This window comes from Lepisma saccharinum, chromosome 25 (genome assembly GCF_977018435.1).
Source record: "Lepisma saccharinum chromosome 25, izLepSacc3.1, whole genome shotgun sequence".
NCBI lineage: Eukaryota > Metazoa > Arthropoda > Insecta > Zygentoma > Lepismatidae > Lepisma > Lepisma saccharinum.
The window spans coordinates 21805727-22094084 of NC_139253.1; the positions used below are offsets into that span (position 1 = coordinate 21805727).

The following is a 288358-nucleotide window of genomic DNA, read 5'->3' on the forward strand; positions in this document are numbered from 1 at the left end:
CAGGGGAAAGAATGACTTACATATGGAATTACACAATACCACATTCTACCAAAAAGGGGTAACATATAATGGTATACGCTTATTTAACATGCTACCAAATGCATTCAAAAATATAAAGTCATTGCCAGTATACAAGTTACATCTAAAAAGATTCCTAAAGGAACATTGTTTTTACACAGTGCAAGAGTACATTGATACCGTAAGTGACAGGAATAGCAACAATAATATAACAAAGTAGGACTGCCCTATCATCATTATTTTTTTTATTTTTCCTTTGCTGTTCGATTTAATTTATCTAGAAGTAAGTATAGGTGACTATTTAATGCTCAATTTATGGTTGTGTGTATGTATATATATATACATGTGTGTACATAATGTCATAGCAAATTAAGCAAGCATTGAATATAGAAAACATATTTTTAGGCAATATGTCTCAAGAAAATAACATTGAGCATGCATTTATTCTCTTTATACGATATCTTGTATCTCATGCTATCTATTGTATTTTATATTATATTATGCCTATAATTTTATAAATGTATTCCAAATGTACATGTACAATGTGACAATTCCAAACTTTTGTAAAGTTGAATGGATGCTAATAAATCAATCAATCAATCAATTATTATTTTTTTAACTTTCATGGTTGGTTGGTGGAGTTGAGGTTTTAAGTCCACTTTATGCACAGTAAGGCTAATTGGGACTGGACCTACACTTTAAAGTGGGATCCGAACCTCTATGTGCCTCCACCGAGTATCGAACCCGATACCCCTTGATTACAAGGCCATCGGAGAGGCCCTTTAGCTTTCATGCATACGAGTTTTCTTCCTGAAAAGACAATTTTAGAGAGAAAATGCTCGTCTTAATATTTAGATAATTTAGATAGAATCAAGAAAAGATAAACCATACATTCGATGTTATGCATCAATTAAAAAATTTTTGGGGCCAATATCCAAGTATCTTAAGTAAAACCACAGAGAAATCGGAATGTTCTTTGGTGAAACCAGTGAGGGTGCAAAAAAGAAAAAAAAAGAAACAGTGAAAGGGTGAGAACGACTGAAACATTTTCTGAGGAGCAGTCGCATTTAATATTAAATTAAATACCATACAAAAATGCATATTTTGGATAAAAGAGCCTTCATTTACCAACTCGACTGGGGGGAGTGCAAGGGGCAATCAGTAGACCTGGGACAGACACAGGGGCGCCGGCTTGTCAAAATTATTGGGGGGGCTCTCATCACTGAAATAAATTAATGAATGACTCACTCCCTCCCTTTTTTAAGTTTTGGCCTCAGTGTTTTTACATTTTTACTAAAAAGAGTTTCAAAATAAGATGTGCATGAACTAGGAGAGTGGATGGGATGTTCGGGCTACAAATGGCTCTCACATGACATTCAGAACGAGATCATTGATATATTAGGGAGATCTGTTTTGCGCTCCGTGGTAGCAGATATTAAAAGTCGGGAATATTTTGCTATTATGGTTGACGAAACTTGTGACATATCCATCCGTGAACAATTGACATTTTGCATTCGAACTGTAAATGAAAATTTTAATATTTTTGAGGAATTCGTGGGCTTTTACGAGATTCTGAACACTGAGACCAAAACTTAAAAAAGGGAGGGAGGGAGTCATTTATTAATTTATTTCAGTGATCAGAGCCCCCCCCCCAATAATTTTGACAAGTCGGCGCCCCTGTTGTAATGGTAATGTTGTCACCTTGCAATCAACGAGTTCCGGTGGAGTCATGTAGTGGTTTGGATACCACTTTGAACTGTGTCCAGTCCCAATTAGCCTTTCTGTGCATAAGCAACCCGTGGCACAACAGCTCGACAGCCAGGGCCTACCTACCGACTATAGGCCACCTGCTAAGTTGGGAGATCACCCAACCAGTTACGGGGTAACATGTGGTCAGCATGACGAACCCCCAGTTGTTGTTGTAGGTTTCCATGGTCAGGTTACGCTACTCATTCCTAGCTCCCCAATTTCCTCAAGAAGGTGGGAAATGCACGACACCTTAAATCACACGGCCACGGTGCGTAAAGTGGACTTAAAACAAAGAACACCCATGCCTAGGTCAGGATTCGAACCCGGAACACCTGTTGTTGTAGTGCACTGTGCTAAGCACTCTGCCATGAAGGGTGGTGGAAATTTAACTGACGACACATGTATCATAACTGTTCTCTGTAGTCCAATTATCTCAGTTTAACTTTACATGCAAATATTTAAAACAACCCAATAAAGCATGTTTCATCCTGGTAAATAAATCCCCCCGTTCTGAATTTATCAACCACAAAGTACCCTATGATTACACATGTAATTTTGGAAATGTTACTAACACAAGTATCAAAAAGTAACATGTTATTAACTTCAGCTCTGAAAAATTAACATGTTACTTACATTATGTCCCTCTACAACTTTGGAAAGATATAATGCCCAGTGGAGGCGACTGGGTTCCAAAACTGGGGGGTGGCAAGGGCAGTTTACTTTCCCTTGGTACATAAGGTTTGGAATAGTGTAGGGCCCAAGTGGCAGGGCAACTGACCCCCACTCCCAATCGCCACCACTGATAATGCCTATTATTTCCATTCAACTCCTCCCCTAAGTTATACTTATATGCATTTCACAAATATTTGAGATAGTATTTTGGTATTTCAAATACACATGTAAAATAACTAAAACTAACTAATTTATGACAATAATGAAACCATGTGCAGATATGCATACATACCTCTAAAGGTAATTAAAAATCAGTCTTAATAAATTCCATGGCACATTTCTTGCTAAAATATAAATGTCAATGTTACTCTTGAAACTCGTCCATTTCAATCTGACACCCCAGATGATCATTGATGTATAGTCACAGTTTCATAATTCAAATCACCACACTATCATTCATACTAAATAATACATTTACTAATGAAATGTTAAATACAGAATGGGACATCTACAAACCCTGAAATATTGTGGTGTTAATTTTAATTACAAAAGTATATTGTATTGTATCATAGACCACTGTCATTTTCCCATAGTAATAAATATAACCAATTTAATCAACCCCCCCCCTGCAAGAACCTACCTTTATGCTTCCAAACAATGAAGTACTTCTACTGTAGATTCTATGGCTTGAGGGCGGGCCTCCCCGATGGTGCAGTGGTAGCGTCGTTGCCTTGTAATCAAGTGGTCCCGGGTTCGATACCCGGTGGAGGCACATAGTGGTTCGGATCCCACTTTAAACTGTAGGTCCAGTCCCGATTAGCCTTACTGTGCATAAAGTGGACTTAAAACACCAAATCAAACCAAACCAAACTATAGCTTGAGGTACACAAATAATAGCTTAACTAGAACAAATGGAGGAAAGTTGTAAAAATGTACTAATTTTATGTAGGCTATTAAATATAATTATGTGGAATTGTCCTGTCTTACACAAAAGACAGTACATGCACTGCCACTAATATCCAAACAATTTATGCAATCAAAGAAGATTTACTACCCACGAAGACAATGCATTGCATTATAACATTCACAATAAACAAAAGAAAACACTACGATTTTAGTCACCCCATTCCAAATATATGGCCTCTCTTTCATGGGACTATATGATAATAGACATTTCAATTTCTTGGATATGGTCAGTTATGAGTTTCAACCACTGTATCAATGAAATGAAATGTTAAAAATTGCTATTGAACAACGTTGTTCAATCTACAAATCACAGATATCCATTATATCTCAATCATATATCAGAAATTACTGATAACTTAATGATCAACAAATAGTGATCAAGAATTTTCCTACATTTATACCAGATACAAATTGGAAACTTTCAACTATAAATTTTGCAGTGAATGGAAGACATTTTCTAAAGCAGAACAATTAGGTACATACACAGTGCTCGAAAAATCTTCTTCAGAGCTAGGCGCCAGCTCTGAAAATCAGGCGCCAGGAAACCACCTACTAGCAATTGTGCATACCACAATACCGGCCACTGTGGCGGAGTGGCTAGCACATCGTGCTACAATGCCAGGGGTCCCAGGTTCGAATCCCAGCCTGGGCATGGATGTTTGTGAGTGTTCATTCATCATATCATCACTCATCCCCAACTTCGCAAATTAGCCAAAAGTGGCAAAAAAAAGTGAAGTAAAATACAGCAAATCATTCAAAAATCAATCAATCTATAAGAAGCTGAGCATCACTGTATTAAAAACATCACTAAATCATGTGAGAAAGGGGGAAATGGGGGGGGGGGGGTTCGGGGACAAGGAGTAAGAAATTGTTACTGATTCTATGGAATGTTCACAACGTTGATAAAAAAATAATTTGTTAACTTATGCTGTACTGCAATTTGAACTTAGAATTTTCAAAATTTCGTACATGCAAACTTAAAAAATGGCAATATTACAGCAAAAGACCACAGTCGCCAGACTCATATTTTTAGTCGCCATGGCGACCAGGATTTTTCGAGCCCTGTACATACATTTTATTTTCAAGTGAATTGATTCACAAACGTTGTCAAAAAATTGTTATCGCATAAAAATGCAAAAAAATGTCAATTCAGGCCTATATCTAGTCCCAAAAGCAAAAGGGTACACCACATAGCCTTATAAGGAAAAGGTCTATAATACTTGAATTAATGAAATCAGAATGCAATTTGAAGACAGGCACATTGATCCGATCAGTAGGGTGTCAGACATCCAGGTGGGATTTTTTCTTTAGTGGCCCTTCACTCTCATCAGTGGATAACTGGCAGGTTGGGGTAACGGTTGTTGGAGCATGGTGTTGTTTATATCACCTACAGTATGGCCAAGATAGAGTGCAGTGGAACCCCTACTTCCACACCCTCCACATGCTTTTGTGTCACAGAGCAATGAACTAGAAAGATTATTGATTTGTTGTTTTAAGTCCACTTTATGCACAGTAAGGCTAATCAGGACTGGACCTACAGTTTAAAGTGGGTTCTGAACCACGTGTGCCTCCACCAGGTATTGAACCCAGGACCCCTTTGAACTAGATATTGCTTTACCAATTTTCATGCAATTTAAATTCTTGGGAACAGTTTGTGAATCTTTCAAAGGTGAGAGTGACATGTCTCTATGCTGATCTATTTATAAAGCAGACATAAAATCATTACAATGAACTGTTTCATACAATGAAACTGTACTTTCCTTGTGCCAGTGTTCTTATTCTGGTTGAACAGCAGGTTCTTCACTTCCTTCTGTCAGTAATTTAGATGTAATAATACTATACCACATGATGCAATGTGGAATAAATCCATATTCATAGTGTCATTGCTAAGGGCATGGGATAGTTTTGCAAAAGGTGCACATTTATTGCAGTTCTGTTGAAATGCACACAACTGAAGAAAGCTTCAGATGGCTATTAAAAATAATATGAACAAATGTTTAGGCTGCTCTGCACTTCTTATGGAGAATGACGACACACTCTCAAGTTACCATTTTCACTAATCGGATCATTGTTTTGGGTTTCTTGTGCTTTCTGTAGTTATATATAGTGACATGTTCCTACAATACTGAAAAAGTAATACTTCCATAAACTCATATAAACAGACCACATGGATCTCAGTCTTGTTTGGCTTTTTGTACTTTGTGAAGCAAACTAAACCCCTCTATGTAAAGCCATTTCATTCTTTCTGATACTCCTGTTGGATCTTTTTTTCCTGTTTATAACCAGTTGACTTTTTCAGATAAAGAAATTATGCATGGAGTAGAGATTCATATATATCAAGTGTGCCACTTTATCTAAACAGGGGAACATAATTGAGCCTTTATTTTCGGAATAACATTAATATTACAAGATTTGTACATTACACTAAATTATATACTCTTATCAAAACAAATACAAAATTATGAACAAATATGTGGTTGTGGACAGAATATCAATTCAGTGTCATCCCTATAACATACCCAGTGGAGGCACATTGCACAGTGGTTGAGATCCCAATTTAAACTGTAGGTCCAGTCAGGGGTGGTTTCATGACTAGCCTGCGTCATGGGAATTTCTTGGGGGGACAAATTTTTATACCAATTCATTATATCTTCACACAAAAATGGGGGGATTGTATCCTTTGATTGACTTATTGATTTTTAGTTATTATGTACGAGGGTCACTATTTATATTTTGAGCCTTGGCAACACTGATTGAAGTTAGGCGCGATTTGACGTTTGCACGGAATCGTCTGGCATTATTGACCACAACGTACTTCAAATGTTTTGTCAATAGCTTCATTTGTGTTGTTTATGTTGCCTTGGAGATTGTGCGACAACAATAAAATGGAATTAACTCGTGAACATTTTCGTGCGATGATTTTTTACGATTTTCGACGTGGATTATCAAGGCAAGAGTGCATTGATCAACTTACTTCCACATTTGGAGATGAAGCCCCATCCTTTGCCACTGTGAAACGCTGGTATAACGAATTTAATCGTGGCCGCCATTCGCTCACCGACGAGATTCGCGAAGGTTGTCCAAAATCAGTTGTTGTTCAAGAAAACATTGATGCTGTGCAAAACCTAATACTGCAAGATCGTCATGTGACATACTGTGAGATTGAGGCAACAATAGGCATTAGTTCCACCAGCATATATAAAATATTACATGATCATTTAGCTGTGAGAAAGGTATGTTCTCGTTGGATCCCACACAATTTGACAAAAACTCAAAAAGACACTCGCGTCAATTGGTGCAAATGCTCAATAAATACAATCGTGGTGCTTCAAAAGACGTATATAAGATTGTAACATGTGATGAATCATGGATATATGCATATGAGCCGGAATGTAAACAGCAGTCGACTGTATGGGTGTTTCAAGATGAACCCAATCCAACAAAAGTTGTTCGTGCTCGAAGCACATCGAAACAAATGGTCGCCTGTATTTTTCGGGAAAACTGGTCATGTGGCAACTGTGCCTTTAGAGGAACGTAGAACGGTCAATTCTGAATGGTACACAACAATTTGTTTGCCAGAGGTCTTCGGTCAAATACGGAAAACAAACAAACTCCGTCGGATCATTCTTCATCAAGACAATGCCAGCTGTCACACATCTCGTCTAACAACCGACTTTATGAACAGTCAAAAAATCGAATTGATGGGTCATCCGCCGTACAGTCCTGATTTGGCACCCAATGACTTCTTGTTCCCGAATGTCAAGAATAAATTTGCGTGGACAACGATTTTCGTCGGCGGAAGACGCCGTTGATGCGTTCAAAAACCATATTATGGAGGTGTCTCAAGAAGATTGGAAAAACTGCTTTGACAAATGGTTCGAATGAATGCAAAAGTGTATTGACCATAAAGGAGAATACTTCGAAAAACAATAAAGCAGTTTTCAATGCCAAATTCCTGTTTTTTCAGTTAGGCTCAAAATATAAATAGTGACCCTCGTATAGTTTTTCTACCTACCTGTGGGTGATCACGGCGGTAGGGCTGAAGTGAAACACCACCTCTTAGGCTTTAGAATCGGTTTGGATGGAGAAGGGGGGGCATGGTATTCAAATTAATACAAGGTTAGTCGAGCAGACAAACTGTGCAGAATAAGGTTGACTAACAATGGCAGTGAGCCTAAAGTATCTAAAGTAAATATATATTGCTTAAATATGTCTGTATTATAGTGATGCAACCATGGGGGGGGGGGGGGTCATTGCCCCCGCAACCTTCGACAGAAGTCAATTCTAGGGTAGCAAGGGAGGACAAAGATTGACGGCCAAGGGCACCTGCAAGGGGGGGGGGGCACAGAGGAGCAATTACCCCTTCAATTTCAAATTTTATGCAAATAAAAATAAAAAATAATTTTGTAAAATTTTCTTGCTTGCTTCTCTCGCATTATCTGCTTTACTTGTTCAGAGCTGTAGCTAGGGACGGCGGGAGTCTGCCATGGGCACCAAATGATCTAAAAAAAAAAAGTTATAAAAGAGAATGCCATGGCGTCCAGTGAAGTTATTTGCACCCTATTAAATCAATATTGTTTTCAGTTGCAAAAATTCAAGCTAAAAATTTTCTTGCTAGCTTCTACTTGTTTTCTGTAATGTAATGTATTTAAATAATATGCGTTGTATATTTGTAATGAATAAGCTTTGAATACATACACAATTTAGTGTTAGCTTGTTGCATATGTATTTTCTATTTTATGTCGCTCCATGTTACACATGTATATTCGGAATGCATTTATCATTCATTTTCTGCCGTTCAAAGATACAGTTTGTGTGCTTGATTTCTATTATTAGCTAATGTGAAATTGACGGTGTTGAAAAAATATTTCAAATCATTTGTTCCCAACAAATGCTTTAGCACAGACTCCTACCCCCTTTTTACGTAATTTATGAGGATAATAACGGCTTTGATACTGCTACTACAGAGCATTCCCTTGACATTCGCTATGAGACTCGGCAGCAAGTGGCTTGGCGTCAGCGATTGTCTTTCCCGGTGAACGGGGTCCACGACAGTCGCACGCTACAGTCTGTTTTTTTCGCTCTCTTTCCCTTTCTGCAGACTGACGCCAGTATAATCCTCCCTCAGAAATTGTGTTGTGTCGTGTCCGTGTGTTGAAGATTGTGACTTAATATGGCACCACAAAAGTTTACATTACAACAAAGGATTTATCTCGTCGAGTGTTACTTCGGAAAGAGGAATAGTGGAGAAGTGTGACGACGTTTTGCAATGAAATTCCCTGGTGTTCCCGTTCCACATAGGACCACTATATTAAACCTCATAAAAAGTTTAGAGTAACAGGGTCAGTTCTGAATAAAGGTGGAAAGAAAAACCCACGTGTACTTACTGAGGAAAAACTCTGAGAGAGGACAAAGGTTAGAACAGTCTCCTTGGAAATCTATCCGCCGCCTCTCACAAGAAACAGTTGTTTCAAAAACCACAGCATTTAGAGCCGCTAAAATTCTTAAATTTAAGCCCTACAGAGTGAGAATAGTGCATGAATTACAGCCTAGAGATAATGCGAGTCGTGTGAATTTTTGTTACTGGGTTTAAAGAGAGTATTGTACGAGAAATCGGGAGAATTACAATAGACGAACTTGCATGTGATGCCAGGAATGTGTTGCAGCAGAGGGACATCATTTTCAACACCTTCAAGGTTAGTACACAATATGAAAAGTGTAATTTAACACAAGACTCTAGCGACTGTCGAGGACCCAGTTCACCAGGAAAGACAAGCGCTGATGCCGGGCCGCTTGCCGCCGAGTCTCATAGCGAATGTCAGGGAATGCTCTGTACTACTGGTGGTAGTAGTAGTAATAATAATAATAAAGCCATTAATATTATTATTATTGGTATGTTTATCCTGGTACTTGGCCCCCCAGACAAAAATTTGTGGTTGCACCTCTGGTTTTGTATTTTCCCGCAAATTTTGTCTGACAAAAATAATTTGAGTAATTAATTCTGCATAAACGTGGGGGGGAGCGCATCATGGGCCTTGGGGGGGGATGGGCACCCCTGGGTCCAGTCCCTATTAGCATATGTGTGCATAAAGTGAACACAGCTTTTTTTTTTACCTAACACATTATCTTTATATTAATATTGCAACACATAGTTAATTTAAGACTTCATTTTTTTGGGGGTGGGGGTTTGTAGAAGAGAACCCAGCTTATTTTTGGATAAATAAACCAAAAGAAAATTTATGAAACTGTTTTATTTCACCTTAGTATACACATTTAAAAAATGACAAATATTTACATGCTATAAAATGTACAAAGAAAAAGTTCTAGGGGCAAATTAACATCAATGAATATGCTAAAAATTAGCATTAAACATACTAAAACATTACATCAAAAGGTTGAAAAATTCTAGTGCTGTATCTTTATCTTGAAGGAAAGGAAGAGAGGTGGGCAGTGAGGAAACAGAGAGAGAGAGTAAAGATATCAACATTACTCAAAACAATGGATTTCTTCCTTGAAAAATGACTGCTGCGAACATGCTATGATTTTTGAAATGCAAATGCCTTAAGTTTTGATACTGAAGAAGAGGAGGAGAGAGAGATTTTTGGCTTCTTTTCATCAGTCTTGGTTACAGAATCTTCAGTTTTTCTTTTCTTTGTGCTTTCTTCTGTGTTTTCTGCTTCCTTTTTGTCTGCTGGGGGTCCATTCTTCTTTACATAATAATAAAAACAATAACATGTGAACATGAAATTTGAATTGTAATTCATAATGGAATAGGATATTACATTAAAGGTGCACTATTTCAAAATAAATATTACACACATTTGCTAGAAGTACAGGTCCATGAACAAACTAATTGGAAGAAATATGTACAATGTAGATATAACTTGGTCGTAAAATATCACTTTTTCATGTGTGGTGGACGTACCCTATTCACTTAATTTTCTTTTTCACTATGCCTTCTGACCCCCTTTTTTTAGGTTTGTCAAAAGAGTTATCAAATTCAAAATAAACATCTCGGAGTCAGCAGGGGAAGAAGCGGAAGCAGTTGTTGACTCTTTTTGGAGCCCATAACACCTTAAGAAACTACAACTATTACCACCAGATATGCCAATACCCTTCATAAATACCTGAAGCTGACCATCAAGAACATTATATTTACAAGGTGTAGAGAAACTACCAACAAGATGGCATGTGTCTTCAAAGAAGTGATAATTAGAAAAGTGGTGCAAATTTATAACAAATAAAAGTTAAGGAAGTAAATAGTTTTAATTTGATTCTCTCTTATAATTAAATTTTGTCTTCCAAAACTATTTCTTAGTTGAGATAAGCTAATTATCGAGGTAGCATACACAAAAATAATTATTACAATTAGAAAGATCTAGGGCTGTAAGAAGGCACCTGACCCGTTATCCTGTAAGATTTCAGACCAAACCGACAAGGGACATGAGCCCTTTCAGTATATGAGCAAGCCTTTACCATGTATGCCCTATCAACAGACCAAGGTGGCATGATGCATGGTACTGAAAGAGTCCAGTCCAAGCGACACATGCAGCTTGTCATGCTGCTTCAGTTTGGAAGGTTGCATTTATTACCGAGAGTTCACTTTCAAGTGACACATGGTACTTGTCGCATTGGTCTGAAAGCTTCCTAATGGAGGAAGCATGCCTAAATCCTTCACATTTCAGAAAGGTCTCAGTGTTTAGATCTTCTTTCTGGAATTTCTGTAAAATGAAGCATACACCCACCACCAGATCATCATATCTAACCTTGATTGTACCACCCTCGGCCCAACCCTGGAGGTTGAGAAGAGATTTGAAAGTGATGTTTATCTCACCATGGTTGTAACATTGAAAATAGCAGGCCATAAACCAAACTAAAGATTAGGTTAGAAAAGACTTACTTCTGGTTTACCAAGGTAGTGGTTCTTCAAAATTAATTGGATAACAAAAACATGGAAATATTGAACTTCACTGACACAATAAGCATTTATATACTGAACAAAAAACACATATGCAATGTTAAACATACCTCTTCCTTTTTGGCAAATAGTTCCTTGTATCTACGCATTGCTTTCTTAGTCAGTTCAGCAGCATCTAATTCTGGGAACTCCTCCTGTAATGATGGTTTTTCCTCTTCAAACCATTGCATAAAGTTTTTCTTACCAGACGGTTTCTGGTTTTCGTTTTGTGGTTTTGACACTTTCTTCTGCCTTGCCTAAAATGGTACAAAAATTGACAGATAGGAAATTCAAACACTGTGTGTGCTTTGACTGTAAATGGTACATTAACACTAGAAAGATGGACCCGTCATTTTGATGAGTGACCACTATATTATAATTTTGACAATGTTCAGTTTACTCCACAGCTTCCACGTTCTGACTTCTAATAAATATTAGTGTTCTACACTTCTAGAAAAAAGTTAAACTTTTATCTCACATCTGAAGGAAACTACAATGGACTACTACTATAAGTACAAGCATCCGCCACTTTGACGGGTACAGTTTATAGGTAGATATGTCTGTAAGCAATAGCGGAATCAAAGGGCAAGTGAACCTTTGTTCATCCTTGCTCATTGTTGTTTGTCTAACAGACATATTTTCAAGTTGAATGTTAGTTCAGATTGGTTAATGAATTATCTAGAGTAAACACTAGTAACCTCTATTCGCTTTCTGTATTTGACTCAGTTCAGTGTCCCAATATGTTGCCCAAACATGGCTTACCAGATTGTGATGTAGATACCTCATTATCTCAGTGATTCGTCAGATGTTGAATCTGAGGGAGGACAATATTTATGAAGATGATGAGTTCAGAGTAGATAATGACAATGCCGGAATAGATGTTGATTTACACCACCTAAGAACTTGTGAACATATTATTCTTCAGATGAAGGTCTGCAAGATGATGACAATATATGCGAGTGTCGGCAGATTGATGTTTCCTCCTTTACAAGTGAGTGTTCGTGTATTTCAAATTCTTGTGATAGAATAAGGAAATTATATTTTTCAAAAGTTCCCACCAATGAAAAAAGCATAAGTAATATAAATGGTCAGGAGAAATGGTTCTACAAACACAAAAACTCAAAAAATAAATAAAAAATACACTATACATAAATAAATAAAATACACCTCTAAATAAACTATTTGTTCCTTATGTGCCCCTCTATTAGCCACTATAGGAAGCAGAATTTGTAACGAATTGAAGTGAAAATAAAAGAAATAAAGAAACACAGGAGTTGTTTCATGCTCATAATAAAAGCAGTGAAAAATATTGCAAGAAAAAAAATGTACCCGTCAAAATGACGGGTTACTCCTAATTGGTAGCTAAGAAATCGCCACCCTCCTAGTGTTAAACAAGTAGAATGATATTTTACAGATTATGGATATTAGTAATGACATCATTGTTCCATGGTGTTAAGCTCTCTGGACAAATATTAGGCACTTCTAATAAGAAAATGCACATAATGGCATGTGGCACCTCTGAGAGAGAGAGTAGAAAAATTCAGTTTGGCATTGACTCTACTACATGTTCCTTAACACACATCAATATTCATTCACTTATTAACTAAGTAATCCCACAGTGAAGCTAGATTTCATGGATGGTGTCTCTGGTGTAAGTCTTGAAGTTTCCTGGCATCGAATTATGAATAAATTCTCTTGTGCTATTAACAGGTCAGTTTCTAAGCTTTTGAGAGCTAACGTTACTCTCATCTTCAGGGTAGAAGTCTAATGGTGTCTCTGGTGTTTTACATGTTGTTCCACCAGGTTCTAAAGATTTAAATCTGGTGACTAGAAAGTCCTTAAACCAACCACACAGTTTGAACAGTTTCAACATGCAAATTGGCACCCTGGTACACTGGTAACAATAGTTTGTTTCGTCCTGTAGATGAAGCATTGAAAGAAACTTATGGTTATACAACAGCTCACGATGTAACCTTCAAGTCCATTGTCACCTCAACCTAAGGAACTATTTCTGAATAATTTAAACACCCCAGAACAAAACAGAGCAGACTCCAGCTTCAACACAAAGGACATCTTCCAAGGTGTCTGCCTCCCAATGCACAGCAGTTTAGTCACAATGCATAACACTTGGTGGTCCAAATTCGTGTCTACTACTGTTGGTAGACTTGTATGCCAGTATGTTTTGACACTGGCAAATTCTTATATTCTATATCCTTTAGCAAGACAAACACAATTACACTAATTTTCTTTGCTACCCAGTGATGCCGCTGTGTTGGCCCAGTTTCCAGGAGGAACTAACAAACCCTTGTACACCACTGCTCATCAAACTATGAACTTTATAGCCACAGCACAGCTATTCATTGGCCAAAGTTCTTTAGCAAAGGTTTTATTTTATGTTGGTTTAGTGAATACCTATCCATTGTATTGACTTTTGCTCTTTATATCTAAAGGACCATTTAATTATTTTCTGATTTGTACAAGAGATTGTATTTGTATTTATCTTATTTAGTGTTGTTTTTCTGCCAGTTTCGGCTAATTCCAATGCTGAGAATGGGGGATGATTTGATAAAACTGATGAAGAACACACTAAGAACACTCAGGTCCATGCTGGGATTTGAACCTGGCAACTTCCTTGGTGAGAACAAAAGTCTAGCACTTCATGTGTTCAGCCACCATTTCACCCCCTTCCCCTTATTTCATATTAGTTATAACATATTAATTTTTGAGGACAATAGAGGCAACATGTGAATACATTCACAAATTTGTTTTGAAATCTGCGTAAAAAAATGGTACATTAAAAGTTTGCCATAATTGCTGAAATATGGAAATCATGAATAATTGAAATACATATTTTAGATAATAAATGCATTGTAACACTTTTGTTTACACAATATTTCAACTTTTTTCAGATAGGTGTTTGACATTAAATAAATATTGTCACGTTTTAGAAATACCAATAAAACAAAGTGTTACGATGCAATTATTATTTAAAATAAACCACATTGTCACAAGACATAAATCAAGATTTACTTCAGGTAATAATACTTTTCCAAACCTTTGGTTGTGTTTCAATAACAGCTGGTTTGATGTTCTTCACAGGTGCAGGCCCCTTGTTGAAACTTGCCAGCCCCTTTTCAGATGAGCTTTCCTGATGGGCTTTCTTGAAAGGGTTGAACTTCTTTTGACTTGGAGTTAAAGCTGGTTTTATTTCCATGGATAACTTCCTTTTCTCTAAAGCCAGAAGCGTATTAGCTAAATAAAAAGCAAAAATATGCTAGTATTAAAATCAGCTATTCTGCGATATGCAAAAATACAGAACTTACAAATTAGTGCCTACATATAGGAGGAATATGTTAGACAAAATTTGTGCCCAAAATATAACACTATTCCTGGTAAGTCAGGAAAATGGATGACCATGTTGGGTAGATGACTCACAATCTCTCCACTGAAAGTTTTGGGGTTCTTGCTCTGGCCTAGGAAATATGTACAATGTAGATATAACTTGGTCGTAAAATATAATGTTTTTTCATGTTGTGTGTGACCTTCATAGGCCTTTATGAGGGTCTTTTCATCAATTTCATGTCTTTTTTCATCCTCCTTGTTGTGAGGGAGAAAAGCAACACAAAATACGAAAATGACTAATATATAATAACACGTGGTGTAACAGCCCTTACGGGCCAAGGGCTACCTACCCTGTCGGCGTCATTCATCCCGGAGGTGGGAGATATCCAACCAGTTACAGGGTGACTTGTGGTCAGCATGACAAACCCCCAGTAGTTGTTGTAGGTTTTCTATGATCGGCTTACGCTACTCATTCGTAGCTCCCCAAATTCCTCACGATTGTCGGTGGCCACCAGTCCCATACAGAGGCTGAAATCTCAGTTGTTATGCTTCCTCCAGGAAACTCGACCTGTAGCCGTAGCAAAAAGCATGACACCTTAGACCGCACAGCCACGGTGTGGGACAAATTACTAATAAGAAAAACACTGAGGACATGGCCTTAACCCCTTCTCTGAGTAATTTTCTGGCAAAATGCTTTCCGTTCTGTGTATTTTTTTCCAAGTTTGCATAGTAATATTTTTAAGTAGCTACTGCCGATACTATGGTCTATACGTAATGCGTCCACCAAGTTTCATTGCAATATCTTCAATAGGTATGAGGGATGAGGAAAAAAATATTTTGCAATCCTCTTTGACAATACTATTAGATACTACAGTGCTTATATTCAGGGTTTGTGATCATTTTATTGTACTAGATACATGGAATCATATTCAAGAGTACAGGGGAGACATACAAACAGAAAGAAAACAGTGCAGCCATGTAGAAGAAACAAAATCACACCAGAAGCACAAGATTGAAAATGTGGGATGCGAAACACAAAAGAAAGGCAGTGCAATACAGTGTACCTACGGCTCGCAGGCATGCTTGGGATCGACAGATGGGAGTTCAGTACCGTGTATAGCCACCTCAAGCCTGAAGGCATGCTAAGGATAAGAACATTCAACTTCTGAGGAAGACTGTCCCACTCTTCAATGGTAGCCTCCCGCAATTGCACCTTGTTCACAGGAGGATTTTCGCAGCTGACAATTTCTTGCTTCAAGTGCATGTTCCACACAGTTCATGTCTGGAGAATACGCCGGCCACACCATGCGTCCAATGCCATGCACATCAAGGAACTCTTGAACCACTCTGGCTCGATGTGGTCGAGCATTATCATCCACCAGCGTGAAGCCATCCCCCACAGTTGTAGAGAAACCTGCTACCACTGGTTCGAGAATAGAGTTTTTGTACATCAGACCAGTCATGAGACCCTGGAGAGGAATTAGCCCCCTGCTGCTGGTGACGTTCCTGGATGAAGGGCTTGTTCAATCTCTCATCTGATCATCTCCAAACCCTTATGCTTTTGCTTAACGGGTGCAAACTGATGGTGACCTCGTCTGTAAAAAGCATGTGCTCTCACTGTTCCTGACTCCATTCGCTGTGCATTGTTGCCCACCTTACACAGTCTCCCTTATGGTGTGGTTTCAGCGGAACCTTCGGTATGGGTCTTTTTGACGTCAATCCTTCCTCATGAAATTGATTCCGCACTGTCTGATTGAAAACATTCGCTCCTGAGGCCCTCTGCAGATCCTGGCACAAACTAGTAGCAGTTGCAGTGGGTCTATGACGTGCCGAAATCACCACGTACCGATCTTCTCTGCTTGTTGTTTTGCGTGGCCGCTTGTTTTTTGGCGATATCCCTCTTGCAGCAGCGTTACAATTCGAATGTGGTCCGTAGCAGAGAAATGGATGCTCGAGGCATGTTGCCCTGTTTTACACCTGCTCTCTGTGCAGTTTCCAACTCACAAGTGCAGATAAGACACGGACAATGCCTCCCATCAGGCTGCTTTCAAATCTGCTCAGGGATCATGTGGCAAGTACTGCCCTCTATCTGCTGAATATCGAACTCACTTGGGGCATTATGTCGGTTTCTGTCTAGGGCATTGCTCACATAATAAACATTGTATACCTTTTGGGGATACCGCATGCACTCATAATATGTAAAACTTTTTTTGAGCACTGTATTAGAAACTCACAAACTCAAAAACCAACAATAAATCACCAACAGTGAAAATAATGCAACACCAAAAAAAAAAATGTACATAAAACAACTGACTAAATGCAGCACACAAACAAACTCACGTTTGCACTTTGTCAGCATAATGCAAAAACAGTTTACTTTCCTCTGAACTACTACTTCTTCTTTGTCGGCACTGAAAATCGTGACTAAATAAAAGGTCATTGTTTCTTCAATACAAAACATATGCTTCACCAACAAAAAACTTATTATTCCGTTCAACAGATGTTACTTCAGTCAGAGATGTTCATGGGCATAATGTTACATTGAACACAGGGAAGGGGTTAACAAGAAAAGAAAATAATTAAGAACTTCCAAAATCAATTGCTAAAACTTTACACTATATGGGTCCAGGTGCCAGAGCCTCATTGGCCTGTAAGAAGCAGTACTACAAGGGAGTGAAGTTGATTTTGGGTGACTTCTCAGAAGGTCACCCCTTACACCCTACTTACCGGTATTAGTTTACCAGTGAGCTGCACTGATATGTTTAATCTTAGAACTAAGTAACATCTTGTGTCACTAAATTTTTAAGATCTAATTCAAACATAAGCTTCACACACATTACATCATGGATAAAAGTTGTGGCAACATTTTTATTGTTTCTTTAAACACTGAAATACAATTTTAATTTTGCATTAGGACCGCCTCCACCCAAAACTAATATATGAGTTATTAATAATAAACCACTAAAATCAAAAGAACAAATTCTATCAGTAATTACAATTTTCATATACATTTCTGGATTTATTCTAGTCCAATCAAATACATAATCATAATCATGCACACACGTAAAATTAAAGTGTGACTCACAATTTTCATTACTGACTTCATCTTGATTTGAGCTTGTACATTCCACATCTGTTTCTTCATCCACGTCAAATGTATTTTCCCTTCCATAATGCTGGTATGTAATCTTGGGATATTCTGCTTGACATCTGAAAGAGGCAGTTATAATACAAACATTAGCCACTTTTTACACAATATATAACAATTCTGTACAACTTGTGACATGAGCCACCAAAATTGTTATGTGAAGAAATTAAGCTTTTCACAAGTATTACATGAAAAAAAATATACATTTGTGCAAGAAGGGAATTTCAGACATGTTAGTAATATGAATTTAAATAAAAGTTATAGCTTCTCCACATAATTAGTAATAATTGTAATCAATAATAATCTTATACAGTGGAACTTTGATAACTCGAACTTGAGGGGGAAAAGAAAAAAATCGAGGTATCAAGGATTTCGACTTACCAAGGTTCGAGTTATTTAGGGCCAAAATCGCTGACTTCGAGTTATAGAGATCTGAAGTTTACTGACCCTTCTGAACGTCGGCACTACGTATGCTTATAACGTATGTATATTATTGTTGATCACCCAACATTGTAGACACGTACCCTACACTTCGACTTATTGAGGTCCATCCGACTAAAACGTTGAGTTATAGAGGTGATTAGAATTTAACTTCGACTCATAGGGGTTTTTCATACTCTACCTTCGAGTTATTGAGCTCCAACGGCATCCCATAAAGTGTTCAAAAATTCGTCTTATCAAGGTTTTATTCAAGTTGCTGAGGTAAATTTAGTACTGAGTGTTATGGACAATTCAACGGGATTACAAAAAATTAGACTTATCAAGGAATTCTAGATGTTGAGGTTTGAGATATCAAGGTTCCACTGTACCACAGCAGGAAAGCTGCTGGTATGCAAGTAATAGATTAGTTCTTATTACAATTACATCAACATATTTATGGTGAATGAAATATCAAGGTTTTGGAACAAAAACTGGACACATTTCAGGATCAAAACCAGTTTATAAAATGGCATTTTGGTGTTAAAATTCCTGTGTAAAGGAGTTCATTTTTTGTTTCTCAAATATTTACAGCAGAATTAATCAATTTTCCATGATTTGTATAACACACAGGATAATGTCCTGTTGGTAAATAAACTCTAAATTTCGTGTTGAAGAGTTCATTTTGTGACAAAAATGGTCATAAAATGCACCTAACACCTTTCAAAACAAGAAAAATTAACATTAGAAACATCAAAAACAAAATATGCATGCTTCTAATTATAGTGTTGAAAATGATTGGGATCACTAAAGAAGGATCTGGTAACTGGACCAAAACATTGGACTGTACAGGAAGTTAAAGTACAACCACTTGTAAGAAAAAAATAGCTTTTTTATATTTTTTAACTTATATTCAGTGGTTACGTGAACACTGAAGTATAAATATATTTTTGATGAAACTAATCATTCATTGTCAGTCTGAAATCCGAAGTAAATTTGCTATTCCACAACTTATGGGGCAGAAAGAACCCCATTGTGAGAAACGTGTAAATTGAGATAACAATGAACTAAAACTAGCAGTACTAGTACAGAAAGGTGATTAAATATAATACATATTAAAAATAAAATAAATAGGTGCATTTAAATTATGTTTGAAAAAGTTACTACCAATTTTGTAGAGTCACTTATGAACTTATTTGTACAAATACATTTACATAAACTTATACATACAAGTAATCTGATAATTCTTCTTCTTTATCCTGTTCCTCCATCTTCTTAGTAGCAACATCTGACAACTTTTCAGCCAAATGTATTTTACCTAACTTTGATGCATACTTCATGGCTAGCTGAACAACATGATAACTAGGCATCATTTCACACAACTCCACAGCCCGATATTCACAACTGCTCTTACAAGCTAGCTAGAAAGAAGCAAAACCAATACATGTTACATTAAGATAAGAATACTGTATCAAAATATGCCTACAAATCAGTCTCTTCTATCTATACATGAAAGTAACACAAGGAAGACAATATTGCTTTAGGAATAAAAATTACAGACCTAGAATATTCTTTATACCTTTACTCAGTTCTCCACAGTATCTAAGCACACCTTCAGTTTTACAGTGCATCAAGAAAGCTTTGCAATTTATTCCTCATGCCAGGGTATGAAGACCTTTGTCTCCCCCTCTTCCATGAGAAATCCCAGTCATAAATCTTGAGGTGTAGTACACAGACAAAGATTAACCAATATGCCACTTTCCTTTATGACAAGAGATCGCCATAATACCTTTTGTCAAATCAAACAACAATGTTTATATAAATCGAATGTATTATGTCAATGTGGCGTAAATATTTCACGAGCTTTCATGTCCAAGTAGTCTACATGATCATCGATAGATGTCCTCAGCATACAGACTACTATCGTTAAGGAAGTTTCGCGTAAACAACACGAGATGTCTCCCGAGCGAATCAGCTGATTGAGCGAGAACAAAGAACGTGGGACCGTAGTGGGAATTAGGTCAATGGATGCCTGATGTGGCATTGAAAGTGTAGACGCTAATTTTGCACGTTTGCTGGAACTTTTGCATTGCCCGAAGAATAAATGATTATTCAGCTTGACAGGTACTTGAAGTGTTAACTATCGGCTACAAAGAATCGAGGAAGCAGGTCGCCACAGAGTTCTCAAGTGAAAAAGGTGAACCGATTCTGGTTGTCATGCAAAGTAACTGGCCAGGAAGGTAAGAGTTTTCCTTCTGGAATATTGGTGCCGAATTGCACCCTGAAGAAACACAGTAAGTTGAAATTTCATTACCACTATTTGATACGGAATTTCGAGTGAACTTAGTGCAATTTAGTTGTTGCTTGCAGACGTAGCGCTGCAGAAAGAATAATAGAAAAGAACAAAATGGGCGATGCTGCCATATTTAATAAAAGGTGATTTTCGAGTGTTCTTACCAAAATAACAAAAACTCCCATGTGTTACGAAGGTGCACATTGCTCAAAATGAGTTATGAGATACATATGGGTTTTAGTGAAGAAATAATTGACATTTTTGAATAAAGGTTGCTTCTGCGCGTTTGAATGTTCGCGTGACGCAGATTGAAAATCTAACAGTTTTCCTTGGGATTCATAAAGTAAATAGGACTGGATATGTAAATAACCTCTGGAGGTATTTATTAATGTATATTTGAACATAAAAATGATCTGGGGTTTGCCTAAGCATTTGTGAATTGTTTTGCATGCATGATCTCAATAGCATTGAGAGATAAATTTTACACTAACTATCGTGTTCTATATAGCACAAATCTGAGTGCTGTTGTAATAGCTGAGTTAGCGTTGAATTAAATTTAAAGTAAGAAATTCAGTGGTGGACCATAACATTATTTTTAATGTAAATAAATGCAATTGCTTTTCAATTAATTTCTTAAATCAAGTTCTCTCAATTTGAAATAAAATAACATTTGGATATAATGTCATGTGAGTGGTGGTACAATGTACACTCAAGAGCATAATATTCTGGGGGTACATGTCAGGGTAACAAACCGGTTATTTTGCTTTATTCTGAGTATGCCAGTGTACATATTTAAGCATAATATTTTCACTTCTTCCTTTTTCTTTAAGTTGGATAATAATAAACAACAGTATTCTGTACACTCGAGTGCATAATTCACTTGTTACAACCTGTGGTGTTTTCCAGTTGATGATTTATATGTACTTAAAAGGCAGGAAAGCTTCACCATTTGCATAACCTACAAGGGGCAGTTTCACTAAATTTGTAAAAATTACAGTTTTGGGAATTTCTCTGGATTACTTTTGAATATCCTAACTTTAAGAAGTGGGAGAAAGGTGCTTGCCCCATTCAATCGCATCTTTGGGATAAACAGGGTGTTCTCAAAATTGTGGGTCATCTTTGAAATTAAAAACTCCACCTAAAATATTTTTTTTAGCTATCCGAGGGAGAATATAGTCTAATGAAAGTTAGCATGTCCCTTTAGAACTGTAACCCTCCAGCTTGTGCTCCTAGAGCTACTGAGGAAGACGTTCAAGAAACAAAGAGAGAGAGAGGAAAACTTGATGTTTGTTTGGTTTGGGAAGGAAGGAGTTTGGATCGGGGGGTTTCTTGTAACTTTTGGGGGCGTTGAGGTTTATCTCGCCTCCGGGGTGTCGTTGTACCTTTCATTAAACAGGAAGGGAGAAGATGGGGTGAATGGATGTTCTCTCCTTGTTCCCATGAACAATGCAAGGGTTGCAAAAAATAGTTCAGCAATATTTTTAATTATTCTCTTTTAACCTAACCACATAGACATGATGATGGATATAGCAGTGATAGTATCCAGACAAAGGCATACTGCTTAAGCTAAGAGGGGCAAGATGTAGCAATGCTCTCAGATGTCAACTATGACATGCACTGTGGTTTCTGCAGGAAACAAAGACAGATATTTCATACTCTGACACAGAGAATAACCCTTCTTAAGAAAGCTAAATGCAGTAAAAAGGGAAGAAAATACTTACTGCAAACAATTTTAATACGGCTTCTTTTAGAATTTTCTCAGCTTCATCCTTGTCAAAGCTATACGTTGGTTTCTGTTTACACACTACTTCCATTGTGTTGTATTTAATATGCGAACGCCACAACTGATCCTCCAGTTGAGTCTTTTCTGTGCCACTTTCACACAGAGGAAGCTAGAAAAAAATTACAACATATATATTACATAGGCAATACTAATGAAGGTGAAGAAGTGAGAACAGAGGATTAGTAGAAGTTGTTTTGAAGTTGGTGACTGACTTGCTTAACTTAGTAATACTGGTTAAAAGCTACAAGTTTAGTGAACGAAGTTTACCATGGATGTAAACTTGACATCTTTCTTTCAAGTGAATGTACCACTTTACAAAATGTTCTTTTATTTAACTGTTTTTATATGGTTGCAGATGTTTTGAAATGAGCACTTTTTTTTCTATGAGTGCACAAAATAGCCCCATGTATTTCTGCCTGCAAATTCGAAAATACAAGGGAGAATCAAATTAAAAATTAATTTGTTTTTGTTTCTTATCTAATAGATTTCTGTATGTGGTGCTGCATTATTGCTGAACTACATATACTTTCAACTATGAATTAGTGCCTGTATACCTTCAGAAGAATAAGTCTTTGGAATCCACATGCAGTGATTATGAGCCACTGCAAAACCCTTTCACTCATCTGCCTGCAAACTGAGGCCATTGTCGAACTTTCTCCTCCATTAGTAAACTTTCTGGTGTAGTAAGCATGCACATAAATACCGAATTTTCATTTGCCGAAAAATTTCTGTAAGTTTTAGGCTGACAGAGGGAAAGAAAACCACCCCTCTTCACTGGTGCAAGTGTATATAGAAGGTGCATCTTAAAAAACAACAAAAAAGGCATTTTGAAGCTCACTTGATTAGTGTTGCAACCTTGAGGTCGTTTTGTAAACAGTTGACACCTCATGTAAATTTGAGCTGTATGCAGTCTCCCCTACAATTATTGTTGTACTTTTAAGGGTTTTATTTGACTCGGGTAATAACTCTTATTTAGAGCTATCCATTAGAAGTTTCACTGTATTGAGAAATCCAAAAACATTTACAGAATTCTATATGGCTATGCAACATGTTCATTTTTTAAAATTAAAATCCTACCTGTAATGGTATTTCCACCACTGTTGGTCTTGGCATTACGTGAGGGTAATATGACCCTTTACACAACACGCAACGGACATTCTGCTGAGTTTCACTCATCCCAAGAACAAAGTAATGGTCAGATTTTCCTTTTACCTGAAATAATGTCAGATTATTAGATTAAAAATATATCAATTCAAACATGCATTGTGCATTGATTTTCATTGAGTGAGAGAGTGAGGGGTGGGGAAGAACAATAGAATCTTAGTATATATAACCACCTAAAGAGAGTGTACCTGGAAATACATTCCTTTCTCTCTTGAGCCAATCCTCAAACCAAAGAATCTGATGATGCCATGAACCCTGAATATACCACTGACCTTGCCTAGCTGCAATGGTGGAGTTTCACCATTGTATCAATCATATGTTTGGAAAATCGCTTCTCTCTTACTTAACATGTTGCATTCTGCATCAAATCAATCCAACAACCTTGCCCTATATCTCTCTTCGTCTTCTGCAAAGTTAGGATCACATTGCAAAAAGGTAACCAAAATTGTTCAAGACTTCTGCGAGAGTAAAAGCAAGAAATGCATTTGCATTTTGGACACTGCCATGAACGAAAGTCTGGCCCTTACCTAAGGTTGAACCTTGATGAATGTACCCTGCACATGGGTCACAGACAGAAATAGCACACCGATTGTCCCCAGAATTTGCACATTTTCTTACTAGGATATTTGCCACAAATTACACATGGCTTATGAGATTGACTCGTTTGCCTACTTCAAATCCCATGTGAAGCCTAGTTCAATTTGCTTCTTCACATGGAAGCATTATCACTCTAATGACATCTATATTCTTTGGCTGTACCTAAATGTCACAGCAGGCAATTTACATTGGAATTTATTATTACTATGTAAAAATCCATATGCACTTACATGTGTGGAAGTATCACACACAGGAAACCAGCAACCTTGCCGTGACAAATTCCTTACGACTCCAGCAGAATCAACAATGCATGGGCTACCTTCATCACTGAATCCTGCCCATGTTAATGTGGACTGCGGTGACAGGGGTAGAGGCTGAGGAGAACTTGATCGAATTTTACTCACACCAACAGTAATTAGACAGAAACCCATATTCTGGTCGCCAGGCAAACCTATGGTAAAAACACAATAAATATATTAAATGGTTTCTTTCATTCATTACATGGTTAACAAGATATCAGTATTGAAGAGGAATGGTTCAAATTTAATTGCTGACGGACAACAGTTGATATTTTCTTCACATACTGCAAATTATCAAAATGTGCAATTGATATTCATTCTGCTGCAATTACGGTAAATGCCAGTTGATTGTCCCATAAATAAAAATATAGTATGTTAAAGCAAAACTGATTCACATGTGATGGCTGCAATTAGAGACATGATGCAGATGATTTCCAGTGGCCACTACTGGCATATCTGAACAGATTACAAAATGAGTAAAAACTATAACTAAACTGATTCTCATACTTAATATTTTATCTTTGAAGGTATAATAGAAAAGGACACATTAAATGAAGCATTTTGTACTAGTGACATGACAAGTTATACATGTTGCTTAGTTTGTATGTCACTCAAACTGGGCCATTTTCTTTATAGTGTGACTGCAATTTAATTCTGAATATAGCATGAAAATATGTTATTGCACACTTAAAATCTTTTCAGATAAGCAAGTTTCTAGTGTAATTAATAAAACAATTGCAATTGCTTTGTAAATAAGTAACAAAATATAATTCAATCAGTACTAACACTGAATTAGCTATTAAAAATAGCATGCTTGCACAGACTTCTCACTTATGTCTCAGTGAGTTACAAAATCCTCTCTGTTTCTTAATCTTTTTCCAGTTTCAATTAATTGCCCCAATTGGGAGAATGATGGTACTAGTTGTCACATTTCTAGGTGGTAAATGGCAGCAGTAAGTTGCAGTATATCACATACAGAGATCTCTAGAGGCTGACTTGCTGGTTCAGTGGTAGAACACCTGCAAGGAATTCTAGACTCAAGTTTGATCCAACATTAAGCAGTAATTACATCAGTTACTGTAAATTAGGGATGTCCCGCACCGTGGCTGTGGCACTATGCTTTGGGCTCCGACTATGCGACGTGCATAGGTTTGAGTCTCCCGGGGTAAGCGTAACAACTTTTCTCTCTAGATTTTGATTTTGGCCTGTGTCTGGCACCGATGGCCACCCATCATTGTGAGGAAATTGAGTAGCGTAACCCAGTCATGATGAAATCCTACCTCGGAAGGTGGTAGTGAGGCCAGCAGTCGGTAGTTAGGCCCCAGCCCATGGGCTGGTTACCATAGTTATATACAAGGGTTATTTTTTAAGTAAGGTCCGTTTTGCAATAAAAACGAAGTAAATAAATGTTGTTTTTTTTTAAAAAAAACATTTATTTTCTGAATTTACATACACTTCTCTATTTTTCTACATAATTTCCTTGCCGGTTTAAACATTTATTGTAATGAACTACGAGTTTTTGGATACCCTCCTCATAGAACTCTGCCGCCTGTAAGATAGCCAGTTACATACGGTCGTTTACACTTCTTCATCAGTGTATAAACGCTTGCCGCCCAGGAAGGTCTTCAGATGGCGAAAGAGGTGGTAGTTGCTAGGCGCAAGGTCTGAACTGTACACGGATGATCGAATACCTCCCAGTCAAAAGAAGTGGAGCCTGGGCCACTCATAACTCTCCCTGGCAACTTCATGTACAAGAGGTCCTTGTAACCGACAGACGAGTTGGAGCCTTGGCCACCGAGAATAATCCTACAAGGCAACAATTTATTCTCTATATAGGCACCATCCCCAAACACATCACGTGTCCAGCAATTGCAATGTGATTTAGTAGATTACACACTACCCTGAAGACTGAGGCAGAATCAACCTCCGAAATGTTGGTAATTTAAAAAATAACACAGTGGTTAAAAGTCCTAAACTAAGAATGAATGAATCACCACTGATCAGCTACAAAGAAGAAAAGAAGTTATGTATTTAGACATTTCCTATTTTAAAAAGCAGGGCATGGATATTATCCTTAAAAATTAACAAAATAGCAAAATATTGCACTTAATTATAATATATTTTTAGATATATTGGATCGGTAAAATAATCGGTAATTTTACCAATACTAAGTTATTTCTCATTTGTGAATTGACTAAATATTTTAAATTGTGATATTTTAGTCTGATAAAGAGTTACTTAGGAAACAGAAAAGCTAACAGGAATAAAAGCTCCCGCTTACCTCTTGCCATATGAAAAATTAACAACAGTTTCTCTTCTTGGCCTGCTAGACAAACCACTGGGCCTGGAACAGATACAATCTCTCGTTGAGTGCCTCCAATGGTCAACAGCCTCAAATTCCTTGTATCAGTGCCAACAGCAATCCATCCTCTTCCTGTTGTGATTGCTAGGACCTCTTCAGTGTCAGGAAGCTCCATGCTCCACTCTTTACTGCTATCCCATGATGATAGCTGCACGCATACAATTTTACTGTAAGAGATTAAAAGAACATCAACTGGGATTACTACAGAACATTTCATACAATTTAAATACTATTGGGGATTTCAATGTAGCCTTTGGTGCAAGTGGTCTCTTCGATATCCAAAATTTCTCTGTTGAGTTTGAATTTTTGTTTTAAGTCCACTTTATGCACAGATAGGCAAATCGAGATTGGACCTACAGTTTAAGGTGGGATCTGAACCACCTTGTACTGAACCAAAAACACCTCGATTACAAGGCAATGGCATTATCACTACACCATCGGGAAGGCCCGCAATTTCTCTGTTGACCCAGCATCATGATGACAATTGGTCCAGAGAGCATACAGTTACATTAGGGACTCTCATGTACTGCCAATGCACCTAATAGCAAACAGTTAATTGGCAAGTCTAGGTCCTCAAAGAACCGTTGTGTCACAGGGTTTCTATGTTCTTAAAAGTTTACAAAAACACCCGCATTTATTACAAAATAATACAATAAATCTTGCTTTTACATTTATCTTTATTCTTGTAGAGGTGTTTCTTTCTGGTTCCCCAGAACTTCCACTGTGTGCAGTAACTAGTCATGTAGGATTATGTGTGTATACATTGATTGTGTAAGTTTGAAGAAGTTGTGGGTAATGGAACGAAATATCACTACAAGCATAAAAACAGGAGTTGTGCTGATAGCAATGTATTATCTCACGTGAAATTATGACAATTTAATAACAAAACCCCCGTAAATTGGTATAGTACGTACAAATGGAAAAACAATATATAAAAATTTGTAGTTATACTGAAATGCCTTGAATAGTTATAATTTTCAAGTACTGGTATCGATGAGAATCAGTAAAAATATTGGCATTCATATGACAGTTCAGCCCTAATAAAAACCACTTTAAAAGCAAAATTTATTGCATTATTTTGTAACAACAGAGTATAGTTTACTTTAAAAGTATTAAATTACCAAACAGCTTCTGTCATTAATAAAGAAAGTTGCAGAATCATTAAAATATATGATAATGAAGTTGAAAATCTTATATTTTTCTTGGTGCAAATAATCAAAAGTTCTCTCTCCATTGATAAATGCACCTATAAACTTCTAGTGTACACATAACACAACATTTCATGTTATCCCAGTCGAAATCTGAACTTCGGCTGCAAGTTGCTTCACCCTTCCAACTATGACTTGAGAACAGACCATCTGTCAACCTCTAATTTTTTGAGGCAGGAAGTAACGTGCCCTTTGGTTAGATAGTTTGATTGCTCACTGCCACTGTTGCATACCCAGTTGAAACCCAAACGAAATGTCATCTACTTTTCCTTCTGCTGATGCCATATTAGACACTGCCAGATTGAGCAACACACATGTGCTGGAGACAGTTTTCACATTTTCAAGTGGCAAATGGCTAAGATTACAACTAGTCAATCAAGAAAAAACTTTAAAATAAATTTACCTGGGACTGTCATCCTGGTGCTCACATGCCAAAACCAGAACTTCTGAAGACAGAGTAGCCATGGTGTGATTTAAGTAATTATTCATATGTATTGTATGATGCACTGATGTATCATGGAACTCCACATCAATTGAATTTTCATCTTCGGTATTAAAACAGCGAACCACACCAACAGAATTCCACACCTGGAATAACAAATGAAAGAAATACACGTATTAGCAAAGGGCGAATACCATATAGATAAATTTGTAAAAGCACATGCTGTGACATCATGGCAAGATCTTATACGCAGTCAAGAGATGTTTGCGTTGTCTGAAATAATAACACGATGGAATTTAAGAATGCATATTCATCTCATTGAGGAAAAACATTTGTAGTTTAAACTCTTTAGATGAAACTGTAAAACAAACATCAGTGCACATGCAGTGACTCCAACTCAGTATCTTTTATCAAGGAATTTAGCAAGCACACCCACAGAGGTACCAAATTACATATTAATTCTAGAAGATAAATTTGGATAAATTCTGATTACAGTAGACTTCCATTATATCTAATGCTGCTTGAGGTAAATCATAGATCATAATTAGTACATATTGTATGAAAAATGACATTATCTAGGGTTAATACACAAATTTCAATTAGCAGATAGTGTTAATTTTAATAGGTTTAAAAATTCTAAATATATGGGTTTGTTAAACAGATAAACACAAGGACCTCACTGACGGTTTAGTGGTAGCATCGCCACCTTGTAATTAACGTATCCGAGGTTTGATACCCAGTGGAGGCACATAGTGATTAGGATCACACTTTACACTGTAGGTCCAGTTCCAATTAGCCTTTCTGTGCATAGTGTAAAATGCAAGACAATTTTATAATAATGCTTTCATGGGGCCATGAAGATTGAATTATAAAGTGGGGAAAATACAAAATCTGGGAACATAAAATAGAGTTTCCACTGCATATGTTTTATTGCAATAAGCAGTTTATATTAAGGATAAGACCAATTAATTAACAGGTATAAATTATAGGCTGATGTTTGTTATTAGACAGGATTTTTCCAATTCATACAGCTGGAGGTTAAGATCTTCCACTAGACTCTGTTTAAGAAATTTGATGTTCAGGTTTTCTTTCTTCTCCACAACTGAGCAGTTTTCAATACAGCCTATACCCCCGAGAAACGAAGAGATTGTAATGTGACAATGAACAAACCATTACCCCAAACTCTCAAACACATTTCAGTCCACAAAACACCTAAATAACAAGCTGAAACAATTTAAAAATATGCCCAAGCTTATAACAATCTCACCTCCCATTGACACAGCAAGTAGTTGGAGTTGTTGCTTCTTCTCGCTCTTGGTCTCTCGACCAGCTCTGATGAGGATTCCAAGATGGAAACAAAAGCTTGGGCATATATTTAAAGTGTGTTTTATGGACTAAAAAATAGTAAAACTATACTTGTTATCTATCAGTACAAGTAAAGTCACTACAGTACACATCTTTTGATTACTCATAACAGTAAATAAATCTTTCCTTTTTATGCACAAACAAATAAGTATGTAAGGAACACTTACCATAAGATATTGCTGCAGATGTGCTGGAGTTGAACTAGGTTGAAAAGGAGCCTGCAGAGAAATGGCTGGCTCAACTTCATTCACAACGCTTGCCTTGGCATCATCATCATCCTCTGCACCTACATGCATCATGAGAGAATTTAATTATTGGGCACTGATTGAAGCCATATTCATTCATATGTGGGAACAGGGGTAGAAAAATATATGGTGCCTGAAAATTTTCACCTAGTGCTTGAATTTTCAAATTCAGTTCTAAAAAAAACCACATTTTTAATATTTCAGTCACTTGTGGAAATTCCCATTCCTCTTTTTTTTTAAATAATGAGTTCAGTATGTGTTTTTTTAAGGTTTGTGTGTTTTCTGTATCATGTGTATCATTAAATGGGAATAATAAACATGCAATCATAAATTTTCGCACTGTTGCTAATTGAATTTCAAAATCTGTGGCAATATGGTAGAGTCTGTCATGTATTAGGATGTATTGTACATTTATTCACACTGTTACTGGTACAGCTTTTGGGAAGGTCACTCCAGAGCAGGAAGTAATTTCTTTTAAAACAATCTTGTAATTAATTAAATAAATTAAATGTTTTAAGGTCATATTTATGTTAGTTGATTCATGGCTTTCTTAGACCGTATTTGAAAGAGGGGGGGGGGGGGGGAAGCTGGTTCCCAAGAAAAAGGAGCTGACATCTGAATTATATTAAGTTTCTTCAACCCCTGTGTGGGAATATCACAGCAAATACTAAAATAGAGAATACGTTCACAAATACATTAATTTTAATCAGAGCTGAGTCAACATCCATACCTATGTATTGGTATCGGTATCAGAAAGTGCGTCGGTTGGAATATATTTACCGATACCAGTTGGTACTTTTCTGGCATTTTGGTCTTTCACAGAGTCAGGTTCAGCCCTAGTAATAATGTAACAAATTACATAAAAATTTACTGTACAACTACAAGTAAATCCTTCACCAACTTGATGCTATATTATAAAATGCCCCTTCTACACTCTCATCTCTGGAATATGTGGAGCAAGGCCATGCATAACAGAAGAGAAAAGGATAAAGCAAGTTGGCAGAGCAAAGGAGTACACGCTGCTTTAAACAGCTGGTAGCGCACTCACTTCCCTTCTCACAAGTTCATTGGTCAAGCCTTCTCGAGTAACTACTTGTGCAGACTTAGTTTTCATTCGCTCACTCCAGAGATTTCCAGGACAGAGTGTAGAAAACTTTGCATACAATACTGCATGTTCTAAACATCTGAAGCACTGCAGTAGGCTGGACATACATTGTACTTGAATACTAAACCAGCATCTACAAATGTATATAATGTGTATACATACCAGCTAAACTTTGTTTCTCTGTCCCATCATCTAAAATTTTGTCCAATTCAAAATCATCAGAAGCATGAAATCCAACTTCAGCTTTAATTTTCTCCAAAGAAATAGCATTTTCATCATCATCGTCATCTCCAACTCCTGCTGCTGAATTTGGGTATTCAAGCGGTGAAATCTGTTTTAAAAATAGTTGAAAAAAATTACAATTGCTCACATATAAATTAGTGTAGAAACTAACAAAGAAAATTCAAAATCCAAGTTAAATATATGTAACTTCTTTACATCAAATGGAATTACAGAGCATTTCAAATTTTGCATTTTTTCCCAATATTTGTGAAATTACAGAAAAAAAGGGCTGTACAAAATACAGAAAATGACACATGAATTACATGAATAATCTAATTTAACAAATTGATAAGAGTTACGAGAAAAGAGAAAGCGACTCCTACCTCGTTGATATTTTGCACAGAAGAACCAGTTTTCTCTTGAGGAATGCAACCATCAATTGTTCCAAGCTGCCCCATCACATCACAGAAAGCTATTTCTCCCTTTCCATTTGGATTCCATGCTACAGAACAGATGGCAAACCCTCGTTCGTGCTTCATTCTGTGAACACACTTCTGGTGGTTAATGTCCCACACAATGATTCTACCATTGCATGAAGCAGCTGCCAAGTAGTTTCCACATGGAGAAAATTCTGTAACTATATATCCCTGTAAAGAAAAATTGCACAAAAACAAATACAGTATTTATTTGCAACCTTAGTCTGGTTCAGAATTAACATCTTCTGTCAAGCACATCTGCATGGTAGCAGTGTTGGCAGTTGCTTAGAAACGATTCCCACTGGACCTGCCTGTCCTTAATCTGAATAGAGTACACTGCTGTTCTTCCAAAATTTTCCATAACAAGTAAATTATTAACATATTGCACTGAAATGTACAACCTACACATTGAATTGGAACAGGAGAAATATTGAATGATCGAAAATGAGAAGTTTGAGAATCTAAAATCACGGTTCTGATCTGTTATAAGATTTGGTACCAAATAATTAAAAATCTCGGCCATAGCAAGCAGTCAATGGTGGCAGTAGAATATTTCATAGTGGATGGTCAGAGTACTGAATTAATGAAGTGGAAATTGCGAGGGTATCTGCACTTACGCTATTTGCACCCATCACACCGGTCAGAGCCTCTTACCATATACAGTCAACTCTTGATTCTACGACCCTGGGTATAACGACCCTTTTCCCGGGAACCGGGAAAAATTTAGAAAAATTTGGGAAAAAAAGTTGAAAAATTGAAGGAAATCGGCCGAAAAATGTGTTGTTCTTTCCTCCACTCATTCCCTTTACGAGCGCTCTACTGCTCACAATTGGGTCTGAACTAAAAATAGACACCACCACACCATGCTTGAGTGATATCCAATAGCACTTGACCTCTGCCCTCCCATTCCTCAAGCGCACCAATGTTACCCCGCACCCGAAGGCCGCTACCCAACGTGCCAGGCTTGCTCTTGGATATGCGAGAAAAGAAGATCGAATGTGCTTGGATATTATTCTAAATCGACTTGACTTGTTTCCTTGTCCTAAGAGCTGCTTAAAACTTGCAGAGGAGGGGGAGGGGGAGCAGCCTGAAATGACTGCTGGACTTGCGGACTTTGCCAATATGTATGGCAGGTCAAGCTCTTTCATCGATAAATACACCACCTTGAGAGATAAGATCGAAGGAATGTTCGAAAATAAAGATGCGTGGCGCTTGGAAGTCTGGCCCATCTGTCCAGCTCTGACCTAGAATTCAGCAGGTTCCCGTGAGTGAGCAACTCTCGGCCTTGTAGACGACAACTTCCGGTAACAGCTTTCATTCAAAAAGTGTTCTTTGTTCCCTGCAACACTTCATAAAAAAGCGAAACTTTTAGAGATAATCAAAACCACATTGATGAACTAAAGATCGTCAACCCGCTTAATGCGCTGTCATCCAGGTTTCCACAAAAGTTTACTTTGATCTTACGTGGATCATAACTCCCGTTTCCCACTTCATACGTTTTCCTAATTGTGTCGTAATATCTGCCAAAAAAGTGTTCCGTTGGCTGACTGACTTCTCCCTCTTTTCCTGTCAGCAAACGTAGGGGGGGGGGGTGCGATGCAGATTGCTTCAGCCCCGATTTTCTTGCTGATACGGGCTGATTACAGGTGAGGGTGGAAAAGGACCCCCCCCCCCTCTTCCTTTCTTTTGACGTCTAAAATGGGGCAACCAGTTCTCGATATATTCTTGAAACGAACAAAAACCATAGAACAAGTAAAAAAAAGTGACCCAACTCCCTTTCCCCAGCTCATTCTCCGCCACTGGTGTGCACGGCAATGTTGATAATTGCAGAATTCCATTTTTTTTTTAATGCTGTTGTCTGCATAGGAAATATTGCCTGTATTATTGTCTGTTGCATGGTAAAATGTAAAGCAAGGGTCATTTCTTTCTTCTTTACAGTGCTGTTAAAAGTTCCGTCTTCGACAGTTGCGTTATCTTTAAAATGCTGGGATTTTTCTCTTCCACCACCTGTTGCTCGAACTTCCAGCCGGTCTCCTTGTTTTTACGATGCAGCTGGCGCCAGTGTTTTGTCTAGCGTCTGCAAAGCTCTTGCTTGCCGATAACAGCGATGACTCATCCAGCGCGAAGGCAAAAGTTATTGTTTTGAATCTCGCAAAGCTGTTTTGATTTGATGATAACGAAAATCGATCTCCAGAAAGGAAAACAAGAGTTAAAATAACTTCATGTTCAGCACCTTCTGATAAGCAAATCTGTAAATTTAATTTGCATCCGCTTTTTCTCAGAACCATTCATGTGGAGGAAAAAAAAAAAGAAGAGAGTTCAATGTAGGAATGGTCGCTGAGACCGATTAAAAAGACATTATTCAAGGCGAAAACGTTTGGAGGGGTGGGTGTTTGACATCGAGAATACTCCTAAATCCAACATTAAATCGTCGATTAATGTGAGAGTAAATATTTTGATATGTGAAAATGCGCAGTTTCATAAAGCTTGTTTTCGGTTCATTTTATGCTGATGGGCTAATCGGGACTAATTATACAGTTTCAAGTGAAATTCAATTCCAAACCCGAATGATTATTGACTGCCACGCTGTTTAATGACGTGTCCTAGAATACGCATTGGGTGAAAACAGATCGCAGGTTGCACGTTTCCTTTTTCACGCTGGATTACAATGCAAGTCAAGGAAGGAGTTTCGACTTCTCCCTTGAATGGGGTAGGAGGGTGAATGAAGTTGGTTGAAGCAAAGAAAAGTGACTTTTTTTACGATGTATTTTACACAGACGAACCAGAACGAAAATTACAGCCCTGCCTTCATTTTTTTGTCTGGTACCTAGAGAGGTTGTGTTGTTTCTCCTGAGAGATCTAATCTTACCAGTTAATCTTGTAACAGACAATGCTCCAGTAAACCTGTATAAAATCCAACATTCATTCTGCCCGATTATCTCCAGACTTTTTCTGGCACCAGTCTGACTGGTGTCAAGATTCTTCGAGTTTCGCTTGCAATAAGCGAGACACTGTTTTCCTTTCCATTGGTCTCAGTGCAAACGGGTTTCTCATGAACTAGAATTGAAAGAATTTCCTGGAAAAGCAACGACTGTGCACAATTGAAACAAAGTAACATTATTTTAAATGCTCGTTTGTGAAAACTTTTTCAAGTTCTATTTTCCTTCTGAGAACACGCATCCTGTGCATAACAGGTTGTATAACTACCAGGATAAATGGTGTTACCATCTCCTAGGCATCTTTGTGTCCGTTTGAGCTCCCTTTAAGCTGAAAATTGGTGCAAATTCCAATAACGACCCTTTTCCCGAGAACTGTGAAAGGTCGTTGAATCGAGAGTTGACTGTAATTAACATATCTCTCTGAGGACTAAAGTATCCTTACCCAAGTTAAAAGCTGGAGTTGTAAAGGAGCACTCAGCACAAATAAGAACAAAACACAGAACGCACAGTGCTACAGAGGATTATTCTGACTGTATGTGCAGATGCCAGGGTCTCACTGAATTGCAGAAATAAAGTGAGGTTGACATTTCAGAGCTCACAGGAAAGTCATCCCTCATACCGGGGGGGGGGGGGGGGGGGTGTCAGAGTAGCAGGTGAGCGAAGGTGCAAATTCTTTAGCAATATATTCAATAACATTTCTATTTTTTCTCATAATAAAATGGTGCATTCTGTATTATACACCCCCACCCCAACCCCATACAGTGAAACCCAAACTTTGCATTTTCCTGTTTTATACATACATTCAATCTTCATGGTCCCAGTATGCGTTACCCCCACACCCCCTATACGCCTTCATGGCGTGGTGCTATGCACAGGGGAACACTTTACCTTTTTTTTTTTTTACCTTTTGGTCCCAGTATGGCAAAATGATATACAATTTTCTTCAATTTTACATTTTCCTGCATTGCAAATTTTTCCCAGCTTCATCCCCTCAAAAACGTAAAATCGAGGTTCCACTGTAATTAGTTGTGTGCCATCACACATTATTTATTTCACAGACTGATTGACCAAATGTGGTTACTTGCTCTTCATTATTTTCCCACTTACCTGTTTCACTTCATCATCTGAAAAGGATAACACTTTTGCCCATGTGGTTTTCTGCAACACTTGCACTTCCTTTTCTGAAGGAATAGCAAAGTATCTTCCATTCGGCTGCCAAGAACATCTTCCAAGCAATTTGGCTAAAAAGAAATCACTGCATTTTGGCAAATGATTCCAGGTCTTAATGCAGGAGCCATCTTTTACACTCCACACTCGCACCGAACCATCACAACTTGACGATATCTGAATATAAATATAAGAACAATTAACACTGAACAACTTAACTATTTTTCATAGATTCTGCACGATTGTAAATAATTCTTGTCTATTTTTACTTAAAAGACATTAAATTGCATGCATAAATTGCAATGACTGGTAGAAAAAATTGAAATATCACCTAGGAAAAAAGTAAATATAAGGCATGCTAAATTGAAACCAGTTATAGACATTGCTATCTGTGTATTCATGCAAGTTTACAGATGCAAAATAAGACAGATGATGCTGGATCCAAGAGTTTAATTGTTGTCCCAATCAGTGAAATTGTACCCTCCATGGGAATCAAACCTGCAACTCGCTGATAGCATGCCAACAACCATAAACGTTAGACTACTTCAGCTCATTTGCATTATCATTTAAGCGCTCGTCGCTATGTCAGAATAAATTTCAGAAAAAATGCAAGTATCAAGGTGAAAACATTCCTACCTCTTAAGATGTCCAGACTGCTAAGAAAATACAAAATACATGAATCAATCAAGTTTGTTTCTATGCACATAAAAAATACTAATTCCATGTAACTTGTGAAAAAAATGTCATTATTCTATTAACCTCAACCATTCACAATTGGGTGTTTATTTTGGTCCTGGATTAGCTCACATAAAAGTAAAATCAGATGTAGTGAACAGCCAGTGTAGATGAACAATGTTAATTCTTTTTAAGACACTGTGTAATATTTACATAGATGATTTCCACTCATGCATTAGCGATAGTTATAGGACATTTGAAGGATTCACTGCAAGACACACCTACACCTAGCTTTAGTGTCCTAAATTTTGGTAACTTACCACAAACTCTTCCTTTGGATCAAGTGCTACACCTAGTACTGCTGCTGAATGGCCTGTCAGAATTTTGTCCTCATAGGTTTCCACATTGGTAACATGTATATTCATATCACTGTTGAAAAAGAAAAATTTAAGCATTCTTCATCAAAAATATTGATGGATTTAGTTTATTTTACTTCGCGTTTTGTGCCTCTTGGCTAATTTGTGAAGATGGGGATGAGTGATGTGATGAATGGACATTAACAAACAACCAAGCCCAAGCGGGATTTGAACCTGGGACCCTTGGCGTTGCAGCACAATGTGCTAACCACTCGGCCACAGGGTCCGGCATTAATCCAAAATAAAAGCATACATGGCTATGACATGCAATATGGGGGAGGAGTAAACATATATTGCAAAACAATATTAAAAGTTACATAATAAAAGCTAAGAGTAGACTTGTTTTGGTTTATTTTACATCCCATTTCTGCCACTTAGGGCTAATAGGGAAGATGAGGATGAATTGTGATAAAATGAGATGGATGAGGGGACAATCACAAATACATATGGACAGTACACAAGTCCCATGGAGGATTACACTGGCCATGAGTCCAGATGCCAGAGCCTAGCAAGTCTGCAAAATGCAGTCCAGGGTGCACTATGTGGAAGGTAGGTTGACATTTGAGTGTCCTCAGCTAAGAGTGGAATTCAATATTTAATGGGCATGGCTGTTTGTGAGTGTCCATTCATCAATTTCGACATATCATCACTCATCCCCATCTTCACAATTAGCCAAAAGTGGCACAAAAGAAAAGTAAAATAAAGCAAATCAATAAATCAATATTTAATGAGAAAAAGTAACTTAGTTCAAACTTGTTAATACGTACAAGGGTTATCTTCTGAGTCATGGGAACTTCTTTTAACTCTCTCTCTCTCTCTACTAAAAACAGCAACACTGAAACTGGAAAGCAGGTGGTGTGAACTTCAAAATGGCCCTACCTGATGATATATATGTACAGTTTTCCAGAATTCTTTGAAGGTGGACATATGTAAAGTTGAGCAGTGTTTCTTCTATGTGAAGACAGCAGATCTCTGCTTCAGAAATGCATGGGGCTACCAGGTCAAGCTAGAGGAATTATCAAATGTTTGTGTTTCGTCATACCAAACGGCAATAAGGTAGGATGGGGTCTTGAAATATGGATGGGAATCATTTACCTATATCTTAATCCAAGCAGATGTTGCATGCTCATTCACACAAACATATTGGTGGATGTAACAGAGCAGTTTACAGGACAATATCAGAAATTGTATCCTGTGTGTTATTTACATTTTGTATTCGAACTCTGGTGGTGGTATTCCCCATTTCTGCATTTGTTCTATGTGCATTATAATTAAATCACAATTTCAATGTGTTTTTGCTTCAATTCTGCCAGTACTGCACCCACATCCCATCTAGTGGTGGATTTAAGAAGTACATACCACTGGCTTTCAAATGTAAGAACTAGATTTCCAGTGTTGCAGTATTTTAGTAGGAAACAAAGATAGGTACCAATACTTATAGAACAACCCACATATAAACTTGTAGAATTTATTTTTGTGTTAAAAAAGAGATTCTAATTTCATGAAATGTACATCAATATCTTTACAATATTTTACTATTTCACTTTAATTACATGATAATGCTCGTTTTGAATACTTTACATCTTGATAATTCCCTTTAATATAAATTTGCACAATACACATGTAGAATTTCTCACCTCTGTGCACTTACCAGGAAGCTGATACCACGATCTGTCCACTTTTCCCCACACAAATGTCAGTAACCGGAGCTGTAAACCTTGTTATAATGCCATCCTGCTCTGCACCAGGGAAAGTATAAGCTTGAACATTATTGTTGTCTGTGCCCACAAAAAACCTTTTCTTCTAAAACAGAAAAAAGTTTGTGTTACACATGTTTATGTCATAAAATGTCACAAGTGTAAACTGGATACTTATTAATACCCAAATGAATAAAATACTATGTTTAATAATTTAAATAGCAGTAAATTGTAGTTAAATTATTTGAGTTTAGCCTGCTTCTTAAATATTGTTCAAATTTATATGTCGAAAATAAAGGATGAGACATAAATGGGCTCTTTTAAATGCAACAAAACTAATACAATGTTTCATAAAAAAAACATAAAAAACGGCAACTACATCCTTCAACATTGTCATTTGCAAAATATGCAGTCACGTTCATATTTTGGAAAATTTCGTCCTACAGGTGACCACCATTTCGTCATTCACACTTAGACAATCTGCGATGGAAATCATCCATGACACGTTCCAAAATCTGCAACATGTCGGTTTCTGTTTTAATGCACTTCCCGTAACTTCAAAGTTATTCACCCACATCCTGATTTCATTGGGCGATGGAATAAGAAATAAGATCATGTCTACCGAGATTAAAATAATGTCAATATTCTTGTCTCAGAGGCAACAGTCACCATTTTTATTAAACGCCCTCACGGCTACGGCATGTTGAGCTCCGCTTGAGCAATCCATGTCTGTAAATGGCATACATTGCTGACCCAAATGACAATCAATAAGTGTTACCAACAGCATTACAGAAACTCTCCCAACAAAAACAAAAAGACCCATTTTTATGCCACACCCTGTCCTGTACGTTTTGGACTTACATGAAAAGCTATAGCTATAGCTTTTTCACCAACACACTGTGACACAGGATCATCATCTTCTAATCCCTCCCATATTCGAATATCACCATCAGAACCACAAGTCAAAATATGCCTGAAAAAAAAAAAATCAAAATGAATTTCGTAAGTAAACAAACAAATTAATCTTGATTTACAGGAACACACTCACACTAAAAGATGTCCCTTTGTTCGTAAAAAAAATTAAAAAAAAGTCTGGTATCAGATTCTCAGAACACAAAACCAGAGATCTTCAATTAACATATTTGAAAACATTTTATGTACAGAGTTTCTCAATATTACTAACTTTGAGAAGTTTAAATACAATCTCAGGTAACATGTAAATCCTATTCCTAATTTCATGGACTTTCGACAATTACCACATTTAGCAGCACATTTGAACATTTAAATTCTTTTGACCGTGTGTCTACAGCTTACAAGCATCTACGGAAGAGATGGAAAGGGGTTATGTCTATGCTAAAATTGTTGAAAATATATATAGTTCTCACACTATCTTTACACAATGATCCCAGCTTTCTCTTCTTCTTTTTTGAGTGCATACAACTGTTTTTTATGAACAACAAATTGTGAAAGTAGATAGAGATAGGAGGTTTCTTAGATGATGTAGACTATACTTTTGGATGGATCAAATATCTCACCTATTTGTGGTTTCCATGCCCTGAAACAAATTTATGTTACATAAAACTTCAAAATAGATTCAGCGTAATTTTGAAGGAGATATAGTTTGGCAAAGGACCCCATTTTTTTTTCTTTGCAATAAAAAAGCCTATCTCTGCATGAGGTGGACTTAAAAAAACAGCTCATCCCATACTAACTCCATGTGGGGAATTCCACGAAAAGTGGTCCTACTCCATGTAAATAACAAAACGAATCAATCTGAAAATTATTATTGCTTTTAATTGGATTGAGGTTTAATGTTGTGAATGCATATAATATGCATATTTCACCAACAAAAATTACTAACATCTGTAACCTATATGCTTCACAGGCAAACAAAGACTAACTTTGCTACATTTTTAAACCATCACACACATAACACATTTTAGTTATGGCTTTTCATGGATTCAGGCTATGTCATCATATTCAGGGTTTTTCATTTGTTAGCAGACACCACAAAGCATTTTATAATTATATGATATCAGTTCATTATGAATATTTTAACGCAATTTTATAAAATATTATCATCAAATTATGTGTAAAATGTCACACACATAACGCTGGAATGTTCCGATTATGTTTTGCAATCTTCAAGTGTTCTCTATAAAATGTCACTGCTATTGCAGTTCATGATTTACGAAAGAATTGAAAAGTAAGCTGTATATGATCTACTTCAATTCTTATTGTATCTGGTGGAGACAGCAGATGCTGTGGCGTTCGAGACCATGCTGTAGGGTCAATTCTGTATTATCATTTAAGGAGGTGAATTTTATATGAGTGGGTACTACTTTACTATAGGGGTGACACATATAAATAATTAATTTTGCACTTTTTTACATTGCTAACATACTATTCTGGAATGCGGAATATTTCTTTACGTGAATTAATGAATTTCTAACGAAAATAATGTCTATTTCTTACATTTACGAGTACTTACTGTTACTCGTTATTTCGATTCTGTAACACACATTATGGCGATAGTGTACTGGTTCATCGCACGTTGAGTGCTTTTTGTCGATTTATGCAGTGTTGCAAGCTTGTTTACCTGATAATACCTACTTTCGTGCCCAGATTTGAAATTATGCTAATACCTCGCAAACCATTGACGTTAGCCTCATAAACCATTGACGTTAGCCTCATAAACCATTGACGTTAGCCCCAAAAACCATTCACGTTAGCCCCAAAAACAATTTTCCGTAAGGTTACGTTAGGTAAGGTTAGGCAAGCATAGTTAAAAAAAAAGTACAAAAACAAATAAAAATACTCGACACGTCATGTTATAGTGAAAACACGGCAAGTTTGAAACACTGACTACGGGGTTCACGTCATCTAACACACGGAACATTGTGCTCTCGTGCAGAAAGCAAATGGCGGCAGCAGAAACAGCATGTCGGACAGAGATTTTCGCAGAAAACAACATGCATTTGCATTAAAATGGATCAAAACTACATTCACGAACTTCCACAATGCTACAGAAAATGATTTGCGTAAGTACTTTCTCCTGTAAAAAGTAAGAAATTCGTCACCCCTATAGTAAAGTGTTACCAAAATTTGGTGTCGTGGTAATATCAGGAATATATTTATTTCCTTGTGAAACATTTCCATTCCGAAAACTAACGCCTTATTTTCGCTTATTTTGCAATTTCTAGATTGCAATTCTACAACTTTTAACTTCAGATTCTTGAAAATCGGAGAGGGGTCCGGTCATCTTAAGTCGTTCCTATTTCACATATAATTTAATTTCAGTCACAGTAATTTATGTTAATTATTATAAGGGCGTTGAAATAACATGATAATTTCAGATTTAAGCAGTATGTTTTGAAGGGGTATCAATATTATGGGAAAAAAAATAAGATTTCTTTGTTCCCTCCCTGGAAAAAATTCTGCGGACGCCCATGCTAAATCATCAACCACTTAAATACATTTCCGCGTCAAAATTCGAAGGTGGACATTTACATATCGCACCCGGAATATATCAATTCTACCCAACTTACCTTCCATCATCTGTGTAACATAAATCCGTATGGCCTTCGGAATGAGCATATCGTAGAGGTTTATGGTCCCCAGACATTTTCAGAACGTAAAAATCAATAAATAATGTGATTAATGACAGAAATAAGTGTACACCTTTAAATGTAACGCAGCATTTTTTTAAAAAAAAATCTAGCAAATTAGTGATTACAAGAATTCTGTGATTTTCTATGTGCACTAATGTTAAAGACTGTACGTCAAAAACTAATTTCGTAACTGTTCTTCAAAAATATATATCATAATTTCAAGTAACGCACAATATGGGATACCACCACCACCTTTAATAGAAGATTGTTATTTTCCCGCCTTATTAATTTGCTGCATCTGTAGCAGCCAACAGCTATTTAAATTTTGTGTGAAGTAAAACTCAAGTGATGTATCACACAGTTTCTCTCTCTTTGATGTCATTAGATGCCCCACACTTCGGGTTCAGTGTTCATACAGAAAATATTCAGACCTCTTGTGCCAACCATAAATTACATGACAATGCAATGGAAAAGATTTTTTGTTCTGATTTGACATTGCATTTAATACTTTTCTACACTACACGATTCTACATTCAACTGTTATTGGTCATCGCTGTTTCTGAACGACGTTGCTGACTTCAACTGTCTCTCAACATTTCACCATATACAGAGGACGATAGCACCGGCATTGAGTTAAGTTATACTGGACACAGCATATTTGTCGTAGTTGGAAACAAAAATAATTGAATATGTCATGTTTCTTGTTTTAATTTGAATTAATGTTTGCCGTTTCAATTTTTGTGCTCGTGTGGTCCCCTGTGCTTAGAGTCGACGAGCGATATGACAGCGGCTGACCTTAACAAGTCCGCGCAGAGAGAGAGGGAGATACATTTCCGCTGTTGCCACCTACTCACTGTTCGAGGTTCTCGCCAGCTCTTTCAAAATAAAAAACAATGGCTTACATTCGAACAATTGTAAATTGCCACTGCACGGCTATTATTGCAACAATCGATACCAATCCTGCACGAGTATTACCAGAAAGCTTTAGACAATCGTATTATGCTGTAAATTAAACGTGTAGAATTTTGAAAGTAAGTGAAAGAAATTAAATATTTTATTGACCATTATTGTATAGAGAAAAAGTTCTCTTGTGAGCCGATTTTTATTAAATTAGATTTGAAATAACTTCCAGTGAGAAAGTTACAAAGAAAACTCCAAATTTTAAGTTCGTATAATATTTACAGCGATATGTTATTTGGTTACTGAGAAAACGAGAGAAGAACTTGATTCATTCTTTCGCGGCGCGGCAAAAGCAACTTCGTTTGCCGCAGATACCATGCGTCGGTCTTGTGGCACTCGTAATAACAAAACAACTGTCTGGCATGCATAACATGAACTGAAAAGAAAAATTAAAATGCAATTTACTTACATAACGCTCATTCCGTACTGCTGTCAACCTCGTCACTTGATTCAAGTTCTTCGGAATCCGTGTCTTGCAAATTTATAATGACCTTCTCGATGATATCGTCTCTGACTATTTCACGCTGGAAGTCATCTTCTTGTATTTTCTCTGCGTGAGCCACACAATCTGCCCACTCGGAAACACCTATTCTGTCTATTGCTTCGTGAGTCAGTTTCTGTACGTTGGCAATTTTGAAAGTCTTGTTCTTGTCAGCTACGTACCCCTTCACCTGGGCCCAAATCATTTCAATCGGGTTGTACTGACAATGATAAGGTGGGAGACGAACAACTCTGTGACCATATTGCTTGTGACTTGCTATTATATCGATTTCGTAACTTTTGTGAATTGGTGTATGATGTTTCACCAACTGCAACAATTCTGCTCGGGTTTGCGTGCTTGTGTGGGGAATGTTCTTGTTACAGAGCCATGCCATAATATGCGCCTTCCTTGTGTTCGAACAAGGCGTTTTATCCACTTGCAAGGAATGTATGCTCGCGTTGTCCATTACAATCACGGATTCGGGGGCGAGAAATGGCAAGAACTGCTCGCAAAACCACTTTCGAAACACGGCAGACGTCATTTCTGAATGATAGTCAGTACTGTTTGTTTTGGAGCGGAAAACCAATTTACTTTGGGGCACAAAGCCTGTAGCAGCTGAACCCGCATGACACACTATAAGACGAGCACCTTTTCCTAATGGCACCTTTAACCCACCAGAACCATCACTCATTCTCCAGCAGCTCGTCTTCGTGTGATTCTGGTTGACCCAGGTTTCATCTAAACAGTATATATTTGCAGTACCAGCTTTCCTGATTTCGTGCATGGTTCTGAGGAAGATCACTCTCGCAGCTACAACATCACCCCTCTCCATTAAAAATTTCCTCCCGTCGTTGCCTTTCCTATATCTGAACCCCATGTTTTTCAAAATTTTTAACACTGACCACGTACTGCCTGCAAACCCGATAGCTTCCTTCAATTTAGCCCTAAGTTTCACTGCAGTAGGAAATTCGCCATTTGCGTACATATCAAATATAATATTACGCAATACCCCCTTATCAAAATCGTCCAAGTGCGTAACATTCTTTCGTCGATTACGACGTTTGCCAGGCGAGCGAAAAGAAACCGACCCTGTATCACCAATCGACGACCTGGCTTCCTTCGCAATCGTCTGAACTGTACGCAGACCTATCCCACATGCAGCCGCTGTACGCCCCTGACATTTGGCAACACTGCTCCCTGACGAACACGAGGCACTGTCTGCACTGCGAGATTCACTTTGGAAGAACTGATAAACTTTGTACACCATATCTCGCGCTTGTTTGTGTAGAACACGACGCTTAGGTGTTTCTGTAGCCATCTTGCACACGTATATTGACAAATTTTTGTGATCACACTGAAGAAACACGAACAGTCACAACGAAAACCAAACCGATTCTTGCCGCTCGAAAAACAAAAGAACGACATCGCGCGTTTTCCACGGCAGTCTCCACCGCCTCCTTTTGCTACTGCGCATCGAGGCTTGTTCAAGGTCAGCCGCTTTCATATAGCTCTGCGACTCTAGCACCAGGCCATAAAGGCGTATAGGGGGTGTGGGGGTAACGCCGCACACTTTCTTGGGCCGTGTCCGGATTGGCAAACGCTCCGTACCGTTCTCTCCCGTTGTTCTCGCGTGCCGTCGAAGTCACGACCAAGTCGTCCGAATCTGCATGTCCCCTTGTAGTATGGTTGTCACTTTTCCCGCCAGGTGTCAGCCCGAACTTCACCCACCGCGCTCTGGAGCGCAGGCACACCGCACGGAATCAGAAGGCAGACGCCAAACAAACATCACAATGATTTCCACCTATTTACTACTCATATTAAAAATGTAACATCCTATTTCATCATTTATAATTCTTCTACATTCAGTATTATCGGTAAAATGTTAAAGTATCACTGAGTTTTACATCGCCTAATCAGTAAATGTTGTCTGTACAAAGTGAAAGTTAGAATATGGCTGCCAAGCGCAGGGTCACAGCGAGTTCAAGCGTGCATGGCCGCGTCCGAATCGGCAGCAGATGTCACCTAGAGCACCGTTCCATCCGGGGACTGAGGCAACCTCCGTTGTCCGAATTCGCGGCAGACGTGGAGTCGGAGGGGAGAGCTGAGATGAGCGACAGATGCACGCTTGAACTCGCTGTGACCCTGCGCTTGGCAGCCATATTCTAACTTTCACTTTGTGCAGACAGCATTTACTGATTAGACGATGTAAAACTCAGTGATACTTTAACATTTTATCGATAATACTGAATGTAGAAAAATTGTAAATGATGAAATAGCATGTTACATTTTTAAAATGAGTAGTAAATAGGTGGAAATCATTGAGATGTTTGTTTGGCGTCTGCCTTCTGCTTCCGTGCGGTGCGCCTGCGCCCCAGAGCGCGGTGGGTGAAGTTCGGGCTGACACCTGGCGGGAAAAGTCATAACCGTACTACAAGGGGACATGTAGATTCGGACGACTTGGACGTAACTTCGACGGCACGCGAGAGCAACGGGAGAGAACGGGACGGAGCGCTTGCCAATCCGGACACGGCCCATCTGTCGCGCCTCTATGCTCTCCCCTCCGACTCCAGGTCTGAAGCGAATTCGGACAACGGAGGTTGGCTGAGTCCCCGGATGGAACGGTACTCTAGGTGCCATCTGCTGCCGATTCGGACGCGGCCTTGATCTGGTCGTGAGTGGGGTTTTCCCCAGGTACCCATGTCATTCGACGCTGGGTGGGCGCCGAAGCCGCTTCCAATGTTATAGAAATTCTCGGATTCGCAGCTCATGTGCTGTGATCAATTATATTTATTGCTCGTACATTTTTCATATTCGGTATGAACGTGTGTCAAACAATTGCTGATCCAAGTGTTCTGTACCGGAGGCTTGAAATATATAATCTTTAACCAAGTCTTATATATGGCACTAAATCTTACGTATAATTTACAAAATTTTAACTTAAAATAAACAACAAGATCCTCCTCAATCAAAGGTATTTATTTCCTACCTAACACTCGAAAACTAACTATTACTCTGGTGGTGGACAACGCGGGCGAATAAAGTCTTGACTGCTGTGGAATGGTATAGAACGGAGTGTCTGAATTGGTGTTGAATTAATTAATTTTATTAGTGATGACGATGATTTCCAAAACGGTTCTTGGTGTTGCTGCTGGTATTTGTGGAACAATTTTCATTGGATATTGCTTCTACTTTGACAGAAAACGAAGAAGTGATCCAAACTTCAAGAAGAAGTTGCGAGAGAGTGAGTTGTTCCCTATCCCCAGCCTCAATTATTTGGATCGTGGTTGTCATAAAATTGTTAGATATTAGTTTGTGTATTTGTAGACATATTTTACTTGCAGCAATTATAGTAAGTTATTTTGGTCATTACACCTACTATATGTAATGTATTGAGGTTTTCTCCTTAAACCTTTAAAACCATTTTGTAGAAATTCCGAATTTGCTGTTTTGGCCTCATTCGAATACTTTACATCCCACAGAATTTGCAACTTTGTGATTTGCTAGAAAGCTTTTAGATTTCTACTCACATTTCGCAAGTGTGCCACTGGGACTGGGATTTTTTTTTGTCATTCATACTTCCTGTTTGTAAAGTAAATCAAAAGAAAAAGCAAAGTGCTCCCCTGTGCATAGCACCACGCCATGAAGGGGTGTGGGGTTAATGCCCCACACTTTCTTGATCCGGTCGTGAGTGGGGGTGATGTGATCAGCATCACGCCCCTGACCGCCTTTACCCCCCCCCCCCAGGTACCCATGTTATTCGACGCTGGGTGGGTGCCAGGGCCGCTACCAACGTTAGAAAAGTTCCTGGATTTGAACCGGTCAAGAGATCTTTAGCATGGTAGTCAGACGCGTTGCCGACTGAGCCACCGTGGCCACTTCCTGTTTGTATTCTAGCAATTTTGATTTTCTCTTTATTTATAATTTTGTTATTGAAAGTCAGTTCTTTACCTCGTGGGTTAATCACAACAATAAGGATGAAATTGATAATTGGATAAACTTCATGATAACCAAAACTCCTCCAGAGCACGACAGCTCTGATGTTTTGGATTCTGCTTGGCCCCAATTTTCTCAAAGACCCTGAAACTACAAGCTTCTGAACAAGGCAATACCTACATGGATTCACTCAGTTCTCAGTACTATTATCGTATGAGGGAAACACCTACGAATCATATATTTCGGACTTCTTTACATTGCTAACATGTTATTTTCGAATGTGGAACATTTCTTAAGGTGAAATAATGCATTTCTAACTAAAATAATGTCTATTTCTTCTATTTACAAGTACTTACTGTTACTTGTTGTTTCGAATCTGTAACACATTATGGCCGTGATAGCGTACTGGTTTAGGTGGCGTTCTGAGAGTGTTTTGTCGATTTATGTAGTGTTGCAACCTCGTTCACCAGGAAAATATCTACTTTCGTGCCCAGATTTGAAATTATGCTAATACGTCGCAAACCATTGACGTTAGCCCCAAAAACCATTTCCGTAAGGTTAGGTTAGGTTAAGTTAGGTTAGGCAAGCATAGTTAAAAAAAAAAAAAAAAAATTAAAAATACTCAACACGTCATGTTCTAGTGAAAACACGGCAAGGCTGAAACACTGGCTACGGGGTTGCATCATCTTAACACACGGAACATTGCACTCTCATGCAGAAAGCAAATGGCGGGAGCAGAAACAGCGTGTTGGACAGAGATTTTCGCAGAAAACAACACGCATTCACATTAAAATGGATCAAATCTACATTCAGGAACTTCCACAACGCTAAAGAAAATTATTTCCGTAAGTACTTTCTCCTGTACATTTGAAGGAATCCGTTTCCCTCATACGATAATGTTACCCAGTTCTCTTAAGAGAAGTATAGCAGACTACTCCGTGGTCACATCCTACACTCTCAATTTCAGCCACATTTCAAATATTTTCGTCAAAATATAAGTTTCTTCTGTAAATTTCTTATATCCGCAAGACGGCTGAAATTTGCTAGTTCATTTAATTTGAATATTCGTACTTACGTATTCTGCATTGAGAAACATTGTTGAAGGTGGCATTTCACTTATTTCACAGAAATAAGCTCTATTTGCAACATATCGAGTAAGTTTTCTTCGTTTCTTTTTGCCTTCGGTAACATGCAAAATAACGGTCACAGTTTCACTACCGTACTCGGCATGCAGTGTTTCCACCCCACTGCACCAAAAATATCTACTTAGCCCCACAAACCATTGATGCATAACCCCATGAACCATTTCCTGTAAGGTTAGGTTAGGTTGGGTCACATTTAGGTTACAATAGTTAAAAATTGGTTTAGAAAAAAATGCGTAGCCCCACACACCATTCTCGCATAGCCCCACGAACCATTGACACATAGCCATTTGCGGAAACGTACCTTCTTCAGTTACAAAAACACGTGTTTGGAAACACTGACCGGCATTGACCGTGATTATGTCATCACACACAGGCAGCATCCAGCTGGAAGGAAATGGATGCAACAGCTTTCGTGCATCGGTGACACATTTATATCGAAAATAGATGATGGATGGATGGTATTCAGGGAACAACTTCTCCCACAATTCATTTCGTGAAGGCATGCCCACTGCCTTGATTCCGGCAAATGTTTTGGAGCGTTTACGTCTCATAAGTATTGCGCTCACAGCTTTTGTTGCAGTGATTCAAGGTACAAATATAATGATTATATGCTGATTATATGCTTTCACATTTTGTTAAGACCCGTAACAATGACCAGAGTATCTAAAAAGATGCTATTTGTCACAAAACAACATTGTATAGAGCTATGTAACACAAAAAAAAAAAAAATACAGGACTATGGAGCCTGTTTCTCATGGAATCAATCGTGCCTATCCGATAGTACAGTGGCTAATGCCCTTGTAATCAAAGGATCCAAAGTGCGATTCCTGGTGGAGAGAATTTAAAAAATTATATTTTTTAAAGAAGTGATTTAGAAAACAACTGTCTTGTAAAAATTATGGTAAGATTTTACAATACTGGACGCATCCGTAATTTCTTAGGATACCGTTCAACAATATGTTGAATGATATTCCTCATCGCGTCTCATCTCTGTTTTCCATGCCTGTCAAACCACATATAATTAATCCATATACTCCACCAAAAAAATGTCGCAAAATGTCCCATTGCAAAAGCCAATCATAAGAAGAAAAAGAAAATGTTTAGAAGTGCACCTGTGACATGAATCCAATATGGAATCCCTGAAAAGCCGTATAGACGTAAGGAACTTCAAAATAAAAGAAAGGTAAGTTTCGTAGCCGTAGATGTAAAGAAAATACCTTCCGGGCTATTTAGAAACACCCTTCGTTCCAAGAAACTTATTTATTTGACGAAAACATTTGAAATGTTCGTGAAATCCAGGGTGTAAGATTTCGGCACCGAGCCACTTACGCACTTACTTGTTCTGTGTGGTGTGAGGAAGAATGCGTCTTTGAAGGTATGAAATAAATAAAGTCCTTTCTTTCATAAATTTTGCTTTGAAAAAAGCTATTTTTTAGTCACTTTCAGTTGGGTACATATTAATAATATGGAGTATTCTTTCATATTTCGCATACTCAATAATTTAGGACACTTGATCACAATTGCGTAGTTAAAATTTGTCGCTCAAGTACTACGAAACTGACATTTTTTGATGGTGCCTGGTTGCAATTAGCTTTAAACACCTAGAACGATGCACCGGTAGCCCACAAACCATGAACACGTAGCTCCACAAACCATTCACGGTAAGGTTAGGTTAGTTAAAATTTGGGGTCGTAGTAATATCAGGAATATATATTTCGTTTCTTAAGTATTGGAAGTGCAAAATCTTGCAGTAAATAATGAGCTATCGTGTATTGTCAGTTGCGATCACGGGCAAATTCGACACTGTAGATTTGTGATTAGGAGCCCTAAATTATTAAGTATACGAAATATGAACGAAATTGGGGAAGTGTCCGGTATTGTAAAATTATAATTTATAGAAATTTTCCGAAATACAAAATTGTGTACTATATTTTTTAAAGCCATATCACTGTCACAGACAGGCATAGAAGATATTGTGAAAAGTGTATACAAATGTACACATTTTGCGAATGCATCTGCTGATTGATAAGCAGTATTTCAAATTTTCTGTGAACATTATTAAGAGATCGTACAGCAACCACAAGTGTTGCAAAGCATTCGGATCTAAAGAGTAACACAAAAATCATATAACGCTAGCCATAAGCACAGTACTTGCCTTTAAAATGTCATGTCATCCCATAAGTAATGTCGTATTTTTGCACCATGAGAAAAAGAATGATAACTTTCGTGGAACACTACTGTCAGTCAGGACAATAGTCTCCATCGGAGTCCACAACGCTCTGCCACCTGCCAATCAGTTGTTGGAACCCCCGCTGAAAAAAGTCACCAGTTTTGGAGGCAAAAACCTGGGTCACGGAGGAAAAAAACTGGGTCACTGTTCATCTTCATCTTGCAGTGTTTTCCTGGACAGGTGGTAGTGCAGGCTGCAAAAAAGACAGTAGTCTGTTGGTGAAAACTCTGTGTGGGGGAGTTTCTCCCAGCCACATTCCTCCACCTTTGCACAGGTCCTTCTTTCCCTGTGTGGGCGCACGTTATCACCGTGGATGAGCACACCCTTGCGATGAACCAGAGCAGAACATTGTTCCAACAATGCAGTCCGTAAGCGTTCCAGCCTCTGACAGTCTACATCTGCATTAATAGTCTGGTTACGTGACAAGAACTCAAAATGGATTATCCCACGGACATCTCACCAAACACTCAACTTTACTTTGCGAGGGTGGAGGTCCTGTTTTGGCACAGTCCCCCCCTTTAGGTACCCACTGCTGTTTGCATTATGGTAGAGGATCCACTTTTTATCCCCTGTCAACATTCTGTCCAGAAATGACTCGTGTGTCTGATGGGTGAGCAGCAAACTGCAGATGTCCACTCGATTCTGCTTCTGGTGAAGCATTAACCCTTAGAGGACCGCTTGTCACCTATAGGTGACAGCTGGTATTTACGTCAAGGACCGCTTGTCACCTATAGGTGACTAGATACTTTTGCATGTAGTAGCTGACTTTCTGGACACCCTGTGACTCTGGTTATGTTTGGATATACATGTTTTGAGTACTGCATGAGTGAGGTATGTGATGAACAATGAACAAGGTTTAATATCATTTTGGTTATGTGGGGAGGTGGTCAGCCCCCGAATATCATGTTCTTGTTTGTTTTTTTTCGCTATTTTCTCATTTCTGGGATATGCATAGGCTCTTCCAGCAAGGAAGTGAACCCACGAAAATTATTTTTTGGCTTTCCTTTTTACATGTCAGTGGTAATGAGCTGCCATCCAAGTCGCACACGGGGGAGAGGGTTCAAGGTCGCTGAGAGGAGTCACAATGCAGGCACAAATTATTTCGCAATACCTTTGTTCATTCCCAAGCAGGGCTCAGCTTGTCGAATAAGTGTTTTCGTCTCCCCTCAGCCAAGCTGTGCTATGCTATTTTTGGCTTCAGCTATGTCTTTGTCCAGGCCAGGGAGCAGAAATGGGGCAGGGGATGGTGGTGGCTGTTTTTTCAGGAAGGCATTTGGAAGGGCGAATTCATTGTTACAACTGGGTTTAGAAGTGGTCGGTTGTTTGATTTTTTGTACAATAATGCCAAACATATCAGGCAATGTGCAGGTACAATTTTACACATTTACGTCAGCGCTGCCGAATGGATGGCTCACAATTTGAAATTTGGTAAAAAAAAAAAAGATTTTTTCTTTCTTCTTCTTCTAACCGATATCGGAAAATTCTGTTTTTATGTCATAGGCTTATAGCCCTGTGTACTGAACAAAACGAGCTATCGCTTGTAACTCCAGTGTTCTTAGTTCCTAAGCTAAAAAGAAAATTAATGTACGTGCGCCGAATTTCAAATTTCCCGCTGGAAAAAACTCAGGTGCTTCGCATTGGAAAATATTTTTTTCTTGGAAACTACCGTGAATATTTGCGTATTTTTTTGTACGATAATGCCAAACATATCAGGCAATGTGCAGGTACAATTTTACACATTTACGTTGCCAAATGGGGAACTCACGATATTAAAATTTGGTAAAAAAAAGTGTCATTTTTTTCTTTATTCTTTTAACCGATAACTGAAAATTCTGTTTTTATGCCATACTCTTATAGCCCAATGTTTACTGAACAAAATGAGCTATAATTTGTAACTCTAGCGTTCTTAGTTCCAGAGGTATAAAAATTTACGTAAAAGCATGCGGAAATTTAAAATTCCCGCTGAAAACGCCTCGGTCCTTAAGGCATTTACTGGCAAAACACGGTCGAGGGTTAATGCATGGGGTACCAATTTCCCAAGTTTCGACACGTACCCAAGGTCCTGCAGATGATGAACGGTCGAATAGGTGACATGGAGTTCGCTGGCCAGTTCTTCAACAGTGTGCATTGGATTTGCCTCCACCACTGCTCGCAGGGCATCATTGTCCAGCTCAACAGGTCTCCCTTCTCGTGGTTTGTCGGTGAGGCTGGTGTCTCCAGAATGAAACCTCTGGCACTTCCGCACATCCATAGCACCCTGCCCATATACGACATTGATGTTTCGTGCCGCTGCGCTGGCTGAATGTCCATGGTGAAATTCATACAGCATAACATGCCGTATGTGTTCCTCCGACACTGCCATGATCAAACACAAGCTACTGTTCCAAAACGTGGAGTAGACCGTTCTCCCTCTACGCACTCATGCACAATGACGTGTCCTATATCACACAGCTATGGCACTTGCCATGTACTTCACAATTCACTTGTCAGATGACGTCATTCCAGTGGTGGTTGAAAAACTACATTACTTATGGGATGACCTGATATTTCACCCCAAATTGAAAAAATCACGCCATCTTAACCACCGACGAAACTGGATGAAGCGATGTTCTCACAATTAATACATAAACAGTAGTATAAACACACACACACACAACTCATCAATTCACCAAAGGAAAACTTCATTTGAAAATCTACAATAATACAATTATAAAAGTTAAACATTGGGTCATTTTCATGCATGCTGCAAATGCTTCGTTTCATGCTTGCTATGGCATGCCGGACCACTTGAGTTTTGGCCAGATTTCCCATCATGCTCTGCGCTGCTGACGTCACATCGAATATCATCCATTACTTTTAATCCAATCTTGTATTAATTAATTAACAAATTAAATGTTATCTTTATGTTAGTTGGATTCGTCATTTTGTTGGACCGTATTTAAAATAGAAAAAAAAGGGCTTTTTTTAATAAAAGGGACCTATGCCTGAATTATTTTTAGTTTTTGTATCCCTGCATAACATTATCGTCATGCTCACCACTGCCCTGCCTATTGAGACTCTCTGTTTAGCTTGCATTTATGTCACCACTCACTAGTTCATCTGAAACTGTTAGGCTAATACCGAATTTTATTCAGTGTGCCACCACTTTTCAACTTACATCCCACCCTCGTTGTTTTGCTTGTGACGGTTTTGTCTCTTGTGGGAATTAGCAACAGGTTGGCATGCTGTGTCAGGTGATTGAGGCGAAAGGTTGGAGCTCTTGAAATTAGAGACTTTTAATAGTGGGTTAAAAATTGGATGGTGGAGCACCATCTCATACTGTTATCAAAATGCTGAATGAAATGCTTCAACTTCAAACAGACATCACAGAAGAATTATATGGTTAATTTATAATTGGGATAGAGAGACACGATAGGATATAAATATGGAGAAACTAGTACTCACTTTATCCCCGAAACTGTTTTTTTTCCTTGTTCGATTAATGTCGGTGGCCACTGCCACCATCTTTGTTGGAACTTGCTGTACTGTTGCTTGGCGAGCGTCTTTTGTTTGTAGTTCTCCGGCTGCCGTTAGGTGCACTGTTGTTAACTGTATGTCTGTGACCATGTTGTCTGCTGCTATTTCCCAGTGTTAACTGTTGTAGTAGGGGAATCCAGGTGTGGTGTGCCTGTTAGCTATTGATGTTCAGCTCGTGCAGGAAGTGCATTATGACTACGAGAAGAGATAGCCACCATCACTGAAATAACCCTGAAACATGGACACAGAAGCACAACTTTCCACTTGGTGCAGTAAAGCGGAAATACAGGTCAGGCACCTAATCAGTCACAATCAACCTCCAACAACCAATATAAATGGTTTCCTTCCCCTACCATCCCACCACATCCAACCGCATATCCAAAGCCCTTCTCCCATATGGCATCAAAGTAGCGCATAAACCATAGCCAAAATAGCTGATAAACTAAAGAAACGCAAACTGTACTTCCTCTCCCCCCTTGATAACCCAGGTGTATACGATGCAGAGTGCGGGTGCAAGGCACATTACATTGGCAGATCTGTCAATGAAAGAATCCAACAGCACCTAATGGATGCAAAAATCCCAACCCACTACTGGTCTTGCCAAACACATCAAATACCATAGCCATAAAATTCAAAAGGTACAAGTCAAACACTCTGCCCACATACTCGTAGACACCAAAATCAAGGAAACGCATGCCATAATGCACTTCCTGCACGAGCTGAACATCGATAGCGGACAGGCACACCACACCTGGATTCCCCTACTACAACAGATAACACCGGGAAATAGCAGCAGACAACACGGGCACAGACGTACAGTTAACAACAACGCACCTAGCAGCAGCCAGAGAGCGACAAACAAAAGGCGCACGCCAAGCAACAGTCCAGCGAGTTCCAACGAGGATGGTAGCAGTGGCCACTGAAATTAATAGAACAAAGAAGAAAAAGCAGTTTCACGGATAAAGTGAGTACTAGTTTCTCCATATTTATATGGTTAAGTTGACCATAATTACTGATCCATTAATGTCGGTTAAGCTTCATCTTTTCTTTCCTACTCATAGTTAAAAAGTACATCTGAAGTTTTGAGACTTTCAATACTTACAATCAAGTGTGCATCTGTGGTGGAATTATTGTAATGTTCACTCAAGGTAAATGAAATATGAATTTTACAAATTAACCTATAGTTATAGCATTTTTCATACAGGGAGGAAAGCCAGAAAAGCAGCAGCAGCTAGCAGGACTACAACTAAGCTGCCAGATTTGAAGGACCATGAAGCTGTGCAGAAATTTTTCTTGCAAGAAGTAAGTATTTTTCTCTTTTATTTTACAAATAGTCTTTGATACCATGAACGTTACAAGTTTTTTTTTTCCAGATTACTATCATTACACAAATTGTGTGCATGTGGCTCTTTTGGTATCAGTACAAGAAATTTTAATATAATATAATGAATAACATTTATGTGCGAGTTTTTATTTTTGGGTTCTTATGTAAAATGCTATTGACATATGTTTAATTTTGATTTAGATGAAACTTCCATGTTTGAGTTATATCTCAAACTTATTGCCCAGTGTTTTCTCTTGTTTTCAAGGATTTGTTTCTGCACAAGCTGTACTTTTGACAGTGTGCAACAACATGCTGTTTGAGAATCTTTCTCATTGCCTTCCCTTTTCATTTGTGTCAACAAAAGAAGTTGATATGATCCATATTTTTATGTGACATCATATCTTTAAAATATGTCACTAATATATTTATTTTGAGCAAAGAAAGCGTAATTTCCATGTTATTATATGTAATATTGCACCTTGTTTGTAATTTATATCTTTTGTTTAATATTTATTATATTTTACGCTCTATTATGAGTAGTTCAATGTATCTTTAGATTTGCGAGAGTGCACTATGCAAATTTGTATTTCTAAAAATGTATAGATGTCAGTTTTGTTGATAGCATCCTTTTGTAGATAGTGAGTGATTCATACTTGAATCTGTGTTCTCGAAAATAGTATAAAAGCGAGGATATCGCGTAAGAAATAACACACATTTGCCACGGATTGTTGAGGATTTTAAACTTAAAAAGAACTCCTCGGTGATGTGTATACATGTTGGTATGGTAGTTTGGGGTGCAAGCTAAGCCTATGTGACCATAGGTATGCCAATGGCCATGCATTGATGCTATGCACAATGCTGCAACCATTCTACTTTAAGAAATAAAGCTAGCCTAAGGATTAATTTGTGATAAAAGTCTAAAGAGCATATCTCTTGGTGTGGTAGTTCGGGGCGCAAGCTAGGTCTATGTGATCATAGGAATGCCGATAGCCACGCATTGAGTTTATGCATTTTAGTTGAGTCAAGTCATCGTCAAAGTGAAATCCTCATCCTCACCTTCGTACTAAGCCTGTTCGCATTATCATAAAACCTTTCATTATATCTACTGCAATAATGTGGTTTTATTTCTCTGTGCTGTGAAGCATTGTCTTTGCCTAACACTATCCCTGTACCTGAGAGAAGTCTGTGTACTTTGCCGAGCTCATCGTTCACCGCTGAGTATTACCGAGTTATTAATAATAAGAATAATACAATGACATAGTAACAAATCTAATAATAATATGTTTTAATAATAGAAGCTTGAACGTATCAAAGTTATATGCCGGAAAGTATGATTATGTAGGAATGTACCACTCCATTTTTACTTTGAATGATTATCATTTGTGTCACCATAGCAAACTGACTTATGAAGAATGTCAGTACTTTTTTTTTAAGCAAAAAAGCACTATATAAATATATTGTAACTAGGGCTGAGTCGATACCGATGTATCGGTAGCAGTAGTATCGGTTGTATCAGTTTCGCGGAGTCTTAATAATCCTGGAAATTATGCAAAATTCGAAGTTTATTTTTATTTTACACCAGTTTGGTACTGAATACTGAATTCTGTAATAACATGTAATCCGATGTAATTCTTGAATAATTTCAAGAAGAAAAAGTGTTGGTAAATTGATGCATAATATTAGAGTGGAATATGTACAGATCAATATTAACTAATATTTTGAATAACTTTCAATTAATTTACCTGGCACCTGACAAAGCCACTAGACGGGTGGCGGAATCGATCGCGAATAAAAATTTGTGCGGAAAAAATGAAAAGTAAGCTTATCAGAGTAAACTACCTATATCCACGTAACCGCCAAACAGATATGTTTAGATACAACTTTCAATTATTTCAATTTTAAAGTATTGGTTCAAAGTAGTATCTACTCAGCCCTAGTTGTGACAATTGTTATACTTCCGGAGTAAGCGGAATATTGAATTACATATTTTCGTTCCCTTTTTCAGGTACAGCTTGGTGAAGAGCTGTTGGCTCAGGGTGACTTGGAAGCTGGCGTAGAACATCTTGGAAATGCTGTTGCAGTTTGTGGGCAGCCGCAGCAGTTGTTGCAAGTTCTCCAGCAGACATTGCCTCCACAGGTTTTCCACCTGCTCCTCCAGAGACTTCCAACTCTTGGTCAGGTATGTACATTTTATATTTCCAGCTTGCCTTTCCCCAACCTGTGTGGTGAAGTGTTTAGCACAGCATGATATAACTCCAGGGATCCTAGGATCGAATCCCAGTGTGACCGTGGGTGTTCTTTGTGAGTCCCTTCATCAGTTCCATCATGTCGCCACTCATCCCCAACTTCGCAATTAGTCAAAAGTGGCTTTGCAAGAAAGAAAGCAAATTGGATCTTTGGAAGAGTTTTTTTTAACTCTGAGAAAGCATTGCACATTTATAATTCAAATACAGTGAAACCTTGATAACTCGAACTTGAGGGGAAAAAAGAAAAAATCGAGGTATCAAGGATTTCGACTTACCATAGTTCGAGTTATTGAGGGCCAAAATTGCGGACTTTGAGTTATAGAGGTCTCCCTTCTAAACGTCGGCACTATGTATGGGGAGTTCAAGTCCCGACACGATTGTTGATCACCTGACATTGTATGTACGTATGCACCCTAGACTTCAACTTATTAAGGTCCGTGCGACTCAAACTTCGAGTTATAGAGGTGATTAGAATTTAACTTCGACTCAGAGGTTTTTCATACTCTACCTTCAAGTTATTGAGCTTGAACGGCATCCCAGAAACTGTACAAAAATTCATCTTATCAAGGTTTTATTCCAGTTGTTGAGGTAAAATTAGTATTGAGTGTTATGGACAATTCAAGGGGATTACAAAAAAAATTGACTTATCAAGGAATTAGAGATGTTGAGGTTCGAGTTATCAAGTTTCCACTGTATATGGATGGTCTAGGTCAGGGGTTCACAAACGTTTTCATTTCTTGGTGCCCTTATTGTTTCAAGATTTTTTCTGTGGTGCCCAAGTCAGAATGTAGGCCTATCTAACACTTGCAACACTAAGTTAGTGTGGTTAGGTTGCTTGCCTTAAGTTTAAAAAAATAAACGTTTATTTCAAATTCATAAACATTTTACATGTAGAATGTACTAAATAAGTACATATTTGGATTGATGCCATGGTCCGATTCTAAAACCATGTGTAGAGTAAGTGTCATTTTATTGAAATTATTAGAACATTTCGCGGTGCTCCAGGGTGCCATGGTGCACACTTTGGGAACCACTGGTCTAGGTCTTTCCAGAGCACCTGACAGATGTTCCACATGATTCATTCTTCTTGTTAAAGTGCAATAATATTATATGCTCCTCACCAAGCAAATTGAGTGGCTGACTCAACAATTTCACCATGAAAGATTTCAGATTCGAGTCAAACCAGTGGTGATCATAATGTGATACAATGCCAGAGGTTCCAGGTTTGAAACCTGATCAAGGCATGGACATTTTCATTATGTTGATCTCCTTATTGTTGCTTTTAAATCAAGAAGTACAAAAGTGAATTAATATAACCATAGTAGCATAGAATAGATTTGCGTCCAGCTTGGGCATCGGGCTTTGTGAGAGCCCTGGGCCATTTCCCCTGAAATCATACAGGTAAGTACGAGGCGTATTTTTTAAGTAAGTACCGTTTTGATATGTACAAAAAACAAGTAAACTTTTTGTAACAATTTTATTGTTACATGAAAGACCACACTTTTATATACTTTTCCACATAATTGCCACCAATATTAAGGCACTTATCATATCGAACAACGAGCTTTTGTATTCCGTCGTCATAGAAGTTTGCCGCCTGAGTTGACAGTCACTGCAACACGGCCGTTTTGAGGCTATCGTCGTCATCGTGGCGCTGACCTCCGAGATGCTTCTTCAGTTGCAAAAACATGTGGTAGTCACTGGGCACTAGATCGGGGCTGTATGGAGGATGATCAAATTGTTCCCAGCCAAATGATGCGATGAGATCTTGACAAGAAAAGTCAAGGCGCTACCTAAACGTTTGCTTTTGTGCACCTCAGTTAACATTTTTGGTACCCATTGTGAGCACAATTTTTGATAGTTTAAGCGTTCGGTAACAATTTCGTAGATAACACTTCTTGAAACTTCAGGGAACTCCTCTGATAACGAAGAAATCTTGAACCGTCTGTTCTCTTTCACTTTTTCGTCGACAGTGATCACTGAGGGTCGTCCACTCCGTTCCTTGTCATGAACATTCTTTCGGCCATCTTTGAAAGCTCTTACCTATTTGCGTACCATTCCATCAATCATAATGTTTTGTCCATACACTTCACAAATCTGACGGTGAATTTCAACTGCTTTCACGCCTTTAGCACTAAGAAAACGAATAACAGCACGTATTACACAGTCGGCGGGATTCTCAATCAACGGAGGCATTTTAAATATGCAAAAGCAAATGTATACATGATCAATTGTTGCTGCAATGGCGTCTGTGGCTTGCCAACAGATGTAGGTACACAGTGCGCATGCACGGGACACCGACCGCAGCGCTGCAGCAGCGGAATTTCAAAATGGTACTTACTTTAAAAATACGCCTAGTAATAAATGTGTCACCTTTGAATTTCAGTTGAAAAAAATATATGTTAAAGGATCACATGATAGATGTCCAAAAATAAAATACTTTTCTTTTCTGTTGATTTGTTACAGTGTTACAAGCTCATGAAGAAAGACACTATTTGATAAAAAAAAAATATGCAATGAAAATTATGCAATATTCAAACCACTATAAATCAAAAACAAAAAATGGTAGATACGTAAGGTTACCTTTATTTGAAAGTTTGTTCAAAGTACTTCCAAAACTTATTAAATATCATATTTATGAAACCCTTTTCAACTCTAGAATTAATAATCAAAATACGAAAATTTGATTTTTTTTAAAAAAAAAAGTGAACAACAACAGGACATGAGTTTTGCTGGGATAACAGACTATGGGAACTGGACTAACTATTTGCAATGCCGTTTGTGCACTAACTTCTAAGTTCATGTAAATTGTTCGTAAAAAATGAAAAAATCCATTTTGACCTTTTTTTCCAGACTTCATTTTCTCAAAAAGACCCATCTCAAATTTTCTGAAAATTGTAAAATATAGTCTCTGGTTACTGTGCTGCAGGAGCTGCAATCAGACCGGGTAATATTTTTGTGTGTAACCAGGGAGAATTTTTAAAAAAATGTCCTCTATGTTCCATAATTTTTTGGGATTTTACTGTAAAAATATTAATAATTTAATAACTTATTTCTATATCCTTCAAATCAAAAATGGCGGACAGATCTTCATGCAAGCCTGAAATGTCGATTTTAAACGCTTGGGAGGATATAGAAATAAGTTATTAAATTATTATTTTTACAGTAAAATCCCAAAAAATTATGGTACAAGGAGTACCTTTTTTAAAAATTCTCCCCGGTAATACACAAAAATATTGCCCGGTCTGATTGCAGCTCCTGCAAGTACAGTAACCAGAGACTATATTGTACAATTTTCAGAAAATTTGAGATGGGTGTTTTTGAGAAAGTGATTTCTGAAAAAGGTCACAAAATGTATTTTTTCATTTTTTACAAACAATATTCTACATAAGGTTAGAAGTTAGTACAGAAATAGCATTGCAAATAGTTAGTCCAGTTCCCATATTCTATTATCCCAGCAAAACTCATGTTGTTCTTCACTTTTTTTAAAAAAAAATTGAACTTTGAAAGAAAATTTCAAATTTTTCGTATTTTGATCCTTAATTTTAGGGTTGAAGAGGTTTTCATAAAGATGTTCCTTAATAAGGTTTTGGAAGTAATTTGAACAAACTTTCAAATAAAGGAAACCTTAAGTCTCAACCAATTTTGTTTTTGATTTATAGTGGTTTGAATATTGCATTATTTTCCTTGCGTAAATTTTTTTAGCAAAGTGTCTTTCTTCGTGAGCGTGTAACAATGTAATAAATCAACAGAAAAGAAAAAAATTGAACATGTATCATGTGGTCCTTTAACACATTTTTTTTTTCAGTAGAATCCAAGATGGCGAGTTGACAGCACCTGTATGATCTGAGATGAAATCCCCCTAATCAACATTCATTGTGATCACATTAGCCAAAAGTGACTGAAAAGGAACGTAAAACTAGAAAAAATATTGACCTCTTTCTCGGAAAGGCATTATCAGGGAGTCAGTAAAGATCCATTCTCATGGTTATAATTCCACCCTTGACAATTGTATAATAAACATCAGCAGTGCTTTTCTTGTGGATCATGTAGCAGAATTCCAGAGTTAGTTAAATGTGCTTGAAAGAGTTATAGTCTGTGTCGTTAAAAGTGCATGAGAGGTTTATATGTGTGAAAAGTTAATGTGAGAAAGTGAATAGCATCATTGCAACTGCATGCTGGAGTTTGTGTTGGGAAATATAGTGTCAAGTGTAGTCCTCTTTCATGTGTGGTGTAATATTTAAGTGGTTAATACAGAAACTAAAATAATTACTTGTTGTAATGTCATTTCTACTACTAGCTACCACTGATTATATTACTATTGTGTTGTGGTGTTGGGGAAATAGGAAGTGCACTAGAAGGAAAGAGGTGATTCAAACATATGCAAGGTGTGGTCAAAAAGTAATGAGACTATACTGTTTGACCAGAGAATGGAGTGGTAACACTGTTGATATGTCTGAAACACAAGATGATGTGTATAAAACTTGATCGACTATCATCGTAACTTTGAACTCATGAGTATTACTAGTTGCCTGTTTACAATGATTTTTATCAGTGCATGTACTAGTGGTGGTTACAGAAATGGAATAATGAAATCATGATCAAGTTTTATATGAAATGTGGTGAAAACGTATCAGAAATTGACACAGGAATATAGAAAACATGCCTTATCAAGAGCACATAATTCATATTACTGGGACAGTGTGCATGACTGACTGCACACAGATGACTTTCAGCAGCAAAGAACAGAGAAAAATGTTGAAAAGAGAACTTCATGCTATTATCTTGTCAGCACAATTAACCCTTCACTGGTATATATGTGAGTGCGAAGCTCACCCTATGATATAATCATAAGTTTTTCAGGCGAGATAATTGTATCACTGTCTACACAAGCTGTCATTTATAATGTCTGTGGCCAAATGATGTCAGTCCATGTTTTGTGAGCACAAAGCTCTCACGTATACCACCCACCAACCACATAACCATTTCCTTCTAAATATTTTATTTCTGTGCATATTTATTTTGTGTTGTTTCACTATATTCTGATTTGATTGTTCAGTAATTATTTTGTTATTTGTCTCCATTCACTAATCAGCAATATTTCTCGCTAAATGAACTTTGGAATCTGATATTCGACACAAATGAAGAACAGCATGGCTTGTTGAACCAAGTTATATAATAACATGAAATTCAGTCATTTCTCTGCATGGAAAAGATGTGAAGTAATCCACTTCCCTTTAACTTGCAGCGACTTACACAGACAACTTCCGCTTTTATTGCCATGGCAGACGAAGATACTTGCACAGGATAATAATAAATAAATAAATAAAAATCATGTGTAGAATGTTTGATTCTCAGGATCCAGAAGATAATGTTGTTGAGGAGGCATTGAACAGTGATAATGATAGCAACACCGATCAATTGCCAAATGAGGATGAACCTAATTTACTTGTCCTTTCTCGTCAATATATTGGTTGTGATGAAACTAGAAGGTGGAATGTACGTCACCCTCGTGAATAAGTAAGACATTACAGAATTTATTACTATTGTTATGCAAATTAGTTAACAACGAAAGTAAATTCCAAATAAAAGTATAAAAATTATGTTTTTCTTGATAATTTGTTTCTCATAATATGTAATTAGACCAATTGAAATACAAGAATATCATTTTAGTATTATATAATAAATAAGATACATTTGAAATTGTAAGCGATATATATTTCTCAATAAATATTTTTGATCTATTTTTAATAAGATGAATGTAAATAAATATTTGAAAAAGTGACAAGAAAACAGAGAGACTTGTATGTGAGTGCCACGCTCATGGATGTACCACCTGCATTAGTCTGGAACATGTATACCAACGAAGGGAGTCAAGATGATGGATAGTGAATTGAATTTGAACTCTTTCGTTATTTATGATATTTTGACTGATGCGGAAAGTGTGTACAAAGATGATTGAAAAACCTTCAGCATGAAGCGAAAGGACAATAAATTGAATGTGTACCAGGAATTTGTGTAATTGTTTGAAAAACTGGAAACGGGGAAGGAATTATAGAGTTTTGGAATGTGACCCTGAAATCAAATACCAGGATGCAGAGTGCACAACAACAAAATAACCATTTGATGGTCCAGTTGAGGACAACAAAAGAGCGGGACCTACGTCTCCGGCATTTTGTAGCCTCCCTCAAGGGAACTACTTTGAAGGTGATATGGATTTGTAAGTCTAGTTCAGATTAAGAGTTTTATAGCAACAGTCTTATTTCTTTTCTGCCTCATCTTGTAAATGTTCAGTGCTTCGATTTTATTAATCAGTGTGCTTGTCTTTCATGCCAGGAATTCAAGGATAAAATTGTAATTATGTCAGTGGAGAGCATATGTGGGTTCTTTTATGTATTTTTATTTGTGCAAGAGTTCCTTTTTTCTTTTACTTGTCTATGTGTAATACAGATGAATACTTGTGTGAGCATGTCAGTACAAATGCATGTTATGACATGTTAGCATGTTCTTCAAAGTGCTTTATTACATAATAACATGAAATTCAGTCATTTCTCTTCATGGAAAAGATGTGAAGTAATCCACTTCCCTTTAACTTGCAGCGACTTACACAGACAACTTCCGCTGGTATTGTCATGGCAGACGAAGATGTCGAGTGAAGAGCTCTAGCCACAATACCACCCAAAGGACTGCCAGACGTATCTTGACAAAAAAAAGAGGGAAAGTTTTTGCTTCCAAACTTCCTTCTGGGGCAGTAGTGCAGTGTACAAATTGTTAGTGAAAAATTATTTTAAAAGAGTTAAATATGTTGAAAAGAAATTATAAAAAGAAAAAAAGAAAGTGTTCAAATTAGTTTTGTAAGTGTACATATTTGAAAGTGTGGAATGATTCATGTAAATGCCGTTATATTTGTTGTATTTCCTGTCTGTGAGAGATTGAGTTTTGATGTCACCCTATGAACACGATGTCCAATGTCCTAAATTGTGAAAAAAGAATAATCTGGCAGCGTCTTGGAAGCAGTGGTTTAACAAAGTAGTGTGAACTTTCTTTTTCATAAGTTTATAAAAGTTATGATTAATTCAGTTTGAGTTAATGTGTGTGATTTTTTTTAAAAAAAAATATATATAGGATAAAATTCAACATTTCCATCACGTTTCACGTTATACAATAAAATCATGGTTACTGTAAGCTGTGACGACTTGAAGACATCCACAATCATGATTCTTATGCTTTTCATATAATTCAATTAAATTTTATATTTTATTTTGAAGGAAAAGGATGGAAAATGGTTTTTGCAAGATTCTTGTAATGTATCACATATTTATGTTTAAATGCACCATTGTTCACCAGCTTCAACATAAGTTTGTTTCACTTTCCCACACTTTAATGTTTTCCCTGTGTTTTGATTGTTACTTTGCTTTTGAAACGGGAGGCTTAGGCAAATTCTGGTAATCAGTCACACTTTGTATATACACCACAATGGTAACTTGCGTGTCTTGAAACAAAGAGTTGCAAGATTGCTTTCATCTAGTAATAGCTTTTAATTCCACTTGTATGACTTAAAATTAGATAGATACCAAGTATTTCAAGTTCCAAACATGAACCCACTTCCTGTGATAAAAATATTAAAATGGAGGATTGTTTCTTGTGTGAGATGTTATTTTCAACAATTGGATAAGAAGAAAACCCTCAAGGAAGGACTTTTTTTTAAATAATAATTTTATAAAAATATGTGCACAATGTTCCAAAATTTCCTTTAATTTGTAAGTGCAATCAGAAATATAGTGCAGAATATATTGATATTTTAAATTATTATTTTCAATTACTCTTTGATGTTAGTGAAGGATAGAGTTTTTGCGGAAGTGTCGTATTTATGAAATATTCACTAGAAGCAGTCTTCAGTCAATTTATTGCAGGCCTTTCAGAGTATAGGGGTGGGCAGTATTTAAGTAACTATTAGTTTAAATGTGTGGGTAGTGGAAAAACACTGAGAATGTAGATATAGTATAGTTGTGAAAATGTTATAATCACTTACAGCAGCATGGGTGCTAACTTGTGAGAGTAAGTGATATGCATGTCAAATTTTGCATTAAACATTATTGGGATACGCCAACTCATTGTCTGGAGTCATTTGTTGCAAATGTGCATGAAAAATGCATTTTCAGCAAATTCCATCATAGTACAATTCCCATTTCGACACATGGACCATCTGAAATTCCAGTGCACAAATTTTCACTGGTGGAGAATTGTGCAGTTGAGAATTGCAAACATTTGTTGATTTGTGACTTTCATTAGTTTCGTATTACTATTTTTTTAAGAAAATAGATCACAAAAAGTACTGTGAGTATTTTTTTGCAGAGTTAATGGGAACATCTATGCCAAGTATTGATGAGGTAAAAAGGAACTGGAGTTGTGACTAAAATTACAGTTTGGTGCATAAATAGGAAGAGGAATTCACTAGAAATCTTCTGGTTATAAACGTTTTTCAATTGTAATGTGGTTTTCTCTGATGGTGTAAATCCTATTGTTTATCGAGCTCGGTTCATCATAGTAATTTGTGTAGAAAATAATAGTAAAATTTCATATCACAAGTTTTTCTTCGCAGTTATTTATCAATAGACTATTTACATGTGTGTCTACATGTAATACTTAATGTTTGACAATTTAAAGTGTACTTTCTGTAATTATCACATGTAATAATAATTTTATCCTTACTGTTGAAAGATTTTTGTTTGTATTAATAAAATACTTGCATATTTTACTTCCCCAGGTAAATCATATAACGTATTATTTTTCACTCACACTTTCCTATAATTGTCAGTCATTATACTGATTGAAATAAAGCTTAATTTAGTTAAATCATTTGTTATTTTTACTACTCTTTTATGTATCTTTAACATAAGGCTCTCAATTTATGTCAGCTATAGCAAAGTGTAGATGCAGTAAGTGGGTTTCATACAGGGAATTACACACCAAACTATTTTAATTTCTCAAGAATCTGAAACATTACTATGATGACATTTAATAGAAATGCAATGCAGATAAGATATTTTTAATATTTTTGTACAGATTTTGTCAAAGTATGGGAAAAAATTTAGGTAATGGAATTCTGAAAAAACAAACAAAAAAAACAACAACTTATTTCTAACATTGTTGGAGTGTCCATTCTGGACATGAATGAAGTTTGAAACAACACTATTGTATAACATTCTGATTACGTATAATTATTTTAGACTGTTCTTCACGTTCAACATGTCCCTAAATCGCTTTGCTTACCCTGAACAGAATGATCAATCAACTTTTCTATAGCTACAGTATGTAACATTCTTATTCATACACACGGATTTTCAAAGAAAATGCTTTAATATCAGAAAGGAAATACACTCTTTTGAAATTGTTTCTTTACAATTCAATAACTAATATCATTAGGAACATAAAATCTTACCCAAATTCTGTATAACCAATGACAATAATAAATTAGCTGAAACTGAAAGAGAAACATGCCATTTTTTGTACAACTTTTCTATTCGTACACTTAATAATATAAAAGAAAAAGTATATTCATAGCAAATTGACAGACAGTTCTAATACTTTGATGCATATCCTTTGGCTTTAATTACTGCTTGACACCTGTTCTTCATAGAATTAACCAGTTTCCGACATGTTTCAGAGCTTATTTTGTTCCACTCGGCTTGCACAGCAGTTTTCAACTCTTGTTTGGACTTGATGTCTGATTTATGGACTCGCCTCTTCGAAATTGCCCATAAATGCTCAATGGGATTTAAGTCTGAACTTTGAGCTGGTGTTTGTAATAGTTTGGGCACATTCCATATTAGCCAATTCATGTTAACTCGTGCCTTATGCTTACTGTCATTGTCTTGGAATCTGTAGATAGGCGGTATGTGCATTTTTTGGCACTCTGCTTTACATTGTTCTTCAATATGTCCAAATAGACATATGCATCCATGATACCATCAATAAACTGGATGGTACCAACACCTTTGGACGACATACAGCCCCAAATCATTAATGACCCACCACCGTGTTTAACTGTTGGAACTGTGTTAATGTGATCATTGTCTTGATTTGATTTTCTCCAGACTCTATTTATCCCATCTGACCCGTATATATTAATCTTGGACTCGTCTGACCATATGACACTATCCCAAAGTTCCTGGTCCTTGTGGATGTGCTCTTTCGCACGTGAAAGTCTATTCCTGCGATTCACCTTATTTACATACGGCCTCTTTCGTGGTATTCTGCCATGATATCCATGCTTCCACAAGGCATGTCGGACAGTTTGACAATTTTTCTTAATAACCTCTAAGGGCCACATTTATAATACATCCTTCAGATCGGAACTAAGTTCCTTCACCTTGCCCATTTCAAACATGCTGATAGATAAACGATAGGCCTGCAACAATACCTACGCCAGCATTCCGCTCGACGGGGAGCGTGCCTGCATCTTCTCTCCACGTGCCATCTTCATAAAAAGGATAGGTCTCAACCTTTGTAGGTATGTTGCATTTTAAATTTTACCTTTTGTATATAGTACTATAGTTCGACCACAAGGAGAAAAAAAACTTCCGTCAAAAGCTTCGCGCATCTTCTTCGCGCATCTTCCCTGCCGTTGTTGGTGCTCGGGGCAGTGTTTGCCAGGTCAGACTTGAAAAAATCAGGAGATTGTTCCTTGAGAAGATCTGCTACAAAATCTAATGATCTAGTAGTAGCTAATAAACGACTGGTTTTTTTTGGGGAGGGGTGGCATAGGCGTGCGCACTTGCGGGCAAGGGAATGTCCGCAGATTTTTCCAGCAAGGGGGAAACTATGTTTTTTTGTTTTTTTTTATCAGGCACGTAAACTAGGCATATTAACCCATAATAGTGTTGCCCTCTCAGAAAACACCACTTGAGTTTGAAATTACCACATTCCTATTATAATAATGGACGTAAATTACTGTGACTGAAAGGTCTGAAATAATAGGTACTTTTATGTCAACATTCATTTTCAAGAAGGGAAGGGAACGAGATAGGTTGTGAATAACTTAGTCGCCAAGCAAAGGGTCACAATAAAAGCCCCCTGCTGCAGTAGCGCACGTTGTTTACGGTGTAAACGTCACAGATACTTTTGTAACAATGGTGCTAAACCCAGCACCCTGTGTTTGGCGAAAAGAAACCGAACATCTCCATTTCAGGAGTGGATGTGTTTCAAACAAAAAAAAAGTAAACCGTCCGAGGGACCCGGCCATTGTCTTTTATCTGTTCCGCATCTTCTGGTGGTAAAATCTAAGAGGGTGCACGGAAAACACCCCCAAGTTTGCCCTTTCTCAGCACCGACACAAGGGGTCTGCCATGCCTCTATTTTCGGACAGTAAATCGTAGAAAGTTGTGTTCACAAATGAAGCTAACGTGCCGTCCTTCGTTGTTGGGGATTTTCCACAATCTTTCAAGTCGAATGCTAACAATAACAAATTAATTTGCCTTCTGCTGGTGTACGGTGTACAGGTATTGTTAGGGGTTGGCACGCGTCCTGCACCATAATGAGAAAATGAATTACGTATGTGAAATATATTGGTGAATTATACAGTATGTCTTCTTCAATAATTAAAGATAACAACGCTTATGCTAGGGTTCACCTATCCTCCCCATCTGCTAGAAATGAACACACATATATATATATATATATATGTGTGTGTGTGTGTGTGTGTAAAATAATTTGCCCACACTACGAAGTCAGAGGTACTACCTAGCAAGGCATGGACGTTTCACTGTGTTTGTGTCACTTCATCCATGTCATCACTTCTTCATTCATCCTTGTTGTTGTACTTACCCGTAGAGGCACAAAAGCGACGTAAAATAACTAACATAGAAATAGAGTTTGGGGTGGGATAAAATACAGCCATCTAAAAATAGTAATGTAGTAAAAGTAATAAAATAATGTCCTAGCACAATTGAGTAGCATTTGACATAATTTCACAGTTCAAAAAGCACTTTCATGGCTGAGTTGAGTTCCACTCCACCTCTCCCCTCCATGTTCAAGTAAGATGAGCAGGAAACGTGTTTTTAAGCTGGCCGTTGGAGGTTCCATAGCAATAGTTTATTAAGAAATTCTTCCGAGAAATCAATAGGCCTCGCAACGCTTACGTGAGCCGCGATGAATGTTCCTTCCCTCCTGCCCTTTCCTGCACCCGCTGGCGCTATGTGCTTCTGCGCAGGTTTTTTTGCTTGTGGTTCCACTATACAGATGCTTTAACTTTCCTTTACTCTTACCACTGGAGTCTTCAGTATGCCATACACCTTGCCATATTCCATGATGAAGCCAACTGGGAAAATTTAGTACAAATTTTTAATAACATCCCAAGGCGAGTGCATTTTTTATTGTCCTGGTTGTAATGTTTCCTGCAAGTAATGTACAAACTGCTATTTAGGGTTGGATTGTGGGTGTACTTGTGATCCTTCTGGCATTACCATACTTCTTGGATGGGTAACATGTATGAATGCTAAGACTAAGGGCATCAAAATTGCTGTATCATTTTGTTCTTGCATCATATTATTATTATTATTATTATTATTGTATTCACCTACCAGCGATTTGGAGTAAACATACAAGTGATATGCTCCTGAAACTGGCCATGATAGAAACTCAGGAGTAGCCACACTTCCATGTACTTTTGCACAAAAATACAAACTCAAAATTTTCGAGAACAGAAAATAAGATGTTTGTATTTTCCTGGCCATGTAAATACACTGAACTTCTCAACAGAGCTCAGAATTGAAAAGAGAAAGGGTAAAAAAAAAACGAAACTTATCCCCTGTGCCTTCACGGCACAAGATGTGTGTGTTGGGGGACAAGTTTCCATATTTTCAATCTCAACCACAGTGGTGTGATCAGCACTATGTTCTGGCTGCCTTTAACTTCCAGGTAGGCTACTTATTGAATAGAAGCTATGCTGGGGATATTGCTAGAATCTGGGTCTCGTGTCTGACAGTCCACCGACTGGACCACATTCGGATACTGTACATCTGAGGAGTATTTAGTGGCTGTCAATAAGCGGGAGAGAATAAAAATAATACATTATTGAAACTGAAAGAAGAAACTATGCCATATCACAGATGGTGGAAAAATGTTGATGCATGTAAACTATTTAGATCTGATAAATTATTCCTACGAATAGAGAGTGTTCCAAGAATGTATCAAATCGACAATTCCTTCACGGAAAAGAACTGTGAAAAGGGTGGCATTTTTACATTGGCTAAGGGATGGGAAGCTTCATTTTAAACCCTGCCCTGTATACAATGTGTCCGGCACCAACACTACCAATAAGAAAGTTTTATAACTAAGCATCAAACAGGTTTCCTGACTTGCGGTTTTTTTAAAAGACTGAGAAACTTCGAAAGTTGTTTTATAGTGGCAGTGGCAACAATGCAATTCCATTGAACGCGATAACGTTCCTATTCATTTCGTAGCCTGTTGCGTATTCGCTTGGTCGGAATTTTCTTGTGTTTGTTTTGTGTGGAAATGGTGTTTACAGTGCAGCAAAAAGTCGAATGCTGCTATTGGTGAGCAGAATTTAAGTTTCCGAAAATTGTTCAGGGTAAGTTTCGGCAAAAGTACCAGCAGGAAACACCAGAAAGACATTGAATAACAACCTGGCATAGAACTCTCCTTGAAACTGTGTCACTGTTGAAGAAAAAAAATCGTGTGGCAAGAAGGTGTCCCTGATTGATGTCGATAGAATTCACGAAACATTCCAACGAAGTCCCACCAAGTCCATTCGCCGTGCAAGTAGGGAACTCTATGCCTAGATCAACTGTTCATGATGTTGTCCACAAAAGACTCCGTCTTCATGCGTATAAGATATAGTTGGTTCAGAAGTTGAAGCCTAATGGCTTACCTACCAGATACACTTTCACTGCCAGCATCCTAACCAAAATTGATAGTGACAGTGAATTTCTTCGTCATATGGTGTTCTCCGATGAGTGCACATTACTCAGAAAATTAATGTCTGGTGTGGTCTCACAGTGCAAAAGGTCATCGGTCCATTATTGTTTATTTGGACATATGCCTGATAATTTTGCCTTACCACAGATACCGGAAGGATACATGTTCCAACAAGATGGGGCCTCCCCGCATTATGCCACTCACGTGAGGGATTGCTTAAATGAAGTCCATGTCGTTGGGTCGGACGTGGTGGTCCCATCGCATGGCCTCCTAGATCCCCTGATCTTACCCCTTTGGACTTCTTTCTTTGGGGCTACATAAAGGACAATGTGTACAGAACCCCAATACTTGATGTGGATGATTTGCGTCTAAGGATTGTTGGTGCTTGTGACACAGTCACCCTGCAGATGCTGGAAAACACCTGGCAGGAGATAGAATTTTGTTTGGACTTCTGTCGCGAAACACATGGATATCTACTGATTACCATAAAAACTTGGCGAGTTTCTCTTGTCTTTTCGCATGTCAATAAACCTGTTTGTTGCTTAGTTATACAACTTACTTATTGGTAGTGTTGGTGCCGGACACCCTGTATATCTATAACTTGGGCGAAGTTAATTTCTACCAACATATCAGAATATCTCACCACCAGAGAAGCCGGGTTCTAGTCATAGCCTGACTGTTCCTTTGCACGGGCCGCCTGCGTCATCAAATCAATCTTAACACTCTGGGCCTCCCCGGTGGCGCAGTGGTAGCGTCGTCGCCTTGTGGTCAAGGGGTCCCGGGTTCTACACCCGCAGGAGGCACATAGTGATTCAGATTCCACTTTAAATTGTAGGTCCAGTCCCAATTACAGGGTGGCTACAAACAAGCAGAAATGAAATTCCCTGACTCTTCCAGGTTTTCCAGGGCAAAATTTACATTTTCCCCTGACAATTACAAACTAAACTAAATCGATGTTTTTGTAAATGGAAATAATAAACTCATACACATCCAGGTATGGATTTGTTAAGTACCAATATTATCTGCTGTGAAATTGACTTAATTTCTCTATTCTCTATGATTTGAATTCAAATTGCAAAATAGTGAATTTGGAAAATTATTACAATTCACAAGCTAGGGAAGGATTGTGTAATTTTATCATATGCAGTAAGTTTAAAATAAAATACTTGATTATTTTTAAAGTTACGACTAAATGAGATTAGAGTGAAGAGTGATTGACTAAGAAATACATTTTGTAATTTATCAGTCTCCTTATCCATTCTCGTTATTATATGTTGATATTTCCACTGAGGTTTGGAACCCTCTGCTTGCAAGAACCATGAGTGCGGAATCATTTTTCGATGCATAAACCTACTTCTCTCTTCTCTGTAAAGCAAACAACTTAACTCTTGCATATAAGTGAAACAATTGAATTGTACAAAATAAAGTGTCATATTTCCTTACATTATAAATGGGATTTCTGCTTCAGTACAGTATATCCAAGTGAAGTACTGTGAAACTGACAACATGCAGTTATACCATTATTGCTGACAAAAAGTGTATGTAGGTATTAGAAATTTAACGCAAGCAATTTATAGAATTGCATTGTATAGGTACCTGATTTAACTAACCAAACATTAAAACAGGAACACACTGTAAATAACAGCTTCTGAAAGTTTATATACGAGGGACATCCTGAAAAAGCTCCAATGGTGCCTGTACGCAGAACTAGTGGCCAGAGAGCACACAGACATGCGGGCAGGAAGAAGTGGCATGTAGCTATAATCTGGTACAGTTGCAATACAGCCGTTTTAGGACAGTTCTAGGTTAAAGATTGCAGCTCTCATACAGTCTCCCACTGACTACGATGTAGCCTACGTGTAGTAATCAGATTTATGCATGCTCAGAATTTGGCACAGAGCCACCAGCAATCGTGTGAGGTGTGCAGACCGGACGTCGTGAGTGATAGTATGGTCAGACGATGGTGCAGACAACTCACAGAAGGCCAATTGAATGTGCACAACCTCATACAGCTGAGTACACGCGGGCCCTTTGCATCACTTCAGGTGAGAGATCTTGGACCACTCCCTGTACAGCCCTGGCCTTGCATGTACCGACTTTCATCTCTTTGTTCAACTGAAGAGGTTCCTGGCAGGACAAGGATTTGACAGCTACACTGCGGTAGAGATAGTTCTTCTGCTGTCACACACATATGCCATGGGCATACAAAATTTAGTGCCATGCTACGACAAATGCCAGAACAAGGGTGGTGATTAGGTTGCACTGTTACTTATGTCATAAATTACTTCTGATATTCTACCTTTACCCCCCCCCCCCCAAAGTTTCCTACAGGGTACCCGCTTGATACGAAGCTAGGAGGGTGCTGGAGCAGTTTGAACAGGTCTAAAAGATCTCGGTTCTTCTCTGCAAGGAATCGACCCCGGGTCTCTCGCATGGTAGTCAGAGCCCTAACGATTGAGCTCCATTATTTCTCGCTCGACAAATACCGATGGTGAACACTTAGCTTGGTAATTCAAAACACATCTCACGCGACAAATACTGAAGATGCGGCTCCTGTGTGACGGTAGATACACACTGAATCTCCTGTTAGAACCCTGCCACTTTGCTCTGTGATGCAAATTGTTGTGATAGAAGTTGAAAAAATCGTGGGAAATACATGATTTAATGTGGCTGTCGGAATTATTCCATGTATAACAAGCATTATAGTTTACTCTTGAATAAAATGTTGGAAAACTTGCACGTTCTATGTACACAAATATGGAAAATTTGGTTCTTTAAGCCTAGAAAGGACAAGAATGTTGGATTTCACGGAATTTTTCGTTGTTTTATAACATTAAAAAAAAACAACGAAAAACTCCAACAATTCTCATTTTATACCAAATTCGCGTTATTTCGATATTTCGAACGGACGAAAAATGTGTCCAGACATCACTGCACATTCTTCAACACAACTTCGCAGCAATTATAATTTTTCACGGTTATCGCGTTTGCGAAAAATCAAGGTCCCTACTAATTGAAAATTACTTTCTGTTCACCCCTCGTATAAATCGGTAGATGAAAAGTGAAATTTTAGCAGGCCTGGCAGACAAAAGTAAATTCTTGAAGAAAGTTATATGCTTTTATGATTGAATGATTCGGGTAAATATGATATTAAAATATTTACGTATTTATTATTAGTATTTTATTTCATAATATTGGACATTAACTTCACTCAGTGAGAGATGAATGACAATCTCTCACGAGTTTAAACAGACAGGACAGAGAGTGGCGTTAATTTCATTGCAATACTAGTGTTGCAGAAAATTTGAGGTTGGGAGCATGCACTTGCCAATTTTTTATAACATTCACCAATGCACGTTTATGTTTCACTTTTTCGTGATAGTATTCAATATACAGGGTGCCGCAAAACTCTTTCAACAACGCTTGGTTGCTGGTAGATATCATTAAAACTTTGCTATACTTTGCTTTCCCTATAAAGTTTACCTCGAAAGCGTTTAGTTTCTGCGCCATAAGCGCTTAAAATCTATCCTGTACGTATGCAACCCAACACAGCAAACGCATGCTGTGACATAACTACCAGGGGGGCGTGGCAGGGTTTCCACTAGCGTTCCTCGTTAAGAGAGAGGACTTGAAAACAACAACTTGAGAGTCTTGCCTGAGCAAAATCCAAAACATTAATGGTACTTGCGATGTTGTAAGAAGCATTGACAGTATTTATAAACTGACCAAGGCAAATGATGGACAGACTGAAATAAATTCAAGATTATTCATTCTAAAATATCTCCATAATCGATTGATTGATTTTGCTTATTTTAATTCGTTTTTCTGCCACCTTTGGCTAATCGCGAAGATGAGGATGATATGATGAAATAAAAAATGACACCAATGTCTAGGCCAGGATTGAAACGCACGGAAGCACTTATGGGACAACCAGTTACCATAACTCGTTTAACGCGTTAAACTCGTGCGACTTTCGGAAAGGGCACCCTGCTACGCGCCCCTGGTAGTTATGTCACAGCAAGCAAGCGTTTGCTGTGTTGGGTTGCATACGTACAGGATAGATTTTAAGCGCTTTTGTGGTAAACTCCATAGGCAAAAGTTACTTGTTTTTATGATATCTACCAGCACCCAAGCGTTGTTGACTCCCTGTATATCCCGTTTTGTTGGATTCTTCTCGATAACTAAGAATAGTGCGCAATGTCATTGTAAACGTATGTTAACTTGTGCGAAACCAGTAATACGTCAAGATAATGAAAGAAAACCTTCGTAAGCACTTCTACATTAAATAAGGTGAAGAGTAATAAAATTCCAGCAGCATATTTGCAGTCTAGAGCTCTTCTTGTTTATGCATGCAATTTTTGTTGGATGTTGCAGTCCGAAGACATCCAACAAAAATCAATTCCAGAAGAGTGACATTATTGCAATTTCTGTCGCATGTTGTAGTGAGATACTTTGTCGGGTGGCGATATTCGACAAAAATCGTATGTATCAATGAAGCCTATTTGTTTCCATGTTCCTTCAGTTTGTCCAACAAAATGCCTTGCTACTTGCCTTACTACGACGTCCGACAACTATCGGACGGCGCCACCCGCTCCCATCCCCTCCATCTGTTGACAGTTCTGTCCCCTTACTACTATCATACGGACAAGAAAAAAAATGATAATTCAATGCATTTTCCACGCAATACTTAGAGGCTTAACACATTTTTCTGCCCCTCCAGAAATTTCTCTCTCTCTCCTCCAGTCATCATTGGTTTCTGGCGTCGTGGTTGTGTTGTGCATAAAAGGGGCCTAAAAGTCAGGGACGTAGCTAGGTTGATCAGTTTGGGGGGGGGGCCCAAAGCTTAAGATTTTTTCTACCAAACCTTTAAAAACTAACAAACTATTAATATACCATATAGGCCTACAAATAAGTACAGTATGTGTGTTTGCTTTATATATATATATATATATATATATATATATATATATATATATATATATATATATATATATATATAATCTATTTGGAAGAGAACATTATTTTCTCCTGTAGCCCCCCAAAATTTACGAATATAGACTCGCGAAATCCACGGCCATTATTCGGGAATTTAAATGCAGATTGAACTCATTAACTTAATGGCATCTAGACAGTCTTTAAAAATCCATGTATTTACTCTTATGTCAGATTTGAGACACCAAGAACAATGTAATTAGTCCTTACTCCTTAGAATTATAAATTTGCTGAAGAGAAAATTGAGAAGTAGAGAAAACTCTCTTCCATGGGTTTAGATATGAAAGGGTGCTGGAAACAGGTGTACTAGTATGACAACGGTGCGAAAATGAAATGTTTGTATAATGAGTTCAAGACAAGCGTCCCATGTATATGGTTTATACCCAGAATTGAATCCGGCGTCCTTTAGTGCAAGGCGACACCGTTAACCACTATTCTATGGGACATGCCCGAGTGTTTTGTGGCGTCGTACTGTACACATTGGAGAATGATGACGATATATAAGAAATTTTATGCACACATCTAATTTCTTAAAGGTAATCTTCTTTTTCTCTGAATATATGATGGCAATAGAAATAACAAAATTCCCGCGTTCTAAAGTTATTGCGCTCTCGTCTTTGGTAAGACAGGTTCAAGGTCCGATCCCTGGTAGGAACTCCAAAATTTCTGTGATGGCCAAACATCGTAAGGACAATTGGGAAGCTACTTGAAAGTAGCGGCTCGTGCCTAAAATAACAGGTGAAGAAGTATATTTATAGGCAATGAAAACAAATAGTAAGTGCCAGTGCCCCCCCCCCCCCCATTTAAAACGTATTTTTTGTCTTCATCCGTCCATCTGGAAAATGGTGTCTGCAACAAATTACACATTAAGTCATTTACTGGGTTCATTGTAGAAACCACAGCTCAACACATGAACACAACACACGATAGGAAACGCGAAACACACACGCGGAACAAGATCTCGCGAGAACGCGAAGATTTTGCCACAAGCACTGGATGCGATGTTTTCTCCGACGAGAGAACTGCTTCATCTAGAAGGCGACACCCGTTCAATCCCAACGCTAGGTGACGTCACCGTTGCCATGACAACCGGCTAAGTTTTCCGCAACCTAGCGGTGTTTGCTCTTGGATTGGGACGAACTCAATACGTGCGTAGCGCCGAGCGGCGTGTTATTTGAGTATTATCGTGTGCGTTCTGCTGGGAAATAGTTTAATTTAACAAGCAAATGAAAAATGTCAATATTAATTTGAAAATTAGGTGAAAACATCTGCACTTGTTGCACTTGGCCAGCCGCCACTGCTGAAATCAACATGTAAGCGAATTCCACTCTCAAAACTAGATGGGACTCGATGTGATGACCACGCGTCACCGAATGGAAAAACACTTCGCAGGTTTTGTCCTTCAAAATTAATTTTACTGAATAATTGTAGTTTTCTTTAGAGGACCTAAACATGGCTTTTTTGCACAGTACAATGTTGTTTTCTTTCACCCTACTTTTATAGTTATACATTCAAAGGATTCCACTCCCGAAGCATGAGCATGACGCGCTACGAAACCAGAGGTCCAAGGTTCGGACCTTGGACAGGTGCGGTTGCAACATGTCTCTCGCATCGCTATTCCTTCGCATCATCATTCAATCTCATCGTCGCATTTAACCCAAGAGGTAGAAAAGCGGCGTAAAATAACGAAATAGAAATGATTGATTCACTTGGTTCATTTTACTTCACTTTTCTGACACTTTTTGGCTATTCGTGAAGATGAGAATGAGTTAAGATTAAATTGATGAAAGGACCATCACAAAGAAGACACATGCCCAGGCCGGGACTCGAACCCGGGACACACTGCTTCATAGCGTAATCTGCTAACCACTCCACCACGGAGTTGTCGGCCCAAATAGAAATGAAAATTAGAAAATGCCGTCTTCAATTTGCAGGAACCGAGTTCACCACCAAGGGCAAAAGATTTTCACCCCCACTAGAGATAAATAACAGGAAATGCTTGATAAGTATTTTGGCTCTCCATATTTCATGATATTATTATGTAAGTAACAATTATTTGTTATATAACTTCGGATTAATTCTATTTGTATGTCTAGTCAACTTTCCCGCCTAAGCAGCAGCCACAGCGTCTGCATTTGCGGGTGCAGGAATATTTTTCCGGATCAATTTGAATACGATCCAGTAACCTTTTCTTAATGAAACAATACACTATTTGGACGGAATTTATATTGTGCGAGACAAACGCTTCCGGTCCTGCAACGGAACCCAATAAAACCCATTAGAACTTATGGGTTCCTCGACCTTTGACAACTGTGGTGGAGGCTAAATGAAGGAAAAATCACAAAAAGTCATAAAAATATGCAAAATTTTGAAACGTAATATTTCTAGATCATGCACACTACTATAAAAAGTTTACTTCATACCTCGTTTCCTTCCATAAATGAAACGTGACTTATTCTTCATCACATGTGAGATCAACCCTGGGAGTGAAACCCGGGCTCCTGTGTGGTAGTCGGACACCAATTTAGAACGTAAATATGTTGGACATTTGGTGGATCATTTTTTTCGGGAGGACGACAAGCTGGTAGCTTCACACTCGAGATTTCACTTCGCCGGCCCCCGTGGTGGAGTGGTTAGCACATCGTGCTACGATGCTATGTGTCCCGGGTTCGAATCCCGGACCGGACATGGGTGTTTGTGATTGTCCATTGATCAATTTCATCATATCGTCACTAATCCCCATCTTCGCAATGAGCCAAATGTGGCAGAAAAGCGAAGTAAAATGAACCAAATCAATCGAAATTTCACTCGCAATGCATGAAAACGAGATCACAAGAACTCCGTGATCCTACCGGAATCCCGCGTTTACAGAAGCTAACTATGAAACCACTTCTCGGATCAAACTGTACTTCGAACTATCTGACAATCATCAATTGTCTACCAATCAACACAGTAGGGCAAAAAGAAGCAGATGTTTTTTTTTTTTTTTTAAATGAGTGTATTGGTTGAGTGTGGGAACCTGTGGGAACCGCGTCATCTTTGTCATTGATCTCCCTCCAGAAAAGGGACAAACAGTAGAATTTTGTCTCTTGCAAATTGAAACGCCTATGTCCATCCTGAACCATAAAGTAATTAACCCAGAAAGTCCTAGCTACCTGCAGCTAAATCTTCTTGTTTGTGTGCGGCCGATAAACAGAGCCAGATGAAGAAAGAATTTTGTGGGAGGGGGTGACCTGGCTTAGGCCCCTGGTGTGCATGAAGGGAAAGTATGTTTTCAAAAGGTCCCCGACTTCCCAGAAACGGAGGGCCCATAAAATCACTGCATTTCCTACCATCACATCTGTTTGTGTTCAACCAAAGTGTATGTCACAGTAGGATACGAGCGCTTCGAGTTCTGTCGGTTGCGGGACTTCTTGAGTCTGTTGTCAACATGGTGCATATCGCAAAGGTCGTTTCACCTATGAATCGGCTCTTCAGTGTGAGTGGCAAAATACATGTTGTACGGAGGAAATTTGCACCTGAAAATTACCTTCTTACATACGATGAAACCTGTAAAACATCCAAAGATATTTATTCGGCTGTGGTCCCTCTGACAAAACATCAATGTTCTCAAAATTCTTCGAACGGACTGTGTAAAACATTGCAATACTACAAAAACTGAACCTGCCCTGCAACACAAGGAAAATGTCTCATTAAGCAATCAATGTGCCTTTGCTAAGTTGGTAAGTTTAGTATGGCACTTTCTTTTAAATAATGCTGATGGAATAAATCAATAAAGTTTGTTAAATGACTACGACTCCTTACCACAAGAATATAATTATTCTTTATGATTATCCCCTATAACGGTTGGGGGTTCGACGTGCTGACCCCACGTCACGCCATTACTGGTTAAAGACCTCCGCACCTCTAGGTAGGATTGTGAGAGGGAGACTGGCAGTTGGGAGATAGGCCAAGGCCCTTCCAGGGCTGTTGAACCACGGGTAATTATTTATTTATAGATGCTTAAATATATGTGCAACCACACATGTTTTTCCAGTGACTTATTGCAAGGGTTTGGGTATTGTACTTGACTCAATGAAATAAACTTACTGTGCGAGGCAGATTCATACGAACCAAAAGTAGCCACAATAATAATAATAATTGACTTCAAAATGACAAAAATGTATTTACTTGTTCTTGTTTAAATTTTCGATTCTTCGAAACGTTTGTTAAGGAGTTGAGTTGAGTTGGTGTTTTAAGTCCACTTTATGCACAGTAAGGCTAATCGTGACTGGACCTACAGTTTGAAGTAAGATCCGGACCACTATGTGCCTCCACCCATGTATCGAACCCGGGACCCCTCGATTACAAGGAAATGACGCAATCACTGAGCCATCGGGGAGGCATCGTTTGTTAAGGAGGATTCTCAAAATCGGTCTTCACGAAATCGAGAAAAATATGCTTTTAACACGTTGTGTGTTTTAGACTGTCCCAATAGCAGAATAGTTATTTAATGCAAATAATACTACTTACCCGAAGATATGATAATCTACATAGGCATCCTGCCACCATTATGGTACTTATTTTAGTATTGCGCTCTGATTCTGGACCACTTGTAACTGTTTGCATATATGTGGTTTATTTTTTCTACCGCTGCCAAGCGGTTGTTTTTCAATCTGGTCACAAACTACTCAAGCTCGAAACATTGTTTGGACGCAACGGCAACATCCAACGCCCAACCCTGCCTGTTGCTGAGGGGTTGAAAGACCGCTCCCTAAAAATTCCGAGAAACATCGAAGTACTAGGTTCTTACACTGACATCCACTATAGCTAGAACCAGGAAAACGAGAAAGAAATGTATTGTTTGGGGTTCGAGCCACTCAAATTCAAGAACAGTGTTTCAAACTGAAAGCAAAATGTACTAAAACACTATTTTTAAATATTTGTCAGGAAAGTAAATTTTTTAGCAAATATTGAACAATTTGCCGGGGCCACGTGAACGTTTCGGGGGGCCGGTGCCCCCCCGTGCCCCTCCCTAACGACGTCCCTGATAAAAGTTGAAGCCGAAACTTAGCAACAACATTTCCTGTTCCCGTGCAGAGTTCCATAATGATATCATAAAAAAAGAAATAAAAAGTAAAGACAAAATCCCCTGACTTTTTTTGAAACCTCAAATTCCCTGACCCGGTTTTCCAGGTCTGTCGCCACCCTGCGATTAGCCTTACTGTGCATAAATTGGACTTAAAACACCAAATCAACCAACCTTATCATTCTCTCTCGTTTTCGCGTGAAGAAAAAATAAATATTATTGTTTAATACATGAAAAAAAATAGATACTTCGAGCGTTCACGGTCAAATAATGGGATTGTGTCAAAAGATAAGATTAAAGTAGTTTATATTGCGAAGATAAAATTATGTAATGGGAGTCCCTTTAACAGATATTTTTTAAATATATATATATCAGCGGCGTGCATTCGGGATACGCAAGGTACGCTCTGCGTACCCACAACGAAATAAGAACAAATGAACATTTTTTCGTCTTCCCCGAACATGAAAATTCAACAGTAATCGCTCCGAAAGCAGTTCCACTGCAAGAAATTCCGATTTCCGCACGAACACGCTGCTGCCTTCCTGAAGGCAGTCCCGAATGATCCCGATTGTGACTTCGGCACCCACCCGATCCGCGATGCCGATTTCCGCAGAAAAACGCTGTTTCTTCTGCTTGGTACCCTAGAAATTCGGAAGGTAGCCCCATTGGCTCATATCAGCCCCGACCACGTGTTTGGGTCTGCCCGCGCTTGCCCTCTCTCCCACTTTTTTTCCGGTTCTAAGCGGCGAGGGTACCCAAGATTTTGACAGCGTATGCAGGGTTGACAGTAGTCAACATATATTTTTTTTCTGGAATGCTTAGCTTACTAGCATTTAGCAGCCACGCGTAGATAATCACTGTGTTGGGTTGCAATAAAAACACATTATAAAAAGTGATACAGGAATCAGAGAGGAGGGCAAGAATATGTAGTGGTGGAAGATCATATTTAATATACGCGTAAACTATCACATATAAAATATTTATGTGAGGGTAAAGTTACACTAGCAAGGTTTTTTTTTCGTATAGGGAGGTGAGGACCAGACTGGACTGTCACTGTGTCGAGGGGAAAATATGTGAACAATTTTCAAGTTTCGCACAATTCTCAGTGTATGAAAGTATCTGTTTATCTCCTTTCGGGATCAACATTTCCTTTGAGTTCCATAGCATGGGTGTTGATTGGTGACCCGACGATATGAATGAATGATAAAAGAAAAACATAATAAAACACAACACTTACAATGGGATTTGAATGAGCCCCCGCCCCTCCCGCCAGACATTGCAAAGTGATGTACGGTAGTTTAGCTTTTGAAGTGTTCTGGGATCTATGCTGACGTATTTTCTACTTGTCCTTAATTATCTCCCTTCTACAAAATACTTTGTCGACTGGCAACTCCGATTCATTCGTCCACAAGAACGCGTGGTTTTCGGTTTTCGGGCATAGCGGGACCGGACACAATGTACCGTGGGAGGTTGACTTTTGCTTTCTTCTGTCGTGTGAAATTTGCAGCGAGTGTTTCGTTCATATTATTTACATTACAGGATCTCTATTGTTTGTCGGTGCTGTGAAGTGATAAAATAGGGGGACCGGGAGTTATTGATGACGTTCTGGAGAAGGTATTTTCGGAATTTACGAAAAAAGTGTAAACAATCCGAAATGGAAGGTCTGTTCCTGAGTTGGAAGAATTGTTTCAGGCAGGAGTTGTGAAGGATGGTAAGTAGTATATTAGGCATTTTGATTTTTGAGAAGAAGAAAAAAATATCTCTACAGAGTGATTGACTGTAGAAAAACAGTGAAACTTTATTGTTGGCCTTATTCGTTGGATTCCTCTGCGAAAGGTGTGAAATAGTAGAGGATACTGAGATTTGTCAAATTTATTACATGAAATTTGAAAGGACGGAAAATGATTGTGCCATTTCTTTCCGTTCAATGTTCATCGCACTGCATGCAGGAAATAATCGAAGTTGAATTGTTGGACTCTACGTAGCTACTATCAGAATATATTTGCGAATATAAAATATCATACATACATTTTACCTCGTTACATTTGGATATTGATACAAGGACGATAAATTTTCCATTATAAAATTGTAGAAAGAAGTTATTTTCTGAATAACATGATGGCCAGGGGGGGGGGTTCTGGCCCCCGTTATCCATTTCGGATGGCCCATGTTGCGTACCCTAGTTTAAATGTCACCGCACGCCACTGATATATATATATATATATATATATATATATATATATATATATATATATATATATGTTTTTGTTTTCATTCACTGTACAAATCGCGATTAATAGTCTAAACCTTAATTTAACTACTTAACAAAATTAAAAAAAAAAGAAAAGAAAAGTAGAGCACATGAACGTAGGTACAAATTCCGCTGAACAATCATGTTTTTATTGATTCCGACCTTTTATCATCGGAGATAACTCAAAGTAGATAATCAAGATTTGCAATATTATATTTAACAAGTGAAAGGAATTTAAAATAAGAGTGTGAATTACAACTTGGAAAGCTTTTTACGGCTCAGTTTATAACTTTCACGAGCGCTAACTACGGATTTCCTTTCGATACTTTCTCCTGTCACGCAACAATTGAAGAATTTAACACCAGAGTGCTCTCCAATACACCGTATTGCAGAAAGCAGAAGAGCATATTGGAAGATTTATACAAGATTATCTATTAGTAGGGGAAAAAAATGTTCCATTAATTGTATTCAGCTACTTAGAATTGAATCTGGAATATTAATTCACAGTGAGTAATTGTCTTTGTTATTTGTGTATACGAATGTCATAGCTGTCAGAAAGTGTACCACTATGTACTTGCTGTTGTGACGTTGAAAACGTATGTCTGGTAGTAACAGATTTTTATATTTTACCACGTAGTGTGACATTTTCGTGTGATGTTATGGCATACAATATTGTTTAGTTGATATGCATCTTTAAGATGCAATACTTACTTGAAAGTATATTCTTACGATTAGCTTGATTGATTTTTCTTGAAATATGCGAGTTATTTAAAAGTTAAATTTCGAATTTTAAGATAAAATAATTCGCATTAATTCATATGCTAATTATTATACATCAGAGCTTAAAGCTGTTTTTCTCGTCAGCTGGTGAGTCAGACAATGACGGAGACACTGCAATATTTTGTTTTTAGATTAGGAAATGACGTGATATGTAGACATAGATTTTAACACAGGATACATGGTTAAAGATCATGGAACACACATTATATCATCAACGGGAAACATTGCTCATCTTTATCAAATATTAACGCACAACACTAGCAGACATGCCGTCTACGGGAAACAACATCTGTGTCATCTATAGACTAGTCGAATCTTTATGATTAGGAGACAGACAAGCACGTACATGCAAATTTGTCAACAATCATTCGTGTCACATTGTCATAAAGGATAAGACAGGTTTGCGCAGAATATTAGTTCTATCACATAGAAGAATTTTTCGTGTGCGAGATATTTTTTTGTGGCTCTAAATTAAAATTAATATGATTTTACTTGTGGGCTCAATGTTACCGTGTAATTTTAACTAGAAAGGATAATCACAGCATACAATTTAATTGATTTTTCAGAAAATTAAATAAATAAATACTTGTTTCATTATTTGCCCTATTTTTTATATCTGGTTGCACATATTTAGTTATATAAAGGTATGGAAAAGTACTTTTTTTTGTAGATTATGGCATTAAAATGATATATATATGCATTACAATTTTACAGGGTTGTTTGAGCAATTGGATTCCTTTACAAAGTAACTGATGGTATCTGTACTAGACTTCTTAGAAAAATATGCAGCCCAAAACTCTCAGAAGCCTTCCAGTGGTTCATGTCAATATTACCGATACAAGAAACCAAATGCCACAATTATTTTTACATCTACCTACGAAGGAATACCAGAGAACCTGTTGCTTAACTTTTTGGGATGGCTGGTAAGTTTAGATTTAAAAAGGGAGACACGGAAATTTATATCTATGTACAATGAACATTTTAATTACATTTTTTTGGTAATTCGAACAGAAGTTTATTAACCTTGAAATTCCTATTGAAGCCAATGTTACAAATTCACATGTAATTACAATTTTCTAACCTTTTATTTGGATAATTTGAAGTTATCCAAACACAGCCCTAGGGATGAGAAAGTTTGTTTGTTGGTATGCAGCCTCCACTCTCACCTCAATAACCTGGGATTGCCCACCTCTTTTGTGTTCAGGTGTCTTTTGTGAAAGTATTCTTCTTGTCATTAGTCAGGGTACATTATTCAGTGTCAAGAATGGCATGTAACATAGCTTAACAGTAGAAAAATGTAGAAGTTCCATTTACTGGCAGTAGCTTAGTTACCATTGTGATAGGAATGCTGATTGCCCATTATGGTTTGATTGCACTATAGGATCACACACAAAATATTGCAATTTTTATTGTAATGTCTGTTGCATGTTCCCGGGACTTTATTTCCTAAAACGGTAAAGAAATTGAAAAATATATCACAAAAATTAAAAAATAAAACATGTCGGAGAAATGCAGAAATACTCCCAGTACAGTCAAATAACACACAACAATACTTTACCCCTCATACGGGAAGTCAGTATCTTCCAGATAAGATCGAGTAGGGTGGGGTTGGGTATTAAATGAAGTCAGAATCCCTTTAACCGAAGAATGTAGTGGGAAAATGTTGTAAGGTTCACAATTATCCTAAGTTTTATTTACTACTAGCTGATTGCCTGGCATTGCCCAGGTATTTATTTATCCCTATCTTCCATTAGACAGGTGAATTCTAACTATAGTGTAAAATGAACTTGGAGTTGAATGGCTTTGGGAGTATCACTATTCCATCTTGGCGACCCCGAAAACTATGGATTCCACACTAATTTTGGTCATTTTACATGTCACCCCCATCCCAAGTTGAATGGCATTTGGAGAGTCACTATTCATCTTAGCAACCCCGACAACTATGGATTCCACACAAATATCGGTCCTTTTCGATTATTTTTACATGTCACCCCCTTTCTACCCCCACCCCTAGAGGTGTCAGGGGTGTCTTACCCCCATAGTATTTTTTCCAGATTGCAAGTGATACGTGTACCAAGTTTGGTTGAAATCACTCCAGGCTTTCGATAGTTATGCCGGAACAAACACACACACATCCATTTTTATATATATATAGAAGATAGATTGTCAACTTTCTGTAAACTCCGTTGTGGATCCGTCTTGCATCACTATTTGCGCAGAGACTTGTTTTCGTTTGTCTGCTCCAAAGATAAACAGGACAGAGTATACACACTGACGTGTGTGGCTCAAATAACAAGTAGTCTTGAAATTTCCGTACTTGATTGCAATTAGAGCATAATATACTGAATGTTATTTTTACTTTTTCCTGATTGTTGTGAGAAGCAAAGAAACTAAAAGAAGTGAGAACAATTGAAACTTGTTTACGGTGATCCTCGTGCTGGCACAACAATGCCAGAGAATATTATTTTTCCTCAATAATGTTCGAATGGCTATCAGTTGAAGGGCTCGGGTGTAAAACATGGTAAGTGACATTTTGGTAATTTCTGAGTTTATTAAGAAAAAAGGTTATTAGAGGCAATACTGTAGATAAATTGTTTTCGTGTTGTGTTTACCAATTTCAGAAGGCTTCACTGATTCCAATGCAAATTGTATGACATGGTAATTTCACTCGAAAATTGAAGAAGGGCACATTTAACTTTGTAACTCAGAAATGAGCAAAATGTCACTTACCATGTTGTACACCCAAGCCCTTCAATTGTCGGTGGGATAAAAAGAAAGGGGGAGGGGCTCTTATTGTTCTGTACTAGTTTGTAAGAAAAGACGTCATCCACTTTTAATTTCTTTATCTGTAATTTCCTTATGCTGCCACTGATAATATAAACTATCCATTGCGCTAATGGTATGAAGAATAAGTTTTGAAACAACCTATTATATGTGAGACAATTATGAAATTATACAGAAATATGTATTATTATGAGAAAACTGAAGAAATATGTCAAAATATGACTTGTCAAGTTCGACTATTTTGGCTGATTTTCTTTACATATGTAAGGATCTCACCCCAGTATTCAATCTCCTACCAAATAAAAAATGTTACAACGAAGTCACTATTCAAACATTGGATCCTGTTCAAGGCATAGTGAGAATACTGTATTTACGCATGTATAATGCGCACCCTGGTTTTTGATGTGGAAAAGTGACAAACAGTTATATCACGTATATAATGCACACTACAATACAGGTTCAAGAAATGGCTTTCTTAGTTGTAGGTCATAAAGCTGTTGCTATGCTGATTAAGAGTGAATGACACCACACTTATTCATTGAGTCACCTGTTGTTATGTGAACAATAAGTCACCAACCAATGCCACCTCTCTCTCCACTGCATTTAGCATCCTAAAGCACTTTTTCACTACCTTATTTATTCTGTAATAGTAGAATATGGACACTCACAAACATCCATGTCCAAGCTGAGATTTGAACCCGGGACCAACATTATTATTATTATTAGTAGTAGTAGTACTATCAAGGACGTTATTACCCTCGTAAATTATGCAAAAAAGGGGGTAGAAGTTGGTGCTAAAGCATTTGTGTTCGAACAAACAATTTGAATTATTTTTTCAACACGTTCAATTTCACATTAATAATGGAAAACAAGCACATGAACTATTTTTGAAAGAAAGAAAATTCTTGATAAATGTATTCAAGATGTAATTCTTTTTTTACATTATATATGTATAACTTTTATGCGCGATATATGTTTCACATATATGCAACATGGAGTACGTTGTGTACTTATTCAAAGTTTATTTAATACGTATTATATACAACATATATTATTTAGATACATTACACATACAGTTCATCCATGTCACAATATACCAACAGCAGAAAATACATAACTTGTCTCTGAAATGTGCATGTTCTCTTTCCTAAAAACAATTGTTCATGCATTTAAAACAGAATAAATTAAGACAAGCCTTATTTCCCTGTCTGGAAATACACAATTCATTACAGGGAACAATGATAAATTGCGAGCAAGAAAATTTTGGGATCCAATTTCTACAACTTTTGTGCCTCCCCGATGGTGATGAAGGAGTCCCGGTTTGATACTCTGTGGAGGCACGGTGGTTCGGATTTCACTTTAAACTGTAGGCCCAGTCCCGATTAGCCTTTCTGTGCGTAAAGTGGACTTAAAACCAAAAATCAATCAATCCATCTTACAACTTATTTTCATTTAGATCGTTCGGCGCCCAGGGCTGACTCCCGCCACCCCAAGCTACGGTTCTGAAGTTGATAAGACTAAGGAAAACAGTCAATGCGAGCGAAGCGGGCAAGAAAATTTACAAAAAGTACTTTTATTTGCATGCGGTACTTGCCTCCTGCAGGTACACTTGGCCGTCAATGTTCGCCCCCCTGGAGCTCATTTCAGTCCAATGTTGGCGGGGGGGGGGGGGGATTGCACCACTGATTATTTGGCCAGTAATACATTTTAAATATTATTTTATCTTCTCTTTCATCGAAAGTACCATAAAAAATCAGAACGTTCCTTCATTTTGTGATGAGCTTATTTCAACTGCATTGCACATTAGTGTCAATATCTTGATGGAATACTCTTGCCATATCCAGAAACGGCAGAATTTAAGCTTTACAGCCGGCCCTGTGGCAGAGTGGTTAGCACATCGTGCTACGATGCCAGGGGTCCCGGGTTTCTAATCCTGGCCTGGGCATGGATGTTTGTGAGTGTCCATTCATCAATTTCATCATTCATCCTCATCTTCGCAAATTAGCCAAAAGTGGCACAAGAAGCAAAGTAAAATAAAGCAATTCAATCAATTAAACTTTACAATGATATATAACATGATAGGGTTCCATAAGCATTAAATGTCAATTCAAGTGCCACAAATTCATGTAATGACCCCTGTATGGTTTCATGTTGGCTGTCTGAATTATTCCGTGTATAATACGCACCACAGTTTTTGGGTGCAAAGATTTTGGAAAAAGTGTGCATTATGCATGAGTAATTATGGTAACTTCGTTTATTATTATTTTTTAATAATTGTAATCACATTTACTTGGTCATGCCTTCAGATTGTTGCTTCTGTGATTTATTTGGAAAACATTTTTTTGCAGGTCTATTTCCAAAATACATTTTTACAGACCTTTTTTTTTATGTGTAATTAAGTGATACAGCAGCCAGAGGTTGAACTTCATTGATGAATAGATAATGATTTCTTACTCTAGAATTGAAAGTAATTTATTTCTGATGTTTTGGTTCAAATTATTTTAACTTGTAAGTAGAGGAATGATTTTTCATAATTTCTTTTTTGAAAGTTGTTGCTACTGCTGTTTGCTGTACTCAGGAAAAGAGCTTGGAATTACGGAAGAATTGCCCTTGTACAGAAGACAGATGAAAAGTAAGTGTAATTGTTAGAAAATGGTGCACGAAAATCTTGATAGGATTGTATCTTGTAAACAACCTATTTACTAGAATGAAATAGATGTTTCCAGGTGGTGTACACATAAATTTTGTATGTGAAAACTCTTTTATATTTTAATTAGGATTGTCATAACTCTAATTTTGTTTCTGGTTGAGGAATAATATTTTTTTCCTCTCGTGGTTGGAAAATACGATTGGACTGATAATCTGCCATAGTTATCTTGGGGCTGGTGACTGATCGTACCCCCGTGAAAATTCCAACTTTTTTATTTCCTATCTGCACATTTCGATGTCTGAATGTGCCTGAAAGTGATTTTAACATGCAGAAACCACCAATAAGTGTGATATTTATCCTCAAAATGTGACCACGGCATGTCAAATTCTTCACATCCCAGACCACTTTCGCCACTTATTTGAAGAAATTTTCATCATACATGCAAGAAATCAATGGCAGATATCGAAGGATAACGTGTAATTACTAACACCATGAAAAAGTAAAGTAAGTTTTTAAAAATAAATTCTGCTACACTTCACACATTTCTTGTTCTTGGCAACTCACGAATATACATGCAGGCTCTCTATTGGAGAAATCGATCATAAATTTGAAATATCGTAGAACCACGTGACAACATGTTTGGTAGCACACTTTCCACTCATGACATTCACTTCAATGATATTTATGCTATGAGAACCAAGCCTAACAGGCCTAACCTAACAACATAGGCATTCCTTGTGTGCATAAATCATACCTCATAAAATCGCTAATTATTCGCTGACAATGCATCTTTGAGTCCTTAAAACAACGAGAAACATTCATATGAATGACAATCAATGATATTTATGCTAAGAGAACCAAACAGACCTAAGCTAACAACGTAGGCATTCCTTGTGTGCATGACGTCATAAATCATACCACATAATATCGCCAATTACTCGCTTATTATACATTTCCATGCACTAAAATCCATATGAATAAGAAATTTTCCAACCCACTAAAAATTTTCAAGTTTCTCGCCAGGGTACGGGAGTGTCACCATCACTATTATATTTGAAAAAGTAAAAAACCTACTCTCTTTATAATGTGGGACAAGTTGTCAAATAGCACTTATCTTATACAGAGATCAGGAAATGTTTCAGTTTTTTCTTACGGATTCATGTCCCCCATGTATTTAAGTGCCTTTTTCCTCATCATTTTTGGAGCCTATTGCCTCTTTTCATTTTCATAGTACAGCCGGCAGCCGATGAGAAGATCGCTAAATGAAGGGAGACGGGGCACAGAGGGAAAGGGAGGGTCAGGTTCATTTGCAGAATTTAGGGGTGCTTGGGGGTGCTCGGGGAGAAGGAAGTCTTGTTTTCTTCTAGGCGGGTCATTGTCAAGCTGACGAGAAGAGTTCTGGAGGAAGAGCACCTCCCCCACGCGAAAGAGTGGAGTCGCCTGGCAGTACATCACACCTCTTCTGCCAGCGCTCTTCTCATCGGCTGCCAGCTGTACCTATCAATTTCTTTACATTTTCATTTGATCATGTGTTGTAAATGAAATTTGTGAAGAAAAAAAATGTTGCTGGTTTTGCATACTGATGTTTCATATGGCATCGTAGAATGATGCGGCAACTTGTTTGTGAGCTGACTTGGAAACAAAGAGTAGGAAAGCGAGTAGGCATGCATTACGTTTGCAGAGGTTTGCTGTAGTGCAAATGGAACAGTTGTTTTAGTAATGTGCGCCATGTTGAGAAAATTGAGTGCATCAAAAACAATATTGTTCCATCTGGAAGTAACACCACTTCATTTGTACAAACTCTTGGTCAAGGTGGATTGATATAAATCAGGTTGATTTAAATAACTTTAAATAAATAATTTATAGAATAATGTACATAAGGATTTTGTAGATAACAGAATCACTTTTGGTGAAAGTATATTAATCTCATAATGATTTAATGGTGTTAATTAGGCTCTAAGAAAGGAAACAAAATATAATGTACTAGAGTGTGCGTCAAATCTCCTGCATATGGCCTTGAACGGCTGAACAGCACCAGTGAATCACAGCCGGGAAGGAATAACCTGGCAGTGACGTCACTCCCTGCTAAGTCAGTGTTGCCGACTTCTATGAAAGGAACCATGGTACGAGTAAGGGTACGAGCAGTAAAGATTGCGGTGCAAACTACCAACCTTCAATTTAATGTTAGCACTGCTAGAAGTTTATTTTATGTTTGTTTATTTTAATTATTTCATATAATTCGGATTTCAGCAAACCTTCTGCATGCAGAATATTGTGAGATGACAGCCACAACTTCATTTCATCCTTCCTGCTGTTTGATGTTGGGATTTTTTCCACTAACTTGTTGTGGTACGGAGCATTGTCACGCAATAACAGAGTTATGCCTTTCATGTATAAATCATGGATTGTACGGCGCACGACTGCTTCATCAAAAGAATCCAGATTTGTCACATGTTGCTGGGCGTTCGGTCGGTTTTTGCCCGCCGTTGAAAAAGTTTTCCCGCTCGCACTCGCAACACTTTTGTCTTTCTGCTTCAAATTCTCCACACATATCTTTCACTGACACCTGTCGCCATGGACGTTCTGTGAACAGCTGTGGTTTTGTTTTCATCGCAATCAAAGTACTTATACACATTGTAAACTATTTCTCGTGCATCGCTGTGCAAGGGCTTACCTTTCTTTACGCCACTGCTCATTGTACAACAATGACAAAACCAGCAAAAAGAAACAAAAAAACTACCTAACAAACAAAATAGCCTGCAATCTCTCGCTCGTAGCTGCGGTTTGTTAGACTAATGTAGCAGTGTGGGGGTTTGCACACCTGCATCACCCTTCTCGGAATGATTTTGATTGGTTTGCAAATCACCTTGTCGTCCGCTCTAGTGAATGAGCCTTCGCTTCTGGAAGGAGAGGTGAAGGTGGCAGATGACGTCACTGCCAAGTTATTCCTTCTACGCTGTAGTTCAGAACCTGTTTCACCTGGCGCTCGGATATAAATAGATTATTTCAAGTGTCAGTAGTTCAACAGATGGAAAGATAATGAATTTGCGAAATGTACGAAAAACAAGCGTGATTGTAGCTTATACCGTTCCCTCTGTAGAAGCAATGTTGTTATAAACGTATTTGCATTGTATCCTTTTTGCTCTCCCTTTGTTCCTGTTTTTAAAATAATGTTCGAGTGAAGAATAGAGAAGTAAAATTGACTTTAAGAAGTGCCAACAGGAAAACCAACGACGGTCGTAAATTTCTGATGGAGAGAAGTGACATTGTTACGTCAAGGGTAAAATTCCTCTGTACAATGCACGAAATGTGAGTGTCTGGTGATTCGAGACCAATCTTTAACCTTGACGAGACATGGGTAAAACAGAACCACACATAAAAATGTGTTGTTAACTTGTTAACGAAGAACTTGACAATGTAACACAAGAACAATGGGCCACTTGTGTTAAACATGCACAACAATTACAGGAAAACGATTTTGTAAGGGAGATAGATGGGGACGAAATTTTGGACCCAATTATAATAAATTTGAAGGACCACACAGAGGGCGAAAGTAGTGCGGTCAGTACGATGAGGACAACGATGGCGGTTGTTGGAGTGACGAGGATCCTCTGGCATTATCAAGTATGATCTTTTCTCTCATTAAGTTTAATATATGTTATATTATCTAATGTTCCGTGTTCTCCGTGACAAGGCGTTTCGCTCAACCACGCTGTCTCTTTTCCGTGTGAGATTTTGACATGACACCGCTGCAGTGCGCTGCTATTGGCTATCGCCATATGCAGGAGATTTGACGCGCACTCTAATGGGGTGAAGCTCATATGAAGGGAAATGTAATAGTTAAACTGTAAACACACACAAATTTTTCTTGATTTAAAGTTCATTAAATGTTATATGCAAAAATAGCAAACATTTTGGGTAGAAAAATATACAAAATACTAATCATGTTAAACTGTAAATAGTGGCATTACCAATTAAGTTGTAAATATATATAGCAGCTGATATTTTGCAAACTATCATTTAAAAAATTGCTGCAATTCAGCTACAAAGACTGTAAAAAATATTTTATGTTACAATTATAGAGTACATCCAGAATGTTTTATTTTTACTGGAAAAAAGTTACTGAAATTATTATAGTTTCATTAACACATTCAACAAACATTTCCATAGTAGTATTTGGTTTAGGAATTAATTCGTGCGGTTGTTACGCACACATTGAAGCTGTAGTTCAAACACAAAATACATAAATACCTTAAGAAAAATATTGTCCATCGCGAGCCACCACTTTCGCCCATCTGTCAGGCAAGTTACGGATTCCGTGGCGAAAGAAGTCCTCATCCTTTGAAGCGATCTAGTCAGAAACCCATTTTTCGATATCTTCTGAAGAAGTGAACTGCTGTCCAATCAAATCGTTATTCATGCAATCGAACAAGTAGTAGTCCAAAGGAGCAACGCCTGGTGAATACGGCGGGTGGGGTAAAACTTCCCATCCGACATTTTCTAAATAGGTTTTGACCGGTTTTGCGACATGTGGGCGAGCGTTATCATGTTGAAAAATAAGTTTATCATGTCTGTTCTCCCATTCTGGTCGTTTCATGGCCAGAGCTTGCTTCAAACGCATTAATTGTCGTCGATAACGTTCTCCATTAATAGTTTCACCCGGTTGCAGCAGCTCATAGTACACCACACCTTTCATATCCCACCATATGCACAGCGTAACCTTTGCACAGTGAATATCTCGTTTTGGTTGTGATGGACCTGGTTCACCTGGCTTCACCCAGGCCTTTTTTCGTTTCGGGTTCTTGTAATGGATCCACTTCTCATCGCCAGTAACAATGCGATGCAAAAACCCCTTTCTTTTCTGTCTTTGAAGCAGCAATTCGCAAATGGTTTTTCGTCTTTCAACGTCTCTGTCTTTCAATTCATGTGGAACCCAATGTGACATCTTTTGAATCATTCCCATGGCTTTGAGGTGTTTGGAAACTGTTGTTTGATCAACGCCTAATGCTTCTGCAAGTTCTTCCTGCGTTTGACATGAATCCTGATCGAGCAATGCTCTCAATTCTTCGTCTTCAAATTTTTTTGACTGTCCAGGTTGCTCTTGGTCTTCCAGGCCGAAATCACCACTTCTAAACCATGCAAACCACTTCTGACATGTTCGCTCAGCTAGCGCATGGTCACCATAAACTTCCACCAAAATATGATGACTTTCGGTAACACTTTTCTGCATGTTAAAGTAATGAAGCAGAACACCCCGCAAAAACACTTTATCTGGCACGTACTTCGCCATGTTCAGTTGACTACAATATGCTGCTGTTGACGCGTCAATCAACTGCCCTATACTACGAACGATGCATGCTGACAGGAGTTTTCAACGCATGTGTGGCTACACGGAACTGTGGGACGATACGCTCGTTACGCCATCTCTTGTCCAGGCGCACGAATTAATTCCTAGACCAAATAGTATATGCAGTATCAGAAACAGAAATATGTACATTTACATATATTTTTTTTATTTGCTTTAATCAAGCTGTTCATATACTTTACAGGGCCCTTTACTAGTAAAGCCTTTCTATAAAAAAAACAAACATATATCTATATGTATGGTGCCAGAAACCATACAAGCATTTTTAAGCATGTTTATAAATAAAAACAAAATAAAAATCTGTGCCCGCGGTGGCTCAGTCGGTAACGCGGCTGACTACCAAGCTAAAGGTCCCGGGTTCGATCCCCGGCCGGTTCAAATCAGGGAACTTTTCTAACGATGGAAGCGGCCCCGGCGCCCACCCAGCGTCGAATAACATGGGTACCTGGGGGAAACCCTGGGGGGTAAAGGCGGTCAGGGGCATGATGCTGATCACATCACCCCCACTCACGACCGGATCAAGAAAGTGTGGGGCGTTACCCCGACACCCCCTATACGCCTTCATGGCGTGGTGCTAAGCACAGGGGAACACTTTCTTCTTTTTACTTTATTTTAAATGGAGAAAATCAGATTTAAATAAAAAAATATCAGTGATTTTTTAAAATAACGTCATGATTGTTATCCAGACTGCCCTTGATGCAATTGACAGAGATATGGCGAAAATGTGAAGTTGTGTTGTGATGTTGATCTGTAATGTCACCGAGCTATTGAGAGTGTGCGTTTATAAATTTTCGTGAAATCAGGTGTGATGGAAAGTCCTTGCATACCATAATATGTACTTTGATAACATGTATCAAACTCGCCTAAAGACAGATGTTTTTATTTATTTATTATCATTTCAGAATTGCTAATTGTGGCTGTTTGCTGCAGGTTTCAGTTTCCTAATTAGTTTTTCTTTACTGTAGATGGACACAATTGTTTTATGGAACAATGGATGAAGTTGCTAATGTCTCATCTGATGTAGACTCACTTGCATCATTGGAGCCAAATATTCACATAGACAAAGGATTTTGTTCGTGGCTTACAGCAGTATTTAGAATTAAGTAAGTACAAATTCTGTTTACTGTCTAAAATACAATGGTATATAACTGATGTTCAGTGTCAATGTTACAGTATGATATTTTCAGTTTAAGATGTGCTGCGATGATGGAAGAAGAAAGAAGAGGTTAGTTAGATGGGAATGAATAGCATTTTCTAGGTTTGCATTTCATTTGTGCTTATGTTAGTAAATTAATTGTTATACAGAGACTGACAGTGAATCGGGCAATTTGGCAACAGTGTTTTCTATTTTTTGCATGAGCGGGGAAGGGGAATGATACTGCCAGGAAGTGTGGCCTTGAATAGCATTCACTTGCATTTGCCGTAAAAGCATTTTATGAGAACATACACCACCCAACGTGAATTTTGCAAGAATTTCAGAATTCATCTTCGAAACAGTAAAGTGCCGTCAGCTCATGCCATAAAAATGTGGGTAAACAACTTTGAAGAGACTGGCTCAACTGGTAATATTTAAGTGATATTTTCAGTGGAATGATGTGTTATAATTTTGTATCTGCAAATGCTAAGGCACGTACTTCCTAATAAATATAACTGCATCATGATATCCAATATTTTTAATTTTGTGTTAACACTTCAAAATTGCCCGATTCACTGGCAACCCTGTATAATGGTGCTTGACATAATATTTGTCTTACTTATTTGAAAAAAATGTGAGAATGTATCTGCAAGTATTATATTCATAAGGTCACAGAATCAAATCCTGACAGGTTTTTGTGTAGTTTTGCGTATTCACTCCCACAGTAGTACAAGTGAATGCAAAACCTGGTCAAAATCCCAAAATTGAAAATTGTGAAAATAGGTTTTGTACCCTTATAATTCGAGAGTAAAAGGTCCATTCTATTGAAAACTACCTGATGTTACACAATATGTGTCACATTCAGTTGGCTAGCAACCCTTGAAGTGTGGGTATGATGTGATCTTTGTTAGTTTGTTGTATTAAGGACTTTTCCACATAGTTTTGTGTCTTTATAAACATTTAACGGATGCCAGTTGTAGTTTGAAACTTATTTTGTGTTATTCTTAAGCTTTAATTATAAGGAGATACTTTTGTCATCTGGTATAATCAAGTATTGAATTGTCAATGTGCCGGAATTCAAGTTAGTGCTAAACACCACAGATTTTTTCCTTTTCAATACTTCTCATTGAGTAACAAAATGACTCAAACAAGCTCAAGTTAAGATTAAACCATCTTATATAAAAAGTCATAACACATAATTGGATACGTGAGATCTTCATTCTTCGTAAATTTGGTTGGGATGGACATCTGGGCAATTTCAATGTAAGCAGAGGGCCAAGGAAGAGGGGATTTCAAGACACAGACATTTTCTTCACATCTCTTGTGCACCTTAAGGTACACTATGAATTTAAGAAACTAGGAAATGTTGCTATTTGACAAAATCTTTGACCTTCAATGAAATTTTGCTGGCCGATCAGGCTTCAATTAAAAGAGGAAACCACGGCTCTCACAGAAAGCTGTGCTATGCACTTACTTAGCCCAGATCTACACAATAGTGGTGTGTGTGTGGCACGACTCCCAAAAATATGAAGGTAATAGATTTTAGCTGGAACGAAAATCCGGATACATTCCAGTTTGGATGATAGACTTAATCCTTCGACTCTTTGAACCCAGCAGCCATCTCCACAAAGCAGTCTGAGATAGACACTTCAAAACGATGTATTAGACTTCCTTAAACGTCCATCCAGCCACTAACTGATGTTGAAACCAATTCAAATAGAAATTGTAAGTACGTTGAACAACACATAAGTTGTAATGTATTGTGAGTGCAATTGGCATAAAAATATCATTATACTGTCCAATATTATATTTTTTTCCTAAATTGATAGAATATGTGGAAAAAAATCTGCATTCTGACTTCACAGACCAAAAAATGAATTTTGACCAGGTTTTCCATGCATCTGGATGCAGATGAATGCAGGGATAACATCTTCAATAAAGACCACATATGCTTGCTTCAACTTATCACAATCCTGCTATTCTCTCACCTTCCTGTTACTCTAATGATATAAACAAATGATGCTAATTATATCAGTGAATCAACCAATTGCTACAAATATTAGCTATTACTATTTTTCAGAGATGAGAACATACTTCAGAAGAGTGGGCCTGATGCAATACAGTATCTGTCCTTTCAACGTCATATTATATTCTACCTGTCTGTAGTGATGGTTATATCACTCTCAATAGTTTTGCCCATAAATTTCCAAGGACAGCTAGAAGGAGATGAAAAGAGTTTTGGACATACAACTCTGAGTAACCTAGATCCCAAGTAAGTACTAGGTAGTATTTCATATAAATGTTTATTAAGATATATAGTATTTTTAATCAAAATGGAACATGTTAATCCTTAGACCACATTGTTATTCATCGTGAGAACTTTTTTTTTTTGTATATCTGAAGCAATTCATAGTAGAATTGTGATTAATGCCTTGTTTTGTTCCATATAGATCTCGCTATAAAATCAAGCTTTTCAGAATTGCATGTGTTTTACTAGTTAAAGATAATAGAAGAAAAGGACGTTTTGTAAAATAAAATAGAAAATGTTTTATTCACATTAGGAAACTTTGACCTTGCCCTGTTGCCACTACTTGGACTTAAGCCTCGACTGGATGTTGAAAGAAATCCAAATTTCGAGGGTGTTGTTAGTTCCGTTCTAACAACAGTACCAAGAGAACATGAGGGAGGCGCTGACGTCGCTTTCAAGAAATTCTCCTTTTACCCAGACACAAACTCCCATATTCTTACCATCGTTACCCAGTTTCAGCAACCCGACCTCGCTGCTTTTATGATCTGGCAGTGAGGGGGAGAATGGTATGGTCGTGCCCACTGACCATTGACAGATGTGCTGGAACCCTGAAGAATAATTGTTTTCCTCTCCTTAGTTGAAAGAAAGCTTACACATCGTCCTTTGAGATCACCAGTTATGGACTGTGAAGCTGCATGTTTCTTTTTGTTTCCGTTGGTACATTCATTTCGTTATGGCCAACTAACATAGATTATGTAGTAAAATACCTAAAATATAAATTCTCCGATTTGGAATCAAGATTCTGTTGTTACTGTTCTTGTGCAAGAAGCTACACACTTTGTGTTATCAGGGCCTCTCCAATGGCGTAGTGGTGACTTCGTCGCCTTGTAATCAAGGGACCCCGGATTCAATACCCGGTGGAGGCACGTAGTGGCTCCAGTGGCATAGCAGCGGCCCCCACAACCCCCGCAATGGGGGTGGGGGGAGGTATAGGGGCCCCACAATGTGCTCTTGAAATTTTTATATAATTGCAGAAATTCCACAGATAATGTCGCTTATAAAAAAAAAAAAAGATTTACGAAACAGAAATCTGGTTCCCAGTAACATCATATACGACGTCTGCGATAACAAGCAGTGACGTATTATCTCAGACAGATGGGCCCCGGGAACTTGTCATATGGGTCCCCCTCCGAAATGCAGAATTAACTTACTTGCTCGCAGATGTCCATCGATAGGAAAATATCCCTCATCTCATACCTTTGTATCTACGCAGTTTGTCGTAAATGTAGTGTAGCGTGTCAATTGTCTACAGTTATGAATCCAGTAGAAATATTCAGTTGCGCAACCAATCATTATTTTACAGTAAACATCAAAATTGTTAATTTGTAACCTTTTAGTTTTACAAGTGATATTTAAAATGTAACTTCCCACCAAATATTTTCAAGGGGCCCCCCAATTCTTTTCATATTTGGAATAAGAGCTGAAATGAATTTCCCACATTGTCTACACTTGTTACGTTTTACTTCAAAGGGGTCGAAAACCTCAGTTAAAGGTGGGACCCATAGTAAATTATTCCTTTGCTGTAAAGACCATTATCCCATCCTCTGCCATGCAGGGTATACAACGCATGAGTTGAATGTGATCATTATTTTGTGTAATTTTGTAAGTTCATTTTTCTTACAATTTGGCATTTTGTGGACATTTCTGTCGAACTATATTTTCCAATGTGTTACGATTTTTTGATGTGCAGTGTTCGAAGCGAAAATTCCTAGCTGCTAATTTCCTTGTTCGCGTTGGGGATAGAAGGAAGGATCCTTGTGTGGAACAACTTGAAGATAGGTGAAGGAGAATGATCATGCAAATTCGAGCACTGATGGTCTATTAATAAAAAGGTTCTTGTTTCATGAAAAAGTTTTTAAAAAGTATGATCACTGGTCTATCGAAAAAATAATGGCAGCATTAAAATTATGAATAATGATGTTGAGGTCTACTAACCTGTGGCAACCTTCTTTTATTTTGGGAGGGCTCAGTCCTTCCAAGCTGCATTTCATTGAGTGACAAATTTTCAGTGAATAGAGTTCCTTCGCAGCTTTATTATCTATCACTTAAGACTAGAGTCCGCAGTTATTTCTTCGTAGCAGATTGAAATCTTTGGAGGGATCCAGGCCAACAACTACCTGCTTCGATGCACTCAAATTATAGCATACCTCCAACAAACCCTGTAGAATCGGCTCATGTGGAGTCTTCACATTCTCCCCATCCTCCTCTTATCTTCTCATCCTCCTCCTCTGTCCTATATTCTTCCTCTTCCATTTGCTTCTGAAATGCCTTCCTCTTCAATTGCTTTGCATGCTTCCCATCTTCCTGATGATGCTTTACTCCATCTTTCTTTGCAACAACTTTTCCAGATGCAGAATCCATAACTAAATTCCAAACACAACTGCCAATACAACACAACCAACTCCTACTAATACTTGGAAAAAACTAATCCTCTTTTCCTTTGCACACCGCAACACCCAAATGGAAATATCTATGTCACACAACTTGTACAGACTTGCATCGGAACTATCAGACAACCTGATAACAAGAGAAACATTACAGAGCAATGAGCCAATCACAACTTGTTCCCAATTCAGAAAAGAAAACAAAATGGCCACGGAAACATCCCCATATTGCGAAGAATATAAAAATCACATCACCATTCTGACATCATAACGTCCCATCAAGCTGGAACATGCCTCATCTACAGTGGCAGACACACCCTTACCAACACATCACCCCATGTGACGTCACAAAAAACAACCTATCACACATTGTTCCGAATACAGAGAAAAAACAAAATGGTGGATCATCATTATTCATATCCTACAACATTAAAAACTTCCATCCACGGACTTGTAAACAACTCATGCTCAACCCACGTCTATTCCAAACTCCCCATTTTCCATTATCAGCTACGTCACAGTCCAAACAAAACTTGCTACAACCTGCATCAAAACTCCCAGACAGCTTGACGTCACTACAAAAGTTCATCCACACCGTGACCTCCAAACCTCTCATCAATATAGCAAAATTTACTTAACACGTGAAACATTACTCCAATTTTACCGCTATTCACCAGTAAGGTTTACTTAGGCCATGAAAGGCTACTCTAATCTTATCACTGATTTCGTCATACCTAGGTTCCAACATGCCCTACAAGAGTACACCGCTCTTATCTTATCTCGCTTGATAAGATAACTTGTTCCGAAGAACCTCCTTACTACTGCCGGTAAAGGCACGCCGCTCCCGAAGGAGTGGTTTGGATCCCACTTGAAACTAAATATTAAGATTTCACCAGTTTTCTGACTGTGATGCACCGCAAAGTCATAAGTCCTATAGGCTCGAATGTCAGTTAATGAATGAATGCTGCCTTCAGAGGCATATATTCGGGGCTATCTGCGAAGCCCAGACTTGGGGAATAAAATACAGAAAGAAATATCTATCAAAAAATGTGCATAAAATTTTTCATTTCAATAAGATGGACCTATTTCTTAGAAGTTGGAAACATTGCCCGCTTTCTTTGAATTCGCAAGACGGCTGGATCAGCTGGCGGGCAACTGCACGGGGGTGATGGGTAAGCTTGACAGGGCTCCGATCAATGTTGCAAACCAATTTTTCCCACCATGTAATTTTCTCAGGAATGGGGAATTTTGAAGCCAAATTATCGTGGGAAAGGGGATAGTGTCATGTGGCAGGGACAAGAACATAATTGAACGCTTGCAGGGGAGTTGAAAAAGAGGTCGTTGACCAAACAACTAGAGATACAGTGGGGAGTAGAAAATTGTTGGCTGAGCGGGAATGGTTTACCGAAATGACAAGGACCAGTTGTAGTCTAGATCGCGTCGAGTGGTCTTGGTGCCTTGGTGCGTGTTATTTATTTAGAGGCAGCATGTGAATACAGTAGTGAGTTGATTGTATTTTTATGAACGATATGTGCTGTGTGTTGTGTAGTGAACTAAAAAGAGGGACATAATCAACAAGCTGTCTTTTCAGCTTACGAATTATGATAAGCTCCAAATCGTTGTGGATTTTTCTTGTATGTCCACTTTATGACCAGATAAGCTAATGGGGATCGGACCTACAGTTAAAGTGGTATCTAAACCACCATGCATCGAACCCGGGACCCCTTAGTTTCAAGGCAACGACGTTATTACTGCGCCAACAAGGAGTACCCGAAATTATAAACGTGAAAATAGGTAGGTGGAAATTTTATTTTAATTCTCCTATTTAGGCCTACATAATATTTCACAATATGGGCCTCTCATTTATGCAAATAAGAATGAAATTCTTGAAATCCTTTCCTTACTGACAGTGTATATTTCCATGTTTTATTTATGAGGTATATATTTTTAATCACAGAGTCACATCACTTCAATCTGCCACCCCAAATGAGTTAAAAAAAAAAAAAAACTCCCCCACCAGCAAATTTTTGTCCATTCGAACACTATGATATGGTGCGATAGCCCAGGTTCTTAACCCAGTATACGCCACTGGCTGCCTTAGTTAATGTTACCAATGTCAAGTCACTGTTCAAATTGAAGGGATTCCAGGAAAGTGTCTCCTGTCTCATTTTCCCCAGCCTCTACATCTTCCAACCAGTAACATAAATTTTCCCCTTTGTAAATTTTCTGTTAATTTTTGTATAATTTGTCTTTTAATTTCTAGGTTCATTTAATGCCGACACGTCAGTCAAAATTGTCAATTTTTACATAATCTTACATTAATTTTTGTATTAAGTCCTATGTTATGCACAGATAGGCAAATTGGGATTGGACCTATAGTTTAAAGTGGGACCCTAACCTGGGAACCCTTGATTACAAGGTGATGACATTACCACTATGCGATCGGGGAGATCATAAATTTCAGATGAAATTCATGGTTTGGAAATAAGTTTATTTAAATTTTGTTACTCCACACCAAACTCACACAGAGCATTGTCGTCCTATTAAATTTTGTGCTTTATAAGTTTCATAATAATAATAATATGCATGATGATCATAACAATAATTATATGATTAATTTAAATTTAAATTTTTATTTTATTATTTACTTTGAGCCTCTATAAATTAAAATAAATCAGTTCTTGGGTCTCACCGTGACGCAAAAGATTTAGTATAAGAATTATAATTGTATTAGGTAAAAAAAAAGTCAAAATGCAAAAATTCGAATCTCTGAACCACCCTCTTCCATCCTACATTTTCTTCAATTCCCATTATGATGCATAACCTAGATATGTAAAAAAATCGGAGAACATCACAGAGTAAGTCAACGAAGTAACTGGCTTTCTTGTTTCTGATCAGACTTGTAAACCGACGTAATTTGTGTAAACTAAGTGATGGCGATTCACTTCCTTGACTTGCAAGACTGTCTGTCTTGTATTTTGAAAGTAGCCACCCACTGAAGGAATGAATGCATTTCCCTGAGTTTCCAACGTCTTTGCATGGACAAAACATAAACCAGATGTCAAAGCAAGATAAGTTTACAAATTGCGGTGTGAAACCCTCCCCACCCCTCCCCCCTCATATGCTCCGAGCGGCACATGACCGGTGCCACAGATGAGAGAATACACATTCAGAGGGTTGCTTGCCCAGAAACGACAGCAGCGTCATAAGCGGAAAATCCTCGAACTTTCAGAAGGCGTGGGAACTAAATACTTGTCTTTTTTGTAATAAAATTATGTAATTTCTGTTGTAAGATATCGTGCAAAAGCTTGGAATTATCTATAGAAATTCAAGACACTAAGATGCAAAACTTGAACCTGAATAGTATAATGTTTTAAAACTCTTCAAATGCCCCATTTAAAGCTGCTTTCACATCCAATTAATGCTGTATTTCCAACTTTTTGTATGCCAAACTAGAATCCCAAATTGATTTTTTATGCGTTACATCACTTCGTGTATCCTTCTAGAAAAGCTTTGCAGAGTATCACCGAAATTGGAAGCATATGTTAGGAGATTTTGTCAATAGAAGGAGAAGCAGTTTTCAGGCTTAAGGATTAAATATTGTACCCAAATATTAGGTAGTAGATGTTCACTCTTGCACAAATATTCATGCACTTGTCAGTTTTACGTTCTAAGAACAATACTTCCTTATTTAGAATTTTAATTTCACATTGAAAGTAGTCACTGTGCTTGCTCCACCTCTTCTACACAAATTGTTTGCTATTTTTGCCCGTAAAAATAATTGAATTTTAAATCATGAGAAATTAAGTGTTTTTACAGGTTACATATTACATTTCCTTTCGTATGAGCTTCACCCCATTAGTACATACATTTATTTTATTTTCCTTTCTTAGAGCCTAATAAACACCACTATATGATTACATGATTAATGTACTTTCACCAAATGTGATTCTGGTAGCTACAAAATCCTTATGTACGTTATTCTATAATTTATTTCTTTGAAATGATTTAAATTGGTGACTTTTTTTTAAAAAAAAACATCCAATTTAAATCTTGATTTAAATCAATCCACCTTGCCTTGTAATAAACGGGTTCTGGATTTGAGGTAAAGGCACATTGCACAGTGGTTTGAATTCCACTTTAAACTGTAGGATCAATCCCGATTAGCGTTTCAGAGCATAGAGTGAACTTAAAACAACAAATTATTCATTCACGACACACGTATGCAACAATGCTAACATTAGTTAACATTATCAAAATGAGCTACAGTTTGTTCCTTCAGTAACATGAAGCCAGCATTTAAAATATGTTAATGCTATGATGATAAACAATATACACATTGATGTCCTATAGGGCACACTGAAGTAAGAGGTCATGTTTAGGCTGTCTGACCCATTTCAAATCATTGCCACAATTTGTTAAACAACGATAGTGCTTACTGGATACAGCGTGTCTTGGTCATTGGTTTAATGAGGTTGACCAATTCCCCTCCTGATTCCTAGATAATACGACATTACACCCTTGAACTTTTCCTTCTGGGGCTACTCAAAGTTAGGTCTTATGCTGACACTAAAATCAGCGAGTCCTAAGAATTTTGTGGGAGCAAGAAGGATGCTGTTGCTTCTGCCATATCCTAAATGTTGGAGAACACATGGAATGATATTTGTTACCGACTAGCAGTGCTGTGTCCAGAATTTTCGAAAGGGAGAGGTTACGTACACTTTTTCTGGTAGTCAGCCCTTATCTTGTCAGCTTTTCCTACCTTTGATGTTCATGTTTTTAGGAATACTGGGCCAAATGGGGGGGGTTATGACCCCCAGCAACCCCCCCCCCCCCTTGGGCACACCACTGCCGACTAGCATTACTCTGTGCACACAAATGGGATATATGTGAAAGCATACTCTTCATGAAGAACTTATCAATAAAACTTCAAATTGTGTGCTATAGTTTCATTGTATTTATTATTTTATTACTTATGGTCTTTCAGAATGTGACAGTCTCATTGTAGACACTCTGCATTTAATGTTCTTTAATGGTGTTGCTTTGTCGAGTAACAACTAATGTAAAATTTTTGTTATCTTACATAAAAGAAACTCCATTTTCAAACTTTTCTTACATTTTGCACTATTATCCACTGAGCTGATACTTGAATAGAATCCCTATAAATCAAAATCCATGATACATATTGTTGAACAAACAAATAACTGTCTGGCACTGTTTAGAAATATTTCAACAGTAAGTATGATTCGTCAGTTATAACCAAGTGAAAAATGCATCTTTTGATTTCAGCTCTTCATTTTTATGGACACATGTAGTCCTGGCTGTGCTATATTTGCCACTAGGAATTATTATTATGAGGAAGTTCTCTGTGTCATTAAAGTTTGAAGATAAGGATGCCAATGCATCACGTACACTGATGGTGACAAATATTCCTAAGCACATGTGTGATAAGAATGATTTACAGCATCACTTCCGGTATGTACAAGCTATTAGAATATCTTGTTGCAACTAATTTCTATGTGACTAGTTTTAATGAAAGTACAACTTGAGAGGGAGAATAAGCTTACCCAGTAATAGACTCAATTATTTTTTCACTGATGATCTGAAGAAATAATTCAAAAATAAGTTACTCAAACTGTGTTTAATAACTTTTTTTTTTAAGTATTTGTTTTGTTGAGATTGACTCAGGATAATTACCCTGGTAAGATTCTCGCTGACCCAACCTGGAAAGTAATGAATATTAACATGTAACTAAAATAATGTTTAAAAACCTGGAACAGCGTGAATCTGGATATTTACACATATTGATTAACCCTAATATGATACAACAGGTGTTCATAAGTAAAAATAAATTCAAAATATGGTTTTTCTCGTAATTGTAGCTATAGCATTTATGTTTCCACTTAAAAATATATTGTAGGTGATGTTAAATTAATAAAAACATTAAAGAAGGGCTTGGATTTTTTTTTAAAACACCTGGAAAATTTGCTTGTTTGTTTTTGGCAATGTTCAGTCTTACTCTGAGTAGTGAACGAATTGGTGTTTATTATTAAGCTTTTGGCATCTTTTAAATTAAAATGTATAAAGCTAAGTTGTCCACTTGTAATGGGACAAAGATTCATTTTGTGCTTGTTTCATTCTGCGGATGCTCTTACTTTAAAGTAACATGGAAACAAAAATAATAATTAAAACTTTTTTTTCTATTATTTCAGTGAAGCATATGCAGATGTTGAAATACAGGAAGTGCAGTTTGCATATAACATCAGCAAGGTGAATTCTCTTGACAAAGAAAGGTTAGTATTATTTTTTATAAAATTACATAAAAAATAGTGAAAATACTGTTCCTATACAATGAGTCAAGTAAAATGAAGACTGCAATCACTGATCAAGACTGTAGCCATGTATAATCAAATTTGAACTGGATTCAATCACTGGAAAATGATTATAGACGAAGAGGATGTGATGAAATGACTTAACTACAGGTAGTAAACTAAGAAAATGCTGTGAAAATTGTTTATTTTTGTGTAAATCTTGTGCTGTGCAATCTGCTTATTATAAGCTATTATACAGGGTGTCTCACTTGCTCTCGGCCCCAGATTTTCGCATACAGAAATCAAAGTAATGGTTGTAATGTAATAAAATTTGCTACGGACAACCTTGGTGTGTGTGAAGCGTGGTGACATCAAATAAAATGTTGGATGTGATCGCCATGAGCATCAAGACATGCCTGCACACGTCTCTCCATGTTACGGAAGACTGCCACCAACATATCTGGAGACTCAGCATCAAGTTCCTGCCAAATGTTATCTTTCAGTTGCATAAGAGTTCGTGGCTTGTTGCAATACACTTTCCCTTTCATCATGCCCCATAAGAAGAAGTCCAGTGGGGTAAGATCAGGCAATTTTGGTGGCCAAAGTCCCTTTGAAATGACGGGATTTCCAAAGAAAGACTCAATTTCGTTCATGCTGATGGAAGTGTGACAGTCTCTGCAATGACTTACTTGGTGAGTCCATGAATCTGTTTTTCACATCCCAGTGGCAGTGTTGGACGTCCGCCTCGATGGGCATCCAACAATGTTCCCGTTGTTTCAAGTTTCTTCACCAAGTATTGAATTGAAAACTTTGCAGGCAGTTTCTGGACTCCAACAGTAAATTGCCGCTGACACTGCTTTATGGACTCAGTTTTCCAGTACGTGCAGATGATAAACACATGCTGTTCCACTGTATACTGAAACATACTCTTATGTACTGTACTACAAACACAAACCACACTGTACTCTGTATTAGGCGCTTCACAACAAGAACACACGCCCACAATCTCACAAATGTAACACAGCAACAAGCATTCGTCCGTAAGACCGCATCAAATGGCAGACTCGCCCACAATCTCACAACTGTAACACAGCAACAAGCATGTGTCCGTAAGACCGCATCAAATGGCAGACTCGAGCATGCTCACGCCTGGAATGACTGTGGTGCTCATTTTCATGATATCACCCCACTTTTCACACACCAAGGTATGTCCTTAGCAAATGTTATTAAATTACAACAATTACTTTGATTTATATAAGTGAAAATCTGGGGCTGAGAGCGAATGAGACACCCCGTAGAACCAGCATTATAGAGAAGTCAAATGATTATTACTTGAAACTAACTAATACCTGAATATTTTAGCCATTTAAACCACCAATTATCACAGGATTCCATTTCATTTTTGGTACAGCCTAAATGAAAAATAGAAAGGGATGTTAAGGAAGGTGTACAAATGATCAAAAAGGCAAATAATCTCAATGACAATTTGTGTGGAAATATTTATTTATCATGACACAACACAGTTAAACTTAAAAACTTCAGCCATCAATCTCAAACAAGAACTTATCAACACTGCAAGACCGCAACGACATCTTCTGGAAGACACTGCAAGTAGCGCCAGCGGAACTTTAAACGCGTCCCTTCGTCATATCTCAACCAACCCTGGTGATGATTCCGAGATAGGATCGAAAGCTTGGATAAACTCTTAGTGTTTTTTATTGTGCTGTTTGTGTGTTTTGTGTTGTTTTTTACAAAAGAGCAGTTATACTTGGTAGGATATAACATCACATATTAGTCTTCCAGAGTCTTGCTAGAGAGTATTCATGAATTGACTAATGAAGGACCTCCGTAATGCAGAAGTAATGAATGTTGTGAGTTTTGTGTATTTCCAAGGTTCTTTGGACTCTATACAGTATTGACAACTAAATTTATTGTGAACTAGCCTAAGATGACACCAGTGACAGCCATAAATAAACATGCAATTCAGGGGGTAAGGGTCATAACCTCTTTGTAAAGCAATCATTTCGCTAGCCATCTTGTAACAGGTGACAACTTAGATTCCTTCTGTTTGAATCCATTATGATGCATTATGCAATGTGACTTAGTACTTATTTTTTTATTTATAGGGAGATTGCTTATCAAGCAAAGCAGTACTGTGAGAATTATTTAAAAAATACAGGGATACGTCTAGAGATGAGGCCTTATGCATGTGGTAATGTCTGTGGCTGCTGTGATATATTTGGTTGCCCTACAGTAAGTACATAATGAACAATTGACATACTTGAAAAAAAATATTTAGTTGCATAAATAATATTGCCTTTCAAGTTGCGCTTCTTGGGAAATATAGTTTTGAAGGTGTAATAAGTTATGAATATATCTGATGTAAATGCTACATTTTAATAGAAAGCATTGTAATATATTTGTTCTGTTCTGGTAGCATTGTATATAAATGCTAAATGAGGAGAAGATCAGAATTTCAACCAGGAACTCCACCATTGCTACTCACTTATGTGGATCAGTTGAGTAGAAATTTATTGTGATTCATTGATTTCAAAACCTCAGCCACAAAGGAGGCCTGAACATTTTCAAGCCCTGTTTGTCATACAGTTTTATTTAAGTAAAAGTTGCCAATTATGATATTCTGAAAGTGAATACATTTGTTGTCTGTGTTACAAACTTTGATTTATTTACATACCAAAAATATATTCCTTTGTGGTATACTTAACATATAACTCAATGTTTTGATTCTTCAAATGTGCAACTTTTTCAAGATCTCTTGCAGGTGCACATTTGAAGCACTGAAGCATTGGAAGGAAACACATATGCATAAATAAATCGAAGTTCATAACATGAACATGGCCAATTAAAAAGAATTTTAATTTATTGTCTAGTTTTAAATTTTTTGTTACACTATTTTTTATGTTAAACTTCTTCCAGGTTGATGCAATTGAATATTACACTGAAGAAGAGAATCGCTTAAGTAACGATGTTGACACAGAGAAGAATATTGCACTTCAGAGACCATTAGGAATTGTTTTTGTGACGTTTTTCTCTCATGAAGCTGCTAGGAGGGTGTACGAAGATCACAGGCACACTTGCAAGTGCTCCACAAATCCTCCCTCGTCCAGTTTAAGTCGACAGCTTGAACCCCACAACTGGAAAGTGGTGTTTGCACCTACACCTGAGGATATTTATTGGTAAGACAATTGTGTAGTATTGTTTTTAGCAAAAATACCATCATGATACTAATGAAATTTGTTATTAGTCCCTGCCATGCAATTGGATATACAGTGTTATACAATGCCGATAAATTTCATAAGAGGTAGGGTATATTTTCTGATTTTTTCTTTTCCCCTGTGTATCTTGTAACCTTTTTCGACTTTTTATCCTACTGTGATCAAGCAATGAATAAAGTATTGTTATTGTTTGAGAGCATCCACAGAAATTTTTTGAAGGAAGGGCAAGACTTGCTTTTATCATAGGAAGTTGAATTGCTTTTCCTGTTAGGCGAGAGATTTTTGAAGATGATGTTGTAAGTATAAAATTGATTGTGTAGTAGTAATAATAATATATTATTGTTATTTATTAACAGTAATAAACTATTATTATATACTTTTTCTTTTTGTCATTTTTGCATCTTCTGTTGCATTTTCAGCATTTTATAAACTCTTCTTAACTGCATTTTATTTCTTCATGGTGCATTTTAGTTGTATTTGCTTCTCCCAAAATTGTACAATTCATAATCCATCTTTTAATTTGGCTCAAGTTCAAAAAGACCGAGCACAAAACCTTAAGTTGTATGTAATGTTTAAGCAAAATAATAATAAAAATAAAAATACAATTTTTATGTATGCATTAACTGCATTAACTTCACCAAATCTCCAATTGTGTCGCATGCAGTATTGTGGCTCTTTTGTCAATTACGAAACATTCAAGCTTATATTTTAATATCTAAAGTAACTTTATAGGTCATTTTTGCCATTTTTAAAATAATCTTAAGGTCAGTTTTGGCAACTTGTAGATTATTAATTTTGGAATGAAGGAAGGGGCAATGGCCTTGTTTTCCCCTCCTTGTGCCCTCATCATTGTTGTTGTTATAAACTATGGCCATGGAACCAGTTTTACGTTATTTATTAAAATAAATGCCACATTGTTATTCCTTTGTTTTCTTTTTCAGGGAGAATTTGTCTATCAACACAAACCATTGGTATCTGAAGGCATTCTTGATTAACTTTGTCCTTTTTGTTGTGGTGTTTTTTCTCACAACACCTGCAATTGTTGTGAATAGTTTGGATGCTCTGAAATTTGCAGATAAGTTGGAGAAAATGGTAAGTAAGGAAGTTTTAAATAAAAGTAATCTTGAAAAGGTGCGAGCAGTCCTGGGTTCAGTCCTGGTGGTAACTTTTGATATTTCAGTGTTGACCCAGCATTGTGAGGACAATTGGGTAGTTACCTGAAAGCAATAGCAGCAGATTTCACTCGTCAAAGCTAGAAAATGTGGGATCTGCTTATCATGTTTTGACTTTCAAATGTCTGGTTTTTGTTTTTGTCGTACCACAGTAATACAGATGTTCCTCAAGTAAATGTTACAGTTGCTGTTATCATTGAAAAAGCGTGCATATTATCAAGGTTTCCTGTCCTTTCTACAATTCCTAGGTCGTGGAAATAAAATGGATCAATTTTAGAGGCCATAGTTGTTTTCTCAATGTATTTTTTATTGCAGAGTCCGATCCTGTCAGAATTTCTACCAACCCTCCTCCTGTGGACGATGGCAGCTCTTCTGCCTGTCCTTGTGTCTTATTCCGACCAGTGGTTGTCTCATTGGACACGGTCAGAGCAGAATCACTCTATTATGAGGAAGACTTTCATCTTTCTTCTATTCATGGTCCTTATCCTGCCATCATTGGGACTGACAAGGTTTGTATGAAGTTCTGAAAAATGGATTGTTGCATTCACATCCATTGTTTCAATTGAAGTGGTTTTTCAGCTCGAAAGTCACAGAAGGGGAAAATATTACCATTTAATAAAGGGTCTGCTTATGGCAGGTGGATTAGGATAATCATGCCACTTAAAATTTGTGTACATTCCTTGTTGAATCACACTTGTCTTTTTAAAAAACTTATGAACAATATGTGCATTATCCTTTATAAGGTAGTTTCAAAAATTTCCAATCTAACATGGAAGAAATGCAGGAAAGTCTAAAAGCTATTTTATTCAATGTGGTCCGTCCCCTTGAAGGCAAGTGCACCTCTTACAACAATCCTGCAACAGATGTAATCCCTGGGAAAAAATAAGCATTTTCCCCTGGAACCATATGCCCAATTTGTTATCCGCAGCAAGTGCATTATCAATTTTGGCAACATGAATATTCTGATAGAGAAAGCTAGATCAGGTGAATAAGATGGATGATGAAATGCTTCATAGTCATAGTCTTCCCTACATCAAATTGCAATGGGTGAAGGATTACGTACTCCAAGCTCATCATATTTGTTGCATTCTGGTGCACTCGTATGTGCCTGAAAAGATATCCATCCCTTCCATCTTAGACTGGAACTTCTCATCCTCCCCCCCATTGTTCTTATAAGATTTTATTACTCTTGACAAGATACACTTTCTTTGCAAAACAGATTTTTTATTAGATTAATTTTGGGTGGTCACTATTACGATCCACGTGAGAACATGTAGCATTTTTACATTCCTCAAAACATGAAGATTTTATTAATAAACCAGTGTAATTATATATATTATTATATATTATATATTATTGGCTATTTACTTGTGATGCATCTTTTCTAACAGTTCACCATACGTGGTGAGTTTGGTTTAATGAATTAAGTTATATGCTCTGCTATGAAGCAAGTTATGCTCCGCTATGAAGCTAGCGTGTAGAATGTCAGGCAGTATTAACAACCAGTAGATAAGAATTTTAATGAAATTTGCATTGTTAATCATAGTGTATGTTTTAGTAATATATTTTTTTTATATTCCAGTGCTCAAGCATTTGTTGACTGGGCACTTCATCCTAAAAATCAAACCTACCGGTGGGAGTGTTTGTTCTTACCAGACAAAGGTGCCTTCTTTGTAAATTATGTTACGACGTCAGCATTCATTGGGACAGGCCTAGAGTTGATTCGGTTCCCAGAGTTATTTATGTATGCTATACGATTATGTTTAGCAAGGTAAGTTGAATGAAATAATTTCTTAATTTTTTTCCCAAACCATGTGTCTTTTTTTTGGTGTGTGTGTGTGGGGGGGGGGGGTTATTCTCGTGTAGAAAGGCAGATGAAATTGATGACATCACAGTACTTGGCAAGAGAATTGACTCTAAAAGTCTGTTATACAAGGTGGCCCAAAAGTGTGGAGGCACCCGAATAAAAGTTGAATGACATGTTCCGCAAAACTAACATTGTACATTTCTAATAGGGGTGGGGAAAAATGTTATAGGGCATGTGGCGAATCATCCTATGAGGCCAGGAGGCCGGGCCTACCCACGCCATTACTCTTTTAAAGGTGTATTTACTTATTTCGTCAAAACAGATGTAATGCAATGGAAAAGTTTGGAATTTTCATTTATGATAATTACAAAAAAATTCTAACCCTGTCCAGTATACGAACTTTCCACGGAGTGAGGCACATTTGCTGGGGCCTCTTCTCTTTACATTCCGTCGTATGGAAGCCTAATCTTACGAGTACTGTACGTATGCTTATATCATGCTCCTGAGGCCGGTCTCGCGGTGTTACCCACTAGGACGAACAGAATATCTGCAACACCGCATTTCTGCCAGGGTTGAAAATTTGTGGTGTACCAGCATTTTTTGTAAACATTAGCCTGTGTTCGTGCAGAGATATTTCTATTCCATTGTACATTCTCCATATTTTGTACGAAACTTAGGTTTTCCTTCCTTTCATCGACAAGTGTAAGTGAAATTACGGAGTACTGTAGTTCTGACTTCGTTTTCTGGTCAGAGTGCTGATGGTCTTGTCGAGTCACCCAACACTGTAGCGTAAACAGAAAGTCTAAAGAACTTATATGTGTAAAGTAAGTCTTCATACTAAATTATGTAAATTAAAATGCTAGCTACGCCTTATATTTACAAAGTAGTTTTACTTTCACTGGAAATAGAATAATTTTTTTTTATCCACACCTCGCTCGTTCCCTCTCTGTGAAAACTTGCCTCCTGCTCAGGATGCTACAAGGGAGTGTGGCTCGGAGCGTGAGGTTCGTGGTGGTAGAACTTTGTTTGTGATTCGTGTCTTGTGCAGCGGTCACATTTATGCAAGAAGTGCCGGACTGAAATGCAAGAACAACAACAATTGAGTTCTTAATTGAGTGAAGATGTAATCATCGGTAAGGTAGGACCCACTTTTCGTCTTTCATGTTTCCTTCTTATAACAGTCATTTCTAAAATGTTTTCAACTATATTTTCCTTTGCAAGTAGCAGTTGCAAGTGACAGCAAAATATTAAAAAAGAAAATATTAAAAGTTGTTGAAACGTTATTTAATGCGTTAACACTGTCGTCGAATAGATATTACAAGCAGACATTTTTTTATGCAGCCGACACAAGCAAAGAGGTAGGCAGTTTCGTTTACCCTGAAGGCCTGAAGGGATAACAAGAGAAGAGGGCGGTCAATGAGAGTACAATGCAAGGGAAGACTTTTTTTGGGTTTAGGACAAAGAGTGTTTTGTTATGGGGTTATTGCGTGGCCATGTCTGTTTCAGGTCTGGCGGAACAGGCCAGTGTTGTCACATTGGATTGGCAGAAAAGCGTGGCTCGGAGCGTGAGGTTCGTGGCGGTAGAACTTTGTTTGTGATTCGTGTCTTGTGCAGCGGTCACATTTATGCAAGAAGTGCCGGACTGAAATGCAAGAACAACAACAATTGAGTTCTTAATTGAGTGAAGATGTAAAAGAGCTAAATTGTGCCTAAAAATTGGGATTCTATTCTCTCAAGCAACTAGATTTATTATAACCTGTTTATATGTTCCATGTCGTGTTGCCGGGTTCCAAACAAGGATCCTATGTTCTATTATCACGTAAAGGTGTATACTAACACAAGGGGTAGAACAAACTAGGATGCGAAGTATACACACTGAATGAGAGAGGTCACCTTTACTTATGTTTTTCCTTGAATGCCCCGTGGTGGTCATCCTAACACGTTACGAAGCCAGGTGGTCATGTCAATGTTTCCTGATCATCTTTAATTTATTCTCCATACATTCTCATCGTCACGATTAGCATAGAGCAGAACAAATGAGACGAAAAATATTCAAAATTTAAATTATGTTTATTTGCACATACAGGTGTCAGAAATTAATTTATCTAGAAAGCCAAGACTGGAATTAACTACAACCATTCCTTTAGTTAGACAACAGATAACAATGGTGTTTTCCTCGGTGCGAGGAAGTCTTGCTAAAAAAACTAAGTTGGCGGCAGTAGAACGTACCAAACAGTCGCTGAAAGTGCGGAATTCTGTCGTCTGCTCATGGCACAGACGTCAGACTGACCTAAAAATTATGGGGGGGGGGGGGGGTTTCTAGCCCTTTTCACCTCAATTGCAAAATAAATTTAGAAAAAAAGTGATGAAGAATTGACAACAGGGCTCGAGCACTATTCGTTGGATTTTCGCGATGTTCCTTGATTGGTAGTTCTTTCTGGAGGTGTGTGCATAAATCAGGGGTTGAAAAAATACAAACAAATAAAAAAAAACAAAATCTAGATGGATGACATCTGGTGGGCGGGAGGAGAACGTCTAAGACATAATTATCGTATTGATGGCTGGTAACAAAACTTTTGAAAACGACACGCCACTGGCAAGTAAAGAAGCGGCCTGGAGAGACATTGAACCACTCTCCATGACATAGCCCCCCTCCCTTTTTACATATTTAAGCAACTAATGGAAATTATCCCACTTTTGTGCCTACCCTGGTAGGAAATCTACGCTTCGCCACTGCATATGAAGATGATGGCTGCCATCTTGAATTCAACTTCAAAATTTTAAATGGGAAGGGGGTGATATATCAAATCAGGCTAGAATTTCACAAAGAAATGCAATGGTGAATGTTTTTTTGATGTATCTTTAACCAGTTACAAGATATGAATGAATTCTTGTACCAATTTGCTCCTCGAGGTATCTGGAAAAATCATTAAAATGTCTTGAGCATGTCAGTAATGCATCAAGATCAAAGTGAGGTTTAGGGAGAGAAGTTTGCATGCCATTGCAGATGATTTTAATTGGATACATCCACAAAGAGCTGCACATTACGAATGGTTGTCTCGAACAATTACAGTGTCCTCTTCCATTGAATGAAAAGTCCTTCACAGTGACAAGGTTAATGTTTATGTTCATTATCTCTTGTCATCTGATAACTAACTTTGGACAGAAACTGTCTCACAATGTTCCCATAGTTACTGACAAAAACTCTGTAAAAAGTTACTTCTTCTGTAAGCAAGGATGAAAAAACCTGTTCATTTGACAAATTCAAGTAGCCCTAAGAATTTAAGGTTCCGAAAATGGACGAACCAATGGTGTTCCACACTGCATGCCACACCATTAACTTACCAGCACTAACCATTCGGCTGTGATCTCTCCAAAATGGGTTACCAGATAAAAAGCATCGAACGTTCTGTTTATGAACTTCCTTCTGAACATGAAAATTACCCTCGTCACTGTGAAGGACCTTTAATTCCAGTGGAAACGTCACATTGCAATTGTTCGAAACAATAAATAAAAAATTCAAACTTTGGAAATATCCATGATTAAAATGATATACAATGGCATGCAAACTTCTCTCCCTAGATGTCACTTTGATCTGGATGCATTACTGACGCATTAAATACATTTTAATGCTTTTTTCTGATACCTCGAAAAGGAGCAAATTGGAACAAGAATTCATTCATATCTTCTTACTGGTTAAATATACGTCGAAAAAACCTTCGCCATTGCATTTCTCGTGAAATTCTAGCCTGATTTGATATATCACCCCCCTCCCATTCAAAATTTTGAAGTTTTGGTGGTTTTCAAGATGACTGCCATCATCGTCATATGCCCTATAATATTTCCCCCCATTCCTATTACAAACCTGCAATGTTAGTTTTGCGGAACAGTATGTCATTCAACTTCTATTCTGGTGTCGCCACACTTTGGACCACCTTGTACTGTGCAGCAGTTTTTTCTTTCTTTTTTAAAGTTTACAAAAAAGGACTTGGTTCAGTGGTATTTTGTGACAATGCTCTACCAATCATTTATCAAATCAATCTATGACCTTTCTACATGTTCCACAAGTTGGATATCTGCGTTCATTTTTTGCCAGTTTTTATTTTCAAGATATTTCAGAATTTAAAGTGTAGAGTGTGGATCATATACTGCAAAGCTAAAGGTTCCATGGATTGAAAATTAAAAGTTTTTCATAGGTTAAATGTGACCCTAGTCAAACAACTTTGATTCTAATTCTAAAGTAAATTTTAAATTTGTTTCACTTCTTATACACTCTAGAGCTTTGGATTTTTCATTTATTTTAAACATGATTTGTGTATATTTTTGTACCATAAACCTTAAGAGCTCGCATGTACAATAGAGATGAGGTGATATTAAATTTTTGTTGGTACGTATAACTAATTTTCAGCTTATCCAAAAAACAGTTGTAAGTGATCTTTGAAGAGCATGAATGCTTCATTCACCTTTTTAATTAATTAATGTAAAAAGTGACTGCAATGAGTGTTGCCTTAGAAAAATTAACTGCATTTTAAGACATTTACTTTATAAAACCAGAACATGTCAATTATATGGTTTTTATATAAATAACGACAAAATGGTAGAATTTTGGACTAAATTACATGCTATTTATAGATATATTGGATCAGTAAAAATATCAGTAATTTTACGTATAAAACCAATATGCCTATTATCAGTCAATATCAATAGAGTACCAATTCATCTAACCAACACTAATATATATGTAATATTTAAATAATATATACAATAATTTGTACACGTTTTCAGCATGTGGTAGATCATAAATCATAAACTTGCTCTTGATTGTAAACATGCTAAATGAGTTTTTGTTTTCAGATCTCAAGCTGAAACAGCTAGTGTGAGAAGAGCTATTTTGTGGGAATTCCCATTTGGGGTACAGTACGCATGGATGTTGCTGATATTTGCAATGACAGTGATGTACAGCCTCTCGTGTCCTCTCATTACACCATTTGGTAATTTTGTCATATGTTATTGTAGTAAGCTTAGTAATAGTTATAGTAATGTTATATGAATATGACACGAAGTGCAATGCTTAGGAAACAGTTCAAAGAATATATGTATGGAATTTTCCACCTGAAAGGAAAGAAAAATATAAGTGAGTTAATATTTTGGTTATGGTTAATAATAGGAGTTATGGGATCTCCTGGTGCCCGTCAGTAGCATGTTTATTATTTATGTACATTATTTGATAAATGAGATCAACAGCAAAAACAAATGACTATAGGAATGAAACTTTTGACAGAGATCCAGTAGTTAATAGTAATTTGATTGCTATGCACAAGACCTTAGTTTGATTTCCAGAGTGGCTGATCTGGGGTCAGATGTTTCAATAATAACATTACCCTACCAGCCTCTCATTGGTGGGAAAGGGGGGGGGGGGGCTGTGATGACCACACCATCTCAAATATGCCTAAGATTGAGAATGTGTGGAGCCCTACGTAGCACTATCTGTCAGCATGAAATACACTTTGCAGAATATAATTTTATGATTTGTAGTATGTGTCGATTTTAATTTCAAATTTTGCTATTCTTTCCATGCCTCATAAGAATGAAAGGCAAATGTATAGAAGTATGAAGAGAATATGTACTATATTTTTGGCCAGTCCATGTCAAATCAACCAATAAAGAGGCACTTTTCAACCTCACATAGTTTGATTAATTTGAAATTTTGCATAATGAAAGAGCCACCAGAGGTAGAAAAATATGCAAAGTTTCAGATCCATACCTTTTGTATTTACGAAATTACAGTGTTGCAAACTGTGCGATTTTAACCATATTTTCCATCTTGTTAACTTTAAATTGCAATATTTCAGCAACCAGGGCACCTACAGAAGTGATTCGGGCAGCGTTAGAAATGTATTGAAAAAATCTTTCACACGATATGTAGCATGCCTATGTCAGGGTAAAGAAACATTGAAGGCGGTGTAAAGAAAACTTTCAATTCTTTTAAAAAAAAATATGTGTCATACATACACTATTACTAAATAACGGCAAATAACAAAATTTAAAAGTGGGACACCAATGGGATCCATAGTTATGTTAGATTTAGATTAGGTTAGGGTGGAGTAGGTTAGGTAATGCATTGTAACAGATTTTGACAGACAAATTCCTATAATTCAAAGGGCCTCTCCGATGGCGCAGTGGTAGCGTCATCGCCTTGTAATCAAGGGGTCCCAGGTTCGATACCCGGTGGAGGCACACAGTGGTTTGAATCCCACTTTAAACTGTATGACCAGTCCCGATTAGCCTTACTGTGCATAAAGTGGACTTAAAACACCAAATCAATCAATAATATAATTCAAAAGTAAAAGTCAAACGGAATTCAAAGACGGTACTGTTTGAATTAACACATATGAATATGATGTATGAATTACCAGTTATTTTAAATACAGGGTCCAGTCTCATAGGCAACTTCGTTATTAATGCACATTGCAAAAAATGGAAATAGTGGAAAGTTGTTGGAAATGGGTCGGTTTCAATTTAAAATGCTTGAATTTTCAACGTATTGTGCACCATTGAGGCTGTACACTGGTACGAGCCTCATTAGTAACCGAAAATGCCACATGGTTCTCCCGAAATACTGTGTGTCATCGCAATACCATACAGTGCAAGATAAATCAAGAATTGATGATTATAATTTTAGGCATGGTAAACAAGTATAAAAAACATGAACATGTGATGTGCATGCTAATATCACCAAATGAGAATCAGGCTGCAATATATGAGTACTTCACACTGTTCCACTGGGCATGTCACACATTCACATTTTTTACTTTGCCTGTAATTATCGTCATCAATTCTTAATTTACCCAGTACTGTATGATATTGGGACAGCACACAGTATTTCGGGAGAGCCATGTGGCATTTTCGGCTACCAATGGGGCTCGTACTAGTGTACAGCCTGAACGGTGCACGATACGTAGAAAATTCAAGCACTTCAGATTGAAACTCACCCATTTCGAACAACTTTCCCCTCTTTCCATTTTTTGCTGTGTGCACTAATAACGGAGTTGCCTTTGGGACCGGACTTGGAATCACCCTGAATTTAAATTCCTTTGTAATTTACACATCATATTCATGTGTTAATTCAAACAGTATAGTCTTTGAATTCTGTTCGACTTTTACTTTTCAATTATAGGAATTTGTTTCAAAATCTGGTATAATGCATTACCTAACTTACTCCACCCTACCCTAACAATCTGGTATAATGCATTACCTAACTTACTCCACCCTACCCTAACCTAACCTAAATCTAACATAACTACGGATCCCGCTGGTGTCCCATTTTAAAATTTTGTACAGTTATTTAGTAATAGTGTATGTATGACACACAATTTTTGGAAAAAATTAAGACTCATTTTTGAGAAAATGGCTACCAAAGTTTTCTTTACATAGCTTTCAATTGTTTTTTACCCTGATATAGGCATGCTACATATCATGTGAAAGATCCTTTCAAGACATTTCTAACGCCACCCGAATCACTTCTATAGGTGCCTGGTTGCCGAAATATTGCAATTTAAATTTAACAAGATAATGGAAAAAATGGACAAGATCTCACAGTTTGCAACACTAATTTCGTAAATACAAAAGATATGGGTCTGCAACTTTGCATATTTTCCTACCTCAGGTAGCCCTTTCAGTATGCCAGATTGCAAATTAATCAAAAAATGTAGTGTTGAGGATCTTGTTTATTTAACATAGAATGACCCAATTAGAAGACAGCCTAAAGTTTTCTCACACTTATCTTATTTAGAATGAACATAATTTTTACTGAGAATGTAAATCACTATATGCATTTGTATATACAGTATATTAATTTCATGTCTGTAAAATTGAAGAGTAGTTTTTGAACATAAAATCTTAATAATCACAGCATAGAAATTGATTTGTTTCCATTGGTTCACAAACTTCTTGTTTCGTCACCATCATGACGGTGTGAAAACCATGATTTAATTGATGTGCTGTGTTCATTAACCCATTCGGTGCGGAGAACGCTTTTGCACTCGAATCATGGATAACGTATATATACGTTCTTCATTTTTGAGTGCTTATGAAAATTCTTGCTTGTTTCTGTGTGCCTCGGCGATTGTTTCGCTGCAAAGCCTGGATATTTTAGTACATAACTTGACCGGTAGGTGCAACACTAGTGTGGTTTCTTTGTTTTTCTTATTTGTTTACGAGTGATGCCTGTTCGGTGCTTTTGGTTGAGTTTGCACAATGGCCGACAATGCTGTCCCAGGTTGTTCCCAATGGATATATGTGTAAAAAATGTAATTTGATTGATAAAAAGCAAAGGTATTCTGCAAAAAAGACATCTAGCGTGATTTTCATTAAAAAATACAGCTGAAACTAATCAGCCGTAAGTGTATGCCACCTAATGATACCCAACGAGGGCTAAACCCATTCACATGTACACCACCTGACAATATACATCAAACATCTAGACACTTACATTAGACATCAGAAACTTCATACACTATGGTACCACTATTTACCAACATAATATTTTGACAATTTACACTATTTACATCTCTTCTGAAATTTCACAAATCATTTACCTAGGTACTAGTTACTTTGTGCCTCATAGGATGCTTTGAAGACTATCACACGAAAGTAAACTTCTTTTGATTTCACGTTATCAAGACTCCAAAAACTATAAAGTTACTATGGCTGCCATAGTAAACTGAACTCTTCATTTCTTTATACCACATATTTGTTTTTATGATGAGCTGATTTTTACATTTCTTACTCATATTGTAATTGTTTTTGGTTTGCAACACTGACGAAATTATAAAATTATACCACATAGAAATATAAAAAAATTACCTTATTTGGATGAATATGTATCATTGGTTGAATATTTTTTAAAAATAAATGATAATGAAAATTTTTAGAAATTTTTATTATTATGAGGTGGCAACACTGGTGCTTGAAGAAAATTTCATACTCTTTTGTAAATTATTTTGTAAACTTTAGTATTTTGTATTCAAACACAAAATTGAGGGTCTGAAAATATATTTGTATGCCAATGTCAACTTTATATCATGTATGCTTCATGCCATCTTTCTTTTCCCAGATGAATGGTAAATTTACTATTTCTTGTGATGTTAAAACTGCTTAACGTGTCCGATGTCAATGTAATCGTACTTAATAATAAATAGTAATTGATAAATAATAAATAAAAATGTTACCTTACTGTAATGAATATCCATAATCCACTGGATACTTGGAAAAATAAAGAGAGATGTAGGAAAAAAAAAATATTTTTTTGAGAATTTGAAATATGTTTTGGGATGCCAACACTGATGTTTGAGGAAATTACATAACGTTTCTGTAAGATAACTTCTATTCCTTAGTATTTTGAATCGGTGTACAAAATTTCATGTCGATATAGCAGATACTAACAGAGCAATTCATTTTCACAAAAGGGTCAAAAATCATACGTAGGCTGTGAACTTTCCAATTATATCCATACGCGCCGAAAGGGTTAATATATATAAATGTTACATTCAACACGGGGTATCACAGTGAATTTGAAATTATGAAAAGAAATTATTGTTTATGTGTTGCCTTGCTAAAATAAAGCAATGCTAATCAAAATATATTTTATTCTTCTTCCAGGGTTGCTGTACATGATTCTGAAGCACCTAGTAGATCGATACAACATTTACTTTGCATATGGCCCATCGAAAATTAGTAAAAACATACATGCCACTGCAATTAACTGTGTTATAGTGTCCATTGTCCTGCTTCAAATGAGTTTTACTTCATTGTCATTCCTTAGGAAGGGATTAAATGACATAACAATTTTCTCCTTAGTTGGATTTTGTCTGACTATGGTGTTTTTCCTGGCTCACATTTTTTTGAATTGGTGCAAAGGCTTCAGTCCTATTTCCTATCAGGTAAGTGTCATGTTTACAATCATTTTTGCATGCTATCTACTAACATAGCTTGACTATACCTGGTGATCAAGACACTAGAAAGCACTTGTAACGTTTTACCTATGCTCTGTCCTGGGAATATCTAGAGTGAGCAAACAAAAGCAAGTCTGTACACAAGTAGTGACTTGACCAAGGAACACTTGTGAGAGAATGGGATTGCATAGAGGGGAAGAGCAACTGCAGCTACCAGCTGCTTGCAATCAGCATGTACCGCTTCACTCCACTCACTCACTTTTCCCTTCTCTACTGTTCTGTGGGGCCTTGCCCCTGAGATTCCCAGGGTAGAGTATATATTTATCCATTGATTCAATCAATTTTTCATATCTACTAAACGTTCTTAAAAATGTTAAAAACTTGTCACCATGGTCAACAGCTTGACCCATCAGGTAGCATTTTCTTCTTCCTCTTATTTTCCGGAAGCGCCTATATTTGATGTCATTTTGATGTTGTTTCCTTTCAGGTCAAAGATGTTTTTTTTGTAATATTAACCAGCAATGTTGCATTTGAATATCATTATTATTATTATTCATATACATTATTACAACATTTCCCATTTCGGGAATAATAATATTAGTAACTTGCATTGTGTGACTTAACATTGCGGTTTCTTTTATTTTCAAATAAAGAAAGCAGGTGATGAATCGCAACCATCCACTCCACCGAGAAATCCACCACGGCAGTTTGTACCAGCAGTGTTGCAGGACCGATCGGCAGGTGTGGTGTCAATCCAAAGTGATGGAATCACCGCATTACAGCGAACATACGGTACCAATAGTGATGACATACTTTCTCCCGATAGTATTCTCTCTATAGTTCCGGATCCATCTGGTATAAACGATACAGCACTTCTCTATCAAGACTATGATGGAACCAACACACAAGTATAATTTGATTATTTTTGCTGGGAATTTTTTTTAAAATTTTTTCCCGAACTGAATGGTTGTGTAGTATTATGTTATTTATGATGTATTTTATATTTTGTAATTTGTACAGTAAAATGTATATGACTATAACACTTTTGCTAGTCATGTAACTTTTTTTGGAAACAATGTATTATGTGTATGTTTGTGTTGTTTGTTTCATGCAGTCATGTAAGGAGAAGGGAGAGGGGTGTTGGAATGGGGTACAAGAATTTCATAGTGAGAAATTCAAGCTTCAAGAAGAAAAACACTTAAGATTTTCCTGTCTTTTGCAAGATGTGTTGAATTGTAATGTTATAATTAATTAAACAAGTCATTGTAAAACCAAAGCTGAACTGTAAAAAAGTTGCATTCAGACTTTATTTTGAATAAATAATAAACTAACAATAAGTGTGTCTAGTGTGAAGTGTTGTATGCTTAAGAACCAGGACTATGTTGATCTGACAGTTACCAGGAGTTACTAGTCAGCATGTTGTAAAGTGAGAAAATATCCAAGTAGCTTGGTTGTTATGCTTATATCTGTTGCTTTCTACTATCAGTTGTATATTAACTTTAAATCTTTATTCAATTACCGTAGGTCTTGATTAAGAAAATTGTATTATTTTAATACCATTTATAGCTTATAACAATAGTGTGGAAACTTTGGTTGTGCTCTAAATAGTACCTCCTCCAACATTAGAATTTTGTGTGTGCAGAGTATATTATAAAATATCTATTGAAAGCTGAGCATGTTTACATGTCTAATAAATTCTTATTTCAAGCATGTGTGTAGTAAAACTACCCCTGTGCAGATATTAATCTTAGATAAATATGAGAAAATAAGCTTACGAACCAATTTGCATTTAAAATGTCTTGTTTCCCCCCACCCCCATGAAATTGTAACAAGCTTTTCTGATGAACGAACTCTGAACATAACTGTTGATTTCTCTGTATATAATATAGAAATGCACAGCATAGAAATTGACCCACTTTCAGTTTTACCAACTTCTCGTTTGAATTACCACAGGCCGTGCGAGATCCATCAGTCCCTAATAGTGCAAACAAGTGCTTTGCGAAACACTTTAAATGCAGTGTTTCAATTCCTAAGCTGTGTACATCAAGCTTATAAATATTTTTTTTTCCAGCACATTGTGTTGAACTTATAATTGTTCAAATTGATGAAACTAATCTTATGAACTATATGGAAATGGCAAATTATTAGAAATACTTTCTTAATCTATGTCTTAAAATACTAAATCAATTACACTATATTGATATATACATACTATAAATGGCAAACCATGGTGATTGAATTGGATTTGAACCTGAAATGTTTTCATTCTAAGATATTGATGTGCTAATATTTGTCCGTTTTGAAGTGAGAAATACTAATGCATTTTTACATGTAGTAATTTAAACAAACTAAAAGAACATTGATTTTACAATTATCATTATTACATAATAATGTATTATAGGATTTTCTTCCAACTCATTGGGTGTGATGATGCAAACAAATTTGTAAATGTTACCTGTTATAAATTAAAACATTCAATGTACTGTTTATAATTATATAGCATATTTTCCAGCACAAGGTGTAAGACAGCTTCTTGTGCCAAACTAAAATAACATAAATACTACATAAAAATCATATTTATACATAAATGAATTTATGTATGCATTTGACTGTGATTAATAGAAAAGGGGTTTGTAGAAATGGAACATCATACTTCATTTTAACGATCATATATGGCTGGGTCCAGAAAAATATATGAACGATTCTTTATTAAAAAGTGTCGGAAGAATGTGCTGCATGGAAAAGTAGTAATATAAATAGATAACATATTTTTACAAGCCAGCTTATTTTCTGTTATACTTGAGAATATATACCTTAAAACAGTAAAATCCAATATTATTTTTTACATGCTAAACTGTTTATCCAACTATTGTGTCTAGTAAGGTCCAGTGTATTTGATGTACTATCTATTTCTTATCATTGATTTGTGTGCTTTTGAAGGTAATATGTGAATGTGAACTATCTTCTAAATTGAAATTAGAAGTTATTATGTTAGGTAGTCATTTTTTTAAAGAAGTGCAATAGTATAGAACAAATTTCTTAGAAATATTTAGGTATGTATGTTTTCTTAACACATTTCTATTCATAATTCTATGTCTGTGAACACTACAAGCACAATATTGTATTATTCTTGATCTAGAAAATGAAAATTATTTCTTACTAGCTAACTTTACTTGATTCAATGTTTTCTGTAATACTTTTTCATTACAATTGAGAGGAAAGGAAGTAATGTGAGATTTGAACCTGATGCTCTGGTAACACTAGCTGTTTGGCTCTAATAAATTTTCCCATTACATTACATATTCAAATTGGCTTGGTCTTCTGTTGAGTTAGGGCAAGAATATTGCAAGTCTTGGAAAAGTGTGGATGCATTAAAATCTTGACTGGAACTCACGAGTAAGGATTTTTTGGCAGACAATTTGCTCATTGGTTGATCCAATACCACATTTCACTTCACCTCGTTTCTGATTACTAACCCTTTATTTATATTTGCGATATAATAGTATTTTACAGGGAATGAATAATGCTTTAAGAATATCCTCCCAAAGAAATTTTTCAGCCTAGTCAAAACGGTATATCTTAAAATGACCACTTGTACATTAGCACATTGCTGTTCTCTTCACATGTGGACATTTTCTATAATGATAGTGTACATAATTTGTTGAAAGCAGATAGTAAAATCCTTGTATATTTTGAAATGTAAACTAAACTATTAGTTCCTCACATAATCAAACAGAAAAATAGATTGTTTATGTAGTTCAATGTTGTTATTTTTTCTGATTTAGTATGTGGCAAGAATCAATTGGAAAATTATTTCTGATTTATATCTTATAATTTTTATAACTTTAAAGAAAGTTGCTGGAGCTGAATACATCAGTATGGTATGAAATACAACGAAAAGCAGCCCAAAGATACAGATAACTCTAACATAATATGCAGGAGCATCTTTGTGTATTTACATGGCTAATTGGATGTTGTGAAATACATGTTATTTTATAACCTATGATTTACTACATATTTTTCTTTGCCTTTTGTGATTATTTTTATCTGTATATTGTAAACGTTTTTCTTTGTAAAACTTTGTGTTGAGCAAGACTGCAAGTGATAATGAAAAAGAAATGCTACTGATATGTGTAAAATGTATATACTATATTATATAGTTACACACTACATTGATTTAGCATTGTGGATCCGTGTAATATTCTTGCTGTGATGTTTTCTTATAAATGAGATATTTAAGGAATTAAAATAATAATACATATTGTCAGTTTTCTTTCTTGTTAAATTTGATTTATGCTAGGCCTTAGGGTTCGATAATTTCACAATTGACAGTAGACAATAATACATTGTATTATGTTAAAAGTGAAACTGAACCAATAGCGATGTATCACTATCGGCTGATACCAGTGGTATTACCGGAAAGTATCAATTGGATTTTATTTATTTGTACTGGCAGATGTCTGTCCAGCGCAGGATTACAAAAATGCTTCATAATATTTTTGCAATCTGATTATGCAAAATTCCAAGTTCCAATTGATTTTATACAAATATTATGTGACAAAAACTGTATTTTGTGATTACATAAGTTATTTTAACCCTAGCTTACCCATGCCATATGAGAAACTTTCTTACCTGAGGGGGCTCACAGGCCCACACTTCTTTTTATTATTAAAATTCAAGAAACCATTTTGTTATTGAGTCACTGCTTCCTTTGTTGATTACAAATATGCAGTTATTTATTAATTATAATAATTACAGAAATTACCATCATTAATAAGAAATAATAACCAGTTATTACAAGAGTGTCACACACACATTTTACCATTCACTAAAACTCAAAAACATATTTTTTCATTAATGCTTTTTTGTTTAAAGAGGTGCAGTTGATTATTAATTATAATAATTACAAAAATTACCAACATTACACTGTCACTGGCATGAGTTCTCGAATAACAAGCATTCAAAGGTGGCGCCTGATAGGCCCACGTAGTGCATTTTGCCTCCTAATTACAATACATTTCTGTTGTGAACAAAAGTAATACAGAAATATTGGTAACACCATAGGTAAGAATGTAATTTATTTTCAATTTTATAAAAATTTTCAGTTTATACCTGTACCCCTCCCCCCTCAAGCTAAGTAAGCTATGGTTACTATTGTGATTAAAGCAAAACTTGATTAAACTGATGCTTTTAATTGGAGTGTAACACCGCCTACTAATAATAATCAATATTTTGAACAGCTTTTAAGTGTTACAGTTTTCAAACATCGGTATCAGTGTAAATCAGTAAGAGTATCCATATCGGTTCAACCCTAGTTGAAATTATTATACAGGGTAACTACAGTGAGGATGCGCTTACATCCGGCGCGAAGACCGCCTTTATGGCAGTGACCCTCTGTTGCAGCATCTACCTATGAAGGAACTTGCAGTCAAACAACCAATTAGGCCTACCGCTGCCCCCCCCCCCCCCGTCCCTTTGTGCAACAAATGGCAACCTTTGAAACTCTCATCCCCAAAGCAGCCAACAGGGAAAGAGGATTTTGTCAAAATAACCATTCTGCGCTGTGATTGCACACCAGTTTCTGGCTTGACTCGACTGTAGTGTTATCACAATTTCTACACTACTTACACAACAATTTGATTCATTGATTTAGTTTATTTTTTTTTGCTTTTCTGCAACTTTTCGCTAATCCTGAAGGATGTGAGACGAGATCATGAAATTTATGAAGTGACACTCTCAAACACACATGCTGGAATTTGAACCCGGGACCCCTGCCTTCGTAGCACACTGTGCTAACCACTCTGCCACGGAGGCCAGTGTAAGAATATGTTGAATCTACTACAGAATTTGCATTTTGCCTGGTTTTTTTAAAAAAAAATCTGTGAATTTTTTCAGATACAACTTGAAAAAAAAACAGGCAAAACTGGGTTTTTCAGGCGATGTTTAAAAATATATATTTTAAAAATTAAATACATTATTCCGCTGGTAGTAATATATTGTAACATTTTATTTGTATTGTTTTAGTTGACTGAATCAGAAACTATTTAATATTTCTGATAACATATTCTGTTTGAAAATATTTGTCCAACAGTTCAATTCTACTCTACCTGGATGGTGTAATAGTTTATGCTGTTGCTTTGTGATCAGTTTTCAGGGTTGCATTCCCTTAGGAGGCACATGCTTTGGTGTATCCAACAATCACACTTCGGAGGGGGAGTGGTACAAAATGTATTATTATAACCAGTGCTTTTTTTTTCTGGTAGTACACAACGGTACTCTATATTAGCACCTTATTATAGGTGAGGACTAATAACATTTTATTTTAAGAGAAATTCCTACGATGCCAGAGATCCCGGGTTCCAATCCCAGCCTGGGCATAGGTATTCTCTTATCTCCCTTCATCAATTTCATCACTCATTCTCATCTTTGTGATTAACCAAAAGTGGCAGAAAAGCAAAATAAAATAAACCAAATCGATCAATCAATCAATCAAACAAGAGAGGGTGTGTGGGGGGTGTACACACACACACACACACACACTCTCTCTCTCTCTCTCTCTCACTCTTACTCACTCACTCACTCACTCACTCTTGGATACATAATTGTTTATGAACATAACACAGTTTTGAGTACTTGTTATGATGAACACATTAACAAACAACACAGTAACATAACAAATCAACTTGAATAGTGCCGAAACCTTTCTTCCCAGAAGAAAAAGCAATATATTTTTTATCTAATTTTTCCATTTCCTTATAAGCTTCCATAGACCATTAAATAATCCAAAAATACTACCTAGTCTGGCCATAAATACTGTTACAAACTTTCAGCTAGGACTGTTCATCCGATACTTGTGAACCATGCTTGTGCTAAAGCTCACTCCTGACCATTGTATATTCAACTGTGAAAGAGTAAGCATTTATCTTCTACCGGACATTTCCTGATGCCATAAGTGAAGAAGCAGAGGGAACTGAAATCGAGAAGGCTCCTGCAGCAGTACGACGCCAATGGGCATCACAGGATCCTCTTCACTGAGGAGAAAGTGTTAACCACTGAAGAAAGTTTTAACCCCCAAAATGAAAGTGTATGCTTCAAGCTCTCGAGAAGTTCATGAGAGAGTTCCCAAAGATCAGAGATGCCACCAGTCCCGCTGTAATGGTTCGGTGGAGAGTGAGCTATGAGGAACAACAAGCTTCATTTTTGTGAAAAGGACTTAAAAACTAGTGCAAAAGTGTCCTGGACCTTCTCGTGATGCTGTTGAACCAAACAATGTTTCACAGTGAACCCTGGAGCTTCCAGAAAGATTCTGTACCAGCTCATAAAGGGAGGATGATGCAATGGTGGCTGGAGGCCAACATACCTACCTGGTAGGTCATCTGCTAGCCCTGATCAAAATCACAATGACTACAAACTGTGGTAGGTTCTAGAGGGGACTGTTTGCAAGAAGAGGCACCCTATAATTGAAACTTTAAAGCACTCCTTCATGGCAGCAGGGGTGGACTTTCCCATCGAGAACATCCGTGCTGCAAAATACAAAGGTCGTTCAAGGTTGACCGGGACTTCTATTTCTGCAGAGGAAATAGGTAGCAGAAGAAACACCAAACTATGTCAGTTTTTCAAAGTATTCTCCGTGCGCGCCGAGGCACCGTTGCCATCGTTCTGGCAGCTCCCGAATTCCTTTGGCGTAGAAAGAACTTGGTTGTTGTCGTAGCCACTGGAGGACATCGCTCCGCAGTGCTTCGTCTGTCGTGAATTTCTTCCCTCCCAGATGGTCTTTAAGGGGTGCAAACAAATGATAATCACTGGGGGCTAAATCCAGACTGTAGGGGGGATGGGGCAGAACTTCCCAGCGCATGTCGGCCAGAGTTGTTGTCACATTGGCCGTGTGAGGGCGGGCATTGTCATGGAGAAGAATGACATTTCTAGACAACATCCCAGGTCTTTTCTTGTGAATGGACTTTTGTACAGCACCACTCAACAATGTGGAGTAATACTGGGCATTAATCGTGCTCCCTTTGTCCAGAAAATCCACATGGATAACGCCCTTCATGTCCCAGAAGACACTTGCCATGATCTTTCCAGTGGACGGCTGCGTTTTGCTTTTCTTGGGGGGCGGGGAACCTTTATGCCGCCACTCCATGCTGTGTCTTTTGGTCTCTGGGGTTGAATTGTGCAACCATGTTTCATCACACGTGATGATGGATTGCAACAATTCATCACCTTCTGCTCGAAACCGATTCAGAAGCTGTTCAAAGACCGTCCTGCATGTCCACTTCTGATCGAATGTCAGCTGGCGGGGAACCCACCTTGCACAGATTTTGCGGAAGCGTAAGTGGTCGTGAATGATTGTCTCAACACTCCCGACACTGATATTCACCTCGGCAGCAATATCCCGCACTGTTACTCGCCGGTTCTCAAGAATCATTTGCTCAACACGTGTGATATTCACTGGTGTGACTGCAGTCGGGTGAATGTGTCCATGCGCTTCATTTGTCACCAGCTCCCGTCCTTCGCGAAACTGCTCACACCATTCGTACACTCTTGTCCGCGACATCGTTTGTTCACCATACTGTGCTTGCAATCGTCTGAAAATCTCAGCTGGTTTCACTTTCTCCTTCACGAGAAATTTGATTACATACCGCTTCTCCACAGCCACAGACAAACTGCTTGCTGCCATGTTCGCTGCAACTGCTGCGCATGCACGAAATACGTCATGCCGGGCGCTAGTTACTCGCGAAGGAATACATTACGTCACATGCACGTTTCATCATGATCCGGCTATTCATCGATTTTTTACGTACGAAAATCCCGGTCAACCTTGAACGACCCTTGTAGATGCCTGGCCAGAGAGAGAGAGAGACTTCGAGCCTATGTGACAGCAAAAAATGGGCATTTTGAAAACTGATAGGTGCTATTTGTGTGCAATATATGTAAGTCTAACATACTAAGAGAAAATGTAAAAATCTGAAACTATATTCAACTTATTCACAAAATAGCATGTAACAGTATTTATGGCTAGACTAGGTATACAAAAGGTTTTAAATCTGCTTCAATACAGTTTGTTCACAGTTGTGTTTTTGCATTATTATTCTGGACGTTTCAAGCATAAATACCTCCTCCGTGTATTAACCATGCCAAATTATAAGTTTGCCATATTTAATTGTCTGGCTTATTTCGTCTAAATGGAATTCCTTATCAGTCCTCCAAAATATCTGGCTGCTATGGAAATGGCAATTCTCATGAACATTAGTGACCCCCAATTTGGTCCCCAACGCTCCCCAAATATGCACAATATTTCAAAACATTTATTGTCAAACTATAGCTTAAGCGATGTCCTAAAATTCTCAAAAGAATTTTATTTTCTTAATCTCCAAAAATGTTTAGGCAGAGATTTGAATTGAAAGTGTCATCAGAATTTGGAATCTACCTCAGTATATGAAAAGTCCAGTTTTCATCCACAATCTTGAAATGCTTTGAACAAATGCAAAACAAAATCATTCCTGAGGTGTATTTAGTTGTGATTAATTTCAGCTAAAAACCTCTAAATTTGCTGCAGTTATCATGGTTTCAAATATGGTATAACACAACACACCTTATTACAGAGTTTTTATTAAAAACGTAAAACTAAAGTGATGACATAACATTGCTGAGACTTGTGTTTCTTAATCTTCGAAAATGCAACCTAGTCAAATAGCATAATTTAAAGCTTTCGCAAGACATGTTAAATTGGTCTGTTGCTCACTATCTTTAAACATGGTGACCAATTCTTCTCAAATCAAATACAATGTGAGATCAATCGTTCAAGTTATGTTGCAACTCAAAAGTTTTACATTTATGGCAGTTATCATAAATACAACGTGTGTGATTTTACCACCATTCCTCTCCTAAGCTATGAAATATTAATTTAAAAGTTTTACTGCAAAATTGCGGAGCAATGAAATCTCTAAAATGACTGTACTTATACTACGAAAATGTATTCTAGACAGTTTTGAAAAACAAACAAACAATGTGGAGCACAGCATAGAGCCCACAACATGGGAAAAATCAGTTTTTCATCCACCATCTTGAAACACATTGTCCAATTTTGCTCACGTTTTCTAGCTGCAGAAGTAATTGTACCTAAGTGATTCAAAATTTACAGCAGTTATCATGGTCACTAAATAGATGACTTATCCCTCTCTGCCCATCCACCCTAACTTGTGCTCCTCCTAAATCATGCACCATATTTTGATAATTTTATTGTCAAATTATAGTGCAAGACTGCAAGTACATAATGCTCCTGTAAGTTTCATACACAAAGCTGAAATTGTGGTAGGATTATGAAGCTGCATGACTTAAGTGGGTATAGAGCTCTTAACAAGACATAAAATGACATTTATCCTGCATAGGCATGCAATCAATTATGATGAGAAATAAGAAAATCACGTGAAGAGTGTTCCAATTTAATTATGCCACAATTAACATTTTAATAAAATGTACTCAATTCTCCTTTCCAATGCTTTAAACATGCAACAATTTATTGTATCAATTGATTGTCACAGGTAAAACTACAGTAGGATGTGCCACTATGGTTTACCCCACATAAGGAAGCGACCGATAATCAAAGTGCTACCACATTTTAAAATTATAAGCTTTGTTCAACTATGCTGCATCAATCAATAACTAACTAACTAACTCTCTAGCCTTGTTAAACCCGAAGGTTCATGGCTGCAGCAACACAGGCCTTCCATCTGTCCCTATCCTGAGCAAGATCTATATACTCTTTTCCATTCCTACCAATTTCCTGTAGGCTCATCTTAACGTTATCCCTCTATCTTCATCTTGGCCTTCCTACAGGTCTCTTGCCATCAGGTTTCCCAACAACAATCCTGTAAACTCTTCTTTCCTCTACCATTCGTGCCACATGGCCTGCCCACCTAAGTCTTCTTGATTTAATTATTCTAATAATATCTGGACATGAATACAAATTATGTACAGTATGTAACATTCTTATTCGTACACACAGATTTTCAAAGAAAATGCTTTAATATCTGAAAGGAAATTGTTTCTTTACAATTCAATAACTAATATCATTAGGAACATAAAATCTTACCCAAATTCTGTATAACCAATGACAATAATTTCATATTTTCAAATACTCTCAATTTATGTTCCTTTTTCAATGTAAGGGACCAAGTTTCACATCCATATAATACTACAGGCAATATTACTGTTTTACATATTTTAACTTTTAGTTTCTTAAATATTAAACGAGAAGACAAAAGTTTATGAAAAGAAAAGTAACATGCTGCCTCCTTCTTCAGGTTGATGCATAGCCTTAGACACCTAACATGGTGTCACGTTAAGAAAGTGTTAGATGAGGATACAGGTAAAAGGTTATGGTAAAAAACACTTATGGAAAAGAACCTGCTTTGTAGCTGTAAAAACCTTCACACTAATTAAACTCATATCTAAAACTACGTATTTCCGAATCTAAAAACACTTAAAAGGAAACGTCCTAAGCGGCTGCTAGAAGCCACCTGGCCAGAGCTTGGGAGAAGCGAATGTGCAGCGTATGCTCAACACAGAGATCAACATTTTGTACTGACACACGTAAGTAATTGTTCTTTGATCTTTTTAACAATTTCTTTTTATTTAGCAGTGAGTAATACGTACATCACATTATGTTATTAAGTAACATGCATTTCTCGAATTAGCCTACTTTTTATTTCTTCTTTAATATCATTTTCATTTGTTAGTGTTACTCCTAAGTATTTGAATTTGGAAACTGGTTCAAACGAGTTGTTATCAATAATTTGAGTTTGATTATTACCTAACACTTGTCAGCCTGTAAGCATATATTTAGTTTTATCTTTGCTAACTCCCAAACCTATCTCTGTTAGCTGTTTTGAAAAATATTTTAGCATTATCCTTAATTGTATTTATATCATCCCCTAATAAGTCTACATCATCTGCATATGCTAACAACTGAGTCACACTGTTTAATTGTAGTCCTTCGTTAGTTTCTTTTACCTTCCTAACAACATATTCTAAGGCAAAATTAACGAGCAATGGAGATAATTCATCGCCTTGTTTTAACCCATCATGAATTGTAAATTTGTCGGACATATTAATACCCACACGAATTTTACTTTCGGTTTCACTAGTGCATACTTTTATCATATTAACAAGCTTCTTAGCTATTCCAAACTCATATAATTTATCTCTTTTGACCGAATCATATGCTTTTTTGAAATCAATGAATAGCTGATGGGCATTTTGATTATATTCCCACTTTTTCTCAAGTGTCTGTCTGATGTGTAAAATTAGATCTGTAGTTGATCTGTTATGTTTAAATCCACATTGATAATCACCTATAGTTTCATTAGCATACAGGGTTAGTCTTGTTAAAAGAATGTTAGATAGTATTTTATATGTTGTTGAGAGGAAATTCCACGGTAATTATTGCAGTTCATTTTATCACCTTTTTTAAATACAGGAACAATTATGGATTCTTTCCACTGTTGAGGGATTTCTTCTTTATTCCATATTAAACAAATTAATTTGACATATTAACTTATTCCCACCATATTTAATTAACTCAGCTGGTATTAAATCAATGCCAGATGCTTTGTTATTCTTTAGCCTTTTAATAGCATCTTTAACTTCAGTCAAGTTAGGTTCTGGAACTAAAGGTTCTGCTGTGTGTACTTCATTTACTTCTAATTTATCTCCTGCATGAACATTTAAAAGGTCATTAAAGTAGTTCTTCCATCTATTTAAAATATTGCTTGGGTCAGTCCAAAAATTGCCATTTTTATCTTTTATCAAGTTTACTTTAGGTTGCCACCCCTTTCTAAATTAATTTATACCTCTATATAAATCTCTGATATTTTTATTTTTGCTGTTTGTTTCAATTTCGTTAATTTTACTTTTCAAGTAATCTCTTTCTCTGCTTCTAAATGTGAGGTTAACTTCTCACTTTATTCTATTATAATTGCTTAGATTTGTATCATCAGAGTTACTTAACCACCTAAGTCTAGCCTGATTTCTTATTTCTATTCGATTATGACATTTACTTAACTTTTTTTTGGTTTATGTTACCCTATACTTTCTTTAGCTGCGGATTCTATTGCATTACGTACACAGTCCATCCAGTGGGAAAGGTGACTAATGAGGAATGAAAGATAAGACGTTGTGGACTTGAAGTTTACAATAACGTTTATTCAAAACAGACACCTTTTGAAAAACTAAATATGCTGACCAAGGCAGTAATTTATTTTATTAAAAAACATAAACTAACGTAACGTTTCAACCTTCTAGCAAGGTCTTCTTCAGACTCTGTATCAAGTACAAAAGTAACCAGATACAACAAGAAGGGTAATATATATACACAAACATTACTCCCTCCAGACTATTTAGAAAGTTGTTTGGAACTTTCTAGCAGATGACTTTCACTTTCCAACTTTACTTTCACCTAAAAGGCTAAACACTTCCATATAGAATGTGGTTGGACTTTTTAATCTCACGCTCTTTTCCCTTCATTTTTCTTCCTTCTCCTCTCCTCTTTTTCTCTTGTCCTTTCCACTCTTTCCAACATCTTCTTCCATTCGTTGTTTAACTTCAGTCCCCCATTCCAGTTCATTGTGTCTTCTTCGCCTTTCTTCTCTATTTCCTTGGCTTCCTTCCATTTTCTCACTAGCATTCTCTTCTCCCTTCCTATCTGCTTAGCCTCATCCCACTCTATGTCATGTCCTGTTTCTCTCGTGTGTTTAAATATTGCATTCCTCTCTCTCTTAAGTCGTACATCATCCCTATGTTGTTTCAACCTGTCTTTCAGCCTTTTTTTCGTTTCTCCTATGTACACACTCTGACATTCTTTACATTTTACTTCGTAGATAATCCCTTCTTCTTCCTCTTCTCTGTTTTCCTTTTTCTTGTTAGCATTCCTCGCTATTCCTAAGATGCTTCTTCCTCCCTTCCTGTAAGTTTTAATTCCTGCTTTCCTAAGCACTTTGCATATCTTTTCTGTGGTCTTCCCCATACTCCTTATTCCAAACCTCCTCTCCTCTTTTTCTTTCTCTTCCAATTCTCCCCTGCCCGTTTTCTTACTTCTTCTGTTTATGTCCAGTCTATCCTGCTTCTCATAGCCATTCTTTTCCAGCTGTTTCCATAGGCTATTTATTTTGCCTTCTTTTTCACATTCTTTCATGCATATTTTCTTGATTCTGTCCTCCATATTCTTTATAAAATTTATTTTTGTCACCTCACTTACATCACTTCTTTTGTGGCAGAATACCCCTGCTGCACACTTCTTCTGATGCCAAGCGGTTTCAATTTCTTGTCCTCTTTTCCTTTTCATCAATATATCTAGATAGCTTAACTTGTCTTTTTCTTCTATTTCAAGTTCCAATAATATCCCTCTTTCTTCATCTTGAATTTCTTTGGCAAAAATGTCAAGCTGCCTCTTCGTTCCCTTCCATATGCCAAAACAGTCGTCCACATATCTGCAAAACAGAATCATTTTGTCACCTCCCTTTTCTATCACTTTCTTTTCCCATTCATTCATAACCAATTCAGCCAATGCTGGGCTTAGACTGGAACCTATATTTAGTCCTTCACTCATTAACATTATTTTATCTCCCATTATACTGTAACCGTTATTCCAAATGGTTTCCAGCGCCTTCACTACCCTTTCACTATCCCATTCTCCTATAATTTCTTGTCCCATTCTCTTTTTAATAATGTCCAAAACGTGTCCCCTCTTGATGCTCGGGAACATACTTTTCACGTCTAAGCTAAACATTGTCGTCTTCATCTCATTTAACTTAAGTCCTTTTATGAGGTCTACTACTTGTTCACTGTTCTTAACTGCTCTGCTTTCTTGCTGTGTTACTAACACGTCAATAACTTTCTTTAATTTCTTTTCTAAGGGTTCCAAAATATTGTTTCTGCAGTTCATTACTGGTCTTAACTTTATCTCCTCTTTGTGTATCTTTGGAAAGCCTTTCAAACTTGGTAGTCTTCCTGTCTCCTTTATGCATTTCTTTAATCCACTCCTCCTACAGTCTTTAATGATTCTTTCTTTTATAGTTTGTTCTTCACCTGTTCCACAAATCTCCTCATATCCATTTTCTTTTAGGTCTTCAAACTTCCTCTCGTACCATTCTCTTTCCATCACCACAATTGCTCCACCTTTATCTGCCTGCTCTATCACCACATCATTTCTTGTTTTGATTTTCTTCATCCCTTCCCTTTCTTTTTGACTCAAATTATCTACTTTTCCTTGTTTTCCCATTTCTTTCTTCAGTATGGCTGCTGTTCTTCTTCTAATCTTGTCTCTTTCTGGTTCTTCTTTTATATGGAGCACTGCTTCTTCAATGTCATATATAACTTCCTCATAATCTACATTTCTTTCTTTAACTTTGAAACCTCTGCCTAGTTTTAAAAAAGCTTCCTCTTCTTTTGTTAGATCTACATTCCCTATTACCACAACTCTTCTTCTGGTATCCTCTTCTTCTTCCTCTTCTCCTCTTTCTTCTTTCCATCCTAGTCCCTCTCCTTTCTTCTTCAATTTTATTTTCATTCTCTCTCTAAATTTCTCCTGCCAGATTTTCATTTCATGAAATGTATATTCTCTCGTAAAAATGGTGAGACCATCTTCAATAGCTTTTTCAATTCTTGTCAGGTTCTCCTTTATTATTTTTATCTCCTTTCTTCTTGCCCTTATTTCATTCCATATCAGTTCTTTTTCCATTTTCTGAACCAATATCCTCCATCTCCTGGTGTTGCAAACCACTCCCTTCTTACTTATTTTTAATCCTTTAGGCGCTGTGCCTCTCTCCAAACATTTTCTCAGAAACTTCTCTTGTTCGTCTTTGTGTATTTCTTTCCTCTTCAAGTCTTTCCAGTTGTTAATTTTCCTCATCAGCCTTGGAAAATGTCCAATTATAACTCCATTAAGCCTTGTTTCCATGATTATGAAAAACTAAATATGCTGACCAAGGCAGTAATTTATTTTATTAAAAAACATAAACTAACGTAACGTTTCAACCTTCTAGCAAGGTCTTCTTCAGACTCTGTATCAAGTACAAAAGTAACCAGATACAACAAGAAGGGTAATATATATACACAAACATTACTCCCTCCAGACTATTTAGAAAGTTGTTTGGAACTTTCTAGCAGATGACTTTCACTTTCCAACTTTACTTTCACCTAAAAGGCTAAACACTTCCATATAGAATGTGGTTGGACTTTTTAATCTCAAGCTCTTTTCCCTTCATTTTTCTTCCTTCTCCTCTCCTCTTTTTCTCTTGTCCTTTCCACTCTTTCCAACATCTTCTTCCATTCGTTGTTTAACTTCAGTCCCCCATTCCAGTTCATTGTGTCTTCTTCGCCTTTCTTCTCTATTTCCTTGGCTTCCTTCCATTTTCTCACTAGCATTCTCTTCTCCCTTCCTATCTGCTTAGCCTCATCCCACTCTATGTGATAGAAAAGGGAGGTGACAAAATGATTCTGTTTTGCAGATATGTGGACGACTGTTTTGGCATATGGAAGGGAACGAAGAGGCAGCTTGACATTTTTGCCAAAGAAATTCAAGATGAAGAAAGAGGGATATTATTGGAACTTGAAATAGAAGAAAAAGACAAGTTAAGCTATCTAGATATATTGATGAAAAGGAAAAGAGGACAAGAAATTGAAACCGCTTGGCATCAGAAGAAGTGTGCAGCAGGGGTATTCTGCCACAAAAGAAGTGATGTAAGTGAGGTGACAAAAATAAATTTTATAAAGAATATGGAGGACAGAATCAAGAAAATATGCATGAAAGAATGTGAAAAAGAAGGCAAAATAAATAGCCTATGGAAACAGCTGGAAAAGAATGGCTATGAGAAGCAGGATAGACTGGACATAAACAGAAGAAGTAAGAAAACGGGCAGGGGAGAATTGGAAGAGAAAGAAAAAGAGGAGAGGAGGTTTGGAATAAGGAGTATGGGGAAGACCACAGAAAAGATATGCAAAGTGCTTAGGAAAGCAGGAATTAAAACTTACAGGAAGGGAGGAAGAAGCATCTTAGGAATAGCGAGGAATGCTAACAAGAAAAAGGAAAACAGAGAAGAGGAAGAAGAAGGGATTATCTACGAAGTAAAATGTAAAGAATGTCAGAGTGTGTACATAGGAGAAACGAAAAAAAGGCTGAAAGACAGGTTGAAACAACATAGGGATGATGTACGACTTAAGAGAGAGAGGAATGCAATATTTAAACACACGAGAGAAACAGGACATGACATAGAGTGGGATGAGGCTAAGCAGATAGGAAGGGAGAAGAGAATGCTAGTGAGAAAATGGAAGGAAGCCAAGGAAATAGAGAAGAAAGGCGAAGAAGACACAATGAACTGGAATGGGGGACTGAAGTTAAACAACGAATGGAAGAAGATGTTGGAAAGAGTGGAAAGGACAAGAGAAAAAGAGGAGAGGAGAAGGAAGAAAAATGAAGGGAAAAGAGCGTGAGATTAAAAAGTCCAACCACATTCTATATGGAAGTGTTTAGCCTTTTAGGTGAAAGTAAAGTTGGAAAGTGAAAGTCATCTGCTAGAAAGTTCCAAACAACTTTCTAAATAGTCTGGAGGGAGTAATGTTTGTGTATATATATTACCCTTCTTGTTGTATCTGGTTACTTTTGTACTTGATACAGAGTCTGAAGAAGACCTTGCTAGAAGGTTGAAACGTTACGTTAGTTTATGTTTTTTAATAAAATAAATTACTGCCTTGGTCAGCATATTTAGTTTTTCATAATCATGGAAACAAGGCTTAATGGAGTTATAATTAGACACCTTTTGAGTCAATACATGCACTGAAGCGGGTGTAGAACTTTGTGAAACAGTCTTGGTACTCCTGTTTCGGAATTGCCTCCAAAATCGTGGTCAAAACCTTTTTAATGTCTGGAATGGTTTCGAAACGCCTTCCTTTCAACGCCAATTTCAGTTTTGGAAATAGCCAGAAGTCGCATGGAGCTAAATCTGGAGAATATGGGGGTGATTGAGCTCCACTATCCCTATTTTGGCCAAAAACTGGCGTACCAATCTGCTCTTGTGCACGGGTGCATTGTCGTGCAACAGAGACCATGAACCCTGTTCCCGATATTCAGGCCGAACTCTACGAATCCTGGCCAATAGACAATGCAAAATACCCACGTAATACTCAGTGTTCACAGTGTGACCATCTGGAGTGAATTACTTGTGGATGATGCCTTTGGAATCGAAGAAAACCGTGAGCAGGGTTTTGATTCAGCTCTTCTGCATGCACACTTTCTTCGGTTTTGGAGATCCTGGACCCTGGACCATCACAAAATCTTGCATACCACTTAAACACGTTCTTACAACTGAATGCCTCACTACCGTAAAGAGTTTGAATCATTTGAAACATCTCTGTTGCACTTCTACACAATGTGAAACAGAATTTAATGTTGGCACATTGCTCCGTTTCCGACAGACGTTCAGCAGGTACTGTCTGTCATGACCGTCGACGTTAGTGCTTTGGAACTTTGCCAGAAGAAAGTTGAAATTTGTTGCTACATAGTACATATACTTTTCTATAGATGGCACTGGTGGTTCCGTGGCAAAAAAATCAGTCACCTTTCCTACTGGACGGACTGTGTATGTGCTCCCAATTCTTATTTATGTTCCATTTATATTTTCATCATCATTTAAATCCTGCAAAACATCAAATCTATTTGACAGTTTAATTTGTTAATCTTTCTTATTTCTTTCATCAGCAAATTTTCCTGTATTAAATTTTAGAACTTTTAGATTTTGTTGCTTATGATTTATCACTGAGTCTTTCTCTTAATTTAGCAATTACTAAATAATGGTCACTGGCACAGTCAGCACCTCTATGTGAACGAATGTCAATTATACTAGATGCCTTCTCTTATCAATGAGAATATGATCTATCTGATTATGAGATTTACCATCTGAGAAGACCAGGTATATTTATGGATATCTTTATGTTTAAAAGTGGTACTTTTCACAATTAAATTCTTTGAGGTTGCAAAAGTAATCAATCTTATACCATTATCATTACTTAATTCATGAAGACTTTCTTTACCAATTGTGGGTTTAAATGTGTCATCTTTACCAATCTGTGCATTACAGTCACCTAACAGAATTTTCATATCATACTGGGAAACTTTATCAAAGACCTGTTCTAATTCTGCATAAAAATCATCTTTATCTTCAGTTGGTGCATGTATGTTTATTAAAATAATTTTACACCACCTACCCTGTAAAACTGCATATGATATCCTATCTTTAATAATTTATACTGTTTTAAGAGCCGAGATAATTCTATTATTTATGAAGCAGCCTGTTCCAAAATTATGATTTTCAGTACCACCAAAGAAAAAAGTATAATCTTTAGTTTTACATTTACCTTCTCCTGGCCACTAACTTCCTGGACAGCTACTACATCTAATTTATACTTAACTATTTCATTAACTGTACACTGAAATACCCGAGGCCGGTAAAGGCTCAGAACATTCCAGGTGCCTAATTTAATATCCTTATTCCTAATATAGACCTTATCCTTAGTCCAGGGACCTCCCAAAAGTAGTCCCCGCCCGGAGTTCCGAATGGGAGACTATTTTACCTCCGGAATATTTTACCTTTGGAAGATCCATGGCCTCATATTGCTGATTCTTGACAATCAATCAATGCAAATGTTTTATCTAAAAATGTCTGATACTTTTTCTTTTTTTGTTTCTTGGATGTATATTTTTTTTATTTCTGTTAAAAATTCATTTCCAGCATGGTTTGAGGAAAATAGCCCGAAAAAATCCCACATTCATTATTTTTAGTATTATAAGATCTGCTAAGTTTTCTTCACAAGTTTTCCAAATATTTTTAACAATCGTAGAACCTCAAGTATTTAAAGCAATAATTTTACAACATTTTCCAGAAAACCCCACTTTCTGACCATGTGGGGAAAACTGGGCTGGGCCAACCCTATAAGTCAAAGGTTGGGTGCCAGGTTCAAATCCAAGCTCAAATTTTCCACAAATAATTTATTTCAATTTCTATGTCAAAAGTTATTGTCAGCACAAATATGATTAAATTTCGAACACTACCAAAGTATTGTGTTAAATGCCTGAAGTTTAGTTAGTGAGAATTCTCTGGGAATATTGAATATAAATGTTGTACATGGATGAGGTACCTTGTCCTGTAGCAGCCAAAGTTATGCCTCCTCTACCTCTAATTACAAGTCAGAATAAATTTAGACTATTGTATTATTTGTCAAGGCTCAGTCGGTAACGCGTCTGACTACCATGCTCAAGTCCCGGGTTCGATCCCTGGCCGGTTCAAATCCGGGAACTTTTCTAACGTTGGAAGCGGCCCCAGCGCCTACCCAGCGTCGAACGACATGGGTACCTGGGGAAAACCCTGGGGGGTAAAGGCGGTCAGGGGTGTGATGCTGATCACATCACCCCCACTCATGACCGGATCAAGAAAGTGTGGGGCGTTACCCCCACACCCCCTATATGCCTTCATGGCATGGTGCTAAGCACAGGGGAGCACTTTACCTTTATTGTATTATTTGTAAATGTAAATTGATAACCTTCGAAAGAAATTTTACACAGTTTGTAAAAATTATTGCATGAAAGTTGCAAATTGTTTTTTACGACCCCATTATCTCTTTTGAACTTTTGACTAACATCTGGGTTCTGAACTTACTGAAAAGTTATGTGAAACTACTGATTCAACCAAGGATCAAACCTAGGTAATTGGCAACCAGTTATCACTGAAGGCTACTAATCCAACCTCTTGTCTGCCTTCAATTTCCACAAATTAGATCTTTGTGCAAGTTTGAGACATTTAAATGGAATGCCAAAGACCCAGGTTCAACACTTGTTTGGGCCATAATTTCCACACAAATTATTTCATGTAGCTAGTTAAGTTATATTTTGCAGACGTGTAGCTAAGATAAGACTGCTTGATACACAGTGAAGTTCATTGTGACTGGCTACAGTTTAAAATACATTCCGAAACCCTGAAATGTGCCCTACAGGGTATCTTTATTATCATGTGCTTATTATTCATGATTGTTGCGGTAAACAGTGTTTAAAATTACTTATGTGAAATTTAGAAAATTTCGCACTTCCACATTGCAGAGTTTAATGGTTAAATCCTATTAATTTCGAAGATCCACTGTCTTCATTCACAAAAGGGTATGGCGTTTGAAGCGGAGATGGTACAAACAATGCAGTGATGCGGTACCATCTCCGCTTCAAACGCCATACCCTTTTGTGAATGAAGACAGTGGATCTTCGAAATTAATAGGATTTAACCATTAAACTGTGCAATGTGGAAGTGCGAAAATTTTCTAAATTTCACGTAAGTACTGTGCTTATTAGCTATGTGCATATCATAGGCCATGTCCAAAAGGTGCAAAACCGTACTTGAAGCGAGCATCCTCAGAGTATGGTCTTACAGTGCAGTTTTGAAGTCGTGGATTGTAAGTGAAAATAGAAATCACATAGAATTCTCAAATGTTCTTCTACATACATGTCCACACATTAGAAGAACTTCAACCAACAACTTGCTGGCCTAAACCCATGTTGCTGGCTTTCTACCTCCTTGATTTCAAATGAACACTGTCGAACCGCACTAGGTGACGTCACTTCAAGTCTGTACTTCGTATCTTTTGGACACAGCCACAGTATTGTCCATTTGTATTATTATTATTAGCCATGATAAGTTTGAAATAATCTCTTATGCTAAATATTAAGAAAGCATTTTATTTGATAATCATACAATTTTTGTTCCTGTTGTGTAGTTGCTGAGAAGTATATTCTTACATTTACTTTCGGATAAAAAAAATACACAAAGTATTTACAAGGTAGAACCGTGTCTGCACAATTAATAACAAATTTAGTGCACAGTAGTTTGCCTGTGCTGACAGTAAGTTATAAATACATATCCGGATCATACACTTCAATTACATACACATCAAATTATTGCAACAATTATCACAAGCACTATGCCTGATCACAAGCACTATGCCACTTCGCTTTGCAACTTGTCCATCAACTGTCTTCTCTCTTCCATAAGTTCTTCACATCTCTTGATGTTACATGCTTGCCTTTGTTCCAGTGCCTTAACCAAAGGCCCACTTACAACTTCAGTAATGTGGCAAAGATTTTTTGTAAAAACTGGAAGTAAACAACAATAAATTTGAAATTACCTAAATTTAAACAAAAATTACATCTTAAATTATTATTATTTAATTAGTGTGTAACTTAGCAATTGTAATACTGTTATTCTCGAAGGAGTGGGCAGAATTTCTGAAAAAGATTTTTAAAATTTCAATTACATGTGGGTTGGAAATTTAATACTGGCAACACTGCTGTATATATGCCATGAAACGGAACCGGTGCTTCTCACTTACACCACATGTTAGTTTGACACCTAAGCTACCTCCCAGTAAATGGACCCTTCCTTCCAACACTAGGTGCATGCACAGTGACGAGGGGAATAGAGTTGTTGGTTTAAAGTTGTGTAGTCAGAACCCTACTAATGTGAAAGTTCTGGTGATTCTCGCCGTACCTCCAGGACAGACCGTCAATTCGCAGTATTACTGTTCATTTTTTTTAACATAACCTGCACCTGTGTTGCGAAAGAAGAGGAGATACTTGCAGCTGAATCCTCTCATCATTTTGTAGGACAATGCTTGGGTTCATGTAGTGCAACCTGTGGCTGATATGTTAGCTCGATGGGACTGGCAGATGCTCTACCAGCCCCTGTTACTTTTATTTGATCCCTAAGATGAAGCTTCCGAACTGTTCCTGAGATTCTTCACACAATAGACCACTCCATTCAAACCATCAACAGAAGAGACACTGCTACAGAAATACTACGACTTCCACATTGCTGGCAATGGTTCTACACAATGCTGGTGACTACATCGAAGGGCTGTAAAAGTTTCACAGAGGTATCTCTCTTGTATCTTTCGAGAATAAATCGTTGCCACTATTAAATTTAAAACCCACGTATATACACACTGGGTGTATCATGTAAAAGTGGACCCATGCATGGAATAAGAAGGAATGTAATATCATCAAATAATTATTATATATTATATTATTTTATTAGACATAAGTTGATCCATTATGGATGACACAGTCACAATCAGTGTATATTTAGCAAATCTTGACATCCTTCATGGAACAGCTAACTGCATGAGAAAAATTGTGCTTCCAGCAAGATAGCACTTCTGCTCATACTGCAAGGCAAGCAATGGCATTTCCAGATTGGCTCATATCTAAAGGATTATGGCCCCCGAGGTAATCTGATCTGAGTGAGAGTGAGTGAGAGAGAGAGAGGGGGGGGGGAACCTACACTGTTGGCGCCCCTAGCAGGAAATGTGGTACTTAACGTCAGATCACAAGGACACCCATCTGCCCTTCAGGGTATGCAACCTATGACAGTTCATTTTTTTCATTTTTACGTCATGGTGCCCTTCGCTCATTTCTTTGTTTTTTGGTGCCATTCAACACATGCCAATTTTCGTCGATACCAGCTCATGCAGAACGCACACCCACCCCACTCCCGTCAACATCTTCGTTCGCGTCCTTTGGGGAATCCCTTGCGCCGACATTGCAGAACATTGCCATGCGATTTTTTGACAAGAGCGTACCCAATTTCTTAATGGACCACCCAACACCGACAACTTCTCTCCACCTGTTTTGCCATTATTCACTTCGGAAAATCATTATCCCACATTTTCAAACGTCAATAACTCGGCAACAAAGCCGTTTCCGGAATTTCATTACATGAACTTTCCACTTTATTTTCACTCGTACAATCACCTCCCAAGCGTTGTAAACGAACTTACGAAACACCCTGTATATATATATATATCCAGGAACACTCCAAGACTTAAATGAATGTGAAATAAGGAACACCTCTGCAAACAAGCTTTAATACATGTTATGGTTGTCACTTTTAACACCTCTTGTAAACCAAAGTGAGTAGACCAGTGTACTTGTTCGGGTCACTTTTAAATAATACATCCTTTATATATTTTTTTAGAACAAATTCATAAACATGTTTGTAGTACTATTCAACTTATTCACATAAGAGCAGGATTTATAGAGAATAAATACCTGGTTCTGTAAAATACCAATGGGTCTCTTTGTTTTAGATACAAAACAAGGTAAACTGGTGCAGTGACATATTTGCATTACCAGTTTCGAAATGACAGAAACAGTATATGCTAACACACATGATCCTGCCAAAGTTCAGCATTTTTAAAAATAGTGGAACATGCCTCAAATAAATTTGAATTTTCTTCCACTTACCTGCACTATTATGAAGTTGTGCCAAGATGTTCAGATCTCTTAAGTTGGTGGTAAGATTGTAGCTATCCTGTTCTTCGTGAAACAAAATTTCTGGCAAGTGAACTATTGCCTGTTAAAAACAAAAAATAAAAATAATTGTAATTCTTTTTCAGTTTACAAAACAAAAAATAAAATAAAAAAGTAAGTAAAGTAAGATTTCTGGGAAAGGGAAGAAGAGAAAAGTTTGCTGAAGTGAATCATATATGAAGAAAAAAGATATATGAACATATTGGATGGGAGCTGAGGATAAGTAATAAAGAGGTGTGTGCTGAACAAACTAAAACAAGTGAGCCTCATTAACAGGATTTCCAGAAATGAGCAAATCAATGTTGATGAAAACACAATTGCACCAATATCTAATAAGACACAAACAAAATATCACAAAGAAGATGTTTAGAAGGTTCACAGTGCAGTGCATGCAATGAAGGACATGAGAACAAAAATAAGTTAAAACCATGAGATGTAGCGAACTCTTTTAAAAAGCAAATGTCACCTTTCTTATTGTTAAAGTATTAAAGGAAGTGGCCATACCTGTAGACAAGGCCTGGACAAACATGGAGAAGGTTTGATGTGTAATGGAACATCTAGCCGAATGTACTGTGGAGCTTCTCCTTCTGGGCTTTGGTTAATAGACTGGAAACAAGTGACCTGTACTTGCTGTTCCTGAGAAAAAGGAAGAAAAAAAAGAGTAATAAAGGAAACCAAATAATTTTAGAGAACTGGCTGATATGGTTATTTCTCTTAAAAGGATGTTCTGTGGCAGAGTGACAGCATGCCATGGCACCAAGGGTCCCCAGCCTGTGCATGGGTATTCTTTATGAATGTCCTTTCATCATATCATCACTCATCCTCATTGTAGTGATTAGCCAAAAAAGACTTAAAAATAACCTAAATCAACCAAGGATGTTCTGGACTTGTTTCCTTGTGGGTGGGTGTGTGGGGAAGAGGGGGACATTTTGGTGTTCGAAATCCTATTATGATTAGCCTGTCTTGGCATAAAATGGACTTGGCTAAGGCAAAACACATCATATTCCCAAATTGTTGTGTGCAAACATTAAAAATTTATAGCATTCAGACTCTGAACTACATTTGACATTTTGCATTAGATCAAATGCAAATTGCTGTTAGTGACTTTGGTGTTAGAACTCTATCAGCATAACATGTAATCTTTCTATTTGACACACACAGGAGTACCTGCCATTTCTTTACCATCTGAGCAACCTAGGCAGCCTGTCTGTAACTGTCTAGCTGTCAGCGCTATTGCCAAGGGTTGCAAATTATCTTACTGTTTATCACACACAGATGTACTACGTAGAAATTTCAGTAAAAAATGCCAGGACTCAAACCTGGCTCTTGGGTATATCATGTTCTTGCTCAGTTGGTATAGCAATGCCAGAGACCTGGGTTGGAGTCCTGGTCGAGCCTGAATTTTTTGCTGAAATTTCTACTTAGTATTACAAAAATTTTTACATCAATACACAGTTACAAACTCTGTGAATGCCAAATATTTAGAATACTTTCCATGTATTCTTTCAAAGTATACCACTACATTGAACAACAACAAATGTACAATACTTAAACATGGTATTTTATTTATCTAAAATGAAGGCTCACCCTAGTTCCCTTATCTTCTGAAAAAACAGAAAATATTATTCCAACAAATCCTTCATCCATCATTTGGTACATGGCCTGAGTTCGGACATCTAAAGAAAAGAAAAAAAGTGTTGATTTAGTAAGCGTACGGTGTAATGATGATGCCAACAAACAATAACAAATATTAAAAACAGTGTTATGAACACTATCATCTCACCAGTAGCCACAACGCAATGCTTAACAATTTACTGCAATGTCACTGTCAACTAGGAACGCATTTTGTGGAGAGTTTCCTGTGGAAAAGCATGCCCACACACACACACACATAAAACTTAATATTTAGGAGAAACATATAGTGATTGAGTGTAAAAATAAGCACTGAATAGTATTTATACCTACATACAGAATTGTGAAAACGGTGCAAACAAAATGTATCACCTATAGTGATGGGTCGTTCGTGAACGAGTCGTTCAAAAGTAACGACTCTCTCTTGTGAGCGGTGAACGACTCGTTCACCAGAATTGAACGACACGTTCAAAGAGTCGTATGTGTGCCACGACTCCTCCGCCCGCCAAGCAACTATTATTCCATTATTCCCTCTCCTTTCCACGAATTTTGCGAGGAAGGCGCATGCGCAAGTGTATACTCGCCTGGCGGCCGGAATTTTTGAAAGAAAGCAAGTCGATTCTGCGGGCAGCAAATGGGGACTGGAGAGGAGAGGGAGGGGGGGGGTCCTCTCTGTTCCTTTTCCCGTAAAGCTGGCTGAAACGTGCCGTGTACGATGAGAGGGGAAGGAGCATGCTCGCGAGTCGACTCTTTCCTTCGTTCAAAGAGTCGTGGCACACCTTAGCGACTCTTTGAACGAAGGAAAGAGTCGACTCGCGAGCTCGCGACTCGCGAGTGTTGTTTGCAGAGAGAGAGCGCGCAACCTCAGCCCATGACGGGCAGCGAAGAACAGCCAACAAATTTGTCCTGTAGTTTCAAGTTCGGCCAAACCATTAGCGCTAAAATTACAAGAAATTAAATGTTAGTAAAAAATATTAGGGGAGTCTTGTAAAAATTTTGAGAAGGTGTTAGGCACAGACCTCTTGATTACAATATTCCGATTAGCCTTTATGTGCAGATAGGATAGTCGGGACTGGACCTACAGTTTAAAGGAGGATCCGAACCTCCACTTTGTATTGAACACGGTACCCCTTGATTACCAGCGACGTTATCACTACGCCATCGGGGAGACCCGATTAGCCTATTGGAGCATAAAAGTGGACTTTAAACATTGTCTGACAAAATCGTTTTCATATGACGTGAAATATTTCATTAACATTAACGTGTAAATATTTTACTAATGAAAACAGCATTAAAGAATAAATATAGAAGTTTAATCATAAATCTCATCGTACATGATACTGCAAAAAAGCTTTTATTGAATGACTGCAGAATTAGGAACAACTACGTAAGATGGACATGGGTCATGTTCACGAGTGATATAAACAGCTGTTGGCCATCTGCGGTGAGCCTACGTGTTAAGGTGTTTTACTAGTAGAAGGCAACATTAAAAAAAAATACATACGTATAATTTGGCCCGCTTTATAGAAATTCGATCATACATTATGATATTGGCAGAAACTTATATTGAATGACTGTAGAACAACAAAAAGCTATGGATATGGGATGGACATGGATAATGTTCAAGAGCGATATATATTTCTTAAACACAGCTGTTAGCCATCCGCGGAGAGCGAGCGGGTGGATCCTACTTTAAACTGTAGATCCAGTCTGCTGGCGAGACTGCCGCCGCCGCGCCTTGTGTAAGAGAGCTCGCGACTCGCGAGCGAACGATGAGTGAGCAGAAGAGTCGCTAAGGCGAGCGAGTCGTTAAGGTGCTCCACGACTCTTCGTGCCGTTTCGAGAGTCGTGAACGATGAGTGAGCAGAAGAGTCGCTAAGGCGAGCGAGTCGTTAAGGTGCTTAATGACTCTTCGTGCCGTCTCGAGAGTCGTGAACGAATGATGGGGAAAGAGTCGTGGGACTGTGCTGTGACTCTTCGTGCTGTTTCAAGAGTCGTGAACGAGCGATGATGTGTCGCAGCGCAGATCTGGAGTGCATTTTGTTGACTCGCTTTCTCACATTTGTTGCGATATTAAAACCAGTGATCGAATGAAAAAAAGGAAGAATATGTAAATGCACGTTATTACTAATAAAAGGTTGATATAATTATATAGCATTTCTGTGTATGCTATCGTACTGCATAATTTGCATTATCCGCAGCATGAAATGTAAACTGAAACAAGATACAAATATAGAAAATCTCACTCATGAGGCAGAGTAATGAAAAGAAGTATGTGCAATAAATTTTGTTTGTGTGTGTGTGTGTTTACTGTTTACACATATATGTATATCCATACACATACAGAATCGTATTTGTATTTTTCTTATTTTATGCCGCTTTTCTTCAAATTTTAAGTAATCGCGACGATAAGGATGATGCTTGATGATACAGATGAAGGGACACTCGTAAAGAATATCCTTGACCAGACCGGGACTAGAACCCGGGAACTTCTGTGGCAAGATCAAATGTCGATTACTTCAGAATCTTGGCCATCTAGTCGGCTACACGCACACACATATACACAAAAATGCAATACAATTTATTAATCTTGAAGGACGTACGTTGTGTTCGTTTACTTAAATACAATCATCTGCTTCAACACCTCCTACCCCCTCTTCAGGCATGTGTTTCGAGAAAAAGAAGCTTGGCGACTCTTTTGAACGACTCATTTGAACGACTCTTCTCAGTGAGCGAGCGCTCATGAGTCGACTCGCACAAATGAACGGCTTGAACCCATCACTAATCACCTACCTACATGTGATGGCCAAACAGTTATATGTGGATGTGAATGGTACCATCCTAACACTCTCATTGGTTGGCCCAACTCCTGTGTCAACTTCTCAGCTTGTATTGTAGCATCTGTTAACTGTTCAGGTGATATTTCTACTCTATCTTTCTGTTTATCAGAACGACGCAGCATTACAACTGCTGATATGTGAGCTATCTTCTTCACATCGATCTGGAAAGGAAGCATTATACAGTTTATTATATTGAACTAAACTGCAATTAGAAATAGTCTCACGAAATTTTCCTCCTACATAAGGATTCTCACATACCTCTCATTATATATAACAAATCCCCCCCTCAAATACCACTTATTACAACAGAATATGAAATATAACAAGGGGGAATATTTTATGAACATCGAAATCTGTACTTTCATTAAAAGTTTTGTTTAAAGGCCACTTTTATTCACAGATAGGCTAGTTGGGACTGGACCTACAATTTAAAGTGGGATCCGAACGACTATGTGCCTCCACCGGGTATTAACCCCAGGGTCCTTGATTACACGGTGACGACATTACCGCTATGTCATTTGGGAGGCTTGCAAGATTTCATGTGAGAAAGGAAATCATTCATTTCATGAATACACTGCAAGCCACATGAAGATCTCATATTGATACTTATTTATTTACAAACTGATTGTCATCAGCAACTTCCTCTTGGACAAGCATTTTTGATTCTTTTTGGCAGTGTTTGTGATATCATCTAAATATAGCAACATTAGACATGAGCTAAGTACAAAAAACAAAAAAAAGTAAGTGGCAGAAAGTTTGATATTTCAATTTCAGTTTTCCTTTATTGAAGAGGCGAGGTTCAGCCTGCGGCTATTCTGCCACCTAACCTACATATTACTGGGTATCACAAAAAGTCACTCATCTATGTGAAAAGAAAACAGGATTCATAAGAAGTAACTTTGCAAGTAACAATAATATATTTTAAAACCACTTTAACATATACTTTTTAGCACCTGAACTTCTAAATATTTTAATTTAAATCACCTGTTTCAGAATGGAAATTATACTGTGAGCCAAAATATCACTAACCTCTCCAATCAGAAGCCCCATTACTTCCTCTTTTTCAGTAGACAATGCATGCTGCAGGCATACCATGTATACATCTGAAGTCATGTATACACAAGTCAAAGCCATGTTAGATTAATCTTCTGTAAATGGAAATGTAAGATTATTAGTGTTGAAAATTATATAAATAACTTTGATAGTAAGCTATATAGAAACTAAATTAAATTAAAACTAACAATTCTTACATAGAATGCATCTCTAAACTAGAAATGAAATAGAAATCAAACACTCTGCAATTAACATTATTTTATAGGGTTTATAAGGGTAGATACCCATTTAATAATGGGCAAAAAGTGTAATACTGCTTCATCCTCTCTGGGTTGAAGAACATTTTTTTTTCAATTACAATTGCATTTTATTATGAGCTTCTCATTACACTTACAAACAAGGACAGACACTTCCGAGTTGTGTTCACCCTACTGAAAGGTGTTTGTGGCTATACAAGGACAATATGCAGAATGATTAAAATTACATTTTGTTCAATAAATATTAGACCCTAGTTAAGGTTTGTAATGATGTTTGCAAGTTCTACAGGCCTGTGAATAATGCGTTTAGAATAGTAGACATGGGTGTGAAACTAAGTTTGAAATTTAGAGACAATGATGTGCACATTTTTAAGATGCAGGAAGTATTAATATGTTCGCAATTATGTAGTGTAAAGTAGGTCATGCAAGTGACTGAGCTCATAAATTACCAGTGTCCGAAGCATTCCTTTTTGCATGGAAATTGTTGCATACACATGGAAGGTGTATTATAGTGAAGTAAACGGCGATTTTTATGTGATAGTATTGATTATGTTATTGCCAACTCCATCTGATATCTGCCTCTCGATGGTGCAGTGGTAGCGTCGTTACCTTGAACCAAAAGGTCTCAGGTGGAGGCACAAAGTGGTTAGGATCTCACTTTAAATTGTAGGTCCACAGTCCTGATTAGCCTTGCTGTGCATAAAGTGGACTTAAAAAACCAATTCAATCAATAAACCAATCTGATATCTACATGTGGGAACTTACGTAGTTTGCATTTGGTTTGTGCATCATAGCTTAAGGGAGATAGTAAAGGTGTTGGAAAGCAAGTTGCATGTGGTTACATTATGTTTCAGTGTACATTGTAAAGGAATAATAAAATATATCTTATGCTAACAGAAGGCTGTACTTCCCCGGTGTCAGTGACCTTGTTAAGGCACAAATTCTGTTGGGTGGGGAGTGGATTCATGCAAGTGAATTTTTGTACATTGTGTGATTGCAATGCTGATATTAATTTTATGAATTTGGGGGGTTAGAAGTGTTGTTTAATTCTGATAGAATTTATTTCTTCTATTACTATTTTTTTTTTGCTCACTCTGTGTGCACAAGATAGGCCTATTTTGTTGAAAAGAAACCATGAAAGGAAATAAATCTGTGATACAACTATGTTTGTTGTCATCATTAGTGTCTCACTTGACACCTTTCAACCAGGTATGTATGTGCATTTCTTGGTATAAGTTGGTTTTATTGCGATTTCATCATATTACGAATGCAATTTTAATCGATTTCGATTGTTAACACATACTGCGGAGGTTTAGCGATTAAGATTTTGTTCAATACATGCTTTCGTAGTTAGGTTAGGCAGGCCAGGTTTGGTTCTCTTAGCATGAAAATAAAGTCCCTAAATGCATTCTACTAAGGTTCCGATTTACTTCTTCATTAATTCCCACTAGTCTACGATACTTACAGTCGCTTGTCAATGGAAAATACATTATCAATGGGAAGCAGCACATGCTTGTGTAAGGTAATTTTTAAGTTGTTTTTTTTCAAAGTAAATAACTATCTTTAGAAATCCAAAATTCTACGATAATTAGTCTTCCTGCTAGGAGAATTTGAAAAAAATCATAAAACAATTAGAACCGTTACCCATTTGTTGACTGGTTTCTTTGTAGATACAATCAGTTTCGTGAGAGTGACATTAGCTCTCCAAAGCTCGAAAGCCTTTCCGGAAATCACTTGGCTGATTGCCCGAGAAAACCTCTTCAATATTCGCCGCCAGGAAAGCTTTAAGAATTATTTATGATCAGTTTTATTTGATAAGGTTAGGTTTGATTTTTTTTTTAATTATGTTAAGTTTGGTGGCACTAGCTTTTGCAAGCTTTTTCCTCTACTTTTTGAGTGTTCATACAACTGGCTATTACAAATAAAAAACATTGTGTAAAGTGTACACACACACACATACGAGTGGGATGGAAAAAGTCGTTCTGCGCAAAATGAAACACACAAACAATGAAATGAGAAATTCAAAACCCTGTTCTGTACATATTTATAGACTTGTACAGAATTTGATTCATGTACGAAATACACGTGTATCATAATACCAGAATTACAAAATCCAAACAATGACCAAATATTATATTAGGCCCAAGTTCATTTGTTTTATTGCGATTTCATCATGCTATGAATGCAATTTAACATGGTTTGATTTCGATTTACTTCTGTTAACACATACTGCGGAGTTTTAGTGAACGAGTTTACAATACCGGACCACTCTAAAATTTCTATGAAATTTCACCTACTCACTAACTGTGAACTCCTAATCACGAATCTGCATGTAATAATTGGCGGTCAAGTATGGAAATCAAGAAAAAAATGAAATGGTAAAATTTTTGTATCCCCAAAACGTATTTATTCAATTTTACAGGAGAAAGTACTTACCGAAATGGCTTTATTTATACTTTAGGAAGGTTTTGGAAGTTTTTTTTCACCTCGTTGAATTTTTTTTGCCGGTAAATCATGTAATTTTCGACATTAATGTCATTCCGATGCACGAAAGCTGTTTTCTTGATGTCCGTCTACTACGTGAACCAAATATTTGTGAGCGTTTCATGACGTAACAACCGGTCAGTGTTTCCAAATACGCGGTTTTGTAACTGTGTAACAGTTCTAGAACGTAAATAAACGTGAGTTACTGTTCATCATTTCTGATTACGAACTTGCGACATGACGTGCACAGGATCAGTGGCGTGCTCAATGTGAGGTTGATGGGAGTTATAACCCCCCCCTTTCGCCCAGTATCTCTAAGGCTATTTATGAATGGTTCGTGGGGCTATCCGTGAATGGTTCGTGGGCTATTTATGAATGGTTCGTGGGGCTATCTGTGAATGGTTCGTGGGGCTATTTATGAATGGTTCGTGGGGCTATTTATGAATGGTTCGTGGAGCTATCCGTGAATGGTTCGTGGGGCTATCCGTGAATGGTTCGTGGGGCTATTTATGAATGGATCGTAGGGCTATCCGTGAATGGTTCGTGGGGCTATTTATGAATGGTTCGTGGGGCTATCCGTGAATGGTTTGTGGGGCTATTTATGAATGGTTCGTGGGGTTTTCGAACCCGAAAAAAAATTCTAATTTTGAAAAACAAATTTAACTATGTTTCCTAACCTAACAGACCTAACCTAACCTTGCCGTGCATGGTTCGTGGGGCTATTTATGAATGGTTCGTGGGGTTTTCGAACCAGAAAAAAAATTTCTAATTTTGAAAAACAAATTTAACTATGTTTCCTAACCTAACAGAACCTAACCTAACGTTGCCGTGCATGGTTCGTGGGGCTATTTATGAATGGTTCGTGGGTCTATCTGTGCATGGTTCGTGGAGTTTTCGAACCTGGAAAAAATACAAAATCAGTAACACGAAAGTAGGTATTTTTCTATGAAGGTGGGTGCAACACTGCATAACCACTGATCATGGACTACGCTAGTCAAGATTTCTCCGCCATATCGCGTGTAACGCAAGCAAAAGCGAACAAAATAAAAATACTCGATATTTCGAAAATTGAGATTATTTGCCTGCAAAAAACGAAACGCGAAATAGAAGAATCCTTACGAATGCAGAATATGTAAGTATCAATGTGAAAAATACGAAAATAAGGGAATTAGAGACGTTTGGTGGTTACCGAAATTTTAATGTAAAGGAGTACCAAATACAAATTATAAACGTATTTATAAACAGGCAATAGAAAATCAGGCATGAGTTTACAATACCGGACCACTCTCCAATTTCTATAAAATTTTGCCTACTTACTAATTTCGGTGTCCTGATGACGTATCTGTAGTTCATATTTGGCGGTCACTTGTTAAAATTGTACATTTACGTGTACAACTTGTAAAATAACCTTGCGATTTACCATGGTGATTGTCCATACACAGCAATTCGGAACCATCTTTCTTTCGCAATGAATTAGCTAATGGTCTTCCTTTACGCACAACAATCTTGTTGACGACAGACGAGGAATGCCTACGAGGTTAGGTTAGGCCTGTTAGGTTAGGTTCCATTAGTATAAATACAAAGAAAAATTAATATTTTAGCTAAGAGAACTATACCTTATCTTGCCTGTTGATTTCTTCATGTTGGGAAAATGGCGTCTTCCGTGGAGCTATTGTTCTTATGGTAGGGTTATGTTACGTTAAGAAAACATAGTTTATTTCATTTTTTTCTCGATTTCCATACTTGACCGCCAATTATTACATGCAGATTCGTGATTAGGACTTCACAATTAGTGAGTAGGCAAAATTTCATAGAAATTGGAGAGTGGTCCGGTATTGTAAACTCGTTCCGAAAATCACTAATGGCATAGATGTGATAATTTGTACATTTTGTAATACTTACCTACACTTGTTCACAAATATTATTGCAATGTACTTTGTTTCAATATTCACTACCTCTGTGATCAAAAATGTCCAGAATGTAAATTTTTCATACTTCTTGATAGCATAAAACGTTGAAAAAACAGAATGTATGGTATGAATTTATATGTAGTCTTCTCACTCAGGAAAGAACATAACTTTTTGTTTATGATGGAAAATGTGGAAAATAATCTATGGGCACATACACAGACTATTGATCTGTTGTTGATGGCTGATATCTACCTTGGGCTGATAGTATCCAAATCACGGGTCTTACTTATTGCACAGCGTATATCTTCGTCTACTGACGTCAGCTCGGATTGCTTTCGTTGTTAGGTTTAGGGCTTTTAGCATAAGTACACGATAAATACACTGAACATTTTCGGGAATTGGCAAAAATGATATTTATGCCAATAGCCCTAAACCTAACACCGAAATCAATCCTAGCTGACAGACAGAGACAAAAACAGTAGAAAAGTGCTGAATGCGGTGTGTGATAAGTGAGACTACAAATCACAGACGAATTTCGTCGGTGAAAAAACGTCAAACCAAAGCCTATGGAATCGATCCACAAGTGGAGTATTTTAAAAACAGAAATCCTGAACCTAGATTCGATTGGATGTCTTTAGATCTGTCAATTTTGTGTTTTTATCAAATGTGGGGGCGAAGGTATTTTTACTTGTCAATTTGACAGTACATATAATATGAAAATGACTAGTGAAGTTGGAAAGAGCTCCTGGGTCGTCTGCCGGCACAAACACATGTGACGTGACCACTTGTGTTTTTGTGCCAATAAAATGATGTAATGAAGCTTGCTATAGGAGTCATCGTCTTATAGTTCTTTCTTCCGTTGTGTTCAGTAATTAGGAAGATGTTGGACAATACTTGTGAAGATATACCAACGCCTCCCAGTGTTCCACTTAGTGGAAAATATATTAGGTTTGTGATCTTACTTGATTTGAATACTACTACTACTAATATTAACAACACAGGATCTCACTAAACCTGCCTGAAGAAAATTTAAGATTTAGAGAGCCTCCTAAGTTTATTATTTGGTACATATGTGTGTTAAGATTTTTCATAGTTGAAGTACAAAGAGCCAGTAAAACGTTACAGACAAGAGCCTAACTTGATGTAGTACGGTCCACCCTTGCGTAGTGGGCCATGGGGTCAACGATTTACCAAAGTCTCATTACTTGAAAACGAGAAAATACTCTTGAATATTCTTATGGTAAATATGCGATATCGCCCGGACGGATTTCTTCAAATTTACAGTGAGAAAGTACCAGGCCCGTAGCTAGAACTGACCTCCAGGGGGGGGGGGGCTCACGTGTTATTAGGGGGGGCTTTGTAAACCAAGTCCATTTTTTAAAAGTTTATTAGTATTAAATGAAGGTAAATTATGTGTGTCAGGGGATATTAAGTTAATTTAAAATATAAATTTTAGGAATATCATACAAATACTACAGTTTTTTTCCAGATCTTCTGAAACATCTCTTGAAGTGCTAATAATTTCTACTGACACCATCCCTTAATACACACACTATACTATTTTTGATGATACATATTTATATCATACATGTTAAAATGTACAATATTCACTTCAATCATAGTGCCTACCGTATATTCCACTCCTGGCCAAAGGAATAAAACTTGGGATCTGTTGACATTTGATGCAGATGCGGAAGGAATGTGGATAATGACATCAAAGTCACAGATTTCTGTCAAACGAGTGGCTGCAACAGCGGCAGGAAAGGTACAGATAAAAAGGCTCCCTATGAAGGAACTTTCTAAAGTCTAGAGAATATTCTAAACACTTGCCGCTGCTTAGACTTCTGTTCATAAACAGGATGAACGAACGAAGTTGTGAACAAAATAATATATTCTGTCTACATTTTCACTCTTCAACCAAACAAATTAGATTACAAAATAGTTTTACCTAATATCAAGGGGGCTGGCGACCATGTCAGGGGGGGCTGAGCCCCCCTGGCCCCTACCTGGCTACGGGCCTGCAAAGTACTTACTGAAATGAGTTTCTTTAGCATTCTGGACGTTCTTGGAGGTATTTTCTTTCACGGGAAACTAAAAACTTCGTATTTGAATGCTGCTGAACAAGAATTAATCACTTTTTACGTAAGAAACTTGCATTGCCTGCCATTTTATGCTGTTGTTTCCATTGTGTGTGTGCAGATGGCGAGAGCGTCGAAAGGCACACGGTCTCGTCAGTGTTTCCAAATGTGCATTTTTTTTACGAGAATTTTTTTTTTTAACTATGCTTACCTAACCCAACCTAACCTAACCTTGCCAGAAATGGTTTTTGGGGCTATCGTGAATGGTTTTTGGGGCTAACGTGAATGGTTTTTTGGGGCTATCCGTCAGTGGTTTGTAATGACATAATGAACACAAAAGTAGGTATTTTTCGGTTAATAAGGTTGAAACACTGCATACCCACGACAAAACACAAGCACGGCACGATGATCCATGACGAGTGCATGCCATATTGTCTGTTACCCAAGCAGAACAAGGAATACAAATAATATCAAAAGTTGACACTATTTTATGGAAAAAGGCATAACTTCACCTTAAAGAATGTTCCGCAATGCAGAAAAGGTAAGTACCAGTGGTAAAATTGAGGAAATAAATGAGTCAAAGGTGTCCGGGCATTATTGCATATTTACCATTATTATAAAGTAGTTATTATTAATGAATTATTAATGTTGAATAAATGTATGAATTATCACAGTCATACATTATTGTTATTGCTTGCCAACTTTAAGGAATAAAAGTCCAGTAGATTTCGTTACAATCTTTTACATGTGTGTGTGTGAGAGGGAGAGACAGAGAGATGGGTTCACAGCACAAGTGGCATTCCATTCAAGACAATTTTAAGAAAAAGACACATTTAAATAACTTAGTACTATGTTAGCTGTTGGAGCATAAAGAAAGCCTTTATGAGCAAGAATTTGAAACTAAGGAGATGGTTACTTCTAGCACTGAAATGTTTATAGTTCTAAGTTATACATGTAACTCCATTTCCATGAAAGTGGAAGTACACCATTTGTGCTCTGAACCCCTTATATAGTTGACTTAAAGACAAACTCAAACACTTCACCAAAATTGCTGAAATGCAACATATGCTTCTCTCAATAATTCAGGGTGTGTTGCACCATAATAACAGTGCTTCCAGCTTGGTGCTCAAACCTGTTAAGTAGTCAACTTTGAGTCTCACCACCAAAGTTACCAGGATCAAGTTCCGGGCCAGGCATGGATGTTCTTTGTGATCATCATCAGTTTCATGTAATCACTCATCCTCGTCACCAAAATTAACCAAAAGTGGCAGCAAAGAGGCACTAAATAAATAAAGTTCAAAAAGAAGTATCTCTGGAATTACATAACCTTAAATGCCATACAGAAGACATGTATTTGTGCTGAATGAAAATGTATTTCCCCCAGTTGTACTTGTTTTCTGGAGGGTATTATGAGGATGCCTATCCCCTTCCCTCCTCCAATATTGTCAGTGTATGCTAATATTAAGTGGTATTGACATTTATAGTTCATGTCGCAGGTAAAGAACAAGGAATAACAAGACAATGGGGTGTGGGAATTAAAAGTGACAATTTGTACTTGTAGATTTACATCCTAACGTGCCTAGTTTTCTTCATGAATTCTCTTAATTGCATTGTCTTTAAGAATTATTTAAGTAGTCATATTGGCTGTCATTATGTTTCTTTTTCCAGGAGTTTTGCATATGTTACCATTAAGGACCGTCTTCCTGTGATCCTCACTAAAATAATAGATCAGTTATGTCGTGACAAAGAGAAGTTATGTGAAGAATATGGAGAGGTATGAAAAAAAGTACCGGTAGCCCTTTTATTCATCCTTCTTGGCTTATTTATATCGACAAAAAATATTGCTGCTTGTAATTGTACACATCATTTATTAATTTCCGCTGACAATGCTAAAAAACACAAATATAAGTATTCAACACAAATCCGTTCAATTGTTTTTTTACATAATTTTTTTTAATGAATGTTGTTACTACAAAGGGGGCCGTTGACCCACTGTACCCCCTAAAAAGTACCTTGATTTTAATTTTAATCTACAGATTTCGATGTTTTATCTAATATAAAATTGGTTCCAGCACCCGGAAAACACAAATAACGGAGATATTTGATCCCAGAGTATGGCCCACATAAGTTAAAACCTGCAATTTTGGAGTACTTTCGCTGCTTTTTGTTAGTAAAAACCAGTGGCGAAGCATGCTGTCTCTGGAAGGGTAGGCACAGGACGGAGCAGGGATTGGGGGGAGGGGAAGATGTGATTTTTTTAAACATTATTATGTTAAAATATAGCCCCTAGAAAATAAAAGATAACATATTGCCTGAATCTCGTCTACTAATGTTCTAAAAAGTCGGGATGGTGATTGTAAAGGATAATGTAGTGATTAATGCTCTCGCTTTATAATCAAGAAGTAGAAGGTTTGATTCCCTCTGGAGGCATTGGTTCAGATTCTGCTTTAATCTAGTCTCGATTAGATATCTGAGAATAAAGGTGCTTCTGTCTCGAAGATCAGAAAACAGTGACGATGGGACTCGATGTTCTGACCACGGGTCACCCAATGAAAAAGCTGTTCTGTCAGGCCCTAGCCATCTTACATTTGTTACATTAAAGCTCCTCGTAAAAATTATTTGCTACTTCAATAACAGTATTGTAAATGTTTCTCGCATTACAGAAATGGTTTGTTCACTTGATCGTCACTTAGCGTTTATTTCTTTTTAATGCTGACCTCCACGGCAGATTGGTTATAACAGCGTGCTACCACAAGGGCCTCAGGTTCGAATCCCCTCCTGGGCATAGGTGTTCTTTGTGAGTGTCCCTTCGTCAATGTCATCATATTATCGCTCATTCTCATCTTCCCAATTAGCCAAAAATGGCAGAAAGTCAAGTAAAATAAACTAAATCTATCAATCAAGTATTTCTTTTTAACTCTTTTATGCATATAATTCTTCTTCAACAGGCGAATTTTTTAAAAAAAATTATAATATGATTTAGAAAATGCTAAAATGCTAAATGAGAACACGGACACCTTTCTATGTAACACACCGACCAGATAATTTCAGTAACATGGATTTTCTCTACGTTTGCATTGTACGTACTTTGCCCCATTTTAAAAGTAGCGCATTTTCAGTCAAGTCACTAATCATGAAAGGAAATTTCGCCTCAATATCCCTTTCCTCAAAGAAATAAAATACTTTCCCTCTCTGAATCGAGATTTGTGTGTGCCACATCCAGCAGATAACACTTCGCGAAAAGCGGTTCCTCAAAAGAGCTGAAAGCACCAAACTTAACACTGGTAACCCACTTACATGCATTATTTGCAGTTAGAATTCTAATAATGCCTACTTTGATAGGTTAGGAGGCCAGGCTTAGAGGTGTGAGCAACACATTTTCGCTACATGTTAGCAGCTGGGTGTGCTCTGCTCCCGGCACAGCTCTGAATCTTCCATGGAAACGCTGCTTCTCAACAAGCTCTGTACGTCCACTGCCTGCTTCGTCACGTGCTCGCACACGATCACCACTCTTCGGAAGTCAAGGAGAGAGGGTGAGAGAGAGAAAAGAGGCAGGACTCTCAGTTTACATTACAGGCGAACGTGCCCCTGAAATTATGCTTTCCCGCATGAATCACATAGGTTGTTATGGCACCAGCTGCACACTCAGGCGGGCCTCGCTGAATGCGCAGATACGGTTCCAGGCAGGGTTGCAAACTTGCGGTAATTATCGGAAGACCTAGAATTTCAGTTTTCTTTTATTAAGCGTCGTTTAATGAAATTTATAAGTAATAAAATAATCTGTAATAGACAAATATATTAGGGTAGGCCCGGCCTCATAGGATGCTTCGCCACTGGTAAAAACTGTAAATTTCTCGTATCGGACAAACGGATTTCTTCAAATTTACAGGAGAAATTACTTACCAAATGCAGTTTCTTTACTAAAATAGCAAAAGAACATGTTGGAAATAATTATCAGTACAAAACCTAGCAATCCTAAGTACGCAAAATTATAGCTGCTGTTGGGTGCTATATTCACTTGTGCGAAGTCTTCGGGCTGTTCTGCTACATGGTAAAGTAACACACTAAGGTAACAGACGTACTTTACTTCATAAGAACACATTTCCGTGAGCTAAAATCAACTGAAAACATTCATAAACAACAATACCTTCATAAACCATGCAAAACATTTCATGTTCTCCAGGGGGTACAGTGTGTCAAAGGTACTGAAAAAAAGTAGTATCAAGCTGTGTAAAAGGCTTTGTTATGTAATGAATAGAGCCCGGAAGTTCAGGCATTTATTTTTGTAAAAATAGGCACGCAAGAAGGCATTTATAATGTGGAAAATAGGCACTAAAAATGAAAAAAAAAAGGCATATTTGGAAGTCCCTTACTTTTATCTATAATTTCCATCATGAATGAAGTTCTCAACATTCATTCATAGTCCTCTCTCAGAGAGAATGTTTTTCATAATAGAAAATGATCTTTCTACTTCGACAGAAGTTATTGGAGCATACATAAAACAAGCTAACGTAGCTGGACTCATTTCGGTAACAGCATTTTCACCTTTTAGAATGTCACAAATTGTTTTCAATTGTTTCAAGTCCTCATTTGCACTCACTACCCGTTTGCACTTTTCCGCAACAGCTGACCCCTTTTGGCACTTCCATCATCTGCTGCATAGATTCCTCGAAGATTTTCATGGATGCTATAAGAGTCTCACCTCTTTTTTCTAGCTTTGTAATTGTCTCTGGCAATGTACCATAATGTGCAAAAATAAATGACAGTTAATTGTTCAGTTCTGAATAGCACAGAAATTTTTTCACTTCACGAATTGAACCCACTTCATTTTCTGGAAGAGCATCAATCAACTCACTGAGTTTTTCAAGGTTGTTAGCATAATATATAGCTGCTGATATCCAGGTTCCCCATCTCGTCAAGACTGGTTGCGGAGGTAAACTAAGATCAGGCGCAACTTCCTGAAATTTTCAGGTTCGAGAGGGAGATTTCAGAAATACTTCTGTGTGTTCGAAATCAACCTGTCCACTTTTGGGTGCAACACTAACTTTTTCGGCGATCCTGTGCATTGCGTGGTCTACACATGTGATATGAAGCATGTTCGGGAAAATAATTTTCAATGCTATGGCAGCCTTCTTCATACAGGGAGCTGCATCACTGATAAAAAGTAACACGTCATCGTGATGTACACCATCTGGCCAGAGCAGAAGTAGGGAATATGAGAATAACTGAGCTATTGAAGAACCATTGGCTCTCTCTAGTTGTTCTGGCGTGAGAAGAAATGACGAGGATTCTCCGCATGTTGGTTCCATAGTTCCTATGATGACGTTGGCTATGTAGCATCCCATAGCGTCAGTAGTTTCATCTATTGAAATCCAAATCTTCTTTCCAACAACTTCAGCACGAATTCTTTGCAGAGCTTCTTCGTAGCAGACGCTTAAATATGTTTTCCGCAGCATAGATTCCGACGGCACCGTTTCTTTAGTGTATTTCTCCAGGAATTTCCTCAATGACTTGTTTTCCACTTTCCAGAAAGGTATTCCTGCTTCCATGAAAGCTTTGCACAGTTCAAGAGAAAACAGAGATTGTCTGTTGGATGAAGTGCCCACTGTTGAAATTACAGATATCTTCTTCTGTCCGATCATTTTAGCAGCTTCAGATTTATGTTTTGCTGTTGACACATGCTGAGATAAAGTATTTTTCTCATGGTTGATTGTTTTTTCACATATCTTGCAGAGAAGAATAGTTCCGTCTGTCGAAAATGTGCTTTCACCAAATTCACACAGCATGATGACTACATGATCCTTTCCCTCCAAAGTGCAGAACTAAACTAAAGAGAGAACTTGATTTTGGAACCCATGCAAAGGCCCTTGGGCATTAGTGCTGTTTCTTGTCAATAACCTCCTGACACGGATGTTGGACGTGATGACATAATTGTGCAGGTGTTCTGCAACAGGTTTTCAGCAGTCAATCATGCACAAGGAAATGTTAACCGAAAGGCAATATCCTAACTCACACTTTTCTCCTTCGGCAATGTTGAAACATGCGTGAGTTCAATATTACTTAAATAAGGCGAAAATTATTCACACAATAAACGGAAGAAAAATAAATGCCAACAACGTTTTTTGGGAGAAAAATAATTTATATACACATTTTTTTAAAAAAAATTGTCAAATTTCATTGAAAAAGGCAAAAAAAAAAGACATTACAATTAAAAATAGGCAGTGGGGTCCCAAATAGGCAAAATTAAAAGGCTTCTAAAACATTCAAAACAACATAAAAAATGTATATCAGGAAAAATTTTATCAATATATGCAGTAGATAAAAAGAGGCATTTTGCCAAACTTCCGGGCTCTAGTAAAGAATATCAACATTTGGCCTGTTAATAATATTGTGCAAAGTACTGAAACATTGCCACAAATGTAAATGGAATGCCTCTTTGAATGTAGTTTGTTATAATTATTATTATTGTTAAAATTTTTATAAGTTAATTTTAAGTATATCAGTTAGTAATATCTGTATTAAGATAAAATATGGAGATATGTTAAAATTAATTAATCTCAAAACTGACATGTTTATAAAATCACGTACAACAATAAAATTGTCTAATCCAACCTTTTAATTTACCTTTTGCTTGTTAAATTTGTGTGGACCTAAAATATAGTAAATTCTTATAGGAAGCAAAGGAAGAGCTCAAGTCGATCATTGGGTTTTTCTCAAAATTGAAAAATGAAATGCAAACCAACAAGGTATTAATACATCTAGCATGCAATGAAGAAGATACTCCACTGTGGAATACATCTCTACAAGAATTGCAAAACAGCATAGGGAAGGAACCGAAATGGTTTGAGACACCCTGGCTGTATGTGGAATGCTACTTTTACAGAAGGATCAAAGAGGGCTTTGTAACGAAGTAAGTATAATATTCACTTGCGTAATGATTCCACGCAACTAGTGAAAATAAATACTTGCTATCAATTTCAGTGACTATTGTTACAATTCACAGAAGACTGTTGATTGGCATTCTATCAGTTCCACAGCAGATTATGTAAAAACGTATGTGGCTAAAATCACCTATTGTTGTTGCACTTAATTTCAGATTGGTTTATTAGATATCACTTGTGTTCATGTTCACATTATTTTGTTGTTAGATTAAATTTCCTTCAGAATCGGTTGTCAAAGTTGTCTGTCTTAGTCTTTGTTTTGAGACTGATGTGAAGAATTTCATGTCACATTAATTAAAAAGGTTAATAAACCATTCATGTTCTCCAAGGAACATTTGCAATTTTACATCAGATTTGTAGAATATCGGTGATGGATATTTTTTTATTAGTAGATTAGCAGTATTGGCAAAAAATATATTATTGGTCTTTCCATATTGTGTTGTAATCATTTTTAAGGAATGTTTATATGGATGGACATTGTAAATAGCGATATAATAAAACAAAAGTGGTTTGTGCATTTAATCAGTTGATTTCCTCTTTCATCATCCTGCTGATAATAATAGTCTAATAACTGTTTTTCTATTTCAGTAAATGTATGAAGAATTTTGACCCATTTTGTTCTCAAAAACAGAATGCTTTGTTATCTTCTCTTGAAGCAATCTCAATTCTTGCTCAACACATGACCAAGGTTGTTCAAGATGTTGCTTCATCAAATCAACCAGTTGTGAAGAAAGAATTAATGCGGTTAATAGAGGTGAGTTTCAGTAAATAGTGTCGTAGTATTCAAGATTGTGTTCAGTATTTTTATTCTTATTTTACTAGTCATTCCATATCAAATCCATCAGTGACTGGGCCTTGTTGTCATGAATTTTGATTATTTTTGAGGGTGGCTCTTCACGTCATGTTCGCAGTCAGCAACTTTCTCCTGCAAGTTGAGTTACAGAAGTGACAGAATGCTTGCGTTTAGCTTCCATGATGGAGTAACTATCTGATGTAACTTGGCCCAAAAGTATCAACTGAAATTATATGTACAGTATATGGAGGACTTATGATGCTATTAGCCCCATGCTTCCACATGTATAAATCCAGGCCTGCACCAAAACACATGTAAACCATTATTCTGTTCCTTTTTCTTTTAAAAGATTTAAAGCACTTACCCTGAAACATACTTTTGTAATGAAAGCAAATCTGTTCACAGTAAAAGAATAGGCATTCAGGGAAAATCTGGGCTCTATTCATTATACTATGTACACTTTAATTCTCAAATTGTACTAATTAGTGTGACTGTAAATAGCATGCCGTTAGAATAGCCAACTTGTAGCAACTTTTGACATGCTTGCCGCCTCAGTAGTTGGGCACTTGCATTAAGGGAACTGGTTTCCAGTCCCAGCATGGGTACATGTGTATTCTTCTATCTAATAAAAATCTTTCACACTCATTGCCACTATAATGAAATGCAAACAAACAAATCTTAACATACCTCTTACAGTAAATAGAAATGACTTTGACATCCTTTATCCAGTTTTTTTTCTCCTATACTTGACGTGAGCAGAATGCTTTATTTCTTGCAGGTTAATCTATGGGGCAATAAGTGTGATTTGTCCATATCAGTTGGTTTGGAAAATAGCCAGAAAATTGATCCCTTGGAACAACTGAGCCAACTTGAAAAGTTTATTTTAGTGAACGATGCAGAAAATATATGGGAAGTATTGACAACCTCACGGAATGAAGGGAAGGAAGTTGTTGTTGGTATGTACATCTCGCATATGTTTTACTTATTTGCTTTAAGAAATATTATGCTAAATTGGGGCTATACTAACGGGTGTCCCACGAACGGCGCAACTGGGAATTAAGAGTGGCGTTACTTTGTAACCGAAACCTGTACATACATAAGTCCTACACCAAATGTTAGCCCTGTCCAAGTAGATATTTTTAAACATAGAAACAACAAACGGGGTGCAGTGTTGCCAAATGTAAGTGAAAGTGTAAATATATTTTTCCACAAAGCATGGAAAATTGCATGTCAAACATTCGTACGGAAATTTGGATGTCAATTTCCATCTTGGGTAGGTGGACTATTTCACCATCTATAGTTCAGAGAAGAAAACCGATCGTTTTCGCGTATAGCCAATTCTGAAATGCCTCGTAAAGGCGTACCGGTCCAAATGGGCGTTTTTAAAAAAATATGAGGTGCAGTGGCAACACTGTTGATGTTTGAAGGCAACAAAAGGTGTGTTTAGTGATGGTCTATGACATGGAAATACTGGAAACAGGAAAAAAAGAAAATGAAAATTATGGTGAAAAAAGTGTTACTTACCTACTCCTGGCAACCATGCAATGCACGTAACAGGCAGTGTAGCTTTACAAAAGATGTTGAAAATGACAACCATTTTCCCTGAGGCATTCATCAACACGTTTTATCATGTTGGAAGCAACTTTATGCAAGGTTGATTGGTTTATATTGTTAATGGCTGTGCAAATGTTTATTTTTAGATCATCAAGTGTTCTTGGGTTATTAATGTAAACTGTTTGTTTCAAATAACCCCACAGGAAAAAAAAAATCTGGTTGCCAGGAGTAGGTAAGTGACACTTTTTTCACCATAATTTTTATTTTCTTTTTTTCCTGTTTCCAGTATTTCCATGTCATAGACCATCACTAAACACACCTTTTGCTGCCTTCAAACATCAACAGTGTTGCCAACGTACCTCATAATTTTTTTAAAACACCCATTTGGACCAGTACGCCTTTACGAGGCATTTCAGAATTGGCTATACGTGAGAACGATCGGTTTTCTTCTCTGAACTATAGATGGCAAAATAGTCCACCTACCCAAGATGGAAATTGACATCCAAATTTCCGTACGAATGTTTGACATGCAATTTTCCATGCTTTGTGGAAAAATATATTTACACTTTCACTTACATTTGGCAACACTGCATGAACAACACTGCACCCCGTTTGTTGTTTCTATGTTTAAAAATATGTACTTGGACAGGGCTAACATTTGGTGTAGGACTTATGTATGTACAGGTTTCGGTTACAAAGTAACGCCATTCTTAATTCCCAGTTGCGCCGTTCGTGGGACACCCTGTATTTATTTACAATATCTTGATTAAACTGACCAAAGTTTTACTTTAAGAGAAGGACCGGTATAACAAAAATTGTGTTTTGTGATGTAAATTGTGATGTAAATTACAATTGATTCTGTGCAGGAACATGTCTAGTGGTGTCATGCTTAGAAATGCAATGAGAGAACTTTTGTTCTATTTCAGACTTGGTTCTGGATAATGCTGGCTTTGAACTATACACAGACTTCTGCTTAGCTGAATTCCTGTGTTCATTTGGATTGGCAGATAAGATCAGGTTCTATGTGAAAGCAATTCCGTGGTTTGTCTCGGATGCTCTTGTTCCTGATATACACTGGACAATAAGTTCCCTTATAAAGGCCAGCGATAAAAGTGATTCATCTGTAGATTGTGAACTTGTGCAGTCACTTGCTGAAAAGTGGAAATCGTATGTGGCAATGGGGAAATGGACGATCGAGGAAGAAACATTCTGGACACTTCCGTATGATTACAGTAGAATGAAAGAAATAGACAGGAAGTTGTACAGCAAGCTTTCCGAAGCAAATCTCGTTATTTTTAAAGGGGATTTGAATTACAGGAAGTTAGTTGGTGATATAAACTGGGACACAACAGAAATCTTTACAAAGTGTCTTCGGGGATTTCATCCTGCAAAACTAATCTCTCTTCGAACATTAAAAGCAGATGTAGTTGTAGGGCTGAAACCAGGTCAAGCAGACGAACTTTCAAAATTGCATCCTAACTGGATGATATCTGGTGAGTTTGCTGTGGTACAATTTTGCAGTGATATAAAATAATTCTTCATAGTTAAGAGGCTCATGTACAGCTTTATTTTTTATGCTCTGAATATTTTTTTAAATGAGTTCTTGATTTATTGAAAATGATCACCAAGCTCAAGCAGAAGGACAGTGATTTCATTAAAGAACGGGGGAAAAAATAAACACATCTGTTGTGTAATACTTATTAAATGAAATGTTAATGTAAAGTTGTTGTTTGTAAAAATACTCTTTAAATTTAGTAAATTAGGTTCTCCTATCATGATTTTCAATGCAATTTCATGTTGTGTGTGACACTAATTTTGTTTTATTCCATTTCACCCAAAACTTACATTCAAGAGTTTTAGTATCCTCCACAATCGTTTTTCTGAAATTGAATTATTATTATTATTATATTACAAGGTTTTCCTTAAATTCCTTCCCACATTTAAATTCACTAGAACTTTGTAACGGACAGAGATATTTCAGTGAAATAAAGTTTGTACCTCACAGCAGTCTTTAAAGTTTTACCTGGCAAAACTGCATGGTGAGAGGATTACGTGACTGTGAGGTATCAGGTGATTCCAAGATGGTGTTGATTCAGACGTCAGTGCGTTTTGTGGTATGCAGAGCTGAAATCATGCGTTCTGGTGCACGGATTCCAAACCTACGAGAGGGATACCCCAAAATTGAATGTGTTGTGTGCTGTGTCAACAGATCACCTAATCGGGCATTCCTTCTGAGAGGAAGATATCGTGATGGGTGCTTCCGACTTCAACATGCTACAGACGTTGTTCTTCCTTCCCCAGCTGATTGCACTTGGTATCAAGGATGACGTGCACTTCCAGCAAGACAAGACACCTCCCCATGTCGCTCTTCCAGTCAGAAACTTCCTGGGTCATGAATTTGGAGGCAGGTGGATAGGCCGCAGAGTATCCACATCATGGCCTGCAAGGTCCCCAGTTCTGGCCCCATGTGACTTTTGACTGTGGGGACATGTCAAGATGGAAGTGTACGCGGAAAAGATCTTGATGACCTCAAAGCAAAGATATCTGCAGTCATTGCAGGGCATTTCGGATGAACAGCACTGGAAAGCTATTCTGGGTTTAAGGACGAAATTGAAGGAATGCATCGATGTGAATGGTGCCCAGTTGGAGGTGGGGCGATGAGGATAACAGGTATGCAGTGTTACTAGGTAAAATTTTAAAGACTGCTGAGAAGTACAAACTTTATTTCACTGAAATATCTCGGTTCGTTACAAAGTTATAATGAATTTAAATGTGGGATGGACTTTAGGAAAACCTTGTATTTTGCACATGAGCTCCAAGTCTTGATCATTACTAGACTCTATATGTTTACATAAACAGCAATTTCAAATGTTGAATTTCATAGGCCAAGACACCAGGACAAGTGGATTTATCCACATCTATAATAATTTTTCACTGTGATATCATTACAGTACTAGGAAAGCTAGTTGGAACCTAGAAACTACCACACCTCTTTTGATTTGAGTCCAGTTGCACATTTTTTAACTCACTTGTCTTGAAAGGCTACAAGTTATGTGTATGAAATTTGCGGACTGAGTAAAAGTTGACCTTTATTTCTATCATTAAACCTTGCCAAAGTATGTGCAAATATCTTTATCATACACATGCATTAGAACTGGAAAGGACAGATCATGTGACATAGTCTTGCACCAATCATGGAACAGATAGCATCTTTTCTACTTAGCACAATTCTTTTGTAATTGCGTGTGTGTGTGCAGAGGGAGGGGGCGGGGAAGTGAACTTGTCTAACCTGTCTTTCACCAAATAATAAGCAAATTGAAAGAACTTCACTTCATATATGTTCATGTGAAATTATGAGTTTCATAGGGAGCTGTGGTTTTACTCCATCTAGATCAATGGCATTTTCCATTTTGGGTATGGTGTAAGATGTGTATAACATGTAACTATGATGTTCCCTATATTCTTCATTCTTAACTGAGGGCAGTTAATATACACATTCTCCCCAGTAAGTTGAACATTTGCTGGCAATCTATAATAATCTGTCATTTAAAAATAAAACATAGCCTGACAGAGGCTGTGTTTGTCTTCCAGAGGGCGATTCAAATATTCTGGGTCCCTATGAGAAGTTTTAAAAATACATGTCTTGTAAAACTGTTCTCTAGTGCTGCGTTCACCGATTTATATCAATTTGACAAGACAAACAAAAAATATCATAGAAAATTATTTGTTGTTTGAAAAAATATGAACATATGGAAAACAACTTCAGTTTTATTTAACAAAAGTGACGTGGAGTTTTACTTTTCATTACTTTGAGCAATAGAACATGATTTTCACAACACCTGGGAACATGCTCCCTATTAATCTTCCATATTATTATTATTTTGCTTCATTGCAATGCCTTATATTACTATTGTGATACATAAGCTGTCTAATGTTTCTAATGTTCATTTACAGCTATTTCTTGAAAAAGGATTTAACCTTTTCTAGACAGCCAAACTAAAGTAATATACTTGTAAAGCAAATATTCCTTTGGACATTATTATTAGTGAAAAATTTGTGTAATAGCTATTGAATATTCATTCTTTGTTCAAGAATCTGAAGAGGGCGACATGGAGGAGGGGGGGGGGGGGTTAACAGACACACACACACACAAATCAAAAACAATTTATTATACCCATAGCATTCATTGAAGCATACATTTTTCATTGTGTTAAGGTGTTTAAACTGTTATGTACAATGGATATATTATTATGGATTCTTATCGATTGTTGTCCTAACATTGTAATTTTTTGGTGTAATAGTCACTAAAATGTTTTTGTTACATTTACTAACAACTTAGGTTGCCATAAAACTTTTCTTCTTATGTTCATATAACCCATTGTAAGAAAGTATTTATTTTTCTCTCTTGAAAGTTGTTAAAATACAATTTTTACCAAGATGTACATGTATATGTATTAATTTTTTAGTATATTTTCATGTATTCTTTATCCTTGGATGTAGTGGAAATAAAACACCATCACCATTATTTCCTTTTCTAATTTGATTATTTATTGTTGTGCTTCTCTCTCTTGGATTGCAAAGATGGGGATGAACTGATGAAATGCCATTTAGACAAACGCAAGGATACACCCATGCCTCTGGCTTCGTAACATTTCATGTTGACCATTCCATCACAGAGACTGGCACACACAGTTCATTACAGCTGTGAGTTACACAAGTTTCCTTATGGCTGATGTGCATAAGAGACCAATTTCCATAAGGAACCCTTTTGCCAGAAAAACATAATTTTGAGTAACTAGTGATATGAAATTATTATAAATAAAATATTTTCAGCATGGAAGAAGAAAAACAAAGTATGAAAAATTATTTATTTATATATTTTCTCTGCAAAATTATCTAAAATTTGCCATACAAGCACCAACTTGAAAACTGCTGAAACTGTTGTCTATCCATCTTCACAATTGGGATGTTTTTGATCTCGTTCAATTTTGGATGGCTACATACACCTTTCTTGAAACTTTTTGTATACAAACTTGGCAGTTGAACATCATAATAAAGAAACACTTTATTAGTAAATGACGTGTACACAAAACATGGTACACTTTTGGATGGTGAAAGACTGTAATATCCTGAGCAAAACGAAGCAACTGATTCTTCAAACTGGAACCTCACTGCCTGTTTTTCAAGGTTCAGAATGTACGTATGTCCATCCCAGGAGCAAGCGATCACTTCATCTCGGCCATCACCTGTTAAGTCCAGCTTTGTCAAGGCAAACAGCTGATGGTCCACTTGAATTGACCTGTGGAAGACAAGGTGGATATGAATAATCCCTCACACTTGTAATTATGCTGTTGCTGCATAAATTTTATTCTGCAACTATGGGAAAAACGGGCTGAGCCAATACTAATTTGGTTGGATTTTGCCAATACTGACTGACATTTTTCTGCCATTTTGATAGTTGGTGCAAGTCTGCAAAAATGCTATGCAACACTTTTGTGGAGTCAAACTATCCTGGATGTTATGCAAAATTTGAAGTTTCAATTGATTTTGTACCAATACTATGTGAAAAAACTGTATTTTGTTACTACACAACAGGTATTTTTATATTCTGATGTAATTTTTGAATATTTTACAGCAAAAGTCTGGTAAACTAATGCTTATAATTGAAGTGGAACACTCATACCCTAATGTTCATCAATATTTATAAAAAAAATTTAATTGTTACTATTTTCAAGCATGCATCGATGGGAATCTGTAAGGGTAAAACAATCAAATGCTGACCAAGGCAAAATTTATTGTAAAATTTCCACCCTCTATAGAGAGACCACAAGGAAAAAACCTTGGACGAAAAGTCCCAGCATTAGCTTTCCATTCAGCTCGGGCCATAAGGAAGCATGGTTCACTGTCCCCTCCCCTTGTCGTGGGAGTTTGGTGCACAGGAGTCGCGGGTCTGTGCAGGTTGTTTTGCTTGTGGTTCCACTATAACAGGGTCTTCTTCAGACAAAGATTCACAATAATTTTCTCCACTGTAATGGTATCGGTTTAGTCCTAGAACTGAAACAGTCCAGGATGAATTCAATCATTTGAGGTGCATAAAATAATGCTTGACATCAAAATACACAAGCAAATTCATATTTGAAGCGAATATCAACAGAATGCTGCAGTAACAATGTATTTTTCCAAAGTTTACTAAACACTCGCTAAGGATGTTTGGGTTTTTAGCTGTGTTTATTTTAATGAAAACAGATTCATGCAAATTTTTTCATGAAATTAAGCAAAATTATGAAAGTATTCTAAATATTCTGAAATATTTTTAACATTTATTGAATGATTGAATTGGGTTATTTTACTTTGCGTTTCTACCACTTTTGGCTAATTGCGAAGATGAGGAAGAATGGTGATTAGATGCAATAGATGATGGGACAATTACAAACATGCATGGACAGCACACAACACAGGTCCCATAGAGGATTATACTGACCATATGTCCAGGCACCAGAGCCTCGTTATACTCAAAGTGTCCAGATGAAAATCCTCATTAACATGGAAGATGCTGAAGGTATCTTTGCTGTGTATTAACCTGTTCTATTGCAGAGTATTAGATAGTTTCAAAATAAAGTGGTAAAGAAAAGAAAAAATCATTTCTGTTGATTTTGACATTGATGATACATTATTCATATCATGTCATTACGACCATGTTGGTTTATGCCTTTTCAGTTATTTTTTACCTTAAATTTTTTTTTCCCTCTTCCCTTTCTGATCATGTAAACTCCGAAATTCATACATATTAACCAAGAAATTGAAATTTAGACTAATAGAACAGTAAGAATACTAGATTTAAAGTTGAAAGTTTTTTCTTTTTTATCAATGTTAGCTCTGCTATTTGTGAATATGTAACTGAGTTAATCTCACCATAAGATATCTTCTTCCTGAGCCAGCATCAATGTTCCATCCAAAGTAGCCACAGCATATGGAGCAGCTTTGCCATCTACCTTTCCGGACCCTTGCTCTATGTCTCCCAGGATTTCTGTTGAAACATTAGGATTACGCATTCGGGAAGAAGACAAGGGGTGGTACTCCACAGACATTGTAGACAACAGTTCACTGTAAAGAAAATAGTATGAAATAAAGCAGTTTGCCAAATATTGTATAAATTCCTGTGTGTTTAATTGCCCACATAGCTTCCTTCATATTCTCATATGTCTTAATGTAGAGCATTTCTACGTGTTTTGCCTTTCATCTATTGCATGTAATCATAACTCATTGTCACAACCGACCTAAAGAAGTAGAAATAACTACAGTCTGGCAGAATTAACTTGAGACAAATGGCTGCCGGCGCTGCTGCAGGAGTACCTACCTTTCAACAGTTGGTAACATTTCGCGTGCCCGAACATTAGAGTTTCCGTTGGCCCGTTACAGCGGGAAGTCCCCCGCAGTTGCATCACTCACAGAGTGGCCATTTCTCTCAAGTCTTCAAGAATTGTTTTGTAGTATACAGTGGAACCCCGATTTCATGTTCCCTGATTTTACATTTTCCTGCATTATACATTTAACCTTGATAGCAAAATGTTGAAAAATTTACCTCGATTTTACATTTTCCCACATTTTAAGTTTTTTCACCCTGGTCTCCAGAAAAATGAAAAATCGAAGTTCCACTGTATACCTTTTCCTCAACTTTTTCAAAAGTATCCCAAAATATTACGAGATAAGGGATTTTTGCTTCTTTCTTAACTTAACAAACACGTTCTGTAATGATTTTTTTCGACTGGGACAAATCTGTACCACTTTGGACTGAAAGCAACATTCTTACTGATGGTACCAGTGCAGACATGATTTAGCAAATTACTTTATTATGGGAAATTAGAACATAAATATCACATTTAAATTTATTTACCAAATCTAAATAAGTTTTAAAATTTTCTTACATTTGTTTATACAATTATACTCTCTCTCTCTCTCATGTTTATCCCGGTAACATGCAATGGCATACCACACTTGCACTTTTCTTCATAGCTGAGAATGAAAACAATTATATCTTGCAGAAAAAATTAACGGTAAAGGGGAAATTATTTACTCTCACAAAAAATGGAATGTCGTAAATTTATCACAAATCCAACAATTATACTTCAGTTTTGCTTTGTTACTGCAGTGGTAATTCTTTTTTGTATCTTCAGCATTCCCATTGTTCTCTACAGGATTTACAAGTTTACACGTGAAAAAGTCTAGGATGTGGCATTAGGTAAACAATGTTCGTGCCATAATCATGGAGCATGAAAATTCCATGTCTAAAAGGAACCTTACGAAAGTACTGCCTGCCACCACACACAAACAAAATAGATTATTAAATTTGAAATATCCATAGGACACCACAGATACCAGAACTTATATCTGTACTATTATAGTATGGGGGAGACACCTATAAATCATATATTTCAGACTTTTTTACATTGCTAACGTACTATTTTGGAATGCGGAACATTTCCTAAGGTGAAATAATACATTTCTAACAAAGATAATGTCTATTTCTTACATTTACGAGTACTTACTGTTACTTGTTATTTCGATTCTGTAACACATTATGGCGGGCGATAGCGTACTGGTTCAGGGCACGTTGTGCGAGTGTTTTGTCAATTTATGCAGTGTTGCAAGCTCGTTCACCGGAAAATACCTACTTTCGTGCCTGGATTTGAAATTAATGCTAATACCTCACATACCATTGACAATAACCCCCACAAACCATTGACGTTAGCCCCAAAAACCATTTTCCGTAAGGTTAGGTTAGGCAAGCATAGTTGAAAAAAAAATACTCTACAAGTCATGTTCTAGTGAAAACACGGCGAGTTTGAAACACTGACTACGCGGTTACATCATCTAACACACGGAACATTGTGCTCTTGTGCAGAAAGCAAATGGCGGCAGCAGAAACAGCATGTCGGACAGAGATTTTCACAGAAAACAACATGTATTCACATTAAAATGGATCAAAACTACATTCATGAACTTCCACAACACTACAGAAAATGATTTCCGTAAGTACTTTCTCCTGCAAATTTATAGAAATACGTCTCCCCTATACTATAATGTTACCCTTATATCAATGCTAGTAAATTAATGGTTACTTGTCACTGAAATCATTACAAATAAAACAATGGCAATAAAATGCACAATAATAAGTTTTGTATTTTCTGTAAAGTAATTGCAATGGAAAAATTAAAATCCGTTATATAGCCTGTTTGTTCCAAGAACATTTTGATTTCTGATAGTTCTTAAGCATAAAATGCAAATCAAGCAATCTCACCTTGCTGCAGCTTCTGCATCCTGGTCTTTGTCTCCTTGGTTGAACTTGATCCGAATGACTGTTCCACCTGGTTGACCAACTAAAAGACTTGCCGAACCATCCCCTAGATGATTTATTGTAACGGTTCCAATCTGATTCGCACATTCCCACTTATTAAGTCCTACAAGTTTTCCACATGGCTGATCATTGGGAATGCCACTTGTCTGCTCCCAGCAGTAAGAACGAACCACACGATCAGTTAGGCCCAAGACTAGTTCTACAATTCCATCATTATTTATATCACCCATGACAAGTACTTTGGTATTCGGTGGGATTCGCTGTGCATGGATCGGGATCAGTTTTGCCTCTTCTGAATTTTCTACATTCTGCAAATCTATTGCTGGTTCTAAGTAAAATATATAACACCAACCATCTCCACAAACAACTACCAAAGCATTTTTTCCATTATTGAAAAGATTGCCCACTCCAACTGCAGTAATCATACCAAGATCCGTGGCTCGTTTCCATGGTTTGAGGTCAGTACCCTTGAATACTGCCAACTCGCCTTCCATGTTCCCAATGACCAGTTCATTTTCATTATCATTATTTACATCGCCTATAGTTATAGCATTCTGAAAAATGTTTCCACTAAAATCAAACTCTAATCTCTTCACAAAGCACACTGAACGCATTGCTAAGTCAGTCTGTACTGTCTTCTACTAATAGTTTCAGTTGGATTTCTCTAAGATCACCATTTACAGGTTTTCGATTGTGAGGCAAATTACACTTGACTTTTTGCCAACGATGGGGTGGCCATACAATACGAGTTGCTTTGGCTTGTATCAAACCAAGAGATACAGGACCAAATGAGTTAGAGTCCATGGAATGCCCTGTGTGGTCTCCCTCAACCCAACAATGCCCCTCAGGTACTTTCACATACTGCCTTTTGTATCCTATGGTATGAATGATATCACCTTCAAGGCCTACAACTCGTTTGATTATTTTCTGATCTGGATCTTTAGGTGAAACCAATGAAATAACTTCTCCTCGACATATCTTGTATTGTCGAGCAGACCACCTGTTTAGATAGATATAATCAGGCGTTTCTGAATCTGGATTGAAAGCTGGCTGCATAGATACACCTTCTACCCGTGCTATGTAACCTGCAGAGTCGAAAAGGGTTACACCAACAGGTATCCCAATTAAAACTGACTTCAAAAACACTGGAAATTTCATATGAGACGTTTGGCATTTGCTGTAATAAAAGGAAAGAAACCAATCATAATCAAAATATTGTCAGTCAACCGACACATGTTGAGTCAGGAGAAAAATTGCCATTGTTATGGAATCGTTAAAAAACATACACTACAAATACCATGATATATATTCCAATTTGGTGTTCAGTCAGGTAATGGCACAAATGATACATGGTACAACATTGAACAACAATTTCAGTGTAGGATTAAGTTGTAGGAATTTCAGTATGTTTTTCAATAAGTCCCTACAATGACAAGTATCTCCTAATTAGAAGTAAAAGGTCAATGGATTATAGAGTTAATAAACCGCATTTATTTGGGAAATTAAGCTCGGGTCTTCCTGATTACAAGGCGATGATTTGAACCACTGCAATCACGAACCTACTGCATACTTTCAGGCCTAATATTACAGTTCAATTTATGGAAGTGGACAAGCCCTCACGCATCAACAGATGGTGATTTTCAGAGGCTGATAGCTTATTTATCTTCACTGTACTGCATTCTTCAATTAGCTGGGGATATTTACAAAAACAAAAATAACTGAAAAAAAATACATTATTGTATAATTTCGATTATACTGTAGTGATATTGAAATTAATCCAATTTAGGATGTTACGAAATGTTTGTTTCATCAAAGTTATTTTTTAAAAACACGAATTCCATTCAAACCTTTTCCACTGATTTTGTACAAGGCAATAAGAGAAGCTACAGAAAATTACTTTTTTGCGTTTCTATATAAAAAACCCACAACGCTTAAAAGGTAAATAGTGAAAATATACACATCCCTTACTCTTATTTGTCCATAAAATATCATGAAAAATGTAAACAGCCAGCTGCTAATTTCGATGCGAAAAAATTGTTTCAGTGTTGCCAACAACACTAAATCAACCAAGAAATAATCTGCCAAAATCCTTTCTTTCCCTACTTAATTCCTAATGGGGACCTTTTTATTGGTATTTTCAAATCGACAAATATCACACGGATTTGTTTCCAAAATGCACGCCTATCACGGTCACGAGCGAAGAACCTATGAAATGAAACCACAAAATCTTGGCAAAATTTCTTGCTACGATTTGGTATTCTGTGAGCAGACATCAGGGGATCACCCAAACAAGAACGTGGTTGTGTTTGGTTCTTGGTTACACGTTTTCTTTGCATGAACGTACAGTGTAATGCTCGATGTGTAATGTTTAATTTTGATCATGGTTGACAATTTATCAAGACAGGCAAGTGGAAAACGCAATTCAAAGAACTCTGTACATAATATTTATATTGTATCATTTGTATTTGTTTAAAAATATATAAATTCAGTTACATATTCACCTTGCAATCAAGAATTTCGAATTGATTTATTGAAGACTCAAATTTCCAGGTTTCCGGTGTGACAACGTAAAAACAATCAAGCTACGAATATGGTGTACATCGCTAGTTCCCCTGAATAATTGCACACCCGTGAAAAGGAAATGTTTTTAAGGTGTAGCTCGTTTCCTGGGGATTCCCCGTACACTCGCGAGAAAGTGTATGGTTTGTGTATTTTTGGTGATGATTTTGTTTTAATGCTGTTAGAATTTTTGCTTATTTATATGTGTGCATTCAACGATAACCTAATTCGTTGAACAAACTGTGTGCTTGCTTCAGGATACGAGGAATTGGACAAACGCTTGTTATACTTCGGGCTCTTGGGGCCATTTGGGTTTCCGCATCTTGAAATAAATTAAACACTGAAATCTGTCTATTAAATAACAAAAGTTGAAATTTTCTAGGATGTACAGTCTGTCACCGCCCTGAAATCTCAGTAAACTTGCTGTAAGATTGTAAGTGCCACAGCTAATGATATGTCTTATAAACGAAGCATGAGTGCCCATCCCCCCCCCCCAAGACCTTGAATGCAGCTCCCCCCCAAATTCGTTCATCATAATATCCTTGAAAATTATTTTGATAAATATATAGTAACTGATTTTAATGTGCATACAATTCGCAATTGAAGTTATCTGATATGCCATCTGGTGGGATTTTCTGGAACTGCTCTATGGAGGATACGGTGTTGTGTTGATGTCTCATAGCATGGGAAATGTTCTCGAAAGAGTAACGTCTACTGTTCATTTTTTCGCTCCAAATCGTTTTTTGGGTTAGGACGAGTGAAAAGTTTACATGTGTTCCCATCCCGTGGAATCAACGAAATGAAATTTGTAAATAAATCAGGGAAAACAGAATTGTTTGACGGAAGATTGGCATGGACTGATAACATTGAAATGCGGTAAGGAAAATACGAAGAATGCACAAGATCGTTCACTTTATTTTCCGAAAGATGATTCTCTTACCATATAAGTAAAGTTTTAAATTGATCGTTATGATTGTTTTTTTATTTTTTCTTATGCGAAAACAATGTTTTATCCCAGACCTTGGCGGTGGTATTATCTTTTATGTATGAAATTTGGGTAAATGTCTGTTATATTGGAGACACTTTAAAATCGGATATTTTGTGTTTCGGATGGTTCGTACTTACCAACTGTGTATTGCGGAACATAGTTGAAGGTGCTATTATGCTTTTTACACGAAAATAACTTTGATTTTTCACATTACAAGTAATTATTTTGGTTCCTTTCTTCCGTTGCGGAACATACAATATGGCACGCACAGCTGTGGATCATTGCACGTCGTGTTTGTGTTTTGTCGATGTGGAGTGCAGTGTTTCCAACCTTCTTAACTGAAAAATACCTACTTTCATGTTCATTATGTCAAATACCTACTTTCATGTTCCTTATGTCATAACAAACCATTGACGGATAGCCCCAAAAAAATTCACGATAGCCCCATGAACCATTGACGGATAGCCCCAAAAACCATTCATGATAGCGGCACGAACCATTGACAGATAGCCCCAAAAACCATTCATGATAGCCCCACAGACCATTACCGGTTAGGTTAGGTAAGCATAGTTAAAAAAAGGCACGTTTGGAAACACTGGCGAAACTGCATGCCTTCCGACGCTCGCGCCATCTGCAGATACATACTGGAAACAACAGCATAATGTCGTCGCTTTGCACAAAATGCAAGTTTATTATATCAAAACTGCTTATTTCTTGTTGGGCAGCATTCTACGGTGAGAAAATACCTCCACGAACTTTCAAAATTCTACAGAAACTCATTTCCGTAAATAGTTTCTTCTGTAAAAATGAATAAATGTGTCTCCGATATAACAGACACTTACCGAAATTTGGAACAGGTGCAAGTCCATTAAGTGCGAGGTAATTAATGCCTGTAATCATAAAGGTAACCAGAAAAAGAAAATCAACATTCTAATGTTGCTGTTTCAGTCAGTCCTTTTTCAGTGAAGATAGCCTCGATGAAATCGTGAATTCTATTATTATTATTATTGTGTTATTATTAAACCAGCCTGCCTCTTTGGGGGAAGAACTTGAACGGTATGGTTAAGGACCCCTCCCCAATTTTTGTAATATTTCGCATACTCACTAATTAAGGTCTCCTAATCACGAATTTGAAGTTAAAATTTGGAGATAACGTGTACAAATTGCAACCGACAATGCACGATTGCTCATTATTTATCGCAAGATTTTCCGTTTCGAATACTTAATCAACGAAATATATATTCTTGACATTACTAAGACCCCACATTTTAACTATGCTTGCCTAATCTAACCTTGCCTTACTGAGAATGGTCAGTGGAGCTATCCATAAAAAATCTTATTTTCGTAGCACTTTAACGGCTAATGTTCTTCATTGAAGACACCATTTTCATATCCTGCAATTTTACGATCGATGCGTTGTTGCCAAACTTGCCTAATCAAATCAGTCCACATTCCACATGCTCTTCTACATCATGATTGTCACTGTCATCTTCTTCGTCATCGTGAACGCATTTGTGTGTCGGATCGTAGAGCTTACCGGCTAGGCGAAATAATTCTAAGGTACGGTCCGATCAATTTGTGTAACATTAACAACTTTTTTACTGTTCTCTTCTGCCATTCTTACACGATCCATGCTCTCCAAGTATGAGATCAACAGTGTGGCAACGCTATAGACAGCGTAACGAGTCAATTGTTCATATCAACAAATATGGTTCCCATACTTGTATACGGAGAATCATTGCGAGAATAGAAAAAGCTTATTTTACAACTTCTACACATTAATGAACAATTTCTACACCTCACCCCAACATGTTAATCTCAGATAAATCATCGCAACTAATTGTTTCATGAGTATAAGCAGTAGCATAGAAATTACAGAAGGGTCTGGTATTGTAAATACTTGCCAAGTTTTCTCCTGCCCAAGCTTTGCTAATACAGGTGAATTGCTTTATTTTCAAATCATTTCCGAGAGCCCCAGTAACATCCTGAGATGCAGATGAAACAGCACAGCACCAGTGATTATACAGTACTTTCTTCTGCGTTGTCGTGTTATTTTTGCCTATCATAATTAAATGATTCGTTCTCAGCACAGCTTCACCTTCGTTAAAGTTCCTGAAATTCACATCGCATTCGTAATATTTAAAAATATCGCCTAATTTAAATGTTTCTTCCGTACCAGCCATGACAACACACTGCTATTACGTACTACTACTGAATGTAAGCAAAGATTTATCCTACATAGAGTGGCTATATTGAAAGTGACACTAGCGCTCAGGTGGTAATTTTAATTGCGAATAGCCTGTTAAGTGGTCGACAGTTATATCTTAAAATGTTGTAAATTGTCGACACACAGATAGTTAGCACATTGATTTGTTAGTTAATTTGAAATGTCAGAAAATAAATTATGTATAAACAGTGCTTTTGAAAGGAGAATAAATGTTAAAAAGTCCACAACTAATTGGGCACACAAGTGCCGTGCATAGGTTTTTTTTGTTGTTTTTTTTTAAAAAGGGGGCTGGGTTTGTAAAGGTAGATATTACATAGCTGCGTTCTTGGAGGAGATGGGATATAGTTTAAAATATTTTGTAAATATAATTTCTTTGCCTTCATTTTAAAATTTGCCCAAAGACAAAAATGACAACAAGGGTCATTTAAAGGGGAGTTTGCTTTTATAATTTTGCCTTTTCCCAAGTTCTTTACTGCATTCATTTGAAAAGTTTGATTTTCTGAAAATTTCATAAGAAACTGCGCACCATCATCTCCTCCCCACCCCTAACGCTGCATACGTGAGAGGGGTACACCAAATATTCCTGATGAAGTTGTTTTAACCAAAACTTGTTTCTTTGTATGACTGATTCAATTATCGTTTCATACACAGAGCCGTAGACAATGGAAATAGGATTTGGTGCCTCCTGCAACAAATTCTCCTCCTATGCTTAGAGTATTTCATAGTCAATTTTTTTTTGGATTGTATCTCAAGTGCAAAATTCACTTCCTTCGACAAGTTAGAAATACACATTTTATATTATATATTTTTCTGTTGTCTTGGGGTGTTTACAATGCGTGACTATGTAGTATACTTAGTACAATTATTACTGCACAGGGACAGGCAGTAGACAGTACAGTAGCATTTCTAATGGAGCAACATCATTAAAATGGTGCACCTGCAGGAAGAAATCACACGGGCCAAGTTCTGTGAATAGGCTGGATGGGAAACAAATTCGAAGCAAAATTTGTGCAATTTTGCCATCGCGACGCTTGTTGAAGAAGCACTTTTTGGACTATTGGGAAAGTGATCTCTTCACCTAATGAACTGAGGCGGCATATCCTGAAAATTTACTAAAATTTTGAAACAACTCCTGTATAATAGTAGGGTGGAGGCATTAGTTTTGGCCACTACCCCACTTATGGCCACTTTGCTGTTCATATTTAATTGATAGCTACCAGGTGATGTAAAGCCAATCAGAGAACAGCTTACATAAATCAGTGTAAAATAAGCTTTCCAAGTGGATATCCATGTTTCCTCTTTGTACTTCCTGTAGATGATGACAGCGTGTTAAAGGGATTAGTTGTTGGCTTCATAGGAAGTAAATTGTGATTGTGATTGTACTGTGTATTAAACATTAAAGATCAAGTGTTCAAGTGATACAGGTGACTTCTAATCCATACAAGTGTTAAATAGTATACATAATAGTCTGTAAAGGTCCTGCCATTGATAATCAGAATGGAAGACTTAAATGACCTTCATGCAACCTCGTCTTTCCATTCTGAAAACACTGGTGATGACATGAATCCTAATATTTCACCCGCATTCTACATTGAAGTAGAGAATTCTCAGACAATAACCCATCATGAAGGTCAAGAAGTTATGGATAATTCTCTTAAATCTTCGAACGCAAGAATCTCGGCTCAGAACTTCTACGATCATAACAGTAATGGCCCTTTCATAGTTCTGATAGAGGGTACAGGAAGAAACGTTGGTAAACTTGCGGGCGGGAGCCTAGGTAACAAATTTCGAAAATCAGAAATTCCAGTTAAATATATAGACCAAGGTGGTCGTAACAGGGTAAGAGAATATTTCAACACTGCTCAGGAGGCAAATAACTTTGTTAAAAACGAAGAATTTCTATCTCATCTTTCTATTAAGGCTCGCATACCTCAATCCTTAATTCAACGAGAAGGATTATTATATGGTATAGAATTCGACATCAGTGAGGAAGACATAGTGGATGGCAGTTAATCATACATTCCTATCATTTGCAAAATGAATGAAGATAAAGATTTGGAAAAGTGATGGATCGTTTGTAACGATTGAAAAATTTTTGGCAAATCTTTTTAATATTTAATAGCCCTCGTATAAATTCATTTGGAGTTTTAATCTTCTGAATGTACATTTTTATCTTTTATCTTTGTTAACATTGTAATGCAGTTTCGGCCCAACGAGAAAGAACGCAAAGCAAGTAGAAGCTTGCGTTGTTTTTCTTCCTTAACAACAATGAGTTCTTTTCGTTCGGCGCTGTGTGGGTTTGTAAATAAGTTTAGCTTGCATTGTGTTTCTGGATATGTCTTTTGGAAAGGGTAATTGTTAGATGCTAAAAATAACTTTTCAGTTTGTCGAAATCTTTTGTTGAGAAATAGGATTGCACAATCTCGCAAGTATAAATATCAGCGTTCTCGCTGGCAGATTAAATCAGTATAGCAGTAGATTCCGGAATCGTTAGGTGATTAAATCGCTTGTCGAGGTCTAGGGCTGGGAGAACACAGGCGTTGTGAGGGGAGTGGCTGGTCAGCTCTCCCTTCTACAATGTCCTGAGTTTTCCGTAAGCCACCTTTCTGGATTTGTGCTGGTCAGCATGATTCTTAAAGGGGATTTAGCGAGCATATAAATAATTTAATTCATACTTATTTAATCTTAATAATTTAAAATTTTGATTCATAAATTCTATCGAAGTTGGCACTGGTCAGTGTGACTCCGATATAAATTCAAGATATACATCCTTCTCGTAGAGTTAATTTTTATTTTAAATCATTCTGAATTCTCCTGGTCAGGAGGTTCATTTAAATAAATTTGTTTCTTTGATACTTAAATCCGAGAGCATACCTCTGGTCAGAGGATGTCTCTTAAATCTAATAACTTATATAGTTTCACGTCCGTTTCTAAAGTCTGAGTATCCGGAACGTTTAATGGTTTTTCTTATTTGGGTTTTATGTTAGATATAATTTTGAAACAGTTATAATAGGTGACCGGTCGAGTAAATGTTTTTATAGAAATTCGTTTTATGTAAAAGTCTATTGTTTTGCTTTTGCAATGTAAGTAGCCAAAGAGGGTAGACAGTGTCCCCTGTTATGTTATGGAATTCCAAGCGAACATTTGTAGTTTGTGGCCGAGAGATGGCTTTGGTAGTTGGGTAGAGACAGGCTCCCCTTATCTTTAATTATGAATGTTATTGGAGGTTGGCCCCGAAGAGGGTAGTATACCTCGAGAGTTCTAAAGAACATAATACTGAAGTGAAAATATGACAGAAGCACAAATAGATATTTACGGATAAGAAGTATGGATAAGAAGTTTATGTAATTTTCTTTTGGTTTTGGTTAATGGAAATTGTCGATCATTGCTGTTAATTTGTCACCTGTTTATTGAAACCAAGTTAAGCTGGGATATGGACTATATATATATATATATATATATATCTATATAAGAGACAGCTCTCTGGATTGTATTTTATGAGAAAGCAAGTTTCAGTCTATGTTTTTTCGGAAGTTATTTGAACAGAAATTAAATTTTGGCATTGTAATTTTCTCTCGATCTGAAGATTGTATACTTTCTTTTATCCTAACATATATATATGGATTAGTAAATAAATTTATAATCGTTATTTGGTATTTCTTTGTAGTAAGTTTGCCTAATAAGTATAAATTAACTGACTTCCTTTTGGTTGGAGAGGTGTCCCGCCGTTACTGGTCAGTGAGGCGGAGGCCTTATCAATCCAAAGGACGCCAGAATTGATTATGCTGATTTCAATCGCGAATCGTATGCGTATCTTCACTGGTCAGTGGGATGCGGGTGCGATTGCGGTGGAGTTCAAGCATGAGAAAGGGCTAATATAATTTGAAGTCTTGGTTATGTAAGTGTAAATTTAACTTTTGATTATATTATTATCTTGAAACAGACCCTTACCTGAACTTTGGGATGCGGGGACTCATGCCCCGCAGGAAATGAGCGTAGTCGTGGCATTTATATAATTATAACAGAAAGATATTTGGTAGGCAGCGACGCCCGGTCTTTGTCTGTCGAGGGGACCGAGCCGGTGTGTCATGTGTCTTGGCAACTGGCGAGAAGATCTACTTGTTGCACGTTTCAGCTACGAAATACTAAACTAGTGTGTTTGACATTCCAAGGTAGACATCTCCCAGAAAAAGTAGCCATAAATAGAAGCATATATGAAGTAACACCCTGTCATTCAATGTAGAAACTGTTTCAGATTCGCTCACACGGCCAACCAATGTCGTTCACAGTCTAAATGCGCTACCTGTGGAGCAATTAAGCACGGAGATTCATGTAATCTCCCTACCAAGTGTTCGAATTGCCAGGGGTCTCATTCACTCATTGATAAAAATTGCCCAATGTGGCACAAAGAGCGTCAAATCCAGGAATGTATGGCTCTAAATAATTTATGATACCGTGAAGCTAAACAAATGATAGAAGGGACTTACATTCCACAACCTAGCATAGAGGAAATTTTGAAGCCCACAATTAATTTTAAAGAGTTTCCACCTATTCAACAATATTTCAGATCACCACCCACTGACTTAAAAAATAAAAGTTCACAAGAACAATCATCTACTAACAAAAAAAAAACATTACAACTTTGGAGCCCATTTTCAATAATACAAGAAGACAACCATTTTCTTTGGAACACGACACAGTGGACCCAAAAGTATTTCCACAACCAGACATATTTGAGATACCTAATATTGCACACAAAAAAAAAAAACAATGAACCTACAAAGCACAAAAGAAAATACCATAACAAAGGGAGAAATATGGTTCCCAATAATCCAGATCACATAACATCAAAAGCATAAAGCTCCTCAACGGAGTCTGATATTACTCCTTCCTCATCTATAGGGAAAAATATATTCCCTTCTGCTAATTCTACGAACAATCGACATTCTGAATGGTCGACAAAAATCATTGATCAACCTCCCCCATCTATTGGTAATATTCACGAAGTCTACACCTTACTTCTCAAAACAATACCACTCCTATGGTCAACAAAAACAGCTTTTACAACATATCAATGAACTATCCATAAATCTATTAAATGTGTTACAAAACCTTACTTTCCAACAGAACAAGTAGGATACACATAGTAGATGATGTTTCTAATTCAATGGAATATTATTAGCTTTTCTACACGAAAATTGGACTTAATGAAATTAATAACGGAATGCCATCCTTTAATTCTTTGCTTACAGGAAACTAAGGGTAGACAGTACGAAACATACAAAATTGTTCATTATAATTGTTTAGGCCCACCCTATTTTGAAAATGAATGAGGTATTAGCATATACGTCCACGAATCAATATCATATCAGGAAATTCAGATATCCAAACACCATAAACTCTTCCGCGATTATTAAGTAGAAGCACGTGCTATCCAAATCTTCATAGAGGGGAAAAAAAATAACAATAATCAATATTTATATCCCATCAAATTACAATTCTCAGAATATAAAACTGTCAGATTTAGAAGCATTGACAAAAAATACCCCTAGCCCATACATCATTGTTGGAGATTTTAATGGTCATCATAACATTTGGGGCTCACAATCATCAGACAGAATTAGGTCCAGCATTGCCGACTGGATAGAAAACAACTCATTTATTGTTCTAAATTATGGATCGCCCACCCACGTTCCACACAACGGAAATAATCCCTCATCAATAGACCTCACTATAATATCAGAATCATTATTACCAAAATTTCAGTGGACCACAGCGGAAGAAATTTATGGTAGTGATCATTATCCCATTTATATTCATTCACATTTTATATCCTCACAACCAATTCAACATATCATATTTCCCATAAATCGCTGGAAAATTAATAATGTATCATGGGAATCATACAATTCTAATAGATTCTTATTTACTTAAAGAACAAATAAATTCCTCTCAATCAGTTTCATACTATACACTACTCCCAAAATATCACAGAAGTTTTAGACATTCTCAGTTCACGGAAAAGAGTAAATTTTTCATGACTAATTTTTCCAAAAATTCATTGGTGGACTTCGGAGTGCGAGACAGCAAAAGCCAACCGAAAAAGGAGTGAGAATCATTTTGCTTCATATCCCACCCTTGAAAATCGAATATTATGGAAAAAATCAATAGCACAAGGAAAAAAAATATTTCTACAAGCAAAACGTGAAGCATGGATTAAATATTGCAATTCAATAGACATGCAGGAATCATCCCGAAATGTGTGTCATAAATTTAATTCCTTACGTAAACCATGTCCACCTCGTAGAAAACCAATAGATAATAGTTGGCAAGACCAAATTTTAATGCTTTTGGCTCCACCATCAGTACACCTTCCATATAAAAAAATAGAGGAAAATATTTCTAACTTCTCACTTGAATTCCCTCCCATTTCTACACAGGAATTAAAAAACATAATTAATAATATTAAACCCAATGCACCAGGTTTAGATGGAATACCATACCAAGCCATAAAATATCTACCTAAAGCAGGTTTAGATATTCTTGTATCTTTTTACAATAACATATTCCGTACCGGTATAGTACAGAGGGAGTGGAAAGATTATATAGTTCTCCCAGTTTTAAAAGCAAATAAATCACCACATTGTGCCACATCTTACAGACCCATAATGTTAATTTCAGTCTTGGAAAAAATATTCGAACGAACGATATACCTCAGAATTGCCTGGACACTAGAACGTCAACGTTCCTTTTATCCTACTCAACTTGGCTTTAGAATCAATTATGGCAGTCAAGATGCAATAGCTATCCTAAGCACTGCAATTCAAAATAGCAAAATTAGTCGTTCATACTGTTATAGTCTTTTTATAGATGTAGAAAAAGCATATGATTCTATCAATTTACATATGCTCTGTAACAAATTAGAAAATCTTTTCATTCATCCTCAATTATCGTTAATCATATGGAGCCTATATTCCAATAGAAAGATATATGGATGGTTCTCAGAAAAAATTAGTGACCCTCGTTTCACTACCATAGGAATTCCTCAAGGTGCACCTTTAAGTCCTTTATTATTTAATATTTACACAAATGAAATTCACTCCTTACCTCTTTATCCATTCCAGATAGTACAATTCGCAGATGATTTCTGGTTTTACTGTACTACAGATGATGCAACCCAAGGTATAATCAAAACACAGAGATTAATTAGCACCATTAGAGAATGGTTTCATAATGCAGGATTAACCCTTAGTGAAAATAAATCCAAAATCATTTGCTTTAATAACAAACGCATAGACAGTTATCACAATAATATTTTACAAATTTCTGACATCCCAGTGACAGAGTCTCACAAATATTTAGGTGTACATTTTGATAGACGTTTTACATGGAATACACACATTTTATATTTATTAAACAAAGGTCAAAAGTTTTTAAACATAATTCGTAGCATGACAACAACAAAATGGGGAGGCCACCCAAAAATTTTACTTCTCTTTTATAAAAATTGCTTTCACTCATTTTTCGACTATGCATCTTTCAGCTACGGGGGAGCAAAATCCAATCTACTGGACAAAATAGATATATTACAAAGAAAAGCATTGAGAATTTGTCTAGGTCTTATGCAATCAAGCCCCAATGTAAGTGTTTATATGGAGAGTAAAGAAACTTCTTTGAGTCACAGGCGGATTCAATTAACAATAAAATTCCTCCTTAAATCATGGGAAAATCATCCTCATCCATTTAATAAATTGTTTGAAATACAAAAACAATGGGCTGAAGCCGATGTAATAAATCCTCATACCACCTCATATTTCCTTGTATACTGTCATTACTTATTTCCAGAACTTCGATCTAATACTTTCACTCTCTTTCATCCTTTGATTTATCAACTAGATATTCCATTATATACTCAATGTTCAATCCACTTCAGAGATCTAGGTTTACATGCATTGTACAGAGAAAAATGGCCAATGCATGTAATGATTTACACCGATGGTTCTAAGAATAACAATGGTGTAGGATGTGCATATTACATCCCAGAGAAAAACATTTATCAACAATTTAGATTACCTATAGATTCATCTATTTTTACTGCGGAAAGTTACGCCATATACAAAGCCTTACAATATGGAATAGCGGAAGATTTTAAAAAAAATTCTTCTCCTTACAGATTCTCTGAGTGTTCTTCAAGCATTATCTACATCCTATCCCAAATTATGTCACCAATCATATCTTATTATTTTAATTATTCAACAAATTCAATTTGCTTGCAAAAGGAACATTGACATACAATTCAGTTATGTCAAAGCACATAATATTAATGTAGGAAATGATAGAGTGGACATATATGCTAAACAGGCCAGAGACTTACAACTCATAAGTTTCAATAGGTTAATGTATACTGATTTATTACCAAAGTAAAAATCAAAATTATGGAACAATGGAATGAATGGTGCATGGATAAATTTAAGTTTGTGGGCAACACATATAGATGGATTGCAGAATTTAAATCTAAAGTCCCTTGGTTCAATTCATACACACTCCCACGGCAAGTCATAGTTTTTATTAATAGATTACGAACAGGACACGTACGTGCACCAGCACATTTAGCAAAAATAAAAATTAAAACTCAAGAAAATTGTAAATGTGGCAATAATAATCCTGATGTTCAACATTCTACTCTACAAAGGTTTTCAACGTTTAAAAATTCCATTTCCAATATCACTATCATCCATTTTAACAGATTTATCCCCTTCATTAATATGGATGCTGTATGCATATTCTCGAAAATGTAGACTTGAAATATAAAGTGATTTTTAAGAAACAGCAAAATGGACAAAAAAAAGTGAATTATTTATAATAATTGTTATATATTTGTGATTCCGATTAATTTGTGAGACTAACTATCAACTTTAGAAGAAAACATTAAAACAAATAAAAAACAATAACGATGTCCAAAGTCGACAAGATAATGTTGACAGGGACAAAAAAAGAAGAAGAAGAACTGTTGTAATGAAAGATATGGGAAAAACTGCTTAGCGGTAATCCCAAGTAAAATGTAAATAAATGTAAAAAATGTTGTAAGGAAGAAGCTGCTTGTTACAGTAGAATTTCTTATGCACTTTCGTAAGAAAAGAGAGAGCTACAATAATGTTTTCCACAGTTGTTATATATATCAGGAACATATAATTTGTTTAGAGGTGAGTTTAAATGTTAGAATTGCAGTATTTATATCCTGAAATAGAAATAACCACAAAACAGTATGTGTAGACCAGATGGCCATTACTAGATGCAGGTTTGTAAAGATTCTTTGATTATGGCCACTGCAGAAAATTATTGCTTTGATTATATAGAAAATGTGGCCGTGGTGGCTCAGTCGGTAACGCGTCTGACTACCATGCTAAAGGTCCCGGGTTCGATCCCTGGCCGGTTCAAATCCGGGAACTTTTCTAACGTTGGAAGCGGCCCCGGCGCCCACCCAGCGTCGAATAACATGGGTACCTGGGGGAAACCCTGGGGGGTAAAGGCAGTCAGGGGCGTGATGCTGATCACATCACCCCCACTCATGACCGGATCAAGAAAGTGTGGGGCGTTACCCCCACACACCCTATACGCCTTCATGGCGTGGTGCTATGCACAGGGGAGCACTTTACCTTTATATAGAAAATGATATTTCAACAATAAATGTGAATGACATTATGGGAAAACTGCCGGACAGGCCCGTAGCCAGAAATTCTTTGTGTGTGTGGGGGGGGGGGAATTTTTAATATCATATTGTGTCGCATTGGCAGATATAACAAAGTACACAGAGGCACTTGCCCCCTGCCCCAAAAGAGATAAGTTACAGAAAAGGGATGATACCTTGAAACTGCAACAAACAAAAGAACTTCGAGCAACATCAAATAGCAATATTTCGATAATGACCTTTCCAGATTGCCAAAGAATATGAAGTTTAACATAAATACTTAGGTAGGCTAATAGGGACTGCATCTACTTGATATTTACAGGTCGATAATGTTAATAGATGATTAATATGCACCAACAACTTTGGGTCTCTCTGCAGAACTGATTAAGGGAGCCCTTTATAAATCATGCTTCATAATGATTCCCTCTAGTTTCCAGTATGCAAGATTTTTACGCACAAAGGAATCTAACGAGAATCCAACAACACCATTGTGTTGTGTTATGCAAAAAAAATCGAATTAATTAAATAATAATGGTTACATATTATCTACACTTTGATGAATTGTGTAAAAATTCGTAACTAATAAATTTTTTTTGTACTTGCTAAAACATTAAAACATGGGTGGCTTAGTCCACTACGGACTCTTATTTCCTTCAAAGGGGAGACTCTTGCATCACTACAGACAATGTTTGCCTACGTGTTACATTTACCATTTTGCAAAATATTGTGTGTATTGTATTATATTATAGTTGAAATACATGTTTTGACACCTGACAAAGAAATAGGAATCCCTTGATTGATCAATGACTTCTTGGATTACAGTGTCATCATTAATATTTCATATTAAGTTTCGTAGAAAGAAATTGTTTTAATAGGGTGCAATAATTTTACGGGGCATCATGGCATTAATTATCTTTAACATTTTTTTTTCATATAGATCGTTTGGCTCCCAGGGCCGACTCCTGCTGCCCCATAGCTGTCGCTCTGAACTTGGACTATAAGAACAGCAGAAATTGCGAGCGAAGCGAGCAAGAAAATTTTACGAAATGTTTTTTATTTGTATAAAATTTGAAATCGAGATGGGGCAATTGCCCCTCTGTGCCCCTTGCAAGTGCCCTTGGCCGTCTGGTAGAAAAATCCAAGGAACACGTAAAAACTAATGCCATCATGAGTATCCAATTGTCCTGCTATTCTTAGATTCTCCTAGTCTTGTTTTTTTACTTAAATGTTTGCTTCCCCTAGAATGGACTTCTGTCCAAGATCAGTAGGAGGAGACAATGCCTCCTGCCCCCGTGTAGTTGCGGCACTGTTTATGAGTGTCTCTTCATCAATTTCACGTTATCCTTCATTGTTGCGATTAGCTAGAAGTGGCAGAAAAGCAATGCAAAGTAACAAAAATCAAATATCCACTCCCTCTCTCTACCACACTATCACCAAAAGATAGACTTGGGAAACAAAAATTTAAGCAATTCAAAGTTCATAGCAACACATCCAAGAAAAACATCCAAAGACATTAGGCACCTTTAATACAATACTACTCAAAATGTCACAACTGTTCTAGATAATGAAAATTGTGAAATCATTTCCCGAAGTCTAATATGGAAGGGAATTCCCCCCCCAATCCTGATACGACATTATACGGAATCCCATACACCCTAATAAATCACAAAATCAATAAGTGTCTTTGTAATGTTGCTAGAGTAACACATGATATGATATAATCGTATAGAATAGTGAGAATTCCAGGTAGGAATGTGTTGTGTATTTTTCACAGAGGGGGCAGAGCAGGCCCTCAGGGAACTGCCTCTGTAGCTACGGGCCTGCTGCCGGAGCCTATCCTAATGCAAGAGGGACAACACTTGATAACAAAATTTCCTGGTCCTGTTAACACACTGAAAAAAAATAATTCTGTATAACATTATTGTCAGTGAACTTGCATTAGACATATAATTTCCTTATGATATGAAGCTACTATCTAGGCCTAATGTGTGAAAACTTTTTCTTCTTATTTTTGGAACACATTTCGTTGTTTTGTTTACTACGGACTGACCTGAGAAGTCTGGAAATGTTAATTTATGTTGTTCAACTACATTTACACTATGTTCCTCCATTGAAAACTATGTTATTTACCTTTAACATATTGTGTTTTGTCTGTATTACTTCATTATTTGTTCATAGACAAGTTGGCCATAAGTGAATTTAAGTGGCCATAACTGAAGAATAGTGTCACGTTTGGTTAATATTTTCAAAACTTTTTTCTGACTAACTCGTTTGTATTTGTTAATGCTTAGTCATAATGTACAGACTCTGTACCAGTGATCATAATTTTTGTAAGCCATCAGCAAAATAATTATCATGTTAAAAGTTGTATACTATTGTACATTTTCCTTGAGATGGCCATAACTAGTGCCTCCACCCTACATAAACACCAAGGATTATATTATTAAAACTGATGTTATTAAAGCAGCCGACCTTCCTGGTGAAGTGGTTAGCACACCACACTACGATGCAAGGGATCACAGGTTCAAATTCCAGGTACACACGTGGGTGTTCTTTGTGTGTGTCCCTTCATCACTGTTATCATATCATCACGCATTCTCCACATCACAATCAGCCTAAAGCAGAAGAAAAGCGATGCTAAATAACAAAACTCGATCAAATGAAATCTTAATGCACCTACAGTATAACCCTTCACAATTATCTTATAAAGACGTGAAACCCAGATAAGATTTTTCCCAGAAAGTGGCACACTCATTTGAGTTGAAGTCCAGCTTCGGGTCTGGCAGTACAGCCGAAGTAAGTGTTCCCAAACCAGCAGTGTTGCTTACTATCAAACATTTTAACCACATGCAGGGAATTTTGTCTGTCTCAGACTAAAAGAAAAGGGCTAACGGGAAAGATTACAGCATAAATATTAATTAACTGGACTGTCCACGTCTAGATTGAAAGTAATGTAAATGCAAAAAATTCGTGAAAAATATATTTAAAAAAAAAACAGCGTTTTTGACGTTCATGAAGAAGTGGTTATCACAATGTGTTAGAATGCGAGGGCCCCGGGTTCGAATTTAGCCTGAGAATGGGTGTACTTTTTGAGTCTCTCTCATCGTTGCAAGTAGCCAAAAATGGAAGAAAAGCAACACTAAATAATGAGAGAAAAATGCAATTTGAATAAGCAAGGTGGAAATAGTGCTGTTGTAATTCCTGAAAATTATGCAAGAAGAACAAACTTATGTTTTCTTTCGGAAGATGTGTTATCTTAGCCCGGGAGATGGCTCGAAGAATATATAAACTCCTTCCCCATCCACTTTGGCAATCATAATCGCAAAGTTCGCACTGAATATGCAATGGGAAAAATAATAGAAATCCGAAGCAAGAAGAGTTTATGTCATAGCCAGGGAGGCACATGAGAGGAGGTACTCCTCCCCCACAAACACACACACATCAGTCATCCAGGCTATTAACAATAAGTCAATTGTTATCCTCTCATTTAACTTTAACAGTAAATGGAATTTTTGTAAAATGAAAATTGTCGGGCTTTCCTTTTTTACACGTGCACGTTGGTTTCGTAATGGAGCAAAAAAAAAAAAAAATAGAATTGTGACTCGTAAAATCACTACCGGCTGAATGAATTTCTCCGTGGATTCCAGAATAATGACTCTTCTTTTTGAAACAAATAGTTTAAAAGCAATATAATATATGTGTCGTTGGTTAATAAGATTCCTCGTTACATAGCAGAATCCGCTATGTTGATGATGACGTTGACCATTTAGGGTTGGAAACACTCACCTTGCACAAAAACACGACTTTGCAACATTTTCCTTCATTTGGATGCACAAGCTTGACTTGTATTCTGTCAGCAATGTGCACAGCACACAAGCAGTATCTGATGAAGCATATTCCTTTCAAATGAATGTAATTAGCGAGAACTGACATCAAATGTTTCGAGCTGGACAGGAAAACATGTAATCTTACGGAGAAATTACCTGAATAGCTTGGTTTCTTCACCGTGGTTTGTGGCATGTCGGTTGAAGCTCAGCTTTCTAAGCTGAAATCCTAGGTTTGATTCCCCACATGATCGCTTTTTTTTCCAACTTGTAACACATTAATTATTTCATTGTCTTTGTATTTCAGTGTTTTAAAGTGGGATGAGAACCACTATGTGCCTTGACCGAGTATCGAACATGGGACCTCCTGATTACAAGTCATCACACCGATTGTAGCATTATGGTTTGTTATTGTTCGTGTGGCAAGATAAAAAAAGAATATGACACCCACAGATCTTCTGACAGTCGAGATGATTTTGAGTGTAAACTGTGTTTTATTTTCTTCATCTTGTTGCGGCTAAAACTGTCTGCTTACAATAATCAGTACTAAAACGCATTGTGAAATACAACTGAAGATGAAACATTCAATATTCTCTGGAAGAGGAGTAACTGAAATTAACTGCAAAAATTGTGAATTACATAGAAATATTGTTTCGTTATACATATGCTTGTTTATTTGAGTTTGGCGTTGAAGTCCACTCTATGCACAGCAAGGGTAATCGGAAGTGGACCTACAGTTTGAAGTGAGATCCGAACCACTATGTTATGTGCCTCCACCGGGTATCAAACTACAATTTCTTAATTGTAGCCTTTAATACTGCTCCAATAAACCCATTTTCTAATGACTGGTTTTACTTGTCTCAATACAATAAATAGGAACAACATTTACCTCACTATAAAATTAATTCCCGGGATATGGCAAGGCGACTTCTCTTATTTTTCGGTGGACATGCTATGACAAGTAACTAATTTGAACTTTCGGTTTCTGTGTTGAAATAGTCAGTGTGATTTGTTACAAAGCAGGAAGTTCCATGATTGAACACTGGGTAACTGATTGGAAGTGGAAAACTGACGTATATAGCAGTATATATCTAATATATAGAAACATAGCATAGATGTAATGTGTCTTGCGAATTAAGTATTTCTGCCAGGATATATCTAAATCACAAGATGTATATGGATTAGGGATGGGACTGATTAATCGGTACTCCATCGGTATCGGCCGATATAGGCGTATCGGTAAAATTACCGATTATTTTACTGATCCAATATATATCGATAAATATCTTATAATTTAGTGCAAAATTCTGCCATTTTGTTGTAATTTTTATGGATAATCTCCATGCCCTACTTTCTGAAAAAGTAAATGTAAATATTCAACTTGTTTTGCATTGCAATCAGCTCGAAACACACATTTATTACGGAGATCAATGAAAATTTCAGGGTCTTCAAGGACCATTTCTAATTTTATATCGGATCGGTTGAATATCGGTTATCGGTAAATTTTATATCGGTACTGTATCGGTATCGGCCAAAATTTCATATCGGCCCATCCCTCATATGGATACACAGCCAAGGTACGAATACTAGGATTCTGATTTCTTAATACACTGGCATGAAATGAATCACATGAATCCTGTACATGACTATGAGCATACATTAATGAGGCAGACTGAATATATACTGTAAATTTTATCCAGAATTATTTTCTACACATCTGTCTGTGGTAAGGAAAATAATGCTGAAAAGAAACTTAGTGAATATTTCCTCTGGTTCTAAATAACAGTTGGGCTGAAAAGTTCGTAGGCTAACATAGTAAAAAATATTTTTTTGACAAAATTCGATTTTATTATTCAATATAGTTGCCTTCGAGAGCGATACAACGATTATAGCGGTCATACAATTTTTCGATACCATTTTTATAGTACGATTTCTCTTTAGCCTCAAAATAGGCCTCAGTTTCGGCGATTACCTCTTCATCAGTGCTAAATTTCTTTCCAGCGAGCATTCTTTTAAGGTCTGCAAACAGGAAAAAGTCACTGGGGGCCAGGTCTGGAGAATATGGTGGATGGGGAAGCAATTTTATTACGGTTGAATATCGCTAAACATTGCTCCGAATCATCAAAACGTTGTTGCTTTTGATCGATTGTGAGCACGCGCGGCACCCATTTTGCACACAGCTTTCGCATGTTCAAATATTCATGCACAATATGTCCAACACGTTCCTTTGATATTTTTAAAGTCTCAGCTATCTCGATCAACTTCACTTTACGATCATTTAAAATTATTTTGTGGACTTTTTTGATGTTTTCGTCGGTAACAGCCTCTTTGGGGCGTCCACTGCGTGCATCGTCTTCGATGCTCATTTCGCCTCATTTAAATTTAGCAAACCACTTCTCAATGGTTGATTTTCCTGGTGCAGAGTCCGAATAATGTTTATCAAGCCAAGCCTTGGCTTCAACAGTATTTTTTTTCGCCAAAAAGCAATGCTTTATTAACACACGAAATTCTTTTTTTATCCATTTTTTCACAATAACAAAAGCTGCTTCACTCACAATGCTATATCTCACGAACCAATTATCTGGCAGCTGTGAAATTTATACACGTATCTTTTGAAGGTTAGTACTAAGTAAAAATCACATGGATTTAATTCTAGTAACGCTACGGCCGTAGACAGGAAAATTTTTCGGGGGGGGGGGGTTCATTCATAATTATTCCCAGGGCGTCGCCAGAAATTTGAATAATAGAAATAATAATAATAATTGTACAATAATAATTAAAATTTCATAATAATAAAACAATTTTATTCCATAATAATAATACTAATAATAATAATTATTATATTATTGTTATATCCTTGAGAGAGCTTACTCAATCCAGCAGATGAGTGAATATCCAGCATAAGTTTATTTTTGTTTTTTTTACGTTTCATACAGTGTGTACTGAAATGCACAATTATTTTACTTCGTCATTAAACTTTAGATACCTTCAAGAAAAAAACTTTAAAAGTTAGATGGAAATTTTAGTCATAAAGTTTTTGTTGTTTGACTTTAAAATTAATTTTTGGAATTTTGAAAAGTGTGGAACCAGTTATTCTCTTTAAAGCTTAGCCTGGTGCATGGATTGTAACCTCAATTGCGAACGTAATGTGCTACGAAACTGGATGTACTAGGCTTGAACTCCTATCAAGGGGGTTTATTTTCGACTTTATGGGACGGGGAATTTGAAAGCTGGAAAGGGAATTTTGGGACAATCATAAGGGAATCTTCAGTCTATATTCCTTGTGACGCAGGAACAACACTGGAAAGATGACAGCAGAAGTGATAATGGAGGGGTCGCCGGTGGGATGCGATTCCGAGAATAAATCCTGTTTCACTCAACTTTCAGAATTCCAAATGTATGAAAATTCTAGCTCGATCGTTTCAACATTATCTCCTTGTATTTTTGTGATGCTTCGAAAAAAAATTGAAAATTTGTTACAGATTTTGGTTTCTGAACATCCATTAATCCAACATGTCAGAAGTTTCGGGGGGGGGGGGGGGTTTGAACCCTAGAAACCCCCCCTCTAAATACGGCCATGAGTAACGCCATCTATGAGTCAGCCTACGAACTTTTCAGCCCAACTGTTATTAATGAATTGTCTACTGTAATTTTTATTCACTTTTATTTTACATATAAGACATGCAGTGGTCCACTTTGACTGCCATACAGATTAGATTCTCCTGGGTGGGGTGATCTCGGGAGGAATTTTTTCTACACCGTCTCTGCATAAAGTTGCCTTGACACACCTAGCCTCTAATCTGTGGGTACCTGTGGTGCATTGTGTTTATCACATCACCTCCAGTATGGCCAAAATTCAAAGTGTCAGGTCCAATCTGCATACCCCGTATGTGCCTTCATTGCATGGGGAATTGCTATGCTTTCTATCCTGTGTGTTTTCACAAGAGGCAATTATACTGACAATACTTTTTCTTTTTTTGGAAGATTGAAAATAACCTCATTTGCAGAATATTGTATTTCTTTATGAGCTACTTTGTAGTTAGGATTCCCCATGCATCTAGATTAGTGGTTCTCAACCTTTTTCAGTCCGGGACCCACCTTGAAGGATATTACACCTCATGGGAGCTATAAGTATGGGCGTCGGCAGAATCACTTGCAGGGGTGTCACCCAGTTTATTATCATGTTCCTAACATCGAATACCTTAAGAAGCCCTCTTTTACACTTGCTTAAACAAATTACACATACCTCATTCTAGAAAAGTAAATATGTAATTTTAAAGACTAATAAACTGTAGTCTAACATCTAGCCAAACACGCATGCTGAAATTGAGAGGCAATCGTAGAGTGCGAATAACAGAAATGTAGAGTTTAGACTATGTACAACATGGGTTGAATTTAAATAGTTAAAACAATATATCTGAGTAATTTAAATGTAATAGCTTTTTAAGACACAGTAAATAAATTTTCGAGCCAGACTTCGTGCCCCCCCCCCCCCTCGGAACCCACCAGTGGGTTGAGCCCCATAGGTTGAGAAACAATGATCTAGATTGTTAGTATTCTTGCCTTTGGTGCAAGTGTTCATGGGTTTGATCCCTTTGGCTGCTGCAAGATATCAATGTTGACTAAATATGAGAACAGTAGAGGAGCCACTTGAAGGACTGGTAGCAGAATTTGGTAGTCAAAAATGGTATGGCAATGGTGAGGGGGGACCAGGGCTGTATTTAAGCCTAGGGGCAGTAAAATTGACTTAACTTGAGCAATGGGTGCTTTCTATTATTTTATCTTCTTGTAAGTAGTAGCAGACCATAGTAAAAAGACGAGAAATAGCACACTTAAAGTCCAAGAACTCACTACATTCGAAGGAACAAAACCTAATTATTGCAAATTGTTTGGGCAATAAATGAAGCATGTGTGTTGTTTCCTATTCAATATTCTGATCTGTGAATTTTTGTCACTGTTGCCGTAGGAAATATGACATTCATTACATATTTTTGACACAGAATTGCCACAGGATGCTTACAAAATATTTTTACTTTTCAACAAAGTCCTCTCAGTTCAATTGAAAAAAAAAAGAACCACCATTTTCTTTGATACACAAAACACTAACTTGCCTACTTCTACCTCTTTGTACGATAAATTTCAAATATTTTCTTTCACCTGGACATTGATTTAGTCATAGCCAGATGTCGAGCACACATTATACTCTGACATGACCAATGTTATGTTACCAATGGATGAGGTAACATTTCCCAACCAAGTGTGTTGATTACCTCCTTGGTTGCTTTCGTCGTATGAGGTTTAGCGTTGTCTTGAAGAAGGATCACTCCTTTCCTGTTGACTAGTGCTGACTGCTTCGGACGCAGTGCAGCTGCAACCCTTTGCAACTGGGACGAGTATACCTCGGATGTGATGGTTTTGCCATGCTCTAGCAATTCAAAGTGCACAACACCAGCGCTGGTCTACCAAACACAGAGCAGTACCTTCTGTTGATGAATGTTTTCTTTTCGGGGTCAATGCAACAGAACCAGGGGACGACCAATGATTGTTTTCTTTTGCGGTTACTGTATAACACCCATTTCTCGTCACATGTCAATATCTGGTCCAGGAATGGGGCTTTCTTGTGACGTGACAGCAATGATGCACAAATGGTGAGCCGCTGGCGTTTGTTTTCCTTGGACAAAACGTGAGGAGCTTACTGAGCTTCCAAGTTTTCCCAAGGTTGTGCAGATGCAATCGAATGGTTTCCTCTGACACTCCAAACCCTTGTGCAAATTCTTTGCACGTTTGCTGTGGATCATGCTCGATGGTCTCCTTCAGCAGGGCTTCGTCGATAGTGCCAGGGCGTCCAGCTCGAGGCTTGTCCTGGAGGCTCTCGTCGCCTGAACCACTTTCGCGCTGTGCCCTCACTCACTGATGCCTCTCCAAATGCGGAGCATATCTTTCGAGCAGCGGTTGCTGTCCAATTTGAACTTGTACAGTAAACACGGCCGTAAAACGTCCTTTGACACTGACATGTTCCCTTCAGGATTGTAGTTCCTACAGACCTGCTGTCTATGCGACCAACATGCCTCCCAACTCTGCACTGACTAACGGTTGCCGGGAATGTAAACTTCTGATATCAGACAGGGTTGCCGACACATGCCGTTTGACTTTCACTTTTCGTTCCAGCGGCACAAACTTTTTTGGATACCTGGTAGTAATGAAATGTGACTCGCACTATATGAATGGAACAGTGTTTTAATGCAGTTTAATAATTTGAATTTTCTTCCAATTTCACAAAAAAAATAATAAAAAAAATGATACTACCATCTGACTGTGCATATAATACAGGAGAAACCCCAACAGCTAAAATGTTGATAAAGTAAACAATTAAGTAATAATCAAAAATTAATCACGTGACACACACTACTCTTCCTTTTTAATAACCAAAAATGAGGTTAACAAATTCACACTCAATCCGACAATGTTGCCATTGCCAGATTGTTGCTAATATATTGATGCCAGTTGTTGATTCTTGATTTTTGAACACTTACCAACAACATTTTGTATTTCAGTGAGTTGGTAAAAAATATTTTTGAAATTCACTTCTGTGTACATTTCTGTTGAATTAGCTGGCCAGTACACCTTGTAAATTCGGAAAAAAAACCTTACCTTTTAATACCATATTTAACCACATAAATCATCTGTAATACATGAAATGCGTAAAAAATTAACATTCTTTTATCAATTCCTATAATACCAACAGACCATTGAAAACTTTTGCAAGCAAATCGACAGTTGTTTTTTATGCATGCTTGTTTTTGCTTCGTACAGAACCTTTTTTTTTACACCTTAGCAACTTCTTGAGCATACTGAACGTTCAGGTAGAGCATGATTTTCTTGTTTAATGTTTAGAAAATAACCACATTGACAAAGTTAATACACAGTGTAAGTTTAACCACATAGACAAAGTTAATACACAGTGTAAGTTTCATGTCTATTGCTTTTTGTACAAAGGTTACATATGTTCAAAATCTTGATTGCGTGACTTTTTGGAAACCCTGTATATTATTCAAACTATTAAAACATGTTTTTAAACCTGAATTTAAGCGAATTGTTTAAAGAGCTTAAGGACTGGTGTATGTACGCCATTGATCGTTCTCCATCACACCCTCCTGATGATCAGATTTGCTTCCCGATTGCATGCGAAGAAAGAGTGGGCAAGTGTTTATTGAAAAAACCTTATCCAGCCAATGCTGAGAAGTTCTTGGACTCATGTATTTGTTTTGCTTGTGTGCCTGCATTGATGTTTTATTTATATTATATTTAATTAGATATGGAAGTGTATGATAAATACAGAGCATACCCTGACATTCGCTGCGAGACTCTGCGGCAAGTGGCCCGACATCAGCGCTTGTCTTTCCCGGTGAACAGGGTCCACGATAGTCGCTAGAGTCGGCTATTAAAATTACAGTTTTCGTATTGTGTACTAACCTTGACTACAGAAGGTGTTGAAAATGATGTCCCTCTGCTGCAACACATTCCTGGCATGTCCAAGTTCGTCAACTGTAAATCTCCCGATGTGTTTTAGTGGTGTTGAGACATAATAAAGATAATGTGCTTGAAGCACCAATAAAACAATGTCATAATGAATTTATTATTTTTAAAGATTAAATGTTGGCCAAGGAATAAGTTGTGATTTAACTAAATTGTATTTTTGCTAGTACTTATTCTCGGTTGATTTCTTACTTTTTGTAGGTTGAAGAAATAGAAGCTCTATCCTCCATTTATGGAAATGACTGGAAAGTTGAAGATGAAGCTAATAGAAGCTACAGCATCAGAGTTGAGGAAGGATCACTACATATGACATTGTATGTGAAGTTTCCTCCAGAATATCCATCTGATTCACCTCCAGTATATCAGTTGTCTGCACCATGGCTTAAAGGAATTGAGAAGCTTGAAGTGTGTGGCCAGTTGGAGGAACTCTATATGTATGCATACATGTGTGTGTATGTTAATGGTTTGCTGGGGAACCATCATGTTTGCGTAGATGTTCTCATTGTGTTTTATTTATATAAAAGCCATATACAACTGTTTGGCCTGATTATGTGTCTTATTTGTATGTGTAGAAATACTGGAATAGGATAGAATTGGTCTTTATTTTTGAGCAGGCATGTTTTGACCTCAATCCTTGTCACAGATACAATGAGTGAATAAAAACCGAGAGAGAGATAGAGAAAACAACATAATGATCATGATAATACAAAGATTATAGTGATAGAATCAGTGCTGGATCTATAAACCGCAAAACCCTGCAGTACAACCCCAGAGTTGTAATGTTACTCTACTTGTCACTGGAGCATCTTAGCTATCTTACCTATTGCTAAATGACTAAAAATACTCCCCTCTCACGCTCATATCTTTCCTGACAAACCCAGTGTGTTTTTCAAACGCCCCCCTAACCTCCAAAACATCCCAGTCCACAACATTCCCTCACCACACAACCAACACCCCACTGCCCACAAATGCAACCGCCCTAGGTGCAAATCCTGCCCCATTCTTATTATCTCTCACACCCTCTAGGTGCACACGGCCACTGGCAAATTTACCCTCCACCCCAGAGGGACCTGCCACACCTCAAACTTGATCTACATCCTCACCTGCAACATCTGTGGTGATTTTTTCCTGGGGGAAACATCAACCACCCTCAACCTCCGCATCAATAACCACCGTGCCTCCACCCACAACCTGGACTTCACTGTCTCCGTCCATACCAACCACCACAATATCCCTTTCAACGACTGCTTCCAGGTAGTGATCATCCATATCTTACCCCAACCAGCCAACACCTCAGTTCCAAAGGATGGGAGAGGGTTTATATATCAGCCATGAGAACCATTCCCCCTGGCCTGAACAAGGCCACCCAGTAACTCCCCCCTCCCCCCAACCCATCCCTCCCCGCCTGCCCCACCTGGTGACGGAACAGTTTTTTTCCCGTATTTTGAACTACTACTTCTACGATCGAGACCTGGCAATTATGCTAGATCTCCTACTTCTGGTTCCGTCTTTCTTCTAACGCCGAAGATGCAGCGACAAAAGTCTGCGAAAATTCTATTCTTTTCACTGTCTGGTGAGTGTTTTTTCTTTCTCCTTCTTTGCTTTATACAGGGTGACCTGTAATTAGATGTATTCCCTGAAAGGGGTTAAAGTAGAAGCAATTTGCAATAAATTTGACTATATGATACCCCGTCCGAGAATTAGTAGTTTTTGAGATAATCGAATTTCTATTGTTTTTTTTTTTTTAAAAAATGACAATTTTCCACATAAAAGGATGAATTGAGAAAAAACTGCTCATTGTATGGCACACATTTCAGCATTTTCTGATAGCTAACAAATAAGTGGGGTGTTGAAAAAAAAGTTTTTTTTCCCAAATAACAATCACATTTAAGTAACGGGTGAGTCTAAACTTGCAAGTGGTGATAAAAAAATACACTCTTAGTTTACTAGGCAACGTATTAATAACAAAAATGGTATGACACGAAGCTTACAAATTACTTAAATTACTTCCTTGAGTCATCAGCTATCCAACAAGGTACAAATGTTGCTAACATTCACATTTGTTTACAAGAAATAATACTTGATTCATTTTCATGTGAATGGAATCAATAAACATTACAAGTCTTGCTCAAAGTGGGCACCTCAGTTATGAATGCAGGCACGCAGGTTTTTACAGACATTTGGTCTCAGAACTCGTGATGTGTTGAACAGCTGTTAAGATCCTCTCCCTGAGCTCTTCTTGCGAGTTTACCGGTGTGTTGTAAACTAAGTCGCAAGGTGGCAAATTGGGAGGATCAAGCCGGCCAGGGAAATGGGCCGCCTCGGCCAATCCATTTGTTTGGGTAATTTTTATCCAGTCACTGTCGCACGCCCAGGCAGAAGTATGGATGGGCATCATGAACAATCAATCATTTGATTGAACCATTTTTCCTGCCCCAAATCTTAAATGGCATCACTTATGAACATTTTTTGAGGAACGGGATGGCAATGTTGTTGGAGGATGTGCCTCTAGCTACAAGACGCGACCTTATTTATCAGCATGATGGCTGCCCAGCTCGATCCCTTGATCGATTTGACACCTTGCAACTTTTACATTTGGAGCCACGTGAAAGACTTAGTTTACATGACACCGGTAAACTCGCAAGAAGAGCTCAGGGAGAGGATCTTAACAGCTGGTCAACACATCAAGGACACCATCACATCACGAGCTAGGAGACAAAATGTCTGTAAAAACCTCTGTGCCTGCATTCGTAACGGAGGTTCCCACGTTGAGCAAGACGTGTAATGTTCTTTAATTGTAATGTTCATTGATTCCATTCACATGAAAATGAATCAAGTGTTATTTCTTGTACACAAATGTGAATGTTAGCAACATTTGTACCTTGTTGGATAGCTGATGACTCAAGGAAGTAATTTAATGTGATTGTTATTTGGGAAAAACTTTTTTTCTTCAACAAACCACTTATTTGTTAGCTATCAGAAAACGCTGAAATACGTGCCATACAATGAGCAGTTTTTTCTCAATTCATCCTTTTATGTGGAAAATTGTCATTTTTTTATAAAAACAATAGAAATTCGATCATCTCGTAAACTACTAATTTTCGGACAGGGTATCATATAGTCAAATTTATTGCAAATTGCCACTACTTTAACCCCTTTCAGGGAATACATCCTAATTACAAGTCACCCTGTATATATTTTCCAGGCGGCCCAAAATTTGTAGATCTGGCACTGGGTAGAATAATACATTGAATTGTTTATTACGTATACTGTAAAGTAAATAGCCTATATGTAATAAGAGTTTACAAATGTGAAAGTTATCACTGTTTTACATTTCTTTTAATTTTAGGCAAAACATTGGAGAAATTATGATATATCAATGGGTGGAAAAATTAAGGGAAATACTACAGGCAAAGTCAAGTGAATTGGTTTGTGATGAACAAGAGCAATGTGTTGCCGATGTGCCATTGGTAAGTTCCACCAGTGATAACTTAGATGAACTGCCACCCATAATTCATGGAGACATAATATGTGATCGAAAAAGTTACTTCCAAGGACATGTTGCCAAAATCATTTCTGTAGGTCAAGTAAAGTGAGTCTTCCCTTTTTTCAAAATTTTCTTTGAGTTAAATCTGTACTGTTGCTATGAAGTACAATCTTGTAATATTATGTACTCTGATTTTTTGTTCTGTTGTAATAATATAGTCAAATTATTCTCTATTGATGTGAGGTTAAAATTTATTTTTGTAGAACATTGGGAATGTCAGTACCCATGGTTCAGCATGTCTTATTTCGTTCATATTATTTTTGAATCTTCATTGATTTCAATTATTAAACTCATATTTGACTGAAGTAGCTATATGAAATGACATGTGACACACAGATGATATATTATTAGTAAACTGAATGAAAATTATGGTTATTTTATTTGTTTTGCTATCCATTTGATATAACATTAAATGAAAATTGGAATTTCGATTTCACATATCAGCAATAGCTTATAGGTGATACGTGGGAGATGACAAAATTATGACAATATTATAAATAATTAGTGAAACGTCTATGTGTACAGTGGAACCTTGAATTTACGATTTTTAGGGGACCAAGCATGTGGGAAATGTAAAATCGAGGAAAATTTTATAACATTATGCTATTTTGGGACCATAAAGATTGAATGTATGCCGGAAAATGTAAAATTGGGGTCCCACTGTACATAGTAAGTTGTAACTCTGAACTAAAATATTTTAATTTTGAAAATTCGTTAGAATCCAGATTAAATGAAGTGCGTTTGCAAAGGACTAATTCACATGTGAAAGACTATTTTTCCCCCACTTCAATAAAAGTGCTGTAATCCTACACTGTGCTAATAGTATGAGTATATTGTAAGATGTAATATAGTGAAGACTTAATGAATTTATGTATTTTTTGTCTATATAGGCAAGTTCTACAAAAGCTGTATGAAAACAAAAAGATAGCAAATGCTACTCACAATATATATGCTTATCGGATATGGAAAGAAGATACGAAAAGCTTCATTCAGGACTGCGTAGATGATGGGGAAACACATGCAGGAGGACGTGTTCTTCATTTGTTACAGGTAATTATTTTTAAGATAAACTTCTTTGTATCCTTGTGTACCCTAACACATATTTTTGCTGTAGAATTATTCCAATTTCACTCATTCACATCACTGAAACAAGGCCGAGTTTATACTGATATATTAGTAGTGTGTCATACCAGAGGTGCCTGTATTGTAAGGCATTTATTGGAACTGGCCAACGTTTCCAGAGTCCTGGTGTACTATGTCATACCTAATGCCTTTTTGTTAAAAAATAGTAAGTTTGGTGTACTCTCAAATTCATCTTAATAAAGTAACCATTATCTTGATACAATTTTTCATCTACTTTTGTACAATTGAAATGAGTGGAAAGTAACACAAACACAGAACATATTGCAATTTTGGTTTTGTCTCGAAATTCAAAGTGACACACATCAAGGTAGTCTTAATATCGGTCTTGTTCTAGACTTGGGACAAACTATCATTTTTCAAAATTTTACCTAAAGCAAAGTGTGCCATTTTTGCTCTAGTTTTTTTCTTTTTAGGCAATAGGAATAATTGTAATAATATTCAGAAATGTGTGTCTGCCCTTTACAGATTTAGTGACAGATGAAGAATAATTTGATTTTCACTGTTAGGGTATTTCTATTTCCTATTTAACTTTATTTCTCATTTCACTTGTAATATTCATTGCTTTAGTCTATCTTCCACCAATTAAAGGGTCAAGAATACAAGATGAAAAGAGAATACCGTATTTACGCATGTATAATGCGCGTGCGTGTATAATACGCACCCTCGTTTTTGATGGGGAAAAGCAACAAAAAAAATATATCTCGTATATAATGCGCAGTACAATTCAGGCTTTCTTAGCGTCGGACTAACATTTACGTATTTCATTTAAAATTAATCAGTAGATCATAAAAACGATATTTTCCTTGCTTTCGTAGCTGATGCATTCACCACGCGACCTTGAACTTCCAGATGCTGGGCTTTTCATAGGAGAGGAGGGAGCAAAGTTATCAACCACCCGTTCAAGGTCGCAGTGTGTGATGCTTACAATAGATGGATGACATTAAGGCAGCATGAACTCTCATCAAGCGGGAGGGTGAAACGTGCGTCGCTGCCGATTGTTTGTGAATGGGTTCGCGAGGCATGGAACTCCATCTCCCTTGAAATGATGATCAAAAGTTTTAAGGTAACGGGAATATCGAACAAGATGGATGGAAGTTAGGACATTTCAGACTGCTTGTATTAGTAACTGGGAGTGAATTAAGTGTAAAGGTTATTTATTTATTTACGTGAGTCAAGCCGCAATAGCGCAGTAAATATACAGTAATTATTTCTATTTGGTAAGTGTTGACGTAATTAATTTACCTTCATATTTGTTACAGTCAACTCTCGATACAACGACCTTTCATAGTTCCCAGGAAAAAGGTAGTTATATCGAAGGGGTTGTTATTGGAATTTTCACCAAAAACGATTATTAGGAGATAATCGGGCAGAATGAATGTTGGATTTAATACGGGTCTACTAGAGCATTGTCTGTTACAAGATGAACTGGTAAGATAAGATCTCTCGGAAAATCTCACCTTTCTAGGCACAAAAAAAAGGGGCTGTAAATTTCGTTTTGGTTCGGCTGTGTAAAATACGTCGTAAAAATGTCATTTTCCTTCCTTCGACCAACTTCTAATTCACCCCCTCCCCCCATTCCAGGGAGCAGTCCTTCCTCTTCCTCGACTTGCATTGTAAGCCAGCCTGAAAAAGGAAACGGGCAACTTGCGATCTATTTGCACCCAATGCGTATTCTAAGACACAGTGAACAGTGTCACACTCGATAATCATTTTGGTTTGGAATTAGATTTCACTAAAGTGAAATTGTATATTTAGTCCCGATTAGCCCAAAAGCATAAAATGAACTCAAAACAAGCTTTATGAAACCTGCGCATTTTCAGATATCAAAATGGGAGATCTTTATTTACTCTCACGTTAATCGACGATAATCGGTGTCAGCTTATACATTGAGCATTTTTTTAAAAATCGTTCGCAGCTTGCACATTGAGGTTCTGAAGATAAAGGTGCAGAACATGGAAGTTGTTTTAACTCTTCTTTTTCTTTCTGAAGATCGAATTTCATTATCGTCAAATCAAAACAGCTTTGCGAGATACAAAACAATGACTTGCCTTCGCGCTGGATGAGTCATTGCTGTTATCCACAAGCGACAACTTCGCAGATGCTAGACAAAACACTGGCGCCAGGTGCAGCGTAAAAACAAGGCGACCGGCTGGAAGTTCGAGCAACAGGTGGTCAGGGAAAATCCTCCGTATTTCGAAGATAACGCAGCTGTCGAAGGCTGAACTTTTATCAGCTGTGTGAAGAAGAAAGAATAAACTCTTTCTTTACGTTTTACCTTGCAACAGACAATAATACGGGCAATATTTCAATACAATAGCATTAAAAAAAGAAAAAAATAGGACCTGAATTCTGCAATTATTACATTGCCGTGCAGACCAGTGGCGGAGAAAGCTGGGTAGGGGGCATTTTTTTAATATTTTTTTTATACTTGTCCTATGGTTTTTGTTCATTTTCAAGAATGCATCCAGAACTGGTTGACCATTTTAGAAATCAAAGGAAAGAAAGAGCGGTCCACTTCCACCCTTGCCTGTAATCAGCCTGTGTGCGCACACGAGAAGAGGGAGAAGTCACTCTGCCAACGGAACACTTTTGTCAAATATTAGGACATCGGCACAGTCATGAAAATGTAGAAAGTGGTAAACGAGAGTTATGATGCAAGTAAGATCGAAGTGAACTTTTGCGGAAACCTGGATGAAAATGCATTAAGAGTGTTGACGATCTTTAGTTGGCCTATATGGCTTTGATTATCTCTAACAGTTTCACTTCTTTATGAAGTGTTACAGGGAACAAAGAATACGTTTTGAATGAAAGCGATTACCGGAAGTTGTACGCTACAAAGTCGATTTAAAATAACATCCAAGCATATTCGATCTCTTCTCATGTATTCAAGAGCAAACGAAATCACAATGGCAAAACAAGCCTGGCATGTTGGGTAGCAGCCGTCGGCTGCGGGTAACATTGGTACGCTTGGGAGAGGGGAGGGCATAGGTCAAGTACTATTGGATATAACTGAAGCGTGGTCTGGTGTTTATTTTTAGATCAGACCCACTTGCGAGCGGTAGAGTGCTTCTGAAGGGAATGAGTGCAAAAAACGTATTTTTCGCTCTATCTCTGTTCATGACCATGTCTAAGGCGAAAACAATTTTTGTGGAAGTTATTTCTCCCGCGAAAAATACCGCTTGATACGTCTCCCGTGTGACGGTTGCGTGCTTGAATGCCGCCAGAACGGGTGCTGCTTTTCTCGATGTCGCAAAACTTTCCATTACTAAGTGACAACTCATGGAAAACGGTCATTTCGCATTAAAAAGTTATTTTTTAAAATTATTATTGCTAAAGAAAGCAATCTGTAGATATATACATGTTATACGCAGTGACATAGTGAAAAAAAAAATGCGTGATTTCATTTTGGCTGTCCGAATTATTCCGTGCATAATACGCACCACAGTTTTGAAGGGCAAAAATTTTGAAAAAAAGTGCGCATTATACACGCGTAAATGCGGTATAAGGCTGTAGATCCTTAACTGATATGGCTGCCTTCACTTGACTTAAGATTTTGTATGACTTGGAAATAGCTTTGGTAAGCACCATAAACACACACGTGTATTGTATGTTTCTTATTTTACAACACTTTTTTGCTTCTGTAGGGTAAATTGTGATGATGATGAAATTTATAAAGGAACACAAATGCCCAGGCTGAGACTCAAACCTAGAGCCTTCAGTGGTGAGATTGTGAGTTGACCAGGTATTATTTTGTTCAATAGTGGAACATTAAATATTCCCGGATTTTACATTTTTCTGCATATCACATTCAATCTTGATGTTTCCAACACAGTAAAATGACATAAAATGTTCCTAGATTTTACATTTTTCTGCATTGTAAGTTTTTTCACCTTGGCCTTTTGAAACACTTAAAAATCGAGGTTCCACTGTACAAAGGAAAGGAAAAGGAAATTCTTAAGCTGGAGAAAGATTCATGGGAAGAGTTCGGACTGAAAGTACTGTAAATAGAGAAATGCATGAATCAAAGAATGTTTTGAAAGGATATCCGAAAGAAAAAAAAAAAACAATTTAAAATCGCAGGTTGATATTTCCGATTACCTACATGGTGCAAGGTATACACTGCTGGTTGGCTTGTACACTACAAAAGTATATTTTTTCCTTGAAAATTTTATTGGTGGAAGGGATTATGAGAAACAAATGCAAATTACTTTTATATACACATATATTTACAACATATTTGCAGTTACGGGACTCTCATTTGGTTAAATAACAACATTTCAATGCACCTAGCACCATACGTAAAAATTTTATGCATTCACTTCTTTCACCATCCTATTTTATATAAATTACTAATTCTCCTGGCACACTTATACATCAGAATACTTTAGTAATACCAGCTTCATCTTCATGTAAACACAGTAAAGATTTGCAAACCCTTACTAAGGCACTTTACAAGTCTGTAATATTTCTACTGAAAATGATATATACAAAATATTTTATGTATGTATATTAATGGAAATTAATTATTTTGATATTTTTTAAGTCTCTTGTTCTGTGCTTGCTTGTAGATCCTTGACATCAAAGACTTGCTGGTTGTTGTTTCTCGGTGGTTTGGGGGAATCCTTCTGGGACCAGATCGCTTCCGCCACATAAACAATTCTGCACGGCAAGTGTTGGTTCAAGCTGGATATGTAAAGCAAGAGCACCAATCTAAGAAGAAGGAAACAAAGAAATCATAGGTTCAGCTATTTTTGAGAACCTATTTTTTATAATTGTTTTTATGAATGAATTTGTAAATAATTTTGTATGCTACAGAAATTGTGAATTAAATAATTTGATATTGAGTAATTTTTCTACAACGTGTAGTAATTTCAATCATGGTGAATGTGTGTGTACAAAGGAAATTACAATGCAAACCTAACTAGGTGAGTTTAAAAACTGAGCTAATTCATTAAAATTCTGAGGTGGATTCAAATTTTCTTAATTGAAGGAAGAGGTTCGGTGACTGTTCTCCCACGTAACCCAGTTTATACATATTACTCATGTACATAATCAAAGAAAAAAGGTACAAAAATAAAAGAACCTCAGACACACACACACACTAAACATTTCTAAGGAGGGCTTCATAAAAGGAAACTGAAAGTGATACACATAATTATGATAGTTTTGTGAGGCAAGGTAAATGCATTATATGGTAACTGGCATTCTAGCGTGGAGATCCTAAAAATATTGGTCAAAGTCAAAACTAATTTTCAGTTTTGCTAAACACCCCTTGCACATACACGTACCCAGAATTATGTGTGTTCATCACATAACAAACTCAGTAGGACTGGTAAATATAAGAGTTCTAATACCTGCCAGTTCAGATCCACTGGATGAGGCAAGTAATGGAATTTGTAAGTTTGACATTCCAATTAACAAGAATATTCTACCCAGTAATATGCTCTAAGTTTCTTATCTGCTGTTTTATATAATTACTAGGTAATATGAAATATTGTTCTCCACCATGTTGCTAGATTTACAAAGGTTTTGTGCGTGAGATCAGAAATTGTCAGAGAGATAGCAATGGTGCATCAACCACCAGGGAGAATATGTGGAATGGACTGAAGTCTAACCTGAGAGCTACCAGTTTCAAGGATCACATGACGCAAGTTAATGTAAAACATTTGTATCCAGCCATCAAACATGCCATACTCACTGAAAGATTAAAGTTTATTTCCTGATTAAGAATACATACCTAAGGTGCTAGTGCTTCTGGTACTGTTGTGCCACAGGGGCCTTCGAAATGGTATCTGAAATTATAAAAATCACTTAACTATGTAACTTATGGAAGTTAAATGAGTATTCCAGTAATTTGAAATAAAAAAATTTGGTTAGTGATTTTCTAAGGCCTGGCTGGTAATCCCCATTTCCATTGGCCTCCTACATGGCATAGTGGTAATGCCATTGCCTTGTACTCAAGGGGTCTCAGGTTCCATACTCAATGCAGGCACATAGTGGTTCGGATCCCATTTTAAAATGTAGGTCCAGCCCTGATTAGCTTATTGGTGCACAATGATTTATCCACACAACTCCCCAAAATTTCCTCAATCCCCCCTAAATTTTTCACAAAATGCCCAATTTATGGTAATTTTGGCTCTAAATTTACACTTACCCCCTCCTCCAATGGAAAATTCTGCATACATCTCCATCTGTACATACAGTGGATTTAAAGCACCAACTCATTTCAAGTAGAAATAAGAAATACAACACTGGTTGCTCCAAATAACCTGCATAATTCAGTTATAAATGTTAAAACATGGTTTTAAATCTCTATACTTATTAATTTGAAATTGTATTCACAACATTAAAAAACATTTAAGCATACAAATAATTACAATGTTTACCCAAATTCCAAAGTTGCTGGTGTTGCTTCTAAATTAAACTCGGCCACAGGAATGCCACGTGCAGCTACTTCAGGTGCAAACATGGCTGCCGGATACACAACTGATGATGTGCCAACAACAAGACACATGTCACATCCTTCCAACTCTGAACCTACAAGACAGGGAAAGGTAAATTATCTGCTAGGTATTTTTCAACTTGTAATATCACATTTCCATAATATAAACTGGGTAATTCAGAAAATAAAAATACATACTCTGTAACAGTGAGGCATTCTACCATAGGTAACCAACTGTTTTCATATGTATAGAAATTTCTGGAGAATTTGAAGTTGTTGGATTTTTTTGCTTTTATTTCTATTGCATCTAATTAATATATAATAAATATATACAATAACTAAGAATTGTTGCAGTAAACCAGGTCAAATTTTCACTACTCGGTAAGTTACAGGTGGAAAAAAATTATGAAGGAATAACTATAAAAGTGGACTGATGTTCCAAACTCTAGGAGCATGAGAGGCTAAACAAAATTGTTATCTGAACTAAAGAATTGTTTTGTTTGGAGCACCAGTATCCTACACAGTCATTATGTAATTAGTAAGCTTAATTCATACCAGACTTGGTAAATATGCTCCTGCTGCATGGTTTAACCCTTAATAAATAAAAACTATACACAACATGTGCAGTGTACCTTTTGTAATATATTCACAATGTTTCACCTATATATATTTTGTAAAAACAAAAAAAGATGGTTACTGAAAACTACCACTATGATTTATGTATCTTATAGGTTCAGTTGTATTTTGGTGGATGCATGAAAATTTTCAAATGCATAACAGGATATGATATAGTTCAAGATGAAAAGGTTTACGGATGCAAATATTGCAGAATTACAAATAGTGGAAATTTATAATCATACAATGAAAAGTATACACATTTTAACTACAATTTCAATACAGGGTGATTACAAAGTTTCGATCCATTGTTGTGAAAACAACTGATTTCTTCTTTCCCTTGTATGTGATATGCAAGATGCTGACTACTGAATAAATAGCTGAGTATGTGGACATTTGCAGGACTAAGCCTCAAAAATGTTCACACAACGTTTGAAAGGAAATTCCACAAACCTGCTCCAACCAGGGCTAATATCACACTGCTAGTTGAAATTATTGAAGTGAATAGGTACCGTACAGGATGCTAAACATTCTTGAAGGCCCAGCGTAGCAGCCGAAACCATGCAATGGGCAGAAGATGACATCACTAGAAGCCAAGAAGCATCAACAAGAGCTAAGCTGGGAGCTGTTGTTACTACAACTGACAGTGTGGGAGATACTCCATTACACCCTTAAAAAATGGTCAAACCACCTTCAGATGGTGCACAAGTTAGACAGGGAGGACTATGCTGGTTGTGAAACAATGTGTGCAGAGTTGTTACAGGCAGTGGAGAAGGAAGATTTGATTACTCCTCTTCAACACCTCAACATGACACCGGCAATGGTCTCAAAGGTGTTTGATGAAACTGTCAGACATTGTGTATAATTCGTAAGTGTTTTTATAATGTAGGTGCTTACTGGTTCAACAGTGAAAAGAAGAATTTCACTTCTTATGAGGACTTAGTACATACATTTCTAGATCAATTTGCTTCTAATGAGTTATTAGAAAGTCAGTTGACATTGTTATGATGTAGAAAATACAACCCAGCTTCAGGTTTATCATTGGAAGCATATGCTTTAAAAATGTACTCTGCTTATTGCAATCTTGTGGAAACACCAAACAAAGTTGAAGTAATACGAATGATTTTGAAACAGCTACCCGAGTCAATTTCAAAGAATGTGGGCTGCCATAACATTACAGACCTTAAGCAACTGACGCAGAAATTAAGGACTATAGATTTGTATTCGAGCGATAAGAATAAAAGTTTATCTTTGCCTGGTGATAATACAGATTCTGATGACAGGGCTAATAAGAAGAGGAGTTTCGACAGACCAAAATACTTCGTCAGGCAAGTAAATGTTGAGTGGAATTCTTATGATTCTACAACACAGACTGAAAATGCAGGAATCAATGTAAATCATCGCCCATCTCCCAGAAGATTTGAACGCAATCCCTTAAGAAGGCAGTTTGTAAGATCTAAAAGGACTAATAATAACGTGAATAATTCTAACTTCAGATGTGAAAATTATCCATCCAGATATAATAATATGGGAATGGGAATGTTAGTGCTAGAAGAAATACAAATGTTGATGAACAATCATCTTACAATAGTGGTCAGTATCCACTTAATTGTAATACTAATCAGAATAGTGACAGTGCTTGTAATTCGATAAATTACCCGGATGCTAGAATGGATAATTCTGTTTCATCTGAAAGGTTAGGTTCTTTATTTGAACAGTGAATTGATCATCGCTGTTACAAGAAAAGTTCATTATTTACATTATATATCTTATAATCATTATTTGATAATATTATTGCATCAATTATTGAACACGTTCATGGATTTTCTTCTGTACACCACTTTTCATGTCCTATATTTTTTCTTTCAATCTTGATTATGTGTTACCAATTGCTAGGGAGTTCACTCAATACATTTGTTTTAATCTCAAGCTCCTTTTTCTCAAAAATGGATCAAGACTTTATAATCACCCTGTATAAATCAAAGAAAAATATGTGGGAAATTAATACTGGCATCTTAACTGGATGCTATATCTCATAATTTTCAACTATACGGCTGAAATTCTGTAAATTTCTAGAATCCACCTTGTATAAAGTAAGTTTCAATACATGCATTCAATAGTATAAGGGATAACATGTTAACACAAATTTGATGCTGAACGTACCAGCACGTGTTAAAATGTTGGGATCCAAAGATTCACCAAACCAAACAACATGTGGTCGAAGAAGCCCACTGCACTTTTTACAGCGTGGTAACTCAGGCTCTGGAATTTTTGCTGCCTTTGCAGATGGATCTGGTGCTCTGAAGAACAACACACACAATATTTTTACTCTACATATTCACGTTACTAACAAAAGGACATTAAACCAAAAAGATATTTGCATGTATGCGCAAGTATTTTTTGGCTAAACATTATATTTATTATTAATAATTGAAAAGTGGCGGAGATTAGGGGTGGTGGTGAGGGGTGCAGTCCCCTCCCCTCAGTTTTGGAACCGAATCGCCACCACTGCTGATATTTAATACAATGCAAGTTTAGAACACTGCAATGCTTCCATTCATGAATGAATAATTTTAAGTTATAATATGAATTCAATGTTTTTATAGTGTTCAGCCAATTTAGAGTAACAAACATTATTACTGTGATGTTTTTATTCTATGTAAAACCGTATTGATGATGCTATGGTACCGTAAAATATCTATAGTACAGTTATAAACATTTTATATTGGGGGTCTCTCTGGTGGCATAGAAGTAACATTGTCATCTTGTAAGGGATCCTTGGTTCTATACCCGGAGGAGATGCATAGTGGTTTGGATCCCACTTTAAACTATAGGTCCAGACCCAATTAGCCTATCTGTGCACAAAGTGGACTTAAACAAACTAACAAAGAAGGTTACAACAACAAAAAATTAAGAATGGAAATGGAATTCTAGACAGAAAGAAGTAAGTTCACCCAAGAGTAATGCCGAAAGTACTGGATGATGATCAAAACTGTTTCCAGAAAAAAAGGAACATTGTTGATGAAGGTTCAGAATTTTATTTACCAAAATGCAAGTATTTTGTAGACATAACAATTATCTTTACAACTGAAATAATATGATTATTCGTGGGTTCAAAAACTTGTATAACTTATTCTTCTATGTATTGCTCACATTGTGTAAATTATTTGTCTTCAACGACAAGTTTACAAATACATAAACAATATCAGTTTTACAACCAGATTGGTGACTAAGCACATTACGCAGTCAACTCATGATCTCACTACTAAAGTTCCCAGAGTTTGAATCTCAGCATGGACATGGGTGTTCTTTGCGTCTCCCTTCATCAATTTAATCAAATCATCACTCATCCTCAGCGTCATGATTAGCCAAACATGTTGGAAAAATAATGTTTATTTATGGAAGGCCTAGGTCTGCTGAAGGTAGTATGTAATCTTCCAAAATGTTACCAGGTAAGTGCGTTTGTCCAGTACTACAATGTATAACTGAATACAAAAGAGTTTCTTTCGTAGTGACCTCATCAATACCTACCCTTTTCCTGCCAAAGCAGGACATATTGGACTGTCTGTGTTCTTTTCAACATCACTGCAATTCAGACATCTGGTATGAAACAATGAGCCATGCAATTCTAGAACATTTTTTGATCCTGCTTTTTGATGTAATTGGTCAATGTTTTGAGTAATAACAACAACATGTTTGCCTTCATCCGTTGCTCTTCTCTCATAATCTGCAATTGCTATGTGGGCCTGAAATAAGAAATATTTTTTCATTTGTGCTACTTCATTGTTTCTCTTAACTTAGTGGTACTAACATAATTACATAAATATCCTCTTAAAGAGAAAAGGAATAAAATCAAACTGGAGTACAGGGTACATGAGACAAATGGTTAAGAATGTGAATCGCTGTTGATAAATAAAGACAGCAGAAGACTGAACAAGTGGAGAAATGCAAAAAGAAAGATCAAAATATAAGCCAGTTCCATAGTATACCTTCCATAAAATATGAAAACAGCAGAGAAGGAAGGAAAATATGATGTGTACAGGGAAACGAGGGGATTGGGGGGGGGGGCACACCCACACTTTTTTCCTGGAGATGGCAAACAATTTTTTTTTTACAGAGGGACAAACGACATTTTCCCAAGGATGGAGGTGCTTTCATTTGAATTATTGGAAAAGGGAATAAATAACATCTATTTTACTTTCTACATACAAAAGTAGGGCTCAGCCGATACCACCTTGAACCGATACTCTCACAAATACCGATACTTGAAAATTGTAATAAAAATATTCATTAACAATAATGTGTAAGAATTCCATTCTTGTTATGTGCATCAATTTACCAAGATTTTTTGCTTTTAAAAGTTCAAGAATCACATTAGAAAATTAAGTTACATGTTATGTTATCACGAAATTCATTATTTTTGCACAAGAGTGGTGCAAGATAAAAAGAAACTTCAAATTTTACAGAACTACCCGTACCATTATAATCAGACTCCGTGAAGATTTGCATGGTATATTTGCAAACCGCTTAAAGTCCAAAATGCCAGAACTATCGGCTAGTATCGGTAAATAATTCCAAATTTTTCACCACTAATATGCCCAAGGGGGCTGTAAAATGTAAACCTTTTGTAAAGAAACCAATCTCTGGGTTCAGCATGTTAGAAGAAATTACTATGTAAAATAAGCTAATATAGAAATATACTATTTCTTAATAGTGAACATATTTACAGAACTTTAGGGATTCCCCCAGAGGAAGCATATAGTGGTTTAGATCCTATAACTGTAGTTCCAGTGTATAAATTGGACTTCCAAAAACATTGATCTACTTTAATATATATATAAAAAAAATACTGTCAAGCACTAAAAAGTCAGAAACTGGCTTACATTATTTGGTTCTTTTGTTAAAACTAGTTCTCGTCTGTAGTGGTAAAACTCCCATACAAGAGATGGATCCCTCCTGAAAGCTCCTGGGGTTGCTAAATCTTGAGATTGGTATTTTCTCCAAAAACCTCCTTCACCACGAAATGTTGGGATCCCTGATTCAGCTGATACTCCAGCCCCAGTCAAAATAACGACATGCCTAGACTTGTTTAAAGCTTCCCTAAAAGTTGGCATACTTGAACTTGGCTGTTTTCTTTCGGCCATGGCTGTCTGTATAATGCTGTTGTATTTCCACGAAAGTACTGGTATAAATGAAGATCCAGCAAATAATGCCCTTTTCTTGCTATGCAGAAAGGGCCTTGCCAACATAGCCTGCGTGTCTGAAAGAGAAGTGCCAACAGTAAGACCCATACCAACAAAATAAATAAGTAAATCGAAAAGAGGATACCACTTTGATCTTTTATGATGATGCAGGAAACAACAAAGTTTTAAGCATCTTAAAATAATGTTCTTTGATGTTTAAATATGACTACGATGTTGAATTTTGTGGGAAAATACATTTCATACATGAATAAATTCCAATTTACAAAGTAAACATATTTTATTCAAGGATATTTGATTATGATTAAGTTGTTACGGAGAAAGGGCAAAAGCATACAGATCTCGAAATAATTAAATTAAAGCAAAAAAGTATTTCTTTGTTGAATCTACTGAACGATTAATGCAGTTTTTTTAAAAAAGTGTAAATCATTTCATATAACTTAGAAATGTACTCTACGTACATTTTGCATGTCGGCATTCAAATGTATAGACTTGAATTCGCACACACGATAATCGGCACCAAAAGCTGTTGCAAATTTTATTTATTTATGTTTTGCACTTCTACAGAGGATTGAACCTCCAATTACAGAAGGCATACACTGTGTTTGATTAATACAATACAAATTACATGGAAATATACAAACACATATTCATTCATTCACGTACAATATATATAACATACAACATACGAAACACATGATATATATATACAGTACACTTATCTACATACATTTAGGCAAGAGGTTTATACGCAATTCACAAGTATTGCACACGGCAAATGGTAACATTTATATTAAACAATCTATATTCTATCAGAGTCTCGTTTTCTATAGCACTGAATCTATTATTCTTTTATATCTGTCAAATGGAAGTGAAAAATCTACACATTGGTTGTTTGCAACAAGTATATTGTTACTGTGACACATTCTATTTATTGGTGAGTTTCTATATTTCTGTGTTTTTGAAATTTTAGAAGTTAGAATATTTCTATTACGCAGATTATTTTTTCTTACATTGAATTGTATTTGACCGAGAAAGGAGCTGTTGACTAAGACACCATTAATTGTTTTATACAAGTACAACTGTTCTAATATTTTCCTCCTATTACTAAGACTCTTAAAATCAAATATGTAAAGCAGATTATTATAATTCACGTTATTTTGTCGTGGGACATATCATATTTTTCGTAAAACAGATACCTTAGGAACCTTTTTTGAATTCTTTCTATGCTATTTTCGTACGATCTATACCATTGGAGACCAAATAATGGATGCGTATTGAAGTCTACTTCTTACTATGCTATTATATAGAGTTGTAATACAATGTATAATAGAATTCCTTATAACAAAACCTAATGATCTGTAGGCCTTATTTACCATATATGATATGTGTTCTTTGAAGGTCAAAGCAGAATCAATGAAAACACCACGATCTTTGATTAGATTCACCTCTGGAAGTAATTTACCACAAATCGAATATGTACACCTCAAATTATTTCTTTTATTCGTTAATTGCATAAAGTAGCATTTATTTGTATTAAATGTGAGATCATTTAAGCAGCTCCATTCATATAGTTTCTCTATATCTTCTTTGAGATCTATTGTATCATCTAGACCATTAATTACTTTGTATAATTTAATCAGCATACAAAAGAATTAGTGAGTTCTTAACACAAGTTGGTAGATCGTTTACATATAAAATAAATAAGAGAGGTCCTAGATTAGATCCTTGAGGGACACCGGAGTTTACAGTATATTCACATGATTTTGATTCTTTGTAAGTTACATATTGTCTCCTACCCTGAAGATATGATTTCAGTAAATTCAACATATTATTTGTCAAACCAAAGCCTGATAGTTTATGCAGAAGAATATCATGGTTGATTTTATCAAAAGCTTTTCCACAGTCAATATAGATTGTGTGTACAGCAGATCTACAATAGAATGCATTATATACATCTAGCACAAAATTCGTTAAATTGGTTGTAGTAGATCTACCTGGAAAAAACCCATGTTGGCAATCGCTTATGTAGTTTTTTACATGTTTGAATATTCTTGTAAATAAAACACTTTAGCAGGTCACATATTACAGCAATTGGTCTATAATTTTCAATTTTTCACCAGATTTTAAGATTGGGCAGACTTTAGTTAATTTCCAAATCTTGGGGAAACATTGTGTCATTATTAAATTATAAATAAAACATAATGGTTTCTGAAGCACTTCGGTGCAAGCCTTAATTACATATGGAGGAATTCCATCTGGTCCACTGGATTTTTTCGGTTTTAATTTTTTTACTGCATGCCAATATTCCTTGTCAGTGATCCCATCATTAGTGAGTGAACTAGATAAACAGATTGAAAGTATGAAGCAAAGCTGTCAGCTATAGTTTGATTTGTTTGTAAAGTTCTGCTGTCATGTATCATAGTTTGATTTGAATACGCGTTTCTACCTTTCCTATTATGTACATAGTTCTAAAAATATTTTATATTATTGTTAACGCTTTCCTCGGTTTCTTTAATGTACATACCATATGCTTTATTTATAATTGCCTTTGCCTTTTTGCAAGTTTCTCTATATTTTGTTTTACTATCATCAGCATATATCATGCATTTTCTATGATATTCCTTAAGTTTTAAAGTTTCAATAATTTTTCCAGTACACCACTGAGGGTATTTGTATTTTCTGTGGACCTTTTTCTTTGGTACAGTGTTATGAAATACAGAGTTCACATTTTCATAAAAATAGTTTACAATCTCTTCCACTTCACCCATGCTAGTAATGGGAGCCCAGTTTATGTCCGTAACATTTGGTATAATGTTAAAAAGTTTGTCCTCTTAAAATCTAATATTTCGACTGGATTTGGTTTCAACACATTTGTTGATATTTTAAAATGCACATTTAATATTAAAGCTGGATGGTGAAGATCATCCTTGACAAGAGACATCTCATCCCTATTTACGATGATATTGTTATGTACATTTCTTAGAATTATTGGTAACATTATAGTATAGGGGAGACGGATTTATTCAAATTTACAGGAGAAAGTACTTATGGAAATCATTTTCTGTATAATGGAACCACGAGCAAAACAACTTGCGCAGACCTGCGACTCCTGTGCACCGTACCCCTGTGAGTAGGGGAGGGGGAGAGTGGACCATGCTTCCTTATGGCCCGAGGTGGAGGGAAGAAGGGAAAGCTGCACGGGGACTTTTCGTCCCAAGTTTTTTTTTCCTTGTGGTCGATCTATAGCGTTGTGGAAGTTCGTGAATGTAGTTTCGATCCATTTTAATGCGAATACATGTTGTTTTCTGCGAAAATCTCAGTCCAACACGCTGTTTCTGCTGCCGCCATTCACTTTCTGCACGAGAGCACAATGTTCCATGTGTTAAGATGACATAACCCCATAGTCAGTGTTTCAAACTCGCAGTGTTTTCACTAGAACATGACGTGTCAAGTATTTTCAACTATGCTTGCCTAACCTAACTTAACCTAACCTTACAGAAAATGGTTTTTGGGGTTAACGTGAATGGTTTGTGGGGCTAACGTGAATGGTTTGTGGGGCTAGCATCAGTGGTTTGTGGGGCCAACGTCAGTGGTTTGTGGGGCTAACATCAATGGTTTGTGAGGCTAACGTCAATGGTTTGCAAGGCTAATGTCAATGGTTTGCGAGGTATTAGCATAATTTCAAATCCGGGCATGACAGTAGGTATTTTCCGTGAACGAGGTTGCAACACTGCATACATCGGCTCGGGTACCCTTTTCTACACCCTCGATTTTTCGCACATTTCACATATTATCGTTACGAAAATTAGTTCTTCATAACATACGATATTTCTAAATAGCGCGGAAAGTCATTTTTTAAGATCTACGTGCTATAAAACTTACGTTTTTCAATATTTACATTCCTTATGTAACGTCGAAACGGTTTTGCAGCGATTTGATCATGGCGAATCTTGGATTCATGTCACAGGCGCACGTCTGAACATTTTCTTTTTCTTCTTATCTTTGACTTGTGCAATGGGATAATTTGCAATTTTTTCTTGTTATGAATGACTTGTGCAATGGGATAATTTGCGATTTCAATATATTATTTATGTAATTTATTGGCGGATTGGATATTTGAGACATTGACATTGTTTTGTGCGACTTTAGACATTGGAATTGATTTGTGTGACATTGAATTAATACAAAAGGACTAAATATGAGATTGACACACGTTCAACGGATGAAGGACATAGAGGACTTTGTTCGACGAGACATACGGGACATTGTACTTGACTTACAGGGAGATGGTCTGCTGCCCCACGAACCATTGGCGCGTGGATAGGTTAGTAGGGCCACGCAAAGGTTTCAATAGTGAAAAAGATAGCCCCACGAACCATTGGCGCTAGCCCCACGAACCATTGGCGCGTGGATAGGTTAGTAGTGCCACGCAAAGGTTTCAATAGTGAAAAAGATAGCCCCACGAACCACTGGCGCTAGCCCCACGAACCATTGGCGCTAGCCCCCACGAACCATTGCCACGTGGATAGGTTAGTAGGGCCACGCAAAAGTTTCAATAGTTAAAAAGATAGCCCCACGAACCATTGGCGCTAGCCCCACGAACCATTGGTGCTAGCCCCACAAACCATTGGAGCTAGCCCCACGAACCATTGGCTAACGTTATACGTTATCTTGTGGAACATCGTGCACATTTCTTTTCGGCAACTGTAGGCCGTTTTCTGAATGACTTGTGGGCTGGGATAATTTGCGACTTCTTATTTTTATCATGGAAAGACGGGGTAGGGCAATATTCTGTGGAAAAGGACAAAAAAGACGACTTATTGCATACGACTGACTGCACTTAACGACTTTTAGTTTCAACTTCCACCTGCAATGCCTGGCCTTGGGGAAAAGAGGTAAGTTAACTTCTCAGCTTTACTTTCAGCATTAAATTTGGCTAATTTTTGTTTCTTCATGAGTCAATGCGACAAAAGTGAGAAATAATGTTCGGGGCAGGTGACACCGGCTAATTTTTAATGCCTTGGTAAATGTGCGATAACGCCCGGAAACCTTTCACTCGTAGCCCCAAAAACCATCCACGGATAGCCCCACAAACCATTCACACAAGGTTAGGTTAGGCCTGTTAGGTTAGGTTCCATTAGCACTCAATTCACCCCTAAATTCATCGAAAAAAGAAAGCGCGGCGAACATAGTTAAAAATACGTCCGAACTATTGCAAACGACAAAATCGCCACTTCAAACGGCTGTAGAGTCGTAAATACTTCTTTCCGCGCTCCAATGTTTTTTTATTCAGAAATAGGATCACATAACCTTCATAATGAAAGAAAAAAAAATTCAAAATTCGAGGGTGTAGAATAGGGTACCCGACCCCATACATCGACAAAACACTCGCACAACGCGCCCTGAACCAGTAAGCTATCGCCCGCCATAATGTGCTACAGAATCGAAGTAACAGTAAGTACTCGTAAATGTAAGAAATAGACATTATCTTAGTTAGAAATGCATTATTCACCTTAGGAAATTTTCCGCATTCCAAAATAGTACATTAGCAATGTAAAAAAGTGCGAAATACATGATTTATAGTTGTCTCCCCCATACTATAATAGTACCAAATTATATCTAGGGTTCTAGTATTGTGATTTTTAGTATTGTTAATAGAATGTAAGTTATACAGATTCAAGAAATTGTCCAAACTTCTGTAACAAGTTCCACCTGTTTGCACGTTATAGTTGGAATCTATAAATTAAATTAAAATTAGATTAAAATCACCACTTACTGTAATGTTATTGTTTTGGAATTCTTCGCAGTCATCATACAGATCATAGAATGATATATAATCATTGAGAGTTGACAAAGGGGTGAAGTATACAGGAATTACATAATATATTCTATTATTTAAGTTTACTTTTACACATAAAGTACCCCTACTAGAATAATAATATCAGATCTTATATTATGCTTAATATGAAGTCGCAAATATGACACTGCTTAGCAAGCAGTCATTCATGAAAAATTCTAATGTTCCAATTACTTTTATTATTGGACTAAGTCCATTTTTCGAAGAAATATCTCCGCAAAGTCGTAAAAAGCATATTTACCTTTCAAGAATTTTTACAAGATATTCATGCTTACCACATCCACTACTTTACATGTAGTAAATCAGCTGAGTAAGTAAACAACCAAACAAGAATCGTTGTTATACGGCGGCCTATTTACTCGTGTGTTCCCTGTGAAACTGTCTGTCTGCAATAAATTCGATTCGGCAATATTACGTAGTATCTTGAACAAATAATAAAAAAGGATATATAAAATCGAATAATAGCAATAAAACAACAAAATGGTCCAAGCTTTACAGTAATGACAGCGGGATCCCGAAAAGTCGGTACCGGGATAAGGAAAAAAAAAATCCTGTCCTGTTCCCGACTTCGGGAAATGACTTTTCGGAATCTCGAATAGTCGGAAAATTCAAAACTGTCATTTTTAAAAGTGGCTAATTCCTGATGTTTCTACATGGAACTCTCAGATATTGTTAGTTTTTATTCCTGAAATGCAAAGACAATCACTTAAGTTGAGAATCACGTGAATAGTTCGACCACAAGAAAAAAATAACCTTCCGTCAAAAGCGTTCGGGCATCTTGGAGATTGTTCCGCGAGAAACCAGAAGATCTGCTACAAAATCCAATGATGTAATAGTAGCGGATAAACTACTTTGGGGGGGGGGGGGCATAGGCGTGCGCACTTGGGGGGCAAGGAAACATCCGCAGATTTTTTCCAGCGAGTGCGAAACAATGTTTTTTTTTTTTTTTTTTTATCAGGCAATTAAACTAAGCATATTAACCCGTAATAGCGTTGCCCTCTCAGAAAACACCACTTGAGTTTGAAATTAGCACGTTCCTATTATTGTATAATAATGGATGTAAATTACTGTGACTGAAATCGACTCATAGGTCTGAAATAATAGGTACTTTTATGTCAACATTAATTTTCCAGAAGGGAAGGGAGCGATGTTGTGAATAACCTAGAGTCGCCAAGCAAAGGGTCACAATGAAAGCCCCCTGCTATAGTTTCGCGCGTTGTTTAAGGTGTAAACGTCACAGATACTTTTGTAACAATGGTGCTAAACCCAGCACCCTGTGTTTGGCGAAAAGAAACCGAACATCTCCATTTCAGGAGTGGACGTGTTTCAAACAAAATAAAGTAAACCGTCCGAGGGACCCGATCAATGTATTTCATCTCTTCCGCATCTTCTGGTGGTAAAATCTAAGAGGGTGCACGAAAAACACCCTCAAGTTTGTCCTTTCTCATCACCGACACAAGGGGTCTGCCATGCCTCTATTTTCGGACAGTAAATCGTAGAAAGTTGTGTTCACAATGAAGCTAACGTGCCGCCCTTCGTTGTCGGGAATTTTCCACAATCTTTCAAGTCGAATGCCAAAAATAACAAATTGATTTGCCTTCTGCTGGTGTCCGGTGTACAGGTATCGTTAGGGGTTGGCACGCGTCCTGCACCATAATGAGAAAATGAATTAAGTATGTGAAATATATTGGTGAATTATACAGTATGTCTTCCTCAATAATTGAAGATAACAACGCTTATGCTAGGGTTCACCTATCCTCCCCATCTGCTAGAAATAAACACACACACACATGTATAGAATTATTTGCCCACGCTACGAAGTCAGAGGTTCTACCTAGCAAGGCATGGACGTTTCACTGTGTTTGTGTCACTTCATTCATGTCATCACTTCTTTATTCATCCTTGTTGTCGTACAAAAGGCATAAAAGCGAAGTAAAATAACTAAATAGAGTTTGGGGTGGGATAAAATACAGCCATCTAAAAATAGTAATGTAGTAAAAGTAATAAAATAATGTCCTAGCACAATTGAGTAGCGTTTGACATAATTTCACAGATCAAGCAGCACTTTTCACGGCTGAGTGGAGTTCCACTCCATATCTCCCTTCCATGTTCAAGTAAGATGAGCAGGAAACGTGTTTTTGAGCTGGCCGTTGGAGGTTCCATAGCAATAATTTATTAAGCTATTCTCCCGAGAAATCAATAGGCCTGGCAACGCTGACGTGAGCCGCGCTGAATGTTCCTTCCCCCTGCCCTTTCTGGCAACTGCCGGCGCGATGTGCTTCTGCGCAGTTTTTTTGCTTGAGGTTCCACTATAGAATTTGGAATATAACCAATGAATACTGGAAGGGGTGTTCCCCGAGGAATGGAAACTCGCAACCCTGGTGATGTTTCTAAAAGATAGTAATAGAGATTCAGAAAAATCTAAATATTATAGACCGATATGCCTGTTAGACAACTTAGGCAAACTTCTGGAACGGCTATTGGTTAAACGCCTAACCGAGCGTTTAATCCTAATAAGAAATTGTAATAGGCAGTATGGATTTTCTAAAGGGAGATGCACAGAGGATGCCATAAATAGAGTTCAAGAAACGGTCCTAGAAAATCCACAGAAGTATGTACTAGCCATAACAATCGACATCACAGGGGCTTTTGATAACCTCTGGTGGCCATATCTCTTACTACAACTTCCAAATCTGCAGCTACCAGGACCTCTTTACAGGATCATCGAGAATTACCTGAGTCAACGAAAGGTACAATTCATATGGGGTGAAGAGAGTCTAACAAGAGAAATAAACAAGGGATGTCCTCAGAGCTCAGTCCTAGGACCAATCCTATGGAATGTCGTGCTGAACCTCTCCTCATTAACTTGAAAGAAAGTTCAAGAAACGGTCCTAGAAAATCCACAGAAGTATGTACTAGCCATAACAATCGACATCACAGGGGCTTTTGATAACCTCTGGTGGCCATATTTCTTACTACAACTTCCAAATCTGCAGCTACCAGGACCTCTTTACAGGATCATCGAGAATTACCTGAATCAACGAAAGGTACAATTCATATGGGGTGAAGAGAGTCTAAGAAGAGAAATAAACAAGGGATGTCCTCAGAGCTCAGTCCTAGGACCAATCCTATGGAATGTCGTGCTGAACCTCTCCTCATTAACTTGAAAGAAAGTACACAAATATTGGATGTTATTGCTTATGCTAATGACCTTCTAATGCGAATCGCGGCCGACAGCCGTAGGGAGCTCGAGTCCAAGGTTAACAGTGCAATGAAGATTCTCACCGACTGGACATTGTAATCTAAGCTTGAAATAGCGAAAGAAAAGACATATCAGATCCTACTCAAAGGGAAATTACAAAGAGCTCCAACTGTCAGGCTTTTACAACACTCAATAAGGTTTGTCAAGGAAATTAAATACCTAGGAGTTACAATGGAAGCACAGCTAAGTCTAAGAACTCACATAACTAAGGCTCTGTCCAAGGCAAAGACTGCCATGCATACCATATTGAGTATGGGAAATTCAGCATATAAAATTCCATTTGCAACGGCGATGAATTATTACAAATCAGTATTCGTACCTACTGTAAGTTATGCCGCGTCGGCATGGGCAATGCTCACTATCAACAAGCAAATAAGACAACGACTTCGGGCAGCTCAACGGAATGTACTTTTGCGTATCTTTGGAGCTTTCAGAACAACAGCCACCTTAGCAGTCATAGTCATAGCTGGAGTTTTGCCCCTTGATATGGAAATCCAAAGAATTGCAGACAGGTATTGGTGGAGGAAAAGGGAATATCGAAAGATATAGAAACTTCTTTGAATCAACATATATTCCCTGCAAGACATTGATCAACACCTCCAAAGTGCCTGGTATGTAGAGTGGAGAGAACATCAGGGATCTCAACACACCAAGGAATACATACCAGAGGCCAAAGTCCGATCATCCAAATCTTATATAAAACCCACAAAGGGACTAACACACTACATTACGGAACACGGTCCTTACAGAACTTATTTAAAGAGATTTGGCCTTGGCACGGACGACCAGTGTCCAACTTGCAATACATTAGATACACCTGAACATGCCTTGATTCATTGCACAAAATTCCAGGATACCCGGATCAGGAAATTGAGGGCTAATCTTCGACAGGATGTATTGCATCTAACAATGACTGATCGAACAATATTTTGTATAGTAAATAAGTTGGCTGAAATAATTGGAAATGACCAACCAAATCCTGGGAAACCAGTGACAGACAGAAGAGTCGCAGCTGAACTAAGAAGATCTACAAGAAGACATGCGAGGACTGACCCTGAATCTTTGGACTCAGAAGAGGAGGATCCTGATGGTAATATAAAGTTCTATGAGGATGGACCTACTTCCATAAATAGAAGAAGATACTACATAACTACACTCAGAAAGAGACAGACTGGAATGGAATGAATCCAAATTGGCAGAGATTCCCACCGACACCTCCAGGCTGAAGAAAGAAGGAGATACAAAATATGGAACACCTAATTATATTGGATAGTTCATCATCCCAGTACAAATATAACCTCGTATTATTATATTCCTACATAAATGTATAATATATATATATCTTCTTGCTTATGTTTGTTATTCTTCTAATTGTATTTTATATATACTCTTTCTCTTATTATATTATATATACTCAACAAACTTATAAAGAACCAACACGAAAGTTCATACGTCTTGGTTTTCATAAAGGTACCAAGACTCAAGTTTCACTTATACTCGTCTTATTCTATTCTCAATCATATTTCAAGAGGAGACAACAGTGGAATCCTTCTAACCCACTCCTAAAGTAATATCCCTTCTTACCGGGACACGAATGTCAAAACCGCACTCAGTTTTTTGAAGAAAGAAGATCTAAGCAAGGAAGAAATAAGACACTGAATGAGAGGGTGAATAAAGAGCGAGTGGTGAGTGGAGGCGGAGGATCCCACCTTCGTGTCCGCCCCTATAGAATTTGGAATTTCCAGAGCGTCGTGAAATTTCCAGTTCCCGTCCCGAAAATTTCCCGACTTTGTCCGGAAATTGCGAATTTTTACCGTTCCGAAGGTCGGGATTTAAAAAACGTCCCTTCTCTCAACGTTTGTTATTTATACAAATTGCATTGAAGAGCAAGACTTGGTGGTCATTTTGAGTGTGAAAAGATACATGAATAAATTCAGCAAGAAGTTGAGCTATCCAAACCTCTTCTTTCGATTCATGTAGGGCACGGTCAATCTGTGGCACGGTCGGCACTGTTGCGGAGCGTGTATAATCTGTGGTGGAGCGTGATATTTGAGGCGAGCGACGAGCGATTACACTGTCAGTGGAGCTGTTGCATTACTTTCTTTATTGGTAATATAGTAATTAGATTACAAGGAAATTATTATTTCATCATTCTGTCAATATCCTGTATTCATTATGTTCATGTGTTATATTACGGATTAAGTAAGCCGGCCCCTGTGGCGGGGTGGTTAGCACATCGCGCTACGACGCCAGGGGTCCCGGGTTCGAATCCCGGCCTGGGCATGTATGTTTGTGAGTGTCCATTCATCAATTTCATCACTCATCCCCATCTTCGCAAATTAGCCAAAAGTGGCACAGAAAGCGAAGTAAAATGAATCAATTAACAAAAAATAAGTAAAAGACTCACGTGATAAAGTTCCCTGGCGTACGATGAAAAGCAGGATAATGTTAATTTCAATGAACAGATATTACCTGGTTTAATACTTAATCGGCTTGATACAAATTTAATCAATCCACGACTTTTTAAATATGTGATTTCTTAGGTTGGAAGAGTTATAAAAAGGTCGCATTAAAACGGGATTGGAAACGGTTTAATTCATTTTCGCCAGCTAATGCATGGCCTCCCATTCGAGCAATGTTTATTACAAACGTCAAATGTACAGTGGGATCCATGAGTATTACCGTGCAAATTGTCCATGACTATTTTCATTAATTTTTCTCTTACATCCTATGTGTTTTTAAGGGATGGATTTTTATGTAGGCTATGCTGGTACAGAAATTGTCAACAGTTTGTTTTGAGCTTTCTTTTACTTCTTTAAGCTCTTACTGGGTCAAATAAAGTGCACGAATATGGTGATGGACAATTTGAACTGTAATACTCAAGGATCCCACTGTACAAAGGCATAGTGACACCCTTCCTCCTTTCATATATAAACTAGCAAACGGATGACACAAATTACTTGTAAAGTAAAGTAAAGTGCTCCCCTGTGCTTAGCACCACGCCATGAAGGCGTATAGGGGCTGTAGGGCTAACGCACCACACTTTCTTGATCCGGTCATGAGTGGGGGTGATGTGATCAGCATCACGCCCCTGACCGCCTTTACCCCCCCCCCCCAGGGTTTCCCCCAGGTACCCATGTTATTCGACGCTGGGCGTTAAGAGGAAAATGTCGAGGAGGGTGAATTCTTCATCCTAGGTTGCTGTACACCTTATCATGCACTAACGCGTCGCATTAGGATGTTGTCTGCTTTGCCTGATTAATACTCGATATAGAATAATTTAAAGTTCATTCGTACCCGTGAAAAGGCTACTTTTAAACAAGACATAAAGCATTGACACACGAACCTGACAATATTCATTCCTGTTAGCCTCGTCAGCAAGGTCCTTGTATATTGCATCATTAATTTGAGAGCTCCTGCAGGCACCTGGTGTTGATGAGGATGGTTCCTGCACGTTGAAGCAGGAAACATCGTTACAACGCCTTCATCTTGTCCTGTCAACCGGACGGATACTTGCCCAAATCTTGTTACTACCCTTTCTAAGGGAAAAGCCTATTACAGAGTTCATAATTAGGAATTAAGACGAGAACAATGAAGACAAATTGGACAGGAGCTGCTAGACGCTGCCTACACACAGCTTAGTTTCTCAGCGTGAGATAGGAATCCTAGACGACCTAATTAGAAGTAAGGTGAGAAATCTGTAGGATATTTTAATCAAAAGTGCCTGTCACTTCTTTAATCACCTGTTGCCCTTGCTTCCTCTGCTCAGCCATGCTTTTCAACATGTTTATTAGATTAACGTGCAGAGTAGCTACAAGTATTGTTTGCCACTCGTACCAAAACGAAGCAAAATCGTATCTATGATTATATCGCATTATCGATCCTGGGGCTCTTTAATTACTGACATTCTTTGGAAGTAATTCTGTTGCTGTCTCCAGTAAGTTTAACTGTAGTTCTGTTATTGTAAAGTCAAGTAACAGTTGTTCTAGCTCTGTAATTTTTAAAGAAATATGTAACTGCAGTTGTGACTGTTTAAAGACAAGAAACTGTGCCTGTACATCGGTTACCTTAAAGAAATTTGAACAGTAAAACCTCGTTAATCCGGACTAATGGGGGATAAGTTAACCGGTTTAACGAAAGTCCGGAAAATGCATTAAAACTCCGTTTATAGCAACAAACCACGTTTATTATGGTGTATTTAAAGGGCATAGGCCTAAATACACTATACAGTTCAGTACAAAGTCTGTGGGAAACAGAATTTCATCAGTGGTTGGCTGCCTCTTCTTTGGGAAGTTCTCTTGTTGACTTCTAGCCACATTTAAAACCTTGATTTTTTTTTGCCTTTTGCCTGTCCGGATTAATCGAATTCCGGCTTATCGGGATCCGGATTAACGTGGTTTTACTGTATTTGTAAAGACAAGTAGGTGAAGTTATAGCTCTGTTACCATTAAAGAAATATGTGTACTTGTTTTGACTTTGTTACTTTCGGAAACCAGTAAGTCGTAGGGATGATATAAAGACGAGTCGAAATTTGGTATATAGATTATATACAGAGCATTCCGTGACATTCGCTACGAGACTCGGCGGCAAGCGGCCCGGCGTCAGCGCTTGTCTTTCGCAAAGCATTCTCCCAGCTGTCTTTTTGTCACCATGCTAAACCATAGGAGCTGACCTCTAGGCTCGACCCTTTCCAGCTAACATATATATTTCAGTTACTTTTAGTTATACAGTTAGTATGAATACGAATTATAAGTACTTGAAATCCCTAAATTGCTTGAGAATATTAGTGCATTTTCCATAGGTAGAAGCCAGTCACTGATATTATGATCACGATAGCCTAAGTACCGTGAATTCATAACATTCGAGCTGACGTTGTTATAATATGTAAATACCTCAGAGAACTTAACAAACCTGTTATTGCATATGAGTCCAATAAGTCAAGGAGTTTGCCGCCTCCCTTGGCGGAGTTGGTAGCACATCGCGCTACGACGCCAGGGGTCCCGAGTTCGAATCCTGACCTGGGCATGGATGTTTGTGAGTGTCCATTCATCAATTTCATCTTATCATCACTCATCCCCATCTTCGTAAATCAGCCAAAAGTGGCACAAGAAGCGAAGTAAAATAAAGCAAATCAATAAGTTAAGGAGTTTAAACCTACGTAATCGTAGAAAATGCTGGAACGTATAGATATTTAAATCAAATAATGAAATTGGAATTACGTAAGCTGAGGATGCGTTGATTGCAGTGTTGCAAGAGTGAGCTTGGCCTTTATAAGGGCAAAAAAGATGAAAGGAATTCTTTGGCTGTCATTTTTCTTACACTGCCATTGTATTTCCACAAATAGTACGTATCTTATTCACAGCATAGAAACTAGCCAAAGGAGAAGATAGGCTTCCTGCTTGTCGGAGGTTAAACTACCGGAAGAGAATGTCTGCACCCCTTCCCTCTGCCCACAGCTCATTGAGGTTTTCAGGATAGAGCAACTCTTCAATCTCAACGCCTTTAATACATTATTCATGAAGTGGCTTTATCGTTCCCGTTCTTTGCATGGCAGTGGTGCCAACAGCTTAGCACTGAGCATAACATTGTGATTCCAACTGTCTTTACCAAATCTACGAGGTCGTGCCATGCCACTTCGGGGCAAAGACACCAGGCTCTTGGTTGTGAATTATTTATTCGCGTCGTAGTAAGGAAACGATTTATTTTCCATTTTTCGTAAGAGAAACATCCGTTTGTTTCCTCTGCTCGGGATTAAAATTTATTCATATATTCTTTAAGTAAAAGCTCGGGATATTCAAGACTCATTCGCAAGCCAGATTTTGAAGAGCGAAGCGGTTATTTTTAGGACTTTCGAGATGGCTGTTCAGAATCTCTTGCTACTTTTGATGTTTTACCAACTTACAACATCTAATTATAACTTATCCTTCTTGATTTCCCCCAAACTTAGTAGTGGCCCCATTGAGATACTTGAAGGGGGGGGAGAGAATCGTGTAAGTTACAGCAATTATTACCATCTCGAACAAAATAACGACGCGCGAAACGTTAGAATCATGTTGATTGTCGTAAAGGAAGTTCCGGAACTCATCATTTTTTGAGACTATAACACTGTCCAACAATGGTTTTGTTAAAAGTAAAATTTCAACGGTTCTCTATGTTTTGCCACCTGCTGAATACGAAAATGAGGTCAGAAATTGTCTATCACCCACCATTTTTTTGTAACAATAAAAATATAATTCTGCATTATTATTGCAGCATCCAGTCCATAACAAGCTGATTGGTAGGCAATATTTAAAATATTTTTATGTCTTTGCTCCAACAATACACTAGTAACTTTAGGCCATTGATGTCTGCATGAATGACAACAATTAAACTTGTTAAACAATCCAACTGAAAAATTTGACAACAATTAACTTTTCAACACAATGCTGTGATTTAAGTGTTATGTCTACTTCTCATATCAGTAGCAAGTTGTCTGGAGGAAAGAAGCTCTTCCTGAGTGTTCTTCAGTTCCAGTGAGTGTTTTGAAGCAAAGACAGAAGTTGGGTAAACAACAGGAACAATTTCTGTTATATCTGTGGTGAGTTGACCTTAAAAGCAAATAGGAGAACATTTATTCCTCATGTAAGAAGAGCTTATGAGTGTTACTTTGAGAATAAGATAGACGATTTTTGATTGATTGATTGATTTAGTATATTTTACTTCGCGTTTTGTGCCTCTTGGCTAATTTGCAAATATGGGGATGAGTGACGAAATGATGAAATTGATGAATGGACATTCACAAACAACCAAGCCCAAGCGGGATTCGAACCCAGGACCCTTGGCGTCGTAGCGCGATGTGCTAACGACTGGGCCACAGGGTCCGGCAATAAGATAAACGAAAACAAGAAATGGGCCCCTGATATCTGTTGTGCGAACTGTGTAACGCTTTTGAGTGGTTGGCTGACAGGATCTCGTCATATGCCTTTTGGAGTTCCTATGATATGGAAGGAACCTAAGGATCATATAACAGACTGCTATTTTTGCTTGACAAATATATCTGGAATAAATTCGAAATCAAGGCATACAGTGAAATATCCATCACTAGAATCAGCAACTCGACCAGTGCCTCATGGACCTGGAGTTCCCATACCTGCTCCACCAGATGACATAAGTCTAACGGAAGAAAGTGAAAGTCTTCCTAACAAATGTCGTGATCCTGATTTTGTGGGGAGTGTTTCAACAGCTGAACCTCACTTAATAACTGAAGAGGATCTTAACGATTTAGTTCGAGATCTAGAGTTAAGTAAGGGTAAAGCAGAACTGCTTGCATCGCGATTAAAAGGATGGCATTTGTTGGAGAGTGACACTAGAGTTACTTTTTTCCGGCAACGCCAAAAAGACTTAGTAGATATGTATGCTGAAGATAAGGACCTTGTTTTCTGTTGTAACATCGATGGTCTATTAGAGTCACTAGGTGTTGTCCATTAAAGTGAAGAATGGCGTTTGTTTTTAGACTCTCCGAAAACAAATTTGAAAGGAGTGCTACTGCACAATGGAAATAAATATCCAAGCATTCCCGTACCATATTCCTGGGGCATGAAGGAAAGTTATGAAAACATGAAACTGTTATTAACAAATATCCAGTACTGTAAATACTCTTGGCAGATATGTGGAGATTTAATCCTAAGGGGAAAGCAACTAGGTTACACCAAACTTTGCTGTTTCCTGTGTAAATGGGACAGCAGAGATAGAAAAAAATCATTATGTTAAAAAAAAAACTGGCCGAAGAGAGAGTCACTCATCGCAGGACAGGAGAATTTGCTCGGAAACTACAAGTCAGAAAATTACAGAGAACTTGTCAGTAATTTTATTCAGGACCATCATGCTCTGGGGTGTAATATGTCTCTGAAGATATACTTTTTAGACTCCCACCTCGACTTCTTCCCGCAAAACCTTGGGACAATGAGCGACGAACATGGAGAACGTATCCACCGGGAAACTGGTGAAATGGAAAGGCGCCACCAGGAAAAATGGACTCCAAATATGTTGGCAGATTATTGCTGGACACTAAAAAGAGATGTTCCTCAAGCAAAGTACAGCCGAAAATCAAGTTCGAAGACATTTTAGATATGCCATTGTGAATAATATTGCATCCTATCACTATGAGGCTATATAAGATTTGTATGTACCTGATATTTTGTATGTACCCTGTTACTCAAACTTCATGGGTGATGGAAAAATTCTGTAATTAGATTTGAATCAGCACATCAAATTCAATTAGAATCACCCCCAACTTCTCATTTAACAGAGAATAACTTCAATTTTGTTGGACAGTGTAATTAGCAGACTGAAAACTATATGCTTTTGTTTGAAGCCTCGCATCTTCGCTTTCGCGTAGAGCTGTGAGATAGAAATATGGCGGAGATGCTCATTATGAATTGAGCCTAACGATTGTGGATTTCAACATGTGAAATGTGTTTCATATTTCCAATAGTGCTTTAAATTAGTTGTCTTTGTATTCAATGCTTATTACAATGATATCAGAGTTTCAGAACATATATGTAAAACATTAGATACACTCGAATTTGTAATATTCGAATTTTAAAGATTTTGAAAATTCAGTTTCGACTGTGGGATGATTTTTACAAGTTGCACAGGATTTTAAGAAAGGAGTTTAGAAAATTGGAAATGGATGTGGGAGAAAGTCTGATGTTCCAAGAAATTAATATGCGCCTTTTAAAGTAACAAGTAATATTAATGTGCGCGAGATTATGTTTTGCAACGTGGGCTGCTTAAGTGACCGAACCAACGATGCAGAAAAGATATCGGCTTTAAGTCCTGGTCTCGGTTCATTATGCAATGATCGGTTGCTCCAATAGAAGCACTCCCATGTAATTTAATTATGTGTAAAAAATATACGCTTTTATTGCATATCAATGGTCATCAAAACTGGATGGACGTACGAGGACTTACGAATTGTTGACAAGACGGCACTCGCCATGGCTTGCGAGAATACACTGTGCACTGAAAATTTTGTCTTGGGTCGTTACAGTTATCACTAGAGTGCGGATTTATAGGCTTTAAAAACCTCTCAAATGGGCAGGCAAATAGGCACCAAAAATAATCGAACAGGCACTTAAAAAGGCACTATAAAATAAGAAAGAGCACTGAAATAGGGACTTTGAAGGCACCCTAAAATAAAAAAGACATAAAATACGTATTGAGCATGAACTTATTTCAATTTAATTTTCTTCTTCCAGTGCACAGTTATACTGCGTATCAATCCATAGGATTGTATGTTTATTTTATTAAGTCTCTCTGAACGCTTCATGTTGACCAGGGCATTCACTTGTTTGGCATTACAGTTTATATATAAAAGTGCGCTAACAACTAACAAACTATTAATACTATTTTCACCGAAATTCACATTTTGCGGGGAATCGTCAGTTAAAGTAATTCTCACAAAAATTACTTGTGGTAATGATTGTTGCGTGCATAATTGTTCACAAGTGATGAAAAAACAAATGTGCACCATTTAAGAAAAGAAAATATTTTAATGGACGTTCCAATTCAAATTTCCCTTAAGAAATAAACTTATGTTACACATTGTACTAATTTCACACAAATCTTACACAAACAACTGACAATAGTTTGAATCAATCCTCATTTACAGGAAGCTAAGATAACCTGGTTAATTTAGAACACTTCACTATTTTTTCACGAGTATATATGCTGTTTATCTGTGTATGCGCATGAAATTATAGAATAGATAACATCCTTTGACTTACTGTCACTGTTCAAAGTGAGGGGCATGCGGGAGGATGGCATCCTGCAGCTCTCATTGTCACCATGCTAAACCATAGGAGAATCCCCCAAGCAACGTCAAGGCTCGACCAGTTAACATTTTCCGCTTCAAGCGCTGCTTAGTGTAATTCTCTATATGCAGCACAAGGCCGCTAAACAAAGTTTTTCACATAACTTAGCATTGTTGTAATCAGAACTGAGGTAATGTAAGATGACGGCTCGTCACAGTGTGCACTGTTCATAATTTATCCTTGTTTCCGAATAACGCGAAAGATAGAAAAATATTTTCAGAGGAGTCGGAAATCACGTCAGCAGCTGAGAGTTTTGAGGAGACCATCATATAAAACTATACATGTAAATATAATATTTCCCATGTGGGAAATAAATATTTATTTGTAAAACAATTTAACTGTTAAACCTATCTACTTCTTGCAAGCTTGAGAGAAAATTACTTTTCCGTCAGTGGAGCCGACCTAAATTTCTATGTCTCTGCCAGGGGTTCGAATCTCGGCCTTGCCGTGGTGTTCTTTGTGCGTGTCCTTTCATCAATTTCATCATATTATCACTCATCTTCATCTTTGCAATTAACAAACGTGGAGAAAAACGACGCTAAATATAAAAATATCAAATTACCCGTCAGTAGTAAAACAAGCTTCTGCAGCAATCCACTTCTGGTCGCCTTGTGATTTGACATTCTTAAACACATGAACACGATTATCTCCAAAGATAACTACCCAGCTGCGTCATTTCGTCCAAGTAGGAGTCACCAACAGGTTGTTCAGTTTGCTTACCTTGATTAAGTGACATTTGGTATTTCCAAAGATCTGACATCCCTTGCGACCCTCAAATCGTTCGAATACCAGACTTCAGTTAGTTCAACACAAACAAAGGCTTACCTTCTTCAATGTAGGAAAAACCAAAGGCGCATAAAGAAAGCTAAGGTAAGCGAAAATTGCAGGATAGGCATTTTCTCAGTATGATATGAAAATTCTATTAGGTGACTGTAATGCACAGATTGGCAAAGAAGAGACATTTAAACCCACGATTGTTAAAGAAAGTCTTCATGAATTAAGTAATGATAATGGTATAAGATTGATTACTTTCACAACCTCAAAGAATTTAATTGTTAAAAGTACCACTTTTAAACATAAAGATATCCATAAATATACCTGGTCTTCTCCAGATGCTAAAACTCATTATCAGATAGATCATCTTCTCATTGATAAGAGAAGGCATACTAGTATAATTGACGTTCGTACACATAGAGGTGCTGACTGTGCCAGTGACCATTATTTAGTAATTGCTAAATTGAGAGAAAGACTCGCAGTGATAAATCATAAGCAACAAAATCTAAAAGTTCTAAAATTTAATACAGGAAAATTTGCTGATGAAAGAATTAAGATAGATTACCAAATTAAACTGTCAAATAGATTTGATGTTTTGCAGAATTTAAATGATGATAAAAATATAAATGAAACAGACGTAAATAAGAATTGGGAGCACATACATAATGCAATAGAATCAGCAGCTAAAGAAAGTATAGGATACCATAAACCAAGAAAAAGTAAGCCATGGTTTGATAATGAATGTCATAATCTAATAAAAATAAGAAATCAGGCCAGACTTAGGTGGTTAAATAACTCTGATGATGATCCAAATCTAAGGAATTATAATAGAATAAAGCGAGAAGTTAACCGCATGTTTAGAAGTAAAAAAAAAGGAGATTACTTGAAAAGCAAAATTAACGAAATTGAAACAAACAGCAAAAACAAAAATATCAGAGATTTATATAAAGGTGTAAATGAATTTAGAAAGGGGTGGCAACATAAAGTAAACTTGATAAAAGATAAAGACGGTGATTTTCTAGCTGACCCAAGCGAGATATTCTAAATAGATGGAAGAACTACTTTAATGACCTTTTAAATGTTAATGTAGGAGATAAATCAGAAGTGAATGAAGTACACACAGCAGAACATTTAGTTCCAGAACCTAACTTGACTGAAGTTAAAGATGCTATTAAAAGGCTAAAGAATAACAAAGCACCTGGCATTGATTTAATACCAGCTGAGTTAATTAAATATGGTGGAAATTCGTTAATATGTCAAATTCATAAATTAATTTGTTTAATATGGAATAAAGAAGAAATCCCTCAACAGTGGAAAGAATCCATAATTGTTCCTGTGTTTAAAAAAGGTGATAAAATGAACTGCAATAATTACCGTGGAATTTCTCTACTCTCAACAACACATAAAATATTATCCAACATTCTTTTAACAAGACTAACCCCATATGCTAATGAAATTATAGGTGATTATCAATGTGGATTTAAACGTAACAGATCAACTACAGATCAAATTTTTCACATCAGACAGACACTTGAAAAAAAGTGGGAATATAATCAAAATGTCCATCAGCTATTCATTGATTTCAAAAAAGCATATGATTCGGTCAAAACAGATAAATTATATAATATATTAGTAGAGTTTGGAATACCTATGAAGCTTGTTAGTATGATAAAAATATGCACCAGTGAAACAGAAAGTAAAATTCATGTGGGTATTAATGTGTCTGACAAATTTACAATTCATGATGGGTTAAAACAAGGAGATGCATTATCTCCATTGCTCTTTAATTTTGCCTTAGAATATGCTGTTAGGAAGGTAAAAGAAACTAACGATGGACTAAAATTAAGTGGTGTGACTTAGTTGTTAGCATATGCAGATGATGTAGACTTACTGGGGGATGATGTGAATACAATTAGGAATAATGCTAAAATATTTTTCAAAGCTGCTAAAGAGATAGGTTTGGAAGTTAACAAAGAGAAAACTAAATATATGCTTACAGGCCGAAACCAAGTGTTAGGTAATAATCAAAATCTAATTATTGATAACAACTCGTTTGAACCAGTTTCCAAATTCAAATACTTAGGAGTAATATTAAAAAAAAAAAAAGTAAAGTGTTCTCCTGTGCATAGCACCACGCCATGAAGGCGTATAGGAGGTGTGGGGGTAACGCCCCACACTTTCTTGATCCGGTCGTGAGTGGGGGTGATGTGATCAGCATCACGCCCCTGACCGCCTTTACCCCCCAGGGTTTCCCCCAGGTACCCATGTTATTCGACGCTGGGTAGGCGCCGGGGCCGCTTCCACCGTTAGAAAAGTTCCCGGATTTGAACCGGCCGGGGATCGAACCCGGGACCTTGAGCATGGTAGTCAGACGCGTTACCGACTGAGCCACCGCGGCCACAAATTAACAAATGAAAATTATATTAAAGAGGAAATAAAAAATTGGCTTTATTCAGGAAATGCATGTTACTTCTCTCTTCATAAACTTTTGTCTTCTCGTTTAATATCTAAGAAACTAAAAGTTAAAATATACAAAACAGTAATTTTGCCTGTAGTATTATATGGATGTGAAACTTGGTCCCTTACATTGAAAGAGGAACATAAATTGAGAGTATTTGAAAATAAGATCCTTAGGAAAATCTTTGGACCTAAAAGGGATGAGGAGACAGGTGAGTGGAGAAGGTTACATAATTTAGAACTACATAATTTGTATTCATGTCCAGATATTATTAGAATAATGAAATCAAGAAGACTTAGGTGGGCAGGCCATGTGGCACGAATGGGAGAGGAAAGAGGAGTTTATAGGATTCTTGTTGGGAAACCTGATGGTAAGAGACCTGTAGGAAGGCCAAGACGAAGATGGAGGGACAACGTTGAGATGGACCTAAAGGAAATCGGTAGGGATGGAAAAGAGTATATAGATCTTGCTCAAGATAGGGACATATGGAAGGCCTGTGTTGCTGCAGCCATGAACCTTCGTGTTTAAGAAGGCTAGAGAGTTAGTTAGTTAGTTAGGCATTTTTAGGCACTAGTAAGCAAAATAGGCGCTAACCCTCGAAATAGACATTTATAGGCACTATAAAAATGTGTTTTCGGACTAGAAACTCCATGAAACGAACTTTAAACATTAAAGTCTATGTTTGACTACAAAGGAATAAAAATTTAAAATAGGCAAAACCCGCACCCTACTTATCACATATTTGAGGACTAAAATTGGTAAACGCTGTAAGTGCCACAATAATTCAAACACCGTTTTCCACGTTAAACTGTGAAATGTGCCATGCTTTATAATGTGGTAAACGTGAAAAGTGGCTGGTAGCCCTCTAAGTAGTTCAAAGGGCGTGTAAAGAGGTCACTAGTGTGAACGTTCTTACGGGCTGATGTGCTGAACGATGCGATTTCCCAACACTTTCGTTTTTGGCACTTACAACGTTTACCACTTTTAGACCTCATTTCTCTGTATGGTAGAGTACAAGTGGTCCATAATAACGTGTCCAAAGAATGTTGACGGTACTAATTTTTCACACTAAAAACTTTTTTTTCATAAGACAAGGAATGGAAACAGTGTTATTTTTACGATGAACATAATGCAAATTGTAGTGTTTCAAGAACACTAAAATAATAATATACCCTTAGCAAGTGGAACGTATCTGGCATTTCAACCTTTGGCCAATTATTTATATTCTTTATCATTTCTTTAGCGTCGAGTTTATACGTGTCAGCACGACAACTTCCTTTTTATCCATATCTCTTCCTGTCGATTGCGCGAGGAGTTTGTGCATGTGAAGGAGTCCTGTTTCCAGACTGCACAAGGACATCGCACTGTGAAATTTGCACCAGAACAAAGCTCTGCAAACGTAATGCTTACAAATCGGAACGCGAACATGGCGTACTATGACGTCACACGAAACTCACCTATGTTAATATCATGCATCGTGTCCCACGCCTATCTTGGGCCTGCTCTGCAGTATTTAATGTCAACGTAGATTGCTCTTTAGAGCGGTTTCTTTCCTCAACGTCTCCCTCATCAGAGTTCATGACTCTTACAGACTCCCTTAGTTCAAATAATAGCCAGGCGCTCACCTGCAAAAACCACAAGACCTGTATTTAACGTCGCACACTGAGCAAGCAATGAAACCCCGCTCTCTTTGCATGCGACCTTCCCACTGTGGGCTATTATCCCTGTAACAAATTCCGCCAAACTGCATCACTCACCGCCCTCGAGGCCCTTGTCTGGGCCGCTTAATTGCATTTTATAGAGAAAGGGCTTCAAACGGAACTTCTGTTCTCTGTGTTTTTCATCACTGTTCTTAATAAAGACGTGATTTGTTGAGCTGGAATTAAGTAGCCTTAGATAATTAAAACTACGCTGGTGCAGTTATCCAATAAAACTACAGCGGTGGGAACAGGTTGTAAGGATCCGCCCAGGATCGTACTTGGTTCGATGCGTCTATTGAGCCTCGGCTTCACACTCAGTATCGCTTCGGGGCTTGAGTCTCCTCGGCTCAAGGTTCGGGTTATTCCGGCTTCTTCAATCCTCGATGTAAGGTCCCTCGTAATTCTAGGTCAAAGGTTCTCAATGTACTTATAGATCTTGACCAAGATTCTATAAGCAATCGACAATCCTTTTTCCCACTAGGTTCTGTCGATACTCAGTTAAGTATCCAACTTCCTTTTCTCTTTTCAGCCTCTGACCAGAGAACCGAAAATTAATCCGTGACCACAGAATAAGAAAAGGTGTTCCCTGACCAGGGACACATACGTTGACTACTAACAGCCTATCGACCGATCCCGAATTCTGGTATATCCTACGACAATCACAATCCTCTCAATTATATCTCCTGACCAGGAGCATAGAACTGAGAGAACATAAGCCTTCTGACCAGAAGAGCTAAGTAATTGTCCTAAAGATAATCCAGAATAAACTAATTCCTAGTAGCGACGTGGAAGTAAGCGCAGAAATACGGGTGTGAAAAGAAAAGACGGTTATACGAGTTCCGTATTTATCTGGAGTTCGAATACAAAGGCCACGGGCCACCGAGCTTCGCTGCTTATATAGGAATTCTCGGTGCCGTGAAGGATTTACCAACTTTTATCTTTACCTCAATTTTACATTACAATAAAATACATATTAATAAAATATCAAAGAGGAACATAATTAGCTACATACAGAAATTACTATTTTTAACCTTTTGTGAATATTAAATATGCAAGATAATTTTAATTGTTACACTCAGCATTTAACTTGACTAGGGAGTATTGCTTCTTCCAACTCCCCTCTCTCCCTGCAACGGCCACGCGAAAAGACAACAAAGAAAAGAAAGAAAGTTTACAACGTTAAAGTGTTAAGCAAAATTTCTTTAAATACAGGTTTTGTCTTGCGCGGGCATAACTTTCGTTTACCTTAACATAACTACATTCTGATTACACCGTCTTGCAGTAAAAGAATCAGGGATTAATATGATATTAGTTAACTTATTGTCCGCCAAGGGACACGACAGATATAGCGTGGGGAAGACAGCCTAATCTTTCGTCTTTTCCCCGGTTTCAACGTTTACTTAAAGTTGAGTCTGCCTCGCTTCTACACAATAGCGATTGTTTTCTCGCATTGTTGTCACCGATAAAAAAATTCCCAGCTCAGCTTGCTGGCAGAAAGAAACAAAATCTTTGAACTTTTATTTAACATCTGGATGTATAGTCTATATACGAGGTGGTTCCACTTTTCTTGGTAATTAACCATTACCACCCAAAAATTATAAATACCAAACAAAGGAAAATAATAAGTTTATATACTTCCTTGTAACGTGAACACTGCTACACGTTACAATTGCCCCGCCTCTTACGAGAAAATTTGAACAATTTTCTCTTTCACAGAAAAATTGTGAAAATTTTCAAAACTTCACTTAATGTTCATAAACAATTCACTGACAACTCTTGACGTTCCACACTAGTCACAAGAAATCTGGCTTTCTCCGAGTATTTCTCTCCGTCGTTCCTGGGAGCAGGAGAACTTCTTTAGGTTCTGGTAGTTAACCCGATCTACAGGCTCCTTTGTAGACGGCTGCAGGAGAAGTGCGGAGTTGTCCCTCATCTGGGTAGCGATGTATGGACCGACGTACACCTCGAAGAGTTTGGAGATGGTTTGGAGACGACTGGAGCTCAGCTTACGGTTCTTCACTAGGACCAGATCTCCTTCCTTCAAGATCAATGCTTGTCCTTGATTCTTCACTCTTCTCTTCTTCTGTTGGGCTTTTTCTCTCCCTTGAGCTTGATATAATTTAAAGGCCCAAGTCGTCTTCTCATCCTGTGGTACAGGCCAATAAAACCTTTCATGAGGTTCCTCCGGGATGGCTCTATTGAAGAAAAGTTCAGAAGGAGCATATCCCGTAACAGAGGAGACGGAATTGTTCAATAACCAAACCACATCATTGATGAAGGTGGCCCAACGAGTATGCTCTCTGTAGCAAAACAGCCGCAAAAGACGGACGACTTCTTGGTTAATTCTCTCTACCACATTACTGCTGGGATGATAGGCTGTAGTGCAGACATGAGTAATGCCCTTCCTTCTCATATACTCGCTCCAGGTTGTCGAAGTGAACTGGGTACCTCGGTCTGAGAGGATGACTTTTACTCGAGGGTAGTGTGCAAAATACGTCTTCTCCAATAAGTTCACGATCTCCTGAGATGTAGCTCTCCTCAGAGGATAGGCCGAAACGAATTTTGTGCCAATGTCAACGGCAGTAAAAATGTAGGAGAACCCATGGGAAGTTGGTAGCTGACCTATAATATCAATAGACAGCATCTCATGAGGATCCTTGGGTGAAATGTGAAGCTTCTCTCTCAGGATTCCTATCTTATCCATTTTTGTCTTGGCACACATCTCACAGTCCTTCACATACCGAATAACATCTCCGGATAGTTTGGGCCAAAAATATCTATATTTTATTTTAGCCAAAGTGTCCTAGGTTATCGTGATTTTCTCTAAGTATCTGGGAAACAAATATTGCCGGCACACAAAGCTTCCAAATAATGGATTCACCCTGAACTCTTCTGAACAATAAACCTCCATGTAGACAATAATTCTTCCTAGTTCTACCTTGAGTAATGGTATCAGTCTCTTCTGGAGCTTCCAAGATGTTCAAGATGCTTTGACAAAACAAGTCCTCCCTCTGAGCTTCAATCCACTTCTCCAGTTCCTCAGTTTCTTCCCGTTCTTGCCAAATATAGTTCACCTTAAAAAGTGTCTTCGGAATATCTCCTTCTGGTGAATCGGACACAGAATACCGGGAAAGAGTGTCAGCTATCTCATTATCCTTTCCTCTGACGTAAATAATCTGGATTTGGTAAGCCTGTAGTTTCAAAGCCCATCTAGTTAACCTGCTATTAAGATCCTGAGAGTTTTTTAACCAGACGAGTCCCTTGTGGTCTGAGTATATTTTAAATGATTGGCCTTTTAAATAAACCGAAAATTTCTCCACACCAAAAATGATGCTCAGACACTCCAGTTCATGGATGGAATAGTGTCTCTCATTGTTTCTCAACTTTCGACTTGCATATTGGATAACATTTACAATTTTCTCGCCACCCTCTGGTTCTTGGAACAATATGCAGCCTAGCCCTTTAGCAGAGGCGTCGCACTGTAGACAAAAGCTTAAATTAAAGTCTGGCTGAGACAATGCACCAGTGGTAACTAACGTAATCTTAATTTTCTGGAACGCCTGTTCTTCCTCTTCACCCCAGCTCCACTTAACATCCTTCCTTAGGAGGTGACTTAAGGGTTCTACATCCTGTGCTAATCCAGGGTAAAATTTTCTTCTCCAATTAGCAAGACCTAAGAACTTCCGGAGGTCCTTCCTACAAGTCGGTCGAGGAAATCTCAAAATGGCTTCATTTCCAGCGGGGTCAGGTTTTACTTCCTCTCCTGATACTATATGCCCTAAAAAGCTAATCTCCTTTTTGACAAATTCACATTTCCTTAATTTAATGGTCATTCCACATTCTCTCAATCGTTCTATGACCAATTGTAAATGCTGTAAATGCTCTAGAAGCGTCCTGGAGTGAACAAGTAAATCATCCAGATACACGGTCAGATACTCCTCACTCTCTGGACCAAAATATTTGTGCATGACTGAGACAAAAGTGCTGACCGCATTCGAAAGTCCAAAAGGCATCCGAGTAAATTCATATAAGCGACCTCGATAAGAAAAAGCGGTGTATTTTCTGTGGCTAGGGTGTATTTTTACCTGAAGGTAGCCAGACGCGAGATCCAAGCTGGAAAAGTACCTGGATCCTCGGAAACGTTGCAAAGACTCATGGATGGGTTCGACGGAACTTCTTGGAACTATCATTTTGTTGTTGAGCTGGCGAAAATCAATGCACGGGCGTATTTGTCCTTGAGGTTTATCCACTACAATTAAAGGATTCAAATAGGCAGAATTCGAAGGTTGAATGACTCCCCATTCCTTCCATAAATTTAGTTCCTTTTCTAAAGCTTCACGCTTGGCAACAGGGATCGGATAAGGCTTCCTAAACACTGGCTCTAAATCCTTCAACCATATCTCACACTGAACGTCTCTAGCACAGCCAGGTCTTTCTGAAAATACATGGTGATATTTCATAAGCAAATGGAACAAACTATCCTGTTCACTCTTGGACAAGAACTGACTTTCTTCAACCTTTTCCCTAATTTTATCTTCACTGGCACTCCACTTATCCAACACAGCGACGTTTACTCTGGCTTCCTTGCCTCCGTCGTAATCTATATTAACAGTGAGCGGGGTGCAGCTACTTTGCAGTGTCAACTCGTTCTCCAACAAACAGATATTGGCTCCATAGGGCTTAAGAAACGGCATGCCCAGTAAAACATCAACACCTAACTTCTTTATCACAAATACTTCAGTGTTCAATTCTTAGTCTTTAAATTTAATGCTAATATTCCTTCTCCCACAAATCCTTATCCGATTCGAACCGGTTACTCCAACTATTCGAATTTCTGGATCCTTCTGTAGTTTCATTCCCCTGTACTTCTCAAGTAGTTCCATCCAAATGTCGAAATTTAACAACGAAGCCTCGCTCCCAGTGTCGAGTAAGCAAACGACAGGAATGTCTGCAACTTGAGCTTTAACTTTGGGCGTACTATGGAAAGTAGTTAATTCAACAGACCTCTTAATCCCTTCTTCCACAGCTTTCTCTTCTACTTTGGTTAAGGAGTAGCTGTAATGGATTTCGTAAGCCCTGTTAAAAGTTTCGCCATTGGATACTAATCGTTCCTCACTACTTCCTTGCCCAAGCGGAACGGAACTTAAGCAAGATTCCCATTTAAACCTTGGTTAGTGGGAACCACTGGAGCGCTCCAATAGAACTGACGAGTCTGATCAACAGCTTGTTGTTGCTCAAAGGTCCTCGGTAACTCGGATTCATATGTCTGAGATCCTGAAGTCACGAATTGCCGGTTAGGAGAATTGTAGACTCTTCTTCGAGGAGGAGATGCAGAGTTTCTTCTTCTCTCGACGTAACCTCCTTCTGGTGCTCTCGTCTCGGGATCAGATCTGGGTTCTTGTCTATTAGGTCGACTTCTATACCACGTCCTTCCTCTAAACTCCCTAGTTTGACGGTAACCATTATTACCTGTCCTTGGTTCTTCATGGTTACGGACGTTGTTGTTAATATTTCTTCCAGCAGGTCCGTGGTTTTCTCGGACGACTTGTCTCACTGCTGTATTTCTCTGTATTGGTTGCTGATTTCTAAACCTTCCATTATTACTGTTCCCAGCTTCACTTCTCTTGAACCAATCTGCTCTCCAGCTTTCGGCCTCCTCATTCACTTCATATCTTTTCAGGAACGCTGCTAACTCTTCCATTGTCTTTGGTGGGTTAACGAGGCAAAGTTGTCTGACTTTATAAGACATCTGTTTAATTATCAAATTCAAGACCTCACTTTCTATGAGTACTGGCGAAAGATTCTTAAACCCAGCATAGATTCCCCACGCATACTCTTCCATGGTTTGATTGGAGCCTTTAGTGTACTTTCTATTTCTCAAGACGTCCAATTGTCTTTGTTTTGCTTCCTCTGAAGCAAATGTAGCAGTAAACTTTTTACAAAATCCATTGTAGTCCCTAAACTCTTCATAATGGGCCTGGAACCAATGCTCGGCTTGTCCGGTAAACAATCTGGATAGTAACTGGAGACGATATTTCTCTGGAACTTGCATAAGCTCAAAGTTAACATTTAGTTCCTTCAAGTACTTCTGTGCACTTTGAGCTTCAATGTTACCACTGAACTTAGGGAGTTGATTTAAGTCAGATATTCGAGGTAATTTGACATATCGTCCTCCGATTTTTTTATCTAATTCCGAATCTGAAGATGGAGTTGAGTTCCTTCCAGGTTTCCGCCTCTTCCGACGAATCCTTCCCGGTGGTCTTTCGTCCTCCGAAGATGAATCACAAGAAGGTCTCTTCCGATTTATTTCTGTCTTCGAAGTTTTTCCAAACCTTCCAGCATCAGAGTTTCCAATGGAGGTCACAACTTTACTGTGTTTAATTCTTTCTTCCATACCTCGAACAATTTGATCTTCCACTGTAGGCCTATCATTATTCTTCCTTGAGATCTTTCTCTTTCTCAGAGGTCCACGTGCACCCTCACTCGCAACGTAATCTGACGTCTCTCCAGCTGACTGATGGTTATCAAAGCCATAAGGTGACTTAACAGCGGTTTCCTGTTGAGTTGAATCTACGCGAAGTCCTTGAAGTCTGTCTCTCAAGGAGCTTATGTTTTGTTGCATGTTTAATTTCAGCTGACGTAACTCGGTGGCCACACAAGTGTTATTCTTTGCAATGTTATCCACTTCTTCACGAACGCTGGTTATATTGTGGGTTACTTCTTCACGGAAGCTGGAAATATTAGTATTTATCTCTTCGCAAAAAGAGGAAACCTTACTTTCTCCTTGACGTAGTTCTTCACCAAAATTCTCTAACCTCTCGAAGCATTCAGCAACCTTAGATCTTACTTCCTCATTTTTCCCTAGATAAGCAGTCATCTGTTCCTTAATCTCGGTTACACTCACTCCCAGAGTTTCCATGGAACGAGTAATTCCTTCCATTTCACGCTCTCGCTCAACTGTAAGCGTTGTGTGGAGTACCTCCCACTTCTCATTATTTTGGGACAGTTCCTTGCTTAGAGTTTCGTGCAGCTGTTTCCACCGTTCTTCATTTTCCGATTTATCAGCATGTCGCTTCCTTTCTTCTTCTGCTTTCTCTTCTTGTCGCTTTCTTTCTTCTTCTGCTTTCTCTTCTTGTCGCTTTCTTTCTTCTTCGACTTTCTCCTCTTGTCGCTTTTTCTTCTGCTTTCTCTTCTTGTCGCTTTCTTTCTTCTTCTGCTTTCTCTTCTTGTCGCTTTCTTTCTTCTGCTGCTTTCTCTTCTTGTCGCTTTCTTTCTTCTTCGGCTTTCTCTTCTTGTTGCTTTCTTTCTTCTTCTTTCTCCTCTTGTCGCTTTCTTTCTTCTTCTGCTTTCTCTTCTTGTCGCTTTCTTTCTTCTTCTGCTTTCTCTTCTTGCCGCTTTCTTTCTTCTTCTGCTTTCTCTTCTCTTAATATACTCCAGAACTGTTGCCACCTGTTCTCTTCAGCGATTTTTTTAGCTTTCTCTTCCGCCTTCCGAGCTTTCACCTCTGCAGCCTTTTCTATTTGACGTTTCCTTTCTTCTTCGACTTTCTCTTCACGTCGCTTTCTTTCTTCTTCTGCTTTCTCTTCACGTCGCTTTCTTTCTTCTGCGGCTTTTTCCTTCTTTTCTTTTCTTCCATTTCGGACCAAACTGTCAACCACGGAGGAAGTTCAATAGCAGGTTCCTTATTCTCATCGTCATCGCCCTGGCAACCTTTACACCGGACGGCATCTAAATCTTGCCATTCCACGGATTCAGCCTCAAATTCACAAACGAAATGCTTCCACTGGTTGCAGGAAATGCACCGAAATGCCCCCTTATCTTCATCTTGATCGGAGCAACAATCAAAGTGCAAATTTCCGTCTTCCTCTACAATCGTCGGCAATGAATTGCGTTTAGACTTTCTTGTTGCCATCTCGATGTTTCCTAATTTCAGAAGAACCACCGGATATATACTTCGAGCCCCACGTTGGGCGCCACTTGTAAGGATCCGCTCAGGATCGTACTTGGTTCGATGCGTCTATTGAGCCTCGGCTTCACACTCAGTATCGCTTCGGGGCTTGAGTCTCCTCGGCTCAAGGTTCGGGTTATTCTGGCTTCTTCAATCCTCGATGTAAGGTCCCTCGTAATTCTAGGTCAAAGGTTCTCAATGTACTTATAGATCTTGACCAAGATTCTATAAGCAATCGACAATCCTTTTTCCCACTAGGTTCTGTCGATACTCAGTTAAGTATCCAACTTCCTTTTCTCTTTTCAGCCTCTGACCAGAGAACCGAAAATTAATCCGTGACCACAGAATAAGAAAAGGTGTTCCCTGACCAGGGACACATACGTTGACTACTAACAGCCTATCGACCGATCCCGAATTCTGGTATATCCTACGACAATCACAATCCTCTCAATTATATCTCCTGACCAGGAGCATAGAACTGAGAGAACATAAGCCTTCTGACCAGAAGAGCTAAGTAATTGTCCTAAAGATAATCCAGAATAAACTAATTCCTAGTAGCGACGTGGAAGTAAGCGCAGAAATACGGGTGTGAAAAGAAAAGACGGTTATACGAGTTCCGTATTTATCTGGAGTTCGAATACAAAGGCCACGGGCCACCGAGCTTCGCTGCTTATATAGGAATTCTCGGTGCCGTGAAGGATTTACCAACTTTTATCTTTACCTCAATTTTACATTACAATAAAATACATATTAATAAAATATCAAAGAGGAACATAATTAGCTACATACAGAAATTACTATTTTTAACCTTTTGTGAATATTAAATATGCAAGATAATTTTAATTGTTACACTCAGCATTTAACTTGACTAGGGAGTATTGCTTCTTCCAACTCCCCTCTCTCCCTGCAACGGCCACGCGAAAAGACAACAAAGAAAAGAAAGAAAGTTTACAACGTTAAAGTGTTAAGCAAAATTTCTTTAAATACAGGTTTTGTCTTGCGCGGGCATAACTTTCGTTTACCTTAACATAACTACATTCTGATTACACCGTCTTGCAGTAAAAGAATCAGGGATTAATATGATATTAGTTAACTTATTGTCCGCCAAGGGACACGACAGATATAGCGTGGGGAAGACAGCCTAATCTTTCGTCTTTTCCCCGGTTTCAACGTTTACTTAAAGTTGAGTCTGCCTCGCTTCTACACAATAGCGATTGTTTTCTCGCATTGTTGTCACCGATAAAAAAATTCCCAGCTCAGCTTGCTGGCAGAAAGAAACAAAATCTTTGAACTTTTATTTAACATCTGGATGTATAGTCTATATACGAGGTGGTTCCACTTTTCTTGGTAATTAACCATTACCACCCAAAAATTATAAATACCAAACAAAGGAAAATAATAAGTTTATATACTTCCTTGTAACGTGAACACTGCTACACGTTACAAGGTGCTGTTAATGTATAATATTCAAAAGAACTGAAAGTAAAGTTATGTGTTATTATTGAGTATTATTCAATCAGATTGCTGGCCTCATTGGTGAAGTGGTTACCGTAACGTGCTACGAAGTCAGGCGTCCTAGGTTTGAATCCTAACCATGTCAGGACCAAGAGACTCCTACCTACCATAACAGTAGTCCGTTTCCTTTCAGTTAGGATTAGGAAAACCTATGTTTATTTTACATTTTTGTGATTTTTTTTACCTTTTATGGCTTGTTATCAATATTTTTAGTTTTTATTGCAGTTTTTTGTAAAATCATTTTTGAGGCTATGAAACTGCAGTTTGTTCCTTCACGGCAGTTTCTTGCATTTTATGTGCATTTTCTTTCTCAAAATTCAACAATGGAAAATCCCTTTCACTTCGCCTCAGGTTCAAGAGGAGAAAGAGAGCAGGCGTAATAGGTGAAAAACTATTAAAAGAGAAGGGATCTTACATATCTTATATGATACTAAAATCAACGTTTTGCAATCGTGGTGTGTAAGCTGGAAAAGTGCTTTTCTTATTTTCCATATTTTTACATATATATTAGATTTTAGCACATATTTTTAGTTACTTTTACATAATTTCCATATTTTAAAACATTTTCTGACGTATATATCATATTCATATTATTTCTACATTCTCCCTTATGTTAAATACCTAAGGTTTTCCGTTCACCTCTATTCTGTTCAGTTTGTACTCTGCTTATTTTAAATCTTGACAATCATGGACGTCCGCAGGATTTTTTCCATGGAGGGGCAAGGAAGGTATTTTTTTCCAGGGGGGGGCAAAAAAGTCACATTTTCCCCCAAAAGATTGTTGTTCCCTAAAAAAAACATTGCTTAAATTTGGAATTTATGGTGTTCATGCAATAATTAACACATCTTATTGTGGCTAAAATGAAATTTTATGTGTGAAATACATAATTTTTGGTTGACTTTCATTTTCCAGGGGGGGCACGGTCCCCCCTTGCCCCCCCTTCCGGACGCTAATGTTGACAATAGACAGTGCATCTGTTACTCTAACGTTGCCGTCAACAATAGCCGACCTCTGAGGAGGAGTGGTTAGCAGATCGCGCTACAACCCCTAGGAATGCCGGGTTCGAATCCCGTCCTGGGCATTGGTGTTCTTTGTGAGTGTCCCTTCATCAATTTCATCATATCATCACCCATCTTCAACTTCGCGATTAGCCAAACGTGGCAGAAAAGCGAAGTAAAATGAACCAAATCAGTCAACAACAGCTGAGAATGAAAGCTCAAACTCTCGCGGTGAAATCCATTGCATATTTAAATATACTCCCATTACTTAATGCGATATTGAGCGCAGTTTCAGTCAATGTAAACGTGTCTTTAGAAACAACAGAAGGAAAGTCGCTTTTCAACACTTAAAAGAAAGTTTGGCAATTCATTGTTTTGGTAACAAAAAAAAATAAAAAAAATTGCATCTCAATTAATATCGTGTAAGCCTAATGCATTTTATTTATCTAGGTGAGCCACTTACTTAATTATAGTTACCATTTTTCACAATTGCAAGTCCATATTTAATTCCATATTTTGATTAAAATAACTAAATATATACATTTACATATCGCATCAACCCCACTCACGACCAGATCAAGAAAGTGTGGGGCGTTACCCCCACACCCTCTATACGCCTTCATGGCGTGGTGCTAAGCACAGGGGAGCTCTTTACCTTTTTTAAATACATTTACATATCGAACAAAATTACAAAAGCCTTAAAGCGTATTGTACGAAACTAACTAACTAAACTAACTAACTCCCTAGCCTTCTTAAACCCGAAGGTTCATGGCTGCAGCAACACAGGCCTTCCATCTTTCCCTATCTTGAGCAAGTTCTTACTTTTTCTCGGTTTATGGAATCCTATACTTTCTTTAACTGCTGATTCTATTGCATTATGTATGTGCTCCCAATTCTTATTTACGTCTGTTTCATTTATATTTCATCATCATTTAAATCCTGCAAAACATCAAATCTATTTGACAGTTTAATTTTGTAATCTTTCTTAATTCTTTCATCAGTAAACTTTCCTGTATCAAATTTTAGAACCTTTAGATTTTGTTGCTTATGATTTATCACTGAGAGTCTTTATCTTAATTTGGCAATTACTAAATAATTGTCACTGGCACAGTCAGCACCTCTATGTGTACGAACGTCAATTAATTGTACGAAACTATGAAGTCAAAATAAAAAGTACAATAGCACTTAGTTGTCGCCTCTTTCCCTTTGGTTCAGCAGTGTAAACCAGTGTTGTGTCGAATAAATTCACATGTTACATGACATTTTGCTTATGAAGAAATAATAGGTAAATTATTGGGAAGTATGGAGCCCCACCGACTCGTATAAGTTGGCACCACAGTGCACATTTTCTGCACTTGGCTTGGTACAACCGTCTATGTAGTGGTCACGTACGATCCGGTTTCGGTTGAAATTTTACTCTAGTGAACACGACAGAAACGTGTATTTTGTATTTTTGAAAGGTACGAAACATGTGGGCTACTATAATTACCAGTAAAATTATTTTAGAATTCCGAGGCTGTGGCGAAATTTTCATTTTTGAATTCTGAATTTTGAACCTTCAGTTTTGTCGAACTGGTGAAGCTACAGAATATTTTGAAAGTGGTGTAAACTACAAAACCAGAAGACACCAAGGACGGGGCAAAATGAGTGCAAAACTACACAACAAATTACATTTTGATTTAAGGAGGTGATACTGCAAGTTAATGGGAGTGCCACTTGAGTAATGGTTACACACTGGACCGGTGAATTGAAATATCGTAGAATTGATTCCCTCTGACGTTGAAGTAGAGACTGGGTATACTCTGTCTCAGTTATTTCTGTAGCAAGGCCGCGCATAGCGGCAGAAAAGGGGAGGGGAGATCGAGGGGGCAGAGAGAAGCAGTACACGCTGTTGCGAGGGCTGGTAACTGCAGGCGCTTTCCCTCCTCCACGCAATCCCATTCCCTCTCACGTGTTCATTGGTGGAGCCTTCTCGCTTCGCTACTTGCACAGAGACTTGTTTTCGCTCGCTTGCTCCAGAGATCGCCGTGACAGAGTATAGAGAAGTGGTAAGCACCATTTATGTTTGGCAATGAGCCAAATAAGGGCTGATATTTCATTGTTTATTGAAGTTCGAATCATGTTTCTCAAGGAAAATCCGCCATGTTCTTGCATGGCTTAGTTCCTTGCATGATATTGTGCCAGAAGAGTAATACAATTGTAAGAAGGCAAGAAACAAAAGGCTGTAGAAAGTGCGAAAACGTCTCCTGGAGATCGAGGTTGATTTACAAAGCCTAACAGATGCCCAAACGAAGGCAGCAGTGTGTCTCGAGTCGCAAAGAAGGAAAAAAGCCTGTTTTACGACGCTAAGTCCATTTTCTTGTGATAATGGAGCATGCCTAGGCAGCGCAAGATACGGTTATCTTTATACCTGCACCTTCTCAAGCGGTTGAGTGGCTGGGCGAGGGGAAAAGAAGTAACGATGTTGAAGAGAGTGCACTCTGAAGCCGGCCCTGTCCAAGTTTATCCCTTCTTCTCTAGAGGGTCGAGGATTTTCTTGCGGAAACTGTTCACCAAAACGACCGTCTGGAGAATCCAGGAACCATTTTATTTCTTTTAAGTATTTAAAAGATGAGATCAAATGCAATTTGGTTGCCGCAAGTCACGGTCGACCTACTTCGTAAGATACTCGCTGCTGAAATTTAACGGCGCGTTTCTGTATAGCATAGGCGAACGTTTCAGCAAGGTTAGTGTTAAAATTTGATAACATTTCCCACCTCTTACTTCAAGACTATTTTTGTTCAGTTGTTTTCTTACCTTGAGGAGCGTTTAAAACGCCTAATAGAAAACCAAAAGTTGTCAGAAATCTATTGGAAAATTACCTGTCTTCTGGGGAGGGAGGTTATAAGTCCAATTTTGGTAAAAATGAAATTTGTCCATTATGGAAGAGGCCCGCAGTCGCGACGATGAGGAAGAATGGTGATAAGACGAGATGGATTGATTGATAGAGTTTATGCACAGTAAGGCTAATCGTGACTGGACCTGCAGTTTAAAGCGGGATCCGAACCACTATGTTCCTCCACCGGCTATCAAACCCGGGACCCCCTGATTACAAGGCGACGACGCTATCATGGAGGCCCAACGAGATGGAAGCAGAGACAATCGCAAACATACGGTACATGGACCACATATCACGAACCCCATAGATGATCATACTCGTTGTGGATCTAGACGCCAGAGTCTCGCCAGTCTGCAAAATTTAGTGCAGGGCGTACTATGTGGAAGGGAGGTTGACATTTGTGATAAGCCAGAAATTCTACGATCAGGTTTCCCTATTCTGGATCTGACCTTCGCTAGTGGGTACACCACAAAGGATTACTTCAGTCAATGTTTAAGGAAAAGTCACTCATAACACCCCCTGGCAGATAGGTTTGATTTGGTTCATTTTACTTCGCCAGTTTTGCCTAATCGCGAGGATGAGGATGAGTGATGATATGATGAAATTGATGAAGGGACATTCACAAAGAACACCCATTTCCAGGCCGGGATTCAAACCGTCACTACTGACGGTAAGTGTCCATTTGAGTGGACAGACAAACTTCAAGTTTTCCCATCTTTACAAAAGATTTATGAGAAGAATCAACCAAAATCTACTCAACAAAGAGTAATCTTGTAACGGTCAGATCATTCCAAACTTTTTCAAGAAACAAAGGAACTGCTGAAGTAATTGCTTGATTTTGAGCTGCCCATCCGACTTCCAGAAAGCTAATACGCTTTTCGTGAAACAGCAGCAATCCTATTTTGAAGTCAGAATTGATTTTGCGTTTACATTTTGCTGCATGGCACGAATGGAGAGGGGAAAAAAGTAACAAACTTTATCGTAATGTTGTTTCAGTATGATTACTAAGATGGACATTTCAGAACCAATTGCATTGTCGTGAGGAGTAAGTAGATTGAAGGAAGTTGCTCCTCAGTTAACTTGTTCAATCCAAATCCTCTGGCGCTGGAAAACTAAATTCTGAGAACCAACCGTCTTCCTACCGAACCTCAAAATTATATTCAAGGTTCAAGCTGATGAAATTGCAGAACATGGTCCCCCATCGAGACATTGGAAATGCATAGAAAACAAGTGAAGGACAAAAAAGAATACTGCATTTTATTTTGTATCCCACAAGAACTCGGGAACATTCGGAGCAGAAAGGTTAAAATTTTCATACAGACGTGCCAGAGAGAGAGAGAGAGAGAGAGATATGGGGAGAAGGAGTATTTGCTTAGGATACTTCGCGAGGGCTCCAGGAAAGATTTTAGCTTACCACTCGTTCTGAAATTTTATCAGTGTTCGAAATAAATTTTAATTTTCTATATTCGGATAATAATGGGGCAAACCTCAATTTTCAGTAACCTAATAATTCTTATAACAACAATTGCTACTAGTTTTCTGCAGGTGCCGCCTTGGTGCCGAATTCCTCAAGAAGGGCATCTATTGCACCCCTCCCCTCCGACACACATAGTTTGCGCCAATCTTCTCCCCTTCCCCATCGCCCCAATAGTTATTTGAAGTCAACTTCACTGACATTTCTATTACGTAGATGTTTAGATGATGGTTTCCAGCATCAAGAGGGGACACGTTTTGGACATTAAAAATAGTGAAAGGGTAGTGAAGGCGCTGGAAACCATTGGGAATAACGGTTACAGTATAATGGGGGGATAAAATAATGTTAATGAGTGAAGGACTGAATATAGGTTCTAGCCTAAGCCCAGCATTGGCTGAATTGGTTATGAATGAATGGGAAAAGAAAGTGATAGATAAAGAAGGTGACAAAATGATTCTGTTTTGCAGATATGTGGACAATTGTTTTGGCATATGCAAGGGAACGAAGAGGCAGCTCGACATATTTGCCAAAGAAATACAAGATGAAGGAAAAGGGATATTATTGGAACTCGAAATAGAAGAAGAAGACAAGATTAGCTACCTAGATATATTGATGAAAAGGAAGAGAGGACAAGAAATTGAAACCGCTTGGCATCAAAAGAAGTGTGCAGCAGGGGTATTCTGCCACAAAAGAAGTGATGTAAGTGAGGTGACATAAATTTTATAAAGAATATGGAGGACAGAATCAAGAAAATATGTACGAAAGAATGTGAAAAAGAAGGCAAAATAAATAGCCTCTGGAAACAGCTGGAAAAGAATGGCTATGAGGAGGATAGACTGGCCATAAACAGAACAAGGAAGAAAAGTGGCAGGGGAGAATTGGAAGAGAAAGAAAAAGAGGAAGAGAAAGTAAAAGAGTGGAGGTTTGGAATAAGGAGTATGGGGAAGACTACAGAAAAGATATGCAAAGTGCTTAGAAAAGCGGGCATTAAAACTTACAGGAAGGGATGGAGAAGCATCTTAAGAATAGCGAAGAATGCAAACAAGAAAAAGGAAAACAGAGAAGAGGAAGAGGAAGGGATTATCTACGAAGTGAAATGTAAAGAATGTCAGAGTGTGTACATAGGGGAAACGAAAAAGAGGCTGAAAGACAGGTTGAAACAACATAGGGATGATGTACGACTTAAGAGAGAGAGAAATGCGATATTTAAACACACGAGAGAAACAGAACATGATATAGAGTGGGATGAGGCTAAGCAGATAGGAAGGGAGAAGAGAATACTAGTGGAAGGAGTCCAAGGAAATAGAGAAGAAAGTTGAAGAAGACACAATGAACTGGAATGGGGGACTGAAGTTAAACAAAGAATGGAAGAAGGTGTTAGAAAGAGTGGAAAGGACAAGAGAGAAAGAGGAGAGAAGAATGAAGGAAATAGAGCGTGAGATAAAGAGTCCAACCACATTCTCTTTCACCTGCTAGAATGTTCCAGAACAACTTTCTAAAAGTCTGGAGGGGAGTAATGTTTTAGTATATATATCGTCCTGTTTTGTATCTTGTTACATTTGTACTTGGTACAGAGTCTGAAGAAGACCTTGATAGAAGGTTGAAACATTACGTTTAGTTTATGTTTTTTAATAAAATAAATTTCTGCATTGGTCAGCATCTTGAGTTTTTCTTTTTCCATCATTTATTTGTTGTAATAATATAAATGTATGATGATTTATATTATGTGCAGGAAAACATAAATGAAACACATGCAAGTCTTCATGTATTTATATTTTTTACAATTAATTATCTTTGATTGTGCGTAATGTAACTTCATACTGTAGTAACTTTAACTGACTTACTTTCTAAAATGAGTAACTCTAACTCAGCTACTTTTTAAACCAAATAACTGAAACTATTACCCAGTTACTTTTAAAGGGTAACTTTCGAACAATGGACGTAACATAGCTCACTGAGAGACTAGAAGTGATAACTCTTGTGAAATTTTCCTAACTTCCGTGGCGGAGTGGTTAACACAGCGAGCTACGACGCTAGAGGTCTCGGGTTCGCATCCTGGTCTGGGCATTGATGTTCTTTGTGAGTGTTCCTTCATGAATTCATCAAATCATCAGTTATCCTAATCTTCGCGATTGACCAAGAGTGGCAGAGAAGCGAAGTAAAAGAAACCAAATCAATCAATGACGTTATGAAATTGTAACTTAAAATACAATAGATCAAGGTTAGACGTGACTACGTTATATCGTTCAATGCCACAGACAGCTGTGATTTCGAACGGCTAATTATTCATAAACAGGTTCTAGGGAATTACTCCCATTGGACTCAAGCGTCCCTGGCAACAGGAGTAAATTTTCATCCCTGTCAAGGATTAGTTTATCCCCCACCCCACGCACACATAAATAAATGTAACATTTGTAACATAGATCTTTCCATTAGATTTTCAAATGTTAACTTGTTCATTAGCCGTAAAGTCTGAGTGGTTAGTACAGTTCGCTATCACGTCCTGAGCATGGATGAGTGTTCTTTCATCAATTTCATCATATCTCATAGGCGCCGACTTTAGGGGGACAAGGCACTTTCTGCCCCCCAAATTCCTCAAGAGGTACATACATTATACATACTCTTGCCCCCAATATTTATGTGAAGTTGGCACCTCTGCTGATCCCCATCTTCGCGATTACCTAAAAGTGGCAAAAAAGCTAAGTAAAATAAACCAAATCAATCGATCATTAGGTGTAAAGCATCAGCGCGAGCTACCCTGATTGCTGAACTAATGTCATACATCAAGAGTTGAGCACGTCATTTCGGGAGCAACGCCACAGCGTATTTAGCTTGTTTCCTGGACGAAAGGCTGAAAATAAATTATCCTTCACCTACCTTACGAAACGATTCGTGTGGTTGTGTTGACATGAATTCACGACCAGGGATGAACGACCGAGTAAGGCTTAATGGCCCAAGCACCCATATCTGGTTTCATAAACTGAAGGGTATAGCTATGGAGGAAACGTACAGAGCAGGCAGCTTACGTTGAAATGATTAATTACGCTACTCAAAAGGCCTTGGTCTGGGAATACTCCCTTTGATAAACGCTGCATGTTATGAAATCGCTCCCCTTGCTGTGGCATGCGACCGAGCTCCCCAACCATCCTATTGAATAATGGGTGTAACTTGCGCCCTTGTAAATCACAGGGAAGGTTCTGGGAAGGGGTTCCTCGAATTTGAACCGGAGGGGGGAAAACACTAACTCGCGCCAACAATCGGCGTCCGGGGGAAAGCCCCAGGAAACCCCAGACCGCAGACCGAGACGCCGAGAACAGAATGGTGGAACAGTCGTAATGGGTTTCCGCTGATGAAGCAACGTCAGAGAACGTCTGCAAGCATTGTGAGCGCTCGCTCATTAACGTACATTTCACGATTCAAATTTTTTAACGGGAGTTGTAAAAATTGGGAGTGAGGAAGGAACGAATTTCCATTCCAAAAAGCATGGGCTTTCAGGGGCCAAGTCATTTTCTACCCCACAAAGTACCTCAAGCAGAAGGGTAGATAATCCTTATATCCCCATATTCACTCTTAGTCAAGATTGTAAGTGGATAGAGATAAATTTAATATATTAGAAGCAATGACAAACTTTCTTTCTCTAAATTAGCTAGTTATTCCTTCAGTAGATGCCGTGGCAGAGTGGTTAGCACAGCGCGCCAGGACGTCAGGACTCTCAGACCCGAATCTCGGGCAGGTCATGGGTGTTCATTATGAGTGTCCCTTCATCAATTTCATTATCCTCATCGTCGCGTTTAGACAAAACTGGCAGAAAGTTAAATAACATGAATCAAATCAAATCTCTTTTTGCATTAAAATTTTTCGAGTTACCTCCCAGGCATGCTTTCAGGGGGCCACCACGAATTTTCAAAATACCGCTATCTACTCGCCCTGAAGGCTTTCGTACGATGAAGTAGAAGATTTCTACTATTTGTACTCAATTTTGAAAATATGACCCTGTGAGAGATGGAGAAGAATGGAGAATAAGAACTAATGTGAAAATTGAAAACATTCTCAATGGAAAAGACATAGTGAGGTTTGTAAAGTCCCGAAGACTGGCCTAGCTGGGACATGTGGAGTGGTTAACGAGAGAAGAATTTTAAGGAAACTGATGCATGTAAGAATGGAGGGAATGAAAAAACGTAAAAGACCAAGGAAGAGATGGATGTAGGATGTGGAAGGACTCCTCAGACAATGCAAGTTGGAAGATGGTGGGAGAAAGCAAAAAATTGAGGAGAATGGGTGGCCATCGTGAGGGAGGCCAAAGCCCACCCAGGGTTGTAGCACCGAGGAAAAAATAAAGGAATGGCATACATGCATACATAGGAAGAGTGCAATGCATCTTGTTAAGATGCTATCATTACAAAAAACAAATTAAATATTTCCCTGGTACTGGCAATAATTGACCGCCCTCCTCTTTCTGACGCTTTCGCTGGTCTGTAAACAGATTAAATCAAGAAGTTATTTCAAAACTAGTATAATCAAACAATCAAATTACATGAGGATCCCATTTATGTCGATTGTTGGATTCGATTTTATCTGTTATTTTACCAATGCTTGGTCTTTGATAACTTTCAAAAGTGCAAGGACGACCAACATATTTATTGTTTTAGAAGCGCACGAGGCCATTCTTGTGTGGATGAGTTTTTGTTAAAGGAACAGCCGTTTCCTCAGCTAATGAGTTTGTCTTAAAAAATGAAATCAAGGAACGAATAGCCCGTGGGATGGATGATTCTTTGAAATTATAGAAAACACATTATTCAATTTGGCAGGGAAAAAGGAATCATTACGTCACAGGAAGTATAACATAACCTGAGGAAGGAGGAAATTAACTTTTAATTATCTCCGAGATGCTTTTGCCCTGAAGATATTCTTTTCCTTTCTGTAAAAGAAGAGGAAAAAATGCACCATGGGAGTTGCCAGGTGAGAGTTTTAAGAAGTATGTAATTTTAGGTTTGGAAGAATGGGTGTTTTACCAGAGACAACCCTCTTGCATAGACACGGCGTTATAAGTTGTAACTCATTTTGAGTGGAGTAGCGTTAATTTTTGTCCCACCACCTCGGTTAAAATTTCAAATGCTGTTGATGAAAGAATCGAGAATAGATAGGATATCTTATATAAGCGGGAACAGCTGCAAAGGGGATTGATTCCAGGCTGATCAGCCGTCCCAGCTTGTCCGGAGTTTTAACAGTGTAAGACCTGTGTACCACCTCACAAAATTTCACCGGAAAGCTTGAGGACACACGCATATACGTATATATTCATTCAAATTTATCTCTCACAATATACATGGTGATTCTTAAATGATGGTCATTTTCTATCTTAAACATCACGAATCACTTCATGCTTTCAAACACTGCAAAACTTTTTATTTCAAAGAAATACTTAAATATATTCAAGTATTTGCCTCTGTTGGTTGAAAGAGCAACATGTCAATATATTTATTGTAAATTGTTTATGAAATGCTAAAATCTACACCCAAACATAAAAATCCTTGCGCAAGAAGACGCAAATCATATATATATATATATATATATATATATATATATATATATATATATATATATATATATATATATATATAACATTTAAAAGAAATAATTTAATTTAATTATTTATTCCATAAAAAAATTACGTTTGTTATAGATCAAGAAAGTAAATAATACACGTGATGCAATGAAACAGTAACAGTAACAATTTGTGAAAGAATATGTAAAATGATATTCGTATGAAGAAATGAATGATTCGTTATTTTATTATTTTAATATTTTGTTATTATTAGTGTCTATATTAATAAGAACAACATCAACAACGACCAGAATAATACTATAACTCGGTGGAGGCACATGGTGGTTCGGATCCCACTTTAAACTGTAGGTCCAGTCCAGATTAGCCTTACTGTGCATACAGTGGACTCAAAACACCAAATCAATCAATCAAATCAATCAATATACATTACATGAATCCAACAGTTGATGACTTCACTCCAAAGTAAAAAAGAAAAATAATAATAACTCGCATAATGATCATGATGGTACTTTGCTTAGAGCTGGCAACATTGGAAGTCTCTGCTTCATCATCAAGGAAGCCAAAAGGTGTAGCGAAGCAAATGGTTGTCCTGGAAGTTGGAATGAAATGGCCTGCAACGAGATACGAGTGGAGGCAGGAATATATGGATGCCATTTGCTCTAAGAATACCAATTGATTCAAAAAGACGAAACCAAATTTGTCGATTTCCGGTCGTTTCCAGGGAAACGAGGAAGTATTGGCGAGGTATCTCTTTCTGCAATTTAAAAGAAAAGAAAACCGATGGAAGTTGCGCAATGAAAAGAAAACAACGACGAGTGAACACGGAATATTTTGTGTACAGTTTTGCACACTAACAAGCCCAATGTTAAAATAAAAAGTTTATTTGTGTAGGCTGTTGTAGAAGTTTCTTCGTGGGTATCAAGGTTGACATTGATTGTTTATTCGGATATGTTCCAGGCTTTTTGTACTGATGGGGTGTGCATTATAATGAATAATAACTAGTGGATTGTTTACAATTTTATTTCAAGAGTTCTTTAGAAGCCATAATGTAAAGGCTCTAATACATCCAATATACGGGTACATAATTATTCAGAATGATGTCGACAACTAGTATAAACGTTGAAGATGTTTGTAATTACTTAAATGAAAAGAGGTATCAAACGAAAGCTTAGATATCATAGAATTTACTTATAATGACAATTACAAGTACTCTCGACAATGGTAAAATCCAACCCATGCAATCTCCTGCATTTCCCGATGAACTTGCGTGATGGCTTTAGTTTTGCGATCCCCTAATTCCTGTAATGTAGCAGGGAGGGGTGGGACAATACTAAGGCAGAAATCTATCGACCTAAAATAGGGTGATCTTTCCGAGTAGCAATAGTTGCAAAGAAGCTTTAGTTAATTACTTTTCCAGGGTTATTTTTTAATAACCCCGTGTGTATTGTTATGTTTTGAATATCAGCATTTCTAAAGTAGAACTCGAATGCATTACTATTAGGAAGTACCAAAAATAAATATATATATATATATTTGGTGACGATAGGATTTTGCAGGTCTTGAGATTTATACTTCCCAGTACAGGGTGATTACAAATGATTCATCGGGTTTTGACATCTTATAGCTTCAAATATATAATGCCCACACGTTTGTACTAATAACCAATGAAAAGAGCATATTTTAAAGATTTGTTTATGTCATTGCAGGTTTCACTGTGATGCACCAGGAGGCAGGGTGATAACAGTTTGCAAAATGGCGACTAATCAACAGAAAGCATTTTGTGTGTTGCAATATGAGAAGACTGAATCCGTCACTATCGTGCAGCGTGCGTTCCGAAGACAGTACAGCATACAGCCACCAACCCACCAAAGCATTCTGCGGTGGTATCGACAGTTCAAGGACACAGGTTGCTTCTGTAAAGGAAAAAGCTCCGGACGACCAGGTGTTGCAGTTGATACAGTGGAGAGTGTCCGAGAGGCGTTCCTTCGCAGCCCAAAGAAATCTACACGTCGTGCAAGTCGCGAACTGGGCATTCCTCAGCCAACTTTGTGGAAGATTCTGCGCAAGCGATTACATCAGAAACCATATCGCATACAGCTGCTGCAACGTTTACGGCCAAGCGACCGCACCACCAGACGCAACTTTTGTGAACTTTTCCAGGAAGCAAAGGAAGATGACAAATTTACCCCCCGACTCGTGTTCAGTGATGAGGCGACGTTCCACGTAAACGGTCACGTGAATCGCCACAACGTCCGCATATGGGGCACGGCAAATCCCCATGTTACAGTGGAGATTGAAAGAGATTCTCCAAAGGTGAATGTCTTCTGTGCTGTTTCACGTAGCAAAAGTGTACGGGCCCTACATTTTTCCTGGGAAAACTGTGACGGGCACAATGTACCTACACATGTTGCAAGACTGGTTGTTTCCTCAACTGATATCTGAGCTCCGCCTCATTGGCATAGAGAAGTGTGTCGCCATCTCAACGAGGATCTTCCAAACCGGTGGATTGGGCGCTGCGCTCAGGATGATTTGGCACTCTTCAGGTGCCCTCCAAGGTCTCCTGACCTTACAGTTTGTGATTTTTTTCCCTTTGGGGATACGTGAAAGACAATGTTTACGTACCAGCTTTGCCGACAACATTGCCTGAACTCCAGGATCGCATCACTGCTGCGCTGGTGAACATTGTCTGGGACATGCTCGAACGTGTATGGGTCGAACTTGACAACCGCATAGATGTTTGTCGTGTAACACGAGGAGAGCACATAGAACATTTGTAATGATGTGTAAGAAACTTGAAAATGTGCTTTTTTATACAATGTATCATTCACTATTTTTTATGTAATACTACTTTGTTCAATACATTCATCCAAAACCAGATGAATCATTTGTAATCACCCTGTATAAACATACATCACTATTATTGACAATAATCAAATCTGTACATTCTATATACATGGCAGATTTATTTTCAAAACAAATTATAAATTTCCCAACAAATAGGAAAATGTTTGCAGGAACCTTTTCCCGAATCAGTTTAAATAGGGTCCAAGTTCCGTATTGAAATGAAACGATACGCAAATTGGACCGAATTTAAATTGTGAGAGAACAAAGTTTCCGGTCCTGTTGCGGGAACCAGTAAAACCCATTAGAATTTATGGGTTCCTGGACCTCTAACAACCCTGCATAGTTGTAGCTAATTGTCACATACGTCCATACAAGGCAGCAGAAGAAATAATTGGGTACAAAGATAGGAAGAATACTAAGAAAACACTGGTCAGAGCAAATATACTGGAGAAGATGGAGGATAGAAGAAAATGTAAGAAGGCGCCAAGTGATGCAGAAACATGACATTGAGAAACAGGAAGATGAAGTAAGACAGGAATTTGTAGAAAACTTCAGGGAGAAAATAACTAAACTAAAAGACAGAGCTAGAGTAGTGCTTTAGGATGGGATAAAAAGCTCTCTACAGAAAACAGCAATAGAAATAATACGATGCAAAGAAGGGAAGAATACTAAGAAACCACGGCTCACAGCTGGAGATGATGCAGGGAATTGTGGAACTACGTAGATTGATTGATTTGTTGTTTTAATTCCACTTTATGCACAGGATGGCTAATCGAGACTGGACCTACAGTTTAAAGTGGGATCCGAACCACTGTACCATGTGCCTCCTCCGGGTATCGAACCCGGGACCCCTTGATCACAAGGCGACGACGATTGTGGAACTAGAAGGGGGATGGTATGATTTGATGTATCGTACAACAAACTGCATGGACTCATCAAAATAGAAGTGGAAAACAATGTAGACGATAGAAGATGGCAAAAATCACAGACAAACCAGGAATAGTGGATTTATGAGAAAGTATGTAAAAGGGCTTTACGATAAAGGTAATTGTCCGGACACCCTATCTGTAAAAAATGAAGGAGATGAATCTGATTATGATAAAGGGCTTCACATTGTGAAGGAAGGATTCGAGAAAGAACCGAGGAACATGGAAAGAATGAAAAACCAACAGAAATGGACGAAATCCCTGTCGAACTAATCAAATGCCTGGGCGAGGGAAACAAGGAGATCCTACCCGTATGCAATCAAATCTATGAGAAAGGCGATTGGCCAGAGAACTACGAGAAAATTGCTCTAGTTTCTCTTCCAGAAGAAAAGTAACGCCGGGAAATAGGACAATCAACCTGATATCGCACTTATCGAAAATTCTTCTGCAACCAGTAACTACATAGAACCTTATGCGCTAAGGCTGAGAGTTAGAAGATGAAGAACAGTTATGGTTTCAGGAAGGAAAAGGTTCAAGAGATACAATTGGATTACTGCGGACAATTGGGAAATATACCAAGAGAAATGAAGTTTTCATTGTATTTGTGGATCTGGAGAAAGCATTTGATAGAGTAAATTGGATGAAACTTGCAGAGATACTGAAAAGGATTGGCATAGACTGGAAAGAGAGGAGAGACTTAATCAATCTGTACATGAATCAACGAGTTAAAGTGAGAGTAGGAGAATAAATGACAGTGGGAAGTGAGATTGAGAGAAGAGTACGATAAGGATGGTCCCTATCACCTACATTATTCAGCATCTACTTAGAAGAATTGAGCGAGGGCTGCTAGAAGAGGGGCATATCCCACTCCACAGCCGAAAGGAAGATAATGGTGATATCCGACAAGCAACACCATCTCTGATCGTGAGAGAGAACTAGCAGTGAGAGTAATATGCCGCGAATCGTGACTTACATAGATCCTCCTTAATAGTAATATCAAGTCTTTTGAGATTTCTTTTGTTATTGAAGACATTAGCTCTCGTACGATAATTTGTAAATTTGACAATATGGAACGAGTTTTACCATATAGTTTGATGCCTATTCTATGACTTCTGATGATTTCATATGGATTCACTATTACACCTAGTCGTTCCTCGAACAGTTTGTAGGCTGCTCTATCAGTACCCCCTGTTACTCTTTTTCACTTGTACCAAAAATACGAAGGTTATCTCTCCTTCGATACTCTTCTAATTCAACGTTCTTATCCTGTAATTGTTCAATCTTTACTTTTCAGTTCCTTCCGTAGGTCATTCACTCCATCTGTAATAGATTCCACTGCTTCTTTGAGTCTGTTTACCACTATCTTAGTCACTGACTCTATGATAGAATCGACGATCAATGATAGAAAAAAACCCTCTGGAGTTTTTACTACTGCTATTGTATCGTTGTTGTTGTTGTTTCTGGGGAACTGGTCACGTGAGTTGTCTTGCCAAAGCCAGAGAGCGAGTGTACGCCATACTATCGAATGAGAAAGAACTGAACTTACGTTTCAATTTCATATGCACAGAGAATTTCACCGCAAAAATTATAGTGAAACTATACTATATATACATAACGATTGTATATACTTCATACACTGCACTTTATGGAATTAAAACTTAGAGCACGGCTTCTGTCGACCCTCTGGCAGCCAACTTGCATATCTGTTAAGTTACTATACTGAAACGCATAACTACCCTATTTTAATGAACATACGTGCAGTGGCGGCGATTGGTCCCAAAACCGGCGGGGGGGGGGGGGGGGCAAGGACAGTATATTTCCCTTTGTAGATAAGATTTAGCATAGTGCAGGGGCAAAAGTTGCGAAAACTGGGAGGACAACTGCCCCCTCGCCCCCCAAATCGCCGCCACTGCATACGTGTATTGTGAGACCTCTAACCAGTGGCAAACACCCCATCTAAAGAGAGTAATTGGCCTCCTCGATGGCGCAGTGGTAGCGTCGTCGCCTTGTAATCAAGGGGTCCCGGGTTCGATACCGTGAAGGCACATAGTAGTTGTTCGGATCCCACTTTAAACTGTAGGGCCAGTCCCGATTAGCCTTTCTGTGCATAAAGTGGAGTTAAAACATCAATTCAATAAAGAGAGGTATCGGACTGTGTGAGCTACAAAACAACCACCCTTTCATATTTCAATTAGATGTTTGCATGTATGGAAGCATACATGTAGGAGGCCTCCCCGATGGTGTCATGGCAATGTCGCAACTTGCAATGAAGGGGTCCCGGGTTCGATACCCGGTGGAGGCACATCGTCACTAGGAACCCACTTTAAACTGTCCTGATTGGTCTCTGTGCACAGAGGCGTCAAACTGACATACATATTGGAGAGATTGACGACAATAATTGTTTAAGTATAATGTATATATTTCTTGATGAATTTGAGGGATGGTAGAAAGTGCCTTGTCCCCCCCTTCAAAGTTGGCGCCTGTGCATAAAGTAGCCTTAAAAGAGAACTAAAGAATAAATGTATGAATCATTATTTTTCTTTTCGTACTGTTCACTACTGCCTCTCACATAAAGTCTTATTTTTGGAATTTTGACAACTCGTGAAACTATTTATTCTTTGAATTAAGTGGTAGATTTTGAAAACACTAAATTCTGACCTGATTTCTGCATTGTATACTTCATTGTTCGATCTAAAGCAATCTTTTGAAGAACATTACTTCATACTTCTGCGTGCATATTTCAGTAATATACTCACTTTACTTTATACTCGTATTTACTTCGGTGTTTCCTGCAACTGCCGCCAGAGGTCAGTGAAGTCATGACTCGCCTCTTCCTTGCAGCAGACACAAACGGAACGGAAGCCAAGGAAGCAGCAACGTCAGACATGTTTCCCACAACAGTCGGATGTCCTTGCGAAGCTACAGTGAGTGTAAGAAGTGTTTGGACACTGCAGTAATTACGTTAATAATGGATTCTCCTGGCGTTCTGGATGAAGATAGGTGAGCGGGATAAAATTGTAATGGTTCTACCTCAAATTCTTTCTTTCTTGGAACAATAACGAAATAAAAATATCAAAACATAAAAAATCCATGAACAATTATAACAAAAATGCCACAAATTATAGGCACAGAAAGTCTTTGGACACTTAGTAAAAAACATTAAAAAGGACCTGTGTGAAACACGATCAATAAATCTGGACTGCCACACACATACCACTGACCCCTTCAACCTCTGGGCTCGCAGCTGTCAGTTCGCAAGTCTTAGTACCGGCAGTAGCTCTGCCTCGTTGAACACGATAGTGCAACATGGGTCCCGGAAGGAGATAGTTCACCGTTTCTAAACGTCGGCAAGTTATCCGGCTTCACAATCAGTGCAAATTATTAAGGGAAATATAACGCTTGTCCGGAATTCCTAACTCAACAGTGCACGTGATCATAGATCGTTTTGGCGAAAGAAAAACAGTAGAAAATATGCCGAGGAGTGGACGACCAAGAATGCTTTCTGTGCAAGACGAACGGTTTATTTTGCGAACTACCAAAAAATACCCCAAAACTACTGCTCCGACTTTGGCTGCAAGCCTTCAAGAACGAGGTAAGCAAGTTTCCTCCAGCACAGTTCGTAACGTATGCCGACGAAATGCCTACCATGGACGCGTGGCAAGGAAGAAATTTTGGGTTAGTGCAATAAACAGAAAGAAGCGCCTCGAATTTGTCCTATATCACCGCAATTACGATGCAGACTTCTGGAACAAGTTAATTTTTTCGGAAGAAAGCAAATTCAACTTATTTGGGTCGGATGGTAGGCATATGGTATGGCGGTAAAGAAATACAGAGTTGGAGCCGCAAAACATAATCCCAACTGTCAAACACGGTGGCGGTTCACTCTTAGTATGGGGTTGTATGAGTGCTGCAGGGGTCGGCAAGTTGCATTTCATAGAGGGGACGATGGATCAGTACATATACATTGATATATTGAAGAATAATTTGAACGCTAGTGCGGCTCAAATGAACTTGGGTAATGAATACTTGTTTCAACAGGACAACGATCCTAAGCATGCCGCCCTTAATACAAAATTGTGGCTGTTATATAACACCCCAAAACAACTTCACCCCCCTCAATCCTCAGATCTGAACCCCATAGAAAATTTATGGAGTGTATTAGAGGAACAGATAAGAAAAAGAAACATATCCAGCAAATCCGACCTAAAATTAGTATTGCAGGAAGAATGGAACGCCATTTCACCTCAGATTACTGCAGATCTGGTAAAATCTGTACCAGACAGGCTCCGGGCAGTGATTCGTGCCAAAGGAAATCCAACAAAATATTAAATGCTTTTGTTTTTGCAGAAAATATGGACAAAAATGGCAAGTGTCCAAAGACTTTTTGTGTTCAAAATATGTGATATTTTCGTTACTATTGTTTATAGATGGTTTATTTTTTATATTTTGTATTTACCTGTTGTATCAGATAAACAAGTATATAAGGTACCTACCTTGCCTACCTGCACCCACAACCCTGAGCGGATCCCTTGTTTACGTACCATCAGTGGTGTCCAAACACTTTTTACACTCACTGTACTTTACCGTGCACCAAACAAAAAAGGTAAAGCTTCAATAGGTATCAAATTGCTAAACCTATTGCAAAAGCTAGGTAACGTACCGAATGCTGATGGTTTAAGCTTCCAAGCGATGAAGTTTGGTTTTCAATATTTATGTACGATATTTATTGCCCAAGGTGGAGAATTAAAAGTAACCTTTTGATTGTGCAAGAACGTTGATTATGTCGACTATCAAAAGAGGAGCAATAACCACGAGTGCATTGGTTACTACAGATTTCCTCTTGTCAGACTAATTCCGATAGTGAACTTGGTGTTACTTAATACGATCGTAATAATCTTATAACACTCTGTGAAATTGATGATAAAGGAAATGGCCAGCGAATCGTCTACTGGAGATAGATGTGCATTTTTGTTCGGTATTGACGGTTCCTTTTGACCTTGCCACTTGTATTATTTCTCTTCACTCATTTTCGCTCAATCGAAGAGAGAGAGAGAGTGATAAAAAAAAGTATGAAATAAATGGCACGTTTGGCGTGGTAAAGAATCGAGATTCGATATATTTAAAGTATACGAATAGACAGTAATTAGTCAGTGTGTAATGATTAATGTATTTTATTGGAAGCTCTCTACATCCACATCACCCCCATAGGCCTTCATGGCATATGTGCACATGCATAGGGGCCCTTTACCTTATCATTTTAATCCCTTATTATTACCTACTAAGTTTGATCGCAATAATTTCTGATTTCATAGGCTGTAAATAACTTCGCTCAGGTAGGTGGAGAAGAGAAGCCCTGCAATGTTTACGATTGTTTGCATTTCCATGTGCGCTACGAAATATTGTTAGTAATGTCCTTTTTGCAAAATCAATGCCTTACAAAAATACCTTTACGTACGTAGAAAATGATTTTAATTCCTTAATTGTCGCATAGGTACTTTATACGTGCGCATAAGATTGGTTTACATTGCATTTTCTTGAAAGTGAGACCTTTTTAATTGTGCTGATGAGCTTGTATTATGTCCAGAACATCGTTGCCATTGTTTTCGTGTGTGCTTACATTGATCCTTCGAATTGCCTGTGGCGATTAGTTTTTTCTGACGTGTAATTTCTTTGATTGCACATACATATTGACATGAATTAATTGTTACAAGTTATTAAATAAGGACATTTTTCCGGTAATTTACAACCTGATTGTGTTTATTTTTTATTATTATTATTATTACACTTATTTCATACGTTGATACGTAATTGGTCATATTGATACGTGCACTGCATTCTCTTGGTCACGCTTCAAAATAAATGTTAGTTAATTGTTTGAGTACTACCTTGGATACTATTTGTAGAAGCTGAAATGCTAATTTGAATACGAATTGATGGTATTGTTTAACATTTATGTGAATGTATCTTCGTACTGTATTGGAATGGTTTCGACATTTTACTGGAAGTGACTATCACAAAAAATTGAAAATATGTACTCCTAGTTGCTCTTGGCACAGCAATAAATTAGATCCCAGTAGTAAATAGTGAAGTTTCTGCCTTGACGGTTTTTAGCACTAATAGTATTCAGCTTCCTTTCCTACCGTGGACAGCGTTACGATGGCCTAAATCGAAGTATCATTTTGGCAACCGCTTACTGGTTTCTTGAAAAATTGATTTTAGTAGTGTAATTTGACCTATTACTGGGACGAGAAAGTATGAGCCCCCCTCAGGCTGATTTGCCTATACTTAAAACTAGGTCAAAATGTCTATATAAGCTTATTGCTCAAGTGTGCTACTCTGTCTAATCCAAGACTTTTGTAAAAAAGCCCTCGGGAATTTCCCGTGAAAGTATGACCCCCCTCAGATTGATTTGGCTACACTTACAAAAGCTGCATCTGTCAGATTGTTGTCCATAAGATTGTTAAAAATATGCTCCTCTTGGCACTGTTTTTGCTACACTTAAAATTAGGCCAAGATGCTCATATGAGCTTATTGCTTCTAGTGTAATACTCTGTAAAGTGTAATCTTATTAGCTACATCTACACCCACGCACACCCACACCAACCCACACCCAAACCCACCCAGACCCACACACCCACTTCCGGTCCACTTCCGGTCCACTTCCGGTCTACTTCCGGTCCACTTCCGGTTCACTTCCGGTTTCACACACACACACTCACACACACACACAAGTTTACTTCTGGTCTACTTCTATTGCATCATGTTGTGCAACAAATTATTATCTAATATTATGCAACAAATTATAAGGCAAGAGCTTTTACATTACATATCAGTTAGTATTGTGAGAGTGGTTGAAGAGTACAGATGTGTTGTTGCAGTGCTCCTCATACAGGTCTGTTTGGTTTGATATGTAAAATTTCCTATTATTCATATTAAACATATTTCTGGTATACTGAACAAAAGTCTTATATTTTGTATAAAGGAGTCTGATATTTGACACATCCCGCTTGTTTGTTGTAATCCACTCATATTTGGAGTCAGGCTTATATCTGTCCCAGTTTGTTATACAAGATCAATACATGACACACGGTATTAGGTCATTGCCTTTCTATGCACACCAAGACATGCATGTCTGCACAGGCATTTGTGCTAGGTCAATGCTTTTGTAGATCAATACTTATTCTACCTTTTGTAACGATTTGTTGCAAGTAACTTAGCAAAAATCTTACAACTTCCAACTTTGTTGAAAAAAAAATGCTCCGCTCAAAATTACGCGATGTATAATCGCTCATGATTTAATTCTTATAAGTTACGATAGATGGCTCCTATAATCACTCTCCAGTTATCGAATCGTAAAACCACGCCCCCTAAAATCAACGGAAGGCAAGAGCGGCAGACATGTGCACGTAGAGGCAACAGTCGTGTTTTGCGTTTGGTTTCGTCGACTACTCTTTCGATATGCTTTTAATGCATCATCGGTAACAAAACTTTGAACATTGACGTTCTATACCATGTTACTTATAACACGCGATGAATTGCAAACGATCCATTAAATACAGTTCCGGAACATGTGTTGAAAAGACGGTAAGCGCTATTTCTTGAAATTACGCTACGTGTTAATATGTGGAAACGCGGATTGTGAAAAAGGGCCATTTTAACAGTCTGCACTTAGGAGTAAAATTGGCAATCAAAAATGTACTACGTTGGAACCCAAGCAAGACGTACGCTGGTCTAAGAGGATTTGACGACCAAAAAAGTGAAGGAAGTTGTGCACCCCCCTTTTTCCAGGACTACGAGAGAGGCAATGTGCAAAAACAAGGTAGGCAACAGTGGTTTTGTTATATTAGTGGTGAATTGATGTGCGATAGACAAAAAAGCATGAATTCAATATTCGATGCCCGATTCGCGTGAGTTGCTTACGAAGTGTGCCATATTACAGAAATAAAACTTTCCTTTGTCCAAAAAGACAAAAAATACGCGTAAATAGAGAACTGAATACGGCTTGTCGTAAAATAACTGTTCATCTCGATACCATGTTACCTGCCCCTCACTTTAAATAGATAAAAGGAAAACGCAAAATACGCGGGTGCAAAAATAGTGTATCATATCGGTTATTCTGCAATGTGCTTGCAATCACATTTGTATTATCTGGATCAACGGTTGGCATTTTTTGTAAGACACGTCGCAAAAAGGTACATAAGGTAATCGCGACGAAGTTTCCGCTAACGTCATTTCTCCTCACATTTCCCCCTTTTGGTCGTTTAGACTTGGTTAAAACTTTGTTAAATTGAACGAGGCAATGTAACACTTAATTTGGGAATGAGCATCTAATGGGGTGGAACCTTTTGTACGTACCAATAAGATTTTTTGTAATTTCTTGGAGACGTTTATTTCTTTTTTCAAAAAATGTGGTTTTCGTCCATTTTTTATGAATCTGCGATCACGAACAATTAGTAGTTATTTATTATTAATGATGAAATGAATGTTTTTTGATTAACATAAAAAAAAAAAATGAAAGAAACTTAAAAGTTGGACATATACGTGAGTCAAAATAAATTATATGCCTTTTTGACTTACCTTTGATGCATTGTCACTTTTTGAATTTGTTGTTGAATTCATTGATTATTACTGAGCAGTTTACGCTCAAAATCATTGTTGATTGTTAGAATGCCAAAAATGAGTTACACTATTGTTATTAAATTGTTAAAATTGAGTCTTTGACTTTCTCTTGATACAATTTACTTTAAGTACCTTCCCAATTTGCTACGGGCTAATACTTACTAGTGCGTAAGAGCGTGTATGGTACAGTAGTTAGCGATTTGTAGATTGCTTGAAATTGTGTAGTAATAGTTTAGTGACATAATTATTTTGCAGGGTTTGCGCAACGCATTTTTGAAGACTTAATTGGGAATACTGTTTCATCCCTTGAATATTATGTGCATTAACAATTGTTTGGGAATACACTTATGAATGCTGTTACGCTCCCATCGCTAAATCACTCCCCCCATTTAGATTTTGTGACGTATGCCGAGATGCACATAATTTCGATCCACGACTCTAGGAAATTGTTGTAACAAAAGAGGTCCAGTTCGCCCCCAATAGAATAAAAGCATCCGGCAACTTGCACGTTACAAAATTCTGGCAGCAGAGCTACGGTTGAAAAAAAATTTTTTGGGGACAGACATCATAAATTTTTTTTTTTGAAATTTGTCAATTATTTTTTTTCCTTTTTTCAAAAAAAAAAAAAAGAGAGCAGTTACAGTTTTGAAGATTTTGAAAGAGAGTTCTTGCCTTTGAAATTTTGTAACTTATTATTACTCGCCTTTTTTCTCATTATTTTCTTTTGGCTGAATTGCTAAATTATAGTATCCCTATAGAGTCTTTAACATGTCTCTTCTAACCAATGTACAACAATGTAATTACCCGCTTTCTACACATTATGTTATGATTCCTCCTACTCCATTTATTAATCCACCTCCCATTCATAATAGTAATGAATTTATATTACCTCCAAATGAAAGTTTTCTCACCAACCACATTCGTTATAACACTGCAATGGATTTATTGCAGCATTTACCTTCTACCGATGGTTCCAATCCTGAACTACTTTTTCAATTTATGCTTATTATCCATTGAACTCTTAACTTACAGCTTTTGGATATTGAATCCCTACTCTTTATTGCATTTGCAAAAACTTTGGGACCATTTAGGGAAATCTGGTATGAGGCCTTATTGGAAAAATTTCCATGGCCTATGTTTCTTCGGCTTATTTGGCATAGATTGGTCACTCCTACTTCTGTGAGAGTATTAATTGAAAAATATCTGTTACGTCGTCAACATCCTAAAGAATTTCTTTCTTCTTACCTGCGTAACGTTTACGAAGCCTTTCATATTTTACCGATTGATTGGTCGGAGGACAGTTTATTATATTCTATTACTATGGGTCTACAATCGTCGACTCGTCTTCATTTGGTCGGGTATCAACGTCCCAGATCGGTTCAGGAATTTATGCAGATGGCGAGAGAAATTTGGTCGATGGAACTACGTTCCTATAGTGAATTATATTCCACAGCCGCAATGACAGGCCTTGCAAAGGACGAAGAAACATCCCAACTTACTTACCAGTCAGACATTGACGTTTCACCTTCTGATATACCGCTACCAAAATCTTCGGATGTACAATCATCTTCCTTTTCTTCAGATTTGAAGGACACCCATCAATCGCCTCAAGTTTCGTCCTCTTCTTTACCTGATATAACATCACTTCCTCACTGCCATTTAAGTTCCGACATTATCCATTTGGATCATCCGTTTCATATAAATGAAAAGTCGGTGCCAGTGATACAAGCTTTGATAAATTCTACTCCTTCCCGTGTACTCCTCGATTCGGGTAGTTCTGTTTCTTTAATTGCTAGTGGTTTTTTATCCACTCTTCAGGTTCATCCCACTATTCTCCAAGATATTACCAAAACGCTTCATACTGTGGATAGCAAACCGTTAAACCTGACTTCTCGTGCTTGCCTCTCTGTTAAAATCAATACCTTATCTTGGAAATGGTATTTTTGGATTTCGGATGCCCTTCCGTTTCCAGTTATTATGGGTGCTGACTTTTTATCCCATTCACATGCTAGTATTTCTTTTGCAACCTCGACTCTTACCTTTCCCTTTTTTCGGGAACCTATTTCCTTTACTGGGAAACATCAAGTAAAGGAGATTACAAATATTCCACCTTCACCCCCTTTGGAGTCTTCTCCTGTCACTACATCTGAAGTTGTTCACTTATTGTTAAAGGAATTTCAGGATGTGGTTACAGAACGTGTTGGAGAATGCAAATTGGACCCAGTTTCCATTCCTATTATAACTGATGTACCATTCCGTACAAAACCTTTCCAGTTGAATCCTGCGCAAACAGCCATATTATGTGCTCAAATTGCAGATCTTTTATCACAAAACATTATTGAAGAATGTTCAAGTGCTTATGCATCGCCATGTTTTCTGGTGGATAAGAAGGATGGGGGACACCGCCTAGTTTGCTCTTATAAGCAATTAAATCGTTTAATAGCTTATGACAATTTTCCCCAGCCTAAGATTGAGTTAATTTTTCAGCACTTACAATCTGCGAGGTTTTTTTCATGCCTTGATTTATGTAAAAGTTTTCATCAAATTCGTTTGGATGAACCAAGCAAAAATCTAACATCTTTTGTTACCTCCTTTGGACAATATCGTTACACTAGAGTTCCTTTTGGAATAAATTTGGGCACACAGCTGTTAACACGGGCTTTAGATAAGATTTTGGGCAAATTCAAATACAAGTTCTTAATAAACTATGCTGATGATTTGCTAATTTACAGCCCTGACGAAAATACTCATCTTCAGCATCTTAGATTGGTATTACAAGCCTTACGTGAAGCGGGTCTAACAGTAAACCCGTCCAAATCCAAATGGTTGCAGACAGAAGTTAAATACCTTGGATATATTCTGCGTGAGGGCCAGCTTGTTTTGGACCCTGAACGTATTTCTGCGATTCAAGACCTCCCTCCCCCTAAGAACTTGAAAGCTCTTCAACGTATCCTGGGATTATTGGCGTATTACGCGAAATTCATACCTTCATACGCAGACATTACCAGTTTTCTGACCGATAAAAAAAAAAGGGACCACTTTTGTTTGGACACATGATGATCAAATTCACTTTGACAAGCTAAAACAGGTGTTCTTGGATCATACGGTGTTGGCATTGCCCGATTTCTCCCGTGAATTTGTATTACAGTGTGATGCATCTAGTTTGGCACTTGGGGCTACCCTCAATCAACGAGAGCCTGACGGTTCCTTGCGTCCCATTGCTTTCGCTTCTCGTAAGCGCACTGATTTGGAACGGCGCCAATCAATTTATGAGGCTGAATGTTGCGCCATAGTTTTTGGTCTAAAGAAATTTGAAACATACCTAACGGCAAAGCCCTTCACACTGCAAACTGACAACCAGGCCTTATCTTGGCTTCTTCGCCACCCGGAACAATATGGAAAATTCGGTCGATGGTTGTTATATTTGTCCCGCTTTTCTTACCTTGTGGAACACATTCCTTCCCGTCTCAATCCCGTTGCTGATTGCCTCTCCCGTATGTTTTGTCCAGAAGAATTCCAATCAGCTCAACTACCTATAACTTCTTTGGCTTGTGTAGCTCCAAAACTTCAAATTATTCCTTTTAGCAAAACTGATATTATTGATTTGCAACAAAAAGATACCCAGTTATCTCCCATTATTCAAACACTTAAGTCAGGTACACAGGATAAATATTACGCCTTATACCAAGATCTTTTGGTGTGGCAACCGCCTCGTACAAATTCTTCATTGGTGGTTGTTCCTCAGTCTTTACAGCATTTAATATGTCGCTATTATCACGACACACCTTGTGGTGGTTCACACCTGGGCGTCAATAAATGTACCAAGAAGATAAATTCTATATATTGGTGGCCTACATGTCGACAGGACATTAAGCAATATATTCGCACCTGTGATGTTTGTCAGAAGGCTAAATTGGCGATTCGTAAGCCTCCGGGCTTTTTGTCTTCAGAAGTTATTCGACACCCTTGGCGTCGCCTATATATAGACCTTGTCGGACCTTTAGTTCGTTCTTCCAGGGGAAATAATTTTATCTTGGTAGTAGTGGATGCATTTTCAAAATGGGTTTCATTGTACCCAATTCGTTCTGCTACATCTATTCAAGTGGTTGAAAAACTTCGTTCCTTGTTTCTTACATTTGGTGCACCCTGTGAACTAGTTTCTGATAATGCTTCCTACTTTAGATCTCGTCTTTTAAATAATTTTCTGTTTGAGTCGCAGGTCAAGCATATATACACAAGTGCCTATTACCCAAATCCATCTTTAGCTGAACGTTTTATTCGCAACCTTAAAGCATCACTTATCAGCTATCATTCTGAGGATCACACAAAATGGGATATTCATCTTCAGGCCATTGCTTTTGCATTTAATACTGCGGTTCATGATAGTATTCAGACTTCTCCTTCTCAAATAATATTCGGCCGCGACATTGACGGACCGATGAATTTTCATTGGGAGCTTCAAAGTGACTCAGAATTAGCGGGTCCTCCTTCCTCCGAACGTGCACGTTGTTGGGCACAAGCATACCACCATTTACAGAAAGCATGGCATACTCGTAAGACGAAATATGATCCCAAGCGACAGGCATCTACATTTAAAGTTGGCGATTTGGTTCTATTTCGAACCTTTCCACAGAGTAATGCACTACAAAAGGTTTCCGCCAAATTACAGGAACGTTGGTCGGGTCCTACAAAAATCTTTAAATTTTTGGGTCCTGTAACTGTATTGCTAGTTGACCCTGATACTCAAGTCTTTGTCAGAAAGGTCCATATTTCTCATATTAAGCCCTACCATATTCGTGATCCACCTGCATCTCCGGATGTAACTCTCAACGTTCCTTTAGCTTCACTATTTGTCGAGAATACTCCATCACCATTAAATAGACCTCAACCACCATTAATCTGTTCATTCTGCCATAAAGCTGGACACAAAGTACATTCTTGTCGACTAAGACTTTCCAGAATGCGTACGCAACCTTGATATACGGGTACTGACTGTATTTGAAATTATGCAACCCATGTTTTGATAAGATGTATATAAGAGTGTTCTTGTTGTTAATGTTGCATTCTACATATAATAATTTTTTTGGCAAAATTAATGCTCTGTTTTTGACCATTACAGTGTATAGATATGAGTTTTTTTTCTATGAGAACATTAGGATGTTTATTGTGTAATGTGTACATGTGTTCTTTTTTCATAATATATATATATGGTAGTGTCATTTTTATCATATCATTTACATTTACAATTTGCATAACAAAAATCAATTTTCATTCTATTGCATCTCAAAATTGATAATATACTTGCTGGTTTTGACTTTACCATTAAATTTACTTCTGTTTGCATATATGTTTCACCATGGCTTTAGTGACTTTGTAAAGATGCTCATTCCGTAAATTGTCTCTGTAACATCAATATTTCCTCCTTCTTTCCTATCCCCTCTTCTTTTCAATATTTTAATTTCAGATTCTTTTTCTTTTCATGTATTTTTTGCGGAGGAAACATTCGTCACACATCTTTTTACCAAATCGATCCTTGGTATATTTTGGGACAACATACGATTATGATTCCATTTGCATCATTATCTGGTCATCGTGCATGCAAACACCTATGTTATTATCAAGATTCTATAATGGAAATATTCAAATAATGTATATTCTATGTCTTTTCTTGATTTGTTTTTGTTTCAGAACCAACAATCATATTTATTTATATATATATTTATATTATTATAATGCAATTGTGTGATTTACCATTTATATACGGGTTTAAATAATTCAATCTCTGATTCTTGCATCTAGTCATTTTTGAAATTGTAATTACTTGTTTGGTGCTTTTTGTGTATAGGTCATTAATTTTTCATATATATATATAAGTGTTCTTATATTCATGTTTGTTGATAATTCCTAGGTTTTATCTATATTTACTATTTATCATTTTATTATTATTGTATATTTGATCGTAAATAATTCTAATGCTTGAATATTTAAAATTCATCGTGTATGATTGATTTATACAAACAAGTTAGAGGTTCAAGTTTGTAAAGATGCTCAAGTGGGGATATTTTTTTTTGTCATTGCCAGTGGGGGGAGAATTTGTAACGATTTGTTGCAAGTAACTTAGCAAAAATCTTACAACTTCCAACTTTGTTGAAAAAAAAATGCTCCGCTCAAAATTACGCGATGTATAATCGCTCATGATTTAATTCTTATAAGTTACGATAGATGGCTCCTATAATCACTCTCCAGTTATCGAATCGTAAAACCACGCCCCCTAAAATCAACGGAAGGCAAGAGCGGCAGACATGTGCACGTAGAGGCAACAGTCGTGTTTTGCGTTTGGTTTCGTCGACTACTCTTTCGATATGCTTTTAATGCATCATCGGTAACAAAACTTTGAACATTGACGTTCTATACCATGTTACTTATAACACGCGATGAATTGCAAACGATCCATTAAATACAGTTCCGGAACATGTGTTGAAAAGACGGTAAGCGCTATTTCTTGAAATTACGCTACGTGTTAATATGTGGAAACGCGGATTGTGAAAAAGGGCCATTTTAACAGTCTGCACTTAGGAGTAAAATTGGCAATCAAAAATGTACTACGTTGGAACCCAAGCAAGACGTACGCTGGTCTAAGAGGATTTGACGACCAAAAAAGTGAAGGAAGTTGTGCACCCCCCTTTTTCCAGGACTACGAGAGAGGCAATGTGCAAAAACAAGGTAGGCAACAGTGGTTTTGTTATATTAGTGGTGAATTGATGTGCGATAGACAAAAAAGCATGAATTCAATATTCGATGCTCGATTCGCGTGAGTTGCTTACGAAGTGTGCCATATTACAGAAATAAAACTTTCCTTTGTCCAAAAAGACAAAAAATACGCGTAAATAGAGAACTGAATACGGCTTGTCGTAAAATAACTGTTCATCTCGATACCATGTTACCTGCCCCTCACTTTAAATAGATAAAAGGAAAACGCAAAATACGCGGGTGCAAAAATAGTGTATCATATCGGTTATTCTGCAATGTGCTTGCAATCACATTTGTATTATCTGGATCAACGGTTGGCATTTTTTGTAAGACACGTCGCAAAAAGGTACATAAGGTAATCGCGACGAAGTTTCCGCTAACGTCATTTCTCCTCACATTTCCCCCTTTTGGTCGTTTAGACTTGGTTAAAAATTTGTTAAATTGAACGAGGCAATGTAACACTTAATTTGGGAATGAGCATCTAATGGGGTGGAACCTTTTGTACGTACCAATAAGATTTTTTGTAATTTCTTGGAGACGTTTATTTCTTTTTTCAAAAAATGTGGTTTTCGTCCATTTTTTATGAATCTGCGATCACGAACAATTAGTAGTTATTTATTATTAATGATGAAATGAATGTTTTTTGATTAACATAAAAAAAAAAAAATGAAAGAAACTTAAAAGTTGGACATATACGTGAGTCAAAATAAATTATATGCCTTTTTGACTTACCTTTGATGCATTGTCACTTTTTGAATTTGTTGTTGAATTCATTGATTATTACTGAGCAGTTTACGCTCAAAATCATTGTTGATTGTTAGAATGCCAAAAATGAGTTACACTATTGTTATTAAATTGTTAAAATTGAGTCTTTGACTTTCTCTTGATACAATTTACTTTAAGTACCTTCCCAATTTGCTACGGGCTAATACTTACTAGTGCGTAAGAGCGTGTATGGTACAGTAGTTAGCGATTTGTAGATTGCTTGAAATTGTGTAGTAATAGTTTAGTGACATAATTATTTTGCAGGGTTTGCGCAACGCATTTTTGAAGACTTAATTGGGAATACTGTTTCATCCCTTGAATATTATGTGCATTAACAATTGTTTGGGAATACACTTATGAATGCTGTTACGCTCCCATCGCTAAATCACTCCCCCCATTTAGATTTTGTGACGTATGCCGAGATGCACATAATTTCGATCCACGACTCTAGGAAATTGTTGTAACAAAAGAGGTCCAGTTCGCCCCCAATAGAATAAAAGCATCCGGCAACTTGCACGTTACACTTTATGCATGTAGGCTATTAGCTTTACAACCTGTCATAGTTTTATTAAGTATAGAGATTTGATTTGAACCCCAAGAAATCTTATATAATAAACCAACAACAAATCCAAACATATTAACACACTTAGTATACACACTAAGTGTACAAAGCACACTGCTGAACCCAACTGATATTTTGTATTAAGTATAGAGTTTTGATTTGAACCCCAAGAAATCTTATATAATAAACCAACAACAAAAATGCCAAATCAGAAATATTGTAATCAATGCAATAAGA

General features: G+C 37.4%; 10 protein-coding genes across 19 annotated transcripts; 4 read left to right on the forward strand and 6 right to left on the reverse strand.

Annotated features, from left to right (window-relative positions):
• Positions 1–9883: 9883 nt before the first annotated feature.
• Ctf4 (Chromosome transmission fidelity 4) lies at positions 9884–42838 on the reverse strand. 2 transcript variants are annotated; one of them, XM_083111392.1, is made up of 18 exons: positions 42273–42838; positions 39586–39697; positions 38679–38830; positions 36932–37040; positions 35877–36113; positions 31738–32001; positions 31295–31463; positions 29950–30068; positions 28379–28563; positions 26687–26934; positions 24337–24557; positions 23423–23557; positions 22284–22454; positions 19500–19690; positions 17790–17914; positions 14418–14614; positions 11434–11619; positions 9884–10109 (listed from the first exon to the last, which is right to left on the reverse strand). In XM_083111392.1, the coding sequence occupies exons 1-18, from the start codon at positions 42347–42349 to the stop codon at positions 9942–9944; spliced, it is 3066 nt and encodes a 1021-aa protein (XP_082967518.1). In that variant the 5' UTR covers positions 42350–42838; the 3' UTR covers positions 9884–9941. The 2 variants fall into 2 exon arrangements, with proteins under 2 accessions (XP_082967518.1, XP_082967517.1); XM_083111391.1 differs by having other exon boundaries at positions 9884–10112; positions 42273–42837.
• An 873-nt stretch (positions 42839–43711) lies between these two features.
• On the reverse strand, positions 43712–44467 carry LOC145978720 (uncharacterized). The gene has a single exon (XM_083111526.1). The coding sequence runs from the start codon at positions 44465–44467 to the stop codon at positions 43712–43714; it is 756 nt and encodes a 251-aa protein (XP_082967652.1).
• Positions 44468–46797: 2330 nt separating this feature from the next.
• On the forward strand, positions 46798–67026 carry LOC145978563 (mitochondrial import receptor subunit TOM20 homolog). Of its 2 annotated transcripts, none has more exons than XM_083111259.1 (4): positions 46798–47017; positions 55805–55902; positions 57930–58103; positions 63419–63496. In XM_083111259.1, the coding sequence occupies exons 1-4, from the start codon at positions 46888–46890 to the stop codon at positions 63479–63481; spliced, it is 465 nt and encodes a 154-aa protein (XP_082967385.1). In that variant the 5' UTR covers positions 46798–46887; the 3' UTR covers positions 63482–63496. The 2 variants fall into 2 exon arrangements, with proteins under 2 accessions (XP_082967385.1, XP_082967386.1); XM_083111260.1 differs by lacking the exon at positions 63419–63496 and adding an exon at positions 64770–67026 and having other exon boundaries at positions 46800–47017.
• A 17730-nt stretch (positions 67027–84756) lies between these two features.
• On the forward strand, positions 84757–128560 carry Tmem63 (transmembrane protein 63). 4 transcript variants are annotated; one of them, XM_083111924.1, is made up of 15 exons: positions 84757–84925; positions 85914–86122; positions 90533–90615; positions 96964–97101; positions 99214–99405; positions 107115–107300; positions 108038–108118; positions 110263–110389; positions 111074–111333; positions 112314–112464; positions 112860–113053; positions 114127–114315; positions 119206–119342; positions 124012–124292; positions 124958–128560. In XM_083111924.1, the coding sequence occupies exons 2-15, from the start codon at positions 85952–85954 to the stop codon at positions 125216–125218; spliced, it is 2451 nt and encodes an 816-aa protein (XP_082968050.1). In that variant the 5' UTR covers positions 84757–84925; positions 85914–85951; the 3' UTR covers positions 125219–128560. The 4 variants fall into 4 exon arrangements, with proteins under 4 accessions (XP_082968050.1, XP_082968051.1, XP_082968053.1 ...); XM_083111925.1 differs by lacking the exon at positions 84757–84925 and adding an exon at positions 84981–85015; XM_083111927.1 differs by lacking the exon at positions 84757–84925 and adding an exon at positions 85269–85286.
• Positions 128561–146063: 17503 nt separating this feature from the next.
• On the reverse strand, positions 146064–159165 carry LOC145978842 (lys-63-specific deubiquitinase BRCC36-like). Its single transcript, XM_083111726.1, has 7 exons — positions 158870–159165; positions 154203–154321; positions 153127–153334; positions 150289–150377; positions 149206–149337; positions 148636–148744; positions 146064–146487 (listed from the first exon to the last, which is right to left on the reverse strand). The coding sequence occupies exons 2-7, from the start codon at positions 154305–154307 to the stop codon at positions 146333–146335; spliced, it is 798 nt and encodes a 265-aa protein (XP_082967852.1). The 5' UTR covers positions 154308–154321; positions 158870–159165; the 3' UTR covers positions 146064–146332.
• A 190-nt stretch (positions 159166–159355) lies between these two features.
• On the forward strand, positions 159356–173404 carry LOC145978840 (damage-control phosphatase 1-like). Its single transcript, XM_083111724.1, has 6 exons — positions 159356–159825; positions 162624–162729; positions 167630–167865; positions 168485–168650; positions 169468–169645; positions 171170–173404. Exons 1-6 carry the CDS (start codon positions 159758–159760, stop codon positions 171775–171777), a joined length of 1362 nt encoding a protein of 453 aa, XP_082967850.1. The 5' UTR covers positions 159356–159757; the 3' UTR covers positions 171778–173404.
• A 1607-nt stretch (positions 173405–175011) lies between these two features.
• LOC145978841 (KICSTOR complex protein ITFG2-like) lies at positions 175012–180212 on the reverse strand. The gene is made up of 3 exons (XM_083111725.1): positions 179542–180212; positions 177156–177347; positions 175012–175542 (listed from the first exon to the last, which is right to left on the reverse strand). Exons 1-3 carry the CDS (start codon positions 180210–180212, stop codon positions 175140–175142), a joined length of 1266 nt encoding a protein of 421 aa, XP_082967851.1. The 3' UTR covers positions 175012–175139.
• Positions 180213–180219: 7 nt separating this feature from the next.
• On the reverse strand, positions 180220–181675 carry LOC145978843 (mitochondrial inner membrane protease subunit 2). The gene is made up of 2 exons (XM_083111727.1): positions 181567–181675; positions 180220–180775 (listed from the first exon to the last, which is right to left on the reverse strand). Exon 2 carries the CDS (start codon positions 180754–180756, stop codon positions 180220–180222), a length of 537 nt encoding a protein of 178 aa, XP_082967853.1. The 5' UTR covers positions 180757–180775; positions 181567–181675.
• Positions 181676–181877: 202 nt separating this feature from the next.
• Positions 181878–215952, forward strand: LOC145978600 (protein IMPACT-like). Of its 4 annotated transcripts, none has more exons than XM_083111315.1 (5): positions 181878–182002; positions 206622–206872; positions 209770–210012; positions 210858–211017; positions 215679–215952. In XM_083111315.1, exons 1-5 carry the CDS (start codon positions 181979–181981, stop codon positions 215847–215849), a joined length of 849 nt encoding a protein of 282 aa, XP_082967441.1. In that variant the 5' UTR covers positions 181878–181978; the 3' UTR covers positions 215850–215952. The 4 variants fall into 4 exon arrangements, with proteins under 4 accessions (XP_082967441.1, XP_082967442.1, XP_082967443.1 ...); XM_083111316.1 differs by having other exon boundaries at positions 206622–206866; XM_083111317.1 differs by having other exon boundaries at positions 206622–206854.
• LOC145978599 (NAD-dependent protein deacylase-like) lies at positions 215315–229567 on the reverse strand. 2 transcript variants are annotated; one of them, XM_083111314.1, is made up of 7 exons: positions 229470–229567; positions 223051–223427; positions 221699–221913; positions 220331–220467; positions 217497–217647; positions 216848–216902; positions 215315–215793 (listed from the first exon to the last, which is right to left on the reverse strand). In XM_083111314.1, the coding sequence occupies exons 2-6, from the start codon at positions 223414–223416 to the stop codon at positions 216848–216850; spliced, it is 924 nt and encodes a 307-aa protein (XP_082967440.1). In that variant the 5' UTR covers positions 223417–223427; positions 229470–229567; the 3' UTR covers positions 215315–215793. The 2 variants fall into 2 exon arrangements, with proteins under 2 accessions (XP_082967440.1, XP_082967439.1); XM_083111313.1 differs by having other exon boundaries at positions 215315–215820.
• Between the last annotated feature and the right edge of the window lie 58791 nt (positions 229568–288358).

Coding starts and splice junctions, on each gene's coding strand:
- Tmem63 (XM_083111924.1), top strand. CDS start 85,952: ATGGTATCTGTACTAGACTTCTTAGAAAAATATGCAGCCCAAAACTCT. Junction 107,301..108,037: donor GATTTACAGCATCACTTCCG/GTATGTACAAGC, acceptor CTATTATTTCAG/TGAAGCATATGCAGATGTTG. Junction 114,316..119,205: donor ATACGATTATGTTTAGCAAG/GTAAGTTGAATG, acceptor TTTTGTTTTCAG/ATCTCAAGCTGAAACAGCTA.
- LOC145978842 (XM_083111726.1), bottom strand. CDS start 154,307: ATGGCTTTGACTTGTGTATACATGACTTCAGATGTATACATGGTATGC. Junction 150,378..153,126: donor TGTTTGGCCATCACATGTAG/GTAGGTGATTAG, acceptor TCTTTTCTTTAG/ATGTCCGAACTCAGGCCATG. Junction 148,745..149,205: donor TGTCCAGGCCTTGTCTACAG/GTATGGCCACTT, acceptor TGTTTTTAACAG/GCAATAGTTCACTTGCCAGA.
- LOC145978843 (XM_083111727.1), bottom strand. CDS start 180,756: ATGAAATTTCCAGTGTTTTTGAAGTCAGTTTTAATTGGGATACCTGTT.
- LOC145978720 (XM_083111526.1), bottom strand. CDS start 44,467: ATGAGTGATGGTTCTGGTGGGTTAAAGGTGCCATTAGGAAAAGGTGCT.
- LOC145978840 (XM_083111724.1), top strand. CDS start 159,758: ATGTTGGACAATACTTGTGAAGATATACCAACGCCTCCCAGTGTTCCA. Junction 168,651..169,467: donor AATTAATGCGGTTAATAGAG/GTGAGTTTCAGT, acceptor TATTTCTTGCAG/GTTAATCTATGGGGCAATAA. Junction 169,646..171,169: donor AGGGAAGGAAGTTGTTGTTG/GTATGTACATCT, acceptor GTTCTATTTCAG/ACTTGGTTCTGGATAATGCT.
- LOC145978600 (XM_083111315.1), top strand. CDS start 181,979: ATGGTTGACAATTTATCAAGACAG. Junction 206,873..209,769: donor ATGTATGCATACATGTGTGT/GTATGTTAATGG, acceptor TTTTAATTTTAG/GCAAAACATTGGAGAAATTA. Junction 210,013..210,857: donor ATTTCTGTAGGTCAAGTAAA/GTGAGTCTTCCC, acceptor TTGTCTATATAG/GCAAGTTCTACAAAAGCTGT.
- Ctf4 (XM_083111391.1), bottom strand. CDS start 42,349: ATGTCTGGGGACCATAAACCTCTACGATATGCTCATTCCGAAGGCCAT. Junction 31,464..31,737: donor CTGTGCAAAATATCAACGAG/GTAGGAGTCGCT, acceptor TTTTTAAAACAG/ATTTCACCGCTTGAATACCC. Junction 30,069..31,294: donor AGAGAAACAAAGTTTAGCTG/GTATGTATACAC, acceptor TGATGCATGTAG/GTGCAGAGGATGATGATGAT.
- LOC145978563 (XM_083111259.1), top strand. CDS start 46,888: ATGACGATGATTTCCAAAACGGTTCTTGGTGTTGCTGCTGGTATTTGT. Junction 55,903..57,929: donor AGAAATTTTTCTTGCAAGAA/GTAAGTATTTTT, acceptor TCCCTTTTTCAG/GTACAGCTTGGTGAAGAGCT. Junction 58,104..63,418: donor GACTTCCAACTCTTGGTCAG/GTATGTACATTT, acceptor TTTAACTTGCAG/CGACTTACACAGACAACTTC.
- LOC145978599 (XM_083111314.1), bottom strand. CDS start 223,416: ATGTTGGCAAGGCCCTTTCTGCATAGCAAGAAAAGGGCATTATTTGCT. Junction 221,914..223,050: donor TAACAAAAGAACCAAATAAT/GTAAGCCAGTTT, acceptor TTCTTATTTCAG/GCCCACATAGCAATTGCAGA. Junction 217,648..220,330: donor CAACATTTTAACACGTGCTG/GTACGTTCAGCA, acceptor CCTGTCTTGTAG/GTTCAGAGTTGGAAGGATGT.
- LOC145978841 (XM_083111725.1), bottom strand. CDS start 180,212: ATGCGTTCAGTGTGCTTTGTGAAGAGATTAGAGTTTGATTTTAGTGGA. Junction 177,348..179,541: donor GATGCAGAAGCTGCAGCAAG/GTGAGATTGCTT, acceptor TTTTCTTTACAG/TGAACTGTTGTCTACAATGT. Junction 175,543..177,155: donor CAGGAAGAAGATATCTTATG/GTGAGATTAACT, acceptor TGTCTTCCACAG/GTCAATTCAAGTGGACCATC.